At 37.7% G+C, this 288,358-nt stretch overlaps 10 protein-coding genes and 1 long non-coding RNA gene across 17 annotated transcripts; 4 read left to right on the top strand and 7 right to left on the bottom strand.

Annotated features, from left to right (window-relative positions):
* Positions 1 to 14,209: 14,209 nt before the first annotated feature.
* Positions 14,210 to 25,866, bottom strand: LOC129245349 (segmentation protein even-skipped). Of its 4 annotated transcripts, none has more exons than XM_054883453.1 (3): positions 25,367 to 25,866; positions 16,485 to 16,650; positions 14,210 to 16,379 (listed from the first exon to the last, which is right to left on the bottom strand). In XM_054883453.1, exons 1-3 carry the CDS (start codon positions 25,460 to 25,462, stop codon positions 15,319 to 15,321), a joined length of 1,323 nt encoding a protein of 440 aa, XP_054739428.1. In that variant the 5' UTR covers positions 25,463 to 25,866; the 3' UTR covers positions 14,210 to 15,318. The 4 variants fall into 4 exon arrangements, with proteins under 4 accessions (XP_054739428.1, XP_054739429.1, XP_054739430.1 ...); XM_054883454.1 differs by having other exon boundaries at positions 16,485 to 16,647; XM_054883455.1 differs by having other exon boundaries at positions 16,485 to 16,952; positions 25,367 to 25,477.
* A 30,336-nt stretch (positions 25,867 to 56,202) lies between these two features.
* On the bottom strand, positions 56,203 to 57,586 carry LOC129244641 (peroxisomal membrane protein 11B). The gene is made up of 3 exons (XM_054882385.1): positions 57,358 to 57,586; positions 57,176 to 57,291; positions 56,203 to 57,114 (listed from the first exon to the last, which is right to left on the bottom strand). Exons 1-3 carry the CDS (start codon positions 57,417 to 57,419, stop codon positions 56,549 to 56,551), a joined length of 744 nt encoding a protein of 247 aa, XP_054738360.1. The 5' UTR covers positions 57,420 to 57,586; the 3' UTR covers positions 56,203 to 56,548.
* A 22,020-nt stretch (positions 57,587 to 79,606) lies between these two features.
* LOC129244961 (uncharacterized) lies at positions 79,607 to 108,474 on the top strand. The gene is made up of 4 exons (XM_054882890.1): positions 79,607 to 79,965; positions 106,303 to 107,067; positions 107,197 to 107,361; positions 107,437 to 108,474. Exons 1-4 carry the CDS (start codon positions 79,839 to 79,841, stop codon positions 107,565 to 107,567), a joined length of 1,188 nt encoding a protein of 395 aa, XP_054738865.1. The 5' UTR covers positions 79,607 to 79,838; the 3' UTR covers positions 107,568 to 108,474.
* A 5,763-nt stretch (positions 108,475 to 114,237) lies between these two features.
* LOC129244981 (TBC1 domain family member 31) lies at positions 114,238 to 118,359 on the top strand. The gene is made up of 7 exons (XM_054882913.1): positions 114,238 to 114,646; positions 114,706 to 114,819; positions 114,879 to 115,027; positions 115,091 to 116,995; positions 117,068 to 117,270; positions 117,344 to 117,523; positions 117,590 to 118,359. The coding sequence occupies exons 1-7, from the start codon at positions 114,312 to 114,314 to the stop codon at positions 117,713 to 117,715; spliced, it is 3,012 nt and encodes a 1,003-aa protein (XP_054738888.1). The 5' UTR covers positions 114,238 to 114,311; the 3' UTR covers positions 117,716 to 118,359.
* A 1,643-nt stretch (positions 118,360 to 120,002) lies between these two features.
* On the bottom strand, positions 120,003 to 121,961 carry LOC129244980 (cyclic AMP-dependent transcription factor ATF-2). The gene is made up of 3 exons (XM_054882912.1): positions 121,747 to 121,961; positions 120,468 to 121,655; positions 120,003 to 120,395 (listed from the first exon to the last, which is right to left on the bottom strand). Exons 1-3 carry the CDS (start codon positions 121,865 to 121,867, stop codon positions 120,253 to 120,255), a joined length of 1,452 nt encoding a protein of 483 aa, XP_054738887.1. The 5' UTR covers positions 121,868 to 121,961; the 3' UTR covers positions 120,003 to 120,252.
* Positions 121,962 to 125,912: 3,951 nt separating this feature from the next.
* On the top strand, positions 125,913 to 126,362 carry LOC129243421 (putative nuclease HARBI1). Its single transcript, XM_054880399.1, has 3 exons — positions 125,913 to 125,982; positions 126,039 to 126,142; positions 126,207 to 126,362. Exons 1-3 carry the CDS (start codon positions 125,934 to 125,936, stop codon positions 126,360 to 126,362), a joined length of 309 nt encoding a protein of 102 aa, XP_054736374.1. The 5' UTR covers positions 125,913 to 125,933.
* Positions 126,363 to 130,864: 4,502 nt separating this feature from the next.
* On the bottom strand, positions 130,865 to 145,964 carry LOC129245852 (putative uncharacterized protein DDB_G0279653). The gene is made up of 3 exons (XM_054884275.1): positions 145,128 to 145,964; positions 136,147 to 137,298; positions 130,865 to 132,117 (listed from the first exon to the last, which is right to left on the bottom strand). The coding sequence occupies exons 1-3, from the start codon at positions 145,445 to 145,447 to the stop codon at positions 131,157 to 131,159; spliced, it is 2,433 nt and encodes an 810-aa protein (XP_054740250.1). The 5' UTR covers positions 145,448 to 145,964; the 3' UTR covers positions 130,865 to 131,156.
* A 9,644-nt stretch (positions 145,965 to 155,608) lies between these two features.
* Positions 155,609 to 241,615, bottom strand: LOC129243592 (ras-related protein Rab-32B). Of its 3 annotated transcripts, none has more exons than XM_054880723.1 (5): positions 241,225 to 241,615; positions 233,901 to 235,187; positions 160,251 to 160,649; positions 156,525 to 156,668; positions 155,609 to 156,460 (listed from the first exon to the last, which is right to left on the bottom strand). In XM_054880723.1, the coding sequence occupies exons 2-5, from the start codon at positions 234,600 to 234,602 to the stop codon at positions 156,344 to 156,346; spliced, it is 1,362 nt and encodes a 453-aa protein (XP_054736698.1). In that variant the 5' UTR covers positions 234,603 to 235,187; positions 241,225 to 241,615; the 3' UTR covers positions 155,609 to 156,343. The 3 variants fall into 3 exon arrangements, with proteins under 3 accessions (XP_054736698.1, XP_054736699.1, XP_054736696.1); XM_054880724.1 differs by having other exon boundaries at positions 241,265 to 241,615; XM_054880721.1 differs by lacking the exons at positions 233,901 to 235,187; positions 241,225 to 241,615 and adding an exon at positions 168,938 to 172,092.
* Positions 241,616 to 242,383: 768 nt separating this feature from the next.
* LOC129243420 (ubiquitin-40S ribosomal protein S27a-like) lies at positions 242,384 to 242,869 on the bottom strand. The gene is given in 1 exon segment (XM_054880398.1): positions 242,384 to 242,869. A coding segment is annotated over 1 exon segment (477 nt). The 5' UTR covers positions 242,861 to 242,869.
* Positions 242,870 to 262,501: 19,632 nt separating this feature from the next.
* On the bottom strand, positions 262,502 to 287,727 carry LOC129243913 (mitochondrial folate transporter/carrier). The gene is made up of 6 exons (XM_054881362.1): positions 286,408 to 287,727; positions 273,297 to 273,450; positions 270,625 to 270,877; positions 270,433 to 270,546; positions 265,566 to 265,711; positions 262,502 to 263,154 (listed from the first exon to the last, which is right to left on the bottom strand). Exons 1-6 carry the CDS (start codon positions 286,559 to 286,561, stop codon positions 263,016 to 263,018), a joined length of 960 nt encoding a protein of 319 aa, XP_054737337.1. The 5' UTR covers positions 286,562 to 287,727; the 3' UTR covers positions 262,502 to 263,015.
* Positions 278,855 to 279,587, top strand: LOC129243914 (uncharacterized). 2 transcript variants are annotated; one of them, XR_008582356.1, is made up of 3 exons: positions 278,855 to 278,949; positions 279,071 to 279,295; positions 279,362 to 279,587. It is a non-coding gene; the product is annotated as an uncharacterized LOC129243914 (long non-coding RNA). The 2 variants fall into 2 exon arrangements; XR_008582355.1 differs by having other exon boundaries at positions 279,071 to 279,587.
* Positions 287,728 to 288,358: the final 631 nt, after the last annotated feature.

The following is a 288,358-nucleotide window of genomic DNA, read 5'->3' as shown; positions in this document are numbered from 1 at the left end:
CGCTTCAAAGATGATGAATCAATAAAAGTCATCAATAATCGGTTTTTTGATTAATTTGTAACGTAAATGCAAAGTGGTGGTATTGATATTTTTTGTATGATTTATTCGAAGTACATTTGGTGCCCACCGTATCCGAATTGGCTTGTGTGTGATTTCTATTAGGTAGGGCAGGGGTACCAAACCCACTGTGCGCATGAAATCATGCCTGTCAAATAGAATCTCTTTTGTTGCAATTGGGAATACTAAACCCCATATAATTGCGTCAACTTTGGGAGTCTCTAAGATAGCGTTCTTGGTCCTATTTTGTTTATACTTTTCATTAACGGGTAACACCACTGTAGAAATTTCAAAAAATTGATTTTTTTTTTATAAGCTTAAAAAATTCTTTGAACCTTTTAAAATACAGAACAAAAAGTTTTATACATTACCGAAGTTTATTTCATAAATATTTTAAGCTTTTAACCAAGCGTTAGTGACTGCTACCTAACGACTTCTCCAAATTTCCAAACTTTAAACGCGTTTTTCTCAAAACACGTTTTCTGAAATTGGCACGCAGCATAACTCAAACAATTTTAAATATTTTTAATCAGGGTTTTCACTACGTTCGGGGGATTTTCGATAGATTAATTTAAACGATTGTTATAATTATTTAAGTGCCGTTTTTTTAGTCCAAAATAGAGTTTTTTCCTTCAAATGCTTGCTAATTCCACAAAAATAAATATTTTTTAAATCCCCTACGTGTTTCTCTAGTTATTCTTATCTAGATTAAGAAAAAAAATGTTTCTTTGTTCCAGATTAAAATTTGCACCCTCTGTGCTGCGTGCCGTGGAGCTCCTTCAAGAGAAACCACATTACAAAAATGTCTCCAATGCCGCCATTTTGTAAAATTTTTCGATCAAACTTTATAGTTTTTTATTTTAGTATATAAGTAATAACTTCCCAAATCAGAGTGATTGTTTTCCCTTTCCTTCTATACAAAAAAATTCTTTAAAAATCGTGTTTATTTTACGCGTGTACAGTGTTGTTACCCCTTAATGACGTTGGTCCTTATAAACCCGTCACCAAATCATCTATGCAGACGATTTGCAACTTTTTCGCAGAATCTTCTCTCTATCGGGTACATTCATAGCACTGGAAGACTTGAATGTTCCGAATGATTGCATACTGCAAAACAAACTATGCCTTAATACTAGTAAGTGTTATCACATAAAGTTTTCCAAGTCCATGAATCCCCTTTCCTCAACTTATTATGTTTCAAATGCGACTCTTGCCTCAGTCAATTGAATTTTGTAATCTTGGTGTTATTTTTGATTCGTCTTTTATGTGAATTTTCCATATTAACTTAATTATTTCGAAGGCATATGCCAGCTTAGCTTTTTTGGGACGCTATGCCAGTGACTCAAAGACTCTTACACTAGAAAAATCGTACAGGGTTTGATTGAAAAGTAATGAGTCTTATTTTTTTAAGCAGTTTTATTAACTTATTAACTTTTTATCATACAACTAATATTCTTCAAAATAGGACCCTTGAGCGTCAATACACCGCTGGTAGCGGTCCTTCCACTGCAAGAAACATTTTTTAAACTCATCCGCCGGAATCGCGTTCAATTCGGCTGTCACAGTTTTTTGGATCGCCGCGATGGAGTCGAAACGCCTCCCCTTCAGCTTTCTTTTCAGGCGCGGGAACAAGAAAAAGTCCGGAGGGGACAGGTCTGGGCTGTAGGGCCATCTTGGCCAATGCTGAGGTGCAGAGGAAGGCGGTGTGCCGCCGCATTGTCGTGATGAAGGGTCCAGTTGTTGACGAGATCGGGCCGAACACGGGCGACGCGGTTTTTCAGCCGATGGAGCACTTCTTTGTAAAATGCCGCGTTTACAGTGCTTCCTGGAGGTACAAACTGTTTAGCTTTACGCAAAATTCGATCGAGTAACGTTGCTCCAACGATCGCTGCATTTTCGCCACTGCGAAATCCTAACTAACTTTTAAAATAGCTTTCACGCGCGGAGCTATGTTGACTGTACCGCTGTTACCAGCGAACTGGACCGATTTCTAGTGGAAGGGGAAGGTCCAACGATCATTTTCCCCCACCAGCCGATTCGGTTGATAGGTTGGCAGGTGCTCCGCGCGGGAAGGCTCATTACTTTTCAATCAAACCCTGTATATTAGTCTGTTCGAAGTTGGAGTCCGATGTATTCCTCATATTCTCTTAATATTGAAAAATGTTCAATGCAAGTTTGTACGCTTTGCTCTTTTTTTTTTTTGGTGCGTCGCCACTAAAACGATTCCTCCTCTCTTTCTAGGGAGACACCCTTCCCGGGACTGCTTTCTATATTACTTCGGGAGGGCCCAGAACTGCATCCATAAACGACCAATTCTATTCACCCACTTCTGGGTCCACTATGTATATTTGTAGCCAGCTTTCGTGCTAAAGGGACGACTTCTTGTGCCTCTATCTGTGCGGCTTCGCTTTGCTGCACTGTGTCGAAGTCATTCTTTTTTTTCGTAGTATGCTCTCGATGTATTTTTCTCTACCGCGATCCAGCTGTCCTCGCGTTCGAGCAGATCATTTCTTTCCGCGAGCCAACTGTCACAACTAAAATACGTGTGCTCAGCGTCATCGCTCAGCGCTTCGCAGTATATACACTTGGAATCGGTTAGGTTGCCCGTAGCCCGAAAGGAACTGTGTTAAGAAGTAGCTCATTTCCCCGAAGTTACTTTGGACCCATTTGTCAATTTATGGAATAAGTTTCGCCGTCCATCTGTAACTCGGTTCAGTGTCGCATCGACTTTGCCACCGCTGCATGGTTTGACATCTCCGTTCTGGGAAGCTAGTGATGAAGTGTTTCTTCTTGGAGTCCCACGCATCCATTCGTTCCCGGACCATGAAGTCGATGGGCATTTGCCCGCTGACAGTGCGGTAGGCTGAGGCAACTCTGAGTGCCGCTGTTCGTTGCACAGCCTCCACTGCATTACGCTTGGCTTTGCAGTTTAGCACAATCCCCCATACTTCGCTACCGTACAGGAGAGTTGATTTTATGGGCGCCATGATTATCTTTCTTTTGCTCTGTGGGCCCACCGATGTTTGCCATTAATCTACTTAGCTTTCCCGTGACCTTTGCTGCTTTGGTAGTCGCATGCCGTATCTGGGCCCAGAAAGTACGTATGCAGTCAAGTTGAATACCTAAGTATTTCACTACTTTTTAGGTCACCAGGAACGTGTCGCCTATTTACGTACTGACCTCGAGTGGCATGTGACCTCTGTCATAGGTTGTTTGTTTTCTGGCCATCTGGTGTGTCATGCAACAGTTCACGCTCACTCAGGTAGCTCTGGAGAGTCCTTAGCAGGTATACAGGTATTCGAAACCTTTCTCCTAGTGCCTTTATGATGTCTATCCATCGTAGGCTGTTAAAAGTGTTTCGTACATCAATCGTTGTCAGGACGGTAATGCGGTTCGGGTAGTGGCGTCTGCGTTGAGCGCTGCTTACCAGCACCTCTATTGGGCCAAGGGTTGATTTTCCGCGTCGAAAACCGTATTGCCTTGCTAGCAATCCTCCTGCTCTCTTAAGAGGCTCTAAAATCCTGCGCTGTATGAATTTCTCAAGCAAATTCCCGGCGCTGTCCAGCATGCAAAGCGGACGCCAGGCTGACGGTTGCGCTGGGTCGCCCTTACCCTTACTGATGTGCGTGAGTTTCTGTATTTCTCACAGCTTGACATTTGACCAGCACCTTAAGTTTTAAACTTTGTGTAAAGTAAAAAAAAGCGACGAATTTTCATAAACATTTCAAACTTTTTAATCAGAACCTTGAAAGTGACTCCAAATTCGAGTTGATTTTGGACAAATTTTTTTCTTGTGTGTCGGTATTAGGTATTTTACCCATATGAAAAATGTTGAGCACTCATTGCAGTTACGGAGAAAATGTAGAAAAATGTGCAGTTATGGATAAAATGCCGCTAGCAAAAATAAAAATACAAAAACAAAAATACAAAATTCAATGCGATTCTTGAACCACTTCAAACTTGCACTTACCAAAATTCAATGGGTTATAGCCATTCCTGGGTCCTTGACTTGGAACCCGCGTGGAACGAGAACTTGGCAAAGGACTATCAGCAATGGAACTGGAAAACCGTTTAATGAACTGAGATTTATGGCTATAAATTGAAATGTTTGGAAAACTTTTGTTGAAACCTTAAGCTCCAAAAGGAGTATGGAATAATAAATAATAATAATAGCCATAGTTGTGCCCTTTGGTTCCTCCCTGGAACTAGTGAGAAATAATAATAATAATAATATTAATCCACATATTCGAAATTTTTCTAAAAATTCTCTAAAAAAGTTTTCACTTTTGACTTTTGATTAGATTTTGAAATTTGCTGAATTTTCAATATTGTATCTACATGGTTTTTGTAGTAAATAAAATGAAATATATTTTCATAAAAAAAAAATTATTAACATTAAATAAATTTCCAATCAATTTTTTCAAATTTCCGTCAATAAGTTCCTTTATACTCGAAGGTCGTCATTGATCTCCTTTGCCATTGACTAACAGATCGAGCCAGAAACATCGTTTCATTAACGCCCATTTGTAGTTATTGTCGCCACTTAATGGCTTGGCTTAACCAAACCTGAATTGTTTTAAACGGATTACGCGACATTAGCGTTTTCTTAGGTAAGCGAAAATTAATCACGAACTGCCTTTGCCGACCTGAGAAATATCACGCGCAAAGTGTGATAGAAGATTTAAGTTTAGAAGAAGATTTATGTGATTTGCTTGTTCTTTGTTGGTTTGTTAGGAGTTCATTCCTGAGAAGAGATTTTTGGAAAATTTGTAATCAAATTCATAAATTCATTTATTTAGTGCTAAAATATTTGGAGGTAACATTTGAAAATATATTGAATATTTGAAATCACTAAGAAGATTTAAACAACTTCTGTCGCTCTGTCCCGCCACTGTGAGCTTCTACGGAAATCAAAAAAAATCGTTACAGCGTTTGATAAAGTAAATATACGCATAGATGCAGGTATGTAATTGAGAATTTTCTGGAGATTACGAAAAAAAAAACGTTTCAGTTTAGAATTTAGGAGGTATATTAGAACCGTTCAAGGTTGACAATATTTCCACACCGAGAAAAATCTGTATTTTTCTTCGTTTTTGCCATCATTGTAAGTAAATAAACCAAGCAATTACTATAGCCTTTATATTTTAATGAAAAATACATCAATTTCAAGTTTAAAAGAAGGAAATTTTCATTTTCTAATAAAATTTGTTAGATCTACCTGCTTCTCGTAAAGTCCATGTTTTCCTTTTACCTTTTTACCTTCTTCCCAACTTAAATAAGCATAAGTTAATACCCAAAAAGACCTCTGTGAAATTAAAGGTAGTTATTTGTTAATTATTTATTTACCTAAATCCAAAAACTTGGCTACATCTGGGCGTTACTCCACTTTCTATAGCAATAAAAGTGAGAGGCGAACTTGGGTGAAAAACGCGCCTTTCTCAGATTTCTTTCATTTTATGCCAATATATTTTATGTATTATTATATCTTCATCTACTTTGTCTTCTAAGTGTAGGGGTATATGGGCTTGCCTTTATCTCATTTTTATAGATTCGCTGAAAAATTGCATATACGAGTATATTTTGAACGAAAATCACAATTTCGTATAATGACAACAATTCGAGTATCAGTAGCAATCATCATTTGCTTACTTCAGAAATTTAATAAAATGCCCTAAACTGAACGGCGTTTTAGTTTTTATTTGTATGATACATACATAGGTATGTAAAGGGTGGTCAGATTGGAGGTACTAAATACATAAGTTTTTCACTATTCATTGACATTTCATCATGAAAAGATTTACGCGTCAACAACGTGTACAAATCGTAAAATTGTATTACAAAAACCGACGCTCTGCGAGAAGTGTTCATCGCGCGCTCAGGCCAAATTATGGTGTATATAACCGTCCGACCAACCGAAAAACAACGGCAAAATTGAGAATAATTTTACATTATTGCATGATACTTGCCCAATTACTAGACCACGTACAGCCAGAAGTGAAGAGAATAAAACTCGGAAGAATCGCTTCGGAGCCAACCTCAACAACTGGACCTACTTGGGCGATTTTACACAAAGATCTGGGTTTGAAAGCGTATAAAGTACAACTAGTCCCAGATTTGAAGCCGCCCGATCTTCGAAAATGACAGTCGTCAGTAATATCAGTCGTTAGGCTCTTGAAAAACTTGTTCAGCGATGAAGCCCCTATTTAGGCTGAAGAGCAACTCGAAACCATTCAAGAGCAGCCATTAAAAACAACCTCTTGGTGCGGCCTGTGGGCGGGAGGTATCATCGGTCCATATTTCTTCAAAAAACGAGGCTGGTGGTAAGATAACAGTAAATGGCAAACGCTATGGCGCCATAATAAACGACTTTTTGATGCCACAAATTGAAGCTTGTGCTCTCTACAAAATTTGGTTCCAGGTTCCAACAAAACGGCGCTACTTGCCACACACCCCGTGAAACAATGGATTTACTGCGTCGTCGTTTCGTTGAGCAAATTATTTCTCTCATCTCGGACCAACGAATTGGCCAGCAAGATCGTGTGTTATCACATCTTTGGACTTTTATGTACGGGGGTATGTAAAGTCTAAATGCTTTGTGAGGATGAACCAGCTTCGATTGAGACATTGGAAGCCAACATTACTAAAGTTAGTAGTAGTAATAGTAGGAATTCTTTATATAATTTATAAAAGTTAATGGTTAACTTTTCATTTGATTCTTACATTAATTCATTTAATTTATTAAAGTAAATAAATAAATAAAAATGTTGTCTGTCGCAGCTCTTAAATTAGTTAATAATTGAACTCTGCTATAAGAAAATCTCTATAGTGCCAGGCTGAGTATATAGAATCAGTTAGTGATCTCCAATTTCGGAAATTTACTATATATATTACTTCAGCGTCGTTTAGCTTCTCGCAAATTTTTATTTCTCGCATAAGCTTTATTTATTTATTTATTTTAAAAATTTACATTAAGAGTAAATCTTATAAGCTAATTGTAACATAAAGCGATAGCGTCGAGGCCTTACGCTTAAACTGTCTATATGGAGTTCTTTTGTATTGTGTCTTCAATTCTATGGTATAGGTTGGTTATTTTAAGGAATTTGATTATTAAAGATATTGAATCGGAGGTTGGAGAAGATAGATGCGTCATTGGGTTTGAGTTGCTGAAGATTTGTCTTCTGCGGGCAGTGTATAGTGGGCATATCCTCCTTCAATATGAGGTATGGTACTTTTCCATAAGCTATTGCATTCAGTTTTAACAAACCACATCTTGCTTTAAATATTGTTGATATGTCAGCTAGCCGCATATCTTCTCCAAAGTATGATTCTCCTTGTGAGTGATCTAAGTGTTTATATATTCGTGTCGGGCTTGATAGTGCTTCTTGTTTTGGCATGTTTAAATTTTGTAGTTTCATGTTTGATAAAAGCTGGATACAGCGATCTTGCCAGTCCGTAGCAGTTATAATTTCTTCAAGCTTTAGGCCGAACTCCATACCTAAGTCATTGAGTTGTTTGAGCCAAAACACGTTTTTTCATAATATGCACTGCGTAAGTTTGTGTTTGAGCATGGTTAAGTCCACAATCCGGGAACTATACAGGCTGCAAAGAAGTGTATGTTTATGCATCACGGAGGCCATGAGTACAACCTCTGGTGATGCCCTAAATGCTATGATTGATTTGCTCCCCCTGGATCTTAAGATACAACAGGAAGCAATAAAAGCAATGTGTAGACTCCATAAATATGGTTTCTGGCACGAAGACGGAACTTCGGGACACAGAGAAACCTTTAAGTTGCTATTTGAGCAGTATCCACTGTTTTTGACACCTAAAGACGACCTGATACCCACAGTTTCATTTGGAAGGAAATTTGATGTCAGATTTCCATTGCGTGAGCCGCAGGAATCAAGAACTGCAAAGTGTTTTGTGACAAGTCCGAACAGAAAACTGTCAAACTTTCTACTAAAACTTAGAAGGAAAGACATTCGGTTGATGGTCGGCATCATAACAGGACACAACCCATGGGGTCAGCATATGACCACCATTGGAATCATCGAGGACCCGGTATGCCTGTCATGCTCGGAGGAGGCGTATGGCACTGAGCACTTTCTCTGTGAGTGTCCTGCCTTTGCTACAGCACGACTACGAGTATTGGGTTCCGATGTCGTGAGATTGAGTAATATTCGTTCTCTAAAACTGGAGGATATTTACAGATTTGCCAAAGAATCTGGAAAATTCTCACAGGTCTAACTATCTCTATCTCTGTCTCTATTCTTCTCTATCTCTTTCTCTGATACTTTTCTTCCTCCCTTCTTGACTATCGACCCCCTTTCCAGAGCTTTAAATACAATGGGCTTTTTAGCCTGAGTGTTTTAGGAGGATGGTTCCATGTGTAGAAGTCCACGCAAGTGGGGAAAGTTACTGATCGCCATTCACTTGGGAGTGGCCAGGACGATTTTTCTACATATGGTTCAAGCAGCTCACAACGTCCGGGATTAGCCCACGTATCCTCTGGTTAGCATTCGAACACCCGTTCGGGAGTGAGCTAACGTGAGAAGGCGAAGCATCCCAGCATAGCTGGTTGTGCGCTGGGTTTGGGACCCGCCACTTAAAAATCCCCCCCAATGAAAACAGCAACAAAGCCTCGGATGAGAACTTCCAATACTGATGACGACCCCTGCAAACGAAATAAGGAATACGATTTGAGGGCATGCACCTGGAATGTCCGGTCCCTTAATGGGGAAGGTGCCTCTGCCCGGCTGGTTGATGTCCTCGTAAGAGCAAAGGCTGACATCACTGCCATCCAAGAGATGCGATGGACGGGGCAAGGCAAGAAAACCATAGGACCTTGCGACGTCTACTACAGCTGCCATGTAAAGGAGCGCAAATTCGGTGTCGGATTTGTTGTGGGAGAGAGACTTCGTCGCCAAGTACTGTCGTTCACTCCGGTGGACGAGCGTCTCGCAATAATCCGCATCAAAGCACGTTTTTTTAACATATCGCTAATTTGCGCCCACGCCCCGACGGAAGAGAAGGACGATCCGACCAAAGATTCCTTCTATGAGCGCTTGGAGCGTTCGTATGAGCACTGCCCCCGCCACGACATAAAAATCGTGCTTGGCGACTTCAACGCCAGGGTGGGCAAGGAGGGAATTTTTGGTCCCACAGTCGGAAAATTCAGCCTGCACAACGAAACATCCGGTAACGGACAGAGGCTGATCGACTTCGCCGGGGCCCGAAACATGGTAGTCTGCAGCACCAGATTCCAGCATAAAAAAATCCACCAAGCTACCTGGCTGTCCCCTGATCGAAAAACGCGAAACCAGATCGATCATGTTGTGATAGATGGAAGACACGCTTCTAGTGTATTAGATGTACGTACGATCCGAGGACCCAACATTGACTCGGATCACTACCTTGTTGCAGCCAAACTGCGCACACGCCTCTGTGCAGCAAAAAACGTGCATCTACCTACGCAAAGAATGTTCGACATTGAAAAGCTGCAATCACAACAGACAGCCAGAAGATTCGCCACTCGACTCTCACTCCTGCTCTCAGAGAGTACTGCCCAACAAACCGGCATCCACGAACAATGGAGCAACATTTCTCGTTCTCTACGTACCGCCGCCGAAGAAGAAATCGGATTCCGGCGAGCCCGAAAAAACAATTGGTACGACGAGGAATGCCATGCTGCCGCAGAAAGAAAGGATGCCGCCTATAGAGCCACGCTGCGATCGGGCGCAACGCGAGCCATGTGGGATCGCTACAGAGAGCTGAAAAAGGAAGAGAGACGTATTATCCGAAAGAAGAAACGAGAGGCCGAAATACGTGAGTGCGAAGAGCTTGAGATGGTGGCCAACAGGAACAACGCCCGAAAATTCTACCAGAAAGTTCGGCGGCTTACAGAAGGTTTTAAGACCGGGGCGTTTTCCTGTAAGAACAAAGACGGCGATCTGGTGACTGACGTACAGAGCAATCTTAAATTATGGAGGGAACACTTCTCGAACCTGTTAAACGGTGACAGCTGCGCATGTCGTAGAGAATGTGAATATCCCGATCCCCCAATCGATGACGACGGAATTGTCTTTCCGCTACCCGATCATGACGAGGTGAGAATAGCAATATCACGGCTAAAGAACAACAAAGCCGCGGGCGCCGACGGACTGCCGGCTGAGCTATTCAAACATGGCGGCGAGGAGCTGGTAAGGTGCATGCATCAGCTCCTATGCAAAATATGGTCGGATGAAAGCATGCCTGCCGATTGGAATTTAAGTGTGCTCTGCCCAATCCATAAGAAGGGTGATCCTGCAATTTGTGCCAATTACCGCGGGATTAGTCTTCTAAATATCGCCTATAAGGTTCTAGCGAGCGTATTGTGTGAAAGGCTGAAGCCCACCGTCAACCAACTGATTGGACCTTATCAGTGTGGCTTCAGACCTGGAAAGTCTACCATCGACCAAATATTCTCAATACGCCAAATCTTGGAAAAGACCCATGAAAGGAGAATCGACACACACCACCTTTTCGTCGACTTCAAAGCTGCATTCGACAGTACGGAAAGGAGTTACCTGTATGCCGCGATGTCTGAATTTGGTATCCCCGCAAAACTAATACGGCTATGTAAGATGACGTTGCTCAACACCAGTAGCGCCATCAGAATTGGGAAGGACCTCTCCGAGCCGTTTGATACCAAACGAGGTTTCAGACAGGGTGACTCGCTGTCGTGTGACTTCTTTAACCTGATGTTGGAGAGCATCGTACGAGCCGCAGAACTTAATCGCTCAGGCACAATATTTTATAAGAGCGTACAATTGTTGGCGTATGCCGATGATATCGATATCATCGGCCTTAACAACCGCGCTGTTAGTTCTGCCTTCTCCAAACTGGATAAAGAGGCCAAGCGAATGGGTTTGGTGGTGAACGAGGACAAAACGAAGTACCTCCTGTCTTCAAACAAACAGTCGGCGCACTCGCGTATCGGCACCCACGTCACTGTAGACAGTTATAATTTCGAGGTTGTAAAAGACTTCGTATATTTAGGAACCAGCATTAACACCGATAACAATGTCAGCCTTGAAATCCAACGTAGAATCTCTCTTGCCAACAAGTGCTACTTTGGACTAAGTAGGCAACTGAGCAGTAAAGTCCTCTCTCGACGAACAAAACTAACACTCTACAAGACTCTCATCATGCCCGTCCTGACGTATGGCGCAGAAGCTTGGACGATGACAACATCCGATGAAGCGACGCTTGGAGTGTTCGAGAGAAAGATTCTGCGTAAGATTTTTGGACCTTTGCACGTTGGCAACGGCGAATATCGCAGACGATGGAACGATGAGCTGTATGAGCTTTACGACGACATAGACATAGCGCAGCGAATAAAGATCCAGCGGCTTCGTTGGCTGGGTCATGTCGTCCGAATGGATACAAACGCTCCGGCTTTGAAAGTATTCGATGCGGTACCAGCTGGTGGTAGTAGAGGAAGAGGAAGGCCTCCTCTGCGTTGGAAAGATCAGGTGGAGAAGGACTTGGCTTCACTTGGTGTGTCCAATTGGCGCCGGTTAGCACGAGAAAGAAACGACTGGCGCGCTTTGTTAAACTCGGCCAAAATCGCGTAAGCGGTTATCGCGCCAATTAAGAAGAAGAAGTTTTAGGAGCCACCAAATCTCCTGGTGCTCCTTAGCTCGACCTTTTCAAATTTCAAGTTTGTGCGGTGGTCAGTCTACTGCTGTTGTATTCATAGATAGTTTTCCAAATGTAATTCATGTGTAGTTCTAACGAATATAAGTAGCTATGTATCTTCTACGTTAGTTTCTAGCGTTATTGCATAATTCGGGGTGAAGTCAGGTAATTTGAAAATTCTTTTAATAAAATAATGCTGTAGCTTATTTACTTCTTCAAACAGCGTATAAGCCCAGATTTGAGCTGCGTATGTTTGAATGGCTCTGCACACAGCTTGAAACAGCTTCCATTTAGCTTTGTATGAGATGAATAAGGCTTAGCTAAGAAATTGCTCCATGTACAATTAATGCTAGCTTTTAGTGAATTATTTCTGGCTTCCACATGTTTAGCAAACACCACTTTGGATGTGAGAATGACACCAAGATATTTATATTCTGCTACCACTTTTATTTCTTCATCCTGGTACAATTTTTCTGTCTTGGCTAGTTCACCTGATCACCTCTTCTAAAGACCATCATTTCAGATTTCATTTAATTTACTTCCATGTTCCACTCAGCGCAATATATTTCTAGTTTTTTAATCATAGATTGCATGACATTAGGATAGGATTGTCCGCCAAGAGAATAATACAATCAGCATATAGAAGAAGGCGTACATTTATTCCATCAATCAGTAGACCACCTTTCAAACAGTCAGGTAGTTCATTCAGGTATAATGTGAAGAGCAAAGATGATAACCGACAACCTTTTTTCGCCCCTGTACCGGTTTCAAAGTAATCTGATACTTCCCTTCCTGTTCAAACTGCTGTTCTCGTATTTGAATATATATTCTTAACCAGATTTGTTATTTTGTTGGTTAAGCCCATCTGTCGAAGTTTATTAATTAATGCCCTAAATACTAAAGGTATTTACGAGATACCGTCCGAAGTCATTCAGAATTGGTGTTTACGGTGTTTGCCTGAATTATGGCGCAGTTGCGGTCAACATTTCAAAGGGATTATATTTAAAAAATAAATGAGGGCCCAAACAATTTGAATTTCCCTTGTTTTATTTTAATTTAAAATCCGATATCTCTAAATTGATCACCCTTTATATATGTACCAACACCATTCGTTTTCAACTCAATGAAAAATTTTCAACAACAAAAAATTACAAAAAAGAAATATTATTCAGAATTTCTTGCAAAGTAAATTTTCTCTGCATTGCATTTTAAATGGGTTTATAGTTTTAGTCCATATGCCGATTTTGATCAAATATACCTTATCCAAGGTTATAGTCTAGTCACCAGTTAGTTTCGGAGATTAGTGAGTTCGAACAACACCTTCGCTCATTATTTTCAACAAATTCTCAATGTACAGACATTTCTTTTCAACAGTTGTATTATAGTACGAAGTGTAGCCGGTCAGGCCTTGCTTATTCTTGCCTATTATTATTGTAATGAGAGGCATAAAGCAGTGGAACCTTAAGATTCATTGCCTCCTTAAACGATTTAGATAATGTCTTTTAATCATAATTTCGAGAGAAACTTTAGTGTAGACTCTAGTCGCACCGTTCATTATTAAATGTTAAATGCCGATTTTCAACTTCCACGCATAAATCGGTTAGTGATGTCAGCATTTAGTTCAAGCTGCCGCCATGGGCGACGGTGAACGAAAACAAGTGAAAAGTTGCTCTAAACTTTTTCTGCACTATAAAGTTTAGTTTATGTTTTTCATAAGTTAACATTGTCCTTAAGTCGTTGATGTTTTTTTTTTTTTTTGTTTGAGAAAAGTGATGTTTAGTTTCCTTCTTTCCACACAATTTCATAATTTCAAAAAGAAGTAGAAATTCGCTGACAAAAAGGGTGCCTATAAATAATTTTATTTTTAACTTTTTTTTATTTTTTAGCGGCAGGCTAATCACCTACCCTGTCGGAAATGAAATACATTAACGAAGCCAACGCAAGAAAAGTCTTGTCGAGGCCCTATGCTCCCGAGAGGAGTAACAAGGAAAAAAAAATAATTTCCAATAACTTTTTAAAAAGTTTTCCTTTCGAGTAAAAGACATATTTTTTATAAATGACATGAAAACCATTTTAATAAATTTTCTTTCGTACGCACATTCACAACTACAATATTTCCATATGCTTACATACATATTTACAATTTTTCTAGCTTAAAATTAATATAATTTTACAATAACTAAGTGCATTATTTACAGCCATTTAATGCTAAACTACGATAATTTTCGGAGTAACTTTTTTTGTTCTTAATTTCTTGGTATTGCGGATTATATTTTTATACCAACGCACTTGTGTTCCAGCGCTAGATATACACCAAAATGCTCAGAATTGTAAAAGAAGTCGATTGGTCAGGTGTTACCGCAAATATACTATATAAATATGAATTTATTCATGTATTCCTTTCCTTCCATTAAGGAGCAAAGGACCATACAATAACTCCAGCAAAAATTATTATATTTCAATCAAACTTGGCGCACGCTTTACTCTTTGCTCAAAATATGTAGTTTAACATTCCATATAACAGTAATTTTCAAAAAAGAAAAAAACCGTATACTTCCTTTTAAACAAAATTACACACAAATTAGCACAAACAACGAACCTAAGAAAAAAACTCAACACTAGTAAAATTATGGAAAATGGGTGGTGCCACATTTACTCTCGACCTCATTGAAGCCCAACTGAAATATTAGTGAGTTCAAATAAAAACCACGCCCGCTTTTTACATGTTAACATTAATAGGCCTATCACAATGTGTCCGTTGCGTCCGTTACGGCAACGAAATTGGCTGTGAGCAAAATAGATTATTTGTTACGTGTTACTCGATGTACGGCGCCTTCGATTCAAATTCAGTTAATCTATTTCGCGCTCATATGTTTGCCCATTTTGTCAAGCCTATAAATCACCATTCGTCTGCCTGATCTTAGAAGATATAACAGCCATTTTCCATGGGGTTTCTGGCCCAAATTAATTATCTTTACCATGTGCGCGGGCTTATAAAGTTCGCTTCGCACCGAATTTAGCCTTCCACAGTTACTTGGTTTAATTTTGTTTGTCGCTTTCTGTGCCGCCATAAATAATAGTTTGAATTTTTCTGCTTTTAATTTTTTTCCATAACTCATTATTTTATTTAAATTTCTTCTCATAAATAAATTACTAGTTCACTAAATTGTGTGGCTCAATTAAAACACTAATAACACTTAATGCGCCAGAATTAATCTTTACACACAACTTCACAATTCGGCTACATAAAACATACGTATAATATCACAGCACTTTTTATGCTTTCTCAGATGGTTGGCTTTTAGCCTCCAGCTACCCACCATCCTTCGAGTTTTCTATACACTTGTGGTCACATAATTAAGTCACTTTATCTTTTGGCAAATTTTGGAAATTTGTTAAATTTTTATAAATTTTGTATAAACTACGGAACTTTGCCTTACGAGGTTTTTGCTGTACAGTGAATTGTTTTTGTTTTTCAAAATAACAAAATGAAATTTAGCATGAGAACTATTGCGCATATTGTTTAAAGTTAAAGTGTCTAAATTATGTGAGCACAAACATCCTCCATCCCTCGAACTTAGTTTAAGTTTCCGTTTTGTAGGGCTTGAATAATTTTGGTTTAGGCTCTGTGATAATGGTTTGCGTGGGCGAGAGCGAACTTGCAGAACGTTTGAGACTATTATTATTGCTGGTCATCAAAAGACCAACCGACTGTGTGGGGCTGCGGTGGTGATTCATTTCATTGATGCTGCTGGTGGGCAGCGTTGGCGTTGTCATGGCGCTTTCGCTGCGGTACAAAGTGTTAGCCGTCCTGGTGTTGCTCTCAAGTGCTACGCCGATAAATTCAGCACCACTGCTGCCGCTGGTTGCTGGAATTGCGACGGTGGCTGGTGGCGAGCGATCAAACACTTTGGTGTGGTCCGAGCCGTCGGGACTCAGCGAAAGCGTAGAGGAGTGTGGCGAAGCGGACGATTGCAGATCGAATGGCGGTGTGTGTTGCTTCGAAGGTATGGCCACCAATGGCGCATAGCTCTGATGTGGCGCCATGGCAGCGTTCAACATGCTAGGATATCCAGCGGCAGTGGCTGCAGCCAACGGAGCATTATGCATAACGGCAGCAACTCCTGGAGCGGACGTGTGTGCTGGTATGCCATGGTGATGTGGTTGCATTGGTGGCGGCACGGGACGCACGGGCAATTGATAGGGGTTATAGCGGTAGGGCGCGTAATGACTTGCCATTGGCATAACAGATGCGGCTAGCATGGGATTCGCACCTGGCGGGGGATAGGTCGGATAGGTTATGCCTACACTGTTGGCGGCGGCTTGTAGTAGCGAGGCGGCGAATGCGGGATCAGAGTAGACGGCGGCGTAGGGCCATGCGACGGCAATGCGTTGGCGCTTGTCTTTCATGCGTCGATTTTGAAACCAAACTTTGATTGTTGACTCGGGCAGGTTAAGCAGTGAGGCCAGTTCGCAACGACGTGGACGGGAGACATAATTCTCTTTAAAGAATTCCTTTTCAAGACGCGTAAGTTGATCGCGTGTGAAAGCGGTGCGGTATCGTCGTACCGAAGGATCTGTTGGAATTTCGCCACTACTCGTGCGACTATTGCTCAGTGACGTATCGGGGCTGGAGTGGCATTCTGCAAATCAATGAAAAATAAAAAAAATTAGTTATATTGTTGTAGGTGATAATATTTTGAAATATTTTCAATGAAGAATTTTATTTCTTGTCCACGCGAACTTACCATTTGGTGATGGTGGCGGAGTCGATGATTTCGCGTACTGCGTGGCAATTAAATCCACTACTAACGGCTTTTGATCTGCATTGTCGTGATGATGTGACGCATGGTGCGCGTCCATATTGTAAGGTCTATAGCCTTGCATATTTTCGCTATGCAATTTAAGAGACTTCTGAAAAATAATTCCGATTCGGTAAAAGTTAAGTGCTGCTTAAGGCATTCGATGCGTTTTTTCGTTTGTGTATTTTCCGTTTTCGCGTAGTAGCGTGCGCTAAAACTCTCACTATGTTTACTTGAGCTCAAATGAAACTAACTGAGTCAACGCAGTGCCTTTTATAGCTACTCGGAGAGCAACATCAAGAAGTATGTACTTATGTACATACATATGTAGGTATACATTTCAAGCCAGATGCTCACTATTTGGCATGCGGGCGTTTTTACTCGTAAAACACAACAATGGCCGCAATAACCACACTATAGCAACAAAATTTACAGAATGTACCTCTATTGGTCACATTTATGTAGCAGACAAGCGTATACATACATGCATACATTTACAATATACAAAAGCAAAGCCAGCACCAAAAAGAGAGTAAAGTAGCACAAAAGAGTAGCGGCGCAGACAAATTACGCTGGCAGAGGTAAGTATGGTAAGTCTTGTTAGTGCGTCAATGTGTTGACTTTGCGGTATCCCATGGTATTTTTTTTGCGCTGCCGGGTGGATGATAATGCGACGATGACGGCAATTACGATTTTCCGAACAATTTTGATGAGCAAATTACCGAAGGCAAGGCGTGTGTGGGCATGAGTAAAATGTGATAATAATAAAATGGAGAATTTCAAAAACAAACTGGTAACTAATATTGAGATATAATTTAGATTTAACATGAAATTGAAAAAGGGATGTTAGCTAATTTACTAGAACTAAACTTAATTAAGTTGCTTAATAGCATTAAATATTAAAATATAGAAAAGAGAGAGAACGGGTGCTACGTGCATAGACGCGCATTGCAGCATCTGGGGTAAATGTGCACTCCCTACATAGAGTTGCCGCATTTTCATTTGTTGATGCCCTGCAAATTACTAATTCATGTTTTTGAAGTTTCTTCAAAATTAAGGCTTGGGATAGCAAGAATAGCCACGATTAAAAGCACAGTTTTCATTTTGTTTTCTGCCGATATTTTTTTCAAAGTTCACCAATTATTCACAAATATTTATAAATAAAGATACAGTTTTTAATAAAATTTCAAACATATTAAGGACATTTGTTAAATCCAAAAATTTCCAAATGCATAATAAACGCCTCTTTTTGCTATTTTAAGTGATAAATCCAAAGTAAAGAATTCAGAAAAAAAGATTCTTAATATTGTTGCTGATTTGCTGCATATTTCCAGGAACACATGAATATTAATATTAACTTCAAACAAAGTCTCTCTTTTAAAACATGAAAGTACAGACAGACAATAGAAATCTAAATTTTTACTAGTTGTGCTCGCCGAAATTGCAGTGGTCTTGAACCTTTTTCCATTTTTGCATATTTGGCGCAGGTAACAGCTCTACTAATTACCTCATTATTTGTAAAACATATTTCTTTTTTATTTTTCCAGTGTCTTCAATAACTTCAATCCTTTGTGGTTGTCGCATTATCACGCGCCTACCTGCGAAAATTCGCGAAAATGTAAAAAGGTTCGAAATCATTAAATCACCGGCGAGTGAAACCGTAACAATACAAATTTAGATTTCAAATAGTTCATATGAAAAAAGAGAACCTTTATTTGTAGTACATAAATGTTAATCTTTTAATTTATTCCTGAAAATATCCAGGTTGTTTGTTTCTAAGCGCTGCTGCTGCTGGCTCAATATTTAGCTTAAAAAAACAGTCAAATAAAACTCCGAAGCAGAAATATTCCTCTATTAGTTTGAGTTTCTACTTACATTTACAGCCGTAGCCGATTGAATTGGTGCGTTACTACCATTCGGGAGTGTGTAGGCTCGAATCTCTGTGCAGGAACTACCAAATTATAGAAACAGTTTTTCCTAAAAGCGATCGCCCCTCGGCAGACAATGACAAACCTCCGAGTGTATTTCTGCTATGAAAAAGCTCCTCATAAAAACCCCCATTTGCCGTTCGGAGTCGGCTTTTTTTTAGATAAAGAGTTAGAGCGTCCACGAACTATAAAAAATACCATTTGAAAGTATTTTCGACCATACAACCTAATAGCATTTATTGCAAATAAAAGTGAAATATTAAAAATTTGCAATTTACTTATTGTAATATTAAGAAAAAAATAAATATTTACAATAATTTTACGACAATGGCATGAGCTGTCTGCCGATTTACAGGGTGGGCCATATAGCGTTTGCTTTTTGCACCACCTATTTTTTTGAGAATGGTAACACAAATGACATGTCAAATGTGTTCATAATTTACTTAAAGGTTTGACATTTACGAAATGGGACGCTTTACGCTTGAACAAAATTGGGAAAATGGGCAGAAAATCGTTTGACCGAAGATGAGCATTTTTACCGAAAAATCATCTTTTCTGATGAAGCTCATTTTCACATGGGTGGCTACGTCAATAAGCAAAATTGGTGGATTTGGGGCTCAGAAAATCCACACGTTACTGTAGAGAAGCAAATGCATCCACAACGAGTCACTGTTTGGTGCGGTTTTTGGTGTGGCGGCATCATCGAGGCATGTTTTTTCGAAAATGAGCGAGAAGCCGCGGTTACAGTAAATGGCGAGTGTTACCGTGTGATACTCAACGAGTTGTTTCCAAAAATTGAAGAGGATGACAAGGACGACATTTGGTTTCAACAGGACGGTGCAACTTGTCACACTGCCAAAGTTACCCTCGAACTTTTGGTTACCGTTTTTGAAAACCGAATAATCAGCCGAAACTCCAATATCAATTGGCCGCCTCGGAGCTGTGATTTAAGCCCGTTGGACTATTATTTTGTGGGGAGCCGTTAGGACAAATGCTATGCGAACCATCCAGAGACGATTGATGCTTTAAAACACGAAATCGAAGTTGCCATTCATGAAATTGGAGCCCAAACAATCGAAAATGTGCTTAAAAATTGGGTCATTTGAACGACATTATTTTTTATTCATAAATGACAATCTTCAATCTTCAAAATAAAAAAAAAAGTTTGAAAAAATATTGATTAGTTTCTTTTTTATAGCCGATTCAAAAAGCAAATTTTACATGGCCCACCCTATATTTTTCGTGCAATTCGGTTTACGGTTTTTAAAACCAGTTAAACTCTTTTATTAAGTAATCTCTATATTTAAGAGCATATTTAATAAAACGCAAAAGTTAATGCCAATGATCATTTTCGCCATTGAGAATCTCAATCAGTTGTGAAGCAATTAAGGTAATTTTTCCGAAGAAGACTTTTCTATATTCTCTTAAGGGAAGCTGGTCTAGAATTTTGAAAAAATCGAAAAATTTTTTTTTGTCTTACAAGGTGCTTTAGGATCTTAGAAATAATATACCAAATGAGGGATGCCAGCAAAAATGTCTAAATGCCCAAATTTTCATTCGACGGCAGTGCCTCGCAGGTATGCCCCGAACGCTACTTACAACTTTAAACGCGTTTTTCTCGAAATCACTTTTTTTAAACTGGCCGAAGACATAACTCGAACAAATCTTTACCGATTCTTACGAAATTTTGACAATACATTCGAAATACCTTTCTCCGGAGACGTACGTAGGATTTTTTATTTATATTACATAATTTTTTTTTTAATCAACAATTTTATGTCGTTCTTTATAGTGAAAATTGCAACTTTTTGTTCAAACGTGCACCATTTCGCGAAAAAACAAAATATCGAAAAAATCCTACGTACGCCTCTTTCTGTTGTTATATAGAAACTAAAAAAAATTTATTTTTTGATCCAGGAGAACTGCTGGACAGCGGCCATTTTGAAATTAATTCAGACGAAAAATTTTGTAATTATTTGTACCATGAAAGCTATATTATTAAACCTATTTCACAGATTTTCGATTGATTCCTTTGTTGAGTCAAAATAAATTCATAAAATATGCCCATTTTTTGCGCTCTAGACCAGCTTCCCCCCTTAATATTGTGCAGCGCGCCAAGAAATGTGCTATGTTTTCAAGCTCGCCTAAATTACACATTGAGCAAGTTTTATTTTCTGTGTTAAATCTGTTGTTATTTAGCATTACCATGTCACTTCTAGCCCTCATATTCGCATGCCTGATTCTAAGTCATATTTTTTTTAAATAAACCAGACCTTTTGACCAATCTATTGTAATTCCGTATATATCCTACTAGTATTTAAGGCTTTTTGTATGTACACATTCATCCTAGCCTGGTTGTGGTTTGTTAAAAGGAAGTTTGCATCTTCTATCCAGCTTTCTGATTGCATGTTATCTATTCGCCAAATGACATCGATTTTACTAAACAAGTTCTTTAAATCTCTAATCCAGAAGACTTCTTTTTCTTTTTTAACAATTTTGGACAGATAATGTGGCAGCCGATTTTCTAAGTACGTCAACAAAATTCTGTGCATATACCTAAGGAACAGTTCTAAAGCGAACGAATGCTTTTCCTTCATGCCGTTTTTCAAAAGAAGAATTCTTGTAGGCATATGTGATGGTAGCTTCAGAATTCGCTTTACAAAATACTTTTGCAACATATCAACTTCTTCTAACCACCCAAAACTCCACACCTGTGCTGCATATGATATGAGCGGTATTGAACGACAAACTGCAAGAAAAAGTTGCCATTTAGCTTCAATTGAAATTTATTTCTTTTTTTAAAGACAAGTCCACGAAACATTAATACCATTTTTTGCTGCAGCTGTTCTGTTTTCAATATGTTTTTTAAAACTCAGCTGAGATGTTATTTCTACTCCTAAGTAAGTATATCGAGACACAGTCTGTATTTCTTCCTTACTATAATATAATACAGGTACCACTTCTCCTCTTTACTAAGTTTCCCCCCTTTTCTGAACACCCTTATTTGAGACTTTGAGCGCTTTACTTGAAGAATCCACAGGTTGCAGTAGCTTTCAAGGTTATTAATGATCTCTTATAGTTTGCCTGGGTGATCCACTAACAAAATGATATCATCCGCATAGATTGGAAGTCTAATATTTTTCCCTTCTATGTTTAATTCTCCTTCTAAGCTTTCATGTAAGTCGTTTATGTAAAGAGCAAATAGTATTGGCGACAATAAGCTTCCCTGTTTGACGCCTGAGTTTGTTTTGAATGCATCTGAAATTTCAGAGCCATTCCATACAACTGTCTTTGTATCACTGTATTTAATCCCTATGAACTTCACTAGTGCTTCACTATGGTGCAGCTTATATATCAAGGCGTTTCTTGATACTCTATCAAATGCCGCTTTATGAACACTACATAATTTGTCAGTTATGTTTTCAGTGTAGCCCCGCAGAAACGCATAAAAAATGCATCTAACAAAGTAAGAACGAACACTGCTCTAGTAGCAGCTAAGGGAGTGGTAGTAGCGCAAGGGAAATAACTTTTTCTACGCACTTTCGAATGGTACTACGCAGCAACCCATTCGTATACGGCGCCCGCTTGATATTGCAGGTTTAAATAACAAAAACACATGGTGAATCTAATCTGTAGCTTGAAGTAGTTAATCCAAATGTAATTAGCCGCTGTTGGTCGTCATCCTCTAATCCAAAGCCCCTTCTTCCTTTTTTCCACCTGTTTGGTTTTCCCCCTCTGTTTGATTCTGAATTTTGATTATTTGTCCAAAGGAGCCCCTGGCGTGGGGTGCTATTTATCCTTCCTATTCTATTGCTGACCAAATTTCAGAAAAAACCATGTCAAGCGAAAATTCAGCGTACAGAACTCCTAAAATGTTGGTCTTCAACTATACGTCTGTTATGTCCGTGGACGCTCCAAGAACATTTTTAATGTGCGAGAATAGTGGCCGTGACAATAGACACAGATTACAGTTCGAAAACTCATCAAAACTATTTGCTGTTTGCAGCAACAATATGAATAATTTTTTTTTATTGGATAATTGAATTATTTCTCTGTTTTAAAACTTTTTTAAGAAATTATGTATTACTTTTTTATTGCTTTTATGTTGTAAGAATATAAATTAAAAAAGAAAATATATTCTTTTTTTTGCAAAAATTATTTTTTTTTGTAAATTTTTTTTTTTGCAAATGAATTTTTTAATTTTAATTTAGAATATGTGTTGCCACCATAATTTCACATTTTATGGGAATTTTTGATTACCCTATTTAGAAAATATTTTTTTTTTGCAATAATTATTTTTGTTTGTAAATTTTGTTTTTTGTTTGCAAAGAATTATTTTTTGTTTATTTTTTTGCAAAAGAATTTTTTAATTTTAATTTAGAACATGTTTTGGCACCAAAAGCTCATATTTTATGGAAATTTTTTTATTACACCAGTGGAAGTATTGTCGAAAGGTCCTTGAGATAAGTTATAATAAATAAGTTGTAATGACACTTACAAATTAAAGCCATTGCAATGATAAACATATGTAGGGATTCGTTTAGGTTCTACCAAGACAACGATCCCAATCATACTACTGGTATTGCAAAAACTTGGCTTATCTGGAACTGCCCACATGTAGTACAGACACCTGCACCGAGTCCAGATCTCAACGCTATTGAGAATTTGTGGTGAGTGCTGGAAACTAAAATAAGAAACCACAATATTTCTAATGCTTCTGATCTGAAACGGACACTACAGGAAGAATGGGATAAACTAAGTTCCGATTATACAGCAGAACTTGTAGAATCTATGAATTCCCGATTAAAAGATGCACTGAATCTATCCGTTTTGTATTACCCCTACTAAGTATTAACCGTTATCTTGAAATCGAAATATTAATGTGTTTATGTTTTTTGAATTCTTTTAATTTAGTGCATCATTTAAGCTGTGACCTCAAAACTGTAAATGAATTATTTTAATTTGCCTATCTTTTTTATGAAGAAACATTTTTTGTTTTATTTTTGTTATTAAATAAAACATGTTATTTAACAATAAAAAAATGTATATAAGATTTTTTTATGTAATGGAAATACCACAAAATATATTTGATATTTTAATAATTTTTTTTTGGCTGCATCAAATAAGCTGTGAGTCACTGTACATAAATTTTTGGGTCTCTACTATTCTATGCAGAAAATTTTTCGCGTTAGAAATGTGCTCAGAAGTTTGTTATTGCTTGTCGAGGGGCGAACATAATTAGAAAAATATTTTTTTTTATTGGCTTCGGACTCGGACTCACCAAACGGTATTCATGTATAAACCCATTCGTCTATGGCGATCGCTTTATTGATCAAAACAGGAAAATCATCGCTCATATTCATGCAATTACATTTAAAAATATATCTAGACATTTTCTACGAAGATAGGGAAGTTTTAAAATGATTATATTTGGCCAAGGGCAGGCAGGCTCTTTGTAGCGGCAGGCTAATCACCCACCCTGTCAGAAATCAAATAGATTAACGAAATCAACGCAAGACAAAAGACTTGTCGAGGCCCTATGCTCCCGAGAGGAGTGAACAGAGGGAAAAAAAATATTTGGCCAACTAACAAAACTTATAAAAACAAAACAAAAAATAATTTATAAATGATCACTTAAGTCAATTTGCCAGATGGTCGATACTTCGTCACTTTTGGAAACCATTTTAACAAAATATCTAATCATTTCCCATATTCGACAACAGAACGATATAAATAACAATCATCAATATCAACCTACTTCTAAATTATTTGGGCACATGCAAAGTGAGCCTGCCTGCCCAAATACCATCAGGATACCACAAGAAGAGAACAGCAAAAACCAAACAGGTACGAATGTTAAGATTAAAATTTGTACACAAACTTAAAGTCCGCAACAAATTATAGCACATGAACATTTCGATGAGGACTCCAATCTCCAATCGCTATGGACCTAATTGGGCTCTGCGTGGCTTCGACCAGCCAGTATAACCTAACATTTTGAATTTTTCCTTTTTTGCTTTGAATGTTCATTTTTTTTATAAAGGGTTTTTCAATAAGGGCGGGTAGATGTTGAGATGGAATAAAATGGCGTTTGCTGTGTGGCACGTAGCGCCGTCCTGCTGGAACCACATGTCGTCTAGGTCCATATTGTTCAATATGGGCCATAAGAAATTGGAAGAGCCACCACGGTTACCAAAAAATGGGCGCAATGCGCGCAACGTTTGCGTTAATGAACACTCATTTTGATAATAAAGTTTTAACATTTGAACGTGCTGTTCAATCGTGTAACTTACCATGATGATTTGGCATAAGCAACTGAATAATAAACAAAAGATTTGACAGATGTCACCAGAACAAAATGGCTGCCACAGGGCGCCAAAATCGGCCCGCGCCAATTGAAAAACCCTTTACTATAACGTAAAACTATAGCGCATTTTCTAACAGAAACCAAAATACAAGCTTCAAAGCTTAAGCAAATATTAGAAATATTTTTCAAAATTTTCAGCGCAATTCCACGGGTTTTACTAAAGGACATTTTTTTTATAAGGTGAAAATGCGCTATACATTATAAAAATCAATCTAAACTTTTAGATATTTCAAACTTGCACTTTTTTACGCTAAAATGTAAAACTATACACCAAAAATCTTTCTAGAATTTCTAATTAGAAAGCGCAGATTTGCGGAATATTTGTGGAATATTTTTTTTTTTTTTTTTTTTGAGTTTTGTGGCATTTTTCTAAATTCTGTGAAAAAATTTGAAAATTAGCTTTGTATGATTTTTGTTTGTTAATGGCCTGCGCTTTTATACAAAAATAAGGAATGTAAAAAAATAAAAACTCTCAAAACTGATTAAAATATCGATTTACTATCGTTTTGTTGCGAGGTGTACAAGTAAATTACTTTCGACTTGGTTTTCGAACGGCTATTTTTCCTCGAATGCTTAGCGGATGTGTCTTGTTTTGCGTCATTAATTTGCATGTCCCTCTGAACGGGCATCGTAAAGTGTTACACAAACAACTAGAAAGTGATACAAAATAAGTCGCGTGAAATGTGTGTTGTTGTTTATATTATTTAATTCTTTTTCGGTGCCAATTGTCCAATTTGTTCACATTTATTTTCTTGAGTTCGGTTAAAATTTTCACGTATTGTTTAAATTAAAAATTGTTTACGTATTAAAATTGATATTTTCCGAATTTATTTTCGCATTTTATGAATTTATTTAGAATCACATAGCACTCCACTAAATGCACCAACAACAACTACACTGCTTTTAATTCTTGATTTCGTTATTGATTGCGATATTAAATGCGCAAATATTTTTAAATCATTTTAAATCACACCCAAAAGCATTTTCCCGGCAAAGTAAAAAATTAATTACGATTTGCGATCACTTTAATCAATATAATTCTAGCGTGACTTGCACGAATAGTAGTCAAAAGGAAATTAGAGTTCCAGCTGCAGCGAATTTGGCACGGCTGCATTTACGCAGTGTTGGGTGGCGGCGAGCTGATCAAGTCACGAATATATTAATTTTAAAAATATATTTTAACAAGTGGAACATTTTTGCGGGAATACATATTTTTGTAAAACATGTTTCGATTAAGGGGGCAGATACGTGTAAAATTTCGAAAAAAAAACATTTTTTTTTTTTTGTTTCATAAAATGTTAATCTAATCCTTTAAGAATATGTCAAAAAAACTTTTAGAACGTAAATTTAAGTATTTCTTATATTATAGATCGTCAACGGTGACGACACTATTCTTTGCGTTCGAGCGCTGGGAGAAGTAGGTATAGTTACGTTGCCGACTTCAGACGCGTTTTTCTCAAAACTGTGTTTTTCGAATTGGTGTACACGATAACTCGAAAAGTTATTGACCGATCTCCCTGAAATTTCGCACACATCTTTTTTATGATATTACTTTCTATGTAAATTTACAATTTTTCACACCAAAACATTATTAATAAACAAAAAAATTTTTGGTTTTTTGTATTCAGGTCACTGACGCCGATGCTACAATGCCCGCCGATTGAGAAGCCCCGCTGCGACGTTCCTGGAAGAATTAAGTGTACAGCCGCCATTTTAAATAATTAAAATTAAAAAAAAAAATTATATTATTTTAATGTATAAGTAAACTGTATGCCAAATTTGAAAAAAATATATTGACTTCTTTATTTTAAATAATTTTAATGAAAATCAGGGAAAATATGACCGTTTAGAGATATCTGTCCCCTTAAGGCACATTTCTGGTCTAAAGACGTGAAAATTGAAAGCGTTGAAAAGTGAAGAAAAACAATCGATATCAATTGAAAATCGTTTTTATTCATTAGATCAATTCTTTATTTATTATACAGAAAAAAAAAATTTTTTTTTTTCAATGACAATAATAAAAAAAAATTGCTTCCCCTGATGTAACACAATCCACTGGCATTAAGAGATATGTCGCTATGGTGGGTAGCAGATTTACAAAAAAAAAAGAATTTCTAGATATTTTATTGGTTTATTGGAAAAAACAAAGAAAAAAAGGATTTTTTTCACGTTCTAGCGCTTAAAGTATAAACTATAACAGTTTCAATATAAATATTTTTGAAGGTATAAACTATCATAATATGAAAAAAAATAGATTTTTTCGAAATTCTAGACCAGAAAGTTGTCTTAAAATAAAGATTAAGATGCATATATTAAAAATAGATTTTTTGTTTAAAATAATTCACAACCAATTTTTTTATTATTTTTTTTCTATGGCGAATATGGCGAATTTCGTTGTTGTTGCCCAATAAGTGCATATAAATTTCCTTTCGCTCTGTAAGTATGCAGCAAGGTGCATTTTTATTTATCATTTAATTTGCCGCGTAGATCACTGCACCTGTCAAGGGGCTAATGAAATGGTAGCGTACACTGCTTGCTTAACACACGGGCTGAAAAGTCCTAAGCCTAACAAAGAAAAAACTTTTTGTTTTGTTCACAATTAGCTTTATTCATCAACGTAATTTCCATGAAGAACAATGTAATCATTCCAGCGTTGCTCTAACATTTCAATACCGCTTTTGTAGAACGATTTGCTTTTTACCTCAAAATAGGAATCAGTTTCAGCGATAAACTCTTCATTCGTGCGAAATTTATTACCGGCGAGCATTTATTTTAGGCCTACGAACAGTCATATAGCGGCAGGCTAATCAACCAACGCAAGACTGAGTCTTGTCGAGGCCCTACGCTCCCGAGAGGAGTGAACAAGGAAAAAAAACAACACGAACAGTCAGTAGGCGCTGGGAGTCAAATCTGGCGTATTCGGTGGATGAGGGAGCGATTCGAAGTTGAATTCATGTAATTTTGCCATTGTTTTAATAGACTTGATTTTGATCAACTGTGAGCAAACGCGGCATCCACTTGGATAGAGCTTTCTTATAGTCAAATGCTCATGCAATATGAAGCCAATATATTCTTTTGATATCTTCACGATGTCAGCTAACTTACTCAACTTCACCTTTCGATCATTCAAAACGATTCGGTGGTGTGTGATTTTTTTGATGTTTTCTGCTGTTACCGCCTCATTTGGATGCCCATAGCGTTGTGCATCATCGGTGTCTCTACGTCCACGTTTGACGTCAGCAAACCATCGTTTTAATGATGTTTTTGATGAAGCGAAATCCCCATAACACTTTTCTAGACATTACTTCCCTTGAACGGTACTTTTTCCCATCAAGAATTCCCCTTCAACAAATTACATCAGGAGCTCATCCCGAAACTCAAATATTGCACCAGCTTACTAGCTTTTTACATATGAATGGTAACCAAAAAGCGTTTAAAAATCCAAACTTCTAACGGGCGTTGCTTGATTTGAAAATTTGTTACAAAGAAATTCATCATTTATTCGTATTCATCATATAATATTTTTTAACCAAAAAATAATGTTAACATTTAGTATCATGCAAAATTTCTTATAAGGTTTAGTAAGTATTTAAAACTAAACAAAATATTTTTATTTCATAAAAAAAATAGTATTTTTAACTAAATATTAAAAAAATATATTTACATAAATTTAATTTCTTCGTTTTATGGCCAAGTTGGGCAAGCGCCAATATTTTAAGAAGCCCCGAATATTGCTGTAACCTCAGCATCCCCTTGTTTTTTGTCGGTTTTTTTTAACGCCTGTTCGGAGTCTTTTGCAACAGAAGAAAAGCTGTTACTACTCTCCTTTGGCATTGTTGATGTTGAGAGATGCAGGGAAAAATTTGACAGCTTCCACCTAACGGACTTTTTCCGCTGATTTTCCTTTTATTTCTGATTGTTCTCTTTGCTAGCAGAACGAAAAAGCCGCGCTCTCATCGCACACTGAGTACCAGAAGTATACAGTTAAGATTAAGATAATAAATCGTACTGCAGACATATTTATTTGGAGCTTTCGAAAATTTAACAACCGCTTTAACATAATTTCAAGGAAAAATTTGTATAAGCCAGCGCAGTTGCAAAAAATGGCTAAGCCCTGATTTGCTTAGACTAGTGGTCTAATCTCTGCGTTGGAAAGAGCAGGCGGAGTAGGGCTTGGCTTCACTTGTATGTCCAACTGGCGCCGGTTAGCACGGGAAAGAAACGACTGGCGTGCTTTGTTAAACTCGGCCAAAATCGCGTAAGCGGTTATCGCGCCAATTAAGAAGAATGGTTCGAAATACACTTTATTATGATGTATTTGTCCACCAAACCAATTGTGGACTTAATTAAATATTTGACACTAGAAGTTGCTGACTCGGCAGCAAAATAACTACTCTCGTTATTCTTTTTCCGAAAAGATCAAGAGAACACCGCGCAGGAACAGCTAATAGCAGATATTATCCAACAAAATATAAGTTTTCCAGTTTGAAGATCTTAATTCCGATGGATTATTACTATTGATTGTCTGTTTGTGCACTGCGACCTGAAGAGATCTATTGAGCAGCCATGTAGCCTACTAAAACAATTTTAAGCTGTTAATAAATCTTCAAACTGCTGTAGGCTTAATTTCTACCAGGAGGTTTGGATCTATAGCCTAATTCCGGTGTAACGACCTAAACTAGTGAATAGATCAACCAAGGCTTGCAATACTGATCGAATTGACTGACCACCAAACTACCATCATTTATGTCAGTTAGTTACATCATTTAATACACAAATATTTCTAAAACTATATATAAAGCATTAAAATGAATCATTAAAATAATATTTAAGGTATACATTCATCTAACCCCAGTTGTTAAATTTTAAAACCGATCAAAGCCATTAGCTCTTCTGCTCTTAACCGATAAATATTTTATTTCACTTCATATTATTGTATATGACGTTATTTCATTATTTCATCTACTTTTTTCATTTAGTATTCCACAGTCAAAGTTAACCCACCAATATGAAAACCTTGACGCCAAAATACTTGGTTACCCTAAGCAAATCTATTGAGCATGAGAGAGCAGTCACTTGTACAGCACAGCTACACACATAAACATTTCTACCATTCCATGCGCGTTGGTAGAGTAAATTTTTCCTGTTTCGCTCCAATGGTTCGAAATACACTTTATTATGATGTATTTGTCCACCAAACCAATTGTGGACTTAATTAAATATTTGACACTAGAAGTTGCTGACTCGGCAGCAAAATAACTACTCTCGTTATTCTTTTTCCGAAAAGATCAAGAGAACACCGCGCAGGAACAGCTAATAGCAGATATTATCCAACAAAATATAAGTTTTCCAGTTTGAAGATCTTAATTCCGATGGATTATTACTATTGATTGTCTGTTTGTGCACTGCGACCTGAAGAGATCTATTGAGCAGCCATGTAGCCTACTAAAACAATTTTAAGCTGTTAATAAATCTTCAAACTGCTGTAGGCTTAATTTCTACCAGGAGGTTTGGATCTATAGCCTAATTCCGGTGTAACGACCTAAACTAGTGAATAGATCAACCAAGGCTTGCAATACTGATCGAATTGACTGACCACCAAACTACCATCATTTATGTCAGTTAGTTACATCATTTAATACACAAATATTTCTAAAACTATATATAAAGCATTAAAATGAATCATTAAAATAATATTTAAGGTATACATTCATCTAACCCCAGTTGTTAAATTTTAAAACCGATCAAAGCCATTAGCTCTTCTGCTCTTAACCGATAAATATTTTATTTCACTTCATATTATTGTATATGACGTTATTTCATTATTTCATCTACTTTTTTCATTTAGTATTCCACAGTCAAAGTTAACCCACCAATATGAAAACCTTGACGCCAAAATACTTGGTTACCCTAAGCAAATCTATTGAGCATGAGAGAGCAGTCACTTGTACAGCACAGCTACACACATAAACATTTCTACCATTCCATGCGCGTTGGTAGAGTAAATTTTTCCTGTTTCGCTCCAGTGCAACATTTATGCACGAATGTATGTGTGCAGTGTTATATACAAATTTCGTATTCATAGCGATGAACGAATCTTTTGTTTCGCTTAGCCATAAATGGGAAGCAACATTGGAGCAACCGAGATGGGAAGAAACCTTTAATAATTGGATTTTATCTGTTTCATCAAGAATGATATGGCATAATGTGCGTTCAGCGTTGCAGCAGTGTATAGAGGGGTGGTGAGTGCAGGAAATAGCTCAATTTGTATAATAGCGTATAATGTGTGTGTGTGCGTGTGTGCGAGTGTGGTTCATAGAGTGGGTGGCTGGTTGATGAGAAACGGGATTTATCATGGTGGTTGGTGATGTAGACTCGGCTAGTGGATACGATTGTATACATTACACGAGTGTATACATACACATGTATACATGTAGGTGTATGTAGGTACTTTGGTATTGCAGTTGTTTTTTTCGAACCACCAGTCATTTTTTTTTTTTGCATTACCTTCTCGCCGCTCTATCCTTTTGTTCAACTATAAGGTGATACTTTTATTTTTACTATTATTTACTATTTTGTTTTACGTTGTATGTACCTTCAATATATGCTTATGTATCTAATGTATATATGTATGCATACATATATATTGCCATACCCCCCTAGTTCTTCCATCAACGCTTGTGCGTCTTTTTTCTTGCAGCTTCGTCTTCATTAGCGGCATTAGTTGGCTCGTTTTATTTTTACGGCATTTGTGTGTTTATTTCTCAACGCTCAGCAGTGGTTGATGGCAGTGGTGGCTTGACGGTGCGGTTTATAGTCAGCTGCTCCATTTTATCATAGCTTCCTTACTCGAACGCCGCCACTAGCAATGCTGCCCGCTAAGCACTAAGTAACACTGCCATAACAGCTTTTTTGTATACGTCCAGCCCCACGCATGGCTGCCCCTCAATACTGTTCATATCCCTCGTTTGGGCCACGTTAGCAGCATATTATTTGCTCTTTTATAATGTCTTAATATTTCTCTTTAATGGACATTCTCATAGTCATACCCCATTTTTAAAATGATTACACTGAAACCTGAATTGAGGGAGCTTGAAGGTGGAGAGAGAGAATTCATGACGAAACTTGGCAACGGCAACGGCTACATTTACTCAACTAATAAATGACTTTATCTCGTTGATAAAGTTTTTGGCCCCATATTGCCGCAATGTGGATGCTGTTGTTATTGGTTTTTTTTTTTTGTTTTTGTTTGTTTGTTTGGGGTAGGGGTTGCTGTTATTTGGCATTTTATACATTCATTAACCACCAAGCGATTTATTGTTGCCATCATATTGTTGTAATTTTATGGTTTTGTTATTTTTTATTGCTGGCTGTTTTCCAGTTACATACTTAATTTGTTTGTGTCATTATTTTGGCATGGCAAGTGTTTATACCTGAATGCATTTACCGCTGCTGGCATATAAATAAATAAAACTGAAGTTTGTGCTTCTGGTTTTGGATTGAGTTTTAAGCTGAGAATTTTCATATACATAGGTACATACATTTGTATGTGATAGTATAATTCAGAAAAAATTTCTTTGATATACACAAAATTTTACTACGATAGTTTACTAATATTTCATTATGACCACATTTATGATGCACTGACACTACTAAGTTGGGCGATATTTTACTGGCAAACTACAAATCTGCATATATACGTATGTGTGTGCATATGTATGCTCGTATAAAAAGTTATTTCTTTAATGCGCCTACTTTGAAACCTTGGAATACAATTAAACATACCTGCTACAAATGATCGTATGTGACACTCTATTGTTCAGCGCGTTTTATGCGATGGTATTTATTACTGTAGAAAAAATAGTAATTTTTCAACACCGTAAACCATTTTTATGGCTACCCAAATTCACGTATCATTCAATTAATTTTTATTTGAGCAAATGACTGATGGATGGTAATGTAAGATTTACCTAATACACCTTATACATTTTTATATATTATTTTAATTATTTGAGAAGATTTTTTCAAAGCACAAATACACTAAGAATCGAAAAAAAACATTTTCAAATTTTTTCATATTTTATGTTCTTGGTTGAGATCAAACTCTAGACCTGCTGGTATATCACGCAGAAACGCGCTACGCCGCATTTGCTTATTTAAAAACAAGGATTTTAATGGACTATAGGGTTTTACAATAACAGGTTGCGCTATTGAGAGGTGATTAACGATTTTTTATGGCCGGAATTGGATGGTATTGATCTGGACAACGTTTATTTTCAACAAGGCGGCGCTACGTGCCACACAAGCAACGAAACCATTGATCTTTTACGGGAAAAGTTTCCGGGCCGTGTTATCTCTCGAAGAGGTGATCACAATTCGCCACAGAGATCTTGTGATTTAACAACTTGTGACTTTTTTCTTTAGGACCACGGGAAAGAGAAGGTCTAACAGTCCAGGGTCGATTTAAGACCTCAAAAATGGAGTTCGTGAAGATATCGAGGACATGGGGCAGCCATTTTGTAATTCGGTTATGGAAAATTTCATGAAAAGAATATTGTCCTGTAAGCTCGGTCGTGATGGTCATTTGCCTGATGTTATTTTCCACTATTAACGGCATACCTTCCTTTTCATAATGAAATAAACATCCGATAATTTATATTAAAAAATAGCATTTTTCTTTGAATATCAAAATAACACCTCTTATTGGAAAACCCTTTAGAAAGAGGATTGCTTTTTATAACTCTTTTCAGCATAAAGGATTAGAGGTAGTCAGAATTTTCAAAAAAATTTTGTTTTTTTGCATTTTCTTAAAAAATAATATCTTAAAAATATTGTGTGAAAATTTGAACTGAATCCGACAAAGACTTTTCGAGGTATTCAACAACTTACAATGGGCGCTCGGGCGCTCCGGAGCAGATAATCAAACTTTAAATGCGTTTTTCTCAAAACTATGTTTTTTGAACTGGTGATCACTGTAACTTAAAAATCGCTTGGTAGATTTCCATAAAATTTATACTGCTTTTGAAAAACATAAAAAACTCGAGCCTGATCCAAGGATTTTTGTTTTCAAAAATTTCGATATTTTTTAAACAATTAATTGTCGATTTTTTTCTCGAAAATCTGAAAAATATTTACTGAGGCCGCCATATTGTTAATTTTGAAAAAAGAAAAGCTTCGATAAGGCACAAGATTATCTATTAAAAAAAATAATTTCTGTTGCCCGATTGATTTTAGATGAATCTCCAAGGAACTTCAGGAGGAACGGGCTCCATACAAACAGCGATAACTTTTACAATTACTATATTTTTTTTTTTTAATTTAGCTAAAGTCAAGTCGTAACCCGATGTATTAATGCTATGTTTTTATTTTTTTTAAATAAAACATCTGCCTAGCAAAACAAAAATGATTGAAAATCATCATTTTTTCAGGCCTCTCACTGCCCCTAACCCCATAATAAAATTTCCACTTATTTTACTTTTTGCTGATCGATAAGAAATTCAGAATTTTATGTTTTGAAAAACACTTTACTATTCAGTTTACATTTTGTCAAAAGAATACCTGGAATTGTTCAATAAAACGCAAAATAATTATTTAATTATCAAAATTTATTTTATCGCCTTCAAAATAGGCTCCATGCGAAGCAACTAATCAGTCGAGAACGAGTCGAACAGCCACGCGTCTCATACCCAATTGATGGTGTAAAATGTTGCGAATTGCTTCGAGAGACACGCTAAGGTCACGAGCTACTTCTCTGAAATGATGGGTTTCCGGTACCATTTCCTTGACTTTTTCGACCTTTTCATCCGTTGAAGACGTTGATGCGCGACCAGATCGGGGTAAATCTTCCACGACTCCTCCGGCAAAAGCAAAATATCACTCATAGACCCATGTTTTTGATAAAGCACACTCACCATAGGCTTTCTGCAACATTTTCAACGATTCGGCACACGAAATCCCGTTCAAAACACAGAATTTATGACAAATTTTTTGTACGATATTTCTATCCATAGTGGAAATCGCAAAGCATTCCTGCGGTTGACTGATATCGCACTTGTTACGTTAAAGCGTAACAACTCAAAATTTCCAAATTTTAGTTTTTTGCAAGAAAACAATGTACAGTGGTCATCTCTACCCACTGTAAAAATCGTTCAGTGGTTTGTCTAGTCTTTCGTTAAAAAACCCGTTATGACTCTCTCTTTGTTTTCAGAATGACTTCTTTTGTCTCAACTAAAGAGTTACATTTTTAGTTGTCTCCAAATTTGTGTCACATAAAGTGTAACATTTTGAATTGTGCCTGTTTACAACCAAACGGTTTGTTTAAGGGGTTAGGGGTAGTCAGAATTTTCAAAAAATTGATTTTTTTTTTGCATTTTCTTAAAGTATAATGTTTTAAAAATATTGTGTAAAAATTTGAAGTGAATTCGACAAATACTTTTCAAGTTATTCAACAATTAACAAAGGGCGCTCGGCCGCTCCGGAGCCGATAGCAAAACTTTAAATGCGTTTTTCTAAAACTATGTTTTTCAAACTGGTGAACACTGTAACTTAAAAACCGCTACGTAGATTTCAATAAAATTTATACAGCTTTTGAAAAACATAAAAAACTTGTGCCTGATCGAAGGATTTTTTTTTTCAAAAATTTCGATTTTTTTTTAACAATTAACTGTTGGTTTTTTTTCTAAAATCTGGAAAAAATTTTCTGAGGCCGCCATTTTGTTCATTTTGAAAAAAAAAAAAAGCTTCGATCAGGCACAAGATTATCTATTAATAAAACTAATTTTTCTTATCCGATTGGTTTTAGATGAATCTGCAAGGACTTGTGATGTTCACCGCAAGGGACTTCTGGAGAAACGGGCTTCACACAAACAGCGATAACTTTTGCAATTATTAATTTTTTTTTTTTAAATTTTGGTGAAGTCAAGTTAAAGCATGATGTTTTTATGCTATGGTTTTATTTTTGTTAAATAAATTAATTAAGTAGCAAAAAAAAATTCGTGAAAATCATCATTTTTTCGGGCCTCTGACTACCCCTAACCCCTTAAGTTACGTGTTATTTTTTCAGTTAAACAGAGACAACTCAAAATAGCACCAGTACTAAGTGTATACAAAAATTTCAGGAAAAGAGTAACAACTCAAAAATTTGTTCTTTTAGCGCAACTACTAAACAAATAAGAATGAAACAACCGTTATATTGTTTTTAATGATATTTTCGTGTAATTACATATTTTTTTCCTTGTAATATGTTATTAATATTTACGGAAACAGTTTTTCGTCTCTACTGAAAATGTTCAGATTTTGAGTTGTTACGCTTTAACGTAACAAGTGCGATATGCTAAATCCCAAATGCCAAAATGATGAAAAACGCTTTCCACGCATGCATTTTTTAGGTCTAAAAATAAATGGAAGTCGCTAGGGTCCAAAGCTGGTGAATACGGTGGTTGCTCCAATAATTCGAACTTTAATTCTTGGATTTTTTTTCTTGTTCACTCTACTCGGGAGCATAAGGCCTCGACAAGACACACTATTGCGTTGGTTTCGTTAATCTATTTTGCTTTCTGGCAGGGTAGGGGATTAGCCTGCCGCTACCAATTCTTGGATTTTAGCTACTGTCAAAATGCTCTTCACACTTTGTCCAAGTGCGTTGTCCTGATGAAAAATAATTTTTATCTTTTGCAAACTGTGTATTTTTTCACAAATTTTTTCCTTTCGGCTGGTCTAAAAGGTTACAATAATATTCAGAATTTATTCTTTTACCACTTTGCCAGTAATTCACAAACCAAAATTCCTTTCGCATCCCAAAAAACTTATGCTAACATCTTCTTGACCGATTTCTGCGCACCAACTCCTTTCGGAGCCGAAGAATCAGGTTCACACCACTCTTTAGCTAGGTTTCAATAGACTCAATAATTGATTAAAAAAAATGTTCAAATTATTGGATTTTCATATTTGGAAAATTTCATTTTCTTACGCTAGATCTGCTGTTTCGCCTTCTCTGCGACGGGTCAAGGACGGCGCGCTCGGAAACAATAGCTTGCGCAGGCATACTCGTTTAACTTATTGCATGCAGCTTAGAGCATATGAATGTATGTATGTATGTAGGTATGTATATTCTTGGAAACACTAAATGGTGCCTAATGCCTGCTAATAATTTGCATTCATAACTTAGTAATTAGCGGCTTAAAATATTTTTGCGGGCGTGGCTGTGAAAGTAGAAATTAGTAGAATCGCCATTTAGGAAGAGGAATTAAACAAACTAAAAATTGCCATTCAAAGTAAATATATTTAAATATATTAAATATGCGTCAGTTGATGGATGCATATGGCAGTGGCGGGGAATATGGGAATCATTTGTCACAACCATTTGAAGCAAAGGTATACTAAAACGTGTGAATTTAAAACAAATTTTAGTACTTAGTTAATAAAACTTGCCGCCTTATTTATATGTAGGTCTATTGGAATAACGTGTGTCAGTACATTGAGAGCCTCTCTAGGACATGATCTGATTGCACCGACCGTTATTGCACAGGCTGATCTTTGTATTCTGTCGAGTAATTTGGTATTGTACTCTCTCCCTAGAGCTTTCCACCAAACTACCGAACCATACGATAAAATTGGTCGTATAACCGCCTTATACAACCATAATATATGCTTAGGTTGAAGACCCCATCTTCATTTCTGCTTTCCTTACCCCTAACCCCTTATGTCTTTAAAAAAATTCAATAACTACATTTCGTTTTTTGGGCCAACTGAATGCACGTAATTGCAATGCGCGTTTAATTTATTGAGTAGGTGCACAAAAAGTAAACATTTTGTTCTATGCAAAGGACATTTTCAAGTAGCTCATTAATAAATGAAATTCCAGAGCAAGTAGCTGCTCTAATTCGGTAACGCATAACGCATTGTGGCGCATGAATGTTAGGCATAATTAGGTCATAAGGTGACAAAATATTTAGCTGTTTCGTAATAATGCGAGTAATAATCTGACGTAACAAATTGCATTCACTTAACTTCTGCGCCATTTTGCCGGCTGAAAGTCATGCATTCAAATAGAGAAAAACAAAAAAAAAAAGTACAACTCAACGACAAGTCAAAACGGGAGAAAATGCACAATGCGAAACATGACCGAAATACCAAGTTTATCGATGCGTAGAAGATGCTAAAACGCTTAACTCTGCACTGCCTTTAGCCCATTTGTTGCCTAAATTTGCCGCATGTTGAGTCAAATACGTATTTAGTATGCAAATTAGGCTGACAACCTTTAGGCCTGACTGGCGATTGCGTTGTTAATGACGATGACGACGGTAACAAAATTGATACGTTCAAGGCAAATCGCTGGAAATTGTTGAAAAATGTCCCTACTAGTCGCACTAAAATCAGTTCAGAGAAATCGGTTGCTCTTGTATGCGGCGGGAGAAATGGTAATGCTGTGTAACCTCTTTTACATAGCCAGTTGATGCGGAAAAGGTTAACTAAATGCTAAATAGCAAATTCCCTCGAAATTGAAGTGAAAAACCATTTCACTCTTAACTCTAATCGGCAAATCGGTTTGCGGGCACAGCGTGTCGTTGCTTTCAACGCAAACACTCGCCAACATTGTCAAAGGCTCGCCATTGTCGAAGGCGGTTGGTGGCACTGATTGTTCAAGATGCTGCAATAAAACTCAATACAGAAAGTGAAATTGGTGCAATTGTGGCGATTGTTGCAATTGTTGCATGCACAACATACGCACAACGAAGCGTAACTAGAAAATTAACCAATTATGCCAATGTTTACGCTAACGGATTAACGCAGATAACTCAACTCAACTTAACTCGAGCGTATGATTCTTGGCAGAGTACAGCTCAACCCAACCGAAGATGCGAGGTCGCATTGGGCAGCTCGAACAAATGAACAGTAAAGAGGAAATTTCAGCTGCATTATTCTTTGTTTTTGTATTTCGACGAACTCGCTGATGGCTGACCTTATTGTTGTGAAGTTTATTAGAGCATTTGCATATCTTCACTTAAGCCAAGTAAGCAAAGTATGTAGTGAAATTTTGAGAATCCATTTGGGTAAATAAACAGGCACTGACAGTCGGACAGGAAAAGGGAAAGACACCGTTCATTTTGCTCTACAAACATATTTATGTATGCACAGCTCGACAGCTCAATATATTTTCGTTGGTTGCCTTTACTGTTTGGCAAAGGAAAGTGTGAAATGTGAATCTGCCATTGTTGTTTAATTAGCTTCCACCGCATTACCAGACCATTTACCTGCAACTAATCTGTCAGCATTATAATTATGCGCAAAGGAACAGTCAGGGACGTGAATAATGCGGTGAATGAGAAGGTTAGGTTAGGTTAGATAGGCTGTGCTTGAAAATACTTCACTCGGTGGGCATAGAGCCAAATTATAGCACCCAAGAAACATTTCTCTAGTTCTTTCACTAAAGGTCCCTAAGCCAACTCGCTTCTTGGCGCATCTAATCAGCCCCTTCAGCCCTTCAGCGAGACTGTGCCTAAACTGTACAGATTCTCAAAGAACGGTTAGCCGGGGGGGATAGGATAGGATAGGATAAATGGCTGCCAATGCCCAATCAAAACTCATCCGTTGTGAAGAAAAATAACCAAACGGGTGGAAAAAGAAAGAAGGGACTTAGGATTAGAAGATGTCAACCAACTATGGCTAAATGCGTTTGTATTGACCGCCTCAAGCTACTGATGAAATTCACCAGTTGTGTGATATTTAAACCTGCAATATCCGCAGATGTAGTAAAAAAGTGTGAGCCCAGATATCTAAATCTTTGCCCGACGAGAGCACAGCAGCTGATGCGAGAGTGCTGAGATGATTCCACCTCATCCTACTGATAGCTTCTGCAGAAAGGACTTGAAGCAATCCCAAATCTCACCGTATGTACACCTAACGGCTAATGTCCGGTAAGGATACCTACTAAATTTGACCTTTTTTAACCTTAGAAGTTCCTTCGAGCGTCCCCGACCTACCCGTTGCCAGAAGGATCTCACGACTTTGCATGTTTGCAATGGGGATATAAAAATAATTCGCCTTGGAAGTACCGAATGTGCTCTATCTCTTCATCTCTGCAGTTCCTACTAAAACAACTGTGTATATGGTACTCCGTCCAATGCGGATCCATAGCCCAATGCTCAGCCGATATTCTTATGAAATGTCATAGGCTCATTTTTAAGGGCCTCAGCAAGTTTCGTGTTCTTCGCTTATCGACCTGCTTTTATTATTGCTATTCTACGCAGTTTTTCCCGCAACTTGTGAAAAAAGGAAACTCAGAAGGGCCTATATGGTAGGCAGGTAAAATGGTTCGGGTACCATTCTCGTACTCCCGCAGTAGCACTAAAGCGCGGTTTTGATACCATTATGAGACCTCCAACAGGCAAATATCTACAGCCAGCCAGAGCTGTTGATGTAATGGAGAAGAGTGAAGGAATTCAGGCTGGTGCACTGCTCCAGACTGTTGCAGAAAGGAGCACATAATGACCTTAATCATCTAGCTGTCGAGCCCGGAGAGAAAGTGTTCAACAGCCTTCTTCTATGAAAGCTCCCCACATCTTCTGCAAGGGGGATTAAAGGGTAAATCTAATTTTTCCGCGTGTGTACCGATCGTTCAATGACCGGTAAACATAGAGTTTGTGAACTGAATGCCGTGGAGCACATGAAGAAACGGAGGTCCATTTTTTCTTCGCTTTCCTGAGAAATAATTTGTGCAGTTCCCCTTTAACAACAGTCAGGGGGATTCCGTTGACCGGGTAGGATGTCTCTGAGACCAATTCAGGCCCCTTCCTGGCAGCTCTTCAGTAATTTCATTTCACTCTATGTTCCTATGTCCTGGAACCCAGATCAGAGAAATGTTACCTGCACACTTAACAGATTTCATCTCCTCCTTACGGGAATTGATTAGTTCGGATCGTCAGATTCTTGATCACGACTTGGCTATCGTTTCCTATGCACTTTGCATGCCTGCAAAGACTGCTGCTTGAAAAACACTAGCAGTACTCGGCAACTTAAAGGAGGTAGATAAATTCGCTGATTTAGAGAAAACCCTTGCTCCGACTCCCGTTTCCATTTTGGAGCCGTCGGTGAATACAGAGGTACCAGCTTCAGTGCAGATTTTCCTCTCGTTCCAATCCTGCCTGGTTGGAAAGATTGCCCTAGCACGACCCTTGAGCTACAGTTTACGGATGGAGAGCTGCCCGAAGTTCAGAGAAATGCAATGTTAACTGGCCGAAAATGCTACCATGTCTCTTGAGAGAGGCTTCCAGAGGCCAACCTCCTTTAACCTGATTGTACTTTGAGCATACTGTATGCATTCACCTGAATGCGATTGTGCGTACGTAACAGGTTCAGTTTCTCGATACACTCAAGAACCAGTGACGACTTAAACACACAGGATGACAAAACCTTGAGTGCCGCCTGCCTGTCGCTCAGAATGACGATTCGTTCATTCGGAAAGTTCCTATCTAAGTTAATCTCTGCAGATAAAAAGATGACATACAACTCCGCTTGGAAGATGCTTGGAAAACTACCCATTGGCCCAATGCTTAGGAGCTCTACAATATGAGAGGTTAGAATGTCTCACGGGGTTAGAGCTTCAGTGCTTAATTAGATTCGCAAAAGACGCAGGCTGATTACAAGAAGCCTACTACAAGAACACGTAAGGGTCAAACTTCATCTGGTATCACGAAGGACCAATAGGTTTATGTGATGGCTTTCAGTCAGCCAGGTCAACCTAACCTAACCTACCCATTGTCCCAGAGCGCTTGGTTTTTCGGGCCATATATTCCAGCGCCTATGCTTTCTGGTGTTTTTGAGCCATCTGTGTACCAGTGCAGTGTACACTCCTGGAGTTTACTTTCCAGTTTTACTTTCCAGTGCAAAGCCACAAATAGTTTTCTATATCACAAAGCAAACCTTCTAGTTTTCATAGGGCAATAAAGTTTCATGCTTTGTTTCACAACATTTTCGCTTTTACACATTGGCATAAGAGGGATGATTTATAAGTGTAGACACACATTTTTTTATTTAATTTTTTTACACACATATTTATGGAGTTTTCAACAAATTAACCAAAACCAAAATCCGATAATTGTTTGCCCTTATTCCCATCATTTCAGCTGTGCTACCCAATTATACGCTAATTCTCCATTAGAAACCGTTTTTTATTGGTTCATGAGCACCCAGTAACAAACAAAAAAAAAATAGCATAAAACGTGCACCTCCTCATCATTGGTCATTATTTCATTGTGTTTTATTTTTTTTTTTTCATTCATTCAAATTTTTCACTTCAACACCACGCCTGCTCTCATTTTTTGCTTGCCCACAACGTCATAATTTCACTATTGTACGACTAACAAAAAAGAGCACAAAAAACTCATCCAATTTTTAAATATGTCGTTTATCTTTTTTACGCTCAATTGTCGCGAGCGTCGAATGCCTAGCAGCCAACAAATGGAAAAGAAAAAAGTGTAACAAAAAACAGGCCAGTGCCTCATTATTGGTGCGAACGCGCACCAAATTGTGCCTAAAAATTGGATCGTTGTTCTCATTTGTTCATTCTCCGCTTTAGCGCGACTGCGCAGCCAACAACGTTTCTGGTAGTATGAAGGTCATGTCAAGCTGCGTTGCACTTCTGTGTATAAGGCGATGCTGTCAACGCTGTTTTTATGCCCAACTTCATAACATATTTTTTGTTTTGTTTTCCGTGTTTGTTGTGCTACTTTTGTGTTTTATTGGTGCAATTTTCGTAGTCATAAATTTTTGTGAAAAACCTCGAGTACTACAGAACCTTCGGGGAAAAGGAAAGCACAAATAAAAAAGAAAGTAGAAATTGTGTTGCAGTGTTTTCAAAAAGGTAATCATAACAAGGCGAGTAGCAAGCGGTGTACTATTTAACAGTCGACTACAATTGGAATTATTCTTCGCTGGTCATTTAGCGACAGCAGCCATCGATCGTTCCAGTTCGTTATGAATGTAGAGCAGTTTTTTGTGTGGGTACACAACAATTTTTTTTGCCTATCGTCCTTGGCCTTCTTTTTGTCGCTAAACTGCCCTTATTTTTGTTAGCATCGTTCTCCTCTGAGTTTCGTTTAGTCTTTTTTGTGTTACCATTTTCATGCAAATTTTTTTCGTTTAGCGTTTTGTGTTCGATCGGTCATCGGATATTCGGTGAAACTCGCCTGCCGTGCTATGCACCGCGGCGGAACCGAACTAAATCATGAAACTAGAGCAAGTTTTTTTTTATAAAGCGCTCACAAAAATCCTCTTCGCCCTGAATGCATATTTGTACACATATGAAGTAGATGTATGTATGCATGTACATTAGGGCGGGTCAATTTGTATGGATCTATTTTTCTCGACATCGTAGCAGATTTGGATTCTACATAAAATGATAAGAAACAAAGTTTATTAGAGCGCAGCTATAAAGTCAGTTTCGAACCCCCCAAATTTTAAGAGAAGCTACGCTTCTGCTCACATAATTAAGACGCTTAATCTTTTTACAATATTCGCAATATTTTTCAAGCTTAATATTTGCCGTTAATTTTTGATGAAATATCATTGAAGCTCCGCAGTTTGTGAAAAATTCACACAAATTTTATGAATTTCGAAAAATCATTTCAAATTTTTTATTAAAATTTTAGAAAACTTCTGGGTATGAAGTATAAAATGAGATTTAAAAATCGCGTCCTAAATAAAGAAGAGAAAGAGTGAATCTTGCACCTTCTGTGACACTGTCCTGCTCTATGCAGACAAAGATTTACCACTTTAGGTAGACAATTTTTTAATTAGCTAAAAGATCTCAGCACTGCTCCTCAGGAATCTTCTAAAATGTTTGTAAAGTTCACACTGGTTTTAGTGATATCCATGACAAGTTCATTCGGCAGCTCAGCACAGTGAGTACAATAGAATTCTCATTAGGCCTTACCAATATAGGCGAAGACGGAGACAAATTAACCAAGAGATGCTGTTCAGTAATTGCAGTCCTGCCTTTGTTGGTGTCTCTGTTTTTAGAGAGTCGATGTTTAGTTTTTCCAATCAAATACTTGGAATACTCATTGAGCGATACGATGATAGGCGAAGATGGATACAAATTAACCAAGAGAGGCCATTCAGTTATTGCAGTGCTGCCTTTGTTGCTGTCTTTATTTTTAGAGAGTTGATGTTTAGTTTTTGTAGTCAAATGCTTGGAATACTCATTGAGCGACACGATGATAGGCGAAGATGGAGACAAATTAACCAAGAGAGGCTGTTCAGTTATTGCAGTGTTGCCTGTTGTTGCTGTCTTTGTTTTTAGAGAGTTGATGCTTAGTTTTTGTAGTTAAATACTTGTTATTATCTTTCTTAGCTGCACTGGTATTAGTTTTTTTGCATAGTTAGCAACAACCCTGCTTAGACTTGTAGTTTCCGAAGTGAACAAAGAGATGGCCGCATTATTATCATTGTTTATTGCGCATAGAGAGCGAATTTCAGCAAACAAAAGCTATCACACTTTTGAGATAACTGACAATTAACACTACATTTGCCACAGTAAGTATTTGCGCATTTTCGGAGCGCAGAGCATTCAAAGTTTTAGCAATATCCAGTACCGTTATATGTTGACTATTGGATTTATCACTTGAATTGTCACTAAGCTCCAAGTTTTTATTAGCAATAGAGACAGCAATAGGGGGCGGAGAAAGAATAGATGTTCGACGCTCAAGTGAACACGAATTACAATGGTATGGTTTATTTGATGTGAGCATAAAAAATCAAAATCAGCCCATGACATGTTAACACATTTCAAATGAAATAAATATGTATGCAGATGATTGCACTTTGCACACAACACTTTTGGCTGATTGCGATCAACGTTTTGACCGCAAGCACACGGCAGTCTGAGTAAGATTTTAAACATTCCGTTTTTATTCGTTAAATAAGTTTGCTAGGATTAATTTCCAAAATACAGTCACCGTATCAAAGCGTTAAAAAGGCACGAATTTAGTTATTATTGGCGGATTCACTAGGAAATAAGCACAGATTTGGAGCGAAGTAAAATATGTCCGTATACTGCAATATACTACTACTTTTTTCTTTAAGTAAAATCTAAGTATAATGTAAAAATAAATTATTCGTACCAAAAAATCAATAAAGTACAAAATTATAATAAAAAAATAGCATTCATTAAGTACTAAGTAAATATTAATCTCCGAATTAATTTTGTATTAATTAAAAACAACGTCTTTGGCGTGCTTCAAAATTACTTTCAAACTATGTGCTAGTGGAATTTTTTCTAACAGTTTTATGCATAATCCGAATCTACTAGAAAAAAAATGTGCCCTCCCTAATGTACATACATACATGTACTTATATGTATGTATATTATATTTTGTGTATTCCAATTTTTCACAGTTTTCAAAGAACGTCTAAAATTGCTCTGATTTTTTATGCCACACAAACGAAACAATGAATGTTGTTTTGGATATTGTCTTCGCGCCGTGCGTTATCTGACCCAAGCTTATTATCGCTGTTAATTGAGCGTAAAATATGGAAAATATTCGGCCATAAATGTCAGAGGTCATTACGTAATACGAATGAGAGTTTTTGCAAAAATTTGCATGCAACTAATTTTTTCGCTTGGTTCGTAAGGTTTTCTCTGAATGGTAATTTCGTCACATTTATCTACTCGATACGCTCCTTTGTAAATCTTTTCCAAGAATTTTCATGAAATTACGCAACAGGAATGATGGTATTTTTTTGCATGACTTTATTTAGCGATGGAATAAGATATCATACCTTATTTATTATTTTTTATTTATTTATTTTTTTTTAACTTTTTTTTTTATTTATTTTTTTATTATTTATTACATATTAAGTGGACAAGTTAACACATAAATACCGGCAAACTTTGTAAAACTCCCTATAAAGATAACTTAGTCCAAAAAAATTTATATTTAAACGCAACAAAATTTGAACAAAAAGTTAAGTTATTGAATATTTTGTGAATTTAATTTGTTTTTAAGGGGGGAGCCTGGTTTATGACGTCTGAAAATTGCATCTCTTTGCGATTTTTTTTTTTAAGGAAAAAATTAATTTAGCACTACAAAGTTTTTTTCTATCTTTTAATGAACATTTAAAAAGTATAAGAAAATTTTGTACTGGTTAAAATAAGTTGAAAAAAATGTTTAACATAGAAATTAGTAGAGCGCTGCAAGGCTGAAGTTTCCAACTGGCGTACAAGATACAGCTCGTAATTATTATCCAAAGCAAAAAATTCAAATGGATTTCTAATTATCATGATTTTTTATTCTAGATGAACTAAGAAAACTGAGAGAAATTCCAAAATTTCAACTTTTTGGAGGTTTTAAAGAAAAAAATGCCTTTCTATAAAAAAAAAATTCACTTCAACTTGGTATAAAAATCTTGAAAAATTTTTTTTGTCTATTTTGTTAGTTCAAATAGGAGAGAATTTAATACTGAAGGGAACAAGCTATGATTCATTTCAAAAGGTTCATTAGTTTTTTTTTTCATTCATGTACGCCATAAATTATAAAATGAAAAGTCGAGAAAAGAAGATAAAGTTTGTACTATAGCTGTCCGGTCACAGCGTAACTACCTAACGCTCGCCTACCTTTGGCTTTGTATCTACGGAAATATTGAGAATTAGGCTCTGTAACTTTGTGTGAATATTCTGAAATATATTAGGAATCGCTTAAAACGAAAAAAAAAATTGAAGACGCTTAATTGGAGGCATTGCTCATTGAGGATCCGCGTCAAACGCAAGAAGAGCTTGCTTCAGTATTAGGAGTTACCCGCCGATCCATTTCCCAGCGATTGCATGCTTTGGGAATGATTCAGAAACAGGGGACTTGGGTTCCTTTTGAGTTAAAAACGAGGGATGTTGAACGTCGTTTTTTCGCCTGTGAACACTGCTCCAGCGGCAAAAAAAGATGGGTTTTCTTCATCGCATCGTGACGGGTGATGAAAAATAGATTCATTACAGCAATCCAAAGAAAAGAAAGTCATGGGGACTGCCCAGTCATGCTTCTACGTCGTCGCCTCGGCCGAATATTCACGCTGCGAAGGTTATGCTATGTATTTGGTGGGACCAAGTTGGTGTTATTTATTATGAACTGTTAAAACCAAGCGAAATCATCACTGGGGATCGATATCGACTTTAATTGATGCGATTGAGCCAAGCACTGCGCGGGAAGCGGCCGCAATACGCGGAGAGGCACGAAAAAGTTATTCTACAGCATGACAACGCTCGGCCTCCATTGCCAAACCCGGTTAGAACCTACCTGGAAACACTGAAATGGGAAATTCTACCCCACCCGCCATATGCTCCAGATATTGCGCCATCCGATTATCACCTGTTCCGATCGATGGCACATGGTCTAGCTGATCAGTAGTTCCATTCATATGAAGACATCAAAAAATGGCTTGTTCCGTGGATAGCCTCAAAAGATGAACAGTTTTACCGCGACGGTTTACGAGATCTACCAAAAAGATGGGAAAAGTAGTAGCCAACAATGGGCAATATTTTCAATGATTCACTTGTAACCCTTTTCTCAGAATAAAGTTGCATTTTCAGATTAAAAAAGTTCAAAAAAATCTAGAGTCTCAAATTCCACTAGAAATTTGTATGATGAACATAACAAGAACGTTTTCGGATGCAGCATCTAAACGCGCTAGGTTCATTAAAAATATGAGAATCGCTAAAAAACGTGAAACACGATTTGTTTGGTCGATAGGTCCCTTTTAACTGTACCTATATTAGTTTTACTAATTTTCGATATCGAAATTGAACTTTAATCAAAGATGAATATAAATAATATTTAAAATCTAAATAAAATGTATAAAATATATTATTTGCTTACATATGAACCACGGTAACCGAATCGGTTTGCGCGGGGTACTATTTTTTAGGGCCCAGATTTGAAGCTCACCGTACTCATGAGCAGCAAACCTCAGTGAGTATTTCTGTCATGAAAAAGCTTTTTGGAGTTGGCTTAAAACTGTAAGTCCCTCCATTTGCAGAACAAACACCAAGAGGTGTACACCACAAATTGGGCGAGCTCTGCCAAACATCCAACAAATGATATGCGCACAAATTACATACATAAGATATACACATACATACATATCGGTGAGGAAGACTTGGCTACGGTGGTGTTATCGATTGCACTACGAAAACAAGGGGACAGTTTGTAAGACAACAATCACAGTTGGAAATCCGCAAAAAATGGCTTGAAGTAGCCGGCAGTTCACCACATTGACGAATTTTATCAAAGTGTAACTTGTGCATTTGAAATAAACTTGGCACGCCAAGGGGAATAAATTAACCGTAACAACAACAATGGAGCAAGCAAAACTATCATGCCGTTAGTTGGGTCGAAACAACACAGCAGGATGTACCATAATATTTTGGTTTATGACTTCTGTATGACGCTACACACACACACACACAACATGAACTGAATTAGGGAAATAGAAAGAGAAGGCAAGCGATCTAGCGGCCAAGTTGACAGCAAAGTGATGCGCCGATCGGCCAATCGCTGCGACTACCGACAGTAAATGAAACGAATTGGAGTACAACAACAACTAGCAGAGGGGCACAAGGAGAATTGTGAATAATGACAAGAACAGAACTAGGAACATTTAGTTGGCAAATAATTTGGCATGCACCTTAGGAGGGGAACAAAAGACTGCCGAACCAACGCAGGCAGCTTAACGATGGCCATGGCGGTTGTGGTGGCGGCTACTCGAGCAACAGGATATGCTGCTGCTGCATTTTTTTGTGGCTAAAAAAATATATATTTTTTTTCATTTAGTATTCAAGCACTTTTTTGTAATGCTTCATTTGCATCACCTACACAAACCTGCACGCACGAATAAGTCAAACCGAGTTTCGGTATTTATTCTAATATACATGTATGTACATATGTATAATTTGATGTACATACATATCTATCTAGGTAGTCACCAATTCGCATTATGTTAGCGTAAATTAAGTCGTTACGCTCAACCTTGCCGACCTGCACCCGCAAGTCTTCTTCACTCTGCTGCCCTGTTGAGGCGGTTTAGGCGTTGCTGCTGGAGCAATCTTATTTGGAACGTAGGAGGTGTTGTATTTGTCAACATTTATACGCTACCCGTTCGTTACGCAGCCGCAGGCTATGAAATGCAGAATAAGTGTCCGAACTGTTGGCACGTCATGGAAGCGACATGATATTGAGTTACAATTTGCCAGCCGGGTATGTTTGCTGACCAACCAGCAGTGCACGGCAGTAGTGGCAGTGCCAGCAGCATGTCCATTTTCTTTGCACCAACCGCAAATATTCTCATCTAATGTCTAATGCACTGCTGGAGCCTCGAATGTACCACCCGCATATGCCAAATATCTTTCTGTTTATATGAATGCGCCTGTGTGTGGACGTTTATGGTTTGATGCAGAGCGGCAATAAACTGGAATAAACGCACATAAAAAGGCATGAGGATGTGTTAATTTCAAGAAAACATGGAGTAAATTAAAGACAGTCAACGAGCTGTATGATTTGAGAGATAATAGAGTCAGCATTCGCATACACCTAACAGCCAAATTATAAAATTGGGACTGCAAAGGATGCGTATATCTATGATGCGGTGAGTGGTCAATAATGTTAGGGGCTGCAGCTACTAATAGTGCAGTATTGTTTGCAGTAAAGCAGGAAGAAATTTATAATTCTCTCCAATTTGGGCAAGTGGATAGTTATCATTTTGCAATTAGAGAAACGTTATGATTATGATTAAGGAGCAGACATTTGCATTGTTGGGGAGACTTCCACTTTGATAGTAGCTTGGGAGCGGTCAGATGCCATTCTTTTATATGTTGCTCAAACAGCTCTCAATTACCGATTTTAGTGAAATATTCTTTAGGCAGCATCACTCCTTTGGAGGCGAACTAAATTGAGCGGTCCAACTCTAACACCGAACCCTTTAATATTTGGCTGTACGGAGTAGCATGTAAGATCAGTATAATATATTTTACGTAAGAATTCATTTATTTCTAAAATATTAGTGTCATATGTAAATGTAAAATTTAGAGGTATCGGATTTTTAAATGAAATAAAACTCAAATTGATTGGGCAGTCTTTATTATTTTTGTGTAGCGCCATTCCTGACATTTATTTTTTAAAGATAATCCCTTTCAAATGTTGGATTGGATGTTGTAATTCGGCCATCCCAAAACGCCAATTTGGAATGACTCGCTGGAGGACTTCCGTCGGTATTTCGTGAATAACTTTAGTAATGTGGAGGAATCCAATGCCTCAATCGAAGCTGGTTTATCCACAAAGCATTTAGAATTCACGTACCGTTATACGGCTCTGCGCGAAATTGACAGAATCAGCTTATGGGCTGACGTTACAGGGTATGTGTTTACAAAAAAACTGTGAATGTGTTAGTGATATACGAAAAAAATTAACACAACGTCACTTCATTGCTATCTCAACCACGACTGATGGGTATGTGCGTGGAATAATCGTGCAAAATTCGGCTGGTGATGTTTGTTATACGAAAAAAAAATCAACAGAGTATTTGCTGAGATCCGGAACAGAATTCCAGCGGGTAACGGGTTGACGGGAGGTGATCAGCTGAACTTTCGTCAGAAAATTCGGTCCGTTAAGGGGGGAGCCTGGTTTATGAGCTCTAAAAATTGCATCTCTTTGCGATTTTTTTTTTTAAGGAAAAAATTAATTTAGCGCTGCAAAGTTTTTTCTGTCTTTTAATGAACATTTAAAAAGTATAAAAAATTTTTCTACTGGTTAAAATAAGTTGAAAAAAATGTTTAACATAGAAATTAGTAGAGCGCTGCAACGCTGGAGTTTCCAACTGGCGTACAAGATACAGCTCGTAATTATTATCTACCTAAAGCAAAAAATTCAAATGGATTTCTAATTATCATGATTTTTTATTCTTGATGAACTAAGAAAACTGAGAGAAATTCCAAAATTTCAACTTTTTGGAGGTTTTAAAGAAAAAAAATGCCTTTCCATAATATAAAAAAAAAATTCACTTTAACTTGGTATAAAAATCTTCAAAATTTTTTTTTATCTATTTTGTTAATTCAAATAGAAGAGAATTTAATACTGAAGGGAACAAGCTATGATTCATTTCAAAAGGTTCATTAGTTTTTTTTCATTCATGTACGCCAATTCAAAGAAATCGTAAAAATGAAAAGTCAAGAAAAGAAGATAAAGTTTGTACTTTAGCCAGGCCCGACGAGAGAGGGGGCGATGGGGGACTTTTTACCCCGGGCCCGGAGTTCTCAGAGGGGCCCGGACTCGAGATTATACGTATTTATATGAATTAGACGCAATTGGAAAGGGCCCGCATTTGCAATTTTCCCCCGGGGCCCGGTTATGCTCTCTACGGTCCTGACTATAGCTGTCCGGTGGCAGCGTAACTACCTAACGCTCGCCTACCTTTGGCTTTGTATCTACGGAAATATTGAGAATTAGGCTCTGCAACTTTGTGTGAATATTCTGAAATATATTAGGAATCGCTTAAAACGAAAAAAAAAAAATGATTTTTTTTACCTTATAAACCAGGCTCCCCCCTCAAACACAATTGCGACGGGCTGGTTTACAGCTGACAATACAATTAATTTTGTAATTTTGTAAACAAATAAATTGGCATCAAGTAATCTAAGTCTTCAACACATCGGAGAAAATGGAAATGAATCTTATTATTATCCACCCGTTACTTGCTGTCAGCTGCAATTATGTTCCGCGGCCGCCGTAGCCGAATGGGTTGGTGCGTAATTATCATTCGGAATTCGCAGAGAGAACGTAGGTTCGAATCTCGGCGAAACATCAAAATTAAGAAAAACAGTTTTCTAATGGCGGTCGCCCCTCGGCAGGCAATAGCAAACCTCCGAGTGTATTTCTGCCTTGAAAAAGTTCCTCATAAAAATATCTGCCGTTCGGAGTCGGCTTGAAACTGTAGGTCCCTCCATTTATCGAACAACATCAAGACGCACGCCACAAATAGGAGGAGGAGCTCGGCCAAACACCAAAAAGGGATGTACACGCCAATTATATATATATATAATCATGTTACTTCGTCGCCATCTGAACAACGACTGAGTGGACAATAGTGTGAATATATTTGAAATTATCCGGCAGAATTCAGCTACCGAATCCAATCGGACGTAGCAGTTGAAGCTCCCCTCACAAGTTTGTTTTTTACCACAGTTATTGACCAAACCTTGTAAATCTGTCATCTTTAGTCTTTAGAGGCATTATTCTATAGGGTGATCAATTAAGAGGAGTTTTTTTCATTTGCGTTTTTTTTACAGATCGCGCGCGAGTTGTGGCAAACTGTCATCGTGGATTTGTTGAACAGCGTTTGGCATTTCATCATGGAAAGACTCACACCGCAACAACGTCTACAAATTGTTCAACTGTATTATGAAAATCAGCGTTTGAAGAAGATCCGCTGTTTTCGAGCAAAATTTTGTTCAGCGATGAGGCGCATTTCTGGCTCAATGGTTACGTCAATAAGCAAAATTGCCGTATTTGGGATGAAGAGCAACCAGAACAGGTTCAAGAGCTACCGTTACACCCAGAGAAAACAACGGCTGATAAACCAGCTACGATTGAAGCTCTGGAAGCCAACATTACGCGTGTTATTCACGACATACCAGTCGAAATGCTCGAACGAGTGATTGAAAATTGGACCTTCAGAATGGACCACCTTAAGCGTAATTGCGGCCAACATTTGAATGAAGTCATATTCAAAAAGTAAATGTCAAAGAATGTCCTTTCAAATGATAAATAAAGGTTTTGAACATAATTTAAATTTTTTTTTTTTTTAACTATTGAAAAAAGCACCTCATGATTGATCACCCTATACTTCTTGATTGGCGCAATAACTGCTTAAGAGACTTTGGTCGAGTTCAAGAAAGCGCACAATCATTTATTTTTCTTGCTAACCAGCGCCAATTATGCACACTAAATAAATTCAAATCCTTCTCCACCTGATCTTTTCCAACGTAAATGAAGCCCTCCTCTTCGACTGCTACCACCAGCTGGTACCGCCGATGCCAACGTGCAAAGGTCGAAAAATCTTCCGCTGAATTTTTCTCCCGAACACTATGATGAGGGACTTATGAGATTTTTATTCAACGAGAGAAGACTTTACTAGTCAATTGCCTACTAAGTCCAAAGAGACTTTATTATCGGTGTTAATGCTGGTTCCTAAATAAACGAAGTTTCTTAGTGCCTCCAAATTGTAACTGTGAACGTGGGTACCGATATGCGAGTAACATTCTTCTCTTCGTTCTTAGCATGACAGTCCTAGGTGGAGCACTGCTTCCGCTTTTATCAATCCGAGGCAGTTTTCAATTACGCCACAATTAGTTTCGGGTAGGAGGTTGTCGTCCTCGAGACTCTGGGCCGTCTCCGGTCGGTGTTCATATTGCTTTATTTGTTTTCTCACTGTCCATAGGGATTTTCCATAGTCCAAGAATGATAAAGAAAGAGATTGCACCATCCGAATTCGCCGTGTCGTAAGAGCCGATGAATAAACAAGCAAAACGAAGGAAAATTACTTGTTTGTGAAGAAGAAGTGTAGGCTATGGAAACAACCAAGCACACATACTTTCTAGCAACGGCGTCTTCCGCATTAACACGCAAACAAACTGCATTTGGAGGCTTAATATTAATTTGTGCTTTCACAATTTAACACACGGCACTTCGCTTTCATTAGTTTGTTTATTTTAAATCTCACGAATCACAATATTACCAAGGCATTCGCTGAATTTTCACAAACACGCAATTTCTCCTACTTTGGTTTGTTTTGTATTGCGAAGGGAGCTGACGTCAGACTTGCCAAAATCGCTAAAAAAAAAGTAACTGCTTTTCAATGGCGCCACCTTCGATATTCAATTCGCCTTGGTACAGAACCATAAGTAGTAACACTCTCAGCTGGTTGTCAAAAAATGCAAACAGCTGAGATCATCTGATTACATTACGCTCTTTTCTGTAACATGGTGGCATAAAAAAATTATTAAATTTCATAGAAATATTTTCAAACAGTCTAAATGTGGTACAAATTTAGATATTTTTCAATAAAAGGCATTATTATGGCTAAGAAATATATTAAAAGTATTTATTATTGTAAATTTTGCAAGCCAAAGATATTTTTTTTTTTGTTGATGATATTCTATAGTTTTTAATGTTGCCATAAAAATTCTAATTTCGCAAAGCAGCCTCACCAATACGCCCAAGGACTCTCACTATTACACACCTATATATTGGTGCCTGCCAATCTCACGCCTAGGGTGCCTGTCAAAATAATAGGAAGAAGAAACTCAATGGCAATGAGCTCCCCAACAGCAGATTCGGCCGAAGGATGATTCTATGAACGAATAGAGCGCACATTTACTTGATGTTTCGCTTAAGATACTAAAGTCATGCGTGGCAACCTTAACGTCGGATATGTGCTCTGAAAGTCGAAAAATTCAGCTCTCACCAGGAAACCGAGACTGGCGAAATTTTGAAAAAGGCGTGCATTAAAATAGCGCTCTATAGATCGAAAAGAAACTAAATTGGTGATGCAGTGATAGGCTGATAGCATGGCGCGTCTTGGATGGCGTACTACGCGGAGGTCAAACATCCATTTGGATCCTTGTGGCAGCCAACCTTTGTATAATATAACGAATGCAACACTTTTTTTGGAATTGCCCAACACCGTCTGGGGAATAAATTATTAAAATCAACCAGAATTTTGACCCATTTCAAGCTGACACTTCATTATAGTAAAATTTATTGGGCTATAAAACTGAATGCCCAATGTCTCCACAGTGCATCGTTACTGATGGTGTTTGGCCAGAATATTCTGTAGATGATGCGTGGGCATTTGTTTATGAAGGATTGTAGCCTCTGTGTGATGGTGTAAAAGACCAGCCATGTTTCGCTTCCGCACAACAATACGGACCTCACGCATGAGCCGAATATTCGTAGTTTAGTGCGCCTGGAGATTTCCGAACTCCCCCATACTGTATGCATCCGCATCTGCTCCACCATCTGCCGTGATGATGCAGCCGAGGTAACAGCAGCTTACGATGAATTCCACCGAGCATCCGTCCATCAATATCTGTCTTGCGTTATTATGGTTAACTCTCATGGTCTTGGTCTTGGCGATGTTGACCCCCATTCCGACAGTGCGTGCCAGCGCGACTAGTTTGTCCGCCTTCGCTTGCATGTCAGAGTTTCTGAGCGAGGAGGCAGATGTCATCGGCGAAGTCCAGGTCCTCTAGATGTCTGGTGAAACTCCGTACGATGCCTTCTTTATGTCAGGGTCAGTTGGTTCATGACGTCATCAAGGACGATGGCGAAGAGAAGGGGGGACAGGGGCAACCTTGCCTTGCCTTACGCCTGCGTTGGTAGAGAATAGATTGCTGATACCGCCTTTGTGAAGCACTGCCAATTCGGAGTTCTCATAGAAGGCTTTGATGACGCGGATTATCTTGGCGGGAACTCCCTTTCTACTGAGTGACAGCCATATTGCGTCTCGTTTGATAGTATCGTACGCCTTCTTGAAGTCTACGAACAGTTTGTATGGCGGAGAACACCTTTCAATTGATTGTTCTACTATAATCCGAAGTAAGTTCACTTGGTCAACACAGCTTCGGTGAGGGCGAAAACCAGCTTGTTCGTCTCTTAAGAGGCGTTCGATATCTTTCAGCCTGCTTTGTATCATCACGGCTACAATTTTGTAGATGGTGTTAAGTAGGGTTATTCCTCGCCAGTTGCCGCAGTCACGCAGGTCGCCTTTGTTGGGCGGCTTCACTATGATTACTTTTGTTCAGGACGGAGGCAACTTTTCATTGCTACAGACAGCGGTGATGTGGGGATGAAGAATTTCCGCTGATATTTCCGGATCGACAATGTTGTTGTTGTTGTGGCAGCATAAACATTCCCCGTACTTACATACGGTGAATGCTGCTGGAGTGACAGTCCTTGGCCGGATATAAATCCGGGTCATTTCGGTCACGTAGAACCGACTGTGGTGGAATCAGAAATCATTTGTTCAGGCTGTACGCCATCTTCGCCCGCAGCTTTGTTGAGCTTCAGCTTCTTAATTGCATCCTTAATCTCCGCTAGGCTGGAGCAGGATGTTGTTATTTTATTACTGGTTGTTGTGCTGCCCACCCCAAATGTTACTAGTTGCTTCAAAGTGTTGCTTTCATCTGCGGATCTGGTCATCATTGGAAGTCAGCAAAGCACCATTCAGATCTCTAAACGGCTGGTTGCTGTTACTCCGGCGGTTGGTTATGCGGCCAATTTGTTTATTTAAATAAAATTCATATGAAGACATAATAAATACAAATAAAACAATATTTTCATAACACTAAAACGGTTGTTAAAGCATTCGGCTGGGAAATTTGAGATTTATTTTTTTCCAGGCAGCAGCCCAACTCAATACTTGATTTGTCTGTCTGACGAAGTTATTACCACATATTTACTATAAAAATTGTATTTGTATATTTTTAAGATTAATAGATTTTATTGGCAACAGCGTTAACTGAATAAATGTTAAATCATTCAAAGATATTCGCTCAGCGAGTTATAATAAAAAAACTCGTAAAATATTTAATTCTACGGTTAGGCGTTGCTCAAGCGAAATATAAGAACAAATATTATTTTCACTTTTATACTAACCGCAAGCGATAATTAAACTCATTTTTATACTGGCGTCAGCTTGGCTGTTGGTTCCAATAATGCCCATAAACCGGCTGCAGATGAAATGGCACCCAATAATCCAATTGTGCGTGGTGACAGTTTTGTATAGCCCAGCCCCGTAAGTGGAATAAACAGATCACACAGATTTTTTATCGTATCTACAGCAACATCTTTGTGTATCAAAATTAGCGCAAACGAATGCAATGCTAATCGATTAAAGTCACGCAGTGAGCTGACCCTTAACGGTGAGTTTGAATCACTTACGCGGGTTATACCACTTTTAATGCTTGCCCTACGCAAGTCGAGCAATCGGAATATTTCATACACATCTCGACATAAATTCATTATAATCGACAGCAACCAATACTTGTTCGCGAATTCGCCCCAACGCTTCGAGTTTATATCCTTGAAGAGACCAGTGCGAGCTAACCACATGAAATGATCGGCAAGGAGAAACAAGGATTGCGATAGCTTGCTCAACGTCAGTGTGACACGTATCGTTAAATCCGGATAGTGTATAGTGCGCAACGAAGAATAGAATATGTCAACACAGCGTCCGAAACGCAGTACTGGAGAGTCAAGTAAATATTAGCTTGTTATCATAACTTCTATTCTGGGATTTTTACTCACGTTTTCGGAATGTGCTGAGTATGTACTCCACTGTTTTGAAGCTGTCGGCCAATGCTGGACTCATATCGGCGCTCTCCAATAAGTCCCATAATGCGCGTGAAGTATATTGGACAAGGCTAAATTGAAGCAAGTGCACAATGGGATTTAAAATCTCTCACTGCCTCAAATAAAATCGATCTTACCGAGCAACCTTGTCACGGCCTGCTGTCTGGCTATTCAACTGCACCCATTTGTCCAAATTCATTGTTTCACTGTCTTCTTCGTATGGCTGCACATATAGACTACGGAAAAAATTTTATTTCAATAAATAATACTCGTCGTAGTAAGTTCAAGGTTCAACAACAGATATAAACAAAACGCTATCGGAAATAGATTAAAGTCAAATATTTGTTTAGCTTAACTATCACCTGTTACGTTTTTGTTGTTTCTGTCAAATGTGACGGCGTACCGGTATGGTGAAAAAGGGAAAACTGTTGTTCTATGTGCAGGGTGGTATTGAAAATAAAGACGAGTAATACCATGCGCGTTGAAACTTATTATTAAAATATCTAATGCAATAAATACTTTATAAACAAAAATAGAATGTTACTGTATCTTTGGTGACATTTATGTTATCTTTTTATAAAATGTGAGAAGTTTATATTTTAGACGGTATGAAAATACCGCACAGTGCCATCTATATGCTATATTTAAGCAACACACTTTTGTTACCTTACTACAGGGTGACGTGTGTAGACAGTTTTATCTCTTTTCCAAATTCACCATCTCGCATAATTGTTGTATGTACGTGTTGATTTTATAGCTAAACTCCCGTGGTATGTGATCCGACACCAGATAATTTCATGCATAGAACTAGAAAACGACTATTTCAAACAGTTTGGCGGCAGGGGCGGCTTCGATTAGTTATCATTAGGGCAATTCAAAATTTGTAGGCCAACGTTGGCTATATGAGTGCATTTGCATGTCGGGAATGATAATCAAGTGATAAATATGTAAATCTTGGATTTTAACAGTGACCCAAAATAATGTAGCAATTAAGTTTGTCCTCTTTAAATTAATGAATTATTATAATTAATTGATTATTTTTATTGGTATTGATATAATAAGAATATATAATTAAAAATTGTCCAACAAATCTCAATTCTCATATAAAACGTAAAGTTTAAATTGCTCGTTTTCTTACAAAATAAATAGATAAAATAGTTTTTCGGTAATGTTGCCGTCGAAATTTCCCTAATCCGCTTAAACTAAGAGAATTAAGTCTAGTTGTCGCTCCGTTTTACATACATACATAATTGGCGCGTACACCCTTATTTGGGTGTTTGGCCGAGCTCCTCCTCCTATTTGTGACGTGCGTCTTGATGTTGTTCCACAAATAGAGGGATCTACAGTTTCAAGCCGACTCCGAACGGCAGATATTTTATGAGGAGCTTTTTCATGGCAGAAATACACTCGGAGGTCTAGGTTTGCCATTGCCTGCCGAGGGGCGACCGCTATTAGAAAAATGTTTTTCTTAATTTTGGTGATTCACCGAGATTCGAACCAACGTTCTCTCTGTGAATTCCGAATGGTAATCACGGACCAACCCATTCGGCTGCGGCGGCCGCCAATGCATTAATTGCACTTAATTTCCGGAATACTTTTGAATTAAGTCGTTAATCGCTATTATCGCAACTGTCTGTTGTTGTTGTAGCAGTAATACAAGCCCCGTCAGTGCAGGCTATATCACCGGTCGTCTTCGTCTGGCTCATCGGTAGGCCCAGGAAACTTGCTGTTTCGACAGGTTGCGTCCAGAGGGAGAGGGGTGTTAGATGAGTAGGTTTTAAGGGGCATGTGAAAAGGTGGTTAGTGTCGTGCAAGATGCCTTCACATGCCGGACATATGTTTGGTATGTCGGGGTAAATTCTGGATAAGTAGGAATTTAACCTGCTACAACAACCAGAACGTAATTGTGCCAGTGTTACGCGGGGCTCACGGGAAAGCTGGAGCTCTTCATCTGCTATAGGTGGTGGTTGGACTCCGATTACGGCATTCGCTGGTCGGGAGCTTAGGAAGGTGGTTATGGTCTCCCGATGAATGTTGTTTAATGTCTGTCTAAACACTGTCTGTTCCAATAGATGTCTGTTAGTTTTGGCCCGGATCTCATCGGCGTAATTGAGGAGGTATCTCCTGACGTGCCTGGGAGGCGGCTCTGGCTCAAGCAGGTGACTGCAAGAGTGAAACCTGCGGTAGCACACTAACAGGAACTGCTTGCTGAGCAGTTTGTTGTGTTGCATCACAGGGAGCATCTGTGCCTCATTGTGAAGGTGTGGAAAGGGGGGACATCAGGAGGCAACCCGTCGCTGTCCGAATGACAGTGTTTTGGCATGTCTGTAGCTTTATCCACTACATGTCACTGGTTTCAGGGGACCAGACAGGCACAGCATAGTTTAGAACCGGCCGGCCAATTGCTTGAAAAGTCGATAGCAAAAATTCTTTGTCTTTGTCCCAAGTGCTGCCGGCCAGCGATTTAAGGACCTTATTACGATTTTGGACTTTAGTGGCAATTGCGGTTGTGTGCACAGAGAAGGAGAGCAAACTGTCGAAGGTTACACCCAAAATTTTGGGATTGTTTACAGTCGGAAGTGGTGTGTCATCGACTTTTACCTTAAGAGTCAATTTGACCTCCTTTGTCCAGGTGGACACGGTGGGGGGTCGCCGTGGACTTAGTGGGGCCCCGTCTAGTGAACCGCCACTGTCTGTCTAAGCTATTGCTTTCCTTTGCCTTGGAACTTTGCGAAGTATTGAAGTCATATTAGCAAACATATGTACCTAGTAAACGTTTCGATATTTTCAGAAAACCCCTTCATTTAAGTCACTGGCAAGCCAAAAGCAGTTTTTTTTTAATTTTTCCATTGGACCAACCATTCAAATTTGTGTAAATCCTGTAACAGCACTACAAAACATTATTAACTTTGCTTTTTGATCTCTTTTTACTAATTTTTTTAAGAATTTATTCTATTTATATTGGATTATTCTTTTTGTGTTGGTTTGACAGCACTTAAGGCATTTAAAAATGAGGGGTCAAAGCATACTTTTCGCTTCCATCGCTCTTGGCTCTACAAATTTCGCAAGCTTTCTATGCCATTTACACTTCAAGTCTAGGTTGGGTGAATTACATCCCTGTACACCCAGTACAAACCAAGAATCTTTTATCATTCCAGTTCTATGGAGTTTGAGAAAAATGATGATATACAATGCGGCAGCACTTAGTGAGATCGAGAGGTAGGTCCTGTTGAAAATTTCTGAGCGTTTACGCGTTGGCGAAGGCGATAATTGCATCTGATGGTAGTATGAGACTTTCTGCGGCAAAATTAAATTCAAGAAAAACTATTTTCTTTTTATTTAAAACTAGCATTTCCCAGTGGGCTTCGCACCACCATACATAAAATGTTTTTTTATATCGCAAGAAATTTTTCATATTAAGTTTTCTTTATAGAACTCGTAAAATGTTTAAACAGTTAATTAGTTGATTTTTTTCATTCAACATACTTTCTAAAGATGTCACAATAGCCTTTTTTGTACTTTTTTAAAATTTGATTGTGGTGGTCACCTACATATATACAGGTAAGGTGAAAGAGCCGATAAAAACTTGTAATTAAACTTTGATTCTTTAATTTCCATTTCAATTTTTTACGCAAAATAAATTATGCTAAAATAAATAAAGTTAAAAATGTTTTTCCAGTTCCTTGAATGCTCCAGTTTTTATTATATTTTCGTTCAAAATTAATGTTACAATAACATAATACAACACACAACACGTACAACCACAGCAGTACAACAGAAACGCTCCTAAGCGGCTGTGTATTTGTTGTTGTTTTCCCCATACAGGCATTTCGTATGAGAGGAAACCATTACTCACATAAAATGTCATAACTCAGGAACGGCTGCACCGATTTCAATCAAACTTCACACAAACCACCTCCTCAAAGATAGAAAAGAACTCTAAAATTTTTGTGTCAATCGGTTCGGCGGTTCTTGAGTTATAAGATTACCAAGGAAATGTAACTTCTTTTTATATATATAGATTTTTAATTGCGCTTTAGAAATTTTAAATTCGCATATTTTTTAAATAAAACCTCCGTTGGTAACTTTTGAAATCAGTTCTGCACTGTATTTTTCTCTTACTAGAATGAATGAATATGATTAAAATTGTGAATATCAATGTGTTTGTAAATACATATGAAAATGAACAGGAATACGTATTCAAATAAAATGCAATTATTAGTATTTGCGCACACTTGCCATAACCCCGACTAAGTCGTACCCCTACGATTTCTTCTCATATTGCAAAAATTATGAACACACCACACCACCGTTGCAAAATTATAAACACACCACATTTTTATAAATACAAGGAAGTGTTTGGACATCTACTAATCTATTGAAATTCAGGCAAGAAATTGTATGTATTTTTTCATCGTTTTAGTTCAATTTTTGGTTTTTTTTTTACTATTATAAAAAATTCATAATAGTTAAAAATACAGTTACGCCGCTTCCCCGAGCGGCAATATACGAGCTGTGTTCAAAAAAAAAAGTGAATTTTCAAATTTCGCGGGCTACGTACATTCGACTTTCAATTATTATTATTTTTTTGACGTGATACCGCCTTATAATTCGATTTAACAGGCTGCACGCACGAAAAAATGTGTCGTTACCTTGCTCATTGCCGTTACCTTGAATGAACTGCAAGCGAGAGCGCGGAACGAACGACAAAGAGCACAATCGGCCCCGCGTTCGGCAACGTTCGACATCTGGCTCTGTCCTATTTGAGTGAGCATATATATGTATGTATATGCGCATATGTAGGTATATACATTCACATATTTGTATTTGCATATATGCCTTCTTGTTGTGTGCATGGTAATGAACCATTTCTCTGTTGAGAATAGGAGATGATAGAAAAAGTAGGAAATGAAAGGGAGTGTTTCGAGTGTAAAGTGTCTTGAAAAAGGCAAATCGATGATGTTGCCTCTTAGTGTTATTGACTTATTAACGTATGCACAATCGAAATTGAAGATATCTTTCATGAATTTGATAAATGTTTCGTCATTTTTCACGTTTGTGTAAATGTAACTTGACCTATTCCATTGCGAATCCATTTACCTCCATCTCTATATCCATACAAAATATCTATCAAACAAATAAAATTAAAATTTTGTTTTGAAAATTGCAACCATTCCATCAATATTTTCTTATGACGGTGTCACGTTAAAGTATCGTCAGTAAACCGACTTTACAGACAACCTCTTTTTTTATGTTGGTACACTCGTCTCGAAGATATGTTCACAGTTTTAGCACTATAGCATTTTTAGTTTGTTTGTGAGAGACATAAATAAGACAAGTGTTTTGCGTGTTCGGCGAGTTTCTGCTATCAAAAAAAAATTGATCAAAGAAGTCGCATCAAATTTTGTACAAAAAATGGAATTAAGTGCTCAAAAACAATTTAAATGTGAACAGTAGCATACGGTGAGAGTACTCTGAGTCAAAAAAAGTTTTACAAGTGGTACAAACTTTTCACAGAAGGTCGATAAGATATGACGATTCTCGCTCTGGATACCCCAGCACATCAACAACCGATAAAAATGTTGAGAAAGTGAAGAAAATTGTTATGGAGAGTCGTCGAATCACAATTAGAGAAGTTGCTGAGGATGTCGGCATATCGGTTAGCTCATGCCATGCAATATTTTCGGAAATTTTGGGCATGAAGCATGTGCCAGCGAAGTTCTTTCCGAAATTGCTGAATTTTTAACAAAAACAACGTCGCAGGCGCATCGCTCAGGAATTGTTGAGTGACGTCATAGCTGGTAACGAATCATGGGCCTTGAAACCAAAGCCCACTCGTCTCAAAGGAAGAGTCCAGGAGAGCCAAGACCAAAAAAAGCGCGCCAAGTTCGATCAAATGTCAAGGCTTTGCTCACTGTTTTCCTTGATTACCATGGCACATCAACAACCGATGAAAATGTTGAGAAAGTGAAGAAAATTCTTATGGAGAATCGTCGAATCACAATTAGAGAAGTTCCTGAGGATGTCGGATTATCGGCATATCGGTTGGCTCATGCCATACAATCTTTTCGGAAATTTTGGGCATAAAGCGCTTTGGCAGCAAAGTACATTTCAAAAATTGCTGAATTTTTACCAAAAACAACGTCGCATGACCATCGCTCAGGAATTGTTGAGTGACGTCATAGCTGGTAACGAATCATGGGCCTTGAAACCAAAGCCCACTCGTCTCAAAGGAAGAGTCCAGGAGAGCCAAGACCAAAAAAAGCGCGCCAAGTTCGATCAAATGTCAAGGCTTTGCTCACTGTTTTCCTTGATTACCATGGCGTAGTGCATCAGGAGTTCTTACCAAAAGGTCGTACGGTAAATGAGGTTATGCACCTTAAAGTTATGCGCGGTTTGCGTGAAGCAATACGAACATACGCACGAAATTGTGGAAAAAAATGTATGGTTTTTGTTCACTCATCTTTGCTTGTGAGAGATTTTTTTTTACCAAAAACAACACGGTTGTCATGCCTCAGCCACCGTATTCACCAGATTTGGCACCCTGCGACTTTTTCATATTCCCAAGATTGAAAAGACCCATGAAAGGACGGCGTTTTGCGACGATTGAGGAGATGAAAACCTATTGGCTGAGTGAGTCCAAGGACATACCAAAAAGTGCATATCAGAACTGCTGCGAGGATTGAAAAGAGCGCTGGCTCAAGTGTATTATACTATATATGAGGGGAACTACTTTGAAGGAGATAAAATGGAAATTTATGAATAAATAAATATGTTTTGAGAAAAATTAAGTTAGGTTATGTTAGGTTGACTAGGCTGGCTGAAAGCCATCACATAGCCGTAGTCGACACAGTCAGCCATGCCACGCTACTAGATGACAATTTACAGTCGACACTCCCACCAAAGCTGAAGAGGTGGACCGCGAACTACCTGAGTGGTCGGTATTCGTTTGTGCTATATTATTTCGAGACCAAATCTCAAAACAGAGAAAAATAAAGCAATGAGTTCCGCAGAGTGGAATCGCAACAAGGTCTTCAAATCGCTTGCCGGCAGCACTTGGGGCAAAAACAAAGAAATGTCGCTATCGACTTTTAAGGCAATAGGCCGGCCGGTTCTAAGCTATGCTCGGCCTGTCTGGTCGTCTGAAACCAGTGATTCGCAGTGGATGAAGCTACAGAACTGCCATAAGGACTGCGAGAGGATGTCTTCTGATGTCTCCAAGACAACATCTTCATGACGAAGCCCATATGCTACCTGTGAAGAAGCATAATAAACTGCTCAGCAAGCAGTTCCTGCTAAGGTGTTACCGCAGGTCTCACCCATGAAGACACCTGCTTGAGCCAAAGCCACCTCCCGGGCATGTCAGGAGACACCTCTTTAATTACGCGGACAAGATCCAGGACAAAACAGACCGACAACTACTGGATCGGACAGTGTACAGACAGGCCATAAACGACATTCACCGGGAGACCGTTACCACCTTCACAAGCTCCCGTCCACCGAATGCCGTAATCGGAGTGCAACCACCACCATTAGCAGATGTAGAGCTTCAGCTTTCCCGTGAGTCCCGCGTAACACTGCCATAATTACGTTCTGGATATTGTACTCGTAGCAGGTTAAATTCCTACTTATCCAGAATCGACCCCGACATACTAAACATATGTCCGGCATGTGAAGGCACCCCGTACGACACTAACCACCTTTTCACATTCCCCTTAAAACCCACTCATCTAACACCCCTCTCCCTCTGGACCCGACCTGTCGAAACAGCAAGTTTCCTGGGCCTACCGTTAGATGAGCTAAACGAAGGTGATTACATTACACTGACAGGACAAAGTTACTGCTGCAATACTAACATTGGTCATTAGTGGTACAAGATGGAGCTTGACTCTTACCTTTCCTTGTAGTAGGCTTCTTGTAATAAGCCTGCGTATTTGCGAATATAAGTAAGCCCTGAAGCTCTAACCCCGAGAGGCATTCTAATCTCTCATATTGTAGAGCTCCTAGATTGTGGCCTGTCAGTATACCTACGATAGTTCTGCTTACCTTCCTTTCTAGACAGGGCTAGTACGAATCTGGTGTATTTATCTGCATTCTGAGAAAAATGAAAATTCACCTTATTTTTTGAGCACACCTCGTATAGGTATGAAGTAACAGTAGTTAAGGCAAGTACATTTACATATCGAAGGGCCCAGCTCATATTTCTGTTACTTCACAAGAGTTGGAAAAAATTAAATGCAAAATGCAGTTTTTTTTCATGCTTGCATAACTTTAAGTTTCCATAGTAATGCAATAATTTGCTAGTGAAAGAGTGTTCAAGATGTAAAATCCGTTAAAAACTTGATTTGGTAAAAATATAAGTTAAGGCCTTTATAATATTAAGGTAACCAACCGCATGCGCTCACTGATTTACTCTCCGTAGAACATTTCTTTTTTCAATAACCACCGAACACTCAATTCATTGTGCAGCTTTATTGCACGTCAAATGAAATCAATTTGCCTTCGATTGCGCATCAGTTTTTAAAACGTTTCGATTGGATTGAATTCTATTTTTCTTTCTGCTTTATATAGCAATAAATTTAACCACAAAGCATTGCCAATATGAACGTTATCGTAAAGCTTTTACGGCAAATTATTTTTGCACTGACGAAGTAACCTAACCACATTTACACCTGCAACACACAGACATCCGCCAACGAACGCACTCTACTTACCATTCACCACTGTCCCCAACACTCCCCGCTCTCACACTATCGCACTCACCACCCGCAAGCGAATAGATGCTGATGGTGGTGAGGTTTTCAACGTTAAAAGCCACTGACAAAAAAAAGACAAAAAGTGCCGCTAATCAAATTAACTCTTTGTGAAAGTGTTGTGAGCGACCCAGGCACTTTGTGGATTATGAAAAAGGAAGGTCAGTTCAACTTAACGAAAAATGTACCACATGCAGTTAAGGGTATGATGAAGTGCCAGTGTCAGAAGCAGCAGCAGTAGCAAAGACTTGGAAGGCGCCAGTAGCCGCCAGCAATTCCAATTTTAGACAACCTAACCGAAAAGACCAGCACAAGAAATTTGTCGGCAACAACAATAACTGCAACAGTGAGATGGCGTTACGAGTATTTGGCAAATATTTCGGACAAGGTGGTGGCGGGTGTCGCCGGAAATACTTTGATGTATTGTCACTTTTCGGCTTGGGTATATTACACTTTCGTCGCAAATGTTGCACAAAAGCGCCACGGAATGCACGAAAATAATAAGGAAATGAGATTTTTGTGCAGGGAGTAAGAAACTAAATGTCCAATGGGCTCGAGGTGTTTAATTTATGGTACAACAGCAAATGAATGGAATGAAAGGAATTGGCGTTTATTCAAAATGGGCAACTTTGTGCTCACTTCTTGAACTTTTTCACCTTAAACCTTTTTGTCTTTTACAGTAATCGGATACTATTTGCATAAATAATCAAAACGGCAATTCGTCACTGCTTTTGACTAGGCAGCAACGCCCATAGCCACTTAAAGATGTGCAATGCTTAAAATTGATTAATTTACTTATTTTGTATTGGAATGGAGTTTAAAGAAACAAAAATTTTGTCCGTTAGCCATTCGGGCAATTCAATTCTTTTATAAGAGCGTACAATCATCGGTACATCATCGGCCTTAACAGCCGCGCTGTTCGTTCTGCCTTTTCCAAAGTGGATAAAAAAGAAAAGCGAATGGGTCTGGTGGTGAACGAGGACAAAATGAAGTACCTCCTGTCATCAAACAAACAGCCGAGGCACTCGCGTATCAGCACCCACGTCACTATTGACAGTTATAATTTCGAGGTCGTAAAAGACTTCGTATATGTAGGAACCCGCATTACCGCTAATAACGTCAGCCTTGAAATACAACGTAGAATCTCTCCTGCCAACAAGTGCTACTTTGGACTAAGTAGGCAACTGAGCAGTAAAGTTCTTTCTCGATAAGCCAAACTAACACTCTACAAGGCGCTCATCATGCCCGTCCTAACGTATGGCGCAGAAGCTTAGACGATGCCAACATCCGATAAAGCGACGCTTGGAGTGTTTGAGAGAAAGATTCTGCGGAAGTTTTTGGATCTTTGCACGTTAGCGAAGGCGAGTATCTTAGGCGATGGAACGATGCGCTGGATGAGCTTTACAACGACATAGACATAGCGCAGCGAATAGAGATCCGTAGCGGCTGGGTCATGTTGTCCACATGGATACAAACACTCCGGCTCTGAAAGTATTCGATGCGCTACTAGCTGGTGGTAGCAGAGGAGGAGGAAGGCCTCCTCTACGTTGGAAAGATCCGATGGAAAAGGAGTTGACTTCACTTGATGTGTCCAACGGGCGCCGGTTAGCAAGAAACGACTAGTGCGCTTTGTTAAACTTGGTTAAAATCGCGTAAGCGCCAATTAAGAAGAAGAAAGAAGCCATTCGGGCTTGTGGAGTTACATAAGAAGTCACCCATTGGCCCACAACGGTAAGCCTCTATAAGAGAAGCTCTGTTAAAGGTATAACAAAGAATGTGCGTAGGCTCTACTCCGACAACCAAGCGGCAAACAAGGCCTTGGGCTCAATTATGGTGCACTCGAAACTGGTTGGGAAATGCCTGACTTCGCTTTTGATCGCATTCGAATTCTTCAATATAAGGCTCATCTGGGTACCTGGTCATAGCGACATTGCAGGAAACTAAGAGGCAGATGAGCTGCATATACAGGGAACCTGTAAGGTAATTAGTTCGCGAAACGAGAGGATTGGGATCCCGTTGACTACCTACAAACTCTTAAGGTGGCGAAATCTTTTTGGCCACGGGTAAGTTGGACGCGCTAGAGAGGTATTCTGAGGTCAACAAATTCTCATACAGGACATTGACCGCGAGGTATACATGTCGTGAGATTCGGCATTACTTCAAGACCTTTTTGCATCAGTTGTATGGAGGTTGAAATGGGACCATCTCAGCACTTTCTGCGTAGCAATATTTAAGTGTCTTGGCTCTCATCTCTTTGCTACGCCTGCTGATATAGCAGGCATGGATATTAAAAACCAGATGAACTTCGTCAGTAGTATAAAGCGGCTAACACCACCGTAAATCAGTCACCATTCCATCCCACATACCCGGCCATTAATCGGTCTTCGATTAATCGCTGAGTTTTATTCAGTTTAAAAAAATGCATAAAAAACTAAAAAAAGCAGTCGAGTATTCTTTTTATATTGGTTTTGCTCATTAGAAGCATCAATAATTGATAGCTGCCCAGATGTGGAAGATGCAGTGATTGATGCAGAGTTCGATAAAGTTGTTAAATCACATACTTCAGCTTGGCTGCTGGATGTTTTTAAATTTTCAGTTTTTGGGTTACTGCATTTATTACAGCTGCTCTCCCACCTAGACATTAATCGGATAATGCCTGACTTCTCTCTCGCTTGCATCCGGATACTTCGATATTAGGCACATTTGGATTCCCACACAGCGGCATACAGGGAAATTGCTGGTCTGATAAGCTGGCTACACAGCGGACCCTGCAGACAGACTCATCGCAAAACGAGTGGATTGGGAATCCCTTGGGAGCCTGTAGTATACGCCTGGAAAGTTGAGCCAGGTCTTAAATCAGCGAGCGCTGGGCTAGTGCGCAAACGTGCAAAGTCGCGAGATCCTTCTGGCCACGGGTAGATCGAGGGTGCTCGAGTGAACTTCTAAGACTAATAAAGCCGCAACTTTCGAATTTGGTATATATCCTTACCGGACATTGTCTGTTAGATGTCCATGCGGTAAGACTTGGAATTGCTTGAAGTCCCTTCTGCAGAAGCTGTCAGGAGGATGAGATGGAATCATCTCAGCACTTTCTTATCAGCTGCCCTGCTCTCGTCGGGCAAAGATTTAGACATCTGGGCTCTCACTTATTTGCTACAGCTGTGAATATTGCAGATTTAAATATCAAACACCTGGTGAAATTCATCAGTAGCTTGAAGCGGTTAATACGAAAGGAACTTAGCCATTGTTGGTCGTTAATCTCTAATCCAAAGCCGCTTCTGCCTTTTTCCAACTCACGAATTGCCACGGACGAATTTAGATTATTTGTCCAAGTGGACCTCTCACAAGGGCAGCCATTTATCATATCCTATCTTATCCCACCTGGAGTGGTTGTGTTGAAGTGGACTTTTTAATTCCCTGTACCACCTTCCAGTTTTACCAACACTCCACAATACAAGGCCGGACTCTCTTTTTGGGAGTTAGCGATTTGCTCAATTTGAAGAATTTTCTCGTCAGAAAACACAATGATCGGAAATTCACAGCTTTCGGCCAAGCAAAGTAACTCCTTCACTCTCTCAAGTCTGACTTGTTGCCTTTTTGGTGTGAAATCAGGCGTTTTTTGGATCTTGTAAGGCTTGACTTTGAGATCATTTTTCAGTATGCGGCGGATGCTACGGTCAAATATTTTCAGTTCTTTCGCCATTTGATTGGCCTTCGTCGGCGATTTCGCTTCTTCACTTTTTGAAACATTTCACGTGACGTTGCAGTCTTCTGATGACCACCTTCATGAGGTTTCGCGATGCTACCAGCGTCATTGTAACGAGTAATGATGCGATAAACAAAAACTTTATTTACTTTAAGATGCTCGAGCTAACGAACAATCGCTGGTTGTGATTTTCCAGCCAAATATACAAGTAATGCAATCACACTTTTACGTTTGAAATCCATTACTGATTTTCTTTTCTCGCGTTTACTCTCGTACTCTGTACTCTGTACTCTGTACTCTTGTACACCATACTATGGACTATCATTTAGCCAACTAACAGACAGGGCATCAGCTGCGTGAGTGATCTGAAGTTTGTTACACTTCGAGTGCCGGACCCTGTAGTTACAAACGACAAAGTATAAATTACAAAGTACAAAGAACTTCTCTTGGCACTTAGACTTTTTTATTGCGTGTTTGGTCGAGCAACTCCTCCTATGATTCCCGCAAATGGAGGAACCTACATTTTTATGCCGCCTCCGAACGCCAAATGGTTCTTTGTGAGGAACTTGTTCATAGCAGAAATACACTCGAAGGTTTGGCATTGCCTGCCGAGGGGCGATCGCTATTAGAAAAAACTATCATTTCGGTATCATCATTTCGGGGATCCTGCTGTTTCCGTGGCGCCGCAATATTATGGCGGATTCTTATAGAACTCAACAAAAGAAAACGAAATGAAAGAGTAAAAATGTTTGATATCTCGCTTAATTTTCGAGATATTGAATAAAAATACTGTGGATTGCGTAGCCGGAGTTGGACTGATGAGGGTTATTTTTTTGAAGCGCGGGATATCGAAAAATTTTACTCCTTCATTTCGTTTTCTTTTGTCGAGTTCTATAAGAATCCGCCATTAAATTGCGGCGCCACGGAAACAGCAGTATTGCCATCATTTCTCTAACATTTTGGCGTTTCATGCACGGAGATTCGAACCTAGGCACTTCGGAATGGTGCCCGACTATAAAATGAATTACCTCAGAAAATAATTCTACGTCAGCACTTACTACTTTTTCTTTCTCTTCTTCTTCTTAGCGTCACAGTCCTTGGTGAACCATTGCTTCCTTCAAAGCTTCTTGCCATCGATCTCGTTACTACTTCCTATCCAACTTGTCAAGTCTAATTCCTACCTTTTTATGTTCCCACTTTCCTCTGCTAGAACAAAAACGTACAGATGCTTCCACATTTTTTTTTTTAATTGGCGCGTACACCCTTTTTGGGTGTTTGGCCGAGCTTCTCCTCCTATTTGTGGCGGGCGTCTTGATGTTGTTCCACCAGTAGAGGGACCTACAGTTTCAGGCCAACTCCGAACGGCAGATATTTTTTTCTTTTTATGAGGAGCTTTTTCATGCAGAAATACACTCGGAGGTTTGCCATTGCCTGCCGAGGGGCAACCGCTATTAGAAAAAACTTTTCTTAATTTTGATGTATCACCGAGATTTGAACCTACGTTCTCTCTGAATTGCGAATGGTAGTCACGCACCAACCCATTCGGCTACGGTGGCCTTCCACATTTTCTCCTTACAATTTAATTTCAACCATAAAACTTTGAAATTAAATTTTGACTCATTGTTGTTCAACGTAGGTAGTGTGACTAGTGACCTTTAACAATGTATCACATTTCAATTTTTCGTTACCTCGTTCACCTAAAACGCCAATAAGTACTCGTAATTATTGAAACACTTCGCATTTCATCTGCTCAGGTCATGAATCATCTTGCGGTGGCATTAAAAAACTTATGAACTTTATTCAGTTCGTCAAAAACATTTGCATCCAAATGTCATAACACTCGTAGCCTCTTAGCACATAAATTCCTCCCACACGCAGCATGTACACAAGAGATACTTTTAATATATGTAAGCCTCAAATTGATAACGTAAATTATATGATTATGTGCGTGTATTTATTATAACTTTGACACCTGAGCAGTGTACCTGGGCAGAGTACGAGTATAAGTCATGGCGATGTATGTCGTAATCAAATTAGGGTGAAAAATAATGAAAACTAACGGTCACAAGTGACACCCGATGAAAACGATAAGAAACCCATAAAATCAAAGAATTTGAATGGCCCAACTGGTGCAGGTGACATCTCACACATACGAGTGAGACTACTCGTCCATATGCATTTATGTGGGTAAGTGGCCGGAAAAAACACTCACACTCATAAAAATCTGCACAATTTACCTATTTGCCGAACACAATAAAGAAGGCACTAAGGAGCGTCGTAACAACAATGCAAAGAAGTTCGCTGTAAGAACTGGTCGCATTCTAATGAATTCGGTACTGAACAACTACTAGTTAGTTTTCTGAGAATTTTGACTTGTCTGCAATTCTTCAATAGTTCAAAACCAATGTTTGAATCGGCTAAAAACAATAGTTTCTGCTATAACGAAATTCAATAGAATGGACTTATTCTATTTTCTGGGAAGAAAAGGTATTCAAGCGACACTGGGTGGAGAGTTCAGGACAGCGGCAAGCTAAACAGTGCTAGATGCAGGATGCGCACGGTATTTGAGGATAACTTGAGTGTAAAACAAATAAGCTTTTATTTTGAACAAAATTTAATGAAACATCAAGAATTTTTTGCACAACATTAACTTATTATATACAGTAGGCCGGGTCGATTTGTGGGGAGGCAAAAAAATCGCCCATTGCTCTGTGAAAATCATATTCTAGGGATCAAAATAAGAAACTTTGCCGAAGGAACCATTCCTCGAAAAACGAATTCTGATGTCCCCCAATTTGGGTCGAACTTTTTAGTTTCTTTTCTCATGTAAAGCCCAAAAATGGTGATATTTTGAACTGATTGTATGGGAAACCCCCCAGGGGAGTTCCAGGGGGTGTGTCACTGGCATGGGTGGATCGGCCGTCCAAAGTTAGTGGGAGTCGGTGATACATTTGGACTCGATTGGAGCACTCTAAATGGGTCAAAGTGGGATTTTTCGTTCGACCCAAATTGGGGGGCATCAGAATTCGTTTTAGAGGTAGAGTTCCTTCGGCAAAGTTTCTTATTTTGATCCCTAGAATACGATTTTCACAGAGCAATGAGCGATTTTTAAATCGACCCGCCCTAATATACAGGGTGTGCCATCTTTTACGTCGGTATAAAAACATTGAATAACTTTGAAAAAAAAACTCATTTGTAAAAGTGAGGTATTTTTATTTGGTTTGGTTATTTACAACATTTTAAAACTATTTTTTTAATCGATTTCGGCACGAATGTTTGCCTTAAGCCTGCCTGCGGCGTAAACCTTACTTTTCAGATAACCCCACAAAAAGAAGTCCGGGGGGGGGGGGGGGTGATCGGGGGGGCCAGCCGATGTCGCCTCTTTTTGGCACTGGACGTCCCGGGAATTTTCGTTGCAGAAACTCAATTGTTGCATTCGCAGTGTGGCATGGCGCACCGTGTTGTTGAAACCAATAACCGTCTAGACCTTTTTCACCCATTTATGGGCAGACATTATGATCGAAATCGGTTTCCATCGACCCTTTCGTTTTCTCGGTAAAAATATGGCCCAGTGATGATTTTGGCGCAAATGCCGGCCCAAACAGTTACTTTCCGGTCATGCAATGACATTTCATGGAACTCGTGTGGATTCTCAGTTCCCCAAATGCGGCAATTTTGTTTATTCACGCTACCAGAAAGGTTAAAATGTGCCTCGTCAGTCATTAAAGTTTGCTTCCAGAAATTGGGTTCAGTGTCAACCATTCGAGCGACTGTTTGGCCGTATTCCAAGCGATGTGAATGGTCTGTCGGCAATATTCTTTGTGTCAATTGCACTTTATACGGAAACAAATTTAAATCATCCTTTAAAATGCGCCACATTGTGGTTTCACTGACGCCAAAATGCTTAGCGCGACGACGATACGACACTGTTGGCTCCTGGGCAACGCTCTCACTCACTGCTTCAGCAAGTTCATTGGAACGTCTTGGTCGCTGATGAACGGCATGTTGACGATCTCCTACTGTCCCGTGCTCAAAAACATTCGACACCAAAGGACGAATAGTATGGTCAGACGGTGCCTGATTGCCGCAATTTATTGCAGCCTTCAGAGAAAAAATAGTTTTTGACGATGCTTATTAGTTTCGCGCTCAACTACGCCGCATAGGTAGTAATCCAGGGGATTAAGGTCTGTGAAGTTAAGCGGCCATAACGTTGGTGTTCTTAGTCGCTTCAAGGTATATAATTTTGTTTAGAAACTGTTTTGAACGGAAATCTCGGTGCTGTCATGTATACTCCGACATAAGCTGTTTCTGGCCATAACGTAGGACGTTATCCGTTAACCCTCAAAAACATTAAGCGCCCTCGTAAGAACCTGAACATTGATTTTTAAGGGTCAATGATCGTTTGCGCTTATTGAATAAATTCTGCTGATCGGAGAGTGGCAAAAGACACCCCGTGTTTTTGCGTCCAATTCTGCATTGTCGCCCGATGCTTCTAATTAACGACGGGCCTTATGAACGATCGAACGGCGCACTTAAGGAAATTAGAGATTTGTAAATCAGTGTGATTTGCGCTTATAGCGACGATAACTACATGTCTGTACAATTTTTTTTTTTTTTTTTTTTTTTTTTGGAAAGAAGTTGAAATCAATATGTCAGAAACATCTCAGAGGTGCCTTCACACCAATGGTATGTAAGGCATAAAAAATAAAAAATAAATAATTGGCGCGTACACTTCTGTTAGGTGCTTAGCCGAGCTCCTCCTCCTATTTGTGGTGTGCGTCTTGATGTTGTTCCACAAATGGAGGGACCTACATTTTCAAGCCTACTCCGAACGGCAGATACTTTTATGAGGAGCTTTTTCATGGCAGAAATACACTCGAAGGTTTGCCATTGCCTGCCGAGGGGCGACCGCTATTAGAAAAATGTTTTTATTTTGCTTTCACCGAGATTCGAACCAACGATCTCTCTGTGAATTCCGAATGGTAATCACGCACCAACCCATTCGGCTACGACGGCCGCCGGTATGTAAGGCATACTCCCACTAATACTATAATAATCCTCCACCTCGGCTAATTCTTCCCTGGGTAGAGCAGCTTTTATGTCCGAAAATGCAACAGGTACCTGCGTCCAGGCTCCTCTCCTGCAGGCATATGAAGGCTATACACCGTCGATAGTCACAATTACTCCCACTGTGTTTATAGGTGGTTCTATGTAAAGTAAAGCAGACATCGGAAAACTTGCAATAGTGTTATATTATCAAACTACCGTCTTGTCGTCTATAAGGTATTGCATTAAGTGTTTCACTCAAACGTCTGTGCTTGTTGTCGGTTCGTCAGAAACTGTCCGCCTTCTCTGTTGCTACATCACTTTGTGTTCCCAATCAATATTACGAAGTCGGGTCATTATCTTACCTGCGAACGTTTGCGCTGCCTCCCACTTACCGCTGGTTGTGCACATATCTCTTATGAGGGGGCTGGAGGATGATTGATGGCCCAGGGCTTGTTCCAGGATAGCTCGTTCCTCTCTAAAACGATCGCAATAAAACATGACGTGTTCTGCGTTTTCGTCAGTATTCAGGCAGTTTGTACAGAAATCGCTGTCTGCCAGCTTAAAACAGTGCAAGTATTCCTGAAAACAGCCATGTCCGCTGAGCAACTGCGAAAGGTGATAATCGGTGTCTTCATTTTTCTCATTCACCACTCATCAGCACGTGGTATGAGTTTGTAGGTCCAACGTCCGCTTTGTGACTCATCCCACCACTACTGCTACCGGCCTATTGTCAGCAGTCGCTCCACTGCTGTTTCTCCTGGTGTGGGCCGCGCTCCTTGCTCGTTATAGAGCCGAAACATGTCATCTGCCAAAAGGTTCAGAGGCATCTTTCTAGCTATTACGCAGATTGCATCATCAAACACCGTTCTATATGCGCAAAATGCACACAGCGCGCCTTGCCTGTGTGTCTGGGTGACTTTCGGTAGATAAGACTTTTTAGTCCCCGCCCAGATAGGTGCTGCATAAAAAATTATAGAGTCACCAAAAACAGTAGTCGTCTGCGATTTTCCTGGGGCCCTCCTAGATTAGGGAGAAGTCGCGTCAGGGCACCATTGACAGAAGCCGCCTTGGAACTTGCATTTATTAAGTTACCTGAAACAAAGTCTTGTGTCGATCCAGAAGTCTTGTGTTTCTTCATTTCTTGAGTTAAGTTGTAGTTCTCTATGTCCTATCTGAAAAAGAGCAAAACGGCAAAAATAATGCTTTCGGGAAGTTATATCCACATACACATGTACAAGGTGAAGTTCAAAATAAACAAGACTGAGCTAAAATAGAAACGAGAGGGACTTTGTTTTGATAACTTCGAGTTTATTTATTCAAAATAGTCCCCTCTGGCCTCGAGTCACTGCTTTGCGTGATCTAAAAGCTTTTCGAAAGAGGGTTTCAAGTCATTGACCGGAATATCCTTCAGGATGTCGGTACAAGTCTTTTGGATAACCTCTACGGGCGCAAAACGTTTCCTCTCATAGCCATATGCAATTTTCCGAGTAGTTAGAAGTCACAGGGAGCCATATCAAGCGAACACGGTGAGTGATTGATGGTTAAAATGCGATTTCTAGTCAAAAAATCAGTCACAAGTGTGGAAAGAGTGGATCGATGAGGTCATGCATTATCATGCAATAAGCGCCAGCCTCCTCCTTCGCGGTATTCAGGGCGAATTCGAGTCATGCGATGCAACAAACGCTTCGAAACGCTAAGATAGAAAATTGCATTGACGGTTTGGTCCATTGGCATGGACTCCTTGTGGACAATTCCCTTGGAATCGTAGAAACAAAAGATCATCGACTTTATTTTTGACTTCTCCAAACGCGCTTTTTTGGTTGGTGGCTCGTCTGGGACCTTCCATTCGACACTTTGACGCCTCATTTCAGGTTCATGTTGGAAACACCACGTTTCATCACCAGTTACAATGTTGTAAAGGAAGTTCTCGTCCTTTCTCGCCTTTTTAATGAGGTCTTTCGACTATTGAATTCTAAGCAATTTTTGGTCCTCAGTTAACAAAGCTTCTCAGGAACTAAGACGAGAAATAAATAATTTAAAAAATGAGTCAATGAGTCGATATTTATCTGAGTTGACAGCTGATAAAAGAAATGACTACTCTCTTTGGAAATGCACAAAATATTTAAAAAGACCAAACTGTCACGTTCCGCCAGTAAAAAATGTAAATGACACCTGGACGAGAAGTGATAAAGATAAAGCTATAACATTTGCAAATCATCTATCCAACACCTTTCAACCGAACGAGAGCCAATCCGATGGCTTATATCCCTCCTTAGATCAAGAAACAACTCTAATCCCACATATAACGGTGAGCGAACTGAAAAGAGAAATCAAGCAACTAAAAGACAAAAAGGCACCTGGATTTGATTTAATCACAGCGGAAGTATTAAAGCAACTACCCAACAAAAGTCTAGTAAAATTAGCCAATCTATTCAATTCGTCGATCCGACTCCAGTATGTTCCAAGCCTGTGGAAAGTTGCAGAGATGATTATGATTGCCAAACCAGGAAAGGATCCACATATTGTTTCTTCATACCGCCCAATCTCCTTGTTGCCACAAATTTCCAAACTACTAGCAAAGCTCATTCTAAATCGCTTAAAACCAATAATTGAATTTCGCAACCTGATACCTTCACACCAGTTTGGATTCCGCTGTAAACACTCCACCATAAATCAGGTGCACAGAATTACAGCTGAAATAGAAAAATCATTCGAAGAGAAAAACATATGCTCAGCAGTCTTCCTGGACGTCGCGCAAGCATTTGACAAGGTTTGGCATGAAGGCCTTATCAACAAATTGAACTCATGCCTGCCACTTCAATATAGTGCATTTATGAAATCGTATATAACTGAACGGTATTTTCGCGTAAAACAAGGGAATGAGTATTCCAAGTTGCAGAAAATAAACGCTGGCGTGCCGCAAGGAAGTATCCTTGGACCCCTTCTTTACCTTATATATACGAAAGATATACCAATACCTCCAAGCACTATGATCGCCACCTTTGCTGACGACACAGCAATCCTCGCAACAGGAAAAACCGCCGAAGTAGCTGCAACTAAACTTCAAACCGCTATAGACGCAGTAGAAAAATGGACGAAAATTTGGCGAATAAAATTAAATAGTAACAAATCAATTCATGTGACCTTTACCAATAAAAAAGTAAACCATCACCCAATAATGCTACTAGGCGCTCCAATTCCATACGCAAATACTGCCAAATATCTTGGTATAACCCTCAATGCTAAGCTACGTTGGAAGGAGCATATAAAAATAAAACGAAGCGAACTTAATTTGAAAGTATTAAAAATGAACTGGCTCATTGGACGGAATTCAAAACTCTCCATATATAACAAAATAATGATATACAATCATATTATCAAACCCGTGTGGTCTTATGGCGCTCAAATTTGGGGCTGTGCCAGTCAAAGTAATATTAACATAATTCAACGATTTCAAAATAAAATTATCAAAAATATTGTCAACGCACCTTGGTACGTTCGCACTGCAGATATTCATCTTGACCTCTGCATTCCTACGGTCGCTGAAGTTATTAAAATACAAGCAGAAGCCCACTCTATGAGGCTCCAGAGGCACATTAACGAGGAAGCCAACAAACTTCTCAACACCGCAGGCCTAACCCGACGACTCCAGCGAAAAAAACCATATGATCTTATCGGTAGTTAATGTAAAGAAGAGATTTTAAAATTCTCTTCATAAAAACCCCACATAATTGTTAAAATCATACTGCTTGTTAGTTTCTCTTAAACTAGTTGTAGTGTCAACAAACGTTGTATACCTATATATAGTTAAATGTTTGTTAAAAAAAAAAAAAAGTTAAGTTGTGCGGAGTGAAACGAGGTCTGTAACCTTTCGTAAGACCAAATGATCAGTTAAAATGCGATAAATCGATATTTTTATTTATTCTATCAGATCTCGTTTTGACTTTTTTTCAATTGATTAAGATCCAGTCACTACAAACTAATCCGAAAAGCACTAGTTGAAACACAAAACAAACTTTCCTATTACAAGTTTCCCTCTTCCATTCATACCCATACCCCCCGTACTCGCTGTAAATGTCTAAATATGTGTGTGTGTATGTAATTTTTCGTGTATGCCAGTCAGATAAACACCTCCATGGGGAGCGAGCAGAGGTGAGGGTGCGAAGTCACACTTTTAATCGTGCCGCCTCGAAGCTAATTTCTGTGCATTTTGTGTCCTCTTTTGATGTCACATCCCGTACAAAACAATTGGGGAGTTTTTCGAAAATGCGACGATAAAAACTCAATTCCATAAGCTTTGAGTACAACGGCACGCACATGTGCACATCTAAACGAAAAACTAATCAGCGACAATATCAACGACAATGACAGCGATGATAGCAATTGTAACAACTAGTATACTCCTACAGCAACAGTGTCACAAAAAAGTCAACGTGCTTGAAAAAAGCGATAGTAGTAAAATTTACTACAATATTTCACGATTGCGATGAGATGTAAAACCATTTCGTTGCTTGTGCTCCGGCTCGGTATATTCACATGCAACAAGCCAAACAAAAATTACACCTCCACCACGAAGCAAGCAAACCACCCACCCACCCACCATCGAGTCATAAGGCATTTGACTGGCCAACAGGTGTGATCCAACAGAGGCTACTTTCACTCAACAGTCCCATTAGCAACGCTGTACGCTTGGATATCTCATGCTATCTATGGCGGCACACACACATATACACGCAATTATATGCGTATTTGTCAGCAATTTGTGTTCGCATGTGTGCGCAGTGAAGTTGCAAGCGCACTAAGCGCACAGCTATGGCCGCAGCCTATAAAAGCAACGACGCTTTTGCTTTCGGTTCTCAGTTGTAGTTGACATTTAGGCGTTGGACATTGTGCGCTCAACCTGACTTTGAAACATTTGTGTTTAAGCGGATTTTTCGCAAGTTTTTATTTTTGTTTAACTGCTGGCTAGGACGTGATAGAGTCTACAAATTTTAAAGTTCTGAACATTTGCTTACTTGTGTGTTGGTTAGTGAGAGAGTACTGCAGAATGTGGCTGTTAAAGCCCGCCATTTAACAAGAGTTCAGATTATTTGATTTTACACATTTCGAAATGTTTGCGACATTTGTTTGTTGTAGTCGCTGGAGAAGGGTGGGCAACAGTTGCAGCGGCAGCATGTTTACTTTGTGGCCGTTCAAGTGGACGTTGCTGTTGTTGGTCATGTTTCTCATGAACAAAGGTATGTATGAAATGCAATATTGAACTTATTTGTTGGGCTGTTGAATGCGGTTTTTAACGCGTTCGAAAATGTGTAATTCAAAAAGTAAACAAAGGCGAAAAATTTAAGTGGCATATTAAAAAAAACGCTTTCATAAAATTTACATTGTAAAATTTTTAAAGTGCTGGTGCTGTGAGACACCGGGATTATGTTCTGCAATAAAGCTTTTGAGAATAAGTTGCCGGTAAGAACATCTAAGGGAGGCGCGTGGCAGATAACTGGGACCTAAGCCCAAGATCTGTTGTCATACTTAACAATGGCTCAAAGCTTAGCCATAGTGGAGAGTAGTGAGATTCACTAAAAAAACAAAAACAAAAAAGGAGGGATATACGCGCTTTGAATTTATTTGGTATTAAATTTCTTATAGGTATGAAACATATGAAAAAACTGTAAACCCGTAAACCGCGTCGCGAACAAACTGACAAGTAAAGGATCGAATGGCTGTCGGCGAACTCTGCCCAAAATACGTGAAAGGCAAGAATTAGCTTATAAAGGGTGGGCCATATAGCGTTTGGTTTTTTGAACCACCTATGTTTTTGAGAATGGTAACACAAATGGCATGTCAAATGTGTTCATAATTTATTTAAAGGTTTGACATTTACGAAATGGGACGCTATACGCTTGAACAAAATTGGGAAATATTTTAAACGATTTCCAAAGTGGTGAGTCTTCTTCTTCTTCTTCTTTCCTGATTTTCACATCGGTAGCTACGTCAATAAGCAAAATTGTCGGATTTGGGGCTCAGAAAATCCACACGTTACTGTAGAGAAGCAAATGCATCCACAACGAGTCACTGTTTGGTGCGGTTTTTTGGTGCGAAAATGAGCGAGGAGCCGCGGTTGCAGTAAATGGCGAGCGTTACCGTGACATGCTCAACGAGTTTTTGTTTCCAAAAATTGAAGAGGATGACATGGACGACATTTGGTTTCAACAGGACGGTGCAACTTGTCACACTGCCAAAATTACACTCGAACTTTTGGCTACCATTTTTGAAAACCGAATAATCAGCCGAAATTCCAATATCAATTGGCCGCCTTGGAGCTGTGATTTAAGCCCGTTGGACTATTTTTTGTGGGGGATCCGTTAAGAACAAGTGCTATGCGAACCATCCAGAGACGATTGATGCTTTAAAACACCAATTCGAAGTTGCTATTCATGAAATTGGAGCCCAAACAATCGAAAACGCGCTTAAAAATTGGGTTGATCGAATGGCCTACTGTAAAGCCAGTCGTCGCAGTCATTTGAACGATATTATTTTGTATTCATAAATGACAATGTTCAATCTTCAAAATAAAAAAAAGTTTGAAAAAATATTGATTAGTTTTTTTTTATAGCCGAATCAAAAAGCAAATTTTACATGGCCCACCCTATAGTAGATTAGATTAGATTAGATTTGTGGGGGGTTGGACAAGTCCCAACACTCAGTCAGAAGACCATTGTACTCCACCTGGATAGATTTCATTAGAAAGAATAGAGAGATAGGAAAGATAAAATGTGCGTGGTAAAACGAAAAACTTAGTTTGAGATCACTCTTCCACAAATCTCTTGGATTCATTGATGAATCTTAAGATATGCGGAAGAGGAAGAGTATGAACTTTACCCTTACTCAGTATATCGCAGTCCAATATCCTAAGCCCGATTCTGAAAAACGACGGACAGGTACAGAGAAAATGTTCTGCAGGGTCGTCATCCTCAAGACGGGGGGTATCGACGAGCCCCATGACAGCCATATGCTGACCACAGGCGTTGTGCCCTGTGATTACACTCACCAGTACACTCAGGTACTTTTCTGTTTGGTTCTTTCACAAGACACTTGGCTACTCTGCACGAGTTCAACTCAGCCCAACGTCCTCTATCCACAGACCTCATGAAGTCGTCAATCCATAGTTGAATCGATGCAGAATTGACACCTAGAAAGTGTTCAGGGCCTAATGGCACACTTGCAGAGCCTTCATTGGCCAGTTTATCAGCTAACTCGTATGTTTAATAAATCACTGGCTTCTCGTAAAGCTTTACGTAATTAGAAAAAATCGTTTATCATACCGATACATAAGTCTGGAAGCAAGCCGAATGTCCAAAATTATAGCCCGATCTGCAAAATCTCGAGTGTGCCTAAACTTTTTGAAAAACTGATTCATGATTTGATTCTCTATTTCACTTCTCGATAGTGTTTCCTAAAAAGCCTGTTTTATAGGGTATTACTTTTTTTACGTCACGGCCATACTTTAACTATTTGTTTGTGCACCAAGTTAAAACCCCATATTCGGCAAGAGATGTCTAATGTCTAAAGATCTAAAGGCATGTTTTGGCCTACTCAGAAAAGAGCACAAACCACTGAGAGTGCAAATCTATCTTTGTCTGGTACGCGTATTTTTTAATTTAATATTTAAAGTAGTCAGCTGATTTTCCAAAAAAACGAAATAACCAAACAAAAAAACAAAAAAAAATTGCCTTCTTTGGCTTTATTGAGTGTAGCATTTTTCTAAACGAACACAGAAGTTTCTTGACTGATTACACGAAAAAAGTAGAGGACAATGAAGAGGCTAACTTTTTTTGGAGAAACAAAATCGCCATAAGGGCTTAGGGGTAGTCAGAAGTCCAAAAAAATGATGATTTTCAATAATTTTTTTTTTTTGCTAGTCAATTGCTTTATTTTACAAAAATAAAAACATATCATTAATACATCGTTTTTCGACTCAACTCCAGCAAAATTTCAAAAAAAAAATTAATTATTGTAAAAGTTATCGCTGTTTGAGTGGAGCCCGTTTCCCCAGAAGTCCCGTGCGGTGATCATCACAAGTTCTTGGAGGTTCACCTAAAATCAGTTGGACAAGAGAAATTAATTTTATTAAAAAATAATCTTTTGCCTGATCTTTTGTGTTCTGTGCTTTTTTTTTTTTAAATTAACAATATAGCGCCCTCAGGAAATACTTTTCAGATTTTCGAGAAAAAACCGCCAATTAATTGTTTAAAAAATTTGACATTTTTGAAAAAAATCCTTCGATCAGGCACGAGTTGTTTATGTTTTTCGAAAGCAGTATAAATTTTATTGAAATTTACCAAGCGGTTTTTAAGTTACCATACAGTAATCACCAGTTCAAAAAACATAGTTTTGAGAAAAACGCATTTAAAGTTTTGCTATCTGCTCCGGAGCGCACGAACGCCCTTTATTAATTGTTGAATAACTCGAAAAGTATTTGTCGAATTCACTTCAAATTTTCACACAATATTTTTAAAATATAATACTTTAAGCAAATGCAAAACAAAAAAAATATTTTTTTTTAAATTCTCGACTACCCCTAACCCCATAAATGGCCGACCTGAAGATTTTTTGCAAATAAAATTTTATATTTGTAGAATATTTCTCAAATCTCGCTGAAGGAGTCGTTTTGATCAATGTGTTGAAAAAGACATAAAAACACATTATTTGGGAGATTGTTTTCGTAAAAAAAAAACTATTAAAATGCCATAATTTTCACGAGAAATATTTGTGTAAAACATATATCAAGTCCTTGTTGACCGTGGCATTCTTTTCGAGCATTTGCCATTGGACTATGCCCTCTCACTCCCACCAAACACTTATCATGGTCTTCTTGGGATGAAGATCCGGCTTGACTCTCGACTTTGGCGTGTCTCCTGTAGCCACCCACTCCGTTCTTTGCTTCATATTAATGTATAGGCACCATTTCTCATCTTTCGTGGCGATTCGGTACAAAAAGCGCTGTTTATGACCGCAGTTGCTCGATGGCGGGCGAGATGCTGAGAAGAAATTTGAAGGCAACTTTCTTTGTTTTTTCGCTGAGCTTGTGACGCACCCAGGCACGCAATTTTTCTGCAAATCCTATTGAATGAGGGATTGAGAATCGTTTTATGAGCCCAGCTCATTTTTTCCGGTAATTCACAACTGGTTTGGCGACCGTTCCTCCGCTCCTTCAAAAGTGATTTGAGACGTTCTTCATCGAATTCAGAAGGTCTTCTGCAGCGGGATAAGTCGCCATAATTGAACTTTGCAAACTATTTCCGTGCTAAAGACTCGCCTATGACACCTTCTCCATACACGTCGCATATGTCTCGGGACTGCTTCGGCAGCTTTCTGACCGCAATGAAATACAACGAAAAGCAGATGTCGAAAATGTTGCTTTTTGCCTCCTGGGGTTTCCATTTCTAAGCCTCAAAACTAATAAAAAATTAAATAAATCAAAAATACAATTAACATTGTATTGTAGTGCCAAACAGGAAACAAATCATTGAGAAATAAAAGAAAATATAAAGACGCTATGAACTTATTCCTCAACCCAATATTAGTGCCTGTCTATAAGTAATAATTATTTTTTGAAAAATATTACCTTCACCCCGAGCTGGCATCATTGTGCTCACAAAATGGCTCCTGCACTAAGAAATAAATGTGTTTAAAATGCTCATTTAATATTCAATGTCAATGGTGCTAAAGTGTAAAGAAAATCACTCATACGCCTAGTCGGCCAGAGAAATCACGGACATCAAAAGGCCATTTAGTATTTAAAACTGAATGATCTTCAAAAATTTTAATTTTAGTTTATCAATCAAAAAATGAAAATACCAAACTATATTTCAAATTTTCAAAGCTGTTTTAACAAACTTTTGTATGCACTTTCGCTGATCGATAGATTTCAAAATTAGCTTTGTAACTTACTTTATGTACCAAAGACAATTCAATAGTAATTATAATTTTTTATTTTTTCGATAGGCTCTCACGAATTTGATGTTAGTCAAATATAGCTCACATTTTTTCCAAGCCGTCCATATCATCGCGGTTAACTAAATTAAACTATTTTCGGTCAGCCACAACGACCGATCGCTAATCAAATAAAGGAGTATCAGTTTGAGCAGTTCTTACGCATACTGGTGTTTTTGAGACGCTTAAGATTACTTAAACTGAAAATAGTATATTGCACTGTTGCTAGGCTTGAAATATTTTATTTTGGAAGCCTATTTCTGAAAATTGAAATGAACTCCAACGCTGCACTTTTGTTGGAACCACAATAAAGGCAAAGATCTCAGTGCAATTTTAGTTTGAAGATGAAACAAATCAAGGCAGATCAATAACAATATTTTGTACGTTTGATTGTCAAAGCAAAGTATTGGAAAAGTAGAAAACATAAAATGAATGTACATACATTCTGGGCTGACAGATATTTATTGAATCTATTAATTAATCTTAATACTAACAATAAGGTTTCGGCTCTTAACCAAAATTATAGTACCTACAGCTTCTTGAAGAAGGTTAAGGTTGTTATGGAGGCCTCAAATATACGCCACAGGGTTAAAAGGTCAACTCTTCTGAGACATGACGAATTCACGGTATGTAACAGTGACCAAGCCAATGATTTGGGTAGTGGAACAATGTTGTTTTGGTGCAGAAGCGGCATCAGTTTCGTTTTAGCAACTTTTCAAATAGTTTGGAGAGAGATGGCAGCAGACTTATAGGTCTGTATAAAGCTCCCTTGGCTATATTTTTTCCTGGCTTCATCATAATGATATAAAGGTCGATTTTTTCCTTTGAGAAGGAATGGTAAAAGTGGCCAACTTGAAGAATTGCGTTAAAAAGCACACTGAGAAATCTAACAGCGCGGTTTGGCGTCTCTACTAACATTTTAGGAGATATTTGATCATACTCAAGTGCTTTTTTAGGATTCATCTCGTTCTCCATAATTGACTTTAGCTCATGCGGAGAAATTTTTATTGCATTGTTACTATATTCAAGTGGTGATGGCTAACCTCCATTAGGTTATGTTTGGCAGCCGCATCGCAGATAGAGACAACGATGTCACTTAGACCACGAAATGGGTCCGTTGTGAGCCGCAGGGGCTGGGCTACATTTCTCTTTCTATGTTGAACCGTCCTGAGCTATTGACAAAGCGTAAAAGGTTGTTTTTACCTTAAGTGTAAAGATCACCCATATTGATTAAGAAGCAGGATCTTAAATATCGGTTCCTGCTACTGGCTAGAGCCGGGTATGTGCAAAAAAGGCGTTGAATTGTTTCCTACTCCTCCTCATTCCTGCAGCTACGTCAGAAATCATCCAAGTAAGCGCCTAATTTCCTTGCATGATTTCCTATGAGACAATGTCCTGTGAGGGCCCCTACTAAAGTCCTAATTTGAAGTCTACTCAATTTTTTTAATATTCTTGGACAGACGTAGACTTAGCCTTGGCCATGTTTGCCTAGCAATTTCACAGGTGTTAACGATAATCCATCTTTGATTCGCAGAACTGATTAGTGCGTCCTTAATAAGAAGCTTACAAGTTGCGAGAGGTACCCACATAAAATTACTTATGTTTGGCATACAGGTACCTTCTCTTGCAAGTTGGTCAGTCCTACAGTTCCCTGGTATATTTCTGTGGCCTGGAACCCAGCATTAGATAATACGATATTGTTTGGCCATCTCATTAAGAGATTGGAGACAATGTAAGACACTCCTTGATGTTATTTGGAATGCATCCAGTGCCCGTAGGGCAGCTTGGCTGTCTGATAGAATGCAGATATCGGTTGATGATATTCTGTTTATTTCTAACCATTTTAAGGCTTCATGAATAGCGTTTATTTCAGCTTGAAAAACACTACAGTGATCCGGTAGTTTAAAGGATTCACTGATAGAAAGCTCTTCGCAATATAATCCTGATTTTACGCCGGTGACCATTTTAGATCCGTCCGTGTAGATCTTAACGAGTGTGTTGGGTGTTGGATCTTCTTCAAGCCATTCCAGTCTAGAAGGGATTTTCATTAGGAAATTCCTTTCGAAGCAAAGAATGGACGGGTGATAATCACAGTGGTGATGCATACTCACTACCAAATTTTGTCAAATCGATTTGAGTTGCGGGCAATTTAAACCCATTAGTTGGTGGGTTGGGTTGAAGCACCATCCTCAAATGCTCAGCAAACACAGTGGCTATTTCTGAATGTGTCCGAACCCAGGCGCCTTGATCTAGGTGGCACTAGTTTTATTGCATTCACCTTTTTTCAATTAGTACAAACTTTGAAAAGGCAACTCTTAAAATTTCATGATATTCTATATTCTACAAAAAATGCTCGCCGGTAATAAATTCCGCTCGAACTGCAGCTGAGAGCTATTTTGAGGCAAAAGTTCTACAAGAGTGGTATTAAAATGTACAGGTACACTTTAGCAATAATATCTTTAATCTTTACTTTTTGGTAAGGCAAGTGAAGATAAATAGGGGACCATAAAAATCTGATCTTTCCAACGCAGAGGAGGCCTTCCTCTTCCTCTGCTACCACCAGCTGGTACCGCATCGAATATTTTCAGAGCCGGAGCGCTTAAATCCATTCGGACGACATGACCCAGCCAACGTAGTCGCTGGATTTTTATTCGCGGTACTATGTCTATGCTTTACGACTAGCTCATACAGCTCATTCTTCCATCACCTGCGATACTCGCCGTTGCCAACGAGCAAAGGTCTAAAAATCTTCCGCAAAATCGTTCTATCAAATTCTCCAAGGGAGGGCTCATCGGATGTTGTCATTGCCAAGCTTCTGCGCCATACGTTAGGACGGTCATGATGAGACCCTTATAAAGTGTTAGTTTTGTTCGTCGAGAGAGGACTTTACTACTCAGTTGCCTACTTAGGCCACAGTAGCACTTGTTGGCAAGAGAGTTTCTTCGTTGGATTTCAAGGCTGACGTTATTATTGCTGTTAAAGCCAGTTCCTAAATAAATGAAGTCTCTTACCAACCCGAGATCATAACTGTCAGCAGTGACGTGGGTACCGATAGCCGACTGTTTATTTTATGCCAGGAAGTACTTCGTTTTGTCCTCGTTCACCACCAGACCCATTCGTTTTGCTTTTTTGTGCAGTGACTGCACAACGGACCAGAAGTCCGGAAAAGTGACAAAAATTCTTCTTTTCAACAAGACGGCGCTACGTGCCACACAAGCAACGAAACCATTGATCTTTTACGGGAAAAGTTTCCGGACCGTGTTATCTCTCGAAGAGGTGATCACAATTGGCCACCGAGATCTTGTGATTTAACACCTTGTGACTTTTTTCTTTAGGGCCACGTGAAAGAGAAGGTCTACGCCAACAGCCCTGGGTCGATTCAAGACCTTAAAGATGGCATTCGTGAGGCTATCTCGGACATAGGGCAGCCACTTTGCAATTCGGTTATGGAAAATTTCATGAAAAGGATATTGTCCTGTAAGCGTGGTCGTGGTGGTCATTTGCCCGCTGTGGTTTTCCACTATTAACGGCATACCTTCCTCTTTAAAATGAAATAAACATCCGATCATTTATATTATTTATTATTTATTGAAAAACCCTTATTTAATGCCTTATTAATCTTATATTATATATAAAATAAAGTCAACTTTTACACACATTGTTAAGTAGGTATTGAAGATGGTTCCCGTATAGTTTGGATACCTATTGGTAGATAGGGTCTCGAAATATATGCCAAAACGTGGACCCGCCGTGCCTTTGCACCGAATTAAACCAAACTTACTCACATTGTTAAGTAAGTATTGAAAATGGGTTTCGTAAAGTTTGGTTGTAATTCGGAACACTGGCAACGGGTACAGCGTTCTTTTGAACCAGCCATAATGTCGGTTACTTTTTTAACGCTTGGGACGGAACTGAACTGTCAAATTGACAGTGTGAGTTACAATGTGTCAATATTTCTTTCTGATTTGGATGCCATAAGGAAAAAACGTAAGTGCAACATGTAAAAATTGTTTGTGAATTTTTTTGGAGTGGATTTTGGAACAGTGAATAATTTCTTCCGAAATTTTGAGAATTTAATCGAAATCCGAATGTTCAAATGAAATTATGTGTTCGTGGAAAAAAACATTTTTTTCGTTTTTTTTTTTGAAAAATATAAATGGATAATGGTTAAAAAAGCTCCAATGCTTAATAAAACATATAAATTGAAACGAGAAATTCATGGATGATCAGGAAAAAAGACGATTGTTTCTTAGTTATTCAATTGCGTTGATTTGAAATTTAAAAACAATCTTTTTTCCTGATTTTCAATTTATATTTTATATTTACTCAAAAACAAATAGAAAAACAGAAAATATTGTTTATGTCAAAGCGCTTGAATAAAGAATAAAGAAATAAATAATATGAAAATCATATATTTTCTGTTCTAAACCATATCTATTCTATTTTAGTGTGCCCAGCGAAGCGGGCCGGGTTTGCTAGTTACATATAGATATAAGTATATTAGCGACTGTTGTTTTATGAAATATTTTTTTATAAAAACTACTTATGCATATCTTAAAAATGCCCATTTCAGTTAGAAAAAAAAGCAAATACGCCTACAAACGTCGTTCCTGCGGAAAAAATTACATTCACAATGACGGTTGGGCATCAAAAGGGACTTTGTTCTTTTTTTAAGCCTCCCAACAACTGATTTGTATTAATAACTGATGATTTATAGCCCGCAATTATTCATGTGCTATAATAAAATTTTTATTTCACACGGAAGTGATGTTTTAAACTAAGTGTGAAATGCTTTTTTTTTTTACTATGTTGACAAGTAGTGCTTCTGTGTATGTATGTATGTGTGTTATATATATTTATAAATGCACATATGCATGTTTATTTAGCGGGAGCAATGATGGTCATAGTTGCACTGGGTTTAACATATTTTTAATTTAATATTTAATCATTCATCCTTTTTTAATTAAAATTGGCGTAAATTGATGACCACCACAATTGCAAAATATGAAAAGTAAAATTTAGTATGTTGACATACGAGGATAGGTTAAAAATTAAACGAGTTTGGCAGGAAAACGTTACGCTTGAGTTAAACTGAACTCATTTCTCCACACATTTTCCTTTGAGTTCACTACGCTTGAGCCTACCGATTCCCATTTTGCTGATGCCTTCCATATAACACAATTTATCGAAATACACAAAATAGCTTATCTTAAGGCGTCTTCGGTCGCTACTCCTCTGCTCGCTTTGTTGAGGCTCTACACGCTTAACAAGAAATTGGTATGTAAAGGCAACAACAACGTTATTTAGTATGATTCCCTGCTAGAGAGTAAACTGACACAACTCCAGCCAATTTTTTTTTCTGTCGTTATGCAAGATTATGCGACCTCCAACAGGCAAATATCTACAGCCAGCCAGAGAAGTTGTTGTAATGGAGAAGATTGATGCTGCTGGCGTACGGCAAGGCTGTCTGTTGTCTCCTTTCTTATTTTTAATTGTTATTGATGATATACTAAAAAGCTGTATTGAGGTGAAAAGAAGAGGTATTTACTGGAACTTCTATGAACATCTCGAAGACCTTGCCTACGCTAATGATATATGCATTCTCTCCGTCAAACACACCGACATGCAGAACAAAATTGATGATCTGTCATCAACCTCATTGAATGTAGGGCTAAAAATAAATCAAGAGAAAGCGAAAGCCATGAAAATTTGATCCACTAGCAGCCGCCCGTTCCTCTTAAATGGTGATCAAATTGAGAACGTTGACACTTGTACCTACTTGGGTAGTATCATTGCCGCTCAAAACATTGCGAAACTAGACGTTTTCACCAGGATTAATAAAGCGAACAGCGCCTATGCACAGATCCGAACTATCTGGTCTTCGAGCATCCACAGCGTACATACAAAATTAGGGGTCTTTAAAACAAATATATCATCAGTACTCATGTACCGGTCTGAAACCTAGCTCACAAATAATTGGATCGAAAAAAAATTCAAAGCTGTGTGAACAAATGTTTACGCAGGATATTGACGATCTGGTGGCCCAACACCATAAGTAGCCAGTAGCTCACATGATAAAACTGCGAAAGTGGAGATGGATTGAGCATACGCTTCGCAAGGACACAAATGAAATATGTCGTCAAGCACTGGATTGGAATCCACAAGGTGCTCACAAGGTTGGCCGTCCAAAAATATCTTGAAGGAGAACTGTCCAGAAGGAAGTTGAAACGACAGAAAAAACTTGGAACGAAATCAAGCTTTTTTCAAAAAATAAAATGACATGGCGGTATTTAACTGATATCCTATTCTCCAGTGTAAGAAAGGGGGCGTCCATAAATTACGTGAGATTTTTAAGGGGAGAGGGGGTCGAGTCAAATCTCATCTAATCTTACGTTGGAGAGAGGCGGCGGTCTCGGCAAATATCACGCAATTTCTTTTCTGATTGAAACAAAAAAAAATTTTACTATTTTGGTCCATTATCCAGATTGTACATGCTTAAGATCTAATCTTAAGCGTAATCGTAGTATGATTAAGATCATTCACTAATTCGTTCGAAAGAAAATAATTTCATTCATACTTCGACGTTATACATTACTGCTGTCAAACCACCATATTTGTTTTATACCAAATAGCTCAACTTAATCTGAATTTACGGTACAGTGTAGCCCGTCGTTTTTTTTCGCGCCACTATCAGCCGAACGCGCGACTCGATGAACAAGAGCGTACGAGCTGAGTGGCAGCGACACACGGACAGAGAGGACCAATATTTACTCCAGGTACATTGCAGTTGATTCATATCAAATTTTTATGCGTACCTATTTTATTTTTTTTTTTTAGTTTTTTAACGAGCGCAAATGTCAAAAAAATTTTATTAAGAGTTACAAAGGGAAATTGTTTTTCATTTTTTTGTTTAGGTTGTGAAATGCGATGATCAGAACTGCTGCAGCCCACGCCGGAGTGATCTGCATATGATTCTTCACGACCGTTTTCTGCCACATCCATACCCTATCACTTAGGTTGATTGACGTTTGATAATTCCGGACTTTAAAGAACATGACGGAAAGTCATTTGCTCCATTTCTAATACGCCTACCGATTCAACCGCTGAATGCCTTTATCAGCACGCCTTATGATCTCTATTTCCCAAGTATACGTGATGATTTAGAGAAAATATGCTGCAGTATACGCGGTATTTACTTCGCATCTATCACAAGAGCTGCAGAGCACAGGCGAGCAGCTCACATTGCACCAGCTAAGCAAGCGCGTATGTACCGCAAAGTGCGACCTTCACGGATTGACGGAAAGACGAGCTAATGAGTTACTGTGCGCAAGCGTCAACGGCTTAGAGTGGCTAGATCAGAACGAAGTTGAAGAAGCAGATGATTTTACTGAAAATCATATGGGCATGTTGGTCCCAATAGTTTCTCTTGAAACCGCGCATGATTCTCCATGGACTGAATTAGAGTATATTCTTTTTTTAATCGCAGCAGTTACGATTTAAGTCTTCTACTCGTATTGTTAAATTTTTATTACACTTATAACTCTCAGCAATATTGATTACTAGTCTTAACTAGTCGTAAATAAAAGCACGAAGCAATTTTTTTTTCTTTTTACAATAACAATCTAACGCGTTTACATAAGAAACCCACATTTTGAAAAATCTCACGTGAGATTGGGGATGGAGGAGGGGGTTGAATAAACTTTCACGACATCTCATCAGGGGGGGAGGGAGGTACAGAAAATTGAAAAAAACACCTCACGTAATTTATGGACGCCCCCAAACAGGAACCGATGATGATGACTGTCCCAGACTCTCGAAGAAAGGAGCGCCCAGTGACCTCAATTGTCTAGCTGCCAAACCCGGACATTTACAAAGAAAGTGCACAACAGTCCTCTGCTCTGAAAAATCTCTATAGTTTTTGCAATGGGGGTTAAATGGTAAACCTAGTTTTTCCGCGGGTGAGCCGATCGCCCAGTGACCAGTAAACACTGCTACGAATTTGGAAATTAAATGGTGTGCAGTCCCTAGAACTTTCTGAGTCCTTCGCAAATTGTAATGGGGCCAAGGGGTTTTCGAAATAGCACATGAATAAATGGATCTCCATCTTTTCTGCGCTTTTCTGAGAAATAAAGGATGGCGGATGCTGTTGATCGGTTGGCAGATCACTGAAACCAATTCAGTCGACCCCTTCCTTGCAAGCTCATCAGCAATTTCATTTCTCTCTATGTTTCTATGTCCTGGAACCCAGATCAGAGAAATGTTACCTGCACACCCAATAGATTTAATCTCCTCCATACAGGAGTGGACTAGTTTGTGTCTGCACCATGGACACCAGCGCCTTGATAGCGCCTTGACTATCGGAAAAAATGTTAATATACGAGTATCCCCCGCTACCACGTTTCCTAAGCATTTTGCATGCCTGCAGGACCACAAAGTCTCAAAAATTAGGAAATTTTACGAAAATTATTGGGCCTTTTGAAATGTTCGACTAGATTTCGGTGCGGCTTTGGCTAAAATGAGCCGAAGGTCGGCTCAATTCGGTTCGGCCTTAAAAACCAATGTGCGCTCGTTCTCTAATATTTAGAGAATTTTTATCAGTGAATATTTTATTATTATTTTTTTTTAAGAATTTGAAATAGCTTATTTATTGCGCATCTCATAAACAAAAAAACAATTTTCGAATATAACGGTATATCGTATTTTCAAAACAGGCGCGTTTACAAAACGGCGACAAAAAATTGAAAATTTTGTATAAAAAAATTCCTTTACTCTAGAAACAGAGTATAATTGTGATCAAGCAACTAAAATTTCAAGTCAATCGGTAAGTATTACCCCGATTTGTGAATTCGGCCGTCGTGAAAAATACATCTTGAGAAAAGCGTGCTTAAAACTTTCTGTACGGTATCCTTTGGACTGAGAGAGGCTGTGCCAATATTTAAAATATAATTTTTAGAAATTTGTTCTACCTTAAACTTATGAGTTTCTCTTTTTTAATACATCAGGGCATCTTTGTTTAATTTCTTTAATTGAACCAACCTTTTAAATTTTATGCGCTGAGTGAGCAAAGTATCAGGTCAGTCCATAAGTTCGTGCGTTTTTTAAAGGTGGTTTTAAAATTAATTAAAAAGATGTTTAAAGTATTTAGTAATCAATAATATATTTTCCTTCATTATTTACAATGTCTGCCCAACGTTTAGGCAAATTTTTCCTGCCCAAACAATTTTTTGTCCTTGGAGCCAAAATACGCTTCGATATCCCTTTGTATAGCTTCTTTTGAGGAGTAATTCTCTTCTTGTTACTCATATGGGATTGAAGTCTACGGAAAAGGTGATAATCACAAGGTGCAATATCCGGAGAGTATGGTGGATGCGGCATTAGCTCCCATCCGAGCTCGTTCAGCTTGCCTAATGTTTACCTTGCGGTATGAGGTCTTGCGTTGTCGTGGTGAAACAAAACTTTGCGTCTATTCACTAAAGACGGTCGATTTTTGTTAAATGCCTCATTCAGGTTTGATAGCTGATGGGAATAATAATCAGCAGTTATCGTCTGGTTTGGTTCTAGAAGTTCATAATAAACAATACCGGCCATATCCCACCAAATAGACAGGAGAATCTTCTTGGGGTGAAGGCCATCTGTAGGGGTCGGTTCTGGTGTTTCATCTTTATCTAACCATGCGAACAGGATTATTGCAAAGGACCCATTTTTCATCACCAGTAACGATGCGGTTCAAAAAACTTTCATTTTCAAGCCGTTTCAGCAGCTGAGAACACACATTCACTCTCTGCTGAAGGTTGGCGACGGAAAGTCTATGCGGAACGCATTTTCCCAGCTTTGAAACCTTTCCCAACTGAACCAGGTGCCTGTGAACTGTTCCATGCGATGAATTTAACCTCTGAGCTATCATATCGACCGTCAAATTTGGCTCAGCTTCCACGCGTTCGAGCAAGGCGCCGGAGTTAAAGACTTCAGGACGACCAGCGCGCGGGGCATCCTCCACGTCGCAGTTACCACTTTGGAATTTTGAAAACAACTTTTGCGCAGTCCTTACACTCACGGTGTCCTCTCCGTGAACAGTGTTTATTTCTGCAGCAGCAGTTGTTGCATTTTTACCACTTTTATAAAAAAATTACAAAATATGCCGCTTATACGCGTTCGAAGATTCCATTTGGTTTTTTAACAACACGTGCTTCTATCCGCGATTAAAGGCACCCAATATATCAATGAAATAATTTTTTGTATGCAAAAATCGTACAAAAGTGAAATTATGGGTAAAATACGCACGAACTTATTTTTTGAAGTAAAAACTTCTTTAGAATCGTTGGGAGTGATTTGAGAAAAAGTGAAACGAAAAAAGTGACACTCTTGGCTACGAATATTACATATACACGTAGCGACGAACTAAATAACTTTTAGGCCAGCGCCGACAGCATGGCGCGATAGCCGAGCGGCTAGCAATGTGAGCTTCCGATCCAAAATCCTTGGTTCGAATCACAAGAAAAAAATTTTTTTTATACAGTTATTTTATTTTATTTTATGATATGTTTATGAGGAGCTTTTTTTCATGGCAGAAATACACTGGGTGTTTTGCCATTGCCTGCTGAGGGGTGAGCGCTATTAGAAAAATAGTTTTCCTTAATTTTGGTGTTTTCACCGAGATTCGAACTGACGTTCTCTCTGTGAATTCTGAATAGTAGTCACGCACCAACCCATTCGGCTACGGCGTTTGTTTAATTTTACTGATGCAAAAATGAGGAAAAATATATGAATAAAGTTTGCTTACTGTTTACACATTTTCCAAAGGTGACGGAGAACCAAAAAAAAAGTCGATTTTCAAACAAATACGAGTGCATATGTGTAATTGGGTTAGAGTTTCGGTCACGCCCCAGCAAAACCTGCGTGCATATGTGTTTGTAACATTCAAAAAAATGTAATTGTGGTAGAGTTTCGGTCACGCAGGTTTTGCTGGGGACGCTCATAATAACAACCGCGTGTGTATTTTTATATTCGTAAATATTTTCATTTTTAAGTGTCGTGAATATCGACAGAAAAAAATATCAATAAATAGCATCACGGAATTCATTCACCAAAATTTAATAAAGTATACACCAGAAGTATCGCGGATACTTAGAAAAGATTACAATAAAGTTCCAATGATTTTAAGTGGCGATTTTAACGTAAATTTTGCATTGGACACAGCGGTTCCTTTAATTGACGTTCTCAATACAACATTCAATTTAAAAATGTGTAACAATCGCACTGAATCGACAACACGATCAAAAACAACCATTGACTCGGTATTTCAAAGATGTGTTGACAACATCGAAACCAAAGCATTTTAGCTATAATACCCCACTCGTATCATTTGTTGAAATTGAAAACATTGAGGATGAATAATAATAAAATGAAGAAAATAAAATATGAACTTTATAGCAATATTATAATGAACCTATAATTATCCCGCCCCTAATGCTGCTTTCGTCTCATTCTCTCTCAGTTTGTTTTACGGAAGGTTTCACTTCTATCGCGTCTAACCGTTAGACTGGTGTTTTTTTTTTTTTGAGTTGGGTTAAAAATGCCTTCGCACCATATAGTAACCGTCCCTACTATCCCTCCTCTTCTCTTGGATTTTTCCCTCCACCCCGGGACTGCTTCCGCATTGCTTCGAGGTAGAGGGCCAAGACGGCCACCTAAGAAGGACACATACTTACTCACCCTTCGTCAAGGGTGGCGCTTCTTTTTTCGGATAATATCTTCCACAAAATTTTTGACGGCATTCCATTTTTCTTCGTCTATCATCATTTTCTCGATAATTTCTTCAGGTGTAAATACACCAATAGCATTGTTGCAGACCTGTTCTCTCTACGTTCCACCTCCCGCATTTAAAAAAGGTGTGCTCCGCATCATCATACTCAGTATCTCCACATATGCAGTTTGGTTGGTTCACTTTCCCCATTCGCCACAAATACTTGCGAAAGGACCCCTGTCCGGACAAAAACTGTGTGAGGTAATAGTTAACCTCGCCGTGCTTTCTTTCTACCCACTTTTTTAGATCGGGTATTAGTCTCCCTATCCATCTACCATATCGTTCAGAGTTCCATCTTGCCTGCCAAAGTGTGAGCGTTTGAACTCTAATATCGGAAAAGCGTGGTACTGGGATTTCTGTGATTTTTGCACCCCATCTCCGCTTGCGCTCTTGTGCTAGAATATCTAATAGGGATTGTTTCGCTGATAACTAAAACCGCTGCTTCAAATACTGTTCTGTATGACGAAGCCACTCTGAGAGAACAGGTGCGTTGCACAGATTGCAGAATTTTCCGCCGGCATTGCACCCTTAGCGAATCTGCCCATATTTCGCATCCGTATAAGAGAATCGAGTTCGTCGTGTCCATTAAAAGTTTTCGCTTGTTCTGCGTTGGACCTCCAAGGTTTGCCATGAGCTTACTTAACATGCCGCTTACTTTGGCAGCTCTTGTGGCAGCATGGTTTATATGCGCCCAGTAGGTTAGCCTTGTGTCTAATTGCACTCCTAGGTTGTTGTTGTTGTTGTTGTTGTTGAGGTGGTTGAGCATTTCTGAGCTGAATATGCTCCTAATTAGTGACCAGCACCGTTTTACTACCACTATCTCGTGTGATGATGATGTTTTTTTTTTTGTTTTTTTTCCAAGTCAGATCCATTTAGTGAGGTCCAAGTATAGCAGAAAATCCTTTATCTCGATGTCTGAGATCTCCTTACTTTGCTGTAGGAAAGGCTTACCGAAGGATCGGAGTCGTGCCCTGGCTAGTCCCGGAAATTCACATAAATAGTGGAAAAGACTTTCCTTCGCCCCTTCCGCTTGATAGCTTCTACAGATAAGATTGAAGGGTAGATTGAGTCTAGCTGCATGATCCCCTACTTTCCAATGTCCTGTAAGGGTTGCAGTGATGCGTGAAATGTTTGGCCGAGAACATCCTAGCAGGTCATTCGTCCTTTGGATTTTGTATGACGGCCATGTGTTTTTTGTTGTTTTGTTGTGCAGGTATTTGCTTCCATCTTCTTTCGGCTAAAGCATGATAGTGTGAAGCAATGGATGCTTTTAGTGTGTTCAGTGGGATGGAGACTGCCACCGCCTCTGCTATGTCTAGTGTCGAGCCCTTTCTTGCTAGCTCATCCGCTATCTCATTGCCCCGTATGTTCCTCTGACCGGGAACCCATATCAGGGTAATTTCAAGCCAATGGCTGAGCAGTTTCAGCTCCTCTCTACACTGTAGGCCCAGTTTGGATGAAATTTAATTGGAGTCTAAGGCCTTAATAGCTGCTTGACTGTCTGAGAAGATAGCTATTCTTGCACCAACTTCCTTGTAGAGTTCTAGGGATTTGCATGCTTCTCTGATCGCTAAGAGTTCTACCTGGAACACGGTGGCATAATCAGGAAGACGAATTGATTGAGATAGGTTGAGTGGCTCCGAATGGAAGCCAGCTCCCATACCACAGTTCATCTTAGAACCATCGGTATAAATTTCGACGTCGTATCTTCCAATCACCTCTCCTTTGCTCCACTCGGCTCTCGGTGGAAAACGTACCGTAAAGCCTTTCTTGAAGTTTAGGTCGGGGATTGTGTAGTCTGATCCGTTTTTGGTACCTAGGTACTTGACCACTCTTTTTTGTCGATAAAGTGGCATCGAGTACTTGAATATCTACTTCTAATGGGATACGTCTGTTCGTTAGAAGGATTAGCTCTGTTTTCTCTATGGCCAGATTTAATCCATGGTCTTCTAGCCATGTCTGAACTCGGTTCATCACATCACTGATTTAACTTCCTTTTGGCTTCGTCAGTGTTTCGGGCGATTATTACAGCTGCAATGTTATCTGCGTATCCTACTAAATGCACATCCTCAGGCATCTCTAGGGTTTCATCGTAGCTTATATTCCAGAGTTCAGGTCCGAGTATAGATCCTTGGGCCGCACTTGCTGTTATTTGTTTGGTTTTACACCCTTCTCGCGTTTCGTATAAGAGCACGCGATTGCTTAGATAGCTGCGAATAATCTTCAATAGATTATTCGGGATCTTGAATTTTACCTTTAAAGTTTCAATTACGTCGTCCCAACTTAAACTGTTGAAATCATTTCTAATATCCAGTGTGGCTAGTAATACTAAGCGTTTGGAGTATCGATTACCTGCCTGGGCATGTTCTACGCTAGCTATTACATCTTGGATGGCTCCTAAGGTAGGTGGTAATCACTTGGTGCGAGATCCGGACTATACGGTGGATGCAAAAGAACCTCCCGTCCGAGCTCCCGGAGTTTCTGGCGCGTCACCAAAGATGTGTGTGACCTGGCGTTGTCCTGATGGAAGACAATTCGGCCTCTGTTGATCAAAGATGGCCTCTTCTGCATGAGTGCTGCATTCAAGCGGTCCAGTTGTTGGCAGTACAGGTCCGAATTGAGCGTTTGGCCATAGGGGAGCAGCTCATAGTGGATTATTCCCTGCCAATCCCACCAAACACACAGAAGAACCTTCCTGGCCGTCAATCCAGGCTTGGCCACCATCTGGGCAGCTTCACCGCTTTTCGACCATGACCGTTCGCGCTTCACGTATTCGTAAGTGACCCACTTTTCATCGCCAGTCACCATCCGCTTCAAAAACGGGTCGATTTTGTTGCGATTCAGAAGCGATTCGCATGCATCCATACGGGCAAAAATGTTTTTTTGCATCAAGTCGTGTGGCACCCATACATCGAGCTTCTTTTTGAATCCAAGCTTCTTCAAATGGTTTATAACGGTTTGATGACTCCTGCTCAGCTCTTGGCCGATGTTACGGCTGCTACTACGCCGGTCTCTTTCGATCAATTCAGCGATTTTATCGCAATTTTCGACGACAGGCCTTCTGGACAGTGGCGCATCTTCGATCACCTCTGCACCAGAACGAAAACGTTGAAACCATCGTTGTGCGGTGGAAATGGAAACTGTATCGGGTCCATAAACTGCACAAATTTTATTGGCAGCATGAGATGCATTTTTGCCTTTATCGTAGTAGTACGGTAAAATATGCCGTATTTTCTCTCTATTTTGCTCCATGTTTGCGACGCTATAACTACCGAACGACTAAAAGCAAACAACAATTAATCAAACACGAGTTAACACGTGAAAAGAGCTTTCCAAAAAGCTCTAGCGTGAACCGATGCGACGAATACAACTAGAACTACGCACTTGCAATGACAAGCTTACGGAAATACCGCAAGACTTTTTGGCCAACCTATATAAAAGTAATTCTTGTTTTAGCCAGATCGGCTTAATATGAAAAAAGTCTTAAAATCACATCACAAAAATAAGTATGCATTCAATCAAAAACCGAATTCAAGAAAAATTTTTAAAATTATAATAAACTGTTAATATTTCGTTGGATAGCCTTTACTCTTTTTGACAGCTTTTAACCGCGATGACATAGAGTTTACCAGGTTCTGAGTCACAGAAGTTGGAATCTTTCCCCATTCCTCCATAAGTGCTTTCTTTGGGTCATCTTTGCCATTTATTTTATGTTTCCTTATTTGTCTGTCAAGATGTTCCCACAAATGTTCAATGACATTCAAATCTGGCGATTGAGGTAGTGTTTTTAATTGCTTTGGTGTGTTATACAGCAGCCATTCTCTCCCAACTAGAGCAGTATGCTTGGGGTCATTGTCCTGTTGGAAGACAAATAATCGCTCAAGCCCCAATTTTAATGCACTTTGCTTCAAATTATCCTTCAAAATGTTGAGATAAACAGTTTTGTCCATTATCCCTTCAATCACAACCAGATTTCCTAACCAGAAGCCGCCATACAACCCCACACCATTATTGAACCGCCACCATATTTAACTGTGCCGGTCATGTTTTGAGGATCGAGCTCTGAATTTACTTTTCTCCATACTTTATCTCGTCCGTCGGAACCAAAAATATTAAATTTACTCTCGTCAGAGAAAATAACGGTATTCCAAAAGTTTTGGTCTTTGGTATCGTGCAGTTTTACAAATTCAAGTCTTTTCTTTCTGTTAGTACTATTTACAAACGGCTTTTTACGGATGTTCCGATCATGGAAACCAGCAGTATACAAAACACGACGAATGGTTTGGGGGTTAGAAGTCTTGCCAGTTTCTTTTTCCATTTCAGCCTGTATTTTAGGGGCACTCGTTTTGGGGTTTTTCTGTACCTTTCGTACAATTATCCTGCGTTCATGCTCCGTGAAAATTTTCGGGCGACTAGTTCTTGGTTGGTTCTTGGTATTACCTTCTCTTTTAAATGTTTCAATAATTTTTTGTACCGTGGCGTTGCTTTTATTAACATCTTTTGCAATTTGGCGTTGGCTTTTATTATCTTTGTACAATTTTATTATTAAATCCTTCATATCTTGTGAAAGTTCTTTGCCTCGAGGAGCAATGACCAAAATTTTAGCTTGAATTCACTTTATAACTTTAAAAATAATTCGCGCTTACACAACGAAAAAAATTTGATGGTTTTTGTCGCAAATAAATCACATAAAGACTAACGAAATACACAAATCTGCGAACTGCATACATACTTTTGTTATATGATTTTTACCGTTTCCTACGTAATGACGCCAGACAAGATAACGGAACAATATGTCGGCATCGTGTCTTTTATATTCTTGTTAGGGATTCTGCATAGCAATTACATACATACATTGGATAAAAATATGTCGAATTATTTTGGAAATAAATTCACATATTCGGCCGTTAATCATGGTGCATACTTACTTTAGTGATACACTGTACATCTTTAGCAGCAAAAAATATTTCTGCAACTATGCCATCAGGTGCTGGCGCTTTATTGTATTTGATTGCTTTTGCAGCATCCATAAGTTCTTCTTATAATGGGACAGGTTCCGTTGTTTCATACTCGAGTTCTTCCCTCTCAGCACAGTGTGTTGCGAAGTGTGTGTCGGCTATTTTGCTTACCATTTTGATTTCCATATCAGCAGCAGGGGGTTTGGCCCCTAGCTTTTTCATAACGATTTTGCAGCCCAACCCCCATGGGTTATTGTTTAGATCGTTTCGTAGCTCTTCCCATTTGTCTTTTTTCTTTGGCTTATAGCTTTCCTCAATTCTTTTCTGCTCTTTTTGTATTCTTCGGATTCCGTTATCGTAATTTTAAATTCCATTTTACCTATACACACCAATATTAGTATTATGTATTGTCATTATTATTATTATTATGAAGGAGACCAGATCCCCCCCTCTAAGCTGACTGTACCACCAACTAATCAACTAAATTTAATTGTTATTTTTCATTTCATTTTTCCAAAGCCTTTTCCTTCCCTGTTGTGCATATAAAATAATTAAAATATTTGCACATTTAAAATTTCGACACATTTTTGTTTTGTTTACTTTGCCGCTGACACTCCTACGCATTATTTTATGCACTCTCCTATTTAAGTATTTATGTGCATACTTCCATACACACACGCACACATACGAGTATGTAGGTGGCATAATGACTCTGCGCGTTGGGTGGATTACTCAATACACCGCCTTTACCTATCGCATTGTCCGAGTAATTAATTTTTGTGACTGCAATTAATTTCAAAAAGAAAATAATATTTTGTGAGGCATTTGTCACATTTATTCCCCTTCAATTAATTATCGAATTGTTGGAATATAAAGGGGAATAAGAACTGTACATCGCTTTATTTGAATTTGTACGGCAGTTGCTGATAAGAGAGTAAAATCTGGTTCTATTGTATTCTAAAAATAGTTTTATAATTTATGTGTGCATGGGGAAACTTTTCGCGATAAGGATTGAAGCGAAATCGGCTGTTAGCCTCAAATAAAACTCATTGTTTGCATAAACATTGTGAAAAAATCCATGTAAATGTACATCTACACACATGCGTATGTATGTATGTACGAGTATGCATGGTTGTAGGAGTATGAACTTTATATCGTCATTGTATTAACGTTTTAACATAATTATACGCATTCTTGCGAGGTGGGGCTGAAAAGAAATCGACCTAGCATAGAAAACACATTAACTGTTTTTCAGTTTTCGTCAATTTTTTCTTTTGCTTAAAGCTAATTGATGAAAATGTGGTTGAAAATGTTTCTGGTACCTACTAATGTGCTTTCGGGAGGCTTTTTATAAAGACGAATGGCACAACAAATTTGTAGTTTTGCTAAAACGAATGTTGAGACGAAATGTCGGTGTTAACCATGAAATGTTGTGCACCTAAAAATGAAACACAGATGGTAGATTATGTTTGAAAGCGAGCCACTAGGACGTCCACGTGAGATAATCACCAAATTTATAAATGGATGTCGATAAAATCACAGAAATAAACGAAGTTGACCGGCTTGTTAGTAGTCGTAGCATCACCCCGGAGCTAAAGATCGGCCATAAAAAAGGTTGAAACCATTTGCGCTAAGATTTTACGCAAAAATAATGAATTTATTTTTCCCCAAACTAATATATTTACACTTACCAGAAAAAGTATCCATGACGCCACCAAGACTTCGGAAAGAACAGGGGATTGAGGTGGCAGTTGAGAAACTCAGCGCTGCCTTAGTTGAATGTTTTGCGTCAGCCTGCCCAATTCGACCTCGCCTTTATCGGACTCCCGTTCCGTGGTGGAATCGAGAGCTCCAAACATTGAGGCGTGAGTCGAGAAAACTTCTAAACCGGGCCCTCAAGACTAATCTTGCTGAGGACTGGGAGAGATACCGTCATGTGAAGGGGATTCTTGTAGGGAATTCTGCGGCGGTATTGAATCTCTGAGTGATACGGCGAAATTCGTTAGGATCCTGAAAAGTGATCCAACCGCAAAGCTGGGGTCACTTAGGAAATCGGATGGCTCCTTCACGGAGAAGCAAAGTGAGGCATTCAGTTTGCTGATGGACTCTCACTTTCCAGGCAATTAGATAAGCATTGGCCGGCAACAGTCCTTAACGAAAGAGGCTGCTGTCAGAGCTGCTACACCTTCTCGGCGTGACTGGTATGTTGCTACATCTGTGGTGAATGAAACCGCCATTCCATTTGCCATCGAATCTTTTGGCGGCTACAAGTCCCCCGGACTAGATGGCATTCATCTTGCCATGCCGAAGGAAGGCATAAAGATAAAATGGGTGACTGCAGCCCTGAAGAAAATCTTCACTGCGTGTCTGGCACTGCCTCCACGCTCGTGGAGGATGGTGAGGGTCGCTTTCATACCTATTTTGGGAGAGATTACTACATCAGCCCCCAAAGCTTTAGACCTATCAGCATGACCTCTTTCATGCTGAAAAGTCTCGAATGGCTAGTGGAGTTGCATATGCGTCAGAGGTCGCGGATTCGCTCCATTTCAGTATGCCTATCAAAGCGGGAAATCCTGCGAGTTGACACTGCAAAACCTTGTTGCTAGAATAGCCATCGACAGGAGGGATTACGCTATGGGCATCTTTTTGGATATAGAGGAGGCTTTTGATAATGCCACTTTCGACAGTATGTGCAGCTCTCCCAGTAGACTTGGCGTAGACCGGGTGCTGGTGAATTCTATTCGTTCAATGCTAGCCCAAAGAATCGTCACGATACGGGCGGAGGAGGATCTGCTGGTGTCGTCCGTGATTAATAGAGGATGCCCCCCACGGTGGTGTTCTGTCTCCATTGCTCTGGTGCACGGTGATCGATCATCTACTCACCACTTTAAATTATTCTGGAGTCTGTACACCAGCAAATGCGGACGACGTTGCCTATTTGTTAACGGGCCCTTCGCTTATGGACATCTGTAGAAAAGTGCAGAAAACTCTGGATATGATTGACACTTGGTGCTGCGCGAATGGGCTATCGGCAAACCCCACAAAAACTGGTATTGTCCTCGCTTGATGGACTCGTTCTGCCTAAGCTAAAAGGAGTCACAATCCAGCTATCTAAAGAAATCAAATATCTTGGAGTAATCCTCGATAGTAAACTTCTTTGGAAGTCACACGTTGAAACAAAAACATCCAAAGCACTGACAGCTTTCCCGGCAGCGCAAAGGTGTCTTTGGGAAAACGTGGGGGCTTTGTCCTAGCAAGGTCCTATGGATCTACACGGCTATGGTAAGACCTATTATGACTTATGCATCAGTGATCTGGATGAGTAGACTCTCTCTCGTGGGAGTCAGGAGGACTTTATAGAGACTACAACGCACTGTGGCCATCTGTTGCACCGGAGCTTTTCCGACTACTTCATACCCGGCATTAGATGCTCTGATTGGTCTACCACCACTACCACTTGATGCTTTCATCCAAGGAGAGGCCTTGAAAGCCATATGCAGGCTCAAACACAATGGGAACTGGTACGGCCCCTGTCCGGCACTGGAAAACAGAGAAGGCATGGGCTTCGATCCAACGATTCTCTCCATGCCCCTTGACTCCATGCCATCAAGAGTCGTACTGGAAAAGAGATACAGTGTAGTGCTTCCAGAGCCTCAGTTAAGTCCAAACTCTGAAAATGAACCCGGCAAACACTGTTTTCGCATTTTCATGGATGACTCCAGGACCGAGCACGGCTCCGGCTCTGGGGTCTACGTGGAATCCAGCAGGACAAAACTGCACTTTGTTCTTGGAATGCATGCATCTGTCTTTCAAGCGAAGGTGTGTGCTGTTCAAGAAGCGATTAACTTTATTGTGGAAAACAGGTGGAGAGGCAAATCTATAGTATGTGTCTGCATCGACAGCCAAGCTGCGCTCACGGCCTTAGACAGCCCCCCAACCACTTCAAGGGTAGTCGAGTCCTGTAAATCCAGGCTGAACTATGTCGGTATATATAATATCCTGATGCTAACATGGATCCTGGGACACGTGGGTATCGCGAGTAACGAGATGTGTGATTCCTTAGCCAGAATGGGCTCTGACGCCAACTTCCTTGGCCCGGAACCCGTTCTGCCACTCGCTTCTGCAGCCATCAAACCCAAGGTTAGCAAAGGGTTACTCTAACCCACAAGCGAGCTTGGCAGGCTGAGAGAGGCTGCAGATGGACAAAACTGATGTTACCTGTCATGTCGAACCGACTGTTGCAGTTTCTCCTGTCACTAAGCATAGGGGACTGTAGGCGGCTGGTTGGACTGATGACGGTTCACTTTCTATGGGCAAGGCACGTGGAAAAGGTAGGCATCTCAGAAAGTGCACTCTGCCCAGCTTGTGAAGAGGAGGATGAAATGGCGGTCCACTTTCTGTGCGTCTGCCCGCCCTTCTCTCGAATCAGGCTGGAAGTTTTGGCACTGATGGGCTAGGAAGCGACCACCTTGGCTCCTTGGTACCACAAGATCTACTCAGATTTCTTCGGAGATTGGGTAGATTTAAAGAAAATTAAAAGGGAATCCGAGAGTAGTACAATGGATTTAATGTTGTCTGAGTCCTGTACTTGCTAGTTGTCTCGACAAAAATAAATAAGCAGGCATACCTAATTTTTTGCTCGATTTAAAATAATATTCCCGCTCCATAAAATGGACTCAACACCACAAAAAAGTCGAACCAAATCATTCCATAAAGCTCTCCATATTTAATAATTTCAATTGCAACTTTTTCATTGGCTGCTTTATGTTTTCTACTTTGTTAATTACTAATACTTTCTCTTTTCACTGAAATCTTGTTCGCAGTGGCAGCCAAATGGCCACCTGACACACAGTCGCGCTTCTATCCGCAACATTGGCCTCGCCATTACTTTGACGACTTTGCATTTGATTCACGTAGTTTTGGAAATGAAAAATCTATCGACGGAAACGGAAATGCTTTATTTGGCAAAGCAATCGCTGACGAAATAGCGTTGCCCGATTTGTTACAAGCAAACGATGTTGAAGTTCCTGCCGATGAAAGGCGTCAGCGGCAAATGCAATGGCTGGGTAGTTGGTTATTTGGACACAGACAAAAGCAAACGAAACAACAACCATATTTACAAGGACAACTACTACAACCGGCACAATCACAAAACCAACAACAGCAATCAAATCTAAACGGTTTGCGTAACCATGACGCAGATATCGTCATCTACAAGAAATCACCTGAAATTGTGCCGGGTGACGAAGCGAAGCTCGCGCTTGAAACTGAGGCAAGTGAGAATGACGTCGCCGATGCAAAAACGGCAGAGGAGAATGCAGAGAAGCAGGATATGCCGCTAGATACAGTATCGGATTATGATTACAAAAGTGATATGGATTCAGCTAGCGAACGTTTCAACCCCCAGCAGACGCCACCTTCCAAACGCGACCCTTACGCGCGCCGCAATCGTAGTTTTGACTACGCTTACATACCCTACACAGCGTACCAGCACGATCGGGAACTTAGTGAAGCAAAAAAATTGGCTTTCAAGCGTAATAAGACCGGCAATAGCGATCAACGCAATTTCCTACCCTCAATCAGTGCTGGTGAGTGAGTGTACAAGCAGAGCGTTGAAAGAGCTTTACGCATGCGCGCAGTTAACGCAACAGCTAATACGAGTTACTCGAGTACGTCTTGAATTGCGTCAAAATTTCTTTGTTCACTTTTCATTTCAGGCGCCATGACACACCTGGGCAACTTCTTTACGGATCTTTCAAAGAATGTGCACTACAATGAGAAATCACAACCGTTAGGCCATGAGGACGCGAAACTACTTGAAGGGCAACATCCCCTACGACAGCTGCACGAGAAGATAGCTGGTGAACATGAGGCAAATGCAGGTTGGTAGACTGAACAAATTGAGTTAGGTGACGTTTCAATTAAATTACGTCTTCCATTTTGCACTCCACATTTAGAATTTTTGCACGCAATACGCACATATCGGCCTTCTCAAAAGATACGCTCGTTGGTGGCGATGAATCCGCGTGGCTATCATGGCGCACAATTCATTGATCCCAATTACATGTGGGTTGGTTTGGGTAAATAGCAGTACGCGTGGCGGCGTTGTGGTAGCTGGCATTGTGCCGTAGATCCACCCAGTTGGCATCGAGGAAGAGAATGAGGTTCTCAAATGCCCTGCTCTCCTTCTCACTCCTCATCCTCAACCACACCCCACCACATCGCGTTTTAAATGTTACAACGAAACTCAGTGGATGCGAGCAAAGAGCGTATAAAGATGAGGTGTAGTTTCCGGCTCGAGCCGGTAATCAAATTCAGCTAGGAAATTTCAACACACAAAAACTAATTGGCTATAAATTTATTCTAAGACCGATTTCATATAGCGCAAATTTGTTTGCAAATACTGTCTTGTGTTTTTGTGTTGTTCATGACTTGTACACAGGGCAACGCCTACAGCAGAGAGGAATTGCGGAATGCCGAAATTATAAACGGAGCAGGAAAACACAACGCGCGCACGAGCAACTCGGCGCTCCTCAACTTTGCTCGTCGCACTTTCCTCAATATGTTACGAGTTGAAGCACTCAAGCAGCGCAAGTTGCCCTGTATGAAGGCGGTCTAATTAGTCCGCATTGGTTTTTAAGTGGTGAAATTTACTAGCCGTGTTTTACAGCTTCTTGCCTTTGTGCGTTTTTTGTTGCAAGGATGTATGTAAATTAGAATGAAAAAATATGTTTGTGATTATGATTTGTTTATGGTATGTATTTTGGTATCAATTTTTTTATAGGAGTTTTTTTTTTAATATAAATGTAATATCCACGGTATCTAGTCAACTGATGTGTGTATGCTCCTGCCCCCCATCTAACATTTAGCTCTCATTAAATATGTTCTTGTAATGTGTGTTTTATTCATAAGCAACCGTTATCCTAATAATATACAACCACATATATATAAATATATTTATTAGCTGTAAATGGCAAAAAATATAAAACAACAAAACTGTTATTTTTGAAGTGTAAAAATGCAATGCAAATAAATGCGTTTAACATTCTAAAAAAATGTCACATTTATATACCTACAAGCGATGATGTAGGAAGTGCAGCAATTGAAACCGGAGAAGTCGAAAACAATATTTAAACGAAAATGTTTATAAAAATGAATTCATAAGGTTACAATTGAACGTAAAAGGTAAGTTTTATAAAAAAAATAGTATTAAGTAGGACCAGTAGTGCGCTTCACTAACTTTTAACGATTCGACAATCGTTATTTTTGTCTACAGGGTCCGGCACTCGAAGTGTAACCAAATTCAGAACGCTCGCGCGGGCATCAGCTATCTGTTAATTGGCTTAATGACAGTCCAGAGTATTGTTTACAAGCGCACGGAAGCATTTTGCTGGGAGTTAACGCGAAAAAGGAAATTCAATAATGGATTTCAAACGTAATTGGGTGATTGCATTATATGTGGGTGAAAAATCACAACCAACGATTGTTCGTGAGCTCGAGCACCTTAAAGTAAATACAGTTTTTGTTTATCGCACCATTACCCGTGACAATGATTCTGGTAGCATCGCGAAACCTCATGGAGGTGGTCATCAAAAGACTGCAACGTCACGTGAAATGGCTCAAAAAGTGATGAAGCGAGTTGAGCGAAATCCCCGACGAAGTGCCAATGTAATGGCGAAAAAACTGAAAATATCTGACTGTAGGCGGATTAAAGGGTGCTTCAAGACGGGTTTAAAAATTTAATTAAACAAAAAAAAATTGTGTAATTTACTATTGAATTTTAAAAATTTTGGAAAACTATGTAGTTTTAAAAGTTTTTTGTAATATTTTTGAAATTTAAGAATTTGCGAAAAACTTTGAATTTTTCAAATTTTCAAATACTTTTGAATATTAAAAAGTATCCAAAAACGTTTCCTAATATTTTTTTTTTGTTTTCGTAATTATAAGATTTTTTAAAAAATATTTTTCATTTAAGAATTTTTCAAAAGCTTTTAATTAAAAAAAAACTTTATTTTTCTGATCAGTGTCAGGTTTAAAAATTTAATTTAAAAAAAACATTTAAATAGGTAAAAAATTGGGAAAATTATCTAGTTTTAAAAAACATCCTGTTTGCATTTTTCAAATTTTCAAATTCTTTTGAGTTTTAAAAAGTATCGAAAAACGTTTCATGTGTACTTTTTTTAATTATAAGATTTTAAAAAATACTTTTCCATTTAAAAATTTTTAAAAAGCTTTTAATTTAAAACAAATTTTCAATATTTTTACTGATCAATGTTCTGTTCCTCAAATTGGTTTTCAACAAGACGAGGAACCATAATGCAATATGGAAATACTGCTGTAACTTAATCCTGGTGAGAACGCTCGCTGGGTTGGGTGTTGAGAAAATTTGTGAAAGCTATATAAAGCTAGTGAAAGCTTTTTAAAGCTTATGAAAGCTTCTTCCATATATAACAAAAATTTGTAAAGTAAGTAATCGTGAGACAAAAAAATAGCCAAACTCAACTTACTCTTCTTTTTTTTGGTGGTGCGATAACCGCTTACTGAAAGATGATCTCAAAGTCAAGCCTTACAAGATCCAAAAGGCGCATGATCTCACACCAAAGTAGCAACAAGTGAAACTTGAGAGAGCGAAGGAGTTGCTTAGCTTGACCGAAAGCGGACGGACAATTTCCGAACATAGTGTTTTCTGACGTGAAAAATTTTCAAATTGAGTTATTCGTAGACTCCCAAAACGATAGGGTTTTTTTGACCGACCGTTCATACGAGAATTTGAGTCATCGATTGGCCACCAGGAGACAGCATTCGCCACAGGTAATGGTTTGGGCCGCTGTAACCGCAGATGAGCGCTCTCCAATCGTTTTCATCGAGCCTAGCGTCAAGATAACTGCGATATATTATCGGGAAAGTATCCTGTAGGTTGCTTTGGAGGCGTGGGCAGACATACGTTTCGGTGGAAGACCATGGAGGTTTCAACAGAACTCGACACCATCTCACAAAGCTCGAGTGAACCAAGAATGACTAAAAAACAACATTCTGAACTTCATAACGTCCACACAAATGGCAAATTTACCAGACGCGAATCCGATGGATTATTCTCTTTGGACCATTTTGGAGAGCAAGGTCCGAACTAAAAGATTCACCAGTCTCAAGGCGCTGAATAAAGCCATTGTCTGCGAGTGGGTTAAAATATCTGCAAATCACATTCGGGCAACTTGCGATTGGTTTTCAGAACCTTCTCAAGGCCATAGTCAAGGCAAAAGGTGGTCATATCGAGCAAAAGTAAATTGGTTCTTAATTTTGTAATATTTTCACACATTTTTTTACTTTGAATTGAATAAAAGCAATTTTCCAAACTAAATTTATGGCCTTTTTAATCAGTTTCACTTCGAGTGCTGGACCCTGTAACCTGGACCAAACTACGGACGAGTACAACAGTTTGAGAGTAGAGGAATCAGAAAACGAAGAACTATTTCGTCGATTAAAGGCTAACATTGCGAATGATTCAGAAAGTATTTAGTCTATGTGAATGGTGAAGTTGAGCTTGGAGTCAAAATAAACACCCACGTCTGAGATGTAGTAGGATGTTCGAACAATATTCAAATCTTTCGCATGCGAAGTGTAGTGGATTACCTTGAGGGAAACCAGATGAAGCAACAAAATAATAAGACGATACATTATCAAGTCGAACGGTACAGTGCCTATTCATAAGATAGGAAATTAACCACTTAAGAAATTGGGAGTGAAAGCCGAAACCCTCAAGTTTAGAGATACCCTATCAATAGCCTTAGAAAACTCTGTATAGATTGCATACATTTGGAAACCCCTTTGCAAGGTATCCAAACAATCTTCCGTAAAGGCCGCTAAATTCGTTAGCCTAGATCTGTCCGGAACAAACCTATGTTGATTGGGATATAACAAATGTTTCACGGCAAAGTATATTTTGTCTTTGACTACACTTATATACTCAAATCTTTTAGAAACTATAGTTAGCTTGGAAATCGGACTATAATTTTCAATAGTATTTTTATTGCTGCTTTTAAGAATAGGCATAATAAAAGTTAATTTTCAGTCTTCAAGGAAGTCTACAGCTGCGATCATCTGTTCCATTACGCTCTTTTCTCTAACATAATTGCATCAAAAAGTCTAAAAAAATAGTTTGATTTAGATATTTCTTAATAAAAAACCCTAGCATAGCTAGGTTAGGTTAGGTTAGGTTAAATGGCTGCCCTGGCTAAGGGCTCACTTGGACAAATATTAAAATATTCGTCCGTTGTGGTGCCATACATGGGAGAGGAGAAAGGAGAAGGGAAGGAAGGAGCCTTGGGATTAGAGACGATGATGACCATACATTTTACGACGACGCCGATGGTGGCTGATTTGCGTTCGTAGTTAGCCGTAACAAGCTACTGATGAACTTCATCAGATATTTAAAACCGCTATATCCCAGGCGTAGCGAAAAAGTGAGAGCCCAAATGTCTAAGTCTTTGGCAGATGAGAGCAGGGCAGCTGAGAAGAAGGTGATGAGATGATTCCACCTCGTCCTCCAGACAGTTTCTGCAGAACGAGTCCGAAATCAGGAAAGCGAATCGAGACTCATGGCGGAGATTCTGCGAAAGCGTGGAAGGCTGTCATGAGTCCGCGAGATTCAGACGTATTCTCTCGAGGAATTCCACACCTACGGGGTACCTGAAAGAAAGCTCGGGGTGCTGGACCATGAGCAGCGAGGAGTCACTTAGGTTACTTCTTGACGCCCATTTTCCGACAAATCCGGACTCGCTTAATATCGGCTGGGATAGGATGCATAGCACTCCACGCACCCACCACCGCTGGCTGAACCAGCGACGTCTGGCTAGGGCGATTGACTCTTTTAAACCCCTTAAGTCACCTGGGCCCGATGGCATTATACCGGCTCAACTGCAGAAATCTGCTGAGGTATCATGTCATTGGCTTCTTCCTATCTACGCGAGCTGCATAGATAGGGGCTACATACCCAGATCTTAGAGGACTGTGAGAGTAACTTTCATACCCAAGGCAGGTAAGATTTCACATGTATCCCCTAAGGATTTCAGACCAATCAGTCTCTCCTCGTTCCTGCTTAAAACTCTGGAGAGGCTGATTGATTTGCACATAAGGAGTGAAATTCCTCGGGGGCGTTTATCGTACGCTCAACATGCTTACTGTAAAGGCAAATCGGTAGAGTCTGCTTTGCATACAATTATTAAGGACATCGAGGTGTCCCTCCATCAGAAGGAGTTCACTGTAGGTGCTTTCCTCGACATTGAGGGGGCTTTTAATAATGTCCTCCCGGGGTCGCTAGGTAAACTAGGAGTCGGAACCGAACTCATAAGTCTTATCCACACTATCATAGCTAAGAAATCGATTAATTTTTAATTAATTATTTTTTATTGTAAATTTTCCAAGTCAAAGATATTATTTTGCATTTTTTATCAAAATTTTTATTTAATGTTGCCATAAACTTCTAATTTGGCATAGCAGCCCCACCAAGCAAAAAGAACAAGTACTCACACCATCTCACACTTAGGAGGCTGTCAAAAAAATAGAACCAACAACAATGTTTTGCACGTTTGATTGCCACGACAAAGTATTGGAAAAGTGGAAAACAAAAAATTAATTCGCCTGATTTTATTCTGTGCTGACAGTCACATGGACACGGCGAAAGAAAAAAAAACAAATCAGCTGATTTACCAGCACATCCTTTAATAGATTCGCCTTGTGTGATTCCAAATCTCGTTATTTCGCATTTTATTTGCTTTATTTTTGCTTTAATTTAACACGGTAGCTCAAGTGAAATTTTTTTTTAACTTTTGTGATATTTCTGTCAACAATTTAATCAGCTGTTCGTAAAACTTGCAAATTGTTACCGATAATTGTTGCATGTACTTTTTTGATATTTTTCTTTTTGAGAGAATTCTCGGACATTAAGTTACTGGATAATTTCTATGTGAACAATAGGTCTGTCATATATCATACCCTATCGAATATCATTTCTTTTATAATACTTTCACACATAAGTACATAGATGATCTACTTTTTCGTGCTTAACTCCCAATCCGTAATTAAAAGACGAGATTTCCAATACAAAATTTCTCTAGCAAAATCTGAGATTGTAAAATATACATAGATAATAACCATACTTTTTTCAATACAACCCTGTGTTTTCTGTGTTATCGATAATTATTTTTACGCGTGTAAGGAAAAACGTCAATGTAAAAACTAAATAAAATGGATGCCGGCAAAGAAAACAGGTTTGTAAACGTAATTCTAGTACAATTTTTGTTAGGTATTTTTAACTATGCATTCATATAACAGAAAAAAGCGTGTGTCCATTAACACTTTTTCTTCTTATTACTTATTATAAAATGTAATATCGAATTTCGCATGCGTATTGTTGCCTCAGTAGACGTCGTTTACGGGCTGTCTGCCAATTGTCTATTACTAGCAGGAAAATTTTCAAAGAAATCAATTATTGCTTATCTTTGCCTTTTCTTTACTTCGTTAATAATAATTAAACAAATCAAAACCCCTAAATATTCTACCAAAGCAATTTCTATGTAGAAAAACCTTTCAAGTATTGACAGCTGATTATCAATTCTGCAGGTAATCTGCCATTTGTGAACGGGTAGCTGAATTTTGTGGATTTATTGCTAATTACTGCATATGTGAACGTACTTTTACACTTTTGGTGTGCAATCAGCTGATCATTTTGCCGGTTATATTTTTAAATTTCTCTCGTGATATGGCAGCACCTTTTCCGTAGCAAGGAAAAATGGTAAGAGCTGAATTCAAAAGTTGACCGCGCATTCGTTTCAAAATGGCCAATCCTGCAAGAAGTGAAGTTAATGAATTAACAAATGAACAAAATAACTTAAATGATGTTGCACTGCCAAACAATTTTGAGATATCAAATGAATCGGTGCATAAAAATAATAGTGATGATAAAAGTGCCAATACCACAAAGGCTGAAGAGAACAAAATTCAAGATGCAGGTACAAACAATGGGCCAACTGCTAAAACAACAACAACAACAGCTGTGGCAACTGAACCTGCGACTAAATATGATGAAGCCAGCTGTCCAGAGAACGTTCAGCTGAGTGTGGGCAAGACCATGCGCGAATACCCGTTCAAATACAAGAAAACCAATAATGGGTGAGTTCCTCGTGCCAAATACAAGAAAATGGAATACTTATAATTTCATGGCTTTACAGCAATATATTGACTGTTTATCATACGGTGAAAGAAGGAAATACATGGAACACCATACCTATAACTGCATGTAGCTTCGGTGAGCATTGCACACTCATGGTTGCTATCGATGAGCGGTAGGTACAACTGCTGTGCATAAACATTGTGTTGTAATTTTAGTCTTTCCTTGTTACAGTGGAAATATTTTCGGTTTTGACATGTTACACAAACGCTACTGGCAGATAACTGCAGTTATAGCAAAAGCTTGTGTGATAACGCCTTGGTTGGAATTTAATGCATATCTCGTAGGCACAAAATTGGGCCAATTGTTCCTCCTTGACTTAGGTAATTGAATTAAGGCATTTCTTTTATAAATTATAAATATAAATACAATTCTATTTCTTGCAGATAAATCCGTTGTGAAAAAGGCGCTACCTTTGGCCAAGGTGCCAATTAAAGCCATATCATTTCTGGGGCACCCTCTACAAAATCACCGTCTAGTGCTCGTGCAAGCCGGTCACGAAGCAGTACTTGTTAATTTAAAAAAATTCACCGTATTACATAAATTAAAATTCGATGATGTGAAAGCTAAATTGAAATTTGCCTGTTATTTGCCACGCACAGAGCAAATTTTCACTTTGCTAAACAACAACTGCATTAATGTGTGGTCAAAAGTCACATTAAAGTCGTTGCGTATCTTTAATCCTATAAAAATGCGCGATCGTAAACTACACATGAAAGGTGCTGCAGCTTTAACATCAGATATTGCTATTTGCGATGATTACGAAACTATAGGCAATGTTTATCCGGACTCGCAAAAAGTAGATGATTCTAATGGTTTAGTTATAGGCTTTTGTTACCATTCCGGAAACGGTTTAATATGCCTTTCTACACTAGACAAATATTTATTGATAATCAACATGTACACTTTTGAGTTGCAACACATTTGCCGCTTGCGCGATACTGTTATAGGCGAATGTGTCTTTCTGCCACATGCCAAGGACATACTCATATGTGGCGTGACGAACGATTTTGGGCAGGTGGTGATTATAGATTGTCGCAAAAAGGATAGTAAATTAAGAATACAGACGGGACAGGCAGAGCATCTCACAGTATCCAATGATGGCAAACTATTAACGATAATTAATCGCAACGGAGTGGTTAACATTTGGTCTGTTGCTAAAATTTACGAATCGCTTAAATCGCAAGAAGAATGCGTGCAGCTGCTACAGGTTGCTTTCAAGCAGAATTGCCCAATACCAATTGGCCCAACGGAAAATGCGAAAGCCGCACGTGCAGCAGAAAGGAGATGCATCGATAAAGATGTTAGGAAATTGCTCTCCCGCGACCGACTGTTGAACATACTGCACGAATATCGTTGGTTCCCGCTGAAATATCGCACGCTAATATGGTGCGCACTGCTGCAATTGCCTTATAATCGGCGCGCATTTCACAACCTCTTAAAATTGGGCATACCGCCAATGGTGAAACAGCGTGCGCAACACCTAAAGATGCGCAATGAAACACTGAAGCGTGCACTGGTGCGCGTATGGTCCTGCTTGGCGCGTTGGTGTCCGGTTTTTGCGCATAGCAAATTTTTGCCCGAACTAATATTTCCATTCGTTAAGTTACTGCCACGCAACGCGCTTGTCGTTTTCGAGATTTGTGCCACGCTTATAATGAATCATTTTCAATTGTGTTTCGAATTTCATCCCTTGGAGCCCAACAATTATTTGGGGTTGTGTGAGAATATTTTGCAGCACTACGCGCCTGAACTGTGCACATTTTACGCAAGCATGCACGTGGGACCGGAACACTACGCATGGCCGCTACTATATACATGCTTCTCCGAGGTATTTCTCGAAAAGCAATGGCTCTATTTGTGGGACAACATATTGGGAGCAGCTTCGTATTTTCCCATTTTCATTGCTGTGTCATTCAATATGCTAATGTGCGAGGAAACTATGTACTTGACGGACAAGCCAACGATCGTAGACTGCTTTCGCGGACCATGCACATTGGACGCATGCATGGTAGTGAAAAATGCGTGTGTGTTGATGGCCAAATGCCCGCCAACCTTGCATCCCAAGCGCTACATGAAAGAGTTTGTGGGCTTGCCAAGGAATGTGTATCCGAAATTCTTGAATTATCCGCGTGAATGGCTGGCCAAACACGAGGAAGATATAGAAGCGGTACAAAAGGAGCAACGCACCATTGATGCGCGCATACGACAATTGGAATTGGAAGAAATCAAACTGATGCAGCGACTAGAGAGTGGCTTGCGCAATGAGGAGCATGCGAATCAAATGAAAAGTGAGTGCTGATTTGGGCGTGAACTGTAATTTTTATGCATAATTTATAAACATTTTTATTATTTCATTCCAGAAATGGAAAAGCTGTACCAGGACTCACTCAAACGCGAGGAGGAACGTTTAGCTTGTCAACGCAAAGTGTTGATGCTCTACCAAAAGGAAGTGCGCAATCGCAAAGCTGAAGTAGCGGCTCAAATGCAGGAGTCGGAGCAACGTCAGCAAGCGCTAAAAATGGAAAAAGATCTGGAACTGCTAATGCAGAGTATAGAATGTGAAGTGAGTGTATTTTTTTTTGTTCGTATAAAATATTTATAAGCATACAAATATGCTGCTTTACCTTCATATTTAGCGTACACGCAACGATGCTGAGTTGCTTATCGCCGAGGAGGAGATACGCAATCAAGATATAGAATTATATCTGCAAAAGTGTTTAAAAGCGCCACGGCACTCTTCACTGCGCCTTAAATATCACGACGATATGCTGAGATTATGCGAGGAGCGTCGCTTACTTAAGCAGCAACTGCATGAGGTGATATGATTATAGAAAAAAATCGAGAATCGAGAAACTAACTTTTTAGCAACTTTTTGTTTTAAGATATCAAACTTGGAAAAACCAGCACTGAATGCGCCCAGCTCAGCCGACAAGTCCAAGCTAGACACTATAGAGGAGAAAATCGAAGAAATACAGCGGGAATTCAATGAAATACTCAATAGTAAATGACAGGCATTAGTGCACGCGCACAAATTTCGACATGATCTCATCAAGTGGTGTATAGTATAGCGTAAAAAAAGATTCTTTACATTTAGTTATAAGCTTTATGATGCCAGATATTGCTATACGAGTTAAGTTTGGTAAGCGTTAATGGAAATGCTGAGAATGAAATGAACTTTTCAACGACGAGCACGTTTTTCTGTACTTGAGTACAGATCAGACACATGCGCCTAATAGAACACGGCAGTCGGTTCTACCGTAACCAAGCACTATCACTTCAGCAGCATTCGCCGTATATGTATAGTGAATGTTTATGCCGCTACAACAACAACAACACGGCTAATAATTACTGCGAGTATTGAGCCTACAATACCCAACCAATATTGAGCCTACCTGCCTTATATTTGAAGAAGAACCTTTGCTTCAGTTCCTGCCGAAATAGTGTATTGATAGAAAAAATATTTGTAGCACTAGAGTATCACCGATATGACAAATATGATGCCGAAAATGCAAAATGGGCATTATTTTACATTTGTATACCTGCCAACGTATACTCTAATCTGAGCAAAGGCATTAGCATAGCATAGGAAATTATACAGGGTTTGATTGAAAAGTAATGAGCCTTATTTTTTTTATTAAGGGGGGAGCCTGGTTTATAAGGTAAAAAAAAAACAATTTTTTTTTCGTTTTAAGCGATTCCTAATATATTTCAGAATATTCACACGAAGTTACAGAGCCTAATTCTCCATATTTCCGTAGATACAAAGCCAAAGGTAGGCGTGCGTTAGGTAGTTACGCTGTGACTGGACAGCTATAGTACAAACTTTATCTTCTTTTCTCGACTTTTCATTTTATAATTTATGGCGTACATGAATGAAAAAAAAAACTAATGAACCTTTTGAAATGAATCATAGCTTGTTCCCTTCAGTATTAAATTATCTTCTATTTGAACGAACAAAATAGATAAAAAAAAATTTTCAAGATTTTTATACCAAGTTGAAGTGAATTTTTTTTTATAGAAAGGCATTTTTTTCTTTAAAACCTCCAAAAAGTTGAAATTTTGGAACTTCTCTCAGTTTTCTTAGTTCATCTAGAATAAAAAATCATGATAATTAGAAATCCATTTGAATTTTTTGCTTTAGATAATAATTACGAGCTGTATCTTGTACGCCAGTTGGCAACTCCAGCGTTGCAGCGCTCTCCTAATTTCTATGTTAAACATTTTTTTTCAACTTATTTTAACTAGTACAAAAATTTTTTATACTTTTTAAATGTTCATTAAAAGATAGAAAAAACTTTGCAGTGCTAAATTAATTCTTTCCTTAAAAAAAAATCGCAAAGAGATGCAATATATAGACCTCATAAACCAGGCTACCCCCTTAAACCTTTTGGCTTATACAACTAATCTGTTTCAAAATAGGACCCTTGAGCGTCAATACACCGCGGTCCTTCCACTGCAGGAAACATTTTTTAAATTCATCCCCGGAATCGCGTTCAATTCGGCTGTCACAGTTTTTTTGGCTCGTGTGCCACTCCGCACTCTCTCTCTCTTGCCCTCAGGATCGTACTCAAAGCACCAGGTTTCATCTCCTGTGATACAATTGTCTAAAGTATTATCCTGTTCGTCACTTTCCAATACTTCACGACTCTTTGCCACACTTTGCTCATTTCAAGTTTTCCGGTCACGATTCCCCACACATTGTAATAAGTTAAATTTAACTCTTCATTGATCTCACGTAGACTAGCACGACGGTCAATGTTCAAAAATTCACGAACCCGGTTCACATCTTCGTCTGTTTGCGTCGTCGAAGGCCTTCCAGATCGCTGTTCGTCTTCGACGTCCTCCCGGCCTTCCTTGAACGGCTTGTGCCACCGTTTTACCTGGGCACTGGACAGAGATTGGTCCCCGTAAGCCTCCTTGAGTAGCCCAATGGTTTCGGTACTCGTTTTGTTTAGCTTTGCGCAAAATTTGATCGAGTAACGTTGCTTCAACGATCGCTGCATTTTCGCCACTGCAAAATCCTAACACACTTTTAAAACAGCTTTCACGCGCGAAGCGATGTTGACTGCACCGGTGTTGCCAGCGAACTGGGACCGGTTTCTAGAGGAAGGGGAAGGTCGAACGATCATTTTCCCCCACCAGCCGATTCGGTTGATCGCTTGGCAGACGCTCCGCGCGAGAAGGCTCATTACTTTTCAATCAAGCCCTATAGTTAAAATATGCCCATGTAAATGTGCGCCTTTCCACGTGTATTACCTTAGTGCAAATAGTTGATTGAAATATAACGACAAACAGTTATTTAGTATAAAAAGTTAGTTTTATGTATTTGAATTTATGTCCTAGATAATTTAGTATTTTTAGTAAATTTTTACTGTTCCAACATTATGTCTAATGCCTACGAATAAAAAACCTTATAGTCAACGCACTTTGTGCTAATACAACTCCCAGAAATTCATTCTAGTTTTTCAGAAAATTGCGCGCTTCATAAACACTTTAGCTCTTTGTTAAAGACTCCACTTCGATGTGGCTACAGGTAAAACCACATTTATTTCTTCTCCACTCTATAGGTGATGGGCTGCATTAGTGATGGTTGTCCGCCAGCTGGCACCACCATTGTGGGTATATTCATTACCAGATGCAGCGTTGACGGTGGTATTTGCACTTGCGCCGGTACACTTTGTAATTTGCCTGCAAATAGGCACAAAAATAAAATATAATTTTAAAGAATTTGTTTCAGCGCAAAAACAACCGATAACCAACCGTTTGTTGATTGCAGAAGCTGATGTTGCTGACTTTTGCCCAACTCCTGCTCCAGCTGTTTGATGTGCGAGCGCAACTTTTCGTTTTCGGCTTGCAATTCGCTGTTGCGACGTCGCAGATCCTTGTGTTCATTGCGCATTTTATTGCGATAACGCGTTGCCGCCGCACGTCTACGCACTATAGAATCCTCGTCGTATTTGCCTGCGCATGTGGCTGCGCCACGCACACGTCGACTGTTGGCCTTTGTCGGTTGTAACGGCGCAGCCGCGTGGTGCGTCTTGTTGCTAAGACTCAATATTGCTTTCAGACGTTCTTTGATAGGCAGTTGGGAGGTGGGCGTAAGACTGGCACTGCTCGGCTCGTGTGCCGGTTGCGACGACATTTGCTGAATCTGTGCCGTTGTGGCGGCCGCGGAGATACGCGTGGTGGCAAGTTGTGTGGCGGGAGTTTTTGTGGCTAATGGTGGCAGTGGCGTTGCATTTATGGATTTTTTCGCAGTCGCGCTTATTGTAGTGGTTGCAGTTGTAGTTGCGCTAACTGTTGGCGCCGGTGCCAACTTTGGCATTATGAAAGGCTTAACGGTCTGTATCGGTATAGCGCTGGTCGCCAAGCTACCTAGCGGTTTGGCCTCTAAATTACTACCCAGCATTTTGTTGCCACTATTTCCTGGGAAAGTTAGAGTTATTACCTGCGGCTGTACCAACTGTATGGCTGTTGTTGGTAGTTGTATATATGGCATGCATGGGTCGCTCAAAACGTCAGCTGCTGGCTTCTCGGCAATCGTGCGATACTTGTAAAGCTTGCCATACTCTCCCGCAGATGTTGTCGAACTGTTTGAATTCTGCCGCGATGTGCCAATTTTGTAAGTATTAGCTGCCGCGTTAAGCAGCTCATCAACGATTGGAACGTCCAGCGTCACTGTTGTTGAGGAAGGGCTCTCCAGTGGTTTGGAGAGCATTTCACAGCTCTCTATCGCCTCCAGTGGGGGATACACTTGGGGCGTGTGCAAGGAATTCTCATCGGCGTGCGCTTCAACGGAGTCAAGTTGGCGCACTGGAGTCTGTCCATTATTTTGCTCGCAGGCTCGACGAAAAGTCTCCTCAAAGGGATTTACATGGCGTAGATCTTCAAAGAGTCCAACTTCTTCGCAATTGCGTATGAGGCGGGTGGGTGTTGGCGTCTGGTCAGCTGTGTGGCGATTTCAAAAACTGCTTTAGTTATGCATTTTTTAGCGCGAATTTACGTAATTTTCCCTCACAGTTCGCTATCAAGTACTTACAGCCAGCAAAAAGATTTTCGGATTTCTGATCATTCAGGCTCAAATCCAACATCATGTCATGCTTCTTCTCACGTTCACAATCGCTGCCACAATCGAACACCTTATTGCCAGACAACTCCATTTTCTTGCTATCCGATGACGTCCCAAACGAGTTGCAAATTGTGTGTTTTTCCTTTATTTCCTTGTGGAATTTCCTGCAAAAATTGCTGCTTTGTTTTTATTCACTTTTTATTATTGTTTTCTTTTTCCAATGTTTTCTTAGTTAGTGAAGCTAAAAGTTTACGACAAAAGTATTCGGTTCGTAAAGGAATCGTGTGCTGCTATTTGCGAGTAATCAGGTAATTGGTTTCTTATTATTAGTTTCTCTGAAGCCCATTTCTTCATGGCGGCTTGTCTACGAAAAAACTGCAATTGTTTGGTAATATACGAAAAAAATCAACGCAGCCAATGCCCGCGTTCTGGTACATACATTTACGTTGGTGAGTGTGAGCACTTTGTGTCCGGCTGATTGGACGATTGTTTGAATACGAGTGAAATGAGCGAGCCGAACCTCCGATGGCGTGGCACCCGAAGTTACTCTTACAATTTTGCTTCGGATGGACAAACCTTATAATTTATTATCCTTGATTCTTATACTACAAGAAACAATCTACCAAAATTTCTTATGATGCCCCATAGATTTGGCTTTGGTTTCCAAGAGAGTAACTTCGTGTCCAGCAACAGCACTTTTCGAAGACTTCAATATAAGGGTTTGGAAATGGTGTTTTTTTTTTATTAGAGATAAATGTAATATTGCCCGAGAAAGGCTTAAATATAGAGTTGTAGTGTTGCATAAGTCGTGCTGACGGTAGAAAAATTGATTCATTAACACAACAAAAAATGTATCAAAAATGAAAAGGGAGCCTTGTATTTACTTGCAAGAGAACCCAACACAGTATTTATTAGATTTTTGAATTGATCTGTTTTGTAGCGTTGTACGAGTGTCAAAGGTTAACGATCCTTGCTGGTGGTTTTTGAGCACACAAATCCCTAAAACTAAGTACAGAGACCACGATTTTCCATGCGGAGCTCTTTGCATAATGGAAACAGTGGAAATCATATACAAAAGAGGGTTCGAGAAAGTAAAAATTAAAATACTTTCAGACAGCCAATCGGTTCTCAAAGCCTTGAATAGCTTCACATTCAAATCAAAAGTCCTAATAGAGTGTAACAATGCACTCAACAAACTGGTCACTCATAATCATGTCTCACTGATTTGGGTACCAGGGCATGAGGGACACGAAGGAAACAAGAAGATAGACTTTTATGCGAAAAAGGGGCAGGAGAGCTATTTATTGGACTAACCCCATTTTTTGGCTTTAACAAAAATAATATAGAACAAGAAACCAAAAAATGGGTCCAAACTAAAGTCAGGGAACACTGGAACGACACAAGCGGCCTTATATCATGATTCAATTATTAAAGGTTTGCTCACTAGTGACATTCGAATTTTGACACTCCCTTACAAAAGGTTGTATTTAAGAGTGTGCATAAAAAGAAAAAAATTAAATCCTTTTTGGTAAAAATGGTAGCAAAAATAGTATTTTGTTACTTAAATGGAAACAAACTGCGAACGGCTTAAAAAATAAAATTTAATTAATATTTTAATGTAAATAATGGTATAGATATAAGTGATTAGCGGAAATTGCCAAGTCTAATATTAAAACAAGAAATTATTTCACATAATCCAATATTTTAATTTTGTGAATTAATTTTTAAATCTAAAACCAATCGCGAAGTTTCGCCAATATGAAACTATTTTGAAAAAATAAAAAAGTGATTGCCACGTACGATTCTGTGAGGTGTTTCGCCGGGATCCTCCTCCTATTTGTAGAGCACGTCCCAAAATTGGAAGGCCCTACAGTTTTAGGCCGATTCCGGTAGATGGTTTTTTATGAGAAGCTCTTTCATACTGGTACTGTGCTTTTCTAAGCCTCCTCTGGACACTTCATCCATCCATAGGAAGGTGGGCTCATAGGAAACATGTTCTGCCACCTGTTTTATAATGAGGTCTGCAATGTAATCGATTGCGTCGGGACTATTCAATAATTCTCCCTGCTGTAACTCTTTAGCAAACGCCAGCTCTTTGCAAAACATGAGTTCCGTTTAAATCTCCACATCATAAGAAATAAAGCTTTGTAAATTCTCCATCTCGATTTCGGATTGCGTCAAATACTCTATCATGTCCTGACTTAAGCGGTATGTATTCCATGTCATACTACCATAGTCCTCAACATACCGATGAAAACTCTTGAGCGAGTTGTTGCTCGTAAGCAGTCCATTTTGAAAATGAAATGTTTTTTCTACAAATTTTACTTTTCCTCCACTTTTAGTCAAAATTTCTAAAGCTAGCAACCCAGTGTCTTGCTAAGGGAGCCGATTTGTCAAGAGGGAATGAGAAAGCTGCTTACTGAGCAAACCTTTTATTATTGAATCATGGCCTTATATTACGTGTCCACCAAAAGAAAACACCGTGTTTGCAGGAGTTGTGTTTGGGAGAACTGTCAACTGTTTCCACCGAAAGTTTGGGAGAAACTGTGTTTGAACTGTCTTTTGTTGACATTGTGAAATAAGAATTATAAAAATTGCCAGAGTAATGGGGACAAGTTTTTCAAAGATAATTTCCGAATGGAAAGATCCTGCTTTGAAAAATTGTAAAATTTCGAAAATAAAATTTTTTTTTCATAAAATTTCGTACATTTAAGTATTTCTTATCGTCAACCGTGACGACTCTATTCTTTGCGTTCGAGCTCTGGGAGAGGTTTAATTTTCATGTATTCAAACTTTAGACGCGTTTTTCTCAAAACTATATTTTTCGAATTGGCGTACGCGATAACTCGAAAAGTTATTGACCGATCACCCTGACATTTTGCACAAATTTTTTTTATTATATTACTTTTTATGTGAATTTACAAGCTTTCGAAAATTTTTCGAAAAAATAATTTTTTCGAAGCAAAAATAGTAGGAAAATCCGCCACTCACTACGCCCATTAGAAAGAGCAAGGTCACACCATTATAACTGTGAAAGTCCCAACCTCCTAGGGTCCCTATAGAACCCCCAGGAGAAGTTTAAAAATTAGGTTTTTTCCGACCACATTTGCAGTTTGTACTGAAATACAGTTGAAGAGAAGAGAATACAGCAGTCGACAACCCAGCAAGCATTTAACTTAGGTTTTATAATTCATAGCACTTATGAAAAAGTTGTTTTATCGTAAAAATTATGAGTGCCGATGGCGAAAATTTAGGCGATTTTTATTCCAAATTTTCAGCATTTTTAAAAATATTTGTGTTTGTAAAATATATGTATATTTGAAATCAAAAAAGCGCCCCTATAAATAATAAAAATAATAATATAAGAGTTATTCCCTTTAGGTTGACTGGGTTTTTCTCATTTCGCTTTGTTCTTCTCTCTCTCATCGTTCGTTTGACAGTTCGCTCCTCACATTTATTATGCACGGCATTACAAACGTTTAGAAGAACATTTGTAATAATAAAATTCTAATAGAATTTGTAGTATTATTTAGTGAAAATAACTTTAAATCAAATCTTCAATTAATAAAGAGTGTTTATATGTGAATTCGTTACTTTTCTGTGTTTGTATTTAAGTGAAATAAGCGTCTGTAATAGGGCATTTTTTCAAGCTTATGCAAAAAAGGTGCATTTTTAACGTTAAATATTGCTATTAATTCTTAATTTTAATTTATAAAAAGTAATATAAATCAAAAGGCTGATATAGTGACTACATTTGCGTGTTATAATTTTTAAATTCGGTCCACGCATTTAGACATTATAAGCAAATATATCGTGGTAGAAAAGGAAAGCTCAGCCATTATTTTTTTTTAAGCATTTTATTCCGCGAATTTTTTTCCCCCATTTATTGTTAATTCATATAGAAATTTTGACATTAATAAGCAAAACAATTTTTGTTTTTTTTTGTATTCAGGTCACTTTACCTGTAATAAATATAAACAAGAGCCGATGCTACAATGCCCGCCGATTGAGAAGCCCCGCCATTCGCCATTTTAAATGATTAAAATAAAAAAAAATGTATATTATTTTAATATATAAATAAACTGGGGTGATTTTCTGTAATTCGATAGTCGACACTCGTTTGCTCGACACTTTAATTCGATATCGAATGCACGACGATGCCATTTTGGTTCCCGTATTTCCATGAAAAATATAACTTTCCGGGAAGTAAGTAGTGCAATATTAACGAAATTTAAACTTTTTACTATTTTTATTCATTGCAGTTGTTGGTGCCGTAGATGGTACGCATTTAATGCTGTTGAGGCCTATTGAGAACGAACATATATACTTCAACAGGAAAGGAAAGCATAGTATAAACGCGATGATTGTAAATATATACTTACTTAATCCTTTTTTCTTGGAGTTATCGTACTCTACATTTTTTATTGCAGATATGTGACCATAAATTAAGAATAAAAGCTATATGCCAACAGTACGGAGGGGCTGCGCACGATTCCTTTGTTTGGAAAGCCTCAAATGAGAGGAAGGTAATGGAGCGGCGCTATAATAATGTTCAAGTTACAAGTTCGTGGCTATTAGGTGAGTAATTAAATAGGAAAAAATTAAGTGACGGGAATAAATATGTATATTTTTAGGGGATTCTGGATACCCTCTTGAGCCATGGCTTATGACCCCGTACCGATTACGCGAAAATGAGACCGACGTAAGCAAATGTATTTTCAACGACATTCACAGTAAGGCTAGAAGCATTGTCGAAAGAAGCGTTGGCGTATACAAAGGTTCCTGTATTTATTGAATCAAATGTAAATGCACTAACATTAATTGCATTGTTCACTTTAGGCCGCTGCAGAATATTATCTGACGATAGAAAGCTAAGGTACAACCCCAAAAATTGCAAACGTGTGCGCCGCTCTTCACAATATATGCATCAATTACGCCAATAGACGTTATACCCAACTTATACGTAACTGAAACTGTTAATTTCAAAATGTCATAACTTTTTTTTAAAAAATCGTACAATAATTTAAAAAAATGGGTTTTAAAGCTAAAGAGTTGTACTATGCGACCTTTTCGTCGAAAATTGAAAAAAAAAATTTTCTATCCCAAAAAAAATTATCAAAAATGGCTAAAATGGCCATTTTTTGACCTTTTAGGCTTCATTTACCAAAAATCCTGACGTGATGGAGCATTTTGAAGGTCAGATTCGTTTTCAGCGCATAAAAAACTACAAGAAACAAGTACAGCCATTCTAGAAACTCACCCTCGCAGGACTGTGTTATCAGAGAGGATAAGAAATAGAATAAAAGACCATCTTTCCCAATCAGCAATGTAGGGATTTCATTTTATTGCTGGTAAATTAAATACAATTTCTTAAGTATAACAAAAAATTGTACTTCATTTCTCAGGTATAAGTCTTTCTTTTTATAAAAGGTAAAAAACTAAGCTTACAGTTATCACATACATAAAGTAACTCATTATTAATTCATTTTTCGTTTTAGCAATGCGATTTCACATTTCAGTTTTTCCAAGTCTAGCTCTAAGACTTGAATCTTCATTTTTTTTATATTGCACTTCAGTTGCAATTTGTGTCTCTTTTAGTTGCAGTTTCCTCTTTGCGATTTCATTGCTCTCTTCGAAAAGCCTCAACACTTCACTTTGAAATTTTTCTTGCTTTTCAATGTCTTTTTCAATTATTTTGATTTTGGGAGCTGAATATCTTTTCGTTTTAGCAGGTTGTACCTCGTCGATTTCCCCTTCCTCGCGTATATTAATTTTTGTAGGCTCAGACTTACTTGATGTTTTGCCTTCGTCGTCACTAGAGAATTATCGGCGCTCGAGATTTGGGTAAAATATTCGCAAACGAAAGTATCGTGTGCTTGAGGAGCCGCAGTATAACAGCTGGGTCCGTCTGTATGGCAACCATATGAAGTTGTGCCTGGTACTCCCGATAAATGCTCGCTTATTTTGGCTGCGGCAACTATCCGTTTCTCCATATGGTTCAATGAAACCACATCATATGGACCACCACCCGTTTTCGTCATGCTTTTCATGCGCTGGGTAAGCTTGCGTTTTGCATTGTATTTGTAGTCAGTCCATACCTAAGGGTATTACAAGATTTTATTACCACAAATGAAAATGTTTAAAAGTAATGGTAAGTGTTAATACAAACTTTCTGCCATGCTTTTGTTGGCTTCATGGGAGGTCCGTTACTGTTTAACAATTCCGTTAGCATATCTCATAAATCTTTCTTTTTCGAACGGCCATTAGCTGCTCTCTGTAAGCTATTTTTAGCTAATGAATCGTGCTTTTCCATATATTCCACCATTATCTTTAGTTGAGCAGCGTTTGTTTGTTGATACCTATGCAAACAACTTTATAAAACTTAAAATTAAAAACAAAATTTAAATTTTTAACTTACATTTTGAAGAAATAAACAGCGGAGAAAATGAAAACGAGAGCAAAAGTGGTGTCGAGCTGTATCTATCGTACGTTCGATGTAACGCTACGACATTTTTTGTTAGAGAAAGCAAAAACGATACTTCGACTACTTCGTTTTTGCTCGATATCGAATTACAGAAAGCCACCCCTGTATGCCAATTTTGAAAAAAATATATTGGCTTCTTCATTTCAAATCATTTTAATGAAAATCAGAGAAAATATGGCCGTTTACAGGTATCTGTCCCCTTAATACAATAGGGTTATCTAGTACAAGATTATGCAGATTCTGCTGTGATGAAGAGGAGTCTATGGAACACTTAATCACTAACTGTGAGGCATTAGGCCATAGGAGACACAGAATCCTGGACTCGTACCTACTAGAGGAGGAAGGCCTACAATTGCTCCCTCCTAAGGAACTGGTTCGATTCCTCGGTATAGTAAATAATTATAATTAAGGAATTCGGAGCGCAAAATAGATCAATCTGGTCGCAGTGCATAAAGGCCTTAGCCTAACCCTACAACTCTTACCGAATATTTTACAAGACTTACAGCATTATTGAAATAAGACAACGCTTGATTTACTTAACAAATCTTTGATTTTATTGTTTCTTCTCTATCTAATTATAATTATATGTAAGTGTTATAACTATTCACTTATCAACTAGCTGTTAAACATCCTTCACTTGTTTCCTAGAAAACGAACAAAAAAACAAAAAACAATGCAGTAAGCAGTTGTAAATTCATACTAATTTTACGCTTTTCAATATTCGATATTGAATTGTATTATTTAATGCTTTAGCCTACTTCTCATTCATTCTTAATATACGATGCAATTTACAATTAATTCATGCTTAGATTTCTAAACATTTTCTGCTGCTAAAAGTATCAGTTTTTTTTGTTTGTTTGTTTGTTTGACATTTGTTACTTTAGTGCTTTTAAAATATTGTGACATTAAATTTCATTTAAGTTAAAACCGGCATCTCATTATTGTATATTTAGTGTGAATTCTTGTATATTTCCGATTAATTAGTTTATATATATACTGGATACAAAAAAAAAAAAAACAAATATATATTTACAAAAGTTATAAAAATGTATGTATGTATGTTTGTGATGTTCTTAGTGTGACTGTTATAGCATTAATTAAAGTTAAAAATTCAATTCAATGTCAATGGCAACACATAATTTATAGAGGTACTAAGAGGCTTATTAAATACTTTAAATGTTTACTCAAACATGATTAACACAGCAGACAACCCGCGTGCAGAAGAACTAACACAAATTCACAAATTAAATGGCGGCTTTCATTAACTTTATTTGTGTTTTTTTTGTAAGGGTCTTAAAAAAGACTATGAACATATCCGTTTACACTACTACTTAATTATTATGGTACTATTTAAATTAGTTTATGCTTATGTCTGTGCAACTAGTCGATTAGATAAAAAAAAAAATTGGATTAAAGCAAATTGGTACATTCCAAAAACAACATAAAATTCTTCCAACTGCAATACACTGAAAAGTAGTTTGAATATACAATTAAATGCTCAACGCAACCACATATTTTTCATATGTAAAAAAAAGAAAAATTATATAAAAAAAAATTATATAAAAAAATTATATTATATAAAAAAATTATATAAAAAAAAAAATTATACAATATAAAAAAAAAATTATATAAAAAAAAATTATATATAAAAAAAAAGCAAACAATCAATTCGCCTCAATACAAAACCAATATTTTAGAAAATTGTTAACATTTTTGAAAAATAACTCTAAAGTAACTTGCATGCAATTTCTATACAATTATAGTTTACTTATAAAATAACATTATTTTTAGGTCAGACATTTTTATATAGCGACAACGAACTTGGCATATGGATATCTGTAACCACGTAATTTGTGCTAAACCTAAAATTTCTTTACAATTTTAATGTACTCGTGCAGCTGTGCGATTAAACTATTTTACATACGTGTTGGTATACATTTCAGTTTTTTTTTTACAGATAAGTGAGTTATATTATGTTTCAGATTGGGTTTATGGGCTGCACTTGAATGCAATTACGGTGCGCTATTTATGATTACATAATCAAGTATCTCGGTGGCTTAAATTAATGCTGACTGGCAATTTGTGAAATGCACTAAATAATAACATTTTGTTGGCTTTAATTTTCAACATACATAATTGATTTTTTTGAATTTAAGAACAGTAAAATAAGCTAAACTCAATCAAAAAACGCATTGGGTTTGGTGAAGCGTAAAAATTACAATATTTAGTAAATTATACTACTGTTAAATCGCACAGCCTCCGTCATATGCCTCAAGAATTAATCAAGATTTTGCAGCAATGAATGCGAAATATCTTTTCTCCTCACATCTCTTACAACACAGTTTATTGTCCACCAACTAATGTTCACTTTCCGTCGCTTACTCTATTATTTTTTAATAAAACAAAAAAAAAAAATTAATGAAAATCTGGTAGTGCACTTTACACAAGGCGATTCTATTAAAGGTGGTGTTGGTATATCAGCTGAGTTGTTTTTTTTTCGTCGTGTCCATGTGGCTGTCAGCTCAGCATGAAACTAGGCGAATTGATTATTTGTTTTCTAATTTCTCAATACTTTGCTTTGACAATCAAACGTACAGAACAGTGTTGTTGGTCTAGTGCCACCACCTTTAATGAATTCGCCTTGGCTTTACACCATTATTTGAACTTAAAAACTAAAAACATAAACAAACTCAGCAGAGACATGACGACGATGTAAATGAAATATTTAAACAATTCCTGCGGCATATTTGTTGCCACATCGTTTTCGGTATTGTTTCTGTTGTTGTTTAGCGCCGCTTCGTGTGCCATTTCTAAGCAGTTTTTGATCTCATCATTGACTTGACACCAAACGCTACCGCGCTGCTTGCTCAGTTGAATCTGGCACACTGGCCTCCTCTCACTTCTTCGACGACAAATAGTTCATATACTTGACAGTTTGACGTGCATTGCGCACCAGTTCGCTGTTATCATTTTTCGCGTTTCGTGCATTGCTGTCGGGCTGATCGTGCACGCTATGCGTATCTTCCCAGCGGTCTTGCTGTTGTTGCGCATGTCGGCCAAAGTTGCGATTACGTTGACGCCTATCAAATGTGCTCGACGCTTCGCTGGCCAAGCTGCTCTGGCTACTATAACGCGCGTTAAAATTACGTGTGCGCTGCTGGTGTTGTTGACTTTGCCTATGCATTGAAGGACTCTGACTGCGGCGATAGGACGAAGCATTATTAGCGCCATCATCTGCGTCTGCATCGTCAAAGTGACGTGATTTGCTGGGACGTGGTAGAGTGCGTGCACGCGATGAACTGCGACTATTCGATTCGGGCCCGTTGGAGCGGTATGATGAGTTCTCATCGTGGTATGAGTTGTTCATTACGTTGTTGCGTGATTGACGCCACGAGTTGCTATGTATGTTGTTGTCTTTTTGTTGTTGCTTTTGGAAGCGCGGCGGTTTGTCATAATTGTGACGATTATTGAAATGGTGATTGCCACGGCGGTAATTGTTGCCGCGCTCATAGTTACTGATATAGGAGCGCTCACTGCGATCATCGGCATGCTGCGATTGCCGATCCCAGTTCGAATTGGCGATAGAATTGAAATTACTACCACTACGCTCCATCTTCTCTTGTGAGTGTCGTAAACGATCGTTGATGCTGTACAAACGAATGCTGCCACCGTCGCTCCGCACACTGTGATCATCATCGAAACTGGCACTGTAGCGGCGTTGTTGGTTATGCTGTGGCTTATCGCCGCTTTGGAAATCGTTCTCACGATTGAAACGCGGCGCACGCCAGCGAGGTAGTGGTTTGGTTTGATCCTGCTCTTCACGCTGTTGTTTCTGTTGCTCATCATGTGCGCCCTCCCTATGAGCCAAATAAGTGAAATTTAGTGTTTCGTAAAGCAAATAATCATAGTGCAAACTAGCAGCAAAAAGTAACAGTTGGAGTGACAGCAGCAAAGCAATAAAGGAATTGAAATTATAAGTAGTTTAACAAAAGGATCTTAAAATCATTTTTTCCACAGTGGATTTCACTCATAAATTGCAAGAAACTTACGTGTTTGAACATTTTATGCAAGGAATAGGGACGTGACAGAGCGCTGTGAAAAAGGAGGAGGTGAAAATCGCCAAAACTTTGTTCTGACTCCGTAATTTATGCTTTATACTAAAAACAAAATAGTCAGCTGTCACTAAACAAAGCATCAAGAACGCCCCAAACGCTCGCTACATGTGAACCTAACAGAGAGAAGAGAGCGGACAGCGACGGGTTGCCTCCTGATGTCCCCTCTTCAACATCTTCACAACGAAGCACAGATGCTTCCTGTAATGGAGCACAACAATAAACTCCTCAGCAAGCAGTTCCTGTTGGGGTGCTACCGCAGGTTTCACCCATGCAGAGACCTGCTTGAGCCAGAGCCGCCTCCCAGGCACGTCAGGAGACACCTCCTCAATTACGTCGACGAGATCCAGGACAAAACGAGCATACATCTACTGGAGCAGACAGTGTTAAGACAGACAAAAACGACATTCATCGGGAGACCATCACTACCTTCCTAAGCTCCCGACCACCGAATGCCGTAATCGGAGTCCAACCATCACCTACAGCAGATGAAGTGCTCCAGCTTCCCTGAGAGTTCCGCGTAACCTTGGCACAATTACGTTCTGGATACTGTAGCAGGTAAAACTCCTACCTATCCAGAATCGACCCCGACATACTAAACATATGTCCGGCATGTGAAGGCACCCCGCACGACACTAACCACCTTTTCACATGCCCCATCAAACCCACTCATCTAACACCCCTCTCCCTCTGGACTCAACCTGACGAAACAGCAAGTTTCCTGGGCCTACCGTTAGATGAGCTAGACTAGTGATGGGCAAACTCAGCACATTTGCACTGTGCGGCAGCGTGTGCTTCTGCGTGCTTAAAAGTGCTAGGTGAAGGGGGATAACAAAGCAAAGGGAAGAAACGGAAAAATTGAGCGAGTTGTGTCTGTGTTTGTATCCTGAATGAGAGAGCAATTATTCATGAATTCTTACCAGGGATGGCAACTTTTAACTTCATATCAACAAATTTCTAAAAAAATAGGTTTTTTTGGTAGATTTTTCTTCAATAACTAAATTTAATACATATTAAACTTTCTATTATAATAATGAATTAAGATAATGAAGAACAATAAACAAGCAATTAAACATTTCAAAAATTCGTACAGTTAAATCTTCAATAATATTGATCACTGCATATACTGACGAATCTGTAAATTATTCACACTTATCTTATGATTACTTAAATGTTTTTTGAGATCGGATATATTTTTTTTAAATTGATGTTTTTTAAATTGAGCTAAGAAATCCAGAAAATCAAATTTTTTAGCAAATTACTTTATAAAATTGCAAACTCTCTTCGGCTACCGAAGTTTGTAAAATGTTTCAGAATTTTTAGCTACTATATGATACCATTTTTTCTTTTATTTTTCATAAAAAGTGGACGTGATTGAAAACTAATTTCGCTCATCTAAATCCAATACACTCTGAAATGCACAACTGCAAATAAAAATAAACAACCAATAGTATATACTTACATATGTATATAAATCATGAATAATAAAATCAACAATTTCCAAAATTGATTCCCACATTTAACAACTGCGGCAACTCTTACTCATAAGTTTTGACATTTCATAAATAAAATCAGTTTTTTCGTGATTTCTTCATTTTTCGACGATATTTATTGAGACCGTAAGTTACATACTATTGTCGCATAAAAAACCACTAATATTAAGTGTATTTGTATGGTGTGGATGCAGTGAAAGTGCTGAAAATTCTATTTAATAATTTGAAACGGCGAACGTCAAAACAAAGTGCACAGTGTTCAACTGCCGACAAAAACATAAATTTATTTCTAATGTGTAATATATTATTCTGTTTTAACTTTTAATTTAGATAAGCAAAGTTAAATAAAATATTAAATATAAAACATTTGGTTCAGCATGACCTCAAATAAAAGAACATTGTTTAATTTGAATCCGAAGTGGAGTGTAACTTTTTTATGCAAATATGTAGACGGAGAATCACAATGCCTTGTATGTGAAAAACGTGTGGTGTGTAAGGTTTTTAACATAAAGAGACAGTATGAGCTGCACAGGAGTGAATAAGATGAATATGTAGGAGAAGAAAGGAAAAGTATATACAAATCCTTAAGTCTAAACGAAGAGCCCGATTCGATGTGCCAAATTACAGAAGGTCGGAAAAATTCCAATTATTAAAATTTTTTTTAAATTTCTTAGGAAAGCGAAGATTACGTTGTAGATGCAAAGCGTGCAACTTATGAAATCGCGTTAAACCTTTCTTTTGAGAATCGTGCATTTTCGGATGGCAAATTGGTGAAGTCTTGTATATTATGTACAGATATATCCGACATAGCCCAATTAGCGATTTTTACCCGAGGAGTTGATTCCCACCTAAATATATGTGAAGAACCTTGGACATTATTCCAATGAAAGGGACGACTAAAGGTGAAGATTTATTTCAATGTGTTAATAAATGTACTGAACGCATGGGTGTATCATGGCGAAAAGTGGTTTGCGTTGCCACCGATGGTGCGAAATCCATGAGCGGATGCAAGCAAATTTCTCTAATCATTTTTGTGTATTTTGTCATACTGTGCGCATTGCCATATGCGTGTGATTTGAATTTGAGAGCAACTAAGTACTCACCAAGAATACCCACTCTGCTATGATATTGTACTTTATGGAGCTAAAACGCAGTTGTTTAGATGAATCGCCAAGGACTTGCGAAGATCCTCGCAAGGGACTTCTGGAGAAACGGGCTCCACATAAACAGCGATAACTTATTATTATTATTAAGTATTATTATTTTTTTTTTTTTGAAATTTTGCTAAGGTCCAGTCGAAACATGATGTATTGTTTGTAAAATAAAGCAATTGACTAGAACACAAAAAAAATATATTTGAAAATCATCATTTTTTCGGGCCTCTGACTACCCCTAACCCCTTGAGCACTCTTTTAAGTCTGAATAATAATATTTTGTGCGTACTGTAGTTTTAGTCATTTTTATATTTTATAACAAAACTTTTAGTAATTTTTACATTTTATAACAAAACTTTTCAACCTGAAACCTTTGAATCAAAAATGAAGAAAAATGCGCCATCGTCTGCTTATTTTAAATTATTTCGGCTAACACTGACTGACTATTATAGTCGAACGTTCTATTAGTTATAAGCATCCATTGCATATATAATATATAATTAGAGTCTCCTACAGTACCAGGCACAACAAAGCGTCAGAAGAGCACACACTTAACATCACCACTACCCAACTACAATCCAAATGAAGTTTTTTTTGTTTTCTCGCGCCTTCGCCTCGGCCACAAAAACGTAACCATTCCCAACTGCGAAGCAATCAACAAAGCAGCAACTGTCAACATTGCACCATACACCTCGCGGTCAAACATCTCCTCCAATGCCCGGTACTCCACAGAATGAGATCATTGCCCTTAAACAATCACAACCCAATCAACCTACTGAAAACTCCCACAACTCAAAACATCAATGCCATTTGTAACTACATTCGAGCCATCAACGTTAGGATAAAATCTCCTAAAATCTCCTACGGCAGCCCTTGGTCGGGAAAAACCCGAGTCATTCCGGTAACGTAGAACCGGCTGCCATGCCAATAGCCTTGGTAGCTAGCGCTCTAACCTAACTATAAAATTTTATAATTTGTTATAAATTTAATTCAAGAAAAAACTAAAAAAATAAATTATCTTTTGAAAACACAGAATATAAGAACTCAGTAACTCACTCACAGTGCAAAGGGATTAAAATTAGTTACTTAAAGTTTGCTTTTAACGTTGACCAATATTTTTTTCTTACCCTTCATAGCCATCGTGTGCTTGGTGTTTAAGTGGACGTGGTGAATTGCGTGGTTTTTGCGAACGCCTAGCATTGCGGCTCAAGCTATCATCGTCATTGTACCGACTATTACCGCTGGCACTCAATTTGCCTCGTCCATTGCTCAAACGGCCTTGTACTTCAGATTCAGCCCCACCATCTGCACCATCTTTACCATCCTTTAAGTCTTGTTCGTAGCTGTTAAAATCATTGCCAAATTCACTTTCATAGAGCGAATCTTCGCACACCTGTTCACTCCATTTCTTTGTTGATGGTTGTGATTCGTATGAATCATTTGCAGTATTTTCACTACCACCATTTTCATATACACCGCTTGTTTGGGCCTCGTTTGGAGCACTGCAATTTTGATCTTGCGGTGAATAGTTATTTAAGGTAGTCAATGATTGTTGTGACTGTAGTTGCAATGGTGTTATGGGTTGCTGCTGCTGCTGCTGCAACAACTGCAACTGCTGCGGTGATTGTTGTGCCATCACTGGCATATACACTGGTAGGGCGGCTTGCGGTGACGCACCAGCATTGATATTGTTATTGCCGTCGTCTTCAACATCTTGAACCAAATATTTCGTGTACATTTGCTCTAACTGTGCCCCCAAGTTAGTAAAGTTACTATAGTACAGATCGAGCGTCATTAAGAGTAACGCCTTAACGGTCGCACTAAGCGTGGGTTGCTCAATTAAATTACGCCTTATGTGATAGAGAAGTTGTGTCAATTCGTTTTTATGTTTAACACGAATTATATCACCGTTTAGAGTGATTTGTGATAGTATCAATTTGGCCAATCTCACATCGATGGGTTCCAAGGCGCTAACCTCGCGTATGAGTAGGGATAGCAAAGATTCGCCTAAGATAGTTATAGGCGATTGATCGGCCAGGCGTACACGGTTGTAATATTCACCTAATAGTGTAATGGAATTGTAGAGCCGTTCTTTATCGTGGACGCGGTATGTATCGGCATTCAGGTAATTCGTCTCGAGCACCTTCAGCATCGCACTACGTATTTTGATGTCTTTCATTGCCAATTGGTCAAAGTTATGCGACGAGAAGAGCATAGCAAATTTCAATGCCATTTCACCATCGCCGAGAGCTTTGCCATTAATATAGTCCATGCATTCACTGTGGATGAAAAGAAAAAGCAAAATTAATGCATATCCTGTCGCAAAAAAAACCTTATATTAAAAAAAAATCAGGAAATAATAAATAATAAAATATGTTAATTTCCGCGATTTCGATCTTGCTTCGTCTAAAATCAATTAGAGATATATTTTTTTATATATTTTTTTTTCTAATGTTACCTAAGTGTGTTTTGAAACTTACGTGTGCATGCTGACTAATTTTTATTTTAAATATCTTACGCAGCTGCCGCATAGAGTTCATAAATTACACGATGCACCAGAAGACTCAATTCAAATAAAAAGGGAATTAAGTATTAATAGACTTCGTAAAAATCCTTTTGGTGCTGTTTACCTCAAGGATAATTATATCCCTTATATGAGACCTTTAAATACAGGGTGGCTGATGAAAGCCGCTACCAAAAAAAAATTGAATAACTTTTTTTCTTTTTAAGTTATCTGTTCCATTTTTGTTTTAATTTGCAGATTGATCTTTAAAATTTATTAAAATGGATAACTGGGACACGCAAACAAGAATTTGGATAGTCCGCCGCTATCACGCACTGGAGTCCGTAGTTTTGGTAGAGAGAGTACAGGCGGATGTTTGGCGGCGATCCCCCGAGCAGATGGACCATAATGAGACTGGTGAATAATTTTGCTGAGCAAGGAACAGTCGCAAGAAGGCCTTATCATCGAAACCCACCAGTTCGGACGGAGGAAACGATCGCTGCAGCTATACAAAGCAATCCAAGGGTTTCAACAAGAAGCTTATCTGCTCAACTTGGTGTCAGCCGACAGTCTTTGCAAACAATAATGCACAAAGATTTAGACTTATTTCCCTACAAAATTCAAATGGTTAACAAACTGAATGCAGCAGACTTGCCGATGCGCTTGGAATTTTGCCAGAAGATCCTGCAAATGGTGGAAGAAGACCAAAACATGTTAAACTGCCTTTTCATGTCTGATGAGGCCCATTTCGATTTAAACGGCAATGTGAACAAACAAAATTGTCGAATATGGAGTACTTCTAACCCACAGATACTCCACGAGACGGAATTGCATCCTCTTCGCGTGACAGTGTGGTGTGCGGTTTCTTCACGCTGTATTGTCGGGCCTTATTTTTTTGAAGAAAATGGTCACACCGTTACGGTTACTGGAGACCGTTATTTGAAAATGCTGAAAGAATTTTTCTATCCAGAACTACGCCGAAAACGAATTCCTTTCAACTCTGTGTGGTTTCACCAAGATGGGGCAACGTCTCACATAGCCCAGACTGTTATGACAGAGTTGCGACGAAAATTTCCCAATAAACTGATTTCAAGAAACTCCGAATTTCGTTAGCCCCCCAGGTCGCCTGACCTTACTGTACCTGACTTTTTCTTGTGGGGTTTATGTAAACAAGAAGTTTATAAAACAAAGCCAACAAATTTGGATGAACTAAAATAATCCATTCGGGCAACAATTGCGGCTATTCCTGTCGCAACTCTCAAAGCAGCAATGAACAACTTTTTACTAAGATGCCGCACTTGTGTCAACGAGCATGGGGGGCATTTAAATTCAATTATTTTTAAAACTAGTTAAGCTACATTTAATAAAATTTAATGACCTTCAACTTGAAAAAAAAAAAATGAATTCCATACATTAAAAAAAAAAGTTATTTGAGTTTCTTAATGTAGCAAAATTCATCAGCCACCCTGTACCTTAGACAAATTTATTTATGACAAGTATAGAGTGGGCCATGTAAAATTTGTTTTTTGAATCGGCTATAAAAAAAAACTAATCAATATTTTTTCAAACTTTTTTTTTATTTTGAAGATTGAACATTGTCATTTATGAATGAAAAATAATATCGTTCAAATGACTGCCACGACTGGCTTTACAGTAGGCCATTCGATCAACAAAATTTTTAAGCACAATTTCGATTGTTTGGGCTCCAATTTCATGAATGGCAACTTCGATTTCGTGTTTTAAAGCATCGATCGTCTCTGGATTGTCTTTAACGGCTCCTCACAAAAAATAGTCCAACGGGCTGAAATCATAGCTCCGAGGCGGTCAATTGATATCGGAATTTCGGCTTATTATTCGGTTTTCAAAAACGGTAGCCAAAAGTTCGAGTGTGACAAGTTGCACCGTCCTGTTGAAACCAAATGTCGTCCATGTCATGCTCTTCAATTTTTGGAAACAAAAACTCGTTGAGCATGTCACAGTAACGCTCGCCATTTACTGTAACCGCGCCTCCTCGCTCATTTTAGAAAAAAAAATGGCCCGATGATGCCGCCAGACCAAAACACACCAAACAGTGATTCGTTGTGGATGCATTTGCTTCTCTACACTAACGTGTGGATTTTCTGAGCCCCAAATCCGAGAATTTTGCTTATTAACGTAGCCACCGATGTGAAAATCAGAAAAGAAGAAGAAGACTCACCACTTAGGAAATAGGTTTTCAATATTTCCCAATTTTGTTCAAGCGTATAGCGACCCATTTCGTAAATTTCAAACCTTTAAGTAAATTATGAACACATTTGACATGTCATTTGTGTTACCATTCTCAAAAAAATAGGTTCAAAAAGTAAAACGCTATATGGCTCACCCTTGTAGTTTGGAATCGGATTTGAAGGAAAATACCAAAGCCTTCGTGAAATTCATTCGCTCTAAATCCAGATCCTCTAATATACTCTCTTGTATATAACACATGGGCGGAAAAGTCCCGGGCCTAACACATAAATGGTATTGGTTTTATTGCATTCGCCTCTTTTTCAGGTAGTACTAACCTTAAAAAGACAGCTGGGAAATTTTCTATTCTATTAGTTCGTGAGTTATTGTGCTAAGAGTGACGTTACTTTTGATATTTTCAAAACAATCGATCAACAAGAAATTCGTGTTTTAATTTTACACTCCTTTTTGATAGGGAAAAAAATCGTTCAAGCGAAGCAATGGCTTGCAAAGTGTTGTGGGGAGTCCGCTCCAATAAAACAATGATTTGCTGACCTCAAACGTGATCGTGGAGACTCCGATGATACACAATGCAGTGGACGTCCAACACACAAGACGGCGGTAACACCAGAAAACATCAAAAAAATTACACACCACATAATCGTTTTCCTTCTAGACCGGAACTACTTGAAGAACATCCATCACCCAACACACCCGTTTAAAATGGACACCGGTGTAGGATCAGGGTTATATTGGGAAGAGCTTTCTATCAGTGAATCTTTTAAACTACCGGATTAGTGTAGTGTTTTTCAAGCGGAAATAAACGCTATTCATGAAGCCTTAAAATGGTTAAAGATAAACAGAATATCATCAACCGATATCTGCATTCTATCAGACAGCCAAATTGCCCTACGGGCCCTGCATGTATTCCAAATAACATCAAGGAGTGTCTTACATTGTCGCCAATCTCTTAATGAGATGGCCAAACAATATCGTATCATCTTATGCTAGGTTCCAGGCCACAGAGATATACCAGGGAACTGTAGGGCTGACCAACTTGCAAGAGAAGGTACCTGTATGCCAAACATAAGTAATTTTATGTGGGTACCTCTCGCAACTTGTAAGCTTCTCATTACGGACGCACTAATCAGTTCTGCAAATCAAAGACGGATTAGTGCCAATACCTGTGAAATTGCTAGGCAAACATGGCCAAGGCTAAATCTACGTCTGTCCTTGAGTATTATAAATTAGAGTAGACTTCAAATTAGGACCTTAGTAGGGGCCCTCACAGGACATTGTCTCATAGGATATCATGCAAGGCGATTAGGCGTTTACATTCATGATTTCTGTCGTAGCTGCAGTAATGAGGAGGAGTTGGAAACAATTCAAAACCTTTTTTGCACACGTCCGGTTCTAGCCAGAAGTAGTAACCGATATTTAAGATGCTATTTCTTAATGAATATAGAAAATCTATACACTTTAGGTATCAACAACCTTTTACGCTTTGTCAAAAGCTCAGGATGGTTCAATATGGAAGGGGGAATGTAGCCCAGCCCTTGCGGCTCACAACAGAACCATTTCGTGGTCTAAGTGGCCGCGCAGTTTCTATGTGCGATGCGGCTGTCAAACCTAACATGAATTGAACTTCGAATTGATCCACATTCACGTAACCTGCGTATCTGGCGAGCATTCCCTGATCCGCAATCGGTGGCGTGTTTGATGGAAGACAACCAACTCTGCACGCCGTCATTGATTGCCTGGAATTACTTGCATATATCGGTCTCAATGTCCCTAACAGAGTCTTGCGCATCTTCCCGCCATTTTATATTATTTCGGCTAAAGTAAATTATTGTGTTCAAGCTCCGATACGGGCTCCTATTAAATTTAATAAAATCTCACAAATGTTAAGTATTGAATTTTCTATTAATAGGCAGTCATTCATTTAAACATTTAATTGAATTTGTGTATTCATTGCGTGTTCTTTTTTTCTTTTTTCCCTATTAACTTTATTGTAGTCTGTACGAATTTTTTCTAAGGTATCTCCGCAAATTTATGTACTCTATTTTGTGCAATTGTAATAGCATAGACTGAATAAATTTTAAAATTGACAATGAATATATACAGCTATTGTCATATAAATAGCACATTTAAACTTTGAAAGCAAAGAGTTGGATATGTTTTGAAATAATTATTTTTTATTGAGAAAAAAGCAACATAAAAAATAAAAATACTTCTTTCTTTACTTCCACTTTAAAACAAAAAAATGGTCACAAAGAATTTCAGTTGTGATTTAATTTACGAGAACGTTGATAATTCACGAAACCTCCTTATTCCAAATAAAAGTAAAAATAGTAAACAAATCAGATAGTTAAGTAATAATATTGTTTTACCAGATTAGTATTTTCTACTATATCCACCGTTTTTGATTACTTCTTCAAGCCGTCGTTCCATGCTTTCTACAAGCTTGTGGTATCTTTCCTTTGGAATCGAGTACCAAGCCTCCTCAACTGCAGGCCACAAATCATCAAAATTTTAAAAATGTTTGTTGCCGATTTCGACCTTAACGTCATTCCACAAATTTTCTATTGGATTGAGATCAGGGCTCCGCGCCGGCCAATCCAGTACATTAATTTTTTCTCTTCTGAGCCATTGCTCCTTGCTTCACTGTCTTTGCAGCATGCTTTGGATCATTGTCCCGCATAAATGTCCAATTTAATGGCATAACCTCAAAACAATGGCTCCATTTTATTCTGAAGTATATCCAGATACTGAAATCTAACCATTTTACCAACCACGCGAGCAATCGGCCCAACACCATGCTAGGAAAAAGCTCACCAAACCATGATGCCTCCGCCGCCATGTTTAATTGCCTTTTTTGTGAACCTAGGATTTAGCGCTTGATTTGTTGAACGACGTGCAATAGTTTTCCCATCTGGTCCCATCCTATTTATTTTGGTTTCGTCGGTCTAAAGTACGTTTTTCCAAAACTGAACAGATTTGTCTTTGTGGGCTTTTGCAAAGGCAAGTCGGTGTTTGATAAGTATTTTTGAGAGAGTGGGTTTTTTCTGCTTATGCGGCCAAACTGCAGGGCTTCGTTAAGTCGCCTTCCTACAAGCTTTCTGTATACCTGCAGACCAGAATCTTGGTCTATTTCAAGCATTATTTGCCGCGCCGACTTAAAAGCATCTGCTTTGCTCTTGCGTATTGTAGCTCTATCCACATTAACATCCGTTTTTCGCGGCTTTGGTTTTCTTTCCGTTTTTTTTGCTTAGATAGGATGAATCTTTTTTGAGTAAATTAAGAGCATTGTAAACCATTTTTCGAGAGCACATCATCATTTCAGCAATTTCTGCATAGCTTTTTCCGTTTTCACTCATACGGTATATAAGAGCTTTTTTCTCCGGCGTGCAATGCTTTCCACGTCGCATTTTTAGTAATTACTTAAAAATTTTATTTAAGAAACAAAAAATTATACTAAAAATCGCTGAAACAATATTAAAGTTTTACTCTCCGCTGCACAAGTTAAAATGTGCTATTTTTGTGTCCACTTCACAACAGCAATAAGCATAAATAAAATACATAGAACGCAAAAAATTCCATCGAAAAAAAAAAACGATAAATTTCTTGTATAAATGTAAGCTTAATAACGGTAATAAATGTAAACAAAGAAATGTATTTGATCAAAGCAGAGTTCGTACTAAAAATTTAACAGATAAGGTTCACATTTGTGCTATTTATCTGTCCATGGCTGTATGTATGTATAGCCCAACTTTAAAAATAAAATGTGTTATTTTTTTTTCCGTAGTTTTGCGGAAGAAAAATCAAAATGCTTATCGACGGCAATTAGCTACCCAATTTTCTACGGTATTAAGGAATAACAGCGCCAAGGCGAATCTACGAGTATTAGAGGTGGTGTTGGTAAACCAGCTGGTTTGTTTTTTGTTTTCTTTCGCTGTGTCCATGTGGCTGTCAGCACAGAATAAAACAAGGCGAATTAATTTTTTGTTTTCTACTTTTCCAATACTTTGCCGTGACAATCGAACGTACAAAACATTGTTGTTGGTCTAGTGCCACCACCTTTAATAAATGCGCCTTGAACAGCGCCCAACACATTCCCTATGTTATCAAAAATTTGCTTCCCCTGAAACACGTCTACTCTAAACAGTTGTAAAAAAAAAAACAAATATTTGACAGAAGGACTCCGATTTTATAAGGTAATGGTAAAGGTTGGTGACAACGAAGTAGGAATTTTAATTGTTTTTTCGAATTTTCTACACAAATGTTTAGACATAGAAGCTTGTACACATGTGTATCGAAATCGTTACCAATTACCCGATTGCATGCAATTCAAGCGACGAATCTTAATCAAAAAGCTTCTATAATTATTGTGTTTATAAATTTCAAATATGGGAGGTCAATGCACCGCTACTGTTCGCTTGCAAAATTAGTCATATTTAGTTGAAAAAATAGAAACAAACCATTCATAACGAAGAATATACCAAGCAGCACAGATATGGATTCAACCGTTCATATATTCATATGTGTGTGTGTGCACATATGCATGCTTGTATGTACATAAACAAACAATTAAATAAATAATTTTGTATCTTGAACTTCGATTGTGGGTTGCAGAAACAACAACTGCATATCCATATGAACTCACAGCCGTTAAAAGCTCGCAATACATTTTGTGGAAGGTCAAGCGGAACATCTAGTTATTTTTTTTAAGTTCAGTGACAAGTGAAATAAAAATTATGCACTCTGAAACTTTTTTGATGTGCGACGAAATATATACTACATATATATAATATATATACTGCAGCAAGTTTTTTCCAAATATATAAAATATTTGTTCAAATATGTATTTGAATTATGTGACATATTTTTACTACCTACTTATGTATAGTACCAACCTAGCACCAAGCTTCTATTGGGTTTCCTGCCTTAAACGTTTTTATAACAATGGACTATCGCGAATATGCAACTAATGTCCATAACTACTGTTATCGCATTTTTATGTGTCCCAGAGCGAAAGCTGTGTGGCTGCGGCAAAACGACTGCTTGGACGCGCTTCGTTCAAGCGGACATCACAAAGCACAACTTTAAAGCATTCAGTTATTAAAATCGCATTAGTCACATACGTTAAATGAAGTACTCGTACATATACATATATAGTTCTTATTTGTTGCTTTACAAAAAAAACAAAACACCGAATTGGCAAATGCCTGGCTTGACGTTCGAAATCATTGGCGCGCCGCAAATGCAAATCTACACACTCATATATTTATACATACTATACACACATGTATATGTACATATATTTGCTTAAAGTCAGTAACGTCAGTCTTTTATGACATGCACATTTACACTGCTTTTACGGTCCACTAAGAGCCTACTTACCATAACATGTTTTCATCGTGCACTAGCGCGCAAAAATCGGAACGGATCGCCTTCATCTTATGATTCATTCTAATTCCGTCGTCCTGCAGATCGAGACCTCGTATCATTTCGATAAGATGATCATATGAGCAAGCGCCTGCTGGCAAATTAAGCGCTGTATTTATATTAGGTGTCTGGAGGAAATTGCAAACATCGCTCAGGTTGCTCACCGCAACACCAGCACTGGCCCCACCGATGGTAGCACCATCAATTCCAACCGCATTTATGTTGCCACTGACGCCATTTCTGCTAAAATGGCCCGGCGCATTGTTATTGGCCATTGTTGCTAGCAATATTTCCTCTATTGCCTCAACAACACAATGCTTTCGTAAATGTTGGTCTATCTATTTTCTTACCGCTGTAATATTGAGTATTGTTATATGACGCTTTGTCCAGTAATTACTGCGTTCCCACTTCCTTCAATTGCTCTAGTCTACAAATTTACACAATTTCTTATTATTTTAGCTTGTGTGCAAATAAAGCGGTCAACTCTAATATAAATGGCCGAAAGCGAAATAATGCGAATTGAAGCGACGAACAAAGCACCGATACGGGAATACGGGAGCACGGGCAAGCAGCTAGGCAGCAGCGAAGATATCAAGCAAGCAGGCAATACAAATATATGGCCGAAATGGCGCTATTCAAACCAATCTGCCGTGTCAGTGTCCTGACTACTTCTTCAAACTCTCCGTTCTCAACTTAACCACAAATTATTCAATTACTAAATATGTTTATATACACAATTTCTTGAAAAATAAAAAATATCTAATTAGCACTGCGTCTCGTGGAAATGCGTTTTTCGCTCGCGCTTTTTGAAGAAATGAAAAGTTGAAAGGAAATCTTCAAGAAATATGCATAATGAAAGAAAAGTAAAACTGTCAAATAAAAATGAATATGGTTGCCACTAAGAAATTTTTTTCCTGCCAAGAGCTATTTCAAAAACCTAGCAAAATTGTTTCAATTTTTTTATATATAAAAAAATGAGATTAGAAGATATTTAAAAATAATTTAGGCTGAGCTTTCCTTTTCTACCACGATATATTTGCTTATAATGTCTAAGTGCGTGGACCGAATTTAAAAATTATAACACGCAAATGTAGTCACTATATCAGCCTTTTGATTTATATTACTTTTTATAAATTAAAATTAAGAATTAATAGCAATATTTAACGTTAAAAATGCACCTTTTTTGCATAAGCTTGAAAAAATGCCCTATTACCGACGCTTATTTCACTTAAATACAAACACAGAAAAGTAACGAATTCACTTATAAACACTCTTTATTAATTGAAGATTTGATTTAAAGCTATTTTCACTAAATAATACTACAAATTCTATTAGAATTTTATTATTACAAATGTTCTTCTAAACGTTTGTAATGCCGTGCAGAATAAATGTGAGGAGCGAACTGTCAAACAAACGATGAGAGAGAGAAGAACAAAGCGAAATGAGAAAACCCAGTCAACATAAAGGGAATAACTCTTATATTATTATCGCGCGATTTTTAGTCCAAATTTTCGCCTGCGGCGCTTTTTTACTTTCAAATATACATAAATATTACAAAAACAAATATTTTTACAAATACAGAGAATTTGCAATAAAATTCGCGCGATTTTTAGTCCAAATTTTCGACTGCGGCGCATTTTTGCTTTCAAATATACATATATATTACAAAAACAAATATTTTTACAAATGCTGAAAATTTGGAATAAAAATCGCGCGATTTTTAGTCCAAATTTTCGCCTGCGGCGCATTTTTGCTTTCAAATATACATATATATTACAAAAACAAATATTTTTACAAAAGCTGATAATTTGGAATAAAAATCGCCTAAATTTTCGCCATCGGCACTCATAACTTTTACGATAAAACAACATTTTCATAAGTGCTATGAATTATAAAACCTAAGTTAAATGCTTGCTGGGTTGTCGACTGCTGTATTCTCTTCTCTTCAACTGTATTTCAGTACAAACTGCAAATGTGGTCGAAAAAAACCTAATTTTTAAACTTCTCCTGGGGGTTCTATAGGGACCCTAGGAGGTTGGGACTTTCACAGTTATAATGGTGTGACCTTGCTCTTTCTAATGGGCGTGGTGGGTGTTGCCACGCCCCCTCCCCCTCCGCCCCCCATTCAAATATATCGTGGTAGTAAAGGAAAGTTTTTCCATAATTTATTTAAAAAGTATATTTATTGCGCTGCTGCATATAAATGAAAATTAAGGGTGTTTTTTTTAGAGGTTAGGTTTTCAAGATGAAATAAAACGTATATAATTTAATGTTATGGCCAAAAATTTAGCTTTATTATAAAGATAAGGGTTTGCCATTATGTTTTAAAAGTGATTTCGGGCAAGTGGCCGCCGCGGCTGGCTAGAATAAATTTCAGCCGAGAGGCGCAATTTTCGACCACTTTTTGCAGCAATTGGGGCCGTATGTCAGCAATAACGCGCCGAATATTCTCTTCCAAGACGTCAATCGTCTCGGGCTTATCTGCGTAGACAAGCGACTTCACATAGCCCCACAAGAAATAGTCCAGCGGTGTTATATCGCACGATCTTGGAGGCCACGCCACAGGTCCACGGCGCGAGATAATGCGCTCACCAAAAGTTGCCTTCAATAAATCGATTGTTGCGTTGGCTGTATGGCGTTGGCATTCCGTCTTGTTGGAACCAACGGTCGTCCACATCAACATCGTCCAATTCAGGCACGAAAAAGTCATTAATCATGGCTCTATAGCGCTCTCCATTGACTGTAACATTATGGCCGGCTTCATTTTTAAAGAAATATGGACCAATGATTCCCTCTGCCCATAGAGCACACCAAACAGTGACTTTTTGAGGATGTAACGGCGTCTCAGCAATGGCTTGTGGATTATGTTCACTCCAAATGCGACAATTTTGCTTATTGACATACCCATTCAACCAAAAGTGAGATTCATCACTGAACAAAAACCATTATTTTCGAACCGCGCGAACCGAACCATTATTTTCGTAATAAATTTGCACGATTTGCAAACGTTGTTCAGGTGTAAGTCTATTCATTATGAAATGGCCAACCAAACTGAGCATAAATCAAGTGACAGCTGTCAAAAAGACCATCTACGAAAAAAGTAGTGCCAACTTGAAAACCTAACCTCTAAAAAAACACCCTTTATTTCTATATTTATTGTATTATTAAAAGTTAATAATATATTATACAAAAACACAAGCTATCAGATCATTTATATACGCGGACGATGTATATACAATGGCCAAAATAAACAACAACAACACCCTATTTAGCACCGTTCACGCGAAATCTGTATCTGGGAAAACATTGTTAGTGCAAACATCAATTTCGCCGGACCTTACCATACAATGAACTCCAGTCGAATCACACACGTAGACAAAATAAAAATCCTCGTAGGAAGCGTAGTTTTCAGCAAAAATTACATATGGAACAACCACATCTGAAAAAATTCCTAATGCCTAGAATCAAGTTAATCCGGTACTTAGCAGGAAGAAGCTATGCACATATCATTACACTTACACATCTGATAAAATATACTGTGATATATTTCTATACGGAAATAGTTCAAAAACTACTTTATGAGAGTTAAACTAGAAATCATTCTGTCTTTCCACAATAGAAAAGGAAAACTACCGAATTTGGCTGAAAAAGCCGAATACGGTAACACTCGAACTGACATATCGTCCTTGAGGTTACAGTGCCTCTCAAATGGTTATTGCAAGTGCGTTCGAATCAAACAATTTAATTTCAATACGTATTTGAATTAGCAAGAATTTTATTGGAAAATGTTTGTACCTTTCTTTTCGTAGATAATTATGTTCTTGACTTATTAATGAAGTTTCTATCACTAAATTGAAAGATCGCAAATAGTTTTTAGCGTGAAGTAGTGAATGTTTTATTTACAGTTAGATGACATTCCGATTGCTCAAGACTCTGGCTCTTTTTCGGTTGTTTCTTTTGATTTTTTATTACTTCCTTTTCCGCCTAATTTGACAGCTCATTAAAATCAGCGGGAAACGGAATAACTATAAAAATAATTTTTAAGTGTGGCAGTACCAAGCATCGTTCAGTTAATTTTTCATTCGTCACGCGAACAATGCATGCATTTTTATTAACAATATATTTAAGTTAATGTTAATATATAGCGAGTTTTTGTGTGAAAATATGGTTTAAATATATTACCTTGTGTAAAGAGAAAGTGAAGTTTTACTCCTAAGGCCGGAGTCACACTATGCGTTTTCACCGGAGCGGTTGAAATGCATGCGTTTTCACCGCACCGGATCGACCGGTCACACTGTACGGTCAGTCAGCGTCAATCTGCGTCAGTCTGCTGCATTCTGTAAGCACAACAAGATGTCCCGGCTTTTCTTGAATGCAAGTTATAAATTTATCCGTATCAAACATGATTGCAAAACGCTGCGTTTGAACTGCACAGTGTGACGGTATTCGTAAGAATACTTGTGTCGTCGATGTCTTCCGGTCTTACGGTCAAGCCGGATCGCCGCAGCAAGTTGCGGCAACCGTTCGGTAGGTGCGGCGACAACGCATAGTGTGACAACTGTCATACAAACGCGTACGTCATTGCCATCCTTTCGCGCCGGAGCGTTTTCAACGCAGCGGTGCAAACGCATAGTGTGACTCCGGCCTAAGTGCGTTAACTTTCGCGTATTTAGTGATTGAATAGAGTAACTATATAAAATTATTTTTTCCGTTATTCACATTTGAATGAAGAAAAAAATCATTTTGCCTCTTCAGATTTTCAATCCTGGAGCCAATACGCATCGATTGGGGGTATATAATTATCCAACTTTCCTCTGATACGATGACGAATTTTCCATTTACTTGAGCGACGTATTAACTGAGTGTGTTACGTACTGTCGAAACAGCAGGTAAGAATTTGTTCGAGCTCTCAAATTGAATTACATATTATTGGTTATGGGAATAAGTTTCCGTCCTTTCTTAGCCAAAGTTACGAATTATTTAAACAATTAAATGATACATGATATTATGTGAAGTATGTTCCGTTGGAAGCTACCACTTCACTCCATCTATAAGGCAGCACACAGGTTCCTCTGACGAGAAATTCGTGTTCTTTTTACTTGATCCATTCATTGAGCCAATTTTCGATGCTCTCGTAAGAAGTGAACCGCTCTCCAATAAGGGCTGACTGCATTGATTTGAACAGATGGTAATCTGAAGGTGCAATGTCTGGGGATTACGGCGGGTGGGGCAAGATTTCCTAATTCAGTCACTCTAAATATTTCTGGATCAATTTAGTAACGTCTGGCCTGGCGTTGTCATGCAGCAAAATCAGTTTGTCATGTCTACCGTCCCATTCAGACCGCTTTTCTTTGAGAGCTCGTTTGAAACGCATTAGTTGCAGTCGGTAACGATCGTCAGTGATGGTTTAAGGAGATGTCACCCTTCTGATCAAAGCAAATGCACAACATAACCTTTGAAGCGTGGATACTTTCTTCGCTGTCGATATTGACCTGGTTCACCTGGCTGGCTCCAACTTTTTTGACGCTTAGAGTTATCATAATACCGTTCAAGAAGCATCTCACACGTCACCAAACTTCTCTCGATATCCCTCTCCTTCAATAGATGTGACACCCAATTACCTGCTTTCTGGACCACTCCCATCGCGTGCAAACGTTTACCGACGGTTGATCAACATCCAACTCTTTAGACACATCATCAAGGGTTCGGCATGCGTCTTGATCCAATAAATGTTGTAGTTGAGTATCTTCGACTTTTTTCGGTGCCCCTTCGTGATCTTCATCAGTCACATCGAAATTGCCACTTTGGAAGCGTCGAAACCACTCTTTACAAGTTGTATTTGATGGAGTAAATATTGTATTGATGGTAAATTTGTTGTTGTATTTGATGGTAAATATTAATCAATATGCGACACGTTTCAGCTGGACTTTTCTTTAAAAGGTAATAATGAAGCATGACTATGTTTTTTTTCGGGACGAACTTAGACAGATAAAAAAGGATCTTTACGCTTCAAACGAATGTCAACTACTGCGATCGAGACCTCACATACACACCTTAAAATCACCAGTATATTACTAGAGCGAACACAAAAATAGTATCAGCAGCGACACCTTTTTTACGAGGGCGGCAAATTATTCCCATACCCAGTATTAGCATTGAGTTAGCATTGTCTAAAATTTCCATCAACAGTGATCGGTCAAATGACTGTCATAGTTCTTGCACGCTAATACATTAAATGAATCGAGATATTTATGTATAGTATATTCATATATTGTATAATTGGCACTTACATCCTTTGTTAGGTATTTAATTGAACTACTCCTCCTATTTGTGGTGTGGGCATTGTACAAAAGTACAAGTAAAAACAATTTTCTTCCTATTTTTTGACAGCCCTTGACATTTGACATTAAAAAGAATAGAACATCTATAAAAAGAAAAACTAGAAAATAATATCTTTGACTTGGAAAATGACAAATATTTTAAATACATATATTTCTTAGTCACAATAATACTTTTCTATTGAAAATTTTTTAACTTTTTTTCAGCTGATTAAACTTTTCTGGGCCGCCGTAGCCGAATGGGTTGGTGCGTGATTACCATTCGGAATTCACAGAGAGGTCGTTGGTTCGAATCTCGGTGAAAGCAAAATTAATAAAAACATTTTTCTAATAGCGGTCGCCCCTCGGCAGGCAATGGCACACCTCCGAGTGTATTTCTGCCATGAAAAAGCTCCTCATAAAAATATCTGCCGTTCGGAGTCGGTTTGAAACTGTAGGTCCCTCCATTTGTCGAACAACATCAAGACGCACACCACAAATAGGAGGAGGAGCTCGGCCAAACACCTAACAGAAGTGTACGCGCCAATAATTTTTTTTTTTTTTTATTGGCGGGTTTGCTATGCTAAATTATAATTTTTATGGTAACATTAAAAACAATAGAAAAAAATAGAAAATAATATCTTTGACTTGGAAAATTTATAACAACAAATACTTTTAATATATTTCTTAGCCATAATAATGCTTTTCTATTGAAAAGTATCCAAATTTGTACGACATTTTTTAGACTCTTTCACACAATTATCTATGAAAATTAATCATTTTTTATGCAACCATGTTACATAAAAGAGCGTTTTGGGATTAGGTGATTTCAGCTGTGGGCATTTTTTGAAAACCAGCTGAGAGTGTTTTTACTTATGGATCTGTACAATGGGTGTGGATTTTGATGTTTTCCATAGATGCAGGGAGGCCGGCTCCGAACGGTCGGCTTTTTTTGTTCTTTTTTATGAGGAGCGTTTTCATGATGAAAATACTCTCGTAAGTTTGTCATTGCCTGCTGAGAAGCAACCGCCAATAGAAAAAGCGTTTTTTATCATTTTGTCTTTCGTGCCCGTGGTTTCGAACCCGTGTATTTCCGAATGGTAGCCACGCACCACCTCATTCGGCTACACAAAACCTAAATATATTGGTTTGCTGTACAGAATTATTGTCTATTTCGTAATTTATGTTTGATAATTTTCAACTTTTTTCAGCTGATTAAACTTTTCTGTAGGTGAAAGGTAAATTTTCCAAAACAACGAGGATTTGCGCGTCGCTGAGGGCTACTACGGTGATATCTGCGTTACCTCAATACGAAGATGCTTTTCTATCCACTGATTTACATCAAAGGGTATCCGTCCAAACACAGTCATTAAAGTTGTATAGATCTTCTGTTTCATGTTGGTTTAACCTCCACGGATGTAGAGGTAGTGATTTTTTTCTTAAGGGGTGAGGGGTAGTCAGAATTCTCAAAAAATTTTACCTTTTTTTTGCATTTTATTAAAGTATAATATCTTAAAAATATTGTGTGAAAATTTGAAGTGAATTCGACAAATACTTTTCGAGTTATTCAACAATTAACAAAGGGCGCTCGGGCGCTCAGGCGCTCCGAAGCGTTCGATACTGGATGCTGCACTTATGAAAGTGGCAGATAAGCGCGCTAAGGGGGCGTCCATAAATTACGTGAGGTGTTTTTTTCAATTTTCTGTACCTCCCTCCCCCCCTGGTGAGATGTCGTGAGATTTTATTCAACCCCCTCCCCCATCCCCCAGTCTCACGTGAGATTTTTCAAAATGTGGGTTTCTTATGTAAACGCGTTGGATTGTTATTGTAAAAAGAAAAAAAAATTGCTTCGTGCTTTTATTTACGACTAGTTAAGACTAGTAATCAATATTGCTGAGAGTTATAAGTGTAATAAAAATTTAACAATACGAGTAGAAGACTTAAATCGTAACTACTCCGATTAAAAAAAGAATATCTACTCTAATTCAGTCCATGGAGAATCATGCGCGGTTTCAAGAGAAACTATTGGGACCAACATGTCCATATGATTTTCAGTAACATCATCTGCTCCTTCAACTTCGTTCTGATCTATCCACTCTAAGCCGTTGACGCTTGCGCACAGTAACTCATTAGCTCGTCTTGCGACAATCCGTGAGGGTCGCACTTTGCGGTACATACGCGCTTGCTTAGCTGGTGCAATGTGAGCTGCTCGCCTGTGCTCTGCAGCTCTTGTGATAGATGCGAAGTAAATACCGCATGTACTGCAGCATCTTTTCTCTAAATTATCTCGTATACTTGGGCAATAGAGATCATAAGGCGTGCTGATGAAGGTAAGCGTATTCGAAATGGGGCGAATGACTTTCCGTCATGTTCTTTAAAGTCCGGAATTATCAAACGTCAATCAACCTAAGTGATAGGGTATGGAGGTGGCAGAAAACGGTCGTGAAGAATCATATGCAGATCCGTGTGTCCGTGTGTCGCTGCCACTCAGCTCGTACGCTCTTGTTCATCGAGTCGCGCGTTCGGCTGATAGTGGCGCGAAAACAAACGACGGGCTACACTGTACCGTAAATTCAGATTAAATTGAGCTATTTGGTATAAAACAAATATGGTAGTTTGACAGTAGTAATGTATAACGTCGAAGTATGAATGAAATTATTTTCTTTCAAACGAATTAGTGAATGATCTTAATCATACTACGATTACGCTTAAGATTAAATCTTAAGCATTTACAATTTGGATAATAGACCAAAATAGTATAATTTTTTTTGTGTCAATCAGAGAAAAAATTGCGTGATATTTGCCGAGACGCCCCCTCTCTCCAACGTAAGATTAGATGAGATTTGACTCGACCCCCTCCCCCCCTTAAATATCTCACGTAATTTATGGACGCCCCCTAACGATAACACTCGAGAAGGTAGAATGCCACGTAGGCAACAGCAAATCGATATTTTGGAAGCTGCCATGACGGCTGAAGAACTATTATATGGGCCAGGAATAGATGACACAGTGCAAGTAATTAAATAATTCGTATAACTCTACATAAATCGATAGCAAAACTTTAAATGCTTTTTTCTCAAAACTATGTTTTTTGAACTGGTGATCACTGCAACTTAAGGGGACAGATACCTGTAAAATTTCGAAAAAAAATTATTTTTTTTCATAAAATGTTGATATATTCCTTTAAGAATATGTCAAAAAACTTTTAGAACGTAACCCCTCGGTAGATTTCAATAAAATTTATACTGCTTTTGAAAAACATAAAGAACTCGTGCCTGATAGAAGGATTTTTTTCCAACAATTTCGATTTTTTTTAACAATTAATTGTCGGTTTTATTCTCGAAAATCTGAGGCCGCCATATTGTTCATTTTGTTGAAAGAAAAACTTCGACCAGGCAGAAGATTATCTATTAACAAAACTAATTTCTCTTGCCCTATTGATTTTAAATGAATCTCCAAGGACTTGATCACCGCAAGGGACTTCTGGTGAAATGAGCTCCACACAAACAGCGATAACTTTTTCAATTATTGATTGTTTTTTTTTTTTTTTTTGAAATTTTGCTAAAGTCAAGTCGAAATATGATGTGTTAATGCTATGTTTTTATTTTTGTAAAATAAAGCAATTGACTAGCGAAAACAAATCATTGAAAATCGTAATTTTTTTCGGGCCTCTGACTACCCCTAACCCCTTAACCTCCACGGATTTAGAGGTAGTGACTTTTTTCTTTAATGACGAAAAGTAACTTGTTGCATTTATGCCTTTTATTTAAGTATGAGTAAATACATATGCAAGGGCCAGTTATAAATCAAAAGAGAAACAAATAAAATAGAAGTGAATGTACCGCATTCGAGTACGCCTGTGCATTTGCTTTGTTGTTGCTGTGCGGGTATGCTAGAGATTTTTGTTTGTCTATGCTAATGTTATCATGGATTATTGTCGAAGCCAGTTTGCCGGTTTGAATAAAAAAAAACAGGGAAATGTGCATACAAATTGTTGGAAACGCTTATCATAGATGTTTTAAGGATTAAAAAAAACCACACAAACAAAAAAAAAAACAACGAAAGACATAAAATACACATGACAACATATTTAGTTATCTCAAGTAGATGCGTTACCTCTGCAATAAAAATCTCATTTCATTTTATTTGATAAAAAAGATTAACATAACAAGCATTTAAAAATACATAGTACATATTTACGTGCGATAAGGCACTGAAATATACGAGTACGACTACATAAATACATACGCGTGTGAAGATTGAAATGCATATGCGGGCGTATAAAATCTGTAAATCGGCTACAAATAGTTTAATATTAGTTGGTTGCCATAACATATTTGATTACTACAATAGATCCCTTTCTTTTGTTTTTTGTTTTTTTTTTTTCATGTAACTAACAACGACAGTACTCACTTATTCGTACTTAAGTACTAAAGTTAAAATTTATGTGTGTATGTAAGTAAGTATGTATGTATGACGAATTGTAAAATAGTGTCATCCGTTAAATTACACATTTAATTTACTGATGATTATGCAACGAGTTCATATAAATATATTTTATTTTATCATTTTTTTTTTCAATATCAATTTTCCGCATCGACGGATACTGCATTTAACGCACGCGAGTAACAGCAATGGTGGCCAATATCCGCCTGCTGGCTGCTGGCAATGAACCTATGAATTGGTTGAGTAGTCCAAAATGTCTGCAACAGTCAAACCAGTTGTTGTTCTTCTTAAAAAATTGCCTAATTACATTTGATTTTCTCATTTCCCCAGTTGTATATATGTATGTGTGTGTGTGTATGCATGTAAACAAACACTATGGTTTTAACGACTTTTCTCTGTGGGAACTGGTCAGCAGGAACATTTACTTTTACCACTCGATGTCGTCTGTTCTCCGGAATTATTTAGATTAAATTTATCGCTGTCAGCCAGATCGGCGTCGCTGATCAATCGGTCATTGAGTAAAATCTGGAAAATGGAACGATTAATTGAAAAACTGTAGTTATAAAGGCAACAACAATGCTGTGTTTACCTTGTTCACCAAAGCCCTTGCGGCCTCATCTATGTTTATATTTTCCTTGGCTGATGTTTCATACCATCCGGCGAAACCGTTCTCCTGCACATACTCATCCATTTTCTCTGGCGATGTCACTATGCCCTGTTTTTCCTGATCGCACTGTAGGGAAAGGGGCAAAGATTTATTAAAATGGAAATGAAATAAATTATAGCAATTGAAACACGTACACATTGTTGTTAAATATCATCCATAAGTTTTCAAAAACAAATAAAAAAAAAAAAAAATCTCACATTTTGATTTAGTATTCGGAAAAAAAGATTTTCATGCTCTAAACTCAGCTTGCAATAAAATTGCACTACTACAATTATATTATTAAAGGAAAAGTAGGTAGAGTTCGCATAGTAGGTACATTGGCGGCCGCCGTAGCCAAATGGATTTTTGCGTGACTACCATTCGGGAGTGTCTAGGTTCGAATCTCCGTGCCTGAACATCAAATAATAGAAAACGTTTTGTCTAATAGCGGTCGCCCCTCGGCAGGCAATGGCAATCCTCAGAGTATATTTCTGCCACTTAACAAAGTTTACAAATACGAGTACCCTGACTGAGCATGACGGGAGCCATGCGAACCTGTCCCACAGCGGCTTTAGGAATGGTCACTGGACTCATTCCTCTATATCTTGTAGCCAAAGGGACGGCAGTCAGTGCAGCTCTAAGGCTTCCTAATCTATTCCATCTCAAAGAAGGACATGTAAGGATTCTGGGTTCAATCCTGAACTCTCCGTGCCTGAGAGTTCACGACAAGACGGAAAGGAAACTCGAATTCTCCAGGAAATTCAAAGTGGTCATTAGTCCCCCGCTCAGCGTGGAGAAGCAATGAAATATTCATGTTTAAAACAGGGCGCACAGGTGTGGTTTACTGATGGGTTCAAAATGGAAGGCGCTAGTACCAGGGCTGGAATTGTCGGACCACATTTCATAAAAAGCTATTGCAATGGGAAAAACCACTTCCATTTTCCAGGCGGCGATCCAAAATGGAAGGCGCTAGTACCAGGGCTGGAATTGTCGGACCACATTTCAAAAAAAGCTATTGCAATGGGAAAAACCACTTCCATTTTCCAGGCGGAGATCCACGCCTTAGAGCTGTGTGCTAGAGAATGTCTACGGAGAGGCTCGCTCGGTGCCAATATTAACATTCTCTCTGACAGTCAAGTAGCTCTAAAATCGCTGGATAGCTTCACATTCCAATCAAGGTTGGTCTGGGAATGTTTTTAAACCCTCAACTCCCTAGTATCAAGAAACTTTGTTGTCTTGATGTGGGTTTCGGCACATGAAGGGCACGAAGGGAATGAAATTCCGGACACTTTAGCGAAAAAGGGGGCGAACACTCCTTTCATAGGTCCTGAACCTTTCTGCGGGGTAAATAACAGCTTCCAAAGTGCCTTTCTGCGTGAGCAGGGAGAGCCGAATCGGGCATGCGGCAATCGAAAAGACTCATAGATCCACAACGGATAAAGGCAGAAGCAATGCTTAACCTAAGCAGAAAGGATATACAACTTTACACTGAGCTACTAACAGGGCACTGTAAACTAAATTATCACATGAAAAAGATAGGTGCGAAAGAAAACGATTCTTCTACACTCTGCAAAGAGGCACAAGAAACAGCAGAACATGTTCTATGTGACTGCCCAACAGTGGCACGACGCAGACTAAATTACCTGGGAAATGGGGCTATAGATCCAAACCTCCTATTAGAAATTAAACCTACAGCAGTTTTAGGATTTATTAACAGCCTAACAGCTTAATATTCGAGAATGTTTGTTTACCGCACAATCATTAGTTTTTCCCAAACGTCTGAAGTGACAGACAGAAAAAAAAGGGGTCGTACTCGCGTGGTTCGAACCAAAGCAGTCATAAAAGTCGTACGAGAAAGAATTCACAGAAATGCTCTAAGAAAGCAGAAAATCATGTCAAGAGAAATGAATGTAGCGACTAGATTCATGACAAGACTAATTAAAGATGATCGCTACATGAAAGCCTCGCTCAACTGCTCATCGCTTGAAGAAAATTAGACTCGAAAGATGTAAGCAGCTTCTGCGGTGGCACGCGGTTAACGGCCATGAAAATATTATTTTCAAAGATAAGAAAATGTGCAAGAAGTTTTTAAGAAGCAAAACGAAAAAATCTATGCTAAAACTTCTGAAGACCCAAAAAATGTTGTTCCAAGTGTTCAGCGTGACCACCATCCAGCTTCCGTAATGGTTTGGTAGGGAGTGTCTGGTGAAGGCGTTACATCACTTCATTTCTGCGAAAAAGAGGTTAAGACCGTGACAAAAGTGTGCCAAGAGGATGTCTTAGAAGACATGGTTCAGCAGTTAAGCGGTGCTTTCTTCAATGGAGAGTGTTGGATCTACGAGCAATATTGCGCACCAGCCCATAAGCCAAAAACCACCCAGCAGTGGCTTAAACACAAAGTTACTGGGTTCATAGCTGCAGAAGATTGACCGTCTGGAAGTCCAGATCTGGATCCATTGGACTATAGTTTGTAGTCAGAATTGGAAAGCATGGCCACAGAAATTTGGAGAGTTTCAAACAGTCTCAATATCCTTGGAAACCGTGCATGCTGCAACAGCTGAATGGCCTAATCGTTTAAAGGCTTGTATAAAACCAAATGGTGGCCATTTTGAATGAAGATTAAATATATATTTTTTAATATTTACATGATAAAATAAAACTAGCTTCATTAAAAAAGTATTGGGAGTTCATATCTCTAGCGGACTTAACTTGTAACAGAACTTATGGCAGGACTAAGTATATATAATATATTCGTTTGAGGAGGAAAAAATCATTATTTTTGCGTAAAATTTTTGCTTAATTGGGTGAAAACTGGTTTATAGTAGATCTTTAGCTCCGGGGCGATGCTACGACTACTAACATATCGGTAAACTTCGATTATTTCTTTGATATTAACGACATTATCGACAGTTTCTTTAACCTCAAAAATGCCTGAACGGAAAAATTGTCGCGACGAAACCAGAATTGTACGTAATTAGCTGTTACAGTATCGACATTTTCGCCTTTATGAAAGAAAAACTGTAAAATGTAACGAAGTTTCTCTTTGTTGACTTCCATTTTTAACACCCTGTAACTTTCAACTGAATGGACAAACAAAAAAAACAGCAAAATATATTTTTTAGTATGAAATGTCAACTTGACAACGAGCAGAAACTTTAAATGGTTTCATTGATACTTTACGAGGTATCGATCACTACAGTCATCTACCGAGAAAATAATGGATTTATTTTTCCCCAAACCAATATATTCGTATGCTGACAGGTCATAATCTATTGGCTGCGCATGCGTACAAGATTGGGATTGCTAACACGGACAAATGCAGAGAGGATGTTGAGGAAACTTTAGAACAGCTTCTGTGCGTTTTTCCGGCATTAACGCTTTTAAAATGCCTGGGAGCCCCACTGTTTGAGGGTCTAGAGAACGTCTCAAAAGCGGATCTCCTAGCTCTGCTTAGATTCGCCAAAAGCATTGACATCCTACGTGATGTCTACTTTCAGTATTCATACAGGTCGGTCTGCACCTGGTATCACTAGGGACCAAAAGGTCTATGCGTGGCTTAATGCCAACCAGGCTAACCTTACCTAACCTAATATACTCGTATATAAATATATGTACTTCCCCATAAATCATTAATTTGGATAATTCAGTATATCAAACACATTTGCGTACCTTATTGGCTAACAGTATGCAGGGTATTGGACTGCCATCTGGTAGTTGAACTTTGGAATCCAAATCCTCTTTCCATTTACTCACACATTCGAATGTACCACTACGTGTTACATCGAATACAATGAAGGCTCCAACGGCTTCCTTATAATAGACACGTGTCATATTGCCGAAACGCTCCTGGCCGGCTATGTCCCAAAGTTGCAAACGGACGGTTGTGTTTGCATCCCAATGTAGTACTTTCAATGCGAAATCTACACCGATTGTGGCACGATAATTCTGACTGAAGAACTGATGCACATAGCGTTTGATAAAGGACGTTTTGCCAGTACCCAATTCGCCGATGACTAGAATTTTGTACAGATGCTCACGCTTTTCTGCATTCGCGGAGGTCATAATTGTCTGGAAGTATAAAGCAAACGTATGACGATGTAAATGTGTATGTAGTTTCAAATATTAATCTAAAAATTGCAGCATAAAGAAGCTAAAACGCCTAAAAGTTGACCAAAATTTCGAATGCCTGCAACACTGACTACTTCAGTCAGCGCATTCGGAATGGGAAATCTTGGTTCAGTTGCTTGATGAAAAAAAATTTCCGATCAGATGCAAACAATATTCCTATGTAGGTATGTAATTATATGATTTTATTTCTATATAATATATTTTATTATTTATTTATTATTATTTCTAATATAATAACAGGTCTAATTTAATCATCTTCTCTCTTATGGCTAATATATGCACATATGTAGATATGTATTTGCAACTAAGCTTTTAATCTCCGGTCTTCCATTGTATTACCGTCAATAAGGCTTCTTTGATGAAATTATCTTTCACACTTCATTTCTTACCAATTAATTTGCATATTTGCTTTGACGCATTAATACCTTCCTCCTCATTCAGGGTGGTATTGCATAATTTTTTTGTAGGCTTATAGTGGGGATGGACAATCAATCTTGATGACATCCATTCTAATGGACTTTTTTATTGGTATGGGAATAAGTTTTCGCCCTCGTAAAAAAGGTGTCGCTGCTGATACCATTTATGTGTTCGCTCTAGTAATATACTGATGATTTTAAGGTGTATATGTGAGGTCTCGATCGCAGTAGTTGACATTCGTTTGAAGCATAAATATTAGGGCGGGTCGATTTAAAAATCGCTCATCGCTCTGTGAAAATCGTTTTCTAGGGATCAAAATAAGAAACTTTGCCGAAGGAACCATACCTCTAAAACGAATTCTGATGTCCCCCAATTTGGGTAGAACTTTTTAGTTTCTTTTCTCATGTAAAGGCCAAAAATGGAGATACACAGAGCAATGGGCCATTTTTTTGCCTCCCCACAAATCGACCCGGCCTAATAAATATCCTTTTTTATCTGACGTCAAAAAAGTCTAAGTTCGTCCCGAAAAAACAACATTTGCGGGAAGTGATGCTTCGTTATTACCATTTTACCGACAATTATTGGATGAAGATGCATGCCGAACCCTTGATGATATGTCTAAAGAGTTGGATGTTGACAGATCAATCGTCGGCAAACATTTGCACGCGATGGGAATGGTCCAGAAAGCAGAATCGTCTGCTTCTTAAACGGCAGAAAAGAAAAGGTGTTCTGCATCGCATCGTCACTGGCGATGAAAAATGGATCTATTATGATAACCCTAAGCGTCGAAAAAGTTGGAGCCTGCCAGGTGAACCATATCCATAGACAGCGAAAAAAAAAAATTCATGCTTCAAAGGTTATGTTGTGCATCTGGTGGGATCAGAAGGGTGTCATCTATTATGAACTCCTTAAACCATCTGAAACCATCATTGCCGACTGCAGGTAATGCGTTTGAATCGAGCTCTCAAAGAAAAGCGCCTGGAATGGGACGGTAGACATGACAAACTGATTTTGCTGCATGACAACGCCAGGCCACACGTTGCTAAATCGGTCCTGAAATATTTAGAGGGACTGAAATGGGAAATCTTGTATTCCCCAGACATTGCACCTTCGGATTACCAGATTACCATCTGTTCCAATCAAAGCAGTCAGTCCTTATTGAAGAGCGGTTAACTTCTTCCGAGAGCATCGAAAACTGGCTCAATGAATGGATCAAGTAAAAAGAACACGAATTTCTCGTCAGAGGAACCTGTGTGCTGCCTTATAGATGGAGTGAAGTGGAGTAGATTCAAATAAACCATCACCAACTGTACAAGTAAAATGGAATTTGTCACAAAAATCTCAGGAAATGGTCGCAATGTTGCTTCCAGCAGTCAAACCTACAAATTGTGAACTATGTACCTCCAGGTTTTGTTCGCACATTTTCGTACAGCTTGGGTAAATGAGTAACAACGAGTACTTCGATACTTTCGATACTTATTACTTGAAAATTCTCGAGCGTCATACTAAAGGGGTTTCCAACAAGAGGTGTTATTTTGATATTCAAAGAAAAATGCTATTTTTACTTCATTATAAAGAGGAAGGTATGCCGTTACTAGTGGAAAATAACATCAGGCAAAAGATCACCACGACCACGCTTACAGGACAAATTCCTTTTCATGAAATTGTCCATAACCGAATTGTAAAGTGGCTGCCCTATGTTCTCGTCAGCCTCACGAATTCCATCTTTGAGGTCTTGAATTGACCCTGGGCTGTTGGCGTAGACCTTCTCTTTCACGTGGCCCCAAAGAAAAAAGGCACATGGCGTTAAATCACAAGATCTCGGTGGCCAATTGTGATCACCTCTTCGAGAGATAACACGGTCCGGAAACTTTTCCCGTAAAAGATCAATAGTTTCGTTGCTTGTGTGGCACGTAGCACCGTCTTGTTGAAAATAAACGTTGTCCAGATCAATGCCATCCAATTTCGGCCATAAAAAATCGTTAATCATCTCTCGATAGCGCAATCCATTCACCAATAACATCTGTTATTGGAAAACCCATTACTATAGCGAGCTTTTTCGAGCAATACTTTTGATAATTTTGATTTTGTTTTTTAATTTTAAAATACTCATAAATAAAATTGATAACTTTTGTTTAGCTGCTCAATTTGTTGAAAAGCTCAAAAGTTTTGAACAATGAACAGTTGTGCAATGAACGAGTTTCGGACTAGTATCGAACTACTCGGACTGGGTATCTGGAGCTCTACTTGCTACCAGTTTGCTTTGCAGTTGAAGTAGTTTGCTATCTACTATATTTTTCCAATGCTAGCAACTGAGAGCATTTAACTGGCGATGCCTTAGGAAATGACAATCAACAGCATTAGGCAACTAGTTAGCCTCTGCTTGGGTGTTTCACCAGTTGATGAAGTATAACAAACAAAAGTTTATGATTGACCATTTACATATTCGTCTAATCTTCCAGCTTTGAAATCCAACGTAGAATCTCTCTTGCCAGCAAGCGCTACTTTCGACTAAGTAGGCAATTGAATAATGAAGTCCTCTCTCGATGAACAAAACTTATATTTTATAAAGCTCTCATCATGACCGTCCCAACGTATGGCTGAGAAGCATGGACGATGAGAATATCCGATGAAGCGTTCCTTGGAATATTTGAGAGAAAGATTCTGCGGAAGATTTTTGGACTTTTGCACGTTAGCGACGGTGAATATCGCAGGCGATGGAACGATGAGCTATATGAGATTTACGACAACATCGACATAGCGCAGCGAGTAAAGATTCAGCGGCTACGTTGGCTGGTTTTGTCGTCCGAATGGAAACAAATGCACCAACGCCCCGTCTCTGAAAGTATTCGATGTGTAACCAGCTGGTGTAGCAGAGGAAGAGGAGGGCCTCCTCTACATTAGAAAGATCAAGTGGAGAAGGACTTGGTTTCACTTTGTGTGTCCAACTGGCGCCGACTAGCGCGAGAAAGAAACGACTGGCGCGCTTTGTTAAACTCGGCCAAAGTCACGTAAGCGGTTATCGCGTCAATCAAGAAGAATAAGAAGAACAATCTTCATTTCGCACATCTTTAACGTTTGAGACATTCTTAGTTATATCAATAGATAATATATGTTTTGCTTTTAGTTCGAATTGATCAATCCACAACTGGTCCAAATCTAGTTACAATCGGACTAGTATAAATTGTTTTGTCAGCTAATGACCTAGAATATTTACTGTAAGTGGAGTTTTGTTAATGTACATAGATATCTATATTTTTAAAGGTCCTTGAAATGAAACGAATGTTTTTTGAAAATTATGCTTTACAAAAATTTTGAATGCACTTATTCATGGATTATCATTCTTATTGGTAAAAAGAGGTCTACGATCTGCTAGTATTTACCTCCGGATATTTATGAACCGAAGTAAGAAATACTTTCACGTAAAAATAATTAATTATCGACTAGCGTAATTTGCAACACCACAAAAAAAAAATACCAGTCTAACGGTTAGACGCGATAGAAGTGAAACCTTCCGTAAAACAAACTGAGAGAGAATGAGACGAAAGCAGCATTAGGAGCGGGATAATTATAGGTTCCTTATAATATTGCTATAAAGTTCATATTTTATTTTCTTCATTTTATTATTATTCATCCTCAATGTTTTCAATTTCAACAAATGATACGAGTGGCTTATGATAGCTAAAATATGATACAAATGCTTTGGTTTCGATGTTGTCAACATATCTTTGAAATACCGCGTCAATGGTTGTTTTAGATCGTGTTGTCGATTCAGTGCGATTGTTACACATTTTTAAATTGAATGTTGTATTGAGAAAGTCAATTAAAGGAACCGCTGTGTCCAATGCAAAATTTACGTTAAAATCGCCACTTAAAATCATTGGAACTTTATCGTAATCTTTTCTAAGTATCCGCGATACTTCTGGTGTATACTTTATTAAATTTTCGTGAATGAATTCCGTGATGCTATTTATTGATTTTTTTTTCTGTCGATATTCACGACACTTTTCTGCATTATTTTTCGGCATAATTGCGGTAAATATTTAAAAATGAAAATATTTACGAATATAAAAATACACACGCGGTTGCTATTATGAGCGTCCCCAGCAAAACCTGCGTGACCGAAACTCTAACACAATTACATTTTTTTGAATGTTACAAACACATATGCACGCAGGTTTTGCTGGGGCGTGACCGAAACTCTAACACAATTACACATATGCACTCGTATTTGTTTGAAAATCGACTTTTTTTTTGGTTCTCCGTCACCTTTGGAAAATGTGTAAACAGTAAGCAAACTTTATTCATATATTTTTCCTCATTTTTGCATCAGTAAAATTAAACAAACGCCGTAGCCGAATGGGTTGGTGCGTGACTACTATTCAGAATTCACAGAGAGAACGTCAGTTCGAATCTCGGTGAAAACACCAAAATTAAGGAAAACTATTTTTCTAATAGCGCTCACCCCTCAGCAGGCAATGGCAAAACACCGAGTGTATTTCTGCCATGAAAAAAAAGCTCCTCATAAACATATCATAAAATAAAATAAAATAAAATAACTGTATAAAAAAATTTTTTTTCTTGTGATTCGAACCAAGGATTTTGGATCGGAAGCTCACATTGCTAGCCGCTCGGCTATCGCGCCATGCTGTCGGCGCTGGCCTAAAAGTTATTTAGTTCGTCGCTAGGTTTATATCAACATATAATATAACGCTTCGTAGCCAAGAGTGTCGTTTTTTTCGTTTCATCGAGTCTGAAATCACTCCCAACGATTCTAAACAAGTTTTCACTTCAAAAAAAAAATTTGGCTTAGATTTATCGGATACTGGATATTCCTTCTATAAATAAACTACACACTTTACAGAGTGTTTCATAGCCATTATTTCTGTTATGAAAAATGTTTTTTTAATCTGTTTTTAGACTATAGGTACTATAGGCTTTGGTAAACTTAGTCATGGAGCGATACTCAGTTGAACAACGCGTACAAGTCATCCAAACGTTTCATGAAAATGGTGGCTCTGCAAAGGATGAATTTCGTGTAGTGCATAATTCCGCGATGTTAAACATTTTTACACAAATTATACGTTAAGAAGCAAAACTGCTGTGTTTGTCACATGTCCACATGCTTTAAAAAAAACTATGTTTGACATGGGTTTTTGGTTAGGTTTCTTCGAAAATAATGCCGGTGATGCTTTCCATTTCAATTCAACCGGGCTATTCGGGTCATGTTCTTCGATTTCGATGTAACTTAAATATGTTGCTCTCTGGTCAAAATAATGAGACACGTATTTTTTTGTTCGCCCGAAAAAAATTTTTTTCAAGAGTTATCAGCAATTTTGTTTTCCGGCTCAAACTCGATTTTTTTTAATTATATAAGAATTTTTTTTTTAATGCCCATAACTTAGTCAAAAATGAACCGATTTTAATAATTCTGGGCTCAAAATGATCGTAATTACTTACACGAGCGACTTCATGTACAAACAATTGCAAAAAAGTAGTTGAAAATTTTTTATTTAGCAAAAAAGAAAAAAAATTGAAATTTTTTCGAAATTCAATATTTCAAAAAGTGTATTTTTTTTTTTTTATAACTTTTTCCAAATCAAGAGGACACCTCAAACTTTAATTAAGCTGAATGCCCAGTAGCTAAAATGAGTTGTTTTCGAGTAATGAATTTTTGAGTAAAAAACCGGTTTCGCACTTTTTGTTTTTTGCAAAATAAAAATTTTTTAACTACTTTTTTGCAACTGTTTCTACATGAAATCGCTCGTGTAAGTAATGGCGATCATTTTGTATCCAAAATTATTAAAATCGGTTCATTTTTGACTAAGTTATGAGCGTTTAAAAAACAAAATTTCTTATATTATTAAAAAAATCGATTTTGAGCCGAAAAACAAAATTGCCGATAAATCTTGAAAAAACATTTTTTCGGGCGAACAAAAAAATACGTGTCTCATTATTTTGACCGGAGAGCAACATATTTGAGTTACATCGAAATCGAAGAACATGACCCGAATAGCCCGGTTGAATTGAAATGGAAAGCATCCGGTAACGTTGTTACGGTGAACGGTGAGTCGCGACATGATAACAAACTTTTTCATGGCTTTAATAAGATGATATGGACTCGGATGTGGTTTCAGCAGGCTGGTGTCGCTTGCCACACAGCGCGTGCAACAATGGATCTAACGCAAAAAAATCTCCCAGGACGCATTCTCACACGAACCAACGAGGTCAATGGCCGTCGAGATCTTGCGATTTGGCACCATCGGACTTCTTTATTTGTGGATACCTGAACTATTTGCGATTCACATAGATAAATGCCACAGACTAAAAAACGTAATGAAAATAAACCAAATAAATTAAATTTTTTTTTTGTTTGCTTATAAAAGAAAATGTACGGCCTTATTCAATTGCACTGTAGAATAAAAAAATGTCAGAATAAAACACCGTGTTTATTTTGACACTCTAAAAGAGACACCCTTCACTACAAATACTCTTTGACGTGCTTAGATAGAAATATTAATATACACCCAACACTCCTTTTCCACGGTAAAAACGTTCCTTAGAAAATCGTGCAAAAAAATGTGAAAAAATAAAATAAAATAATAAAATATTGTAAATTTGGGGATATGTTCCACAACTTTAAAAAATCGTTTCAGAGGAAAGAACCTTAAATATTTTCCCAAAAAAAGTGCAAAAGAAGTAAGAATGAAATCCATATTACATAAGTATTGCATTTATAAAACAAAAATAAGTCATTTTTATTAAAAAAAAAATTAATTTATATACACGGAAAATTCTATCCACAGAAATTAGGAAAAAAATCAGCGAAAAAATGAGAGCCCAGATGTCTAAATCTTTGCCAGACGAGAGCAGGGCAACTTTGTTGGTCTTAGGAGTTCTCTCGAGCGCCGAGGAGCGATTATACATTTTTTATAATTTGTTATTTCATGTCCACAGCGTGTTTCAAACCCGGTAGTCTGACACAAATAGTAACGGCTATGGCGGCCGCGCCGGCATTACAGTTTAAAAGACATTCACTGAGATTATCATCATACCCATTGACACACTGCATTTGAAAAAAAAATCGTACGAAAACTGGCAGCAGGAAATGATTCGACTGAATGTTTCACGTTTTGCAAAATCTCGTTTAAAATATTATATATTTAGATAAAGAATTTTACACCAACTTTTTAATTGTATATTTGTGAGTCACTTGGTTTAGTATCCATTTATTTATGTACCTCTAATGAATCATACCATTTTTTCACTTAAAACCAGACAGGAATCTGTGTTTAAAATGTCTTTTCTATTTAACTTAAATTCCAATTAACTGTTTTATGCCACCACCTATTGCTAGACTTTATCCTCATCCATTAGCGCTGAATCTAAAAATTTGAAGCAAATTTGAGATGCCATTCAAATCTAAACACGCCTCTGCTGTTGAGTGAATAATGACTGCAGTAAATGAATCAAAGCATGTAAAAATGAATCAAAAAAAAAAAACGAAAACGCGAATTATAAGAGAGAGGTCAAAAGCAAACGAGCCCTAAGCCATTCGCCTCCATGACAAACGATGACCACGAATTACCAGCGCAACGAAAATTATGCGACAGGAAAGTTAGAAAAAAAGCCGTACACTTGCAGGGTTTCTTCAAATGCAAAGCGAGAATAATAAAAAAAATGGATTTTGTAGCAACTGTTGCGCTCTTGCGAAATCACTGTTAGGGTTGTTTACCAACACTAGTCGTCTGCGCACTGCTCTCACAATGGCTAATTTTTATGTTGTTTTGTAAATAGTTTAACCAGCTTACCGGTTCCATTTCCTGTTCCATGGTTAAATCGCCAAAAGCCGGCATCTGATTATCGCCTGAATCGTATTCGGAATCCACTGAATACTCGCTAGCTAATGCCTGATTATAGTCTACGGTATTGTGCCTTTGCAAGATGCTCTCGAATTCTGCGTCAAAGGTTGTCGGTTGGGCTACGTAGCGTATACGTCGACGACTGGCGTCACTGTGCGAGTCGCTACTAATATTCGAATCGTAGGAACTTTGATCGTGCAAAGGATTATCGAAGGAAGTGCCTTGAGGACGCACCACGCTGCCAACAGCAAAGCGTACAGTTGGCTGTAAGGGGGGGCCGTGCGTTTTTTCTTCTTGTTCAAAATCGTTTCTTAACGCACGTCCTGGCAAATTGGGATTGCGTATATTGTTGCCCGAGTAATCACTTGGTTGTGCACTTTCCGCCGAAGAAACGACGTCGTCTGCACCACTGCTGCTCGCTGTGGTAACTGATTCGTCAGCAATGAACAACAATGCTTCTGACTTGTCCGCGTAAACGTCGTTGTATACGTCTGGGTCCGGAAAAATCACTTTACTCGATGATGGGTGACGGGTATGTGACGATGATTGAGTTTCTGGTGTGGCAAGCGGTGTACTTGCAAATGATCGTACTGCTGGGGGCGGCGGAGTGTACGAAGGTGGTTGCTGGTAATCCGATAGTGATGCATTCGATTGCAGCGATTGTGGAGGCGATGCGGTATCGTCCACCAAGAGTTGTGGTGCGACAAGCAATTTTTGTTGCTGATGCTGCTTAGGGTGGTGTTCGCTTTGTTGCAATTGATTATTATTGAAAGATGCGTGAGACTCCAATTGAAATTGTATCTGCTTTTGTATTGCCTCCAATGTGCCAGCCGATTCGTCTGCTTTGTTGGGCGTGTCTGGTGAAACGTAGGTAGCGTTGGTTGGCTTCGTGTGGTTTTCTTCAACTGTAGTTACATCCGCAATTAACGTTGCTTTATTTGAAAACTGTTCTGATGTTGGCGTTGGGGTGGCCAGCTTTGATGCTGCGTTATGTTGCGTTATGCGACTTGCTATCTTTGTGGTAGCCGACGCAGACGCCTTTGACGCAGCTATTGCTTCAGTGTTTGCCACTGCGGCAGTTATTGTTGTTGTGCTCGGTTTGGGGAAACGATGGCCACGTTGCAGTGGATTTTGCATCAACTCGGTATCGGCTTTTCTCGATTTTGTTGTTGCACCGCTGCTGCTGCTGCTGGTTACGGTGGTAGCGCTGCCCGTGCTAAGAGAGCTAGACGCGCGGTTAGACGCACTTCTACTGGAGGCTGGAGCGCTTGGATTTTTACCGCTGTTTGCGCGCTGCCTTTTGCTAGCAACGGTTGCTGCTATACTAACTGCTCCAAAACTTGTCGTACGCTGTTCTCGCCCTAATGACGGCGAAGTAAGTGCGGCCGATGAGCGAGTGTTGGTTTTGCGTATGGCGCCGGTGCTGGTCGGCGTTAGATTTGCTATTGGAGGCTGCGCGGTAGTAGCTACCCGACTCGGTTTGGCAGGAGCGCGTTCGCGTGGCGGTGTATCGCGTGTACTCTGAGTGATAACGAACTTCTCGTCGGTAGTAACGGTCGTTGTTCGTGTTGTTTTTTGTACTGTTGCAGCTGTGTGTTTTTGTGTAGATGTTGTTGGTATAGTGCTGCCGCTGCTGGTGGTAGCAGTTGTCTTTATTATGGTCACTGCCGCTTCTTTTATTGCACTCTTCTTAGTTTTGGGCTTCTTCTTCTTAGTTGACGCACCTGGTGCGGGCGATGTGACGGGCGAGCTATCTTCCGCTAACGTTGCAGGCGTTGTAGGTACCTCGTCGCCTCCGCTTTCATAACCACTTGGCTGCGCTTTATCTTCAATAGGTATCAGATAATCCGTTATGCTGGATGAGCGCGTTGCTGCTGTGCCATTCGTTTCAGTCAACTGTTGTTGTTCGTCAACTTCGTCGTCTTCCAACTTGCGCACTATAGATTGCTGAGAATCACTGAGTGATATTTTCACTTTACGTTTTAAACTTTCTTCAACTTCAACATTAGGCAAATCTCCGTCATCTGCGTCTTCAAATGGTGTTTCTTCTTGACTACCCTGCACTACGTCCCCTTCATCGTCTTCGTCAATGCTTTTCTTAGTGCTGCTTTTCGATTTCTTTAAACTGCCCAATAGAAAACGTCTGGCTAACTTACTTTTTTTCTTGGGTTTTGCCTCTGGTGTCGCGGTTGCATTGGTGTCGGCCGTGTCTTCCCCACCGCTTGAGATTACTGTTTCTGGCGCAGAAACGATTTCTATAGATGCACCGCCAGCTAGCGAACTTTCTGTAGAAGTGTCTTTAGATGTGGTACGTTTTTTCCTGCCCGAAAGCTTACGCAGTGCTGAAGTGAAACGTGAACGTGCCTTACTTTTCCGACGCGTTTCAGGATCCGATTGAGCACATTCAATATTGCTACTTCTAACTTTCCCGGCTGCACTCGTAAGATCAATAAGAACGGTTGAAGCCGTTCTTTCCAATTCGCTCGAAGGCGTCGTTGATCCAACTTTTGCTAAATCCAAATCATCTGTAGGAATTTCTGGTTGAGATTCAACGTTTTGCATATTACAAATGCTCCCGGTATGCCGTTCACTTGTCGGTCAAATATTGCGCGCACCTACCAACTACAGGTAGGTCTGCCGCAAATCCACAAAAACTGGGCAACAAATATTATTTCAATTCGATGCTTTCTACGGTTCTGCCAACACACATAACCAACGCACCTAAGCGGTTTGTGCAGTATTGGATGTCACTATATTTTCGTTAGAATTTTCTTCTCTAGCAAATTTTGCTTGAACAAACCTTTGAATGCTGTATTTGTAGGGTTTCTTAAATTTCATAGGTATATTTTGCTAATATCTTCGATACAAATGGCAAATACTTTTCTGAATTTTTACTAATCATATCCACCACGTACGATTCACGTATAAACACTTTTCACACCCACAATACTGTATCCTTAAAACTTCACTCTACAATCAATCAGCACATCCTTAAAAAAAGAGCTTGTTGACTAATCGGCGTGCAGCACTTGTTAATTATACTGCATCATTTTCACCGTTCACCGGATTTTAGTCGCTTGTGCCAGCAATCTCAGTCAACCACCATACGAATTCGCACTGAAAATGTTGTGTTGTTCTGTTGGCTTTTATAAAGTTTTTCCAATTGTTTAGAGCAAGTGTAGCGGCGGGTTGCGCTAACATAAGTATGATGTGCCCGCTAGCCGTCAGCGTAAACCAACCGCAAAATGTTGCAGGTGCCGGTTGGGGGGTTGATGGGTGAACTAATTCAACGACAGCCAGCAGCAAGAAGCGGGTGGTTTTCATTTCAACACTTGCATCTATGTATCTGTCAGCAGTCTTTAAACTGTTCAGTTGCATGCTTGAATACTACTTAGAGTACACGGTAAAAAAGTGACAGTTTAGACCACTTCAAAGTGTTCGCCGCTTGTGGGAGGCGACATACTTTGCAACTTTGAACTTTTGACAATAAATTTATGTTTGATTAAGTTATTCGATTCTTACATGGCGTGCCATTAATCAAAGGTACTTATGAAGCGCTCCTACTCCCATTTCCAGTGTGCGACTTGATATTTTGCTCCACAAATGAAATACCCCCATTTTATGGCGTTTTCAAACGGATATTTTTTTTATAGGAAGTATGTTTTATAGAAATTTAGGTTAGGTTAGGTTGAAGCGGTTGACTACTGTGGGATACACTCAGGCTCATGGCACATTGTGATGCCGCGTGGGGAACTAGCCCTTATCCCTCCTAAAAACAATGTGTACTTTTCAAAAATTTTGTAAGATTCTTAATTTCGACAAAGTTGAGATCTTCCAATTCATTAAAGGATTGCCCACCCAAAATGGCGAGTTTACGTCTGGATAGAACAGAACAGTGACACAGAAGGTGCGGGATCGTCTCTTCCTATTCCTCGTCTAGACAACTTCTGCAGAAGTCATTTGTTTGCACACCCATATTTTATAGAAAACGGAGCTTTTTCATTGCCTGCCACCACAGTCAGAAAGTACGTTGATATATAACGTGTGCAGTGATTGCACAACAAAAAAAAAAAAAAAGAGGAACCAGAATATCCAATTCCTAGTCGTAGAGTCCCGCATTTGGTCGTAGAGTTCGAAAATCTACAAAATTTATTTTTCTGTCAAGTAATTTTCGACGTATCCCAGAATAACGGTTTTGAAAAAAAGTAGATCGGTTAAAGATCATAAAAATGGACACATAATATCTGTATAATTCATTAACCGTTATGTCAAACTAAGAGTAATGAGATTTGCGTTCTCTCTTTCCTACTCGATTTTTCACTAAATTAATAATAAAGGTTATATATACAGATTTTTTCTCACCGATTAATATTTTTTTATAAACAATTTAAGGCCGAAATTTTGGTCGAAAATCAATTTTTTTTTTTTTTTTATTGAGAAACCGTCTCTAAAGTAGTGGGGCAAAGTAGGAATAGCCTCACCACCTTCAGTGAAAACCATAAAGTAACCTTAATTTGTGTCCAGGGACACCGGAACATAAAAGGTAACGAAAAAGCCGATGAACTCGCAAGAGGAGGATCTGCCATGAATAGCGCTCTTGCAGTACCGGTACTCACTCCACTAGGTGCGGTCAAGAATGCAATTTCCCTAAAATACCTTCGAATTGCAGAGTGTAGATGGAGAGACCAGACGAAATGCAAACTCAGCAGGACGTTATGGCTCACCTACAACCTCAAGCAATCGTCGACATTAATAAGCATGAAACGACGGAACGCCTGCAGACTAACGGCAGTCATAACTGGCTTCTGGTCTATCGGAGAACAAACCGCCAAAATGGGCATCCCTCACAATAAATACTGTCACATTTGTAAACAACCGGAGAAAAAGGAAACAATCTTCCATTTCTTCTGTGAATGCCCTGCCCTATGGAAGGACAGAATGTTAACCCTGGGCAAACCGCTGTTCGAGAGTCTCGAGCAACTGTCTGGCTTAAACGTCAACAGCCTAATAAAGTTCCTAAACCGCACAGACTGGATATAGTCTTGCTGTAAATAACTGTTAAACAATTTGGTAACGAGGATGTGGCAACAAAATGGTGCGGAAGCGCTAGTTGGATTCTGGAAGAATCACCACGCTAACCAACCAACCACCATTTTCTCAAAAAAATTTATTTTGCTTATTCCTTCGATTAATTACTTTAATCGTTACGTTAAATCTGTTTCTTACATTACTTTAACGAAATCTATTTGGTTTTTTAATTTCAGAGGATCCAGTTCAAAGATATAGTGGTCACCGCAAACCGTCTGTTTTGAGAGGAGCTCCCGGAGATCTACTGTAGCTCCTTTCCAAAGAAATATTTTTACTAATTCTAAGTCTTATAATATAGTTAAAAGACAACATAATATGTATACAAATTTTTAGATCAATAAATTTGAAAGTTTTCTCAGTAAAAATTCTGGAAAATTCGTTTTTTTTTTGCCTTCTAACTGTATATAACCTCTTAAATTAAACACTTTTATATTTACTTAGTTTTGCCATAAGTTCTGTTACAAGTTAAGTTCGTTATAGATATGAAATTAAAATACGTTTTTTAATGAATACGAACAAATGCAAAAATAACGGAACTTTTTTCTGCGCAATTGTTCTCGCCATATGCATTATAAAATTTGTCACAGAATTTATGGCAAGACTAAGTATCCGAGGCATAGAATAGTATCCGACTTTGTTTTTTTATTTCTAACACCTGACACCTCATTTGTTTTTACGATTCCAAGGAAATCGTCCACAAGAAGTTCGTGCCAATGGGTCAAACCGTCAATGCAATTTTCTTGGCGTTTTGAAGCGTTTGTTGAATCGCATTCGTCGAATTCGCCCTGAATACCGCTAAGGAGGAAGCTGGCGCTTATTGCATGATAATCAATCATCTCATCGATACACTCTTGTGACTAAGTTTTTGACTAGAAATCGCATTTTAACCATCAATCACTCACCGTATTTGCCGGATATGGCTCCCTGTGACTTCTACCTATTCGGAAAACTGCGTTTGGTCATGAAAGGAAAACTTTCTACGTCCGTAGATGCCATCCAAAAGGCTTGTACCGACATCCTGAAGGGCCTTCTGGTCAATGACCTGAAGCACTCTTTCGAAAAGCTTTTAGATCGCGCAAAACAGTGTATCGGGCCAGAAGGGAATATTTTGAATAAATAAACTCGAAGTTATCAGAACAAATCTCCTGTCATTTCTATTTTAGCTCAGTCATGTTTATTTTGGACTTCACCTTGTATGTATATTAAACTAAAAAATAGATGGCGCGTGGGATGCGTCTTGATGCTGTTCCACTTACAGTTTTAAGCCGACTTTCATGGTAGAAATACACTCGAAGGCTTACAATTGCCTGCCGAGGGGCGACCGCTATTAGAAAAAACTTTTTCTTCATTTTCCTCGCCTAGGAGCTCAAGATCGACCATAAAACAGCTTTAAACCATTTGAAAAATGAAGGATTTATTATTTTAAAAATTACACTTTTTTATAAACAAATTTATCAAAACAATATTTTTAGTGATAACTAATAGAAAATTTGAGGTACGTGTAAAGGACAATATGTTAAATAATATCCCTGTACAATTTCAAGCTGATATCTTGATTACTTTTTGAGTTAATATTCGGCAGCGCGGAAAAAAGCGATTCAAGTTTTCTTTCTCACTCATCTTTCGTTCGACGCTTATCACTTCACTGATCTTTTGGGCACTTTTTAAACTTTCTATTAAGCTTTAACATCTTAAAGAATATCCCTGTAAAATTTTAGGTTGATATCTCGATTACTTTGAGTTATATTCGAGAAGATCGCGATTTAAGTTTTCCTTCTCATTCATCTTTCGTTCGACGCTCATCACTTTACTGGCTTTATAGGCACTTTTTAGACTTTCCATTAAGCTCAAAACATTACAAAGATTTTCTTTAGATTATCAAAGAATTTTTAAAGCAAAAAAAATGGAAAACTTGAAAGTGCTGGAGGAGCTGCCCCCCTTAAACACCCACGCTTGGTACTGCTTACAGCTTTCGGGTTGCATATAGTACCCAGCTTGCAAATCAGAAAGCTTTAAGAATGAAAACGAGAACCAAATGATATTGTTCTGAAGGAAAAAAGATTAACAATGGTATCGAAAAAGGAAAATGGCATGATAAACAGAGCTTTTTGTAGTTTTCTAGATGCTACCGCAATGTTAGCATGCGTGCAATTTTTTTCAGTGTACTCGTATGCTAAGTTATAGAACTGAATAGTAAACATACATATTTAATATATTATATTATTTTTAATGAACAAACGAAATGTTGTCTTATTAAATGGGAATTTAGCACATATTAAAATACCAGTGTATTTAAGTATCTAAATTAAGGGATTCCCTTGCATGCCATTGAATACGAGTTGAGGTGAAATAGAAATCTGAGTTTCGCTCATTTTTCCTGCACCTTTTCACCAGCTTATTCCTCTTTCCACAAACATTTGCATATGCAGATATGTATATACATATCTATATGTATATATATATCTACATACATATATGCATATTCCATATATACATTTGTATACTTGCCACATTAATACCCCTGTACATACGCGCAGACTCTGAATAGTAAATTTGGTTAAGCTTCTGAACTGTAGTAATTGGCGCTATTCCCAGTGTCATTGATTTGTTTAGAATTGTTCGAAGCATGTGCAAGGGATAGGACGTAATATGCATAGCAAAAAAATTTATTTATCAAAAGAGTCTATTTAGAATGCTTATCACTGATTTCATATAAATTTTGTATGTATATACGCTTGCTTCAAAGTGCCGTCTTATTATTGGAAATAATTGACTGCTTTGTATTAACTCGGGCAATCAATGAAAATTCCATTAGAAAAAAAATTTTTTTTTTGTCAAAAACATTTAAGGTCAACCAAGCAATACGATGGGTGTGAATATGCAACTGATTGCACACGTACGATAGTGGAGCATATGAAATGAAATTTTGTTGACATATTCATATTATTTTATAATTCTAAATTACTTGAGATTGCACGTAATACATAATGTATGCATATTTATGCATATACACAAACATACATAGCTCGCACGTGTTCAGGGCGAATAACTCAAGAGGGATGTTGAACTTGTAAAGCTGCCCTATGGAGAAAACTTGAAGCATTTGAAACGATTTTCTGGTTGAAAATCGGCTGTGAGCTTTCAGTATGCGTCCATAAGTAACTACATTTTTTTTTAAATTGGAATATTGGTTTGGGGAATAAGTTCATGGCGTTTTTATATTATATATCCTTTTATTTTCCAATAATTTGTTTGCTGTTTAGCAAAGGGTTAGTAATCATTCGATGGAACTCTTTCTGTTGAAATTCATCAGGTTTTTAATATCAATGCCAGCTATATCAGCAGGCGCAGCAAAGAGATGATAGCCAAGATGCCCAAATCTTTCGCAGGGCAGCTAAGGCGAAAGTGCTGAGATGAGTCCATTATTTTTGATTTCATTTATTATTTTTGAGTCATTTAATTTTTTATTAGTTTTGAAATGGAAAGCCCAGAAAGCAAATAATGGGTAGTCAAAAAAGTCTTTTCGTATTTTGTCAATAGATGTCGTTGGAGTCATCTATCTCCAGTGCTACCAATCACATTGTGTCATATCATATGGTGTTAGAAAGGTGACATTTTAAGCTTCATTTAACCAAAAAAAAATTAAATTCTCAGAAGTTGAAAAAAAGTTATAGCTGTTCAAAAATGACTGAAAATAATGAAGAAACTCGCTATATTTTGAAATTTTTGTATAAAAAAGGGAATAATGTCACGCAAGCCACCAATGAAATTTTTGAAGTTTACGGAGACGATGCTGTATCAGTTTGTGTAGCACAACAATGGTTCGCTCGCTTCTGTTCTGGAAATTTCGATGTGAAAGATACACCTCGCCCCGGTCGACCTATCGTTGAAAAAGTCGATGAAATTATGGAAAAGATTGACCAGGACCGTCATATAAGCTGCCATGACATCGCCAAGGCACTAAACATTCATCATCAAACGGTTTTGAACCATTTAAAAAAGGCTGGTTACAAAAAGAAGCTCGATGTTTGGGTACCACATGAATTGTGTGTGAAAAATTTAATGGACCGAATTAACATCTGCGATTCTTTGCTGAAACGAAATGAAATCGAACCATTTCTGAAGCGAATGGTAACAGGAGACGAAAAGTGGATCGAATACGACAACAATGTGCGAAAAAGATCATGGTGCAAGGGTGGTGAAGCTCAACAAATGGTCGCAAAGCATGGATTGACGCCTCGAAAGGTTATGCTGTGTGTTTGGTGGGATTGGAAAGGAATCATCCACTATGAGCTGCTCCAGCCTGCTCGAACAACTGATGAGATTGAAGCAAGCAATCGAAAAAAAAAACGGCCAGAACTGATCAGCAGAAAGGGCGTCGTCTTCCATCAGGACAACGCTAGGCCACACACATCTTTGATGACTCGGCAAAAACTGGGAGAGCTTGACTGGGAAGTTTTGATGCATCCACCATATAGCCCTGACCTTGCACCATCGGACTACCATTTGTTTCGGTCAATGCAGAACTCCCTTAATAGAGTAAAGTTGGCTTCAAGAGAATCCTGTGAAACTTACTTGTCGCAATTTTTCGCCGAGAAACCACAAAAGTTTTACACTGATGGAATAATGTCTCTAGAAGAAAAATGGCAAAAAGTGGTCGACCAAAATTTTACATATTTGGTTTAATAAAGTTCATTATAAATATAAAAAAAAAATGAGTTGAAGTTTGATTAGAAATACGAAAAGACTTTTTCGACTACCTTATATCATAATTTTCAACACCTGCTCTTCTTTGCTTTTCATCGAGGTCAAAAAGCTGCCCAAGCAGACCGGGAAATTTGCAACGTATTTGGAGAAGGTGTCATAGGCAAGTCTACAGCATGGAAATAGTTTCCAAAGTTCAAATATGGCGACTTTCACGACGATGGCACGTCCCGCAGCGAAAGGCCTTCTAAATTCGTTGAAGTACGTCTCAAATCACTTTTGAAGCAGAACGGTCGGCTAATCAGTAGTGAATTGGCGGAAAAAATGAGCTGCAAAGAAGAGATCATGATATGTGCTTGGTGGGTCTGGAAGGGCATGGTGCATTGGGAAATGCTCGAAAAGAGTGCCACGGCCAATAAGGAGCTCTACATTGCCCAGCTAAACCGCGTGAATGAGGCTCTTCAACTGAAAAAACCTGATTGACATGGTCAAACCATACTCGTTCACGACAATGCCAGGCTCCATGTTGCACAAGTATTCAAAGCCGTACTCCAAGAGCTCGAATGTCAAACCATGCGACGTGCATTACCTTCGATAACAAAGGGGTCCTTAAAAACTGGCTCAACAATTTCTTTGACTCCAGAGTCAAGTATAGCAATAGAATTTTGTTTCTCGTCTTAAAACCTTTTGATTCGAGTCTCTTCTAGTCCCACTGCGAATTATGTGGAGCTTACCAGCTAATCGCTGCAAACCTTGTTGAGTAATAGCGCGTCCTCGAGGTTCTTTTGTTTTCAATACATAAAAGTCATCGACCAATTCTTTTATAAATTCGTAATGTGTAAAGTGCGTTTTCGTTATTTTCTTTTTGAACGGATTTATATTGAATGTAGGAATTAGTAGCACATTCTTCAAAGCCCCAGAAGAAAAGTTTTCGTAATAGTTATGCAATAAAAATAATACTATGGTTTTTGGCGGCAATTAGGCGACATGACCATATATGCGCCATTGGACCGGTTAAGTCTAAGTGTCATGTCGCCTATAAGGCGCTAGTGGACCGTTAAGAGTTAAAGTTTTTAATGAAATATGGGGTGGGCTAGATACAAAATTATTTTCGAATGACACCGAAATCACACTCCTGAATAAGTCCAATTCATTTGCAGAAAGTGACAGTTTAATGTGAATTTTGCGTAGATTTTGGCCCATTTTTCTAATACGTAAACAACATGTCCGTGAACGGTAAGCGCTACAGCACCGTGTAAATGTTACGAGTTAAAGAAATGGGTTTAGTGCAGAGATCGACATTTTATAGTCGGAAGAGTCAGAAATTACAATTTATAAATATTAAAGTTTTTAAAGAGCCACAAAATGTTTTCTTGCCAAAAATAAATAGACTCACATAAATGAAGTTTTTTGATTAAAAAAAACTAATCTATTCATAAGAAAAATTATTTATTTATTCATACAAGGTTTGATTGAATAGTAATGAGCCTTATTTTTTTTAAGCAGTTTTATTAAGCCTTTCGGCTTATACAACTAATATTCTTCAAAATAGGACCCTTGAGCGTCAATACACCGCTAGTAGCGGTCCTTCCACTACAGGAAACATTTCTTAAACTCATCCGCCGGAATCGCGTTCAATTCGGCTATCACAGTTTTTTGGATCGCCTCGCTGGAGTCGAAACGCCTCCCCTTCAGCTTTCTTTTCAGGCGCGGGAACAAGAAGAAGTCCGGAAGGGACAGGTCTGGGCTGTAGGAAGGGTGGGGAAGCACCGGAAGGCCCATCTTGGCCAATGCAGAGCAGATTAAGGCGGTGTGCGCCGGCGCATTGTCGTGATGAAGGGTCCAATTGTTGACGAGGTCGGGCCGAATCCGAGCGACGCGGTTTTTCAGCCGAAGGAGCACTTCTTTGTAAAATGCCGCTTTTACAGTGCTTCCTGGAGGTACAAACTCCTTGTGGACGATTCCTCGAGAGTCGAAAAAGATGATGAGCATGGTTTTGACCTTGGATTTCGACATGCGCGCCTTCTTGGGTGCGTCTTGAACGACTTGTGCCACCGTTTTACCTGGGCACTGGACAGAGATTGGTCCCCGTAAGCCTCCTTGAGTAGCCCAATGGTTTCGGTACTCGTTTTGTTTAGCTTTACGCAAAATTTGATCGAGTAATGTTGCTCCAACGATCGCTGCATATTCGCCACTGCAAAATCCTAACACACTTTTAAAACAGCTTTCACGAGCGGAGCGATGTTGACTGCACCGCTGTTGCCAGCAAACTGGGACCGGTTTCTGGTGGAAGGGAAAGGTTCAACGATCATTTTCCCCAACCAGCCGATTCGGTTGATCGCTTGGCAGACGCTCCGCACGAGAAGGCTCATTACTTTTCAATCAAACCCTCTATATGTATACGTAGTGTTTTTTACAACAAATTGTTCAATAAAACGCAAAATAATTGTTTAATTATCAAAATGTATTTCGTCGTCTTCAAAATAGGCTCCATTCGAAGCAAAGCACATATTCCAATCATCAGAGCACCTTTGAAACGCGTTTGAAGCGATCTTCTTGAGCGAATTCTCCTTAATGGCCTCTATCGACTCAAAGCGGCGTCCGCGGAGTGGCAATTTAAGCTTGGGGAAAAGGTCACTGGGAACTAAATGGTTGTTCGAGATATTTGGCAAGTTTTTGGTCAATGAAGTGTTCACATTATGAGCCTTGTGAGACGGTGCGTTATCATGGTGCAAAATCCACGAGTTTTCTTTCCACAAATTGGGCCATTTCCTACGCACATTCTCTCTCTCTCTCTCAAACGTTGCATAACTTCCAAATGATATTCCTTATTTACCTTAGAGCGAATTCCGAGTGCACAGCACCATGATAATCAAAGAAAACGAGTAGCATGACTTTCACTCTTGACCGACTTTGACGTGATTTTTTGGGTTATGTCGATAGCCGCCTATTGACTGGCTTGCATGTCAAACTCATATACTATACCTACGTCTCATCAGCTGTTACGATGCGCTGGATAAACGTTGGGTCCGAATTCACTTGCTCAAGCATGTCTTCAGCCACCTTCTTCCGATGAATTTTTTGAAAGGGATTCAACTCTCTTGGATCGAGTCTAGCCACGCGTCTCATGCCCAATTGATGGTGTAAAATGTTACGAATTGATTCATGAAACACGCTAAGGTCACGAACTACCTCCCTCAAACTTAAACGATGGTTTTCCAGAACCATTTCCTTGACCTTGTGGACGTTTTCATCCGTTGAAGACGTTGATGGGCGACCAGATCGGGGTAAATCTTTAACGAATTCTCGGCCCTCTGCAAAAGCCGTATACCACTCGTAGACCCGTGTTTTTGATAAAGCACACTCGCCATAGCCACACAAAATTGAAGAAAAATTCTTTGTTCGATATTTTTATCCATAGTGAAAATCACAGACCACACCTGCGGTTGATTGATATAATTAAATGCCAAAGACAAGCTAATTGATAGATCACCCTCAAACTCTGCGACACTATAGAGGACAGTTGTACCAACACTCCAGCAAAAAAAAATTTAGACATACGAGTATGCATAACGCACGCTTTTTAAATGAGCAATTCCCAATAATGTTTTGACAGAATGTATGTATATGGCATTATTACATAATTACTTATTACTTAGGTAAAAATTATTTTTTCAAAAAATTTTCGAAATTTTAAATTCACATAAAAAGTAATATCATAAAAAAGATGTGTGGAAAATTTCAGGGAGATCGGTCAATAACTTTTCGAATTATCGCGTACGCCAATTCGAAAAATATAGTTTTGAGAAAAACGCGTCTAAAGTTTGAATACAACGTAACTATGCCTCTCCCAGCGCTCGAACGCAATGAATAGAGTCGTCACGGTTGACGATCTATAATATAAGAAATACTTAAATTTACGTTCTAAAAATTGTTTGACATATTCTTAAAGGATTATATTAACATTTTATAAAGAAAAAATTTTTTTTCGAAATTTTACAGGTATCTGTCCCCTTAAATTAAATGCGTTTTTTCTCAAAATTATGTTTTTTGAACTGCTGATCACTGTAACTTAAAAACCGCTTGGTAGATTTCAATAAAATTTATACTTCTTTTGAAAAACATAAAAACTTGTGACTGATCGAAGGATTTTTTTTTTTATTTCGATTTTTTGTTAACAATTAATTGTCGGTTTTTTCTCAAAAATCTGAAAAATATTTCCTGAGGCCGCCATATTATTATTTTTGAAAAATAGCACGGGACACAAAAGATTAGGCAAAAGAGTATCTTTTAATAAAACTAATTTCTCTTATCCGATTGATTTTAGATGAATCTCCAACGACTTGTGATGATCACCGCAAGGGACTTCTGGAGAAATGGGCCCCACATAAACAACGATAACTTGTACAATTATTAATGGTTTTTTTTTTTTTTTTGAAATTTTGCTGAAGTCAAGTCGAAACATGATGTATTAATGCTATGTTTTCATTTTTGTATAATAAAATAAAGCAAGCGACTAGCAAAAAAAATTATTGAAAATCATAATTTTTTCGGGCCTCTGACTACCCCTAACCCCTTATGTCTCTTAGCATAAAGTGTTTTTTTATTATTTATAGTCACTCAAGTTGATTTGTACGATACTATTAAACAAGAATATGGCTAAGTTAGAACTAATTGTCCAATCCAGTAGTTCCAAACTAAGAAAAAACGACTAGATACCGACTGATCACATAAAGTTGTAAAGCACTTTTTGAGTATTGGGCGTTAAGCTGCACTGTGCTGAGTTCAGCCACGCCTTGGGTCAATTGGTGTAGGGTACAAATATACCTTAATAGAGTCGTATGTAAGGTATACAAATACAAATACATATGTACACACTTATATGTGGTTTAAATAACTGTAAAACTACTTCTCTCTGCTGAAATCAAATCCTAATAATGCCTGCACACGCCCATTATTACTACTTGGCTTGCATCTGTAGCAACCGAGCGAGCAGCAGGCAAACATTGTAATGCGGAATTACTGCAACTTACTTAGTCACACACACACGTGTATGCATACTCGTACTATAATAGCATAAGTAAGTATGTATGTACATATGATACGTGAAAAGTAACCGATCATTGACGCAGAAAGGGCTGCAACAAACAACAAACAACAAGCCACGTTATTATGGCTTCTTTACTAAGATAACAACTAATGTTAGTTAATATGAGCTCATGCAATATTTCCGATCACTTTTAGTCGCTATGAATCTATGCAAATATGTGTGTATGCGTGCACTTCTCAGCCCACCTACATACCTACATACCTACATAGTACATGTCGCATGTCATGTGCACACATGAACATATATATGTGCGTATGTATCGTGGCATCGCAATTATAATCCATGATGATGAGCATTTGGAATTTTTGCCGGATGATTGACAAGTAAGGTTAGAAAAATGGAGAAACGTATGAATGTATTCTCTATAACTAAATTGCATTATTGTAGATTGTTTTCAGTTTTCTTAGCGATTTCCAAATACCATATATATATACATATTTATGTACATATGTAAGTAGATCAATATCGCCACGATTACAACTTCATGGCCTAAGTCAAGATAACGCTTGGAAAACAAATTAATCAACTTATGTAAGTATGAATTTTGTAACACATGATTGAATGCGGTCATTTCGAGCCGTCTGTTGTTCTTGTTGTTGTTCTAGCAGCATAAATATTCCCCATACATGCACGGGGAATGCTGCTGGAGTGACAGTCCTTGGTCGGATATAATTGCAAGGTAATTCCGGTAACGTAGAACCGATTATCGTTTTCGTGACATCCGCAGTCGCTTGCGAAATATCAGGTCAGTCCATAAGTTCGTGCGTATTTTACCCACAATTTCACTCTTGTACGATTTTTGCATACAAAAAATTATTCGCGGAATATAACGGAACTGTTTATATTTTCTTTGATATACGACTGTGGGCAAAAAGTAAGGTGAATTTATTTGTCAAACTTCGCGGGATTAAAATTTCGCTCTAGTTATTTTTTTCATGAGTTGGCAGCACTGTTAATAATATCTGGGCCAACTTTCATGTGAATGTCATTATCACTAATATATTTACGCTTGTGTTTACCAAACGACCAAGAGTGCATTTTTCGATTTTTACAATGTCTGATTTGATTGAGCAGAGAAGTGCCATCAAATTTTGTTTGCGGAATGAAATTTCGGCTGCGGGAACGTTTAGCATGTTGCAGAAGGCAATTGGTGATTCGACCATGTCGCAGAAAAATGTTTATAAGTGGCACAAAGACTTCAAAGGGGTCGAGAACGTGTTGATGACTTGGAGCGCTCCAGACGACCATCGACGTCAACAGATGACCAACACGTCAATAAAGTGAAGGAGTTAGTGCTCAAAAATCGTCGGTTGACTGTTAAAGACCTTACTGATATGATCGGAATATCAGAAGGATCTGTGAAAACCATTTTGAAAGACCTTTTGGGCCTACGAAAAGTCAAATCTCGTTTGGTACCGAAAACTCTAAATTTCTTGGAAAAAAGTCGTCGCGTTGATGTGTGTGAAACAATGCTTTCAGACTATGAGGACAAGCTCAAATGCATCATTACGGGAGATGAGACTTGGATTTATGCTTACGACTCTGAAACAACCGACCAATCAAGCGAATATCGTACTAAAGGCGAGACCAGACCGAAAAGAGCACGTCAAAGTCGTTCAAAAATAAAGGTCATGATGACAGTTTTTTTCGATTTTCGTGGTGTGGTGCACTATGAATTCCTTCCACCTGGCCAAACTGTTAGTAAGAAATATTATTTGAGCGTTATGCGTCGTTTACGTGAAGCAATTCGTCTAAAAAGACCAGAATTATGGGCCAACAACTCTTGGTTTTTGCATCACGATAATGCACCGTCTCACACTGCACTCGTTCTTCGTGACCATTTCGCCAAAAATTCCACGCATATCGTTCCGCAACCACCGTATTCGCCTGATTTGGCTCCGTGTGACTTCTGGCTATTCCCAAAACTCAAGAGACCACTCCGGGGAACGCGTTTCGAGTCGATTGAGGAGATAAAAGCTGAATCGAAGAAGGTACTGATGGCTCCACCGGAAATGGACTATTTGGCATGTTTCGGGGATTGGAAAAAACGTTGGCATAAGTGTCATCGAGAGGGGATTATTTTGAAAGGGATGAAATATATTTACAAGAATAAATAAAGATTTTTCATTTTACAACCAAATTGGCGAAGTTAGGAGTGATTTTTCACATCAACCTACTGAAAAACGGTTTTATGGCCATAAAATGAGATTTTGGGGGTGTATTGGAAATTTCTCCTATACCATTTTGTTTAGTTTTTCTATAGCCACAAGTTGTGCTAGGTCTCCATAAAAGTATATTTAATTTTTTTTTTTTGTCACACAGTGTTATTGATTAATAAATACTTTAAACATCTTTTTTATCAATTTTAAAACCACCTTTAAAAAACGCACGAACTTATGGATTGGCCTGATACTTTTCTCGAAAGCAAAAAATATAATTACACAGAAAAGAAAGCGCCAATTTATCAGGCAAATATTGGATGACAACTAAGTAATTGCGGATTCTTTTTAGAAAATCAAAGACAATTTTTTCATGGAACTAAAAACTTTAATGTAATGTATTGCCCATTTTGATCAATGAAATTTTGCCAGCTTTCAGGCAGCATCATAATCCCACCTTCATACAACTTCTTGCATTTATTAGCAAAAAACTGTATGATGTACGATTTGACATCATCATCATTATTGAAATTTTTACCATTCAAGCAGTTTTGTAAAGATCGAAACAAAAAGTAATCAGATGGTGCAAGGTCAGGACTACATGGTGGATGTGGCAAAACATCCCAACTAAGCTCCAATAATTTTTGCCGAGTGGCCAAAGATGTGTGTGGCCTTGCATTGTCATGATGGAATACAATATTTTTTCGATTTGTCAATTCGGGCCGCTTTTCTTCACTTTCATTGTTTAATTTCGTTAGTTGTTCAAAGTAAATACCAGAATTGATTGTTCAGATGGGTGGTAAGAGTTCAAAGTAGACAATTCCTTTGTAATCCTACCAAACTGATAACAAAACCTTCTTTTGATGAATATCAGCTTTTGATGTTGTTTGAGTTGGTGCACTTGGCCTGCTTCACGATCTTTTCCACGGGAAAATACCCATTTGGTCCCCCGCCTCTTTTAAAAAAAGGAGTATAAGGGGGGGTAGAGGGGGTATTCTACTTTCTAAAAGTGAAAACCTCACTTGGCGGCGACTTGTAGTTTTTAAGTTATTTGAGTTTAAAAATTGTAAAATTGACCAAGAATCCTCCTATTTTGGTTACTACAACCAGCCGAAGTGCTGCCAGACTTCGTATAAATAAACAATTTTAGAAGATAATAAATGAATAGAAATACAAAATTTTACAAATTATTTCTATATTATATACGTCTATTCATATATATATATATATATATAGGTATATTTATGGATATATGTATATATTTATATATATTTATATACATATATATATTAATGCTTGATTTTCAGTAAAGTATGTTTGATTGTATGCATTTTGAATATATGATATATATATATATTATATACATATATATATTTAAAAAAAAGAAAAAAAGCGCCGCAGGCGAAAATTTGGAATAAAAAATCGCGCGATTTTTTATTCCAAATTTTCACTATATTATGAATATATTATATATATTCTTTTTTATATATTAAATATCTATATATAAAAAAGAATAGTTAAAATTTTTAAAAAGAATATATACACCTTAGAGGTTGTAAACCCCCATTCCCTCATATTCTAACAGAAAAGAGTGTGTGGAAATTATGTTCCTGTTGCTTCGTTTTCAATCGCATTCTATTTTTTTTTTTTTATTTTTTGCTTCTGGCAGCACTCCATTCAGCCATGCTTTTCAGTTATTGTAAATTTAGCTGGCATATTTGGAGTTAGCAACTTAAAAATGCAATATAAATGGTTAATTTGTGGTATAAATAAATAAAAAGAGTTAAAAACGTATGTGTATGTTAATATAGTTTCAATATTTATTAAAATAAATGTGATAAATGCACTTATTCTATCAAAATTTGGTGAAGGTAAAAGACAAATTTTATCAACAAATAACTTAAAAACTATTATTAACAGAATAGTGTTGGTGCTAGTTTTGGCAAAATAAGCACGAAATGAACATCTCCTGTGAATTTCATTGGAAAATTCGTAATATTTCTCTCAAAACAAGTGAGGGGATACTGCATGGAGTCGGAGCCTTTTCCACTTGATATTGTTGTAAACGACCCATTTTGCATCGCCAGTTATCAGTCGTTTTAAAAATGGATCTTTTTCATTACGTTCCTTTAGCAGATCGCAGCTGTTAATGCCTTTCTTTCAGTTCGTGAGGAACCCATGTATCGAGTTTTTGAACATGGCCAAGGTGTTTTAAGTGATTTTCAAGGCATGTATGTGATACATGAAGCTTCTCTGCAATCTCACGTGACGATCCGAATCAATTATTGCTTTGATTAAGGCGTCATCAACTTCAACTGGACGACCAGAGCGTTTTTCAGCTTTGAGTGAAAAATCACCAGAACGAAATTTGGCAAACCAATTTTGACACTGCCGTTTTTTTGAGGCTTCGTCACCATAAACATCAAATAACTTTTTATGAGCCTGCGATGCGGTTTTCCCTTTGCGGAAATAAAAAAGCGAAATACGACGAAAATGTTCTTTTTTATTTTCCATTTTTCAACGAACGCCAAACGAAAACTACGCAACCGATCAAAAACCCTTTTTTACTGATTGACAGCTGAATTGGCAACTATCAAATAACAAAATGTGTTTTATATTTGTACTAAGTCTGCACACCTAAAAATTCAACTGATTGTCATCTATGAGTGAAATCCGCAACTATTTAGTTGCCAACCCAATATAATTACAAAGAATAAAGCGCTTATTTATCAGGCAAATATTATATTCAGTGAAATAGATTTTTTGTACCTAAGAGATGGCAAATCAACGAGGCGATTTATGTATAAAGGGTTTTCCAATAAGAGGTGTTATTTTGATATTCAAAGAAAAATACTATTTTTTGATATAAATGATCGGATGTTTATTTCATTATAAAGAGAGAGGGAATGCCGTTAATAGTGGAAAATAACAGCAGGCAAATGACCACCCCGATCACGCTTACAGGACAATATCCTTTTCATGAAATTTTCCATAACCGAATTGCAAAGTGGCTGCCCTGTGTCCTCGTCCTCGATAGCCTCACGAATTCCATCTTTGAGGTCTTGAAACGACCCTGGGCTGTTCGCGTAGACCTTCTCTTTCACGTGGCCCTAAAGAAAAAAGTCACAAGTTGTTAAATCACAAGATCTCGGTGGCCAATTGTGATCACCTCTTCGAGAGATAACACGGACCGGAAACTTTTCCTGTAAAAGATCAATGGTTTTGTTGCTTGTGTGGCACGTAGCACCGTCTTGTTGAAAATAAACGTTGTCCAGTTCAATACCATCCAATTGCGGCCATAAAAAATCGTTAATCATTTCTCGATAGCGCTATCGATTCACCAATAACACCTGTTATTGGAAAACCCTATACTAGCAACTAGGCCTTTTCACCTTTTCCACAGCTGCCATTCGCGCTCAAATTCAATTCACACCGATAAGACATCTACTTATAATGGACATCAAAGCAATCAATCAATTGCTAATCAGGCATAAACGCACCGACTACAGCGGCCGCCGGCACGTGGCCTGGAATATTATCAGATCAGATGAGGTTGCACTCAGATGTCTCTGAAATATTATGTTTGATTTTTTTGTTTTGTTTTCATTACGTTTTTTAGTCTTTGGCATTTATTTATGGATCGCAATATACGTTAAATGCTCCCCATCACGACTCCTCTAGCAACGCAGGATGCGCATATCAAAATGTTCGATTTCTTTTTGGCATATTTCAGGTTGTATGTTCTTCCTCTTCATAACGTGTATGATCTTGTTCTTCAACTCTGCAAGTGTATCGAGTTTATTATAAATATAAAGAACATATTTTTCAGGTAGCCACAAATAAAGAAGTCCAATGGTGTTAAATCTCAAGATCTCGGGGGTTATTTAAATTCGTTGGTTCGTGAGCTCCTGGGAGCTTTCTTTTTTCATTAGAGCCATTGTTGCATGCGTTGTGTGGCAAGTGACACCGTCCAGCTGCAATCATATAAGTATTATCCTAATCCATGTCATTTTATTTGGGCCTTGAACAAGTTTGTTATCATGTTTTGTTCTTTTTTTGGGTTTCGTCGAGGCAATATTTCCGTTCCGACATTTTTGATGTTAAGGAAACTGTCGAAAAAGACGCTAAAATCACAGAAATAATCGAAGTTGAGTGACATGTTAGTAGCCGTAGCATCGCCCAGCAGCCAAAGATCGACCATTAAATAATTAGAAACCATCTGTTCAAAAATAATGGATTTATTTTTCCCCCAACTAGTATAACATATTTTATAAAGTGTATGTACAGTCAGCGTCAAAATGATAGCACAATCACAAATACACTAAAAATTGCTTCTGTTATTCTTTTTGTTTTGCAATGTAAGAGTTAAATGTGTCCACTTGCTCATTTTGACCGGCATAGCGGTAAATATTTTTTAGTTAAACTACCGTTATCTGAAAAATGTGTGAAATCGGTGCGTCAAAATTATAGCACATTTGCACAAAATAATTCGTAGTTATTAATGGACAGCCGTTAAATGTGGACAATAATTTTGTTTCGCAAAAAAACGTGTTTATTTTGTACAATAAAGATAAAAATAACATTTATTGATAACAATGGGGCGAGGAACGCAGCTTAACAGTGCAGAAGTGAAAGTGGCTCTAAATTTGCATAAAAACAAAGCAAAAATAAGTGAAATTGTAAAACAATTAAATAGAAGCCGTTAAGTAATTTCAAATTTATTAAAAGATCCCGAGAATTATGGAAAAGCTCATTCCGGAGGCCGCCCAAAATCAATTACGACTAGACAAGAGCGAGCGATTTTGCGTGTTGCATCCAATTCTGACCTCACTGCCAAGAAAATTGCGGAAGCAGCTGGTGTTGAAACACGTGTACGTAATGTACAAAGATTTTTGCAAAAATCTGAAACTATCCAACGCAAAAAACTTCAAAGGAAGCCACCACTAACAGCGACGCATCGGCAAGAAAGATTATAATTTGCAGAAGAGCACATTAAGTGGAATAAACGTTGACGGCGTGTTATGTTTACTGACGAAAAAAAGTTCAATTTAGATGGACCGGATTGGCTTACTATTACCACAACTTGCGGAAGGAGTCTAAGGTTTTGAGCCGTCGCCAACATGGAGGAGGATGTGTCATAATATGGGCCAGGATTGGTTATCGTGGAAGGAGTGAAATTAAATTTGTACCTTCAAGAATGAACAGCAGAGACTACATAAATCTGATTGGCAACGAAGTGGTAAACCGTGGCCATCATGTTACAAAAGGTTCCCTAATTTTCCAGCAGGATAACGCAGCTGTGCATACATCAAAAATTGTAAAACAATTTTTCAACGAAAAAAACATTAATATTTTGAAGTGGCCCTCCCGATCTCCTGACCTAAACATAATTGAAAATTGTTGGGGATCTCTTGCGAGAAAGGTTTACTCCAAAAATCGTCAGTATGATAGTATTGACGAACTTAAAAGCAGCATTTTAGCACAGTGGGACGAGATTCCGCAAAAGTATATTAAGAAACTATTTAAATCACTTCCAAATCGCATGACTGAAGTCATAAAGAAAAATGGAGGGTCCACTCATTATTAGAATAAGTTTTTTTCTTTATTTATTATTGTTATGTGTTTAAAACTCACTGATTCCATAAATGTGCTATATTTTTGACGCAGTACGAAAATAATTTTTTTTCATTTTAATGAAGAGCTACTAAATTTGGTTGTCCATAAACACTATTTTTAAATATATTATTACATATATATTGGAACTGTATGAATCTAAATTTATCATTCGTGACATATGTAAAATTAAAAATAAAAAATCAAATGTGCTATCATTTTGACGCTGACTGTAGGTATTTTTTATAAATGCATGTATTATAATATTTGTTTATCTTATTAATTAATTCGCGTTTTTAATTTTATTTTTATTTATTATTATCTGATAATGCTATATAAGGGTGGGATTAAGGTAGTAGCATACGCCGATGACTTGGTCTTGATGGTATCGGGACCATTTCCCCCAGTCATGGCTGAGATTTTGGAAAGATCACTGGCTGTATTCAGTCGCTGGGCTACCACCGCCCTTTCTACTTCCCAAATTAAGCAACCTCGTTCTCCCGCTCTCATCGGAAGTTAGGTATCTTGGAGTGATATTTGACTCCAAACTCCATTAGAAACTACACATTGAAAATCGGGTAAAGAAGGCCAGTATATCCTTCTATTCCTGCAAATCAATGTTCGGTAAAAAATGGGGGCTCAAGCTACAGGTCGTGTTGTGGATGTTCAACGCAGTGGTTTTGCCAATTTTAATGTATGGATGCCTAGTTTGGTGGAAAGCTCTTCGAGAGGGCTAGAGTTTGTGGGTCGTGCTAGGGCAATCTTTTCGAAAATCTGCACCGAAGCTTACACCTCTGACTTCACTGACGGTTCCACGATGGAATCGGGAGACGGAGCAGGGGTTTTCTCTAAATAAGCTAATTTATCTATTTCCTGTAAAATAACGAGGGAGATATTAACTCCATAGTCAAGCCGCGATCCAATAGTCAAGACGCGATGAGGCTCTGACAACGCCATGGTGCAGAACGAAATTAGTATACTCCTGTAAGGAGGAGATCAAATCTCTTGGGTGTGCAGGTACATTTCTCTAATCTGGATTCCAGGACATAGGAAGAAAGAGGGAAATGAAATTGCTAAAGAGCTTGCCAGGAAGGAGACTAAGTTGGCCTCAGAGACCTCCTACCCGGGCATCGGCATCTCCCTGACAGTTGTTAAAGAGGAATTGCACGAATTATTTCTCATCAAAGCGTAGAAAAGATGGAGCTCCATTTCTTCATGTGCTATTTCGAAAACCCTTTTGCTCCAATACGAAATACGAAGGATTCAGAAAGTCCTTTGGACTCCTGGCCATTCAATTTCCAAATTTGTAGCTGTGTTCACTGGTAACTGGACGATCGGCACTCACGCGGAAAAGCTAGACTTACCATTTAACCCCCATTGCAGAAGCAGGATCTTTGAGAGAAGCAGACTGGGCACTTTCTCTGCACTTTGTGCTCCTTTCTTCGACAGCCTGGAGCAGTGCGCGAACCTAAATCCCATAAATCTTCTTCATTATATCAACAGCTCTGGCTGGCAGCAGATATCTGCCTGTTGGAGGTCTCATAATGGTATCAAAAGCGCGCTTTAGTGCTACTTGAGGAGTGCCAGGCTGGCACTTCAACCATTTCACCTACCTACCTATCTGCTATTATTTTATTTTCTCTTTTTCTTTACCACTTTAAAGTGCATATCGATCGGCAATTGCATCATTTTCCTCCTTCAAACCAGATGTGTAATAAAACATTACACTATGTACATATGTATGTATGTGTTAGTTCGTAAAAAAGGGTTCTAAAAATATTTTCCAACGTTGTAACCCAAGACTTGTTACGAATTCCTTTACAAATATGCCTATTTCCATAGCTAGCCCATTGCTCTCGCTATCACAATTTACTTCCACACACACATTCATATATGTGTGCATCGCTAAGCTCACCACAATGACCCAATCATTTAGTTATTCCAACTCGAGTTACATCAATCAATAGGTAAGAGACCAGTAAATTTATTACTAAATGTGGTGAAGAAAAACCGCATCAATGCATATAAATATTAAATTTCACCAGTTACTACATAACTTCTATTCTCTTCATTACTTATTACGAAATAATTTGCTAGTTCAGACACATTAGCCTGCAAGTATTTTTTGAATATTTTGCAAATATGCGTACATACATACAAGTAGTATTTCGCATAATTAGTATTCCGCATTTGAAGTTTATTTATTCAAAAACTTTGCACAATAAAATTTTATTAGACAAGAATTAGCTTAGCTAGTCATTTTTGCAGCGCTCAAGGCCAAAAAGTAGATGCTTATCTTGTCTCGACAAAGAGGCGTCAAATGGATATACTTAAGCTGGTTATAATAAAATGGGAAGCAAAGTAAGAAAGTACCATATTTTTCACCATTATTATGCGTGCTCGTCCCACCACAGCTGCTCACAGTCGTCAAATAGTTACCGATTGTTGATTTTCGGATCTGATATGGGATGTACCAACCGTTAATGTATAAAGAGCAACATAAAAATGTAGATATATTTACATAAATACACACACAGGTATACTACAGACATGCACAGGGTGTAAATTGCCCACCCAACCTACTATTTAGTTTTGAACTGTGTAACTTGCTGCTCATTTGCTTTTCAACTAAAATATTTCGGCGGCATTTGCAAAATGAGGATATCCTTTGATATGTTGGTAATGATAATGGTTGTACGGGTTAGGCTAGGGCCTTTATGCACTGCGACCAGATTGATCTATTGTGCGCTCCTATTACTTAATTATAATTATTAGTATACCGAGGAATCGAATCCGCTCCTTAGGAGGGAGCAATTGCAGATCTTCCTCCTCTAGTAGGTACGAGCCCACAATTCTGTGTTCCATAGACTCCTCTTCATCACAGCAGAACCTGCAAAATCTTGTACTAGATAGCCCTATTGTATTAAAGTGCAAAGTGACTTGTAAGTGCTCCACAGAGTAATCTGAGGCCCTTTTTGTCGAGGTTTAGAGCAGGTTTTACTCTGTTGGTATTAAAGTTCAGGAACTTTTCGGAGTCATTAAAAGCGTTTGTGCCGCTCCAGTATTTCTTAGTTTTTATTTGGACCCCTGTTTCGTTTTCCTGTTTTAGGCTGCTTTTGTTAAAACCGATAAATGCACCTTCGGCCTCTTTTCTGGCATAAAAGTTTGCCTTCTCATTTCCTTCGTGTCTCTCATGTCCTGGTACCCAAATCAGTCATACCTGATTATGAGTGGCCAGTTTGTTGAGTGCATTGTTACACTCTATTAGGACTTTTGACTTGAATGGGAATCTATTCAAGGCTTTGAGAACCGATTGGCTGTCCGAAAGTATTTTAATTTTTACTTTCTCGAACCCTCGTTTGGATATGATTTCCACTGTTTCCATTATGGCGAAGAGTTCCGCATGGATAATTGTGATATCTGTACTTAGTGTTAGGGATTTGTGTGCTCTAGACCCCACTATTCCTGCTTCTACTCTTTGGAGTGTTGTGGATCCATCTGTATACCATTTTTGTGAATTATCATGTAGCAATGTTGGGTTAGTGTTCCTCTCTTCCTTAGACGGGAAGATAACCTTGTATACCTTTATAAATACGGGGTCTGTGTGGTCAATCGCCTGGGTTATGCATACTGTATGTTGAACCTTGTTCAAGATATTGAGGTGTCCAGTAAAATCTCCTGGTTTAAGTTTTTCTTTCATATGAAAAGAGAGAGTTTGCATAGTAGTTTTCTTTTGTATTGCTAAATGTAGCGGTGGTAAATTTAAAAATGCCATGCCAACCGTTGCACAGTGGTCCGGCGGCCGGACAAAATTCAATTTTTCAACATTTTTGAAATAAAAATTTGATAATGCAGATGTTTTCTTAAATATTCAAGGTAGATTTCCTGAAAATATTACTTGATTTAAAAAATTTTTCATTGTAGTTTTTTGACTTTAAACATGAAATTGTATGCAAATTGTACTTCATACAAGAGTTTCATTTTCATGTCTGCAAATAAATATTACCATTTGATTGTTAACTAAATATTGAAAAAAAAGATAATTGAATATATTAACGGAAACAGTAATAATTCTCTTAAGTTGTGGTACAAAATCCAATTCTTTTTTTTGAAATTTCAAAATTTTTCGAAAATTGTTTTTTTAAAGATCATTTTTTCGAGTGGTCCACACCGGTCCACTTGAACTCAACATGAGTGATGTAGCCACATATTTCAGCGATGATTTCGAGCAGAAACCTGTTGCGCAAAGTTGCGCAAATTAAAAATAATATAGCTTTTGTGCATTTACCCACAGGCAAAACGTTACATATGGCTTATACAATTTTGTGTAAAAGACAGAAAAAGACATCACAGACCCCATCAGCATTAAGAGACAACTAAAAAAACAATGACAGATTTATTAAATGCTTTGCTTTGTTCATCAGATGTAGTTATAATATCAAAAACTAAGGTTCCGAAAAACAAGCCAAAACCATTTTCAAAAATTTGAAAAATGATCCAGCCTCAGAAAACAGCTCATCAGAAACCGAGTATTCTGAATCATAAAAAAAAATTAAAAATTAAAAACAAAAAACAACTAAATATCCAAAAACAATTTAAAAACTAAAACAAAAAACAAATTTTAAAATTAAAAATAAAAAAAAAATTAAAAATAAAAAAAAAATTAAAAATTAAAAATAAAAAAAAATTTTAAAATTAAAAAAAAAATTAAAAATATTGTAAAAAAAATCTAAAAACAAAAAAATGTAAACCTCCACGTGGTACTTTCTGGAATCGTGAAAAATGTAAAAATGAACTCACCAGCTAATTACGGAAGTAAAAATGTATTTATAGTATTCAATGAATTTAAAATTTGCTTAAACTAAGGTCAGGTTCGTCATCACTGATCCTTAAAACCCCTAAATATATGTTTTCAGCTTAATTAAATGAGTTTTTGAATTTTGTCCGCCAACGCCTTCTGGTCGGACCACTGTGCGTTGCTGTAGTTCTCATGGCCCCTGTTATGCTTAGGCACGCCAGCCTGTTTATTTGTTTTAACCCACCATACCAAATTCCCATATAATACAATAAGTCTTACCATTCGGATGTAGATCCAGAAGGTCATTTTAGGGTTCAGACCCCAGGATTTACCTAAAAGTTGTTTTGTTGTCAAAAGGTTTTTCGCTGCGTTTTTTATTACTGAGTTGAGGTGGGCCTCCCTCTTTTTTATCCAAGATAATTTCTAGATATTTAACCTCTTCCTTTAGAGGAACCTCTATTCCATTTATTCCCAGGGTGGGTATATTAGAACCCTTTTCCTAGTAAATGGGATAATATTGATTTGGAAGGGTTGATTGATAATCCCTCTTTTCTACACCTCTCCCAGGTTGTATTTAAGGCATCCTTTAAGGCATTAAGTCCTTTATGGCCCTTTCGTGGCTGCCTTTAATTATTACAGAAATGTCATCTGCATACCCTATAGTTTTATACCCTTTATTGTTAAGGGTTTGTACCAAATCGTCAGCCAGGATAGGCCCGAGCAATAGCGATGGCATGCAAATTGCAGTTTATGGAGTGGGATTATCGAGATAACAGGACTCTCAGATAACAGTCCAGTAGCTTTTCGATGGTTTCCAACATAAAAGACGTAAGATTGACTGGCCTATATGATTTGGGAGATTCAGGAAGCTTATTGCCTCCCTTTGGTAGGCCTCTAGTGTTGCCGAAACTGCTTGTAAATACCATCCGGTGCCTTTAGTGTGCCAATTGGATTTGTCATTCCTTTGGTCAGGGGTTTTTGTATTCTTGTTTGATATGTTAATTGTCAGAATTTTTAGCGCATGCATCAGTATCATGCAATAAACAAATTAGAGGCTGACCTCTGCTCAGCATTACACTAGACAAAAAACTGGTTCACTTTAGACAGAAAACAGTCTAGTCCAATATGTAAATAAGAATTAGAACATGACTAAGTTTATTTTTTATTCTTCAATGAGCGGTTCGACTTAAGAGGGGATCATCCCATCCTTTCGACTTAAAAGTCGCAGGGGCTTCCGCAGGGGCGGATCGTGACATTGTGGGGCCCTGGGCTAATGTTACTCGGGGGCCCTGTTTTCTATGGTGATGCAGCATATAGTTATCAGAAAAAAAATCATCTTATAAAAACATTTATTTATCAAAACAAATATGACAATAAAGAATATTAAATTACAAATCAATCTTTCTTCATTTTCGTGCAACGAATTCCATTATTTGCTCATCAACTGCTAAATCCTTTGTTAGATCACAATTTATTGAAAGAAGAGATAAATGATTAAGTCGATCGTTCGACATTGTTGTCCTATACTTATTTTCAATATATGACATCCTGAAGAAAGAGCGCTCCGTATCGCAGCTGGTGAAGGGCAACGTCAAAAAAATTTTTAAGATGGTGTAACAATTAGGAAATACACCAACGAGTTCCCTTTCATTGATAAGCTTATAAATTTCACTGCAAGAGGTGTAGCAGTCTGATTTAGATTGTAGTAAATATGATTTTAATTGAATGCATTCATTTACTAAATTTTCATCTACGTCATCTGAATAATATTTTACAATATTGCGTACACTTTCCAGATCCACGCTTTCCTGGTTTTTATTCTGCAAATCCATTAAAAAATTAAATTTTTTGCTGGTTGTCTCATAGACTTGACCCCTTTCATTTAAATCCATAATCAGCTTATCCAATGCAACGTTTAGCGTGTCTCTTTTAAATTTTTCTGCGCCGCACACTGAGACTTTAGCAGTAGACTTATCGGCAAATTTTGAAGTAATTTGTCTCTTCTTTTTTTAGCTTTCCCTTCGTACTCTTTTAGCTTCTGATCCGAATGCTGTCGTATGTTGTACACGAAGTCTTTTAACGAAACAATTAATTTAGTGGCTTCGCAAATATTTAAGCCAAGGCGCTGTATTTTTTTATTTACTAATATACATGAAACCTCTCCAAAATTTCTTCGCAAAATGTGATCAAAATTGAAAATGAGAGTTTCGCCAGTTTATTAAATAAACTTCGTGCCTCTTTTCTGAAATCAGCTTTCTCATCCTCATTTTCGTTAAAAGTTTTTAAAATTTTCATAATTTCAGAAAAATGATTTTTTAAAGCTTTGACAGCCTCATAATGACAAGACCATCTGGTTTGGCTTAAACTTTTTAACGTAAATTTTAGTTGCATTTCACGATGGAACAATTCCCACCTGTGGGTTGAAGTTGAAAAGAAAACATATATTTTTTGCACCACGCCAAAAAAATTTACAATTTCGGTTGCAACTTTAACACATTCTTCACCAACTAGGTTAAGGGAATGTGCAGCACATGGTACATAATCCGCACTTTTATTTTGCCGAAGGAACCATACCGCTAAAACGAATTCTGATGTCCCCCAATTTGGGTCGAACGAAAAATCCCACTTTGACCCATTTAGAGTGCTCCAATCGAGTCCAAATGTATGACCGATCCACCCATGCCAGTGGCACACCCCCTGGAACTCCCCTGGGGGGTTCCCCATACAATCATTTCAAAATATCACCATTTTTGGCCTTTACATGAGAAAAGAAACTAAAAAGTTCGACCCAAATTGAGGGACATCAGAATTCGTTTTACAGGTATGGTTCCTTCGGCAAATTTTCTTATTTTGATACCTAGAATATGATTTTCACATAGCAATGGGTGATTTTTTTGCCTCCCCACAAATCGACCCGGCCTAACATATATAAAGTCAAGTATCAATGTTTATGTCAGCGCAGGATCAGCACTGTCCAAAAGTCTGAGTACTTAATTAGTTGGCACTTAACCGTTTAAACGGTTCTGGCCGTCTAGTGTTTTTAGTAGAAAACTAATGTGAGTGTGGTAGTAAAATATCAGTGCGTCCTGTAGGGCATTCGTATTTTATTTTTATTGGTGGCTGGGGGCCCTTTGCAACCACGGGGCCCTGGGCTGAAGCCCAAAAAGCCATTAGGTAGATCCGCCACTGGGCTTCCGCCTGAAAAACACTAGTAGTATTCGGCAATTTTAAGGATATAGATAAATTGGCTTATTTAGAGAAAACCCCTGCTCCGACTCCCGATTCCTGAAGACAGAGTTTCGGTGCAGGTTTTCTCCTCGATCCAATCCTGTCCATATGGAAAGATTGCTCTAGCACGACCACGATCTTGCTATAGAGATCTGTTCTGCTAGATATCTATTCGAAGCTCGGAAAAATGCGGTGTTAAATGCCCAAAAATGCGACCATGCCCCTTGAGAGATTGCCTCCAGAGACCAACCTCCTTTAACCTGATTGCACTTTGAGCTGCGATGGAAATAACGTAAAAGTCGATGGGTGGTAAGTACTAAACGACATTCAGGGCAGCCAATACATATGAATAGCGATACTGTAAGAATCTTATTCATGGCAGATCCCCTTCTTGCCAGTTTAGAGCTCTACTTTCGTTAGAATTGGAATTTTGCACGTACATGTAAAGTTCAATTCTCAGTTCAGTTTCAGACCCCATCAACATTTACATTCCTCTAATCCTCATTGTGTGTGTCCTTGACGTTTGAAGCACTCTTATTAAATAGTAGAAGAATATTTTAGTATTTTTCATTCACCCCTAACTGATCTATTTGCTACTGGTGCAATTATATCCACTATCGAACTAGGATAACTTCTTCCATCAGATACCCAGTCAATGAACGAGAAGGTTTGCTGAGCAGTTTGACTCCGCAGGGTGCAGAAAATGAAACTTAACAAATATACACAGCTCGAGTGCAATAAATTTTCACACACTTGCCAGCATACTATACATGCAAGCTTTTAGCACGAATATAAATATAAAGAGGCATTAAAGGCGGGAAATTTTCTTCCATTTTAGGGTAAAGACTCTTGACTTAGTTTTCGGTGAAAACAACAAACTGAAGTTCTGATATCAAATAAATATCAAAATAATTATTCTACATACAAACACATGTATATGTGTGTACGTATACGCAATACGAGTATACAACGCGAATGTAACCGCACTCCTTTGGCAACAGAGAAGAGTGTGTATATGCCTTGAATCCCACCAAGAAGTGCCCTAGTTTTGTAAGAGGTAGGCACTGGCTTGTTTATCGCGCTGATGGCCATCTAAAGATTGGCTTCATCAAAGTTTTGAAATGCATACCATATTTACCTTTGCACTCCATTCAAATCGAATGTGGGCTAAGCAAGAGAATTTACCAGTTTATAAGCATAGCTACATCCACTTGCCTACATCGTGTACGCATACATACATACTTACATATGTGCATATAAATCTTGACATGTTAGAATGCTTTACTCTTAGAGAGCTAAAATGCGTTTTAAGGCAAACCAGAACTAACAAAACTAAGGGTGTTTCTTCAAGGGATGTAGAATTATAAATCTAAATGAAGCATAAATATGTTAAGGATCAATACTCGTGACAGAAAATGACTTCTAAAGGGTGGTTAAGTTTCAAGGACCGGTGTTTATTTAGAATAAAATGCAAATTTTTTTAGGAAATTATTGCCATTTCTCTTTATTATGATAATATTGGCATGGCCCAATAACATATCTAACAAAATATTGGCCAAATAGCCGCCGCGGCCTCGGCATACCTCCATCCGATGGTCCAAATTTTCGATGACACTGAGGCATAATTGAGGTTCTATGCCGTTAATGTGCCGAATTATCTCATCCTTTAGCTCTTGAATTGTTGCTGGCTTATCGACGTACACCTTTTCTTTCAAATAACCCCAAAGAAAGAAGTCCAAATCACATGATCTTGGCGACCAATTGACATCGTTGCGACGTGAGATTATTCGGCCATCAAATTTTTCGCGCAAAAGAGCCATTGTTTCGTTAGCTGTGGACAAGTGGCACCGTCGTGTGGAAACCGCATATCGTAAACATCCATATCTTCCAATTCGGTCCATAAAAAGTTCGTTATCATCTCACGATAGCGAACACTATTCACAGTAACTGCCTGACCGGCCTCATTTTGGAAAAAATACGGCCCAATGATGCCGCCGGCCCATAAACCGCACCAAACAGTCAGTCTTTGTGGGTGCATTGGTTTTTCGGCAATCACTCTTGGATTATCATTCGCCCTAATGCAGGAATTCTGCTTATTGACGAATCCAATGAGGTGAAAATGTGTCTCATCACTGAAGATGATTTTCTTCGAAAATTGGTCATTCACTGTTGCCATTTCCTGCCACCATTCTGATCATTGACGACGCTTGAAATGGTCAGGAGGCTTTAGTTCTTGAGTCAATTGCACCTTGTAAGCGCGCATAATGTTCATCAACGACGAGCGTGAGAGGTTCAATTGTTGGGCACGACGACGAGTAGAGTTGGACGGCTCTTCAACCACACTATCGCGAACAGCATCAATATTTTCTGCAGTACGAGCTGTACGAGCATGCACTGGTGTTTTCACATCTCCTACAGACCCGGTTTGCTTAAACTTTTGCACAATTTTTCCGATTGTACGCACATTTGGACGATTAAATTGACCGAAAAAATCACGAAGTGCGCGATATGCATTTTGTTTTGAACGCCCGTTCTCATAATAAGCCTGAATAAGTTTAACGCGTTGCTCGATTGTGTATATTTCCATAGTTCAAATTGAGTTAGTCTGAAATTGAAAAATGTCAAATGAAATGCAGAAAAAAAAAGAGGTTGTCTGTAAAGTCGGTTTACTGACGATAGTTTAACGTGATAACGTCATAAGAAAATACTGATTGAATGGTTGCATTTTTCAAAAGAAAATTTTAATTTTATTTGTTTGATAGATATTTTGTATGGATATAGAGAATGAGTTAACATTAACATAACATAATATACTTTAACATAACATAACATAACATAACATAACATAACATAACATAACATAACATAACATAACATAACATAATATAACACAACATAACACAACATAACATAACATAACATAACATAACATAACATAACATAACATAACATAACATAACATAACATAACATAACATAACATAACATAACATAACATAACATAACATAACATAACATAACATAACATAACATAACATAACATAACATAACATAACATAACATAACATAACATAACATAACATAACATAACATAACATAACATAACATAACATAACATAACATAACATAACATAACATAACATAACATAACATAACATAACATAACATAACATAACATAACATAACATAACATAACATAACATAACATAACATAACATAACATAACATAACATAACATAACATAACATAACATAACATAACATAACATAACATAACATAACATAACATAACATAACATAACATAACATAACATAACATAACATAACATAACATAACATAACATAACATAACATAACATAACATAACATAACATAACATAACATAACATAACATAACATAACATAACATAACATAACATAACATAACATAACATAACATAACATAACATAACATAACATAACATAACATAACATAACATAACATAACATAACATAACATAACATAACATAACATAACATAACATAACATAACATAACATAACATAACATAACATAACATAACATAACATAACATAACATAACATTACATAACATAACATAACATAACATAACATAACATAACATAACATTACATAACATTACATAACATAACATAACATAACATAACATAACATAACATAACATAACATAACATAACATAACATAACATAACATAACATAACATAACATAACATAACATAACATAACATAACATAACATAACATAGCATAACATAACATAACATAACATAACATAACATAACATAACATAACATAACATAACATAACATAACATAACATAACATAACATAACATAACATAACATAACATAACATAACATAACATAACATAACATAACATAACATAACATAACATAACATAACATAACATAACATAACATAACATAACATAACATAACATAACATAACATAACATAACATAACATAACATACCATAACATAACATAACATTACATTACATTACATAACATAACAAATTACCCCGTATTAAAGCACTTATCAACAGCTTTCATTTGATACCCATATTGTACATACACAACCAAAGGTTACCCGGGTCCACGTTTTGACCTATATCTCGAGACCCCAGTCACGGAGCGGCATGAAAAATACTCTGTACTAAAGCATTCACCAACAGCTTTCATTTGATACCCATATTGTACATACACGTCCGAAGGTTACCCGGGTCCACGTTTTCACCTATATCTTGAGACCCTATCTACCAATAGGTATTCAAACTATACGGAAATCATCTTCAATACCTACTTAACAATGTATGTAAGTTTGGTTTAATTCGGTTCAAAGACACGGCGGGTCCACGTTTTGGCATATATTTCGAGACCCTAGTCATCAATAGGTATGAAAACTACCCCGTATTAAAGCACTTATCAACAGCTTTCATTTGATACCCATATTGTACATACACAACCAAAGGTTACCCGGGTCCACGTTTTGACCTATATCTCGAGACCCCAGTCACGGAGCGGCATGAAAAATACTCTGTACTAAAGCATTCACCGACAGCTTCAATTTGATATCCATATTGTACAAACACATTCTAGGGTCCACGTTTTGGTCTCTATCTCGAGACCCTAGTCACGGAGCAGCATGAAACATACTCTGGACTAAAGCATTCACCAACAGCTTCCATTTGATACCCATATTGTACATACACATCTGAAGGTTACCCGGGTCCACGTTTTGACCTATATCTCGAGCCCTATTTCCAAAATAAAATATAATCCATGTTACTCGTGGATGATGTAGCTTTCGAATGGTGAAAGAATTTTTAAAATCGGTCCAGTAGTTTTGAGCCTATTCATTACAAACAAACAAAGTTTTCCTCTTTATAATATTAGTATAGACAACATATCTTATAAGGTATATGGTAAATATTACCATACATTTTTTCCTTCATATATAATAAAAAAATTAATAATTATAACATTAAAACAACAGGTATTATTAACAAACTTGGTTTTATTTTAAATTCTTCAAGTGAATCAAATTAATAATAATCAATAAGAAGGCATATGCAAATACAAATACGTGAATTTATATATGTACATTTGCGCATATACATACATACATATATACGCTCACTTAAGTAGGAGAGAGCAAGATATCGAACGTTGCCGTTCGTTTGCTTTGTTTGCTTTGTCGTTCGTTCCGCCCTTTCGCTTGCAGTTCATTCAATGCAATGAGCAAGGTAACGGCAATGAGCAAGGTAACACTAATATGAGCAAGGTAACACTAATGAGCAAGGTAACACTAATATGAGCAAGGTAACGGCAATGAGCAAGGTAACACTAATATGAGCAAGGTAACTACATATGAACAGTAATGAGCAAGGTAACGGCAATGAGCAAGGTAACTACATATGAACAGTAATCAGCAAGGTAACGACACATTTTTTCGTGCGTGCAGCCTGTTAAATCGAATTATAAGACGTTATCACGTCAAAACTTGACTTGACAAACATCGGTCCTTAAAATTTAACCAGCCACCATGAGAGTGTCCGGGTTGTACAAATTTTCGATTGATAAATTTCGAATTTTTGATATGTCAAATGTGCTTAAAGAAAAAATTTCTTCAGTCCTATGCCTAAATGTCCCCAAAACATCACGAATTTTTAGTGAATCACAGCAAGACTGTGACTAAAATAAATAAATTAAACTTTTTCTGTAATTTTACTGTTTCATGTTTCCGAATGGTAGTCACGCATCAACCCGTTCGTCTACGGCGGTCGCCAAGACTGTGACTAAACAGTCGAATAGGTAGGTTATCAGAAATCAGAGGCTTATTTCAGGAAGTGCAAGGCATTTGCAAAGGAAATATTGGATAGATCCTAAATATTTTTGATCTCTTCAGCTAATACAGAAATTGTTTCGTTGAACTTAGGTAGGTAGGTGGTGGGGTGGCTGTCGGAATGCCACAATTAGACCTTTCATAGGTCCATTGTGATTCCACTGGAACTTATTCTTACCCTATGGGCTCCTTTTCAAACCATCCGGTAGCTTTTATAAACGAGCAAAGCTTCGTTAGTTTTAGATGCGCTATGTCCGCTACATCAGTTAAAAATGTCATGTCAAGAGTGTGGAGCCTCCTTGTCGCTAAGCTTTCACACTCACATAAAAGGTGTCTGACTGTTTCTTCTCCTTCTGTATTAAGACAGCTTTTACAGAAATCGAAGTACAGGAGGCCTAAACTTCTAGCGTGGCTGGCTATTAGAGAATGACCAGTTAATACCCCTATCATTTTTCTTATAGCTTCTCTGTTAAACCTTAACAAGCTTTTTGATCGACCGCTGTTCCATTTCGACCATGTCTGTCTGCTTAATTCGCATGTTGAGAGGTTTTGCCAACTTGTATTTACCTTATTGATGGTTTCCCTATCTATAAGTAATTCACAAGTGGTTGTTGAACTTAGAAATTTTTCAGCTATATGACAGCAGTAATCCATTAGTATTCCCAAGGTAAGGGTTTTTTTGTAGTTTTAGCAAATTCCATGATTTTCATTTCGAAAACGAATACGATGCTCTGCATATCTCCAGATTAGTCCAGCTTCTGTTAGCAGATAGTCTATCTTTTTTTGGTTTATTGGTTTTTTTTTTGTGTTATTTATTTATTTGTAACTTGTAAATATAATAAACCCAGTGAAGCTCATATGCTTAGACTTGATTCCCCACTCCTTATCCATGCACTCGCCCGCTTCTGCTTTTTCTGATATATCATTAGAGTAGGATGCAGTTGTTGTTGTATTAATTGTTGTTGTAGCCGCATAAACATTCGCCATACACGTACGGAGAGTGATGCTGGAGTGACAGTCCTTGGCCGGATATGAATCCGGGTCGTTCCGGTAACGTAGAACAGACTGTCGTTGGAACGAGCCGGATCGATTAGAGCGTAACGTAGCCGAATATATTATATTTTAAAGTCGTTAAAAGAATCGAGAGCTTATCTACCAAGAAGGTGAATTTTGAAGGAGGGAGGCCCGTTTTGCTTAGGACTGCAACTCAGCTTGAAAAACGCTGCAGTAGTCTGGCAATCTTGAAGCTTTTCTCGGTAAAAGTTGCTAAGAGAACCACCAGATACTGTGCCACTGGCTATTGAATAAAAAATATAATTATTGGCGCGTACATTTTGCATGTTTGGCGGCGCTTCTCCTCCTATTTGTGGTGTGTGTCTTGATGTTGTTCCACAAATGGAGGGGCCTACAGTTTTAAGCCGACTCCGAACGACAGTTATGAGCAGCTTTTTCATGGCCCAGGGGCGACCGCTATGAGGAAAACTTTTTCTATCATTTTGCTGTTTCATGCGCGGAAATTCGAACCTACGCACTCCCGAATGGTAGTCATGGACCAAACCATTCGGCCAAGGCGGCCATCATTGAATACTTTCTTTAAAAAATCGTTGTCTTCACGAAGAGGACCAAACATTTATTTTTATTTATTTTTTAAAGATAATCCCTTTCAAACGTTGGCCGCAACTGTGCCGTAATTCGGCCATCTGTAGGCACCAATTTTGAATGACTCGCTGGAGGACTTCGGTCGGTATTTCATGAATAACTTTAGTAAAATTGGCTTCCAATGCCAAACTGGTTTATCCTAAAAACATTCGCTCTTTAAATACCCCCACAAAGAAAAGTCCAAAGGTGTGATATCACATGATCTTGGTGGCCAATTGATCACCGAAACGAGGACGCAGTAAATCCATTGTTTCACGGGCTGTATGGTAAGTAGCGCCGTCTGCCGTCTTGTTGGAACCAAATGTTGCAAATGTTGTGGAGATCACGAGCTTCAATTTCCGGCACCAAAAAGTCATTTATTATGACGCGATAACGTTCGCCATTCATTGTTACATTGGCAACACCAAACGGTTCTTTTCAATGGATGTAATGGCTGTCCTTGAAAAACTTCGTGTTGCTCTTCAGCCCAAACATGGCAATTTTGCTTATTGACGTAGTCATTAAGCTAAAAATTTACCTCATGGCTATACACCATAAGTTGTTATGTATTTAATTTGGCAGTAGTCACGCGTGATCTGTGAAAAAAACCCTATTGTAAAGAGTACCTCCAATCTGCTCACCCTTTATATACATATGTAAATGGTTAGGAAGTGAGGTAAATTGCATAAAAGCACCCTTTCAGCGTTAACACTTGCATATTCGCCATTATGAATGGCCTCATTTCTTCAAAACTGCCACGCTTGTATGAACCATATTTTGTAGCTGCATATTTATTCAATGAAATGACTAAGAGGTATGAAAAGAATATCAACATTTTTTACTTCCCTTAATGCAATTTTTTGTGTCAACAGCACATATGTATGTATGTATATATTTTGTATTTGTATTTGAAAATGGATGTATGTACGCACAAATATTGGTTTTGTGCTACTAAAAATTAAGCCGTCCAATTAGAACGAAATATTAAAAGACGTTCTCATCACTTTTCCGTCCTAACGCATGGCGCAGAAGCTTGGACGATAACAATATCCGATGAGACATCCCTTGGAGTGTTTGAAAGAAAGATTCAGCGGAAGAATTTTGGAGCGAGTATCGTAGGCGAAGGAACAATGAACTGTATGAGCTTTACGACGAAATAGACATAGCGTAACGAATAAAAATCCAGCAACTTCGTTAGCTGGGTCATGTCGAAGGTGGAGGTAGCAGAGGGAGAGGAAGGCCTCCTCTGCGTTGGAAAGATCAGGGAAAGAAAAGACTGGCACGCTTTGTTAAGCTTTACCAAACTGCGTAAGTAGTTATCCCGCCAATCGAGTGGAAGAAGTAGTTTTTTAAAAGGTGGCAACCCTATTCAAAAATATATTTAACGTGCATATCTTTCATACCACTTTCGCTTCGCACCTATATTTCAGTTAGCTTATTTATTAAATTGAATGAAGAAGCTTTTTTAAAAGATGGTAACCCTATTGAAAAATAATTTAAAGTAAAGATCTTTCATACCTTTTTAGCTTGGCACCCATATGTCAGTTAGCTTATTTATCAAATTGAGTGAAGAAAAAGTTTTTAAATGTGGCAATCCTATTCAAAAAAATTTAAACTAAAGATCCTTCATACCACTTTCGCTTGGCACCCATATTTCAGTTAGCCTATTTAAAGAATTTAATGAAGAAGAAGTTTTTTAAAAGAATTAACAACCCTTTCACACAGGTGGCAACCATCTTCGAAAATATTTTCTAAAATAATCTTTTTTAAATATTTTCCATTTGCCACCCATATTGAACCATTTTAATTATATATTATTAATTTTTTTTTTTTTAATTTTAAACAGGTGGGAACTTTAATCAAAAATATATGCGAGATAAAAATTTTTCTCACAACTCTTTCCTTTGACACCCATATTGAGTTAATTTTTCAAACAGTTGGCAAATCTCTTCTGTGGCAACCAGACTGAACGGACGACCCGATGGCAACCCTGACAATAAGAGGACAACATAAAAAAACGTAACTGAATAAACGCGACAGTTCGAACAAATCGCCGGCGAGGTCAGACGCGTTTTACTTTCACGGAATTATCATATTTTTCCTAAAATCTAATTTAATTCTGAAATAAATATTATTTACCTAAATAAGAAACTAAAAATAAAATACGTTTTATTGAACCGAATAAAATTATTTGCCACTATACCCACATCTTTCAAAATATTTTCAAAATTAAACTCTCTTAAAACTTGTTTTTAATCTTTGAGTGAACTTATTAAATTAATTTAATTTAAATTTTTAACAGGTGGCAACTCTCTTAAAAAAGTAGGTTATTTCGCAATGCAAGTCATAAATTATCTGCGTGCAAAATTTGATCTAAATAGTCGTTTTCGCGTAATTGAGTTCCACACATCCTCACTCACTAACACACAAACATACAAACTTTTACATTCACCCTTTGCAACAGCTCCCTCGGGAATTAAAATGTCTGGCGTGATTTGTGTTGAACATAACCAAAATTTCTTAACAAAATATTCTTAGCGACATACATACAAATGTGCACACATGCATAGGTAAATAAGAATACTGTTAATGTCTATTCAAATACTACCCGAAGAGTCTGCTTCACTTACAGATTAAGATATCACAATATTTATTTGGGTACATTCAAAAGTTTTCGGTGCCGAGTGTACCGAAATACATACGCACACATATATACCATAAGTACATATACTCCAAGTAATGCTACACTACTTTCCCTGCAATAAAGTTATTCCTTATCTTATATTAACATATCTTCATACATACATATCCATACATACTAATGCTCATAAGCCCACTTGGTGAAATAAAACAAGAAGACGTTGATAGCTTCTTAAACCACAGCTAACACGCATTGTACGCATTAACGGCTAAATGGAAAGTAAACTATTCTGATTTTGTCATCTTTTTAAATAAAAATTTCTTGTTTATCAAAACGATTTAAAAATATTTACTAGACACTTTCTAAGTGCAATAATAATCCGTCATGTCAGTATGGGACTACACTTAGCTACGAGCTTTTTTTATGTACTTCGAGCTTTGCTTTCGTTCTCAATGAAAATCTGCTCAACCTAATGATCGTAGTTTTGCTAGAGGAAAAATAAAATAAGAACGGTGACTTAGCAAGTTAGCAAATACTTTGTATTGCATTTAGCATTTATTGTATTATTACTATGTATGTATGTAGTTTGATGAACCAGCGGCACAGACATGTTGTTTACGGTAAAAATTATCATTTATTGTTATAAATAAATAGTGCACACGCACTCAATGAAAATATGGGTGAATGCGATATACTAAGTAATAAATGTAGTAAACAGATTTTATATTTTATTCATATATGTACATATGTATGTATGTATACATTCTTGTAGGTATGTACGAAGTGTGCACATACATATTTACACTCTACTACTTTATAAAAGTACTCATATGAGTATTGTCGCAGGCGCGAAAGAGAATAATCTGGACTCGGACATGTATTTACGTGTTCTGGCAGGTCTGGTTGAAGTTACATACACACCCGTTAGAATGAATATTTAATGTCGGCAATTAAAATACATATGTAAATATGTATATGTAAGTACATATTTCTAAATACTAGTAGCTAAGCAGTACTTGGTTATGAAACAAATGTTCGCTTTATTTGCTACTAGCAAACCCGGCCCCCTTCGCTGGGCACACTAAAATAGAATAGATATGGTTTAGAACAGACAAATACATATATGATTTTCATATTATTTATTTCTTTATTCTTTATTCAAGCGCTTTGGCATAAACAATATTTTTTGTTTTTCTATTTGTTTTTTGAGTAAATATAAAATATAAATTGAAAATCAGGAAAAAAGAAGATTGTTTTTAAATTTCAAATCAACGCATATGAATAAACAATCGTCTTTTTTCCTGATCATCCATGAATTTTTCGTTTCAATTTATATGTTTTATTAAGCATTGGAGCTTTTTTAACCATTATCCATTTATATTTTTCAAAAAAAAAAAAAACGAAAAAAATTTTTTTTCCACGAACACTTAATTTCATTCGGATTTCACATTAAATTCCCAAATTTCGTAAGAAATTATTCACTGTTCCAAAATCCACTCCAAAAAAATTCACAAACAATTTTTACATGTTGTACTTACGTTTTTTCCTTATGGCATCCAAATCAGAAAGAAATATTGACACATTATAACTCACACTGTCAATTTGACAATTCAGTTCCGCCCCAAGCGTTAAAAAAGTAAGCGACATTATGGCTGGCTCAAAAGAACGCTGTACCCGTTGCCAGTGCTCCGAATTACAACCAAACTTTACGAAACCCATTTTCAATACTTACTTAACAATGTGAGTAAGTTTGGTTTAATTCGGTGCAAAGACACGGTGGGTCCACGTTTTGGCATATATTTCGAGACCCTAGTCATCAATAGGTATGAAAATTACCCCGTATTAAAGCACTTTCATTTGATACCCATATTGTACATACACAACCAAAGGTTACCCGGGTCCACGTTTTGACCTATATCTCGAGACTCCCGTCACGGAGCGCCATGAAAAATACTCTGTACTAAAGCATTCACCAACAGCTTCAATTTGATATCCATATTGTACAAACACATTCTAGGGTCCACGTTTTGGTCTCTATCTCGAGACCCTAGTCACGGAGCGGCATGAAAAATACTCTGGACTAAAGCATTCACCAACAGCTTCCATTTGATACCCATATTGTACATACACATCCGAAGGTTACCCGGGTCCACGTATTGACCTATATCTCGAGCCCTATTTCCAAAATAAAATATAATCCATGTTACTCGTGGATGATGTAGCTTTCGAATGGTGAAAGAATTTTTAAAATCGGTCCAGTAGTTTTTAGCCTATTCATTACAAACAAACAAAGTTTTCCTCTTTATAATATTAGTATAGATACTCGAGCACACAATGACACTATTAAGAATAATAGAATACAAGATTACGTACATATGTAGATTTAAGTGAAAAAGAACGGTACTATGCCGGGACGCTATATACATACATACATATGTATATTTTTCCTTTAACTGCTATTTGAACATAGGCCATCATTAGGCTAATTTTCCAGTAAATATCTATTATCAAGCAGCGAAATCCTGACGAATTCCTAACTGGTCTCTCAAAGAGAAAAAATTAAACTATCCGCTTAGTCCAATTTTGGCTTACTCTTTCCAATGTTTCGGCCGGTATCTCTCATATAAATGCTTTAATGTTGTCTTCCAATGAGTTAATTGGGCTTCTTTGAATAGACATGAGCTTTAACATAGCCCCACAAAAAGTAACCTAAAGGCGTTATATCGCACGATGTGGGTGGCCAATTGACAGGTCCCGATCGTGAAATAAAATGTTCACCGAACTCGCCTCTCAACAAGTCCATTGTTACGCGTGCTGTGTGGCATGTGGCATGTGGCACCGTCTTTCTGAAACCACATGCCATGCAAGTCAAGCTCTTGCATTTTGGGCAAAAAAAAGTTGGATATTATTACACGGTAGCGCTCACCATTCACAGTTACGTTACGAGTCGCAGCATCTTTCAAGAAGTACGGTCCAATGATACCTCCAGCCCATAAACCGCACCAAACTGTGACCTTTTCTGGATACATTGGTAGCTCTTGCAATTCTTCTGGCTGGTCTTCACTCCAAAATCGACAATTCTGCTTATTTACGTACCCATTGATCCAAAAATGAGCTTCGTCGCTGAACACAATTTTTCAATAAAAAAGTGGATCTTAAACTTTCTTAACAGAACACGCATTTTTATAATAAAATTCAATGATTTGCAAGCGTTGTTCGTTTGTAAGACGATTCATGGTTAAATTATAGACCAAACTGAAGATGTTTGACAGTGAAACAAAACACGAAACGTGCGTCAGCTGTTTAAACCAACTGTTTAAAAAGATAATAGCTAAAAAATCACCCTTTATATTGCCGAACTCTCTCCGTTTTACGAACTGCTACATTTGAGAACGCGGAGCCAAGCAATATTCTGTCCATCCCTTCTGAATCAAATATTACACAAATGTCAAATTTTCATAAAGCTATGGGTTTTTCAATTCGCGCGATTTTGGCGCTCTGTGGCAGCCATTTTGTTTTGGTGACATCTGTCAAATCTTTTGTTTATTATTCAGTTGCTTATGCCAAATCATCATGGTAAGTTACACGATTGAACAGCACGTTCAAATGATAAAACTTTATTATCAAAATGAGTGTTCATTAACGCAAACGTTGCGCGCATTGCGCCCATTTTTCGGTAGACGTGGTGGCCCTTCCAATTTCTTATGGCCCATATTGAACCATATGGACCTAGACGACATGTGGTTCCAGCAGGTCGGCGCTACGTGCCACACAGCAAACGCCATTTTATTCCATTTCAACATCTACCCGCCCTTATTGAAAAACCCTTTATAAATATTTTTTAACTTATTTGGTCTTATAACACTGTGCGACAGCAGTTTTCGGGCCCAAACCAAACCAATTGCAAATGAAAGTACTCATGTATATTAGGGTGGTCCAAAAAAATTTGTATGCTGCCGCCCCCCAAAATAGTAAAGAATGAAAAATAAAAAGACCCGTATTTTTTTTTTTTTTTAATCAGACCATATTTAATGGTGCCGCCGGGGCTTTGAAATATCCCATGTATTTTGCATGGGAAAAAAATACTTTTTCGTAGATTTCATGTAAAAACCTGGAAAATGAATATATTTTAACCGGATAACTCAGTTTCTCTTCACAATTGGTAAGGGAATAACAACCAATTATGAAATAATTAATTTTTTTTGTATTAACTATTTTCATAAAAGTAATATAAAATATTGTTTTTCGATTTTTTCTTAGATTTTCGTTTTATGGGGGCTTTTTGGGGTTCTATAAAAAATAGTTAATACAAAAAAATTAATTATTTCATAATTGGTTGTTATTCCCTGACCAATTATGAAGAGAAACTGAGGTATCCGGTTAAAATATATTCATTTTCCAGGTTTTTACATGAAATCTACGAAAAAGTATTTTTTTCCCATGCAAAATACATGGGATATTTCAAAGCCCCGGCGGCACCATTAAATATGGTCTGATTAAAAAAAAAAAAATACGGGTCTTTTTATTTTTCATTCTTTACCATTATGGGGGGCGGCAGCATAAAAATTTTAATATAAATTTTTTCCCATGCATTTTTGGACCACCCTAATGTATATAGAATAGTAAAATCCCAACTGGGTTTTGATCTACCGGGTCCCAATTTTTTTAGTAGTGTATTAAAGTTTCGCAATATTGATCAAATGCCATATTAAATATACAAAATATTTATAAAAATATTGATTTTTCTTAAATTTCGTCTTAGAAGATTTTTAGTACAATTCAATGATACATTTTTTTGTAGAACATTTTAACCTGTTGAATCCCACCGTTATGTGACAATTTAACCCTTTTTTCCAAAATTGTTCAAAAGCGCACTTAAACTGGGTATTAAAAGGTTAATATTTTCTACAAAAAGATTTCTTGGAAAAATTTACTAGGGGTTGTCAAAGACATTGAGCACTTATGGGCTAAACGTACTTGAAAAAAATGTAACAAAAACGAGTGGATGTATTTCATGTATTCCATATCAAATAAAACTCTGAAATGTTTTTAGTGGAAAAAAGGCCGGGCTCTGAAAAAACCACCCGTTTAATTCATTTAGCTAGTGATGCTGAGCTTAAGCTTAGAGGCAGGGTTGAATTCGCTGTTTTTTTGGAGGACTTATTTCCGAATCGCTATCGTTGTCCAACTCCGCACCTTCGAATACAGCTTTTAACCACCAACAAATTTCAGCCAACACTTGTACTACATGAGAACTTTTATTTGCAATTGGTTTGGTTTGGGCCCGAGCCGATGACCTGAAAATTGTCGCACTGTTTAATTTATGTTTTTTTTTTTTCATTTGACAAATTCAATTATATTTTAATAAATAATTATGATAATAATTATGTGTAACCTATGACATAGAGGTTTAATTTATCGAGTGTTATTTATATGTCCCTTTTCATATTGTAAGCAATTATTTTAGTTTGTTTGACCTTTACAAACAAATCGAGTTCGATTTAAAAATACCTAAACAACACAATATTTAATTATAGAAATGTTAACTCTCCATAATCAATCACTGTGTCTTAACACAGAAAATATTAGCAATTAAAGCTTCCAACTTAAAGATAATGACAAGGCGTAAAAATTAAGAAATGTTTAATAGCATTGAAGAGTTGAACAAAAGTCAGCCCAACAAGCAACAAATGAATGACACACACGGGCGGGCATACAGTAATTTTTGTTTTTCACCAACACTTGTGAAGTGAATCCAACGCGCAACAAGAAACTGCAAGCATAACGTAATAGAAAAGCCTGAAGTGGAAGCAGAATAATCGATTGGCATTGGAAATTAGCTGTTCTGATGTGATTATTCAGTGTTCTTTATAAAAATAACGCACAAGGTCAAAGTTCAGTAGTTAGTGGCTCGTTGCGGAGGTGGATGCATATGGAGTGGTGTTTGCAGTTTACAGTGATTTCATAATATAACACACGTGTATAATGTAATACATGTCTGCCCCCTAGCCAAGCCGCTAAATGATCGCATGCAAGCGATTATTGAAGAAATTAAAAATGTGCCTAGCCGCATTAAAGCAGAAAAAAAAACGGCTAACACTTTCTCATGAAAGTTGGCACGCCATGTTCATGGCATAATTTCTGTCTTCTTTCGTGATGTTAATTGAGATTCGTACAATATGCTTTACACATGCACACACACACACACGTACATATTCACATATGAATATGCAGTCATGCATTTTTGCGTTTGTATTATAATAAAAAGTATGATATAATTTTATTACACGTTTTTAGTAGCATGCGACATGGGCTTGACTACGTTGAAAGTAGATGCGAATTACCTTTTTTCAAAATGAATCAAATAATGGATATGTATGCGAATTATGGATTTATTGCTTAAATTTATGTAGGTATGTATGTATGTGCGTTGAAAATAGTAAGAAAAAGTTTGTAAATAATTTGGGCAATACATGGTGAAGTCCAAAATAAACAAGACTGGCGTCATAAAAAAGTTTTTGATGGCGCCATTTCTCTAATGAGTTAGTGCGTTGGAACTTACATCCCTAGCTGACGTCCACTGAAAGCTTGGCGAATTCGGTTCAGTGGAAGCGAAGTTATTGCGTCTAAAGTGTCAGTCTGTTTGTGTCATTGGTACAAAAATGAGTTTCGAGCTAAGTGCTAATATCAAATTTTGTTTTAAAATCGGTAAAGCATTTACCGAAACATTTGAATTGATGAAAAAAATACCAGTCTAACGGTTAGACGGGATAGAAGTGAAACCTTCCGTAAGACAAACTGAGAGAGAATGAGACGAAAGCAGCATTAGGGGCGGGATAATTATAGGTTCATTATAATATTGCTACAAAGTTCATATTTTATTTTCTTCATTTTATTATTATTCATCCTCAATGTTTTCAATTTCAACAAATGATACGAGTGGCTTATGATAGCTAAAATATGATACAAATGCTTTGGTTTCGATGTTGTCAACATATCTTTGAAATACCGCGTCAATTGTTGTTTTTGATCGTGTTGTCGGTTCAGTGCGATTGTTACACATTTTTAAATTGAATGTTGTATTGAGAAAGTCAATTGAAGGAACCGCTGTGTCTAATGCAAAATTTACGTTAAAATCGCCACTTAAAATCATTGGAACTTTATCGTAATCTTTTCTAAGTATCCGCGATACTTCTGGTGTATACTTTATTAAATTTTCGTGAATGAATTCCGTGATGCTATCAAACGCCGTAGCCGAATGGGTTGGTGCGTGACTACTATTCAGAATTCACAGAGAGAACGTCAGTTCGAATCTCGGTGAAAACACCAAAATTAAGGAAAACTATTTTTCTAATAGCGCTCACCCCTCAGCAGGCAATGGCAAAACACCGAGTGTATTTCTGCCATGAAAAAAAGCTCCTCATAAACATATCATAAAATAAAATAAAATATCTGTTTAAAAAAATTTTTTTTCTTGTGATTCGAACCAAGGATTTTGGATCGGAAGCTCACATTGCTAGTCGCTCGGCTACCGCGCCATGCTGTCGGCGCTGGCCTAAAAGTTATTTAGTTCGTCGCTACGTTTATATCAACATATAATATAACGCTTCGTAACTAAATAACTTTTAGGCCAGCACCTACAGCATGGCGCGGTAGCCGAGCGACTAGCAATGTGAGCTTCCGATCCAAAATCCTTGGTTCGAATCACAAGAAAAAATAAAAGTTATTTTTATTTAGTTCGTCGCTACGTTTATATCAACATATAATATAACGCTTCGTAGCCAAGTTGGTCGGTTTTTTCGTTTCACTTTTTCCCAAATCACTCCCAACGATTCTAAAGAAGTTTTCACTTCAAAAAGTTTATGGCGATGATTGTCTATCTCGTGCCAGAGTTCATGAGTGGTTTACACGTTTCAGAGATGGTTGTGAGGACATAAATGACAACGAACATACGGGCCCCCCAAAATCAGTAATAACCGAAAACTCCATCGAAATTGTTCGCAAATTTATCAAAAATGAACCGAAATCATAGTTAGCATTCATGGAATCGGTGTTGAATATCTCCATAACATCAATTTATCGCATTTTAACTGATTATTTGTGCTTACGAAAGGTCTGTGCACGTTTCATTCCGCACAAGTTAACTGAGGATCAAAAATTGCTCAGAATTCAACATTCGAAAGACCTCATTAAAGAGACGAGAAAAGACGAGAACTTGTTTTATAACATTGTAACTGGTGATAAAACGTGGTATTTCTAACATGAACCTGAAACTAATCGTCAAACTGCAGAAAATAGGGCCCCAGTGGAGCCACCGCCCAAAAAATCGCGTTTGGAGAAGTCAAAAATCAAGTCGATGCTCATTTGTTTTTACGATTCCAAGGGAAATGTCCACAAGGAGTTCCTGCCAAAGCACCAAAGCGTCAGTGCAATTTTCTATCTTGGCGTTTCGAAGCGTTTGTTGCATCGCATTCGTCGAATTCGCCCTGAATACCGCGAAGAAGGAAGCGTATCTCTCGAAAGCGCAATCCATTCACTGTAACTGTTGCTCCAGCAAGGTCCAATGACTCCGCCGGAACAAACAGTCCGCACCAAACAGTCACACGTTGAGGATAGAGAGACTGTTCAACAATAACTCTTGGATTTTCTGAGCCCCAGATCCGACAATTATGCTTGTTAACGAAGGCACCGAGGTGGAAATGGGCCTATAACTCAAGAAGCCTTAAGATCCAAATCTTTATGCAAAATACGGTGTAATGGCGTTCGGGGAATGCCTACTTCCAAAGAACGACGAGGAATGGACAAACCTGGGATTTCTTCAACACTTTCAGCTACAACAGCAATATTTTCGGCTGTTCGGCTGTTCTTGAGCGACGTGCACGGGTTTTATTCTTCACACCACTTACTTGTCCCAACAGCTCGAATTTTTTCACCAATTTCTGTATTGCAGTCCGACAAGGTGCTTCACGATGACCCAAAATTGTTCGAGTTTTACAAATCGTCTCTGCCAAACTTTCACCATTTTTATAGCGAATTTTAATAATTTCAATGCGTTGTTTAGTCATGTATCGTTCCATTTTTATTAATGACGTAGTTTCTACTTGTCAAATATCAAAAAATTACAGCTTCAAAAGTGACATCTACCGAAATAGCGGGCTATTCAAAATAACACCTGTTATTGAAAAACCCTTTATAAAGGGTGGTTAAATTTTCAGGGCCGATGTTGAATGTGAACCACACCTAAACGTCAAGTTTTTTTCTGCATTTTATTTGACGTTTTTCAATTTCAGACTAACTCAATTTGAACCATGGAAAGATACACAATTGAGCAACGCGTTAAAGTTATTCAGGCTTATTATGAAAACGGGCGTTCAAATCAAAATGCATATTGCGCACTTCGTGAGGCACATTTTCACCTCAGTGGATACGTCAATAAGCAGAATTGCCGCATTTGGGCGAATCATAATCCAAAAGTGATTGCCGAAAAACCAATGCGCCCACAAAGAGTGACTGTTTGGTGCGGTTTATGGGCCGGCGGCACATTGGGCCGTATTTTTTCCAAATGAGGCCGGTCAGGCAGTTACTGTTAATAGTGTTCACTATCGTGAGATGGTAACGAACTTTTTATGGCCCGAATTGGAAGATATGGATGTGGACGATATGTGGTATCAACAGGACGGTGCCACTTGTCACACGGCTAACGAAACAATGGATTATCTATTAGTAAAACTAATTTCTCCTGGCCGATTGATTTTAGATAAGTCTCCAAGGACTTGTGATGATCACCACAAGGGACTTCTGGAGAAACGGGCTCCACACAAACAGCGATAACTTTTACAATTATTGATTTTTTTTTTGAAATTTTGCTAAAGTTGCAAAAAAAAAAATTTTGAAAATCATCATTTTTTCGGGCCTCTGGCTACCCCGAACCCCATAAAGCACATGGTTAGAACTCTTTTATATGGATGAAAATTCCCAATATCGTATGCAAAAAAAATGGTAAAAATCAACGTGATTGGCACTTCGTTACACCAAAATTGAATGGGCTAAAAAAAATGCACACCCAGAAGTGTTCTAAAGATTCTGTTTATAAAGTGGAAATTTCTGATAAATTTTGTTTCTGGAATTTGTTAAGTTTTTATGAAAGTGTGGACCCTCCATTTGTGAGATTTTTGTTATACAATGAACTATATTTTTATAAAAACTTTAGCATGAAAAATATTACGAATATTTAAAAAAAACGTAATTACACTTATAGCCGTAATTATAAAATCGTCAGCCTATTTCGGGTGTGGAAACTGCATTTTTTTCTATTTTTTTTTTTAATTTTTTCTCGTCTTCATACAAGTTTTATGCCCATTGAATTTGGGTGTAACGAATGCTCGAAAATTTTTTTTTTTTATGGGAGGAAACATCCGGTATCATAAAGGATTATGACGTGTAACATGATGGTGGATCGCAAGATATGAAACCTTTCACCTTTCGTAGTCGAATGCGAAGATCGAGTAGCCAGTTTCCACGAAAACTGGAAACCTCGATGGAAGCACTAGGATCTAAAGAACGAAGGTTAGCCCTCGAAAGGGACTGGTCATTAACTCGAGATCGATGGCAAGAAGCTGTGCAGGAAGCAGTGGTTCACCAAGGACTGTGACGCTAAGAAGAAGGAGAAGAAAACATCAAAACCCGTTGGCAAAAACAACATTGTCAAAAATTAATGTGAAGTTTGAGCCACTTGAAGTACACGCTTTCTTATTCCAAAATTCAATGGGAAAGAAAAATCTTGAATATGCAGTTTTATAGGCATATTCAAGATTTTTCTAAAGCCTCTGATTAAAAAGTATGAAATTTTGATTTTTGATTGAATTTCTTTTTAAATTTGCACAAATTTTTAAACTTCAATTTATTTGGTTTTTCTAACAGAATGAATTATATTTTTATAAAAAGATTATTAAAAATGATTCGTTTACTCACATTTTAACTTGCTAGCTGTTTCTGTTTTATATTTCACAATTATTGTCTTTGGTTTACGGCCTCAACACGTAAATTATTGATTGCCCGATCGGTTATCTGGTTCGACTCTCACTGTGGAATCTTTCCATTTTATATGGGAAGAAAATAAATTCCTTATTCGATCGGCCTACACATACACATACACATGAGTGCATCTAATTCTATTTTCGGTCAAATTAAACAAATATCACTTTAAACCGACAGAGCTGATAAATAATTGCATGTAGTACATAAATCTACATACACTCGTATATTTACATTTTTAAACTAAAGTTGACAAAAGATTGTGTAAGGGTGTCCAAAGACATTGTGCCATAGGAGTACTCGTCATTTCATTTTCTATGGCACATTTCACACGTCATTCGAGTTGCTGCCAGTCACTGTGTATGCTGCGGAACCAAGCTTTGGGAAATGTTGCGTGCAGAAGTGCAGGCACGCAACCGGCTTTGTACGCATTGTTGCGGAAAATGATAAACATTTATGGCAGTAACGAAAGCTTGAAATAAAAATAAACATATAAACTGTTGCAAATTATCGACAAACGAGCTGACAAATGAGGTCTAATGCTATGGAGGTAGGAAGTAGATGGGCAAATAAACAATAAGAAATGCGAACGAAATAAAAGTGCAAAGTTAACAAAGCGAATGCAAACGAAAACATGAGTGGTGAACGAATTTTGAAAACAAAAATAAAAAGTAAGAAAGGCCAAATTCGATCCGGATCGTACTTTATATACCAGCGCACATTTGAGTAAAATATAATTTGGGCTGGTTGTTAGTTTTTGGAATCAAACTCATTATAGGCAATGGGAGTTGATGATAACTTGAGACATCAGAGGAAGAGGCAGAAATTCAGTCTTAAGATGCTGGCCCAGCCTGCATTGCTTTGCTAGCTGTACTTGCTTTGCTGGTATGGGCCAAATGGCGATTTGAACGCTGTCATAACAATCGCTGTCATAATTCGTAAAAGAAAAAAGGAAACAGGAAACGGAGATGTTAGGTCAAGTTAGAGTTGTCACAATGGGCCTTTTGTGACTGCAACTTCGCGTGAAATGGTTCAAAAAGTGAAGAAGTGACTTGCGCGAAATCCCCGACGAAAAATGATCTTAAAGTCAAGCCTTACAAGATCCAAAAGGCGCATGATCTCAGACCAAAGCAGCAACAAGTCAGGCTTGAGAGAGCGAAGGAGTTGATTCGTTCCGAGCACTATGTTTTCTCACGAGAAAATTTTTTAAATTGAGCAATCCGGAAACTCCCAAAACGATAAGGTATATTTTACCTAACGTTCATACGAGTATTTAAGTCATCGATTGGCCACCAGGTGGCAACAACCGGCACAGGTAAAGGTTTGGGCCGCTCTAACCATAGATGGACGCTCTCCAATCGTTTTCATCGAGCCTGGTTTCAAGGTAAATGCGAAATATTATCGGGAAAGTGTTCTAGAGGTCGCTTTGAAGCCGTGGACAGATAAACATTTCTGTGGCAGACCAGGGGCGTTTCAACAGAACTCGGTACCGTCTCACAAAGCTCGAGTGAACCAAGAATGGCTAAAAAACGACGTTTCGAACTTCATAACATCCACACAATGGCTCTCAAATTCACCAGATGCGAATCTGATGGTTTATTCTCTTTGGGCCATTTTGGAGCACTGCACGACAAGCTGATCCTGAAACTTAGAAATTACTTCTATGGAAAGGCCGGAAGCTCTGCACTTCATCAAGCCATCAGTGCAGCTGATGACAAATTTACACCTCTCAGAATAATGCATGAGCTTACCAGCAGGAACACCACAACAAAAATAGACAAAGTTGAACAATGGTCACGAATGCCCATACATGGATACGCCATTATAACGAATTGAAAAGCCCGCATGTCGACGCGATACTTTCGCCCTTATGGCTAACTAATAAAGGAATTTTCGCGGAAACAGAGAGTACTATATTTGATATGCAAGATGAAGTAGTACCCACGCGAAATTATGCAAGGTACGTCATCAGAGAGCCCAATACTCGGGAAGACATATGTCGTAGATGTGGCGGCACGGCGAAACTCTAAACCATGTTCTAGCTGGGTGCACTCTATTAACAAACTCTTTCTACCTTAAACGGCATAACGATGTTGCACCTTCAACTTGCTCGAATATACGATTTTCACCGTGAGAAGACACCCTATTACAGATATGTACCAGAACCAGTGCATGAAGATAAGGACATGCTTCTCTATTATGACAGAACAATCCTTACGAATACCACAACAACTCATAATATACCTGACATACCATATTTGTGGTAAATAAAAATGACAACACTGCGTTTGTCATAGACATTGGCGTCCCATTGAGCAAAAATATTCATAAAACAAAGTCTGAACTAAAAGATTCACCAGTCTCGCGGCGCTGAAAATAGTCATCGCCCTCGAGTAGGGCAAAATACCTGCAAGTCACATTCGGGCAGCTTGCGCTTCGCTTTTGGACCATTTCAAGGCCATAGTCAAGGCAAAAGGTGGTAATATCGAGCAAAAGTAAATTGATTCTTAATTTTGTATAGTATTATTTTCACACATTTTTTACTTTGAGTTGAATAAAAGTAATTTCCAAATTAAATTTATGGCCTTTCTAATTGGTTACCCTTCGAGTGCCGGACCCTGTACATATATGAATGTCTGCATCTATATTGATTCCTTTATGCCGTTACCTACAACCGTTAAATGAACTAAATTATAATACCTTGGAGCGCAAGTGCATGGGTATAAAAATCAAGTCTTTGAAAGATTGAAGTTAAAGACACGAACCATTGTAAACAATTTCGTAATTGACTCTGTACTATTAGCGCATGAATGTAATGGTGAAATAGTGTTGCCAACTGCACGTCACAAGTAGCCACACAGAGCAATTAAAATGCAAACAATGTCAGCGTGGAATTAGTGTCACCATAACTACCGAAATTGGTTGGCATTACGCGCCTATTTTGTTTTATGTGGCTACGCACATATTTTTTGTACTTTTTTTATGGACGAATTTCACTTTTATTTGTAGAATTCATTAGGCATTCATATTTATTAATAACAAAAATATTTGGCCGTGAAAGCAAGTAAATGAAAGCAAAATCCATAGACATATGTACACATGTAATTATTTCAAATAAACAAGCAGCAGAAGAGAGGAGTACTGCGAAAGAGAAAAATGTGTAGATCCCACGACAGTCGGTTCTACGTAACCGAAACGACCCGGATGTACAATATATTGGGCCAAGGATTGTCACTTCAGTAGCATTCCCCATGTGCATGTAAGGGAACAACAACAACAACAGAGAAATGTTCTAGTAGCATTAGCCGGCCCATGTAACGTTGCTACCAAAGAGGACTGAAGAGGTGGTACTCCAATTATTTATGTAGTCATCCGCAATCATCCGTAATATTTCGAGACCGCACAACTAAGCAGTAGAGGATAAAGCAGGAATGGTGCCCTTTCGCCCTGTTGTATACCTTTTAGGTTTGGAAGCCCTTCTATCCAGAGAATTTCTTTGATCACTTATTGCTTGTTCGATATTGGCCTCCATTTGTGACATTGATGTCTTGGGTTCAAAGGTAAATACTACTGTGGGCAAAAAGTAAGGTGAATTTAAAAAAATTGACATGAGTTGGCAGCACTGTTAATAACATCTGGGCCAACTTTCATGTGAATGTCATTATCAGTAAGGCACGCTTGTGTTTACCAAACGACCAAGAGTGGATTTTTCGATTTTTACAATGTCTAATTTGATTGAGTAGAGAAGTGCCATAAAATTTTGTTTGCGGAATGAAATTTCGGCCGCGGAAACGTTTAGCATGTTGCAGAAGGCATTTGGTGATTCGACCATGTCGCAGAAAAATGTTTATAAGTGGTACAAAAACTTCAAAGAGGGTCGAGAACGTGTTGATGACTTGGAGCGCTCCGGACGACCATTGACGTCAACAGATGACCAACACGTCAATAAAGTGAAGGAGTTAGTGCTCAAAAATCGTCGGTTGACAGTTAAAGACCTTACTGATATGATCGGAATATCAGAAGGATCTGTGAAAACCATTTTGAAAGACCATTTGGGCCTACGAAAAGTCAAACCTCGTTTGGCACCGAAAACTCTAAATTTCTTGGAAAAAAGTCGTCGCGTTGATGTGTGAAACAATGCTTTCAGACTATCAGGACAAGCTCAAATGCATCATTACGGGAGATGAGACTTGGATTTATGCTTACGACCCTGAAACAACCGACCAATCAAGCGAATATCGTGCTAAAGGCGAGGCCAGACCGAAAAGAGCACGTCAAAGTCGTTTAAAAATAAAGGTCATGATGAAAGTTTTTTTTCGATTTTCGTGGTGTGGTGCACTATGAATCAGGGCCGTAGAGAGCATATCCGGGCCCCGGGGGAAAATTACAAATTGCCCTTTCCAATTATGTCTAATTCATATAATTCGAATTACTCTCGAGTCCGGGCCCCTCTGAGAACTCCGGGCCCGGGGTAAAGAGTCCTCGATCCCCCTCTCTCTCGTCGGGGCTGCTATGAATTCCTTCCACCTGGCCAAACTGTTAATAAGGAATATTATTTGAGCGTTATGCGTCGTTTACGTGAAGCAATTCGTCTAAAAAGACCAGAATTATGGGCCAACAAGTCTTGGTTTTTGCATCACGATAATGCACCGTCTCACACTGCACTCGTTCTTCGTGACCATTTCGCCAAAAATTCCACGCATTCGTTCCGCAACCACCGTATTCGCCTGATTTGGCTCCGTGTGACTTCTGGCTATTCCCAAAACTCAAGAGGCCACTCCGGGGAACGCGTTTCGAGTCGATTGAAGAGATAAAAGCTGAATCGAAGAAGGTGCTGATCTCTATACCGGAAATGGACTATTTGGCATGTTTCGGGGATTGGAAAAATCGTTGGCATAGGTGTATTTTTTTATCGAGAGGGGATTATTTTGAAAGGGATGAAATTGACTTACAAGAATAAATAAAGATTTTTCACAACCAAGTCAAATTTTTCAAATCACTGGCGAGATACAGACTTCACCAAGAGTCCATTAGTACCTTTACAAAATCGTGCCCACTGAATATCAGCGTCAGAGTTCAATCACCAAAAAATGCAGATGAAGAGCTTCAGCTACCTCATGATATCAACATTACTCTGCCACAATTACTTTCTGAATATTTGTAACAGGTTGAACTGTTATACAGAATAAGTGTCCGACCACGTACGACGATTTTTTGGTTTCACCGCTCTAGGCAGGGTTTTCTAAGCTACTATACTAGCCGCAAACAGCCTCAAATATCTTTAGTATCCTAGTAATACATCTCTTAACCCATAACGTCAAGATGTTTTAGACTTCGTAAAGAAGACTAGACAGTTCTTGGTTTTTAAGCGACCGATTACTTAAGATTTTAAGCTATCTGTTCTTCCATATCTTTTCCAACGTTCATCATCCTCAAAACAAATTCCGAATTCTGTCACATGTGAGGGAGCTGTCCAGTACGTGTGGAAAGAAATAGGAGTCAACTCTACTGATTTCCTTTCAAATGTTCCCTTATTTGAGGCCTTTTATCGCACACCAATTCTGACCGCTCTGAATTTAGCCAATTCAGGGAAACCCTACATGTTCAATAAATATCGTGATATTTGAATCGACGAAAAAAATCTATATTTATGTAACATGCTCCGCTTGTAATGTTCGCTACACTTTCAATATCCGAATTAGCTCGGGATTCATCAATAATTACATTCCAAAAATCAAAAATTTGTAGTAACACATGGGCTGAAAAGTCTAGGCCCGGGACAAAGAAAACACGTTTTTTTTTTGTTCAAAATTACCTTTATTCATCAACGTAATTTTCATCAAGAACAATACAATAATTCCCAAGCCGCTTTTTGCTTCAAAATCAGTTTCAGTCTCAGTTTCAGCGATAACCTCTTCATTTGTGCCAAATTTCTTTAATGAATGAAAGAGGTTTGCCGTTCGACCTATTGATATTTTGTGTACCGGGAAATTTCTTACCGGCGAGCATTTTGTTTAGGTCAGTAGTCGCTTGGAGCCATATACATATATCTGACGAATACGGTGTATGTGGGAGCAATGCAAAGTTCAATTCATGTAGTTTGTCTTGATGAAACAAAACAGTGAGCAAACGCGGCACCCACTTTGAACAGAGCTTTTTCATAGTCAAATGCGCTATAAAGCTAATACATTCTTACGATATCTTTACGATCAGTTGACTGGACAAATCGTTGGCATATGTGTATTGCGTCCAATAGAAAGTGCCGGAACTGCAGCATAACTTTCAAGCTGCAATTTTTAACATAACCTTTCAAGGCGTTTAATATAGCACACTTTTCAAGCCTTGAAGTCTTTGATTTTTGCTTTTCCCATTTGCTATAGTTTTTCATGGTTTTAAATTGATTATAAATTGATTGATAAAGACTTCACGGATATTTGTTGTATTATTGAATAGATACAGGCACAAAGAGAGAAAACAGAAATGGCCATTAGTCACTTTTGACGTAACATTTATCAGTGATTCCGCAAAAAATTGGCCTTTGATAAAAAAAAGTACATAATTACATACATATGTATGTATGTTTAAGGTTTAAATAAAGCAATCACATGGGAAATTAAGTATTTGGTGAATCATTACCGTCGTGAACGCGAATTACGGTTTAACTATGTGAATATTTTATAATCGAGTATTTACGAGGGTCACTTTTTTGTAACTTTAATGTTCTAAAATGCTCAAAATACACACACATAGATTTGTAATTTATCAAGATTATCCAGATTTATTTTCAAGCAGCTTGAAAATAAATCTGGATAATCTTGATAAATTACAAATCTATGTGTGTGTATTTTGAGCATTTTAGAACATTAAAGTTACAAAAAAGTGACCCTCGTAAATACTCGATTATAAAATATTCACATAGTTAAACCGTAATTCGCGTTCACGACGGTAAAGTTGTTCACAATATTTTTAGGTGAATCCACACAAGCCTTTTATTAAACTTTATTTGGCACTTTGCGAGAACAGATCTTCTTCACTGATAATTCAATAATTTATGTATGATGTGGAACTAATACCTAATGTCATGTTCTTTTCTCGTAATAATGTTGCATTTATTCTGCCCTGGGATAGGCCTGTTAACTTTTCGTGTTCTTCTCTCTTCTATTCATAAAGTAGAGTACCCCGGTAAAAGTGCAATATTTTTTAGCCTTTACACAAGTTGAGAGTGCTCCACCTGATTTTAAAAACTTTAGTTGTTACAAAAGAATTAAAGCAAATCGTTCAGTATTTTTTTCAATATATTATTTGTGGAAGGGATTTTGGAATTTCGGGGGGTTGTGATGAGATGAAATTTTTTGTGAGAAAAGAAAACTCTATTGGGGTATTGACCTCGGCCTCGGTAATTTAGCGTAAGTGCGACTATCCTGCCATCACCGAAGTTGTGGGCTCGAATCCCACGTAAAGCACGGTTTTCGCACTTTTCCAAATTTACCTACTTTCCTTCTTTTTAAAAAAAATCTCATTCCTCAACCCCAAAAACTTATCCTTCCAATCCTTCCTCCCGCACAATGGTCAGCGCAGTAAAAAGTCAACAAAGAACACACAGTTACACAATGCATCACTGGCGCCAGCAAGAGGAAGGGGCAACCGCGATAACAGACACTCCAAATTTACCGAAGTCCTCAACCATCTGTGCGCACATTTAAAAAATAATTGTGATTTCAAGTCCTCTAACCATTTATTATATTACTACTGACGATGGCTCGTAAAAAGTTAGTTTATAATATACATATTTGCAAAAAAAAACAAAACAAATCTGTTTGCGAAGTTCATAGACTAGGCAGCATCATCGGTCTTTATTTCTTTCGAAATGAGGAAGGAGATGCCGCGGCATGCCGTTACGATGAATGGCGAGCACTATCGAGCCAGGCTGACTGAATTTTTGTTTACAAAAATTAATCAACTAAACATCAAAGACATTTAACAATCAATTTATTCCAATATAAAAGTTGTTGTTTTAGCAGCATAAACATTTCCATATATACACATGGGGAATGCTGCTGAAGTGACAGTCCTTGGCCAGATATAAATCCGGGTCGTTCCGGTTACAAAGAACCGTCAGTCATGGGTATGTCAATATTCAAGTCACCATTGACGCCATTCCGTCAGATTTATGATTTACTGGAAAAAGTAATCAAAAACTGGACCTAGCCACGGCGGACATATGCCGGATATCATATTAAAAAAATAATGCCATGAAATTATCAACCCGTAACTTCATTTCCCCAGAATTCGGGAGAAAAGTATCATATTCAAGAGAAAAATATAAAAAAAGTGCATAAACGCAAAACCAGTAACAATCTGCAAGTTTTCCGAACAGCTGATTAAATTGTTGGCGGGAAAAATCACAAAAATTAAAATTTTTTTCAGTTGACTTCCTCGTAGTAAATTAAAAAAAAATAAAGGAAATAATAATAAAATAAAATATAACAATAATATATTAACTGAAACGCATGATGTGGACAATAATGACTAAACATAAATAATCATCCTAAAAGCGCGGTGTTGAGATTTGCACTGCCTAGGAAAGAAAGAGGTTGAGGTGCAATTGGCGTTGGAGCACTAGCTGATCCTGAAACTGAGAAATTACTCCGGAAGACATATGCCGTAGATGTAGCGGCCACGGCGAAACTCTAAGCCATGTTCTAGCTGGGTGCACTCTATTAACAAACTCTTTCTACCTTAAACGGCATAACGATGTTGCACCTACAACTTGCTCGAATATACGATTTTCACCGTGAGAAGACACCCTATTACAGATATGTACCAGAACCAGTGCATGAAGATAAGGACATGCTTCTCTATTATGACAGAACAATCCTTACGAATACCACAACAACTCATAATATACCTGACATACCATATTTGTGGTAAATAAAAATGACAACACTGCGTTTGTCATAGACATTGGCGTCCCATTGAGCAAAAATATTCATAAAACGTACACAGAGAAAATCAGCAAATACTCCGATTAAGGGATTGACATCAAGCGGCAGTGGAAACTCAGAAAGGTTTTTATATATTGCCACTGATCATATCGGCCCACGGACTCGTTCATGTAAATCTGATGGCAAACCTCAAGAAGCTCAAATTAGAGAAGCACCTTATCTATGACCTTCAAAAAACGGCTCTGCTGAATTCTTGCCACATCATAAGAAACTTCCTTCAGTAAATTAGTAATACATGTTTATTGTTACAATATTCACTCCTGTACCTATTAGTTCTATTTTAATTCAGTGTACGATAGTTAAAAACGTATTAAAACAGTGTAAACATCTGACTTGCAGCTAAGCTGCAGCCAAGTTGTATAAGTGCCTCCCAAAGAATGGGATGTTTGAACAAAAAAGAAAAAACAGAAAAAAAAATAAAAATAAAAATAATAAAATACAAATTAACGAGTTTTATTTTATTTCGTCCTCAATATTTTTTTTCCATTTCATTATCCCTTTCAGATGAAGAACATACCATTAGCGATTGTTTTGTTGAGGCAATCGCAGCTTTCTTCATATTTTCCTTGCTGCCGTCCACGTATTACCAAATTAGTTAATAACCACAAACTACAATCATAAAACACAAAAGATACCTTCAATGATTTCGATTTGTATTTCGGAAACTGCAGCAACGGTGACCGGAGATTGTGATTCAGAATCACATACCTCTATATCAGTGGCCGATCCCTATTTAATATATGATTTCAAATAAACTTTATAAATTTTTTCTAAAATATGTTTACTTAAATTCTCCATTTTAATCACCTTTTTTTTTAATTTAGAGCTTTGACTCAATTCGTGAATTTTAATTCGTGTTCATTTTTACTTTACAATCAGCTGTTTTTTCCTCTTCTCATCCAGTAAAACTTGCAACTTCCGCTCAAAATGAAATGTCATTTTCCTCACTCATTTTCCCCTACTTTGCAAGTTTTTTGGTTACATGAACAGCAAAATTTGCCAGTTCGTAACAACTGTAACAAATTATTTGCTTCATGAACCAAATTATAATCAGATACCCTCGTATTTGTTGAAATCTAATCAGTGAAAATTCCAATTGGATATTGAACTGAATTGATAAGATATTTCTTATGCGGAAATATTAAATTTGGATGAGTCATGAGTTGTTAGAATTTAAATTGCTGCGCACATACATATGTACCTATGTAGGTATATAGTATACAGTACTTTAAATTATTCGTATTCTTATTATTCTGATTTTTATTTAATTAAAAAAAAAAAAACAAATTATGAAAATTCGCGTACAAAAACCATATAAATCCAAATTTCAAACTTTGTGTAAATTAAAAAGGGAATCAAAAAATGTTCATCAAAATTTCTCACTTAATCAGGATTTGCAGAAAATTTTCGGGTTTGCTGTTTTGTAGCTCACTTAATTTTGGTATAATAAAGTGTAAGTCTGAAATGGCTCAAAACTCTCGTTGATTTGCAATCAGTTTTTTTCTTGGTGGTGTTGCGCATTTTCCATCAACGAATGTTCTTCTTTTTTTATATGGAAAAAACCAATAAAATTTTTGAATCACTTGAAACTTGCATTTCAATGGGCTATAAACTGCATACCCGAAATTTATCTAAAAATTCTGATTAAAAAGTTTACAATTTTAAAGAAAATTTGTTGAATTTTGTTTCCAAAAATGTATACAATTTTAAGTGAACACAATTAGAAATTAATGTTTGTTATTCCGTGTCCCATAAAATGTGAAATCATTGCCTCAAAAAGAAGTCCATTCGATCTTACTTGCAATTGGTGCAATCAGCACAAAAAGTAGTAGCAACTGCATCGTTTTGCCCTTCAAATCATATCGGTATGCAGACCAAGTCCGATAAATATACTATCACTAATTTGAGAAAAATTTTATTACACCAGCTCGTGTTTTGTTTGATGATAATACGAGTATTGAACATACGAGGGCGACTCAATAAGTACCCGTGTTTGATGACAGAGCGCGTTCCTTAGGGAATTTGGTGTTAGCATCGCGTGTTGCCATCTATCAAACGACGGCAAAACAAAGTTCACAATGATTGATAGGTTAGTTTGGATCTGGCAGCTATTCGAGTAAGACGTCTTTCGTGATATTCGCGAAGATCGAAGGACATACAGTTTTAAGCCGACTCCGAACGGCAGTTGTTTTTTATGAGGAGCTTTTTCATTGCAGAAATACAATCGGAGGTTTGCCATTGCCTGCCGTGGGCCGATCGCTAGTGGAAAAACTTTTTCTTTATTTTAATCTTTCACCGAGATTCGAACCTACTTTTTCTTTGAGTTCCGTATAGTACTCACGCACCAACTCATTCGGCTACGGCGTTCGCTAGATATTGGATCAACGAATTTAAACGTGGGCGAACATCCGTTTTTGATGAGGAGCGACCAGGACGCAGACGGTAGACGTGGTTACCGTGGAAATCATGCAAAAAGTCCACGACAAGATTCTCGCTGATCGACGAACGAAAGTGCGCAAAGTAACAGAGGTCATTGGTGTGTCAACCGGAATGAATACCGGAATTAATATTTTACATCATAAGTTCGCGACATCAAAAATTTGTCGGTCCGATGGGTGTCGCCATTGCTGACGGTGGAGCGGCTGTTAACTTCGAAGCAGTGTTTGGAGCAATTCAAGCAAGATCCGAAGGAATTTTTACGTTGAATTTTCAACGTTGATGAAATCTGGATTCATCAGTACACACCAGAAACTAAGCAACAATCAAAACTTTGGATTTCTCCCGGTGAAACTGCTCCAAAGAAGGCGGAAACAGTCCTATCGGCCGGAATGATCATGGCGACGATTTTTTGGGATGCGAACGGTGTCATCCTCATGGATTTTTTAGAAACAGAAAGAACGATCACTGGACTATTGACAGTGAGTTATTGGACTGATTTCGCAAAAAAATGGAAGGAGACATGGCCGCATTTGGCGAAAAAGAAGGTGCTGTTTCACCACGAAAAAGCACCAGCACTTGCATTCGGAGTTGTTGCCGCCAAACTGCATGACTTGCGTTATGAATTGCTGCCGCAACTCCCGAATTCACCCGATCTGGCTCTCTGCGACCTTTTCTTGTTCCCCAAAATGAAGAAAAGGCTCGCGGAAAAAAAATTAAGTTGAAACGAGGAAATCATCGCCGAGTCAGAGGCGTATTTTAGAGAGCTCGACAAATCCCATTTTTTGGAGGGTTTAAAAAATGACCGGAGCGTTGGGTGTATCTTTCTAAAACAGGACTATCTTGAAAAAAAAGTGCGTGTTGCGTGGTACACATAACAAAAGTGAAACTTTCAAGGCAGACAAAGAAAGAGGGAGAGATCCGAGAGAGAATGAGATAGAGAGAAAAAGAATATGTATCTAAATAAATGCACATCATTTGCAGAGAATACAAATAGGCAAAATTTGCAAAAAACGGAGAAAGGTCCACTGGTATAGGTAAACACCGGACACAAACCGTGGCAACAACGCGCACTACTCCGAGCATTTATCACGCGCACAAACGCAGCGATTACAGGGCCGCAGCAACGACACAAATTACCGCAAGGCAATATCTATAAATCCAAGAAGCACGAGCCAGGAAACGGAAATAAGCGCCACCAAAAAAAAAGGCCATAAAAATTGGGGCCAAAAAACGCCCCAAACAGTAGGCACCAAAAATGTATTTCCTACAAGTTTGCACCAACACACAAGCGCCAAAAAGTAGGCAGTGTTATTTCTCACTAGAAATTAGCAACCACAAGGAAAAACTCGGGAAAAATAGCCTAAAGTATATCTAAGATATATATAAGGTATAGCTCTCTCTCTCCTTTTCCTCTACGTTATATCTTTTTTCTCTCTCGCGGAACGAAAATGCCGAAAACTCTCCATTCACGCTCGTCCATCGACTCCTAAGAAGTTTCACTTCAAAAATATTTTGAAAAAAATGTTATTTTCATTTCTAACACGGATACATATTGAACCACCCTCGTACATACATAGGCATGCGTCAGACTTACCCCATTTCGTGTTTGTCCATTATATCGATTGGCAACGGTGAAGTTGGTTGGACTACCAATTCCGCCATTTTCTGCTGTTGAACTCATGTTGATCGCTTCGACAGCGTTAAGATCGATTCTACGTTGATCCTTCGGTTGTTTCTGCACCTCAGTGCCGTTATTCGATTTTTCTTCAATCAAAATTTGTTGCGTGTAGACTGGCTCTTCGGTACGCAGAGAAAATGACTGTGACAGTATATAAGTTTTAGAAGTGCTGTGATTCTTTCTACCGAAAAGGGGTGATTGTTTTTTGCTGAGATTGCCTAAGGCCGCTGCGTCTTCATCCAGTGAAGTATATTCGACAATCGGTGACAACTGATTGTTATTCACAATGTTCTCCTTTTCTAGATCAAATGTTGCATTACTCGTCGATGTGGAAACAACATCACTCTGAAAACTATCGAAACACAATGTTGAATCTGCAGCACAATTTAGGCAAGCACACAATGGTGTGTGAGGTGTTTGAGTTTTCGAGTCACCAAAATTAAAACTCTCGTCGTCTATGCTAGGTGGTTTATAGGGAGCCACTGGTGGTAGTCGAGTCGGTCGATAAGGTGACGAATTTACAGACGACACACCATTTTCAAGGCAAATGCAGTCGGTTAAATCAAACGTTGTGGGTCGTGAATGAACCGCTACACTGCGGATAATCGCGCTGGCCATACAATACAAAGATGGGGATGTAAATGCGTTCGCAATTGTTAAGCGAATGAGACCGAGTCTATGCGTTTAAAACTTGTTGTTGTGGACGGCGACGTTGGGCGATTTGCACGCAGGCACACCACAGATCAAATTTGGTTGGTGCTCTTTGGACGGCTGTTATAATCGTTGCGCTGACCCGTAAATATGTAGCGCAATGATTCACACTTTGTTTTATATATTTATTATGGTCACTCTTGTTTTTAGTAATATTCATACTTTTTATTTATATTGTTTTTAATTAACACACCTGGTTTTCCGCTTTTCAAAGCTCATACAATTTGTCAATAAATTTCGTATTTTAATAAATAATTTGTTCACTAATGATCATTTTTGTTTTTTTTGTGTTTTTTCGTTTGTTGTGTCAGTGCAATGCGCCAACGAATTTATCAATCACTCATGGCTCTCAAGGTCAAAGCACTGTGTTATCTGCTTTCTGCTGCTGGTTATCACAATACTCGCCACAAATGGCTGTCCTCACAGCTACATAACTCACAGTTAATTTTTTCTATTGATGCGGTGAACGTTTTCTTAAAATTACTTCGAATTCTGCAATAAAATGAAATAGGAAAGAAAAATATTTATAATGTGGAGCAAGACGAAATAAAGCGTTAACGATGAATAAAAATAATGAAGCTGATTAATAGTCATTGCAACTTTGGGCCAAAAACCTAACGCTCTTTTAAGTTATGTAAATGATTAAATGAGTTTCACCAGATATCTTGAGGACCTGGACTTCGCCGATAACAACTGCTTCCTCGCTCACAAACTCTCTGGCATGCAAGCGAAGGCGGACAAACTAGTCGCCCTGGCACGCACTGTCGGACTGGAGGTCAACATCGCCAAGACCAAGGCTATGAAAATTAACTACAATAAAGGCAGATATTGGTTGACGGATGCCCGGTGGAATTCATCGAAAGCTTCTGCTACCTCGGCTGCATCATCACGGCATATGATGGAGCAGATGAAGATGTCAACTGCAGGCTAAACAAAGTAAGGGTGACATTCGGGCGAATGCATACATATGGGGAGTTCGAGAATCTCCAGTCGCACTAAACTACCCATATTCGGCTCACGCGTGAAGCCCGTCTTGTTGTACGGAAGCGATACATGGCTAGTCTCTAACACAATCACACAGAGGGTACAAGCCTTCATCAACAAATGCCTCCGCATCATCTGCAGAATATTCTGGCCAAACACCATCAGTAATGACGCACTGTGAAGATTAACGAACGAGGTACCCATCCTTAGGCAATTTAAACACAAAAAGTGGCGATGGATAGGTCTCAAATTGAGAAAACCATCAGAAAGCATCACGAAAATGGCACTGGACTGGAACCCGCAAGGGAGCAGAGGTCGCGGTCGACCAAAAAGCGCTTGGAGAAGGTCGATGCTGCGCGAACTAGCAGATGCCGACAGCTCATAGGACGGTGTATAAATAACAGCACAAAACCGTGTACGATGGAAGAGTCTTGTCCCGGCCCTATGCTCCCGAGAGGAGTGAACAAGGAAAAAACAAACAAAAAAAAAAAAATGATTAAATGTTAATTGTTGAGCATTTTTTTGGGTTAGGTTAAGTTGACCTGGCTAGCTGAGAGCCATCACATAGACCTATAAGGACCACTTAGTGGTACTAGATGGATATTGAATCTTGCGTTTCCTTGTAGTAGGCTTCTTTTGTGAATCTAAGTAAGCTCTGAAGCTCTGACCCTGAGAGACATTCTAACCTCTCATATTGTAGAGCTCCTAAACATTTCATTTGGGTTCTAGCTAATGCAGGGCAAGAACATAAAAGATGTTCAAAAGTTTCCTTCTCTTCTAGTTCATTTCAAAACCTGCAGCTATCATTGTTTGCAATTCCCATCTTGTATGCGTGTGCCGCTAATAAATTGTGGTCTGTCAGTATACCTACGATTCTGCTCTCCTTTCTAGACAGGGCTTGTACGAATCTGGCGTATTTATCTGCATTCTGTGTCGGCATTTTTTTTTTCTCGATAGGAGATTCATTAGTAGGGGCCGCCGCTATGAGGTTGGTGCGTGACTAACATTCGGAAGACGTAGGTGCGAATCTCCTTGAAACACCAAAATGAATAATAAGTTTTTTCTAATAGCGGTTGCCCCTCACCAGGCCATAGCAATCCTCCGAGTGTATTTCTGCCATGAAAAATCTCCTCATAAAATATATCAGTCGGTTGGAGTCGGCTTGAAACTGTAAGTCCCTCTATTTGTGGAACAGCATCAAGGCGCACACCACAAATAGGAGGAGGAGGAGCTCGGCTAAACACCAAACAGAAGTGTACGTGCCAATTATTTATTTATTTTTATTCATTAGTAGTGCTCGATAATACAAAAATTTCTGCTTTTTTCAAGTAAACTTTTGTTAATGAAAAACCATAATCCATTATTCAAAAATTAAGAGAGTAAAGGGAGAGTTCGATGCAAGAGAGGCACTAATTGTATGCTGGAGAAATTTTAAAGTTAAACGAAATTTTACGAAAACTAATGATCTATAGGCATATGATCGAACTTTTAGTAAGCAAAAACAATAATTTTTTTTTTGTAAAACAAGATGTTTTTACACTTTAGTCCTTGTGCCGATTTGAAATTTGTAGTTTATAGGCAAAACGTGCGAATATTTATGGTAATTCTTTTGCGCAACACACAAATTTTAAACAAATGTAAACAAACTCAGCTGGTATGTCTTCTTCTACCGGTTTTCCGTTCATTGGCTTTTTTGTTTTTTTTTCTTCTCTTTGGGAGAGAATTTTCGCTTACGCTCTACATTTGGATTGATGGCTAGTGATGGTATGGTATGAAGCGGCTAACACCACCATAAATCAGACATCGTTTAGTCGCCTTCACCAAATACATATATATACCCCCTTACCACCTCCTTCTCCTTCTTATTTCCTTTACAATGCACAAAGTACGAATTTGTGATTTTCGTCCAAGTGTGCCCTCTAAATGAACAACCATTTCAACCTAATCTAACCTAGGGCTGCTTGCAACTGGTACACTTATAGAGAAATACGAAAAATAAAAAAAAATTTTATTGGCTTTGCTGCACGTTCCCTTCGTTTTCATGGCCCCATTTTTTTTTCTTGTTCACTCCTCTCGGGAGCCCTATGACAAGACTTTTCCATCGTACACGGTTCTGTGCTGTTGTTTTTTTTTGCTCCGTCCCATGAGATGTCGACATCTGCTAGTTCGCGCAGCGACGATATTCTCCAAGCGTTTTTTGGTCAACCGCGACCTCTGCTCCCCTGCCCTTCTGCCTTATCCATTGCCAATTTCTTCGTTTGATTTGAAACTGTTTCTATTGTTTGATGTTCATACACAGTTCTACCCACTCCCAAATGGTAGTCACGCACCAACCCATTCAACTACGGAGGCCTTAATTATATGTGCAAAATGGCATAATTTACCCCTTTGGGGACGAGTGTCGGCATATAGCCGCCCAAGCCGTTTTACCGTTCCGGATGCGTGTCTGCATATAGCCGCACAAATTAGTTCGTAGCTGTAAGGCTCACGACGTCTGTCGTTCTACGCAAAGGTATAGTAAAAGAGTCACGTTTTCATTCAAATACATTAGGGGTAAACTTACGATGTGAGACGACGATAGAGTCAGAACGAATTTCAATTCTTCGATTCAGTCTCTCAGTGTCACTGCCAGAGGAACCAGCAGGCTTTTTATATGTATATTTTATCCTATGCACGAAGGCTAAGCGATCTCGAGATGATACGTTAAATAGTTACTGTTCTGGCGAATATTCCTTTGAATCTGATAAGACGGCAGATGACGGCATTACTTCGTCAAGTGGGAGTGAAATCTGGGCAATAAGAAATTTTCTCAGGCATTTCAACATTAGCAGTGATAGCAGTCTTAGTTTTTATATCGTTCAACGTATTTATTTTCTTTACTGCCACTCCAATACGCCTTGTCCTCCGCTACGCTCGCCCGTCGAGCAGCTCCGTCCCTAAAGGGCTAAATGTCCGTCATGAGCACGTCTTCAGCTAAAATCCGCCAAAAAGTCGATTCATGAATGCTTAATTGTTGAGAACGTCCGTATATTGGCTTTGAAGGTTGTTAAAATCTCCCAAACGGGCGATTCATTGATGCCTAATTGTTGAGAACGTCCAGAGATCGATGTTGAAGGTTGTTCAGTAACACTTTGCGCAGGCAGGAATTTTCTCAACAGTATGTCCAGTTTTTGGTCTGCCAGTCCTCTTCCTATCCTCCGCAACCAGTTTCTTGAAATTTGTTCACCAAATTTGAAGCCAAACTTTGAATTGTCAACTCATTATTTCCTTCATTACGGACAAGTCTTACCACCAAAAAAATTAGGAATTTCTGATAAGTTGTTTTTAAAGATAAGTTCTTAAAGTGAATAAGTTTCAATAATTTAATGCGTTGTTCTATCGTGCAAAATTGTACATACTCTATGATCAGAAACTACCGGGAATGTTTAAATATAACAAAACAGAGTTAAGTTTCAGGCAAATTTATTTTATCTCCTTCAAAATATGACCCGTCTGAAGCAACACATATGTGACAACGTTTAACCCAGTCCTCCATGCAGCCCTGGTAGGCCTTCGAAGGGATGGCCTTTAGCTCCTTCGTCGCTTTCTCTTTGAACTCCTCTGACGACTGAAATCTCCTTCCACGAAGTGGTAACTTCAACTTGGGCTACAAAAAGAAGTCGCACGGGGCCATATCAGGTGAACACGGTGCTTGCACGGTGGTATTTACTTGGTGCTTGGTCAGCACAATTTGAGCTCGGTGCTATGGCGCGTTATCATCATGCAAAATTCAAGAATTGTTTGCCCACATTTCCGGCCGTTTACAACTTACAGCATCTCTCAAACGCTTCAAAACGGATACTTTATATTCTTTATTTACTGTCTGGCCCGATAGAAGGTACTCATGGTGCACTATGCCTTAGCCATCGAAGAAATCAGTCAACATTACATTTCCGGTAGTTTTTGTTTTGATCATGGGGTATTTCTTCTTGCCAAATGTCAAAGATGACATAAAAAAATACCGACAATGAATTTTTCACTACGTTACTTTTGAAAGGCCCTTTATTAGATAAACATAAATTTGTGATCTTTGGAGAACAGCTTCTGACGTATACAAAGAATTGAAGTTAACTATTTATTTATTTTTAATCGTTTACTGTCTTTCAAACGATAAAAGTCGAATAAAAATAAATGAAGGCTACAAAATTTATTACAGCTGTTGAAATATTTATTTATGCAGCAAGAAATAAGGTATATTTTTTCTTGCCCTGAAATTGGAAACCTTTTGAAACCATGACGATGGTAGTTGACTTTTTGTACATACATTTATATATACATACGCACATACCCTATGATGAAAAAGTACCGGGTTGACTGTTTTCTTCGATTGCCAAGGCGTAGTGCACCATGAATACCTTCCATCGGGCCAGACAGTCAATAAAGAATATAAAGTATCCGTTTTGAAGCGTTTGAGAGGGCAAACAATTCTTGGATTTTGCATGATGATAACGCGCCATCGCACCGAGCCCAAATTGTGCTGACCAAACACCGTGCGACTTCTTTTTGTGTCTCAAGATAAACTTACCACTTCGTGGAAGGAGATTTCAGTCGATAGAGGAGATCAAAGAGAATGCCTTCTTCGCCCTACCAGGGGTGCATGCAGGACTGGGTTAAACGTTGGCACATATGTGTTGCTTCAGACGGGTCATATTTTGAAGGAGATAAAATAAACTTGCCTGAAATTTAACTCTGTTTTGTTATATAATATTTAAACATTCCCGTTACTTTCTGATCGTAGGGTACATAAGTGTGTAGGTATGCAAGTGAGCAGAAGTACTTTAAATTTTCGGGAATACTTCAGCGCAACAACATAAATAGTATCTACTTAATTGAGTATGCGGACATTTGGTCAATTCTTTGCTTCTACATGCAAAACAATTTCCGTAGAGTTTAATGAACTGGAACTGTGTGTGTGTTTTTTGTATTTTATTTTATTTATTTTTTTTGTTTTTTATAAGAAAAAGCTCTTAAAGTATCAGCAAAAATAAACTAAAAAAAAATATAATAATAAATAAACAAATGTAAGGCACCGCGATTTTGTGGTGGAAGCAGTAACTAAGAAAAAAATATAATTGCAAATAAAAGTAAGAAAAAACAGAAGCGTGCAAATTGTTTGCCTCAACGGAAATTATGCGAAACTGGTTCGGTATACTTCAACAAAAATAATTAAAAACAAAAAAAAAAAACAGATTAAAGCAAAACAAACGATAAAAACACGAACAAGAACAAGAACAACAGTAGAACACCCTCTCAGTCGCCGTCAGAGAGGCATTGACGAAGTGCTGTGCACAAGTGTTAACCACTGGGGCAACTGTAAAGGCAACAACAGCAAAAGCAATCGCAATTAATTTGCTCACGGTGCCTTTGCAATCGCCATTTTAACATTCAAGTATTCACCCACAAAACAATTCGCAAATAACATTTGACGTTTAAGCACCCAAGTACACTGTCAAGAACACTTCTTGTTTGGTTACATACAAACGCAATTACATACACACATACATACCTACACAAGTTTATAAATGCACAGCATTTTTGGCACTAACCGGCTTGATTTTTAATGTTAGTTTCTCGTCTCTTCGCCTTCAATTATTGCTTGTCCTTCGATGGCACTGCACATAAACAGTTATTTTGCATTTAACACCCCAACACAAATAAAATCAATTGATTTCCATGTACATATTTTTATCACTCTTTTTCTGTTTTTTTGTGTTACATTAAATCATAAACATTTTCATACAATAAACATAAAAACTGAGAAAAAATGCGAATATTGTTTGCAACACCTCAAAACCCGGACATTTACATACGAACAACAATTTGACAAAAATATTTCAACCGAAAATCGTACAGCTGCGCCCACGTCCAGCCGCAGTTGTCTCACTTCGCTAACTAATTCGGCAACGTAACAGAGCTGTGACAATGCGTCGTCCATGTCCAACCCAAATGGAGCCATATATACATACATATGCACATACACAGCCTGGTCGTGCCCAACGTCGAATTGCGCCAAGCACAATAGAGCAAGCAGAGACCGGTGCGGCGACCGGCCTTCTGTCGGTTGTACATCACCACAGTAGCAATGAGAGAGTAATAGCAACTCAGCTGACTGGGTACTGCGCCAGCGCCAACAGCAGCGGGCTTGATAACGAATATATAATAATAGTAACTTCGCCATGTAGTATCACTTACGACCTCCTCGACCGAATGCAAAGAGCAGCTGTTTCGCTGGGTATTGCCCAGTTGGAAATATAATATCTAAATATGTATGTACATACAAATGTTTGTATGTATGCACAGGAAAATTTATTTTTTATAATTAATTTATTAACACTGACTAACCTGCAACATTTTCTCAAGCATTTTCCTTTAACAGATTTTCGCAGCAGATCTCTGAAGCTTAGGATAAAATGGCTGTTGTTGTTGTTATAGAAGCAAAAACATTCCCCATACATATACAGGAAATGCTGCTGAAGTGACAGTTCTTGACTGTATAAAATCCGGGTCGTTCCGGTTACGTAGAACCGACTGTCGTGGGAACGTAGGGTAAAATGGTCTACCGGGCTGCCTAGCACTTTTGCTCTGTTCAAATGCATAGCTTCATAAATTTCAAGTTCCATAGTTTTTTCGATATATTGGTGCAAAAAAATTTCTCACTCGTATTACTACAAGGAGTATTCGACACCTGGTTTTGAAAAAAAAAAAACGAAAGTTAATTGGCATTTTCCACAATAATGCCAATCTTCATGAGCGGCCATAAAAACACCAGCCCCACAGTTTTCACCTGGGCATGCTCGACGGAGACGATGTATTTGTCCGTTCTAGTCGACCTTATAATAATTTTAAACCTCCAACTTAACATCCTTCCTCTTATGTTTAATCTTCTTTAGGGTTGAGTAGTTCTTCTCCTTGCGTTTCTTCGCACCACCCCTAAGCCGGAGTATCATACTGAATGTAAGGTAGACTCCTTCTGAATATGTGCGATCATCTTCCAGTTGCTTCCCAGCGAAAATTAACCGCTGTTGATCTGGTGGAATTCCTTCTTTATCTTGAATTTTAGCCTTGACATGCTCAATGGTATCAGAAAGCTCGACCTCAAGCGTGATGGTCTTACCCTTTAGGGTTTTTGCGAAAATTTGCATGGCTAAGTATTTTTAAAAACCCATATCCGCAAAAGCCACGATGCGAAAGGCTGCGACACCTGCTCATATAGTTTTCAGATGACATCGATACTTCTTGTTTCTTAAGCAAATTTTCTATTATCTTCTCTAATGTTGAAATGCCTAAGTGGATTCCTCATTGCCCGGATTTTACTTCCACTTGACGAAGTAATGCCGCCATCTTCCGTCTTATCAGATTCAAAGTAATATTCGTCAGAACATAGTGACTGTTCTAACGTATCATCACTGGATCGCTTAGCCTTCCTGCGTAGGATAAAATATAAAGTATTTAAAAAGCCTAGTGGTTCCTCTGGCGTTGACACTGAGAGACCGAATCGATGAACTGAAATTCGTTCTGACTCTACCGCCGTCTCACATCGTATGTTTACATTATAAGGAAGATAAGACTTCATCGCTAATGGCCCCTAATGTATTTGAATAATAACGTGACTCTTTTACTATACCTATACGTATCTTATCGCTCAGAACGACAGACGTCGCGAGCCTTGCAGCTGCGAACTAATTTGGGTGGCTATATACCGACTCGCGCCCGGAACGGTAAAACGGCTTGGGCGACTATATGCCGACACTTGCCCCCAAAGGGCTAACTCTCATGCCGAAATATGAGCAAAATTATATCGTTGTATTTTCAACCATCGAGGCAGGGGAAATATTGAAACTAGAGCAGAAAGAGGTACGACAGATAGCACGTACACACGACAGATAGAGGCGTACAGATATAAGACTCCGGACAGTATACAGACAAGCACTAAACAACATTCATTGGGAGACACTTACCCCCTTCCTAAACTTCGGACCTCTGCATGCCATCATCGGAGTACAACCACCACCTATTGCAGGTGCAGTGATTCAGCTATGCGGCGAGACCCGGGTAGCTTAGCAGGTTAAACTCCTACCTATCCGGAATCGACCCCGACATACCCAACATATGTCTAGCATGTGAAGACACAGCGCACGACGCTAACCACCTTTTTACGTGTCTCATCAAACCCACTTATCTAACTTAGCTCTTCCTCTAAACCCAACCTTTCGAAACACCACGTTTCCTGGGTCTACCATTAGATGAGTTAGGCGAAGAGGACTGATAACTACATCGCATTGTCAATGTTTAGTAAGCTGCTACAACCACAAAAACTGCGTTTATGTTCAGCGTTCCCACAGCAGTCGGTTCTATGCTACCGGAACGACCCGGATGTACTCCTTGTATATTTATCATAAACTTGACCTTTATCTTACGTAAGTCGATTGATAAGTTTTAAAGTTTTTTTGTTTACAACACCTACAAACATATGTACGTATATCAGCAATTGATAGCACTCGAGCAAATTTATCCAAAGATGTTAAGCCATATCACACGGATGTGCGCTAACAAACCTTGTGAGCTGTAGGTAGGTAAGTGAAATGGTTGGAATGTTCCTCAAGTAGCACCAGAGCATAGGTAAATTAGCTGATTTAGAGAAAACCTCTGCTCCGACCTTCGATTCCATGTTGGAGCCGTCAGTGAAGACGATCCACTGGATCCAAACCTGCCTATTTGGAAAGCTATATATAAAGGTCAAATAAATAAAGCACACCTCAGATACCATACCGGCTATCCTCGGTTCACTCACTCTTTCTCTGCTAATCACTAATTTACATATCCATTTTTCAACTTCACATAAATACCAGTTATTGGCATAGAGAGGGGTTCTCATCCAGATTCGACGGATAAAATCTAGGCTCAAAAATCGTGTTGACCGCTGTAAATTCTCATTTTATTTCATAATTTATTTCATAAAAACCCGTTATAGGCACAGAAAGGCGCGCTGATGGGAATATTCACTTTGATTAGGTTTTGTGTGTTATTCGATTCGATTTAAAATGAGAAGCAATATAATTTCCCTTGCTTATTGTGTTGATTAATCAAATTTCGTAAAAAAGATTATCAAATCTTTTCATTCCATCTAATCAGTGGTGTAACTCTTTTGTTCTGCATCGGAATACCGAAAAATTTGCTTGGAATCGAAATAATAAACATGGCTTAAAAAATGTGCTTACCTTTCTTTATGCTCATCCTTTGGCACGTTGGCGATAGTAATGTGGAATAGGTTAGGTTGAAGCGGTTGTCCAGTGAGAAACACTCTCCTAAAACCAGTGTGTGATTTTCAAAATTTTCAGAATATCACTGATTTTGACAGAATTGCAGAACTGAAATCTTCCAATCCAATTCATTAAAAAATGTTGCACTTAGAATTGTAAACCTGGATAGAGCGTCTCTTCCTCATCTAGATAGTTTCTGCTTCCTCAGCAGAAGTACCCATCCTCTGGGCAGAGCCCCGTTATAACTGATATCGGTGTGCTAAGACTGCAGAATATATGCCCAACAATTATGGCTAGACAAGAAGCGTAGCCAATTGCATCGTAGCCATACTCACATAGCCTGTAGCTGTCTGCAGTGAAGCAGAAAACTTTTTGAATTGGAATGTGATGCCGGCCGCATTTAGCAGGGTAGCAATTGAGTCAAAATTTATTTGCTTTGCACGCTTTCGAACGCCATCACATTTCATTGTTAAAAAATTCTCGTGCCTATAAATACAGGGTGGCTGATGAATTTTGCTACATTAAGAAACTCAAATAACTTTTGAAGTGAAACTTCTTTTGTCTCGAAGGATGAAACGCTGTGAGGAGTAAAACCATAGCGTTTCATCGATATGTGACGCTACGCCAGCGCCGTCTGTTAAAAGCGTGGCGTGGATGAAACGCTGTGAGGAGTAAAACTACGCTAAACTACGTAAAACTCACGCTATGCCAGCGCCATCTGTTAAAAGACTGGCGTGGCGTGTCGTCTTATCGAATGTAATTTGTAAATATGACATTTGATTGATGGCCGCCGTAGCCGAGTGGGTTGGTGCATGATCACCATTCGGAATTCACAGAGAGGTCGTTGGTTCGAATCTCGGTGAAAGCAAAATTAATGAAAACATTTTTCTAATAGCGGTCGCCCCTCGGCAGGCAATGGCAAACCTCCGAGTGTATTTCTGCCATGAAAAAAATCTGCTCATAAACATATCATAAAACAAATTGAAATAAATGTATAAAAAAAAAAAAAAAAAAAAATTTTCTTGTGATTCGAACCAAGGATTTCGGATCGGAAGCCCACATTGCTAGCCGCTGGGCTATCGCGCTGTGTTGTCGCCGCAAAATAATGTATCATAAATCTGTTTACCATACCAAAGACCATACACTTTGCGAACGCATTTCGGTAGAAACAGTTGACAGTTATCCCAAACACAATATTATTAGTAACGCGAGACGCGTCATAGAGTGTGTGTGTAGTTTTGAGCAAATCTTACAAACATATTTTGTTTTGTTGATTGATTTCTGTTAAATATAGCATCAAATCAACAAAAACGGAAACCGAAAACAGGTGCTGAACGGCAACGTGAGTATTTGGAGCGTAAAAAATTAAGAGCTACTGTTGAACACCGTGACAGTGAATCCTCCGGTTGTACGATAAGTGATAATTTGTAGTACCAACAACAAGATGCGGAACTACCATTGATGCAGTATTTCATCGATACCTTGATAGATTAGAATGTAGATCATTTTTTACGTATTTCAGTTACCATAAAGCCCTTGTTTCATTTTTGGAAAACGAATCCAATAATGATAATGACAATGCCGAGAACCAAATGTAATTGAGTACAATAAATTCATTTCTTTTTATATTAAAATAAATAAATAATTCTGTTTAATAAAATTCCATTCCATGCTTTCCATGACTTCTGCATGCATTATATTGAAATAATAGTTAAATTATTGATTTGTTGATAAAAGAAGTTTCACTTCAATCGTGCGGGTTCCGTGAACTACCACACACTTTCTTTTTATTTTTTAGTGTATGGAATTCATTTATTTTTTTTTCAAGTTGAAGGTCATTAAATTTTATTAAATGTAGCTTAACTAGTTTTAAAAATAATTGAATTTAAATGCCCCCCATGCTCGTTGACACAAGTGCGGCATCTTAGTAAAAAGTTGTTCATTGCTGCTTTGAGAGTTGCGACAGGAATAGCCGCAATTGTTGCCCGAATGGATTGTTTTAGTTCATCCAAATTTGTTGGCTTTGTTTTTTTTTTAAACTTCTTGTTTACATAAACCCCACAAGAAAAAGTCAGGTGCAGTAAGGTCAGGCGACCTGGGGGGCCAACGAAATTCGGAGTTTCTTGAAATCAGTTTATTGGGAAATTTTCGTCGCAACTCTGTCATAACAGTCTGGGCTATGTGAGACGTTGCCCCATCTTGTTGAAACCACACAATGTTGAAAGGAATTCTCTTTCGGCGTAGTTCTGGATAGAAAAATTCTTTCAGCATTTTCAAATAACGGTCTCCAGTAACCGTAACGGTGTTACCATTTTCTTCAAAAAAATAAGGCCCGACAATACAGCGTGAAGAAACCGCCCACCACACTGTCACGCGAAGAGGATGCAATTCCGTCTCGTGGAGTATCTGTGGGTTAGAAGTACTCCATATTCGACAATTTTGTTTGTTCACATTGCCGTTTAAATCGAAATGGGCCTCATCAGACATGAAAAGGCAGTTTAACATGTTTTGGTCTTCTTCCACAATTTGCAGGATCTTCTGGCAAAATTCCAAGCGAATCGGCAAGTCTGCTGCATTCAGTTTGTTAACCATTTGAATTTTGTAGGGAAATAAGTCTAAATCTTTGTGCATTATTGTTTGCAAAGACTGTCGGCTGACACCAAGTTGAGCAGATAAGCTTCTTGTTGAAACCCTTGGATTGCTTTGTATAGCTGCAGCTACAGCAGCGGTCGTTTCCTCCGTCCGAACTGGTGGGTTTCGATGATAAGGCCTTCTTGCGACTGTTCCTTGCTCAGCAAAATTATTCACCAGTCTCATTATGGTCCATCTGCTCGGGGGATCGCCGCCAAACATCCGCCTGTACTCTCTCTGTACCAAAACTACGGACTCCAGTGCGTGATAGCGGCGGACTATCCAAATTCTTGTTTGCGTGTCCCAGTTATCCATTTTAATAAATTTTAAAGATCAATCTGCAAATTAAAACAAAAATGGAACAGATAACTTAAAAAGAAAAAAAGTTATTCAATTTTTTTTTGGTAGCGGCTTTCATCAGCCACCCTGTATAATATTTATTTTAATATAGGTGCGCCACTAAGCTTTCGCTGTTTTTTTGCTGGAAATACAACTTTAATAGTTACAGGTGAATCATTGAAAGTATTGCCCATCCCTGGCTACTACTTTTTCCCATCTCTCTGGTAGATCTCGTAAACCGTCGCGGTAAACCTGTTCATCTTTTGAGGCTATCAACGAATCAAGCCATTTTTTAATGTCTTCATATGAATGGAACTGCTGGTCGGCACAGGTGATAATCTGACGGCGCAATATCTTCTGCAGAATATGGCGGGTGGGGTAGGATTTCCCATTTCAGTGTTTCCAGGTAGGTTTTAACCGGTTTTGGCAACGTGAGGCCGAGCGTTGTCTGGCTGTAGAATCACTTTTTCATGCCTCTCCGCATATTGCGGCCGCTTCTCGCGCAGTGCTCGGCTCAATCGCATCAATTGAGTCGATACCGATCCCCAGTGATGGTTTCGCTCGGTTTTAACAGTTCATAATAAATAACACCAACTTGGTCTCACCAAATACGTAGCGTAACCTTCGCAGCGCGAATAATCGACCGAGGCGACGACGTAGAAGCATGACCGGAGCGCAGTCCCCATGACTTCCTTTTCTTTGGATTGCTGTAATGAATCCATTTTTCATCACCCGTGACGATGCGATGAAGAAAACCCTTCCTTTTTTGCCGCTGGAGCAGTTGTTCACAGGCGCAAAATCGACGTTCAACATCCCTTGGTTTTAACTCATAAGAAACCCAAGTCCTCTGTTTCTGAATCATTCCCAAAGCATGCAATCGCTTAGAAATGGATTGGCGGGTAACTCCTAATACTCTTCTTGCGTTTGACACGGATCCTCATTGAGCAATGCCTCCAATTCAGCGTCTTCGAAGGTTTTTGGCCTTCCTTCACGCGGACGGTCGTCAACATTAAAATCACTGTCTTTGAAGCGACGGAACCAATCTCGGCACGTTGTTTCACTTAAAGCAACATCTCCATAAACTTTTTGTAGCTCTCGATGCGCTTCATATATATATAAATACGAGCTCCTCCTCCTATTTGGGGTGTGCGTCTTGATTTTGTTCCACAGATGGAGGGACCTACAGCTTCAAGCCGACTCCGAAAGGCAGATATTTTTAAGAGGAGCTTTTTCATGGCAGAAGTACACTCAGAGGTTTGCCATTGCCTGCCGAGGGGCGACCGCTATTAGAAAAAACTTTTTCTTAAATTTTGATCTTTCACCGAAATTCGAACCGGGGCTCTCTGAATTCCGAATGGTAGTGACGCACCAACCCATTCGGCCACGGCGACCTATGCGCTTAAGCCGCCGTTTTTTTCGAATGAAAGAGGAAAATCAACACTTCGCGCAAATGACGATTATTCGGCACAAAATCAGACATTTTCGCAAAACCAAAAGTATTTGATACCAAAACAAAATCACGAATGTGTCGAAACAGTTTGTTTACCATATGTCTAAGCTTGGTTTATGACGTTTAGGTTATGTTAGAATCCACTAGCACACACTGCTGGCGGCATCCATTCACAAATAGCGTGAACTTAGTTGTGCGCCTGAAGATTATCCGAAAATGTTTCGAAAATGAACATCCATAATCAAGACGAAATTTTATTGCTTGACAGTTACTAAATTTGGTAGAAAAAATGTTAGTGATACTTTTTCGTGAATGCATTATTATATTTATCTTCAACTCAGCTTTTGCTTAAAAAAATTTATTTCTTATACTAAGTACAATTAAATTCAAGTCATTAAATTCCAGCAGGGTTATAATTCCCAAAAAAGCATAATATTAATCACCTGATTGCCAAAATATTATTCGTGTTTTTACTTTCGTTAATTTTTCCCCGTTAGTTTCACTAAGCACATAATCGTAGAGTTGTGTGCGCATGTGTGTGTATGGATATTAGGCATAACATAAGTGGCTCATCAAAAGTTAAAGATAGTAACTATTGAGCAGACCAGCTGGCTGCAGTGGTTAAGTGGCAACCCAAACTCAACCCTTTCACTTTGCGAGTCTTGCACCATTGCATCGGAAATTAGCCAGCAGCGGTGTCTTTAAATGAAACCAGCTGGGTTTTTGGCGCAGTAGTGGCTCAAAGGTATCTGCTTACACAATAACCGTAATATACAAGTAAACGAATTTAAGTACTGTGCCTACTATGACCAGATTCGTTGCAAATAACAATGGCAGTATACAGATGCATCTGTATGTATATATGTATGTATGCTATGTTGCATACATCGAAACCCAGTAAATCAATTCGAAATTCATATAATACTTACACGAGCGCCATGAAAATAGTATCGCTTTTTTATATATACATATGTACTTTAATATATATGTATATATGCACTAACGTCTAGCTGAGGTTAGGGTGGAAGTGCGCGTGTGTTTAACATCACCTACATGCCGCATTTTGTGAGCGTTTGTTGTTGGATGCCGTAGTAAGCTCTCTAATTTTTTATCGAGTTTCGTGCATTTACATAGATGTGGGATCTCTTTATATTCTAACATACCCAGTAAGCAATTCATACAATTTTTTAACAAAAAATTGTCAAATTTGAAATTTCCGGAAAAAAATATTATTTCATTTTCATAAAATTTACTGCATTTTTTTTTCTAACTAATTTTTTATTTTTACTTGAATTTAAAAAAAAAAAAAAAAGTTTCGTATGAAAGTTTTGTTCTTTCTAAAGTATATAGGTTCACATTTAAGGGGGAACACCAATGTGATTTAAAAAAAAAACGATTTTTTTTAATTTTCTTAAAGTAGATATATTCAAAAATATGTAAAAAAAATTTAACTTAAAATCTTGAAAATTGACGAAGTTACAAAATTGACAAGTTACAATACAATAAGCGCAGGTAGTGAGTTACAACGGCCAATGAATACTTTAAACGCGTTTTTCTCAAAGCGACTTTTCTGAACAAGGTGACCTCGATGTCTCAAAGACTTGTGAACCAATTTTAATTATTTTTTTTTTTTAATTTTTACAATTTTTTTTTTTTTATTTATTTTTTAATTTTTGTACATGTATTGGCTACAGTCGTACATAGCCCTTTTTTTTAATTCCACAAATTAATATTTTTTCAAGCCTTTCGAAAACAAAAATAGGGTAAAACACAAACTCATTTTTCAAACCTGCACCATTTTTTCAAAAAAATATAAAAAAAACCGCCACGTACGACGATAGCCATTGATGTATAGATAAAGAATTTTTTTGGTTTTTTGCGTTCAGATGATTTTTCACCGCTGTATCGTGGCCACCAGAGTACATCAGTTTTTTATGACGTCATTGCATTTATATTAATAACAATTGTAATTTTTAATATTTTTTAATAAAAAAGTGTGTCAGTATAGTTGAATGACATGTTAAATAAATTATAATTTGTCCGATCCTCAAATAATCATCCCTACTTATAAAAAAAAATTGTGAAAATCAATTAATTTTCACGCGTTCACAGTGGTGTTCCCCTTAAGTAGATTATCTATTTTTCGAGCTTAACTCCCAATCTGTAATTAAAAAGTCTGATTATCCATATAAAATATCTCTCCCAAAATTCGAGCTTATAAAATAATCTGTGAGATCTTAATTTTAAAGATACTTTTTTCCGTACAACCCTGTGTTTTCTGTGTTATCGATAATTATTATTACGAATATAAGTAAAACGAAACGTCAAAGTAAAAACTATAACAAAAATGAACGCAGGCAAAGAAAAGAGCTTTGTAGGCATAGTTCTAATAAAATGTTTGTTGGATATTATTAAATAAGCATTCATATTATAGAAAAAAGCATGTGGCCATAGACGCTTTGGCCTATTATTGTTTATTATAAAATATTATATCGAATTTTGAATGCGTATTGTTGCCATAATTTTTTGCAACCTCAGTAGATGTCTTTTACGGATTCCCTCCAATTGTCCATTACTAGCAGCAAATTGCTTATCTTTGCCTTTTCTTCACTTCTTTAATAATAATTTAACAAATCAAAAACACTAAAATATTCCACCAAGCCAATTTCTATGAAGACAGCCCAAAACTTATTGAAGAACCTAGTAAGTGCGCGATTTCCAGGAATCCAGAGTTAATTCAAAGAGGTTTGACGGATATGTTCTTTACGGATGGGTCCAAGAATGAAATAGGTTCCGGAGCCGGATGGTACTTAAACGAGAGTAATAAGTATCATTACGCTTTGGGAGGAATGGCAACGGAAATTTTCTCTGAGTGTCCGCATTTGCTAGAGCAAGGCTATGAATTTTAGGTTCCAATGACATGGGAACAAGTAAAATTCATTCTCTCAAGCTGGGGGATATTTTCAGATTTATCAAAGAATCTGGAAAATTCTCACAGGTCTAACTACCTCTATTCCTCTATTCTATTCTATTTTTACCTTCTTTTAATTCTCTCCTTTCCTTCTTAACTATCTACCCTTTCACTATCTAGAGCTTTAAATATTATATAATACAATGGGCTTTTTAGACGGGGCTTTAGACTCTCGGTGCTTCTTGGCTCGGCCTTTAAAATTTCCATTTTTTCTTCTTCTTTTATTTAGGGCATGCCTGTTTTTCTTTACACAGATTCTTAAATACAAAATTTTATAATTTATCATATAGATAAGTATGTATTATATATATATACAGGGTAAACAATATGAAGTGTCACCTATTCAAAACACCATAACTTTTTTGTGTGAAATTAGTTTTTATTGATTTCAAAGACAAAATTGCTCAAAAATGATTACAATTTTAACATATATTCACTTTAGCTCGATATGATCACCTTTTGGCTTGACTATAGCTTTCAAACGGTCAAAAAATGAGTTGCATGCTGCACGAATGTGATCTTGAGGTATTTTGGCCCATTCTCGTATATTTTTTCAGCGCATCCATACTGGCATATTTTTTAGTCCTCACCTTGCTCTCCAAAATGGACCAGATGGTTGCGATATTTTCAGTTTTTTGGCCATTTTTCTTCCACTGCGACGTGGATTTCGTTCAAGTCGAGCCTTCACTTTCCGAACCATTTCAGGCGATGTTGCGGTTTTTTTGGTCCACCTCCATAGCGTTTTCCAATGCTACCAGTATCATTGTAACGTTTTATAATGCGATACACAAACATTTTTTTCACTTTGAGGTGACTGAACTCACGAACAATGGCTGGTTGTGATTTTCCAGCCAAATATAACGCAATCACACTATTACTTTTGAATTCCATCACAGAAAAAAAATCAACAAAACTGAGATGCAAATGCTTTTAATGGCTTATAAACAATATATTGAACTGTCATTAGAATAATTTTGACGTTGATGTCATCTGTTTTACAGATACAAACAGTGTGAAGTTGGTAACACTTTATATCGTTCACCCTGTATATAATTCGCGCTTACACCGTTTCTGGGTGTTTGGCTAAGCTCCTGCTCCTATTTGTGGTGTGCATCGTGATGTTGCTCCACAAATGGTATTATAGCTGAATTATATATTTAAATACATAATTGATATTAATTTTCTATTGAAGTTGATATCAAGCTTTGCACCCACCTTTTCGGCGGTCTTTCAGGACGCCGTCTTCCCACTGGAATTTCGTCACGTGCAATCTTAATTAATCGCTTGTTGGAAGCTCTTGAAACATGCTCATTCCATGCCCGTCTTCTTGATCTAATAAATTTAACAATGTCGTAAGTGTTCGTCTGGATTCTTATATCATGGTTTCTATAGCAATCCCATCTCGTTTTTCCTGCTATCGTCCTTAACGTGTGCATTTCTGTAGAGCGTAAGAATTGTTTCGATTAATATCGGTCTTACGATTGTTTTATATGTACACGTGCGTTTTGCTTTCCACATTCATGTATTTGTTCTTCCATAATCCTGATATTTTTGCACCATTTCTACATCTTTCTCTTATTTCTCTGATGATATTCCGATCACTCGATGTATCTATTCCCAAATACTTGAATTGCATTACTTGTTCTAAGATATTCTGGTTTATTTCCACTTTACACCTTATTGGTTCCTTAGATACTACTATTGATTTTGTTTTTCTAGTTGAAACTTCCATATTAAATTTCAAGCCAGTAGTAACGAAACGGTGCAAGAGCCTTTGGAGATTACACGGGTCAACACAAAATTTGACTTTGACTTCAAAGCATTAAATTTCAATTCTTTAGGTCGTAATTAGACGAAAAAAAATATATGGCATGAAAAAGTTTGCTTTCCTATTTAAGAAACAGCTTAAACGATATTTTTCAAAATCTATGATTCTAACTTTTATTTAAGAATGAAACTATTCAAATAAACACTTATATGATTTTTATTAATTTTTACTATTAAGGGGGTCTTCTGGTCTCGAGGCCCTGAAATGAAGGGTTTTTTTGGGGATTGATTGTGACAAATCCTGTGAATATTTAAAAAAAATTTTTTTTTTATTTTAAAGGTACATGTCTTGGCTTTTAAAAAATGGTTTTGACTTTGAAAAAAATTAACACCCGCGACCTTGAAATGGCGCTGAAGACGTCCACCTCCAAACGAAACAGGTCTCCATTTTGGTCACGGTTTTTCCACCTGGGTAATCAGAAAGCAAAAATTAGATATGCGTTGTCTTCAGAGTTGCCCTGGTTAAGTTTTCCCGTGACAGATTTTTTTTTTTTAATTTTTTTCAAAAGTTATGCAACAATTTGCAAAAAAAAATTTTTTTTGCTCATTTTTTGAACTTTAAAAGGTTATAAAAATGGAATGAAAAAAAATTTCAAAAATCGTACACGGGGAAACTTAGCGGTAAGTTTTCCGAACCTTTTAAGACCAAAACCATTGAAATCGGAGTATAACTACTATGAAAAGTGTGACCAAAATGCTTAAAAAACACGATTTTCGGGGAAACGCGTTTAAAGATAAAGTTTATGATAAAACGGCCGGAGGAGGGTACACTTCGGTGCCCAGAAAAATGTGAAAAAATGCGATTTTCAAAAAATCCTTTCTGTGGCGTATTCTCGCATACACATACAACAAAATTATGCAAAAAAAAAAATCGATTTTTTTTTTCGCTGGAGACCAGAAGACCCCCTTAAAATAACTTACAATGAGAATATTTCCTGTCTAGTCCGCTGATCCGTAATATTAACATCATCAAGCAAATTCCACTGTTTTAAGCGAGAGCCTAAAAGTTCTGCTTTACTTTTTGGTAAATTTAAATCTCTAACTAAATCATTAAAATCTTCTGTAGTGATGAAATGATGTTTTGGTTGTTCTGGTGTCGGTAAAAACTCTTTATCAGAATTACTTTTATATGAACTAAAAGATTAGCCACTTTTCTGCGATAATTTTTTCGGTGGCACAGGTACTGGTCGTGTCAGATCATGTGCGACTGGAGCAGAAGAAGATTCTAGATCAGGATATTCAATAGGTTTAGCATTTTTACCTCTGCGCCTTTTACTCGGATTCACAATGCAAAAGTAGCAGTCTTTAATGTGGTCTTTTGGTTCTCCCCAGATTCTTGGTATGGCAAATTTCAAAAGACCTTCTCTCACCTCGATACCAACCTAAAATATAGAAACAAAAATCAATGTCTATTAAATTTAATTTACTATGTAAATCAGCAACATGTGGAGCCCATGTCTAGTCTTGATTCCGAACAGGATAGCCAAAGTATGATTCGTAGGCTTCACAGAGGACGTGAGATGTATTTAATTCATATTTTATATCTCGAACTTTAATAAATTGTCCACATATTATATTATATATAACAAAATGCATCAGCTTCATATTTAATCCCTACTCGTTAAAACCCTACTCTAATTGCGCGGTATTTTTTAATGTATTAAAATTAATTAAAATTCATAAAAAATTAAAACATGAATATTGTACTGTAACTATTGGGAAAACAATTTTTATACCGAAAAAAGGTATTTTCTCTTCGTTTTTGTTCATAATAAAGCAGAAAATCATAAAATAAACTTTAGAACAAAGACCAAAAATTATTTTGTAGTCGTGTTATCAGCAACTATCAGCAATTAAAACTGCATCGTCTGCATAGCAAATGATTGTTACGTTTTGATTGTTTAGTTTGTAATCTGGTTAACTTCAAATATAATTTTATCCATGATGAGACTAAAAAGTTGTGGGCTTAATGGTTCCCCTTGTCGTATTCCCGTGGTGCACTCTATACTGTTGGTAAATTCCTCATTTACCATAACTTTTGTTGCAGAACTGGTATTGAGATTCAATTTCAAGTGCGCTATTTCCCTGTTCATAGCTGTATGTACGTATGTACATATTCGCTCTAAGTGATATCGAAATTGTGCATTGAATTTTCAAATTGATAAATAATGAACCAGAGGCACGATTGACTAGCGTGCGAAATGCAAGCAAAATACCAGATAGTTGTGCGAAAAATAAAATGATATTGATTTGATTTGCTTCTCAATTTCTCTAGTATGTGCATGCATATGTATGTACCTCACATATCATAATCGCATTTGCACGTAGGTACCTACACATCCGCATTTGTACGAGACAATATCACTCATACGCTTCGTACATCCGTACCTACAAGTGTATGTATGTATGTACATATGTAGGTATGTAGGCATGTTGTTGCGCCGTCAATTGTCATACAATTCCCACAGTACACACTGCACATGCATACAAACATATTCGAGTGTACTACAAAGTAAGTGTATGCACATACATACATACATACATACAAGTTTACAGATTTATTGCAATAAGAGCAAGCATCTGAAATCCACACTGCGCTTAGATCGTAGCAAAAAAATAGTTGTATAACAACTTTTACAACGGCAATTAACTTATTTTCTTATTTATATAAATTGTTTTGTTTTTGTTTCGATTTTACATTGTATATGTAACACTGATAGTATTTTAATCAACGTTCAATTTCAAATTATGTTGTTGCGACTTTGTGATTACAAAAATGAAAGTAAAACAGACTTTTCATTTCTTTTTATTTAAAAATCTCTTAAAATGCTACTCTCTGCCGGTGGTGTTGTTTTTGTCGTTGCTTTCGTTTTCAGCGACTAAGCAACCGGAAGGTGATCGACTTGGCATTGCAGCAGCGGCGGAAAATCTGCAGCAGTTGGCAAAAGTAAGCGCAATCAATGTCATGCCGACTGAACTGGTTTAAATTGGCGGTGGATGAATGCCTTGACGCGCCATCTAATAAATTGGATTTAATCGTTCAGTTAAGTTAACAGCTGTGTGGTTGGACTTTAAATTGATTGGTTGGAAAATGGAAAAGTTAGGTGAGCGCGAATGCTGTAGAGACAATGCACGATTGGAGTTCTTTAAAGACACCTGTGGTGAATTTTCAAAACAGTTAAGCTAAAAAAGGGGAAAGAGATATAAATTCGGTCAGAAGCATAATTTGTAAACCCAGCTGGTCATTTCATGAAATGTAGATACGATATGGCCAACGAAAGTTGACTGGTTTATAGAAGAAATGCTTATTGTGACTTCCAATCCTTATTCATTCTTAAAAAATTAAAAAAAGGTGAACCATATTAATTGTAATATATAAAGGGATTTATAGACATTGTCAACATTACAGATTTTCAGTACAGTTTGTCGGTTGTTATTGTTGTAGTAGTAATACTCGTACAAGCTGTCAGTGTAGCGTAAATCACCGCTCGTCTTTATCTGGCTCATCTAAAGGTAGGCCCAGGAAATTTGCTGTGTCGCCTGGTTGGGTCCAGAGGGAGATGGGTGTTAGATGAATGGGTTTGATGGGGCATGTGAAAAGGTGGTTAGTGTCCTTCGGGGTGCCTTTACATGCCGGACATAAGTTTGGTATGTCGCGGTCGATTCTGGATAAGTAGGAGTTTAACCTGCTACAATATTCAGAACGTAGTTGTACCAGTGTTACGCGGGGCTCTCGAGGAAGTTGGAGCTCTTCGTCTGCAATGGGTGGTGGTTAAACTCCGATTACGGCATTCGGTGGTCGGGTGCTTAGGAAGGTGGTGAAGGTCTCGCGATGAATGTCGTTTAATGTCTGTCTCAACACTGCCTGGTCCAGTAAAAATCTGTTAGTTTTGTCCTGGATATCATCGACGTAATTGAGGAGGTATCTCCTGACATGCCTGGGAGGTGGCTCTGGCTCAAGTAGGTGTCTGCAAGGGTGAAACCTGTGGTAGCACACAATCATAAACTGTTTGCTAAGTAGTTTATTGTGCTCCATTACCTGGAGCATCTGTGCCTCGTTGTGTAGGTGTTGAAGAGGGGACATCGGCATCGGAGGCAACCTGTCGCTGTCCGAATAGCAGTGTTTTGGCAAGTCTAGAGCTTTATCCACTGCGTGCCACTAGTCTCTCCCTGCATTCCACTTGTCAGGAATAATGAGAATGGCCAAGGACAGATTGAAACCCCTTATGAGAAATCCTACTCCCAATGAACCCAGGTGCTTCAGCATCAGTATGTTCAGTCCGTCAGGGCCAATGGTATACGTAGATGATTTGGTTTTCTTGATGACCCCCTGAACCTTATCACAGGAGAAAGTAAGTGGCGCACTGTCGTTCGTCAGTTTGTGCAGCCGTCTGGTGTAACGTCGCTTAGATCTGTCGGCCGGAGGATGCAGTGTGAATTGTCGGCTAAAATAGCTCGCGCATTTCTTCGTGTCAGACGAAGTGCAACCGTTAATGGTGATGGCCATCTTATCGTTGTGCTTCGTGGCGTTCGACAGGGACCTTACGGTGGACCAGAGCTTACTCACACCATTGGTGAAGTTGGAGGTTTCAGGTGTCGGTCACAATTTCTACAAAGGTAGATTTTGCTGTGTGTACACTTTCCGCATATACTTTTTTTTCCATGCATTGGAAATATTTGTGGTCTTATTGTTATTGCCATATCCTATTTGACACCATTTGCGTACAGAAACCGTGCCACTTTTAGTGGATGCATCAGCTTTGTGTGGTTTTTGCCTTAAATCTGAAATTCTGAAGCAAGTTCTTCTGCTAATCTAAACAGGAAGTCTTTCCGTGAGATATTTTCTCCTGTGTTTTTGTACACTATCCAGCTAACTCTAAAATATTGAAAAAGGCTTGAAGTGGCCACCTTCTGGAAGCTGATTTTACCGTATACTTTCGTGCCATTTGCTCAGTAACATTGACGCCAAATTGAGTTCTATTATAAAACGATACAGTTTCACGTAATGCCTTAGCAGCTTCATCAAACAGCTCAGTATGAGGACTTTTTTATTTGGTTTGCTCTTATAAAAGGTAAGTTGGCATCCATTGGATTAGTACAACAACGTTGAAAAACGTGCCATGCTGACTTTTTTCAGTTTACAAATTTTCGGCAGTTCCCTCTTTTTGGCGCGTATTGTTCCAAGCAAGGAAATATATTTACTTTTTATTTTATTTTTTTTTTATTTTAAAACTTACATGATAATCAAATTATTAGTAAACTCAAGAAAATACAGCGCAGCAGCAGAGGGTTTCGACTGGCTGGTGATGTGTGTTGAATCAGAGACGACGGAGTAGGTCGGTGTCCTTTAGAAATTTGTAAATTTCTTTATGTTACCTTCAGTGGTATCTTTTAAAAGTTAAAGAGGATCTCTGTTGCTGAAGTAGTGATGTCAGGATACCAGTAGGTGATGCTCACTGGCTGTATGTTCATTGCGACAAATTCGCTTAGGATGGGTGATGCATTTCGAGCCTCGTCTTTTCCTAAATAAGAAAAGCTATTTACCATCAGACTCCAGCCAAAATTGTATGCCAAATTTATAGGGTTTGTTTGACATATACTGGGTAAATCTGATCTGACCTTCGTTGGAAAAAGTTGAATCTACGGCAATATAAGCTCCCGGTTTGAAGCAATTTTTATTGTTTTCAATAAATTTGTCCCAAACTGCTGAAACTAAAGTGAATTTGTCGAAATGTATCCCAGAATCTCAGTAAAATCACGTCTACTCATAGTACTGGAGAAAAATTATGCCTTCAATCTTGCTTGCGTAATTGCCCAGTTTTCCCACAAAACTCGAGAGGCTCTGTGCAGGTCCTTATATGTTCCAAAATATGGTTGTCACTCAGCTCAATGTCGATAACGGAACGAACGAAAGACGCATGGGCGCTATGCGTGTATGTACTGCATCGGTCTCATGATTCTTCCAAAATCATACATTTCTTCATTGAAACATGCACCAGTCATTTTGACTGATACTGGCATAAATGCCAATAACGAACATTGAGTTCACTAGACGTATTTTCTATTATATTTACAGATACAAAAGTCATAACATCATTTCGGAAAGCAAATGTTTTATGTACTAGGAATTTTGAATCAAAATGACTGGTCTGGTAAATCTAGTGTTAATAATATTAATATGATGATATATTAAAATATTAGATTGGGCAAAACGAAATGCATTATTTTCTTGATAGATGGCTGTAGTGATGGACATCTCGTAGAGTATCGATCAAACAATTTAAATTTTATGCTCGTTGTAAAGACGGCATTTCACACTAAAGAAAGTATTTTGCTGTTTTTTGTTTGTTCCTCTCCGTAGTGAGTTACAGGGTGTTAACAAGGGAAGTCAACAAAGCGAAAATTCGGTACATTTTACAGTTTTTCTTTGATAAAGGCGAAAATGCAAGACAGGCCTGACCGACTGAAATTGTGAATGGTGTTTATGGTGCCGATACTGTAACAGCTAATTACACGATTCCGTTCCGGAATTTTTGATGTTAAAAAAATGTTGACAATGTCGGAAATGTTGATAAAAATCACAGAAATAATCAAAATTGACCGGCACGTTAGTAGTCGTAGCATCCTCAGCCAAAGATAGACCATACGAGGTGTGTTCAAAAAATAAGGTAAATTTTCATTTTTCTCAAAAATATTTATTTATTCATCAATTTCTTTTTTATCTCCCCTAAGACTTAATACACCTGTGTTAGCGTTTTTTCGAATCCTCGAAGTAGTTCTGATATGCACTTTTTGGGATGTCCTTGAGCTCTCACAGCGATTCGGTTTTTATCTCCTCAATCGTCGCAAAACGCCGTCCTTTCATGGGGCTCTTCAATCTTGGCAACAGGAAAAAGTTGTTTGTGGTTGTTTTTGGTCAAATAATCTCTCACAAGCAAAGATGAGTGAGCAAAAACCATGCATTTTTTTCCACAACTCTGGGCGTTTTTTCGTATTGCTTCACGCAAACGGCGCATAACTTCAACGTCATACTCCTTATTTACCGTACGTCCTTGTGGTATGAACTCCTGATGCACAACGGCATAGTAATCGAAAAAAACAGTGAGCAAACCCTTGACATTTGATCGAACTTGGCGTGCTTTATTTGGTCTGGGCTCTCCTGGACTCTTCCATTGAGCCGATGTGACGTTGGTTTCGATGTCATAGCAATATACCCATGATTCGTCACCAGTTACGACCTTTTTAAGAAAATTCGGATCATCGTCGACGTCATTCAACAATTCCTGAGCGATGCGACGTTGTTTTTGGTCAAAATTCGACAATTTTGGAAAGAACTTCGCTGCTCCACGCTTTACGACATTTACATCTTCTCCACCTTCTGTCAAAAGCTTGTACTATTTGTGAACATATTTTTCACTCAGAGTACTCTCATTGCAAGTTTTTGAGCACTTAATTCAATTTTTTACACAAAATTTGATGCAACTTCTTTGATCCATTTTTTTTTTCGATAGCAGAAAATCGCGGAACACGCAAAATTCTTGTCTTATTTATGCCTCTCACCAACAAACTAAAGATTGGTAAACATAAATGGATAAAACCGTGAGCATATCTTCGTGACGAGTGTAACAACATAAAAAATAAATAATAATCGAAAATCAAATGTCGAAAATCACCTTATTTTTTGAACACACCTCGTATGCGCTAAGTAAAATTAGATCTTTTGCACGAGTTAAAATGAGATTGCTCCGAAATCCCTCAAAAACCTTGCACTTAAAATCGTCCCATATATCTCTCGTTTCCACTGCCTACATTTAGGCGTAATTACAGCGAACAAAATATAGATGTAGCATATCTTTAGGCACAAAAAAGATATAAGCCCACTACCAGCAGAGTATGTAAAGAATATCTCATATTTGTAAATGCAATTGGGAACTGTCCCTCCTTGGCCGCTAACAGGGTTGGCAACATTTTCACCAAAGAATTTCATTAACATTCTCCGTTTTCAGCGCGGCATTTTAACAGTGTAAATTTACAGCCACAAAAATGTTAAACAGACTGTTAGCAGAGAATGTTAATGAATTAGAGAATGAATAAGACAATGTTAATTAACATTTAACATTCTTTAACTAACATTCTGTGTAATTAACATTTAACATTCTTTAGTTAACATTCTCTGTAATTAACATTTAACATTCTCTGCTGTTAAGAAACTGCAAAATAACGAATGGAATGTTGTGTAGCGACTGTCACATTTGAGCACTAAACACTTCGAAGCGGAAAGAAAGCAGAATACATTTGGTTTTCATGTTATCACAATTCACAACTAAATCTTTATTTCTAAAATAAAACTTAACACTTACTTGTATCAGAGATTTACAAAACAGTTCTACGATAAGCCGATAAGCGTAAGGCAATGGCATGGTTTGTTAATTTAGCAAACAAACCAAAAACAAAAAAAGCAAAGAAAAAAACAAACCTTGTGTAAATCACACAAAGAAAAATTTAAGAAAACGTAACTAAAATTTTTAACGGGTAATCGGTCCAGGGGCACATTGTACGGCGACGACGTCGGTATGGAATATGCGCTTAAAATTAGTAAATGGTAGTGGAATATATGCAAAGATTGTTTAAGCTAATGAACTTATTTTAGGTAATAATACGCAAATATAACTAAAAACTGATAAACACAAGTATATTTAAAGCCATTTAAAGCTACTTAAAGCCATTTAAAGCCACTTAAAGCCATTTAAAGCGTAGGAATTTGTTCATTTTTTGGCTGCTGTTCGTCTTTTTTCTTCTTCTTCATGGTTGCTGAGATCTCATATATCGATGGTCTTGGACCTATGCAGCAAATAATGCGAAACATTCTCGTACATGACAAATGTTATCATAGTTGCTGGCACCACACGCGTCAAACTGGCTTGCATGCCCTTGTAGAAGCCACGCGGGCCCTCAAATCTGCAATGAGTTGGAGAAAAAAAATAAAATGCGAAGATTAATTAATTGATGGTGTACAAAGGCGCTTACCTCCACAGCGAACGTGCAAGTATTTTTTTATAAAAATACGAGTTTTCATTCAATTAGCAAATAGATTCTGCAAAACTGTTTAAGACTTACTTTATAAAATTATTTTGCAATTATATGAGTATAAAAATTCAAATCTTACTCTTTACGCATTTGCGAGACATTAAAGCTACGAGCGAGTTCAAGCACGTGCACACTACTTACTTTTTTCGTGAGCTGCTTACTTTTTTTGGATTTTGGATTTTTGGTTTTAGGATTTTCGATTTTTTGATTTTGGTTTTTCGATTTTGGTTTTTTGATTTTCGGTTTTTGGTTTTAGTTTAGTGGAAGCCCGTCGGGCATGGGTATGTGACCAAAAGCATGTTATAGTTTTGCGAACAAGTCCGATCACACACTCAAGGCTAGCCCCAGGCGGCATATAACAACAGACGAGAGTTAATGTGGCACTTACTATGCGAGTACTCAATAAGTTTTGAAAACCGTTAGTTTCGCTTCTGCTTCTACGTATCAAAAGTTAATAAGACAATTTTAACGCTTTGAGAATAATGTTTACCACCTTCTTGACAGATTTAATTAGGCTTTCATAAAAGCTGCTGATATTTGATATTTTAATTTTTTTTCTTGTTTTTTTTCTTGATTTTTTTTTGTTTTTTGTTTTTGTTCATTTGTAATATGCATAACATTACATACATATATGTATTGCTTTACATGAAAAGTTATGAAGAATCTTTTTGCCAAATGAATTAATAGCTAAAAACTAGTTGCTAAATTTATTTTTTCTTGTAATCTAAGTTAATTTTCAACGGACTGCAAGTAATTTGCTACTTTTCTGCTTGCATACATTTGCGGACATTCCAATTGCATAGCTTTTATTGTGCAAGATTCTTACTTTCTATGTACTTGGTTTTAAATCGGTTAAGTGTGTGCATAAATATTAGTAAAAAGATACATTTGCCAGCTTATTTGTATATGTATGTATATGTATGAACGAGGCCGCAGCTTACGTACTAAAATTTCCAACGCTTGAGTGATGTTTACTGCTTGTTGTTGCTTCCCAAGCTACGACATTTCATATACGAAATTCGTCAATACCAAACATTAGCTAAAATATTTTAAAATACTTGAAGCGGCTTATTTATGATAGATATTACTTATTAGGGTAAATCGTCATGATGTTTTTCATATTTCGCCAATTACTAATACATTTCTCACTGATTCGCCAATTCAATTCGTTTTCAATTCAAAAATTTCGTATCACATTTTCCAATAGCACATTTTTTTTCATTTTCTTTCGATATAAACTTTCAAAAAATTAATGCTGCATACTTTTTCTAACTTGACAAGAATTGAAAATAAACTATTTTGATTTTATTATAATAAATTCTCGTATGCGCTAAACTATATTACGTTGCACAATTTGGCAGACAGAGGTGAGAATAATTATTAAAATTTTTTTTTTTTTGATAATGCCAGTATGAAGACACTTAACAGCTAACGTTGAAAATTAAGCATAACTACAAACTACTGGAATATTAAACTTAAAATTAAATTAAATAGAAAGTTATATAAAAATAGAGAATTTAAAAGCTGAGTATTAAATTAAAAAGTAAAATTAAAAACAAAAAATAAATTAAAATTAAAAATTAAAATTAAAAAAGTAAAATTAAAATTTAAAAATTAAAATTAAAAAAGTAAAATTAAAAAATTTAAATTAAAAATCCAAAAGTAAACTAAAGCACTAAGTAGAAATAAATTAAGTTTTCGAAACGCAGCAGTTGATTCACTTCTCTTCAACATATTTGTCTAGTGCAACAGATGCATATATTTTTTTACAGCTAAAAGCACTTTCATTTTCCTCTTCCTTTGCTCTCTGCTAATTCCATGTACATATGCGCGTCGGCTTTGCTCTGCCTCAAATTGCAAATTATTGTACTCTCTTACAGCTAACAGCTGGCGTCACACATTTCTCATTCCTCTCTTTTTTTTTGTAATAACATCAATTAGCAATTACTTAGTTATATTTCTTAATAAAATGCCGTAAGCAATCACTAAATCTATAATGGAAATTTTTTCTTGAATATTCGATTGTTTAATTTTATGCACGTCGTGGATAATGGAAAATCGCTGTGCACACAATGGTCTTACTTTTATGTTTACTAACTTTTGCTTGCGTACTGTCACTACCTTTCCGCTTCTATTTGTTTTCTTTTTTTCTTTTTTTTTATTTCTTTCTATAATTCTAATTGGTCAATTTCTCCCAAATGAGCATGACCATACAAATATTCGGGGTGACATGTACTAAATATGGTACGAGGCCCTTATAAAAACCACGCATACGTTCGTACCTCCATGTTTGCTTAATACAATCCCATGAACCGTTGTAGTTAAGATGGTGATCCTGCAGGCGTGCACGTATCACCTGATAGGGATATGTAGCTGCAGCAGCGATCAGCTTCGATATGGCAGCGAATGCTAAATACTCCGAAGTGGCCTGAAAACAGATATGGATGTGTGATTAAGTGAGCGCATGAAAATACAATTTAATATTTTTTATCATAATTTAAAAGAAAAATTTTTCAGAAGCAAAGAATTGCTTTTGTCGAGAATTTTAATTTATACTGAAAAACTACCAAGAAATTGGTGCAAGAGTAGCTCTATCTTTTCAGACAGTCAAGCAGCTATCAAGGCTTTAGGCTCCAACTCCATTTCATCCAAACTGGTTTCACAATGTAGAGAGGAACTAGAAATGCTTGGAAGGTAAGAGATCATGCAGCCAGACTCAACCTTCCTTCAATCACAACTGCAGAAGCTGTCAGGCGGAGGAGGTGAAAGAAAGTCTTTTCCACTATTTATGGTAGTATCCCGGTGTGACGGGTTCAAAAAATCGAATTTTTTTTTGTACATTTTTCGGAAGAAAATATCTTAAAAATATACTATAAAAATTTCAGACAGAAATTTTAATTATTTTTAAAGTTATAGCTAAAATAAGAGAGCGCGCCGTAGTGTGTATGAAAGCGTGTGACACGTCAGCAGCAGCTGCTCTGACTGTCCCCTCTTTTATTATCCGGTATACAATACGTATACCCAGGTATAACCTTTACTGGGAAAAACGTTCTGGAAATTGCTACTTATACCGCCCGCTTGCATCTTTAATGAGGGTTTTCTACCTGTACTCAAGGTTATGGAGACAAAGGGCGTTACATTAGGACCAACAGCCAGGGACTACGCTGACGATGTTGACAATGCACGGATTTTGAGGACAGAGAAAACTGTTTTTTTATTCTTATGTATATTTTAGGTTCGGGACCTAAAATAAAGTCTACAGAATAATAATCTCTTTGAATTTTTTATTTCAGATGACTTTGGAAGGCTGTGTGTTTCCCAGAACCAACTCATCTTTTTTTTAAGGACTCCACTTTGACGTCAAAAATTTTAAACAAATTACTATATAATTAACTTTAAATTTTTTTTATATATATTACTTCAAAACACCAATAAAAACATGTAAAAACTTTAAAACGATCGCCTTTTATTTTCTTTTTAAAAAAAGATTCACGAAAAAACGTCGAAATTTCGGTCGTTACACCGGACTACCTTAAGCGAATGTCTAGGTTTAGCCCAAACAAGACTTCGCTCTTTGGGTAAACCTTTCATATAGCAAATCAATGAAATCTCAGACATATGGACTAAAACATTTGCTGTTATATCTGGATCTCACGGAATGGATCTGACTAAAAAAAAAGACATCACACGAGAACAGTGGTAATAAAACGGCGCTTGTCGCTAATTAGGATTATTTAAGTACAAATACTCAACCTCAACAACAACAACCACTTTGTTACATTTTTTGAGCTTTGCGAAAGCATTAAACGCGGATTTTTTCAACCTTCAACCTCAAGTTTAGTGAAATCGCATTAAAAGTAAAAGAGTTGAAACGTTGCAAAATGACAAAAACAACAGAGGGTATATTAAAGAATCGCACTACTTGAATAATACCGCAGACAAGCCATCAACACCAGTTTTTGAAGAGGGTTTAAAAGGGTCGAGTAGTGCCTTGAAAGACATGTTCAGTGGGCACTACTAAGCTTGCCCAAATCAGTAGATGGTTGCATATCGAAGGAAACATTTTCATCACTGTCGGCGGCCGATGCAAAGTTGGACTTAAAGAACTCAGCAAAGAGATTAGCGGCATCAGCAGGAGTATTAGCAGTAGCTTTGTCACCGAAAAAAAGAGCGAACGGAATATTGGAAATAGATTTCTTCGAATTTACAAAGTTCCAAAACGGTTTTTGATTAGATTTTAAACTTTCTTCGAAGTTAAGAATGTAGTTTCTGTGTAAAAATTTATTCAAACAGACGAATTTCTTATCACATTCTTTATGTGGAAGAAAGAAAGTTGAATTTTTAAATTTTTTGAATCTTCGGAGAAATTTGTTTTTCTTATTTCCAAATTTAATCAATGCAGCATTGTGCCAGGGTACTTTATTATGTTTTTTTTTTTGTTATCGGAGGAATAACACTTTTACAAACGTCGGAATTCAAAAATCGGGCTCGACAGACTTTATTTTACAAGAATTTTTTACTTTTTACAGATCCATCAACATTTCAAGTAGAAATGATGCAGACCGTGGAGAAACTTTTTTTCATTGTACTTTGGGTCACGTGATTTTTTGAATACTATTTTTTTTTTTTAATTAAAATAAATTTTTTTATAAAGTTCAAGTACTAATAAACAATGTATAAAATGGTTTTATAAATATTTATTTCCATTTTTATCCCTTTTCTTTTAGCGCATTTTTGACGCTGCTAGACGTATGCAACCCCTTAAAAATATCAAATGGCTTTATTTCTGGTATCACGTTCATAAGAAAGGTGCTAAGTGCTAATCTCTTTGTGCTCTGTTGCATATTGACTCCGTTTTATCATTTTTCGATACACCATAGATAACAAATAAAAAGCACACTGGCCGGTCAGACTTTTCTAAAAAGTCGCGCGTCATATAAATATATGAATAGTTATCGCCTTGGTATAAATAAATTTGAATAACAATCATGGTGCATTCGTTTAATCGGCCAGCGCTTGCCGGCCACGTTGCGTTTCTGTCATATTCTGCGATAGCCACATTACCCATATTATTTGGATTGCGGCCAAAAAATTGCTGATCTTATATTCGAGAATGAAGAACGGCAGAGGCGCGTGTAGCCCATGCAAATGCCATGTGACTCTTGTGCGGGTGTATATATGCATATAATTGTAGTATTTCAGTATACTGATAGACTAAAATACAAACTAGCAAATATTCGAGAGTATTGCAAATAGTAGAACGGCCTTCAGAATATAGCGGCAGTGGAAAATGAAAAATGTTTGCGACTATCTAAACACAAACATGAAAACTTACGAATACTACTACTACCTACTACATATACATACATATATATGCTCTATATAACAAATTATTTGCTAATTTAATCAGGTTTTCTGTTCTCGGAAAAAATGTCACCTCATTATAAAGACGCTTTCCAAAGTGACCCTTAGATGTCAGTAGTGAATAATTCTAGACGATACTTTTTTTATGTTATCTTTGAAATTTTGTAGATGTAAAAAGTAGACATTCAAATTATTAGAGCTTATTAAGAAGATGGTCGATCTTTAAGAACATAACGCAAAATACGCGATGTTTTGGTGAAAACAATCATCCGAATGAGTTGGCAATTCAAAGGTTGGCGAAAAAATTTGAAGAAACTGGTTCTTTCGAGGATAGAAAGAGGGCTGGTGGACCAAAAACTTTCGTTCCCACGACAGTTGGTTCTACGTAACCGGAACCACCCGAATTTATATTCGGCTAAGGACTGTCACTCCAGCAGCATTCTCCGTACATGTTTGGAGAATGTTTTTGCTGATACAACAACAACAACTACCAAAAACTGGGTATTCTGTTGAGAAAATTGCTGTTGTAGCGCAAAGTTTTGCGGAAGAAACTTTAAAATCGATATTCGGACATTCTCAATAATTAGGCATCAATGAATCGCCCGTATGGGGGACTTTAGCTGTAGACGTGCTCATTATTTTTATAATTATTATTTGCTATCGCGCCGGCTTGAGCGCAAAGTGCCGATACAAATAAATTGCATTGGAGGTTTCCATTTGCAGCTTTTGACTTTATCTGCGGCCAAGTAGCGAGCGAGTCTTCAAGTTTTATGAATTCGTCAGACAGGCTTCGTCCCCATTTTCCGCGCGTTCGTCCTCTACAGCAACATGGAAATTTATCTCTGTGGAAGCCACGTTGTAGGCTACCGGACGCGTCACAGACTGCGTATAGTGAAATGCCTCTAGATATAGAGGCTATCTGCGAATAAGTCAGAAATAACAAATAAGCAGTCCCGGATAAGTAGCCGATGCTGTACTTCTCTGTAGTAGAGGTGTACAGTGGGCCCTGTACTCGTTAAACTAGTTAAATATTAAAAGGACAAAGTCAGCATTGTCTAGACGAGGAGATGAGGCCTTTAAATAAGCATCATGCCCAAAACCTGCAACGCCATCAAGCCATCTCTTTCTTGCTCGCCCTCTCTTTCTTCCTCCAATTGGGCGCAAAGTAAACACCCTTTTTTGGATTCGCATTTTTACATGTTTTATTTTAAAACAACAACTAGGCACGTCTTTTAAAAAACCCTTCACGACGAAAAATATTGTGAAAATGTCTGCGATTTCATATAAGAATAGAACAAAAAAAACTCAACAAAAAATATAATTAATATAATAAAAAAATCTACGCATTGATGTATTTTGAATATAATGGCAAAATATAGGGTTATTCAAAACCCTATACTTAAATGTATATGTTCAAACTCGATAAAAAAAAAAAAATTATATTAGTTAAAAAAGTCAAACCGTTTGTGTTTTATTCAAAAAAGTTCAAAAGTTGAAGCGCTCTTACTGAAAACCCCTATATAATGAAAATACTTCCTTTGGCACCTTCAAAGTTTTCGTACAACTATTTGGACGAACTTTTGTACGCATATAAAAAAAAAGTCAGCTCAACAACGCTCACCACCCTCACTTTTTGTAGAGGGTAGAAAATGCCATACATTCGCTTAGTCAGAGTGTAACAATTTGAAAAAACCAAATAAAACTGTGACAGCTCTGATGCAGGGCGGAATGAGTGCGACATCAGTGTGCGAAAAGCAAACACCACAAGTTTAAAACTATACTCACCAATTTGGTATCAATCGGCAATTTCCGGTATGTGTTGTAATGGTTCTTCATCTCTTCATAGGTCATAAACTGCAAAGCTCCATGTGACACACCAAACATGCCGGGGATGAAGCCCTGAGATTTTTATTACACATACATACATACAAGTTAATATTTACTTCGGCATGCCGTGAAATGCATTTCAAAACATACCCTATACAATCCACGAATGCCCTCATTACGGTAGATCTGCGCCAGCGCATCCACCATACCGCGATATTCAATCGCCTTATTACTTGAAGTCTCGGCGCCATATTGTAAGCATAAACGAGTCTTTACCACCCAAATGGGGTTTGTAAGCATCAGAGTGAGCACGCCAGATTCGGCAGCGGCCAACATATGCAAAGTGGGGCCCAATGGCTGTGTCGTATTGCCGCCCTGGATGAAGGTTTTAATTGTGTTGTAGCTAAAATGAGTAACGAAAAAAGAAATATAGTAAATGTTTGTTAAAATATGAAAATAGCATAATCAAATATAATGTAAAAATTGTTCATAGTGAACGAAACCTCTATAGCGATTTTTTTACAGTATGCAGTTATTTTTTTAACTGAGGTGTTCGTTCTTACATTTTTCTATAACGAATGTTCTGCTGGAACGTAGGGAACGCAGGGCATTTCATTTGAAATTTGAAGAAAAAAATGTGAATGATGTGAAATTGGCTTGAAGCAAAGCGCATTCATTAAAGGTGATGGCACTAGACCAACAACAATGTTTTGTACGTTTGATTGTCGAAGCAAAGTATTGGCAAAGTAGAAAACTACGATTGAATTCGCCTTGTTTCATTCTGGGCTGACAGCCACATGGACACGGCGAAAGAAAAAGAAGTAAATCAGCTGATTTACCGATACCATCTTTAATAGATTCATCTTGGCTTGAAGCAAACATTTTGTTTAAAGGTTTTCAAGAATTATGACGCGTTTTCTCAACTAACCTTCCATATTATAATCCACATTTTCGACTCATTTTCGTTTTGCCTGTTGTTATATCGATATATTCAAAAGTGGATAAATATATTTAAAATTTCCTTACTGTGACCTTTACAATTTGTAGGCAGGTTTGAAGTGAAAAAGTGATTTAGCTGAGAAAATTAGGTTTTTACTACCTTGCCGTGGCCCTGGAGAATAAGCAAATTTATCTTTGTCAGAAGACTCCAGAAGTGTAATCTGGTACACAGATGGCTCGAAGGCCTCAGAAGGCATATCCGCTGGAATATAGGGCCTCAGAACCAAGCGTTCTGTGCTGATGTGCAGTTTTAGAAGCATCTTCTATCCAAGCGGAGATGTATACCGATTTGTTTCGTTCCCACGACAGTCGTTTCTACGTAACCGGAACGGCCCGGATTTACATATATCTGGCCAAAGACTGTCACTTCAGTAGCATTCCTCGCAAATGCATGGGGAATGTTTATGCTGCTACAACAACAGCCGATTCTGTCTAGACAGAAATTTACGGAATGAGCGAATTGTCATTCTATGCGACAGTCAGCCAGCTGGCAAGGCTCTATCATCCTGTGAGATTAAGTCCTCACTGGTCCTTGAGTATATCAAGAAACTGAATCTGATAGGTACGCACAATCGCATTCGACTAATTTGGATTCCAGGGGTGTAACTGGGAACGAAGTGGCGAACGCATCGGCAAGAGAGGCTCATAGTCATATGCACATGATCGGGGGATACGGTCCACTCCAATGCACCTTCTCCTAGAATGCAGCGCTATCTCGCGCATAAGATTGAAACATCTCGGCCCTTTGCAGCCAGACAAAAGGCACCTACGCACAATTCAACGCAACTCTGTCCTGAGTTTAATAAGGAAGCTGAGTCTGGATGAGCTACTGTGATGAGCAGAGGGCACAAAAGACCATGAGGCCGAAGTGCAAACTTCGTAGAAATCTATCCTTGTCAGGTGATTGAGAAAATGAAAAAAGTTAAAGAGCACTTTTAGCTTAGAAACAGTTTATCGGTTCTGTTAAGGGTGATAAATTCATAATAATGGTATTAATTTGATCAGTTTCCATTTTTGGAATTGTTTGAATTTGGGAAACAACACGGCGACTATTTTATAATAATGATACTAATTGGCGGTTACACCCTTTTTGTTTGGTATTTGGTGGCCGAGCTCTTCCTGCTATTTGTGGTGTGCGTTTTGGTGTTTTTCCACAAATGGACAGGCCTACAGTTTTATACCGCCTCCTGTAGATATTTTTTTTATGAGGAGTTTTTTCATGACAGAAATACACTCGGAGGTTTGACATTGCCGGCCGAGAGTCGACCTCTCTTAGAAGAAATCCTTTTCCATCTTTTGGTATTTCATATCCGGAGTTTCGAGCCCTGGCACTAAAATTTTTGAAAAGCACACACTGGTTTTGGGAGAAATAGGGAAAGCTCCCCACGCGGCATCACAATGGGATATGAGCCTGAGTATGTCCCACAGGACAACCGCTTCAACCTAACCTAGGCTACATTATCTAAATGTGTGGAGCTATTTTTCAAGAGATAATTCAGAATACTGACTATATAGGAGGTATATAAATACATTATTATTATTTTTTTTTAATTAAAGAAGTTAAAGCACCACTATTTAAAACACTTAAAACAAGACTATAAATTTTTTTTTAATTTTTTCTATAAAGCTAATTTTCTAAATCTTGCATACAAATTCCCTTTGGTTTACAAGTCTTTTTTTTTTTGTTTTTCGATTCACTGTACTTCCGAATATATATTTATTTTTTTTTTTTAAACGTCTTTCGCTATAGAAAGTGTGTACAGTATGAGATTAAATTTTTAGATAATAACAATAAATGATAATAAAAAAATTGCATTACTTACAACATGAAGTAGAAACCCCAAGCGGAACCTGAGCCCCAGATGTTGGGTGTAACACCCTTGTAGAGCCCACGAAAGCCTTCCTGTCGGAAAATAGTCGAGAATGCGCTGCTCAAGCTGTTATATTGCGGCACTGTTGTTGTACGCCCATCGTTCACTGCAAAATTTGAATTAAAAAATTGGTTTTTATTATAATTAAAATAATTTTAGTTTAACTCAAAATCAAAGAATAGCCAGCTTAAAAACTATACAAATTTATTAATTGTAGTAATTCTACTCGACTGCATAAATTTAACACCAACTGGGTAATTTGATTGCAGGCTTTAACCATTGACGTCAATACACGCGCCGCTTCGGTATAACAAAGTTGTTATTGCATGTCGACGGTAAATATTTATTAACAAATGGTATAGAAATTATCATAAGAGAGATAACAGATTTTTGTGTTTGCTATTTCGGCTTTAGATTTTTTATATATGTAGATATCTGTTTGCCTTTTAGTTCTTTTTTTGTTTTGAATGGGTGCAAATATGCATTAAAAATTAAAAAATAATTTGATAAATAAATTTTTGCACACAAGACGCTGAAATGATGTAATTTCAAATGACTAAGCATATAAAAACTGTTTTTTGGAACGACTTATAAAATTTAAAAAGTTTTTTCTTTAATTTAATTGATTTTTTATTTTTTGAAAATTCTCGTCCCTTAACAACCATGATTTTAAATGCAAATTGTCAACACATATTTGAAAGAACGTTTAAAAGTATTTATATATACAAACACTAGAAAAGCTCTCCCCACCAACAACACTATCCGCATCGTTTTAGTCATCGTCGCTTTTTGCATAGCTGCAATGGGAGCAGCTTAAGAATAACACATCGATTCGATCATATGAACATAGCACACCCGTCGCCTCGTATACATATTTCTTCATTTGATTTATCTTCCGTACTTATAATTATTTCAAATAAAGTTCATGTAAACTATAAATTGAAGAGTTTTATTTTTACAAAGTAAAAAGCTCCACTTGCTACACCACTTGGCTTAAGTCCCTTTCAAGCCTATTGTATATTCTAAGTGGGATGTGGTGGTTTATGGCATTTCATTGGATTCCTGCTGTCACACGTATTTCAGTTTGTTCAAAAAAATCAAAAGAAACCACTCAAGCAGCACAGCTATCAGTCACTTACGCAAACAACTCACACAACTAACCAACGTAGGAACGCGATTCATCAAACCAAATATTCACTGCTAAAAATAAACTTTGATGTCACAGTTTGTTCGTAGAAATGTGACAGAGACGAGCCCCTTTTTAAAAGTACGCGTGATAATTTGGTAAAAAGTTGCGAAAACAACTAAGAACTAAAGGGTCTTTTAAAAGTGACGCCTAGATGCCAGTAGTGAATACAAAATTGATCTTTGACATTTGTATTTGTCAAGTAGACAGTTAGAAGAACCTGTTAAAGTTATTGAAACTGATGATTATGAAGATGGTCGATCTTTAAGAACCACATAACGCTAAATTCGTGATTTTTTTGGTGGAAATAATCGTCCGAATGAGTTAACAAATTCATTTGGTGGGCGTCCTGTTGAATTTGCTATGAAAAGTGTTGCTGAACAGCTTTCAACATCGATCTCTGGTCGTTCTCAACAATTAGGCTTTCGTGAATGGTCTGTTGGCTGGATTTTATCTGTAAATGTGCTGAGGGAGGACATTTAAATTATGTCATTTTTACAAGCAATTGTTAGGAGCCGTATTTTGAATACAAATAGTGAAACATGAAACAATCTACATTTTTACATGATGCATTTTAAAACAACATCTGGGCGTGTCTTTTGAAATGCCCTTTAATATACAGACTGTACACCGAAGATCAGAAATTGTTTTGCTCATTTAGAATTTTATATTTATTAGATTTCACTTTTATCAGCACTTGAAATAAGTTGTTTATTTCACTTATGTGCGGACGTGTTCTGTGATAACAAAATTGTAATTCTTATTATTTTTTTCTACAAAATATATATTTTTTTCTTGAGAACCTTTTTTTATTTGAGACCTACGGGAATCATATATGTATATGATATTTTGATTTTCACACAAAGATACCACACATAAAAGCGAAATCTTGAAATCTTTAATATTAAATGCGGTCGTAAATATCTACAAAAAAAAAAAATAAAAATAAAGAGAAAAAAAGAATAAACTCCGCAAAAATACAATGAAGACTTGTTGCTGTGCCGCAAAATTGCATCGTATATATGTACATTTGACATATATATCACACAATCCTGATAACCACATATTCAAATATGTCCGATCTGGCCGGTTATTATCGCTGCTAATTCTGGCATTTTTTTTTTTTTTTTTTTTTTTTTTTTTGAGAAGCGGCAGGGGTGTTGAACATTTTGCTTTAATAACATTACTAGCAAGCGATAGAAAGCTATCTCTACTGAAAATATCTGATGTTGCCAAGTTCATGGCTAAATTTGTTATTGTCCCATTTCTAACAGAGGGCTAAGGGTTACAGACGTGAGAATAACAAGTGGGCAATAAAAGCATCGAAAAATAAGCGCTGATTAAGCGCCAAATAGACGTACAGATGTGTACTCAGTAATTTCATAAATGTTGGTCACTATGAATTGTGTTTCGCATCTACTGTAGAATAGGATAATTTTTTTTGTTGTCAACTGTTTTACTTTTTATCACTTTTATTTCCACACGCCCTGTGAAAATGTTGCACATTTCCTATGACAATAGAACAAGAAAAATGCAACACTTCCACAAATTATATACTATTTAACATAAAGAACGACTTACTCCTTCTGCTACTGCAGACAGAGGAGTTTGAGCTGCCTCATGCCACGCCATCCTTTATACTCCATTATACTTCTACCTATACAGAATCGATCTCGACATAGTCAACATATCATATGTCCGCCATATGAAAGTACCACGCACGACACTAACCATCTATTCACGTGCCCCCTTAAACCCACTCACCTAGCACCGCCTTCTGACACACACCCGTCGTAATAGCTAAGTTGCTTAAACCACTTACATCTTTTTGAGAAGGTAACCAGCCCCTCCAGTGAGGCATTTTGCAAATTTCCCAGGTCCTCAAAGAAATAATTGCCCAAATATTGGGCATAGCTTCTGTGAAGAGCAGGACATTCACAGAGGAGGTGTTGTACCAACTCAATTTCTTCGTCATCTCCACAACTCCTGCATAAGTCACTGTGAGGTGCACCCATTCTACTGGCTAGGGCACCAATAGCGCAGTGACCCGTTAGAACACCTGTGAGGACGCTAGTAGTTGATCTGTTGAATCTAAGCACACATTTTGCCCTTTTAAGATTCAGTTTTGGCCAGAGCGCTTTGGAGACCCTGCAGTTAGTAGTCAAATGCCACCATCTATTGGTTTCCGCGATTACGCTCAAGTCAATCGCAATGTACAATTCGTTTAGAGGAATGCTTATGCTAATGCTAACACTCGCTAAAGGTCCAGCTCAGAGCCTTTGCTCGTATGTATATACATACATATTTATTATTTTTTTTTTTCGTCAAATTTGTCTTGAAAATGCGTAACTTCAAATCAGCAACAAAATTTTTTCTGTCCATTTATTTTTGAAATATATAGAAATATAGCTCAAAAGCGCTAGAGGCTCATCCGTGCTGTAATTAAAAAATGCGTTTGGTTTGTCGTGCCCATGACAGTCGGTTCTACGTTACCGGAACGACGCGGATTTATATACGGCCAAGGAGTGTCACTCCAGCAGCATTCCCCGTGCATGTATGGGGAATGTTTATGCTGCTACCACAACACAACAACAACTAAAACGATGCGGATGATGTTGTTGGTGGGGACAGCTTTTCTACATAGTGTAAGCATAGAATACAATACGGAAAGGCCTTTGTTTTTGTTTCGATAGAGAAGTAACTAGCGGCAAAGACAACGGTTAATGGAAGAGATGGTGTTGAGAGATGGGTTGGTAGACAGTTGCTTTTCGAAAAAATAAAAATAAAAATAAAAATATGAACAGGTACGAAAACAGGAGCGCCGCTCAATATAGTTAGTTTTTGGTGAGTGCGCGACCACGAACTTTCTTTACCTAATTTGTGAACAGCAAATAAAGACAACAACAAGAAGGCATTACGCCACCCTTGAAAAACACAGTAACAATGAAGTTAATCTACTCCCAATAAAAGAACTGCCATCAAAAAGGAGGCGGCAAAGAAATCGATCCATCGACAAGTTATAAACATAGAAAATAAGTAAATAATTTTTATATACGCCATTTAATATAAAATGTTAGAGCGATAATGGTCACCTAACAAAACGCAACCCTTTATCACTAATAAGGAGTATGGAAATCTTAGTTTTAAGATAAATATATAAATACATTGGAAAAAAAATTGTGATATACAACTTGATATTGCTCCTTAAATGAAGATTAACTACCTCCGATTTGCATTTGATTTTTTTAGAAACTTTTTCTGTACAGCAATACAGGCGGGGATGTACTAGTGGCGATCTGCGTTGGAAAACAGTGAACAATTTTTTGCCGTATCGTATGCGGCTGGCACTTTGTAATGAATCATAGCCAGTTTTAGTAAAGCTTTTTCGGTCTTCATGTCAATAGGCGAAGACCATAAACGTATTTTTATTAAAAAAACAAAAATGTGTGTGGCAAAACCAGTTTTCAAACTGCTCACCAATCATAACATAGTAGATATCAGCTAATTACTTGAGCCACATTTCGAAGGTCTTTTCAACAAGTCATTAATGCGCCATGAAAAACAAATTTTAAGCGAATTTCTGAACGGCGACCAATGAGCATTTCACGTGACTTAACAAAAGTAAATGCATTCGAAATCGAAAGCGAAATAGCCAGCTAATTAAGAAATGGTGTACAAATTTGTTTCTATTGTTAAATTAACATTGTAGAGTTTTGAAATTTTGGAATTTGTATGTGCTTTTATTGAATTTGAAGAAATGCACAAACAACGTAGAAAACAATATAAAGAATGCTAATAAATTGTTCGAAAACTATAAAAAAATCGGCTTTCAATTTCACACCGCTCCCTAAGTAAGAATGCACGTATATAACTATATGTACGTACATATGTATGTACATAAGTTTGCTTCTAATACTGAGTAAATACCGCTATATAATTTTTCCACATGAACACGCGTGTTTAAAAAAGTAGATAAACATGAAAAAGAAGAAGAAAAGAGAAGTAAAAAAACGCTAAATTAATGACAAAAACATTTTAACAGGTTGACAACATTTTTCAATGAAACTCTATTGAGATTGATGCAACGCATGCAGGAAACGAATGCATGCACCAATACTTCCATGAAAGAAACTAAACAAAAACATCTGTACACATTCAAGCTTTTAACGCTCAACACAGCAAAAATGACTCATACAAATACATATCGACAAGGTAGCAAGACAACTGGATACGACGAAGCAATTGCATACGAACCCTTGACAAATTCAATTGAAGCACTTAGCAACAAGTACGAGCAATGTACGAACACTCTTCTCCAGTCTCACACCAAGTAACGGGCTGGGAACACGCAAAAGCTCAAATAGGCACTAGTATACAAAACATGCCAAGCAAATAAACATTCACCATTTGTAGGTATTGGTGAGTAAATGTAATATTTAAGTATGTGTATGTACATATTCCGTGCTTTTTGCAGTCGTACGAGTTTTTGATTTTTTTTAATGTTTATTTTGTTTTATCTTTCACATATCACATTCGCTAGACTGATGTTGGCATGTATGAGTAGGAATGGTTATGGGCGAAGATGATGTCTGTATTCTCGCCACAGTGGTTATAGGTATGTCGTCAGTGTTAACGTCACGTGGCTCATAAACAAATGGAATGCGTGTATCGATTGAAGAGGCGAAAATCAGCACAAGTTCGTTGTAGAAAAAAACGAGAAGTGCGGACGAAAACACACAAAGAAAAATCCGGAGTTTCATTTGAAGTATTTAATTACAATTGACGAAATGATTGCATTGCATTTGAAAATTATATTTTTTGTTAACTGAAGGGGGCGAATGGACCAACTTTAAGCTGATATATTTACATATGTACATACAACTGCAGCGGCAACAACAACTAAAAATGTCGGCTTTTATTTCCGGCCAAGACCTGTCACTTTAGCAGTACATTTAATATTACGTATGCATATATAAAACAAACAATAACACTAACAACCACTGGCACACGGCACAGTGCATACAGAAAATAAAGCAATACTTGAGATTTCTCAACAAGCATTGTTGTTTACTTGAAAATAAATAAAATAATATGTACTATATGTATGTGCATATGCACTCGTTTATGCATTAGCTATGCATTTTACCGAGCAGCTGACAACAAGGTAAACTTTTTTCACGCATACATACATGGGTACTCGTTATATGTAGATGCTCTCGTCTTCAACTCAACGAATAGTTGAAATGTTGATATCGAAATATTCATTTGAAACTATTTCATTATACTTTCAATTGCTCAGATTTGTAGCTGTTACTGGGTAGGCAATATAATAATATAATAGATGCTCTTTTATGAGGATGAAAACTTATCAAATCGTGAGGTGAAGAGGTTAGCGACAACGTCAGTTAGTTTTTACTATGACAAACAACAATAGGTATTTTAAATTTTAATAACAAACACACGTTACGTTGGAAATGCAATTATATTTTTGTTTACATTGAACTCTGCATAGTGCATAGAATACTACAGCAAATAGAGAGATATGCCTGCATTGTACCAGAGAGAGCGACGAGTCTCTGCTTCTGATTGCACACCAAAGTTAAAGAAATAATTAAAGATTAAAAGAAATTAAATACTAAAAAAATTAAAGATTAAAATAATTTTAGAGTAAAAAAATATTTAATTAATTATTAAAAAAATAAGTAATTAATTATTAAAAAATAATATATTTTAATAAGTAATTAATTATTAAAAAATAATATATTTTAATAATTAATTAATTATTTTTTTAATCTAAAATTATTTTAATCTTTAATTTTTTTTTTTAATCTTTAATTATTTCTTTAACTTTGGTGTGCAATCAGAAGCAGAGACTCGTCGCTCTCTCTAGCGCAGGTATAGCCATATCTCTCTATTTGCTGTATTATAACAAAATAATTAACTGAATTAATTAAATAAATATTGTAAACAACAAACAAATCTATCAGGCGACCAGTTGCATTTCACATAACTAAACCATGGAATTGTTACGACCAGGAATACCACTGAAACTATTTGCATTGCGATTACAAATAAGTGCTTCCTAACAAGTGCTGCAATACGTTTATGATTAATATTGAAAACAAAAAACATATTACTTCAGGGTTATTTGTTTGACTATACAACAATAAAATTTTGTTTTTCTCGTTCACAAATGCGTAGATGTTGTAGCGATGGGACGCAAAAACAGTGTATAAAGTGAATTCTGTTAATTATAAAAGGAAGTAAACTGCAAATTACATTCATATGTATGTATATGCAAGCATACATACATACAAATATGCAAACATACATACATATGTGTGTATGTGAATACGCATTTAAAGAGAAAAGCAGTGGTAATATTTTTTGCTTTCGCGCACCTCCAACTATTTTAAAACCACAAAAAAACTGGAATTATCCACTTAAGATACGAAGTAATCTTAATTTCCGTTTCGAAAACAGTGAGAAGTAAATAACTGACGTCAGCTAAAGTTATTTAAGAACAACACGTAATGCTGAATCTTAGTAATAGTAGAAAAGGTTTAATATAATCTATACTATAAAGGTGGATGTCTGTACGTTGTCCGCGCATCACTACGAAACGACAACACCAAATGATGTAAACATTTTTATACATTCATATTTTCACCCAATGAAGGTTATAGGCATGTTTTTGTGATGGAACTCCCTTTCCACAGCCCCCAGGCCGCACCACCACTCTCATTCGTCACTAATAATCGAATATTTGCTTAAATTTAATCTAAAAAAATCTTAGTTTTTCCTATTTCCCACTATTTATAGCACACTCTAGACTTCATAATCCGCATAAGCTGTTCAACTATGACCCAAATGCAAAGTTCAAAAACGGTTTGAGATAGAAAATTAATAAAAATAATTTTGCTTTATATTTTTCTGATTGGTTGTTTTGCTTTTATTCAACGAGGCGTAGCAACGGATACCGGGTATTGTAATATTATGGTTATTATATTAATAAAAAATTATTTTCTATGAAATTATTGTTTGTAATTCCTTTATATACATATCCTAAATCCCTCAAAACTACTCCTACGCGAGCGGGGCCGCGGGTTAAAGCTAGAAAATATTATAAATCCGAAATTTTAAGGGGTTATATACAGTTAGATATTACATAAAATCGATTTTTTTAATATTTTATTCTCTTAATGTACATAGATTTAAGAATACACACAGAAAATTGAATAACGTTCCGGTGAATATTTTTGAAGTTACACGCAAATTGGAAAAGGCATTTCAGACATAGACTCAGTGCTTTTCAAACCTAAAACGCGTTTTTCTCAAAATGTTGTTTTCAAAGACGGTGACCAACATTATTCGAAAACGGCTAAGCCGATTAGTCTCAAATTTTAACACGAGCTCTTAAATATATTCTTTAGTAATTAATCAAAGGTTTTTTCTCACCGATAAGTTTTTTTTTTCATAAACAATTTTTTTTTTTGAGAAATCGCCATTTGACAAAAAAATTTATTTTGCTTATTCCTTCGATTAATTACTAGATTTAACATTACTTTTAATGAAATCTGTTTGGTTTTATAATTTCAGAGGATCCAATTCAGAGATATAGGGGTCACCGCAAAACGTCTTTTTTGAGAGGAGCTCCCGGAGATCAGCTGTAGCTTCTTTCCAAATAAATATTTTCATTAATACTAAGTCTTAAAATACAGTTAAAATATAACATAATATGTGTACAAATTTTTAGATTAATAAATTTAAAACTTTTCTAAGAAAAAATTGTGGAAAATTCGTTTTTTTCGGCCTTCCAGGCCAACTTATGGGGTACAGCTATGAGACCCACTTTTGGCTTAATGGGGACGTCAATTTTCAATATCAATTAAAAATCCGATACCTCTAAATTGATCACCCTTTCTATATAATATTATAAAACGAAAAAATCTGCAGGGCCTCTCACGGGAACAATGCAACAAAGTTTTGTGTTCCATCCAACAATTCACAAAGGAAGGAATGGGTCAAAATGTGATGCGTGCAACTTTCCCATGCAGTACCTTCCTTGAAATCACTTCGCACTCTTAAACAAACAAGTAAGTAGCAATAATTTTAAGATTTGCAAAAATGTCACATTTAAACATTAATTAGGCCGCAAGACAAACTTGTTTGCGCGAAACCCATAACGAGTAAACGGAAATTGTTGATGCTTGCTGTAGTTTTTGTGTCCAGCAGTTTTGAATGTGGAACTGGTCCACGCTCAAAATGATACTTCATTCAAGTACAAAAATACAAATGGGTTCATAACAAATGAGCAACAAATTGTATATTTTCATGTTGTCAAATAAGCGTGCGTCAAATAGTTACTTAACTTTGTTAAATACACTTAGCTGCTTATGTAAATTACTACGGGAAACAAAATATATCACCCAGCCATATCAATAGGAGATTACCATGTATCATCATATAATAGCTTCAAATGAATAATAACAATAATAAATGAGAGTGTTTTTGAATTTCTTGCGAATGTGTTAAAATTCCTGTAAACAACTTAATTGGATACACGCGACAATAATAAAATCCAGTACCACGTCATAACCCAGACGATAACAAAATAAAAAAAAAACTTTAATTCGTAATACATATGAAAATTAAACAAAAACAAGTTAGTTCAAGTGTTATGCTCCAACCCACATATTTAGTGTGCAATTTATTTCATTATTTCTTTCATTTTTACTGCCAACCCTGGTTCTTTTTGCGATTTTCTATTGTTAATGTATTCAAATTTTGCGCCTTATTGTTTGACTATTCAACGCTCACTTTATAAGAAAATAACACGATTGTGATAAAGGGCGTTTCACTAGGGACATAAAAATTTTGTAATTTTCAGAATCTGGGAATTTCTAGTCGTGCAAAATTTACACACGGATTTATCATGATTCAATTATAGAAGGCTAGGTTAGGTTTGACAGCTACATCACACATAGGGACAACGATGCCACTTAGGCCACGAAACAGGGCCGTTGATGGAAAAGGTAAGTAATGGCATGGGTTTTTTAACACTCCCTCATAGAGGGCTGCATTTACGAAGGATGTAGAAAGAGGGTAAACAGTTTTCCCCCTTCTTGCCTAAAGGTAGTAAAAAATACGCTCTAAGTACTGTAACAAAAATTAACAGAAAAACGAAGTATGTATATTGATGATTTAATCTACATTAAAACAAAACAACAGAATAGTTATTGTTTTTTTTCAAGAACCTCACCTCATTCGACAAAAAAAATTTCGCCTTTTTTTCTTCGTTTATGCAGATTAAATATTCAAAAATATCGTCCCCACACGATTTTTCCGAAATTACGAATAGCCATTTTATTGACGCAACCTCTACAGCAAAACTTCAAAATTAGTTTTCAGCCAAATAAAAAGCATAAATTGATATTTATACACAAAAATGTAGTTTGGTTTGTGGCAGGGCGAATCTATTATTGGAGTTGGTAAATCAGCTGATTTGTTTTTTTTTCTTTCGCCGTGTCCATGTGGCTGTCAGCCCGTAATGAAACACGGCGAATTCATTATTTGTTTTCTAGTTTTCCAATACTTTGTTTTAACAATCAAACGTACAGAACAGTGTTGTTGGCCTAGTGCCACCACCTTTAATGGATGCGCCTTGGTTTGTGGAAGCAAAACTGCAAAACTAGTTGCCAGGTACATAAACAAACAAAAATATGATGTACACACGTTCAAATTTAAGGGTTGAAATCATTACAAAACCAGCTGTTCAAATTCAAGAAGGAACGCGCTATTTACTTTTCTCGAAACCATGTTTTTCGAGCTGTGGACACAGATATAGCCGGTTGTACTGAACCGATTTTGATGAAGTAATATTTAAATTACGTAGAATTGATGTCGTTATTGTGTGAACTTGGATCATCGGGAAAAAAATTTTAGTATTTTTTTCGTACCTTTTAAGTAAAAAAGGGTCTAAAACGGTTTTGCAGCTTTGAACGTACGCCATTTTGCCAAATTTTTTTTAAAAGATCAAAGTTCACACGATAACGACATTCATACTGAACAAGAACCTTTTTTGCCTTTTTGATTTCAGACACCTGTGAGTCCCACAAACCGTGTCACCAGCGACATACCCTTTTCTGGAAGATAATTTCTTTGAAGGCTGACAACTTTTTGAACGAACCTCGTATGGTAAAAAAAAATTATTTTTTAACAATGTATCGAAAAATTAAATACTGAAAACAATTTTGGTGAAAAATCGTTTTTATTTTTGTTTTGTTGAGAAACCACCATTATTTCAAAAAAAATTTATTTTGTTTATTCCTTCGATTATTTACTAGATTTAAACATTACTTTAACGAAATCTGTTTGGTTTTTTAATTTCAGATGATACAGTTCAGAGATATAGTGGTCACCGCAAAACGTCGTTTTTGAGAGGAGCTCCCGGAGATCAGCTGTAGCTCCTTTCCAAATAAATATTTTTACTAATACTAAGTCTTAAAATAAAGTTAAAAGATAACGTAATATGTATAAACATTTTTGGATCAATAAATTAAAAGTTTTCTCAGAAAAAATTCTGAAAAATTCACTAGACTGGCACTCCTTATAACCCCTTAATGGACATTAAGGCGTGTTTTCACTTTTAGCCTCTTGATGATTTGAAGCGTTGAATCTTTTTATAATATGCTGTATAAAAGTGACGATATGCCCCTATTGAAAACCCCTATACAATATTAACAATTTTCTGATTTCCTTCTTGTTTAATCACATTGAAAAGCAACCAAAACCAGCTGACCATACTGAAGTCAGCGGAAAAACCCAACTCAGATTCTAGTTATAACAAATATATGTACATATATAACCTACCTATGTACATCTCTGCATATGTACATAAAAATACAATTCCAAACAATAAGCGAATATGTACATATGTATGTAGCGCCTCCGCGTAAGTGTGGAGTTTTATTGCCCCCGTCGCAATATTTACCATAATGTCTGCGGTAACCTAATGATAGCGTTGGCGACGCCTGATATATAGCCAGCCTTTGTGGGCGCTTTGAATGAAAAGAGCCGACTCTATATCACCGTGCCTACTATTGTATATTTAACGTTTTGTTTAGTTAGCGAAAATTTCCATTTTTCGATTGGCGGTAATCACGTTTCAGACGCGTGTCGACAAGTGAGCAATGACATATGGTTTACGCTTGGGGCTGTGCTTCTTTGGTTATTTCGAAGGCATAACAAATAACGAGACGAAATGCATTGTATACAAACTAGTGAACATTGTGCCCAGTGCGAAGAGTAGGTAATGGTTAGCATGTATGTATGTATGTACATATTTCGATTATAATTGGAAATTAAATAATTTTTTTGGCATTTGAGTGTATACTTTAGCTATAAATATGAAGTCGTGTACACTTTGTGATTAATTGAAATAAAATATCATTTTGCGCCGTTGACCAGACCACTTAATTGAGTGGTGATAGGAACACGCGCTCTAACATTTATGAATGTTTTATCAACATTAATCAAACCTATGACAACTATAACGGGAAGCATTAGCAATTAAGTAAATATCAGCCGACTAGTCAGTAATAAAAATAAATAAAAAATAGGTACATATACAAATGTAAAAATCATTATCAGGTTTTATATCAAGGCACGTATGGAAATTCGTCAACAAAATATTTATTTTTTTAAATTTTTGTATGCCGTTCTTTTATTTTTTTTTTCAAACCTACATATGCAGGTGCCAATTAATTCAAAACTTCACTGCATTTTTATATTAAAATATGTACTTCAATTTTAAATAAAAATACATTTATATTAAAATATGTGTTGAAATTTTAAATAAAAATACATTTCACTTACCAGCAAAACGAATTTTTATCAAATCTAGTGGATGCAATATTAGTGTCGATGTTACGCCACCCGAAATGCCCGCTAATAAATGCTCATACTTCACATGGGAGGTTAAATTTAATTTGCCTCCAAATTTGGTCGACTTTGAATTGATTGCAGTCATTTTTGTAGTTTCCTTCTTGTCTTCCGATTTCTCCGACACAGTTGTTGCACCAAATCGTGGTTCCTTCGTGCTTTCGGCAATTTTGTCTTTTTTCTTGTCCACTCTTGGACACTCGTACAGTTAATTACGATCGATATAATACAAGCACTACGTAAATGCTACCTTATTACTTTTTATATGCGACCACTGTAATTCGCCTTTTTGGTTGCTATATGACTTGAAATTTTATGTATTATTTTTCATGAATTCTTAATCCAAATATTGTAGCGCTGCTGTTTTGTTTTTTGTTCAACCAATCTGCAATCAGTTCTTTTCCATTCACGCGTTTATTTCTAAAGTAGGATGATCTCTTAGTTTTCTAACAAATTTGTAGGTCTTTGGCGTTTTTGCTGTTCCCGCAGCATTCTTTTCTAAAGGTTGCAAACGTCAAACTATCTAATAGATACTATTAAATTACTTATATATGCGATTGTGCATTTGATCACAGGAACTCCTTGTTCTTGGTGCGTAACTGCTCTGCTAAACTACTCGACTTATTTTGTTGCGAACTGAGGATACAGCTGGCGTCGCTTTTATTAACTAAAAAGCTCTTGTTTTGGCCTTTCAGTGGAATAGTTATTTTTGCTGTAATATGACTGCTAAACATCTTCCCGTGGTGTGAATAATTGCTGAGATTTTTTTACTTCGGTTATATATGAAAAAGTCCTCTGATTTTGTTTTTTTTTTCTTTGCTCACGACTGTATATTGCGTTCGGCTCTGCCTCTGCGGTGATGATGAAATTTCATCGACCCGTCAACTCAGACAGAAAAATTAACACAATCCCTAAATGTATGCGTATTTAATAATGTCCGAAGAAATTTTCTTGTATTTTACTGTAATTCACAGATTTTTGCATCTTCCATGAAGTATTGTTTTATTATATAATTTCTGAACGCCTTTTTCGCCAATACCTTCGTTCAATTGCAGAAACAATTTTTCTACCTGCCGTGTGTATGTAATTGTAGCTTATATGCACATCAGTTGACTCTCATACGCCGTATTTCACTTTCCTTTACCAGATAATTCTTTTGCTTAACTTAGTAATTATATTTAACTTGTGAATATTCAAGAAAATTCCAAACAGATAAAGTTTCTAAACTAAACTCGTCAAATGTCAAAATGTGACTGCCCTGTCGGCTGGCATCGCAAGATGGCCAAAAAGCCAAAAAAAAACCTGGTCAGAAACCGGTTTCGCTAAAATCAAGGCGAATTCATACAGGGTGATACCAGTGATACAAAAACCATATATGCATATATTTTGTTCTGCAATTTGAGTGTTCAAATTTCAATGATCATTATTTCGACTACTACTTGATTACTTTAACATTTCAACAAAGGAAAACAAAGCAGCTGTTCTATTCCTATCACCTATTATGGATTCACCTTAGATCGTGCATTGCTTACTCCTATTTCTCAATCAGCTGTTGGGTCAGATACGTCACAATATAAAATTATAGCACTGCAAAGATTTTAAGTTAAAAACTTGCTTTATATAAATTATATATATGGATCATTTTGTAATTTTTTTAAAACATTCTTATAATATATAAAAACATTAGCCAAATTTGTTTCTTCATGTGAAATGTTGTACATATTTCACCTCAATGTTTGCACTAAGTTGGACCAACCGGCTGTTATACTATAAACAGATATAAAATTGTACTCGTCCAGCAAGCCAATAATTGCCTAGTTTTATGCACGTTTTTGCTGCCAATTCGTTTCTTCGTACGTTGGAGCTCGGTTGTACCCAGTATCCT

This window comes from Anastrepha obliqua, chromosome 4 (genome assembly GCF_027943255.1).
Source record: "Anastrepha obliqua isolate idAnaObli1 chromosome 4, idAnaObli1_1.0, whole genome shotgun sequence".
In the NCBI taxonomy this organism is placed as follows: domain Eukaryota; kingdom Metazoa; phylum Arthropoda; class Insecta; order Diptera; family Tephritidae; genus Anastrepha; species Anastrepha obliqua.
Note: the sequence above shows the minus strand (reverse complement) of the source record. Positions and strands in the feature narration are given on the sequence as shown.

Bases quoted from the DNA above. Each gene is read 5' to 3' on its own strand.
- LOC129245852 (XM_054884275.1), bottom strand. From the start codon at position 145,447: ATGGCCAATAACAATGCGCCGGGCCATTTTAGCAGAAATGGCGTCAGT. The intron at 137,299-145,127 runs GTAAGTAGGCTC...TTTCATCCACAG, and splicing joins CACGATGAAAACATGTTATG to TGAATGCATGGACTATATTA. The intron at 132,118-136,146 runs GTAAGAAAAAAA...TTTGGCTCATAG, and splicing joins GCACACGATGGCTATGAAGG to GGAGGGCGCACATGATGAGC.
- LOC129244641 (XM_054882385.1), bottom strand. From the start codon at position 57,419: ATGAATTTGGACAAATGGGTGCAGTTGAATAGCCAGACAGCAGGCCGT. The intron at 57,292-57,357 runs GTAAGATCGATT...GCTTCAATTTAG, and splicing joins GGCCGTGACAAGGTTGCTCG to CCTTGTCCAATATACTTCAC. The intron at 57,115-57,175 runs GTGAGTAAAAAT...TTGACTCTCCAG, and splicing joins ACTCAGCACATTCCGAAAAC to TACTGCGTTTCGGACGCTGT.
- LOC129243421 (XM_054880399.1), top strand. From the start codon at position 125,934: ATGCCATTTTGGTTCCCGTATTTCCATGAAAAATATAACTTTCCGGGA. The intron at 125,983-126,038 runs GTAAGTAGTGCA...TATTCATTGCAG, and splicing joins AAAATATAACTTTCCGGGAA to TTGTTGGTGCCGTAGATGGT. The intron at 126,143-126,206 runs GTAAATATATAC...TTTTTATTGCAG, and splicing joins ATAGTATAAACGCGATGATT to ATATGTGACCATAAATTAAG.
- LOC129244961 (XM_054882890.1), top strand. From the start codon at position 79,839: ATGTTTGCGACATTTGTTTGTTGTAGTCGCTGGAGAAGGGTGGGCAAC. The intron at 107,068-107,196 runs GTGAGTGAGTGT...TTTTCATTTCAG, and splicing joins CCTACCCTCAATCAGTGCTG to GCGCCATGACACACCTGGGC. The intron at 107,362-107,436 runs GTTGGTAGACTG...CTCCACATTTAG, and splicing joins TGAACATGAGGCAAATGCAG to AATTTTTGCACGCAATACGC.
- LOC129244980 (XM_054882912.1), bottom strand. From the start codon at position 121,867: ATGGAGTTGTCTGGCAATAAGGTGTTCGATTGTGGCAGCGATTGTGAA. The intron at 121,656-121,746 runs GTAAGTACTTGA...ATCGCCACACAG, and splicing joins CGAAAATCTTTTTGCTGGCT to CTGACCAGACGCCAACACCC. The intron at 120,396-120,467 runs GTTGGTTATCGG...GCCTATTTGCAG, and splicing joins GCTTCTGCAATCAACAAACG to GCAAATTACAAAGTGTACCG.
- LOC129244981 (XM_054882913.1), top strand. From the start codon at position 114,312: ATGGCCAATCCTGCAAGAAGTGAAGTTAATGAATTAACAAATGAACAA. The intron at 115,028-115,090 runs GTAATTGAATTA...TATTTCTTGCAG, and splicing joins ATTGTTCCTCCTTGACTTAG to ATAAATCCGTTGTGAAAAAG. The intron at 116,996-117,067 runs GTGAGTGCTGAT...ATTTCATTCCAG, and splicing joins GCATGCGAATCAAATGAAAA to AAATGGAAAAGCTGTACCAG.
- LOC129245349 (XM_054883453.1), bottom strand. From the start codon at position 25,462: ATGCCCGTTCAGAGGGACATGCAAATTAATGACGCAAAACAAGACACA. The intron at 16,651-25,366 runs GTAATTTACTTG...ATTATTTTTCAG, and splicing joins GTTCGAAAACCAAGTCGAAA to AAGTCTCTTAAATTGCATAG. The intron at 16,380-16,484 runs GTAAGTTCGCGT...ATTGATTTGCAG, and splicing joins TCCGCCACCATCACCAAATG to AATGCCACTCCAGCCCCGAT.
- LOC129243592 (XM_054880721.1), bottom strand. From the start codon at position 171,550: ATGCAAAACGTTGAATCTCAACCAGAAATTCCTACAGATGATTTGGAT. The intron at 160,650-168,937 runs GTAAGCTGGTTA...TTATACTTCCAG, and splicing joins TGGAACAGGAAATGGAACCG to ACAATTATGACCTCCGCGAA. The intron at 156,461-156,524 runs GTAAACACAGCA...TCCATTTTCCAG, and splicing joins CAAGGGCTTTGGTGAACAAG to ATTTTACTCAATGACCGATT.
- LOC129243913 (XM_054881362.1), bottom strand. From the start codon at position 286,561: ATGACTGCAATCAATTCAAAGTCGACCAAATTTGGAGGCAAATTAAAT. The intron at 265,712-270,432 runs GTGAGTATAGTT...ATCTGTTTTCAG, and splicing joins TGCCGATTGATACCAAATTG to GCCACTTCGGAGTATTTAGC. The intron at 263,155-265,565 runs GTACGAACGTAT...AACTCATTGCAG, and splicing joins TGTATTAAGCAAACATGGAG to ATTTGAGGGCCCGCGTGGCT.